Source organism: Ranitomeya variabilis, chromosome 2 (assembly GCF_051348905.1).
Source record: "Ranitomeya variabilis isolate aRanVar5 chromosome 2, aRanVar5.hap1, whole genome shotgun sequence".
Taxonomy (NCBI): domain Eukaryota; kingdom Metazoa; phylum Chordata; class Amphibia; order Anura; family Dendrobatidae; genus Ranitomeya; species Ranitomeya variabilis.
Window position 1 is genome coordinate 822,056,217 of NC_135233.1, and position 288,358 is coordinate 822,344,574.

Below are 288,358 nucleotides of genomic sequence, written 5' to 3' on the forward strand. Positions count from 1 at the left end.
CCCAGATCATTGCAGCAGATTTCAATGCAAGACCCCCTATGCAAGAAATCTGTCACCATTCCCATTTGATTTAGGTGTATCCATATAAATGGCCCACAAAAAAGTTTGCCTCATCACTGAACATAATGTTCTGTGTAAACTGAGGGTCCTGTTCCAATTTTTGTTTTGCCCATTGTGCAAATTCAGCGCGCCGATCTTTTAATGTTGTCTCTCATCCTGGACTCCATCCAATAATGATGTTTTTTATTCTGGCCCTTATCCTGCTTTCCTTCTTATAATAAGTTACCCCTTCATAAAATTATGTACTCCATTCTTTAATGTTGTCTCCCTGGCCTGGCAGTCTTCTCTACCAGTAAGTCCAGTGTTGTGAAGGGGTTTATGTACTAATTGGCTTCAAAATTCAGAATAATATTTGACTAATCCATATGGACATGAGATGAACACATCAAGTAAAATTTAAATTCTCCTGTTCACAGGGATTTTCCTGGACAAATTGATGTGTAGAGAAGTTATTCTCCTCTAAAATTATGTCCCATAGTATGCTATGGGGTCTTTCTATACCACAAAGCATAACAAAGTAATATTTAAAATATTAACAAAAAATCCTTAAACTCACCTCACTGCTCACTTCGCTAGTCCCTCTGTCACCCATCCGATCATCGTCACATTTTGTGATCCCTATCATCCGAGCTCAAATTTCCATGGAATTTCAGCACAAGCCAGTCTAAGGCACTCCTGTACAATAATCATATGGTCTAACCAGCATCTTGATATGCAACAAATTTGAGGTTGATGGATTAGTGCTCACTAACACAGATTTAGAACATTTTGTGAACAGTATTTGAGAGAAAAGGCTCTTTTTGTACATAGAAAAAGTTTTACATCTTTGAGTTCAGCACTTTAAAAATTAGAACAAAAACAAAAGTGTTGCTTTTATATTTTTGTTCAGTATAATTTTAAACCTGAAAATGAAAAAAATATCTTGATGAATTGGGGGCTCAGAAGTCTTGACAACAAGATTTTTCCCCAAAGTTTGAAAATTTTAGACAGAAAGTATGCATTACATTTTTAGTGAATTTCCTGATAATATTAGGAGCAGTGATGGATGAACCTATGGATGTTCGAAACCGGATCTTAACCACATTCAAATGAATGGGGGGCCCAAACATCTGGTGTTTACCTCACTACCATCTGTGTAAGAGCATGGGAAAAATCATCTCTTACTTGTGGTAACATCACATGTTACAGTTGGTCACAGTGCTGCGGTTCCCATGCTGTAGAACAGATGACAGCATGCAGGCCAGCCCAGCAGCTGTGACAGGTGGTAAGAAAGGTTACCGTCAGTCAGGCATCTGCTGATGAGAATACTACTACACTCATCAGCGTAAGAGCAGGCAAAACTGATGAAAGTAGTACTCTTACCAGCTGGCGCATGTGCATTATAATAAAGATGTCAGTGCAAGTGTATTTTACTGTACAATGTACTTATTGAATACATTTTAAAAAAATGATGTGGGTCCTCCATAATTTTCATAACCTGCTGAGGGAAAGCAGGTGGCTGAAGGCTGATGTTAATATTCTGGGAATATGACAATATCTATAAAGGTTCCCAGTCTATTAATATCTGCTCACAGCTGTTTGTCTTTACTGGTTGTAATAGGGAAGACCCCCACAAAAATAGCATAGGGTCCCCCTATATTAAATAACAAGCAAAGGATAAACAGACAGCTGCAGACTAATATTAATAACCTAAGAAAGGGCCATGAATATTGCCCCCCTCGAGACAAGAACATCAGTTCTCAGCCAAATGGCACATCCATAAGATTAGCCAATTCTGGTGCTTAGTCTCCGCTTTTCCCACTTGTCTTTGTGCGGTGGCAAGTGGGGTAATAGGTACGTTATGGCCACTGACATCAAGCCCAGGGGTTAGTAATGGAGAGATGTCTATAAGGCACCCGCAATACTATCCCCATAGTCAAATGTAATCAAAACACAGACATAGAGATGTCTTTTATTTTAAATACAAGCACAGATTTCTTCATCCGAAAGAAATACTTTCCACCCTGAAAAAGTTCTTAGCCATGCAAACCTGATGTAACAGTGTTGGAGCATGATGTGGGAAATATGGAACACCATCAGACAGGTGAGGAACACAGTAGTTTATTATTTTTTTCATTTTACAGTAATAAATACATGAAAAGGGGTGGAAAGTGTTTCTTTCAAATAAAGGAGTCAGTGTTTTTAGTTCAAATAAAGAACTTCTGTATCTGTGTTTTTATTACATTTGACTATGTTGTTGCTAATGGGGTTGTCTTATAGATGCCTCTCCATTACTAACCTGTGGGCTTGATTTCAGCTGACATTGCAAAGCTGACATTAACCCCACAACTATTACCTCCCTTGCAACCGCACCAGTGCACGTGGGGAGAGCTAGGCAAAGCCCCAGAATTGGCCCATCTAATTGATGTGCCTTTTCTGAGGCAGCTGCAGACTGCTTTTTTTTAGGCTGCAGAGGGCCAGTATTCCACCAGTGGGGTGTGTGTTTTTTTAATTATTAATTTAAATTATTTTTAAAAAGGCATGGGGACCCCTCTATCTCTATATATAATTGTCTAAGGGGTACTCCTGTCTGTCTGTCTGCAACTTCTGTCACGGAAATCCCGCGTCGCTGATTGGTTTCGCCAGCTGCCTGTCCTGGCTGCCGTGACCAATCAGCGACGGCCACAGCCTGGCAGAGAATTAGTCCCTCCCTACTTCCGTCCAGTCAGTGCCCGGCGCCCACTCCATAGTCCCCTCCAGTGAGCTCTCACACAAGGTTAATGACAGCGTTAACGGACCTCGTTATGCCGCGGGTGATGCACTCTGTTAACGCTGCTATTAACCCTGTGTGACCAACTTTTTACTATTAATGCTGCCAATGCAGCATCAATTGTAAAAAGATCTAATGTTAAAAATAATAAAAAAACTGCTATTCTCACCTTCCGTCGTCCGCCCAGGCGTGCGCGGCTGCTACCAGCTTCCGTTCCCAGAGATGCATTGCGAAATTACCCAGAAGACTTAGCGGTCTCGCGAGACTGCTAAGTCAGCTGGGTAATTTCGCAATGCATCCTGGAAATGGAAGCTGGCAGCAGCTGCGTGTGAATCGGGACAGCTTCGCTGGACGCCGGAGAGTGAGTATAGAACTATTTTTTATTTTAATTATTTACAGGGATATGGTGCCCAAACTGCTATATGCTATGTGGGCTGTGTTATATACTGCGTGGCTGCTATCTACTACGTGACCAGTGTTAGATACTGCAGGTGCTGTGCTATATATTACATGGCCAGTGTTAAATACTGCGTGGCCTGTGTTATATACTGCGTGGGCTGTGTTATATACTGCGTGGGCTGTGCTATATACTATGTGGGCAGTGTTATATAGTACGTGGCTGCTATATACTACGTGGGCAGTGTTATATACTATTTGGGTAATGTTATATAGTGCGTGGGATGTGTTATATACTGTTTGGTATCTGGCCTGTGCTATATACTATGTGGCTGCTATATACATACATATTCTAGAATACCCGATGCATTAGAATCGGGCCACCATCTAGGTTTTGATAACTACCAAGATAACGCTGAGAGCTGAGGGCTGCAGCCCACAGTTATTGGTTTTGCCTGTGCTGGTTAGCAAACATAGAGAGGTCCCCATGCCATTTTTTAATTTAATGTAATTTTTTTTTTTGCACAGGCACCAGTTGATGAACACTCTCATCATCATACACCTGCTCTTGATCAGCGAAACAGGACGTATGATGATGAGAGTAGTACTCTCATTAGCTGATGCCTGTGACCAGTGGCAACCTTTTAACTACTGGTCACAGATGCTGGCTCACACAATGTCACCTGTACGACAGCGTGGGAAATACAGAGCTCTGTCTGGCAGTAGCTAACTTACCGCAGATCAAAGCCAGTGTTTCTCGAGCTGTCACACAGATGACAGAGTGGGAAAAATCAGATGTTCGGGCTGTCAAACCTGAGCAGTAGCACGGACATCACGGAGAAGCCAATGTCCAGGGTCAGTACATGGACACTAGGTGTTCAGTACGGACCCTGAATTTTACCGTTTGGGGTCCTTATCCCTAATTAGGAGGTGAAAATAGCATTTTGCTATATTGGTATGTCATTTAATTGAAATGCAGATAAGAAAAGTAAGCAATACTTCAGACAGTATAGTTTTATTAAAAAACATGTTTTACAAAATGGTTAGATTAGCAATCCTGTTGCACCAGCGAGCTTTTAAACAATACCCTATTTACAATTATGTTTTTTAAGACACTGTTCTTTACTGTTTCTTGTGAAGTAAATTTCCAAATTTTTGCATGAATCTGCCAAATTTATTTTCATTTGGTTGAACAGAGTTGTATACACTAGAGTTGTAACTTAAGGTTTGTTGTGGTCTAGAATAATTGGACATATGTCCTGTACTTTTATAGTCTAAAACCTGACTGTTGATACTTTGTGTATTAGAAGAGGGTACATTGTTTTCTAATTTGCAAAACTGTTCAAAACGACTATAAACTCTTCTATCATTTTGGCGAGAGACGACAGAGTCCTCCTGAGGTTTTGAAAAGTCTTGCACTGGCTGTACCATATTCATGTCTCTACGTGGTAACTCTTTGTGAATCATTTCTCTGTGTGAGTGTCTCAAATGCATATCTCTCTGCATGATATGAGGAATGGTGTTATGTTGCATCTCTCTCTGAGACAATACTCTGTGAATGCCTTCATTTGGCTGACGAAAAGAGATTCCTCTCTGCATTGCAGGAGTTACAACTCTACCATATGGATTATTTTGGACTTGCAACCTGGTGTCCTGAAATTGCATTTGTTCTGTATTAAATCGAGGAGCAGATGCATCACCTGTGTTTTCAATAAACTTATTTTCGACACTACTTATTGTAGGTGACCTATTTGATTTGCTTTCATCTAAAGAAAGTATGTTTGATCTACTGGATCCTACAGTAACATTTTCTTTACTTTTATTTAGACTTATTTGTGACATAGTGAGCATCTTCTCCTTCCTTGGAGGGGAATCATTTTTTGAGTCAGACCTTTTTGGACACTGCTCAGCATCATCTTCAGAGATCAATGTGTCAGAACTGCTGCACATTCTGTAGAATGCTGGTGCTTTGTTTTTAGCTAGATTTTCTTTTTTATCTGGGGCTAGGTTGAGTAATGATTTCAATTTTTTAGATCCTTTTTTAAGAAAGCTTGGAGAACCTTTATTTTCTTTCTTTCCTGGAGAGTCTTTGCTATCATCTTCATCTAATGTTTCTGTGGACAGTGATTCCCTAATAGGTTGTGTGGTATCTCTGTCAACAAGATTACGTTCAGTGCTAGTATTAGTTCCTACAGTGTCAGTGCTATGATAATCTGTAGGGTGTGCAGGATTTTCTTGCTGCCTTTTTACTAGTGATGTATAAATGTAGTTTGGTGGAATCACATTGTTATTATGACCTAAGTTAACCTTACGACTTTCAAATAGTGGCAGACTGCGCCTTTTTAAAATGTTGTCATTAGGTTTCCTAAGGCTATCTGGCTGTCTGTTGGTGGCAAGTGTTGTGTAGAGGTATCTTGATGGTCCTGGATTCGTATTGTAACTTATACCATGGTTCACATGGGAGTTGTCTGGAACCTGCAGACTATGCCTTTTCAATACATCATGATGATGAGAAGACTGTGATGTATCATAACTTGGAAAATGATTGACTTCTTTTGGTTCTGAAGCCCTAACATTCATTGGTGAAGATGTTGGAGTTTGACTACCTTGAGAATCAACTATAGTTGAATTTGAATGAGAGGAGTTTGTTGTGCAGCTCCTGGCTTCCTTTTGTTCTGGCAAAGTGGACTTGTACAGAATTGATGTTCGGAGCCTTGACTGGCTGTACAATGAATAATCCATTGAATTATCAGCTCCATCATTGCTGTCTCCTCTGTTTAACTCTATTTCATGTGATTCTGGAGGAATATCAGAGTGGTCATTTAAGTATGATTCAATTCTCCAGTTTCGAAGAAATGACTTGGTAGTGTGCTCCAAAGTGGGCATTCTCTGTTGTACGGAACGCACGTGATTGTCTGTTCCATGAAAAGATCTTCGTACGCTTGAATTTCTTTCAGAAAAATTTGGTGTTAATCTGTGGGACAAACGGTTGGCAAAGCTTTGAGTTGTAGATCCATTATAATTGCTTGAGTATCCGCCTCTGGATGAAGACCCCATACTAGCAACATCTGGATGCCTATTCCATTGAACAGGTTGAAGATTAATTCTATTGTTTGTAGCTCTATTAAGCATTGAATAAGGGGTTGAGTCTGTCTTTTCCCCTGCTGCATAACTATGTCTTTTCCAATTTTCATTCCGATCAAACTGTTGGAACTGATTAATTTTATTTTGCACATTGAAACCTCTATAGGAGGATACATTTCTCGTGTTGTATTTTTCTTCTTCATTGTTGACAAATCTGTTCCTTGCTTTTAAATAGGAAGAATCTAAGATGCCTCTTGGCTCTTTCCATCCAAGGCTTCTTTGACTTGAAGCAGAAAGTAAAGAAGATAATGAATTTTGATATGATCCATTTTCCCAAGGAGTTTTTTTGTGTTTTTCAGTCACAGATACTTCTTGTCCAAATGCCACAGGTATAGAGGAACGAGCATAAAGTGTTCGAAATTCTTCATCAAAGCACTCTACTAGTTTTCCAGTGATAACTTGCATCATACTTAAGTGAACTTTTTCATATGACCACATGAAGCTGCAAATAAAAAAAGATTAAAGGTTAGCTAAATAATAAAGTTGAATTAACACATTCACCTTTACATTTATTTATTGAACCATATTATACAGATAAAGGTTCAACTAAAAATAAGGGTCATGGCCCATTGTTATGCAGCACATATACTAGAGTTAAGCGCATGTCCCTAAGTTCAAATAGGTTGGGCAGATTTGCTAAATTCTGGGGGTTATTCGATTTGCATTGAATAAATTTGATGCAAATTTAAGAAGTTGAGAAGGTATTAAAATAATAGAGTCATTAGCTGGACAATCTGAGATTGAATCAAAAGCAAATGGACATTACATAATGTTTGGATCACATTTATCCAGCGCTCTACACTGAGCACTTACTTTGGGGTTTCCATCTAAATCTCTGAGTGACGTGATTCAGATGAAACCCCCGGTGAATCCATTCACTATAATAAGGCAGGAATTACTCTGGACTCCATCTGGCCTCTGTTCAGTGGTGTCTTTCTTTTTAGAAGTGCGCAAAATTGTGCTTAATGGCACTTTTATGCAATCCTAAAAAGACGGACACCGCCGGATCACAGGTCAGTTGGCATCCACAATGCCTCCATTTGCCTCATTATAGGGAATCTTCCGCCAGAGGTTCCGTCTGAATCACTTATTTCAGAGATTTACACAGAAACCCCTGTGTAAGCGCTCAGTGCAGGATAAATGTGCACTGAGCCTTAATGAGATCTTTGCGAGGCAGAATGAAGAGACCAGCGATAACAGATTTAGGCCTCTTTCACAAGTCCATGTCTCTGACTCTGCCGGCAATTGGCACGAGCAGGGGAGAATGATGAGAATTAAATTTCAGTGATAAAAGAGAAAGCAGGCGGTGGCTGATGGGACTATTAGTCCCATAAGCCTACCCCTGCTGCCACTAATAACAGTGACAGCATGAGTGGCTGATGGGGTTATTCATCAAAAGTTGCCTGAGCTATAAATAAATGAAAAAAACGGCGTCGGTTCCCCTGTATTTTCTATAACCAGCCTGCAACCAGGCGTCATCTGAATCCCTGTGTTCTGAATGAACACTGATGCTACCGTACACCTCCTGAGGAACATACATCATGGGAGGAAAATGCGTTGATGCAATGCTGATTGAGCAGAGGTGATGCTGATCTAGCATGTTGAAGCTAAGTTCGATTCTGAAACTGTTTCTCAGATTGCTGATTTGTTTGGGCATAGTGCAATAGAGTGGTGATTTATGTGGGTTGCTACAATAATATGTAGTGACATTGCTCTGAATTAATGGGATCTAAGGGGGTATTAATTTTGTACTATCCACTAGTGTTGAGCATTCCGATACTGCAAATATCGGGTATCGGCCGATCTCCGCTTGTACCTTCTGGAGGTGAGTTTCCCAGTCCAAGCTGTAAATTACAATGTCATCCAGGTAGGCCGAAGCGTACTGCCTGTGGGGCCTCAAGACTCGATCCATCAACCTCTGGAATGTTGCTGGAGCTCCGTGAAGTCCAAACGGCATGTAGACATACTGGAACAGACCTTCCGGTGTAGCAAATGCCGTCATCTCTCTGGCCGCCTCGGTCAGAGGGATCTGCCAGTACCCTTTTGTTAGATCCAGGGTCGTGATGTATCGGGCTTTACCCAGCCGGTCGATCAACTCATCGACCTGAGGCATAGGGTACACATCAAATTTAGAAACCGCATTCAGTTTCCTAAAGTCATTACAAAACCGTATGGAGCCATCCGGCTTTGGTATCAACACGATTGGACTGGACCAAGCGCTGTGTGATTCCTCAATGACTCCTAAGTCCAACATTGCCACCACCTCCCGGGAGACGGCTTCACGGCGTGCTTCCGGAATCCGGTATGGCTTCACATGAACTGTGACACCAGGCTCTGTAACAATCTCATGTTTCACCAGCTTAGTCCGACCAGGTTTTTCCAAGAAAAACTGTCGGTTTTGTAACAAAAACTGCTTAACCTCAGATTTTTGTTGTTCCGAGAGAGTCTCGGCAATCTGCACCTCCGGTACGGTAGGTGCGCAAACCGGACGGGGCAGATCCGCCGTTAAGGCAGAGCAGTCTTTCCAGGGTTTTATCAGATTCACATGATAAATCTGTTCTGGTTTTCTCTTACCGGGATGGTACACTTTATAGTTCACTTCCCCAACTCTTTCCTTGACCTCAAAGGGGCCCTGCCATTTCGCCAGAAATTTACTATCCACTGTAGGGATTAGGACCAACACCCTATCCCCGGATGCAAACGTACGGACCTTAGCACCTCTATCATAACTTTGCCTCTGGGCTCCATGGGCCTGTAACATATGGTCCCTAACAATGGGCATGACAGCGGCAATATGGTCCTGCATTTGTGTTACATGGTCGATCACTGTTTTAAAGGGAGTGACTTGACCTTCCCAGGTTTCTTTTGCGACGTCCAACAGTCCCCGGGGACGACGGGCGTACAACAGTTCGAAAGGCGAAAACCCTGTGGAAGACTGGGGAACTTCCCTAATGGCAAACAGCAAATAGGGTAGCAAGTAATCCCAGTTCTTCCCATCTTTGTCTATCACCTTCCGGAGCATCTGTTTTAAGGTTTTGTTGAACCGCTCAACCAGGCCATCTGTTTGAGGGTGATAGACAGACGTACGCAACTGGTCTATTTGTAAGAGTCTGCAGAGCTCCTTCATCACCCTCGACATAAAAGGAGTCCCCTGGTCGGTGAGTATCTGTTTTGGAATTCCCACCCGACTAAACACTTGTACCAACTCTTTGGCAATCGCTTTGGTAGCAGTGTTACGCAAAGGGATGGCTTCTGGGTAACGAGTGGCATAGTCCATGATGACGAGGATATGTTGGTGCCCACGTGCGGACCGGGGAAGGGGCCCAACCAGATCCATCCCAATTCTCTCAAAAGGGACTCCAATGATAGGGAGGGGTACCAAAGGGCTACAGAACCGAGTTTTAGGCGCAGAGATTTGGCACTCTGGACAGGACTCACAATAGTTACGTACATCACTATGTATTCCTGGCCACACAAAACAATGCAATATCCTTTCTGTGGTTTTCTGTACCCCCAGATGTCCCCCCATTATATGTCTGTGGGCCAGGTCCAGTACCTTCCGCCGATAAGGTTTGGGTACGACTAACTGTTGCACAGTGTCTTCTCCTTTTTTCTCTACCTGGTAGAGCAAATCATTTTCAAGAACCATGTATGGGTACGCTAGCCTAGTGTCAGGTTCTACGGGTACCCCATCTATCATTTTTACATTTTTCCTGGCCGGAATCAGGGTAGGATCTTTCATTTGCTCGCTGTGGAAGTCATCCAACTGGACTCCCAAATCTGGCAGGCAAGGTGCTGGATGGCTGTCTGCCTCCACCTCTCGCTGAGTTTCCTCAGTTTCCTCAGTTTCCCCCACCAGAACTGAGAAGGGGAACTGAAGGTTAGTTTCAATAACCTCCCCAGCAACGTCTTCCTGTGGGTCCTCCTCTAGGAGTTCGGGACCTCCAGATGGCATGGGAAAAGACTCACAGCTACCGTGAAGGAGCAACTGATTCTCCCACAACTGCCAGAAATGGGGAAAATCCCTGCCCAGGATTACATCCTGTAACAATGCGGGAACGAGTCCCACTTTGTGTTGCACAGACCCATAGGGAGTGGAAATCGATATGACTGCTGTTAGGTACGAGCAGGTGTCACCATGCACACACGTTACAGAAAATTTGACAGACGAACCAGATGGAAGTGCCACCAGACTAGCTTTCACCAGAGTCACCACACTTCCAGAGTCTAGTAATGCCACAACACTTTTCCCATCAACAGATAATTCACACAGGTGTTTTGCTATATCATTTTGACCCGTATTCACATTCACTAGCCGTGTAACCAAAGACATGCGTTTCTTAGAGTCTGTAACATCGCACTGCATGGGTTCAGTGGTAACAGGACAGTTCACAGAAATATGGCCCTTCTCACGGCAGCGAAAACACCTAACAGGCCCCCTACTGAGACCACCGTCCAATACTCTCGGTCTTGGAGTGCGAGCAGTCCCGTGTTCCTCCCCCACAGTTTTTGGCAATTTTCCTTCACCCGTAGTCACTGGAACAGTCTTACCGGTTCCACAAGGAGAAGGCACAGACCTGGTGCTAGCGGTTTCATCGGGAAGTCCTTCTGCCACGGAATAACGCTCGACCAACTCCACAAGTTGATCCGCTGTCGTGGGATTTCCTTGGCTTACCCACCTTTTCAGCGCTGGTGGTAGTACTCTCAGGTACTTGTCCAAGACAATCCGCTGGATTATTTCGGGTGTTGTCAGTACCTCGGGTTGCAGCCATTTCTTTGTCAAGCAGATCAGGTCGAACATCTGAGACTGCGCCGGTTTATCTTGCTGGTATGTCCACTGGTGTACCCTCTGTGCACGGACAGCCGTCGTTACACCCAGCAGGGCCAGGATCTCAACTTTCAGCTTCTCGAAGTCCTGAGCGACTTCTGGGTCCAAGTCATGGTAAGCTTTTTGGGCCTCGCCGGAGAGAAACGGAGCAATCAAATCGGCCCATCGTGCCTTCGGCCACTTCTCCCTCAATGCCGTCCGCTCAAACGTTGTCAGGTATGCCTCGACGTCATCTTCTGTAGTCAACTTTTGCCAGTATCGACTCACATGGATCCTTCTGGATTCTGCTTCTGGATCTGCCTCAGGCATGCTCATCAGGCGCTGCGCCACCTGTTGGAGAAGCTGGCGGTCTGCAACCGTCATGTCCATTAACTCCTTCAGCTGTGCGGCCATCAAGCGATTAGCTTCATGCTGTGCGGCAGTGGCCTGCTGCTGTACGGCAGTGGACTGTACTAGGGCTTTCACCACGTCTTCCATACTGTCGCCTGTGCCACGTAATTGCCCGCGTTTTCCACCACAATGTGACAAAACACTCCGGGATCGCCTTTGCTGGGGTCAAAGGTCACGTGGTTTGTGCATTGAATTCTGAGGCGACAGAAGGTTTCTGAGTTGGCTGACCTCAGGTCAGATTTATTAACGTGAAAGCAACATAGAAAAAACAAAACATAAAAATAAATCCTAGCCTGTTTGGCACTAACTAAACAGATACGTTGCTATCTGAACAACTGGGGGGGCTTCTCCCTCCCAGCTAACAACACACAGTCCTTGAGCACAGCTCTCACTCACGTTTGTCTCACACAGACAGGCAATCTGTGTGCCCTAGGCTGACGCCGGAAACCCTCAGCTGGTCATCCTTTATTCCTGCACTCATTAACCCATCATTATCCTGAAGATACTTAGCAGCCTAATTCACATAGGACAAATACCTGGGCGAGATATACCTGCCCCCGACTACCAGACCGACATGATTCTTACACTACGTACATACATACATGCTACATACATGCTACATACATATATGCTACATACATACTGCATACATACATCCATACATACATGTTACATACATACATACATACATCCATACATACTACATACATACTACATGCACACATACTGCATACATACATACAATACATACATATAGACATACAGTACATTAAACATAGATTACATACTCACCATTACTTGTCATTTTGATCCCCGAAGCCAGTGTCATCTGTAAAAAATATGAAAAGAACAAACAACCAATATACTCCCTGTCCGCAGAAATCCACGAGTGTCCCATGACGATCTCCCGTGGAGAGCAGCAGCAACAGCTGTTGCAACCGCTCTCCAGGGCCCCCAGAAACACAATGATGGGAGGAAGGTATCCTTCCACCACGTATTCCTCCGCTGCTGTAAAAAAATAGTCCCTAGTCTCACTTTATGGCATTGCTGTATGAGACATTTTCCCAGGCAGCAATTGCCATAAAGTGAGACTATGTCCTAAGGAAACCTCTCATTGATGCACTGCAGGAGACATTGTCTCCTGTCAGTGTGTCACTGAGGGTCCTATAGAGCAGTGACATCACCCGATGTCACTGTTCTATAGGGGAGATCGTCGTGGGTTTTTGGTGCTTCTTTGATGCAGGTTTTTGGTGCGGTTTTTGATGCGTTTTTAATGCAGTTTTTGGTGCAGGTTTTTGGTGCGGTTTTTGATGCAGTTTTTGATGCAGTTTTTGATGCAGTTTTTGGTACTTTTTTGATGCAGGTTTTTGGTGCGGTTTTTGATGCAGTTTTTGGTGCAGTTTTGATGCAGGTTTTGATGAGGTTTTTGGAAAATAAATAAGCGGAAAATGTCCATGATTTGAATGGAAACATGCATGAAAAAAATGGACAAAAACCGTTCCTATGTGTTTTCTGTCCGGCGGAAACAGCTTTTTTGACGGATCCTGCAAAAAATGGATGAAACACGTGGCCATCAGGCGCATTCCGGCGCTAATACAACTCTATGAGAAAAAAACAGATCTGGCGGAAAAAAACGGATCCGGTAGGAAAAAACAGATTCGGCGGAAAAAAACGGATCTGGTGGAAAAAAATGGATCCAGTGGAAAAAAACAAATCTGGCGGAAAAAACGGATCCGACGGAAAAAACGGATCCGGTGGAAAAAACGGATCCTGCAAATGTGCTCGCAGGATGAGGTTTTTTTCCCATAGACTTGTATTAGTGACGGATTGTGATGGATGGCCACACTGTTATGGACTGGTAATTTAGGAACGACATGCGACTAGCTCTGAGCAGGTGGTAACTATACAGACCGCAGTTCCTGATCTTAACACAACACTAGCAGTAGCCGTGGGATGTTCCTGTCACTCCCTGGACACCTCGTCACAGCCGGAGAACTAGCTACCCCTAAAGGTAGAAACAGGAAAGCTATCTTGCCTCAGAGAAAATCCCCAAAGGATAGGACAGCCCCCCACAAATATTGACTGTGAGAGGAGAAGGAAATGACATACGTAGTATGAAACAAGATTTAGCAAAGGAGGCCACTTCTAGCTAGATAGACAGTAAGGAAAGAACACTGTGCGGTCAGTAATAAAAACTAGAAAAAGTCCACCGCAGAGATATGCAAAAATCTCCACACCTGACTAAAGGTGTGGAGGGCAAAATCTGCAGCCCAGAGCTTCCAGCTTAGCTGTATAGATCCATACTGATAAGCTGGACAAATGAGCAAAGCATAGAATGTGCTGAACAATAAAGTCCACAAGTGGACTGCAAAAGGACAAGCAAGGACTTATCTTTGCTGAACTGGACAGAGTGTCAGGGAAATCCAAAAGAGCAGTGGCTCCAAGCAGGAACAATTGACAACTGGCATTGATTGAGGGATAAGGCCAGACTAAAATAGCCGAGCCAGAAAGACGATCAGTGGAAGCAGCTGCTAATGCTAAATCCAAGAAGCAGCTATACCACTCAAAACCACAGGAGGGAGCCCAAGAGCAGAATTCACAAAAGTGCTACTTACAACCACCGGAGGGAGCCCAAGAGCGGAATTCACAACACCACACGTCACGTCCGTCGTGCAATGGATCGGTCGTGTTTTGGCAGACCGTTGGCACGAAAAAACGTTCAAGTAAATGTTTTCTGTCCGTCGCGTCCGCCATTTTCTACCGCGCATGCGCGGCAGAAACTATGCCCCCTCCTCCCCGCACTTCAGAATGGGCAGTGGATGCATTGAGAAACTGCATCCGCTGCCCACGTCGTGTACAAATTTCACAACGTGCATCGGTACGTCGGCCCGACGCATAGCGACGAACCCGTACCGACGCAAGTGTGAAAGAGGCCTTTATGAGCGTTGAATTTTTTAAAAAAAAACTGAAAAAAACGGCGTAGGCTCCCGTGCAATTTTCTGCGCCAGAGGGGGAAAGCCGACGGCCGGGGGCCAATATTTGTAGCCTGCTATGAATATCAACCCGCAGCTGTCTGCGTAGCCTTTACTGGCTATTAAAATAGGGGGACCCCCCAAAAAAATGACGTGGGGTCCCCCTATATTTTATAGCCATAAAGGCTACGCAGACAGCTGCGGGCTGATATTCATAGCCTAGAGAGGGGCCATGGATATTGCCCCCCCCGGCTACAAATACCAGTCCGCAGCCACCACGGAAATAGCGCATCTGTAAGATGCGCCAATTCCGGCACTTAGCCCCTCTCTTCCCACTCCCGTGTAGCGGTGGGATATGGGGTAATAAGATGTTAATGTCACCTTGCTATCGTAAGGTGACATTAAGCCGGGTTAATAACGGAGAGGCGTCAATAAGACGCCTATCTGTTATTAATCCAATAGTAAGAAAAGGGTTAATAAAACACGCACACATTAGGAAAAAGTATTTTAATATTCTTCATTTCACCATACTTACAATACTTCAGCGCTTGCAAAAAACGTAAAATAATAAACCGTATACTACCTGTCCGCCGTAGTCCAATTAATAACGAGTGTCCCACGACAATCTCCCCTATAGAACAGTGACATCGGGTGATGTCACTGCTCTATAGGACCTTCAGTGACACACTGACAGGAGACAATGGCTCCGGCAGACCTATTTCACAAACCTTGTATCTTCATTATCCTACAACCCAAAACAACTGTTCAGCACATTCAACTCTCTCCTCCACACACCACTGCCACCTTCAACTCCCCTCATCTCTTCCGAGGACTTTGCCACCTATTTCAAAAATAAGATCGACCAAACAAGGCAAACCTTTACTGTTCCTCCACCCCAACCACTCCATATACCAGACCTCTGCCCTTCCCTAATAACCTCCCGCTCCAACATCACTGAAGGAGAGCTTACTCACCTCCTTTCCAAATCACACCTCACCACCTGTGCACTTGACCCCATCCCTTTCCACCTGCTCGCCAACCTCACTACCATGTTCATTCCGGCCCTAACCCATCTCTTCAACCTATCACTATCCTCTGGTACCTTCTCCTCTGCCTTCAAACATGCCACCATCACACCCATCCACAAAAAACAAACCTTGACAGAACAGCTATGCCCAGCTATCATCCCATATCACTGCTCCCGTTTGGTTCAAAACTCCTTGAGCAACATGTGCATGCTCAACTTTCCTCCCACCTCTCATCTAACTCTCTCCTTGACATCCTCCAATCTGGTTTCCTCCCCCACCACTCCACCAAAACTGCCTGACCAAAATTACTAATGACTTACAGCCAAAGCCAACAGACAGTTCTCCATCTTCCTCCTTCTCGACCTGTCCTCTGCCTTCAACACAGTTGACCACTGCCTACTGCTACATATTCTTTTTTCCCTTGGCATCAAAGAGCTTGCCCTGTCCTGGATTGCCTCATACCTTTACGACCACACACTTAGCATTTCCCACTCCCACAATACCTCCTCATCCCACCCTTTCTCTGTTGGTGTCTTTCAAGGCTCGGTTCTGGGGCCCCTACTTTTTTTCCATCTATACCCTTAGCCTAGGACAACTCATAAAGTCCTATGGCTTTCAGTACCACCTGCATGCAGATGACATTCAGATCTACCTCTCTGGCCCAGATGTCACCTCCCTGCAGTCCAGAATCCCAGAGTGTCTATTAGCCATATCCTCCTTCTTCACCTCTCGTTTCCTCAAACTCAATGTAGACAAAACCGAACTCATCTTCTGTCCTCCATCTCGCATATCTCCCTTACCTGATCTATCTATTATGGTAAACGACATAACGATCTCTCCCGCAACTGTAATCCGCTGCACCGGAGTAACTCTCAACTCTGCCCTGTCCTTCAAACTCCATGTCCAAACTCTTGCCACCACCTGTCACCCGCAACTCAAATATATTGCCAGAATCCATCCCTTCCTCAGCCCTCAATCTACTAAAACTCTTGTGCATGCCCTCATCATGTCCTGCCTCAACTACTGCAACACCCTCCTCTGTGGCCTCCCTGCTAACTCTCTTGCACCACTCCAGTCTGTCCTCAACTCTGCTTCCCACCTAATCCACCTCTCTCCTTGCTACTCCCCTGCTTCTCCCCTCTGCAAATCCCTCCACTGGCTCCCAATTCCCCAACTAATCCAGTTCAAACTACTAACACTGATCTACAAAGCCATCCACAACCTGTCCCCTCCCTATATCTCTGAACTGAATTTCCCAATATCTTCATTCATGCAGTCTTCGATCCTCCCAAGACCTCCTACTCTCCACCACACTTATTCTTTCCTTGCACAACCGCCTCCAAGATTTCCCCCGAATATCCATCATCCTCTGGAATTCCACACCTCAACACGTCCAATTATCCACCAGCCTCGGATCCTTCAGTCCGAACCTGAAAAACCATCTCTTCAGGAAAGCCTACAGCCTGCAACAACCATTCTGCTGCCTCACCACCACCCGAGCTGCCGCCTCACCACCACCAGTGCTGCTGCCTCACCACCACCTGAGCTGCTGCACCCCAGACCTTCTGTCTCTTCCTCATTATCCCATAGAATGTAAGTCCACAAGGACAGGGTCCCCTCCCCTCTGTACCAGTCTGTCATTTTAAATTAATTTACTGTGAATGATAAAAATAACTCTGTATGTATCCCCTTTCTCATGTACAGCACTATGGAATTAATGGTGCTATATAAATAAATAATAATAATAATACCCCGACAGAGTTTTTGCTTTATTGGCCTTTTTTCAGAGAATATGAATGATAACACCAAAACTTTTTCTCCACTCATGGTAAGTGGTTGGGTGAAGCCATTTACTGTCAAATTACTGTGTTTTTTCATTTCTTTTAAATCATAATGACAACACAAAACATCCAAATGACCCTGATAAAAAGTTCACATACCCCATTTCTTAATACCGTGTATTGCCCCCTCTAACATCAATGACAGCTTGAAGACTTTGAGGTATTTGTGTATGAGGTTCTTTACTTTATCAGATGGTAAAGCTGTCCACTCTTCTTGGCAAAAAGCCTCCAGTTCCTGTAAATTTCTGGGCTGTGTAGCATGAACTACACACCTGAGATCTTCATAGAGTGGCTCAATGATATTGAGGTCAGGATACCGAAATGGCCACTCCAGAACTTTCACTTTGGTCTGCTGTAGCCAATGACAGGTCAATTTGGCCTTGTGTTTTGGATCATTGTCATGTTGGAATGTCCAAGTATGTCCCAGGCGCAGCTTCCAGGCTGATGAGTGCAAATTTGCCTCCAGTATTTGCTGACAACTTGCTGCATTCATATTTCCTTTAGCTTTGATCAAGTTTCCTGTGCCTTTGTAGCTCACACATCCCAAAACAACAGAGATCCACGTCCATGCTTTACAGTAGGAATGGTTTTCTTTCATCAGAGGCCTTGTTGACCTCTCTCCAAAAGTAATGTTTATGGTTGTGGGCGAAAAGTTCAATTGGTCTCATCATTCCAAATTACATTGTTCCAGACGTTTTGAGGCTTGTCTCTGTGCTGTTTTGTGTTGTGTTGTGGCATTTGCACAGTGATGGCTTTCTTCTGGTGACTTGACCATGCAGCCCATTTTTCTTCAAGTGCCTTCTTATTGTGTATATTGAAACAGCCACACTGCTAGTTTTCAGAGAGTCCTGTATTTCAGCTGATGTTATTCGTTGGTTTTTCTTTGCATCTCGGCAGTTGTGGACGACATTTTTGTTGGTCTACCTGATCATGGTTTTGTTTTTACAGAGCCCCTGATTTTCCATTTGTTAGTCACAGTTTGAACGCTGCTGACTGGCATTATTAATTCCTTGGATATCTTTTTGTATCCCTTTCCTGTTTCATACAGTTCAACTACCTTTTCCCGTAGAACCATTGACAATTCTTTTGCTTTCCCCATGACTCACAATCCAGAAATGTCGGTGACTGGATGAAAGATGCAAGAATCTGTCTGGATCCCAGAAGCTCACTCAGCTTTTATGCACACAAACTGATTACAAGCAAACAAGTCACAGGTGAGGCTGTTACCTTTAGCAGCCATACAAACCCATTTTTGTCTACTTCTGTGCATGTTATCAGGCCAAAATCACCAAGGTGTGTGAACTTTTGATCAGGATCATCTAGATGATTTGGGTTGTCATTATGATTTAAAAAGAGAAAATACAGTAGTTTGACAATAAATGGATTCACCCAACCACTAACCATGAGTGGAGAAAAAATGTTGGTGTTGTCATTCATATTCTCTGAAAAAAGGCCAAGAAAGCAAAATTTCCCCCGTGGTTTGTAAACTTTTGAGCACAACTGTATTTATTTATTTATTTATAGCGGAGGCGGTGGCTGATGCTCCTGCTCCTGCTGTCACTGTTATTAGCAGCAGCGGTAGGCTGATGGAAGTACTAGTCCCATCAGCCGCTACCTGCTGTCTCTTTTACCACTTAAATATAATTCTCATCATTCTTCCCTGCTTGTGCCGATTGCCGGCAAAGCAGGGGAGAATGAGGAGAGCCGTGTTCAGCCCCCGGCGCCGGGGAATAGCGCTTACTGTAATGCTTTTTGCCTGATGCCCGTCCATGTGGTACTGATGTGGCACAGACGACACACATATGCCACTAGTGTGCCATAATTATTATACACACTGAAACTGACATCCCCAGGACTGGAAATATCAGGACGTGTGAAAGAGGCCTTATAGCAGGTTTTTATTTTGGCTTCTGTCACACACTTAAAGATGCTTTTTATTGCAAAAAATAGTCTTTGCATCACCACATTTTGAGAGCTATAGTTTTATTCATATTTTGGCCCATAAAGTCATGTGAGGTCATTTTGCAGGATAAATTGATGTTTTTATTGGAACAATTTTCGGCCACGTGACAATTTGATCACATTCTTTTCTGATTTTTGAGAGGCATATTAAACAAAAACCAGCAATTCAAGAATTTCTTTTTTCTGGGGAGGTTTATACCATTCTGTGTGTGCCAAAATTGATAAGGCAGTTTTATGCTTTGGGTCAATATATTTCAGTGATGTCCCATTTATATCTTTTTTCATGTTTTGACTCTTTTATACAATAAAAGCTATTTTATAGAAAAAATTATTATTTTTGCATCGCTTTATCGTTTATTATTCTGAGAACTAAAACTTTTTTATTTTTTTGCTGATAGATCAGTATGGCAGCTTATTTTTTGTGGAACAAGATGACGTTTTCAGCGGTACCATGTTTTATTATATCCGTCTTTTTCATCGCGTGTTATTCCACTTTTTCTTGGTGGTATGATAATAAAGCATTGTTTTTTACCTTTTTTATGGTGTTCACTAAAGGGGTTAACTAGTGGGACAGTTTTATATGTCGGACTGTTGCAGACGCGGCGATACTAAATATGTGTACTTTTATTGTTGATTTTTTTTACATTCAAATATTTAAAGAGAGAATATATATTGATTTTTTTATATATATTTTTACAATTATTTTAAAAAATATTTTTTGCTTTTTTCAAACATTTTTACTGTCTCCCAATAAGTGACAATCATTTTTTGCAGGCTGATCGCTTCTGTAGCATGGAGTTGTATTAGCCTCTCCATGCTATTGAAACTGTCAGCTCTGAACTGTCAGGGAAAGTTGCTGATCATGTACTGCGCAAGTTTCCTAACTCTGGTGACCAGGATGTCATTATGATGACATCGAGTCACCATGGCAACGATTGGGACCCTGCTTCACGCCACTGGATCTGCGATCCAAAGGCAGAGGGGCTGTCAGCCCTCTGCCGGCTTATGGAATGCTGTCATCATGTTCGATCGCAGCATTTCAGAGGGTTAAAGTGCTGGGAATAGTCTGTGACCACTCCTGGCACTTAGTGCCAGGTGTCAGCTGTCAGAATCAACTGACACCCGGAGGCAATCACCCCCGCATTGCTCGTGTTCGCGGGGGATCGTGATGATGTAATATTCCGTCCCTGGTCAAATAGTCCCAAGTCACATAAATGGAATATTACGTTTGATGTCAGAAAGGGGTTAAAACACTCACACTATACTGTATATATACAGATGCACAGATTAAGTAGAAAAAAATATTAATGAGAATGATTTTTTAAGAAAAAGTATTTGACCAGGAAGAAAACATCTTGTGTATTTGACAAAAAAAACAAAGTGTATGACCTCTGTTATGAACTATACTTTTGGGCTCCCTCTTGTGGTCACTCACGGTATGGTACTTGGATTCTCTTTCCTCAGGTTTTTAGTCACCTGTTCGTTAAGACTCTGGGTGTTTCTATTTAAACTTCCTGGAGTCTTAGTCCATTGCCTGGCATCCATGTAATCAGTCCTTGTCTGGTTGCTCTTGCCTACTGGTCCTGATTTTTGCAACATAAGCTAAGTCCTGCTTTCTTGTTTTTTGTTTATTTGTATTATTCTGTTTTTTTGTCCAGCTTGTTCATAATGTGATTCCTGATTTTGCTGGAAGCTCTTAGGGGCCTGATATTCTCCCCCCATACCGTTAGTCGGTACGGGGGTTCTTGGATATTCAGCGTGGATATTTTAGTAGGGTTTTTCGCTGACCACATAAGTCCGCTTTCTATATTTCTGCTATTATTTAGTGGGCCTCTCTTTGCTGAATCTAGTTCATACTTACGTTTGTCCTTTCCTCTTACCTCACCGTTATTATTTGTTGGGGGCCTGTATCTACTTTGGGGTATCTTTCTCTGGAGGCAAGTGAGGTCTGTATTTTCTCTGAAAGGGTTAGTTAGATCTCCGGCTGGCGCGAGACGTCTAGAACCAACGTAGGCACGTTCCCCGGCTGCTATTATTTGTGGGCTAGGATCAGGTATGTGGTCAGCTCAGTTACCACCTCCCTAAGAGCTAGTTTTTATGTTTGCAGACTTTGCTGAAGACTCTGAGATCCTCTGCCATTAGGATCACAACAGTATGCCAGGCCACTGAATAGTTAATGCATTGCAGAAGTGGGATTAAAAGAAAAGAGAAGTTCTGAGGTTTTTTTTTTTGTTTTTTTTTTCTTCCTTCCCCTTTACCTCTGAATGGCTTGAAACTCTGCTGCAGACATGAATGTGCAAACTCTGATTACTAGTGTGGATCAGCTTGCTGCTCGTGTGCAGAGCATTCAGGATTTTGTTATTGGCAGTCCTATGTCAGAGCCTAAGATTCGTATTCCTGAGCTGTTCTCTGGAGATCGATTTAAATTTGGGAATTTTAGGAATAATTGTAAATTGTTTCTTTCTTTGAGACCTCGTTCGTCTGGAGACTCAGCTCAGCAAGTTAAAATTGTTATCTCCTTCTTGCGGGGCGACCCTCAGGATTGGGCTTTCTCATTGGTGCCAGGAGATCCGGCATTGGCGAATATTGATGCGTTTTTTCTGGCGTTCGGATTGCTTTATGAGGAGCCCAATCTTGAAATTCAGGCAGAGAAGGCTTTGCTGGCTATTTCTCAGGGCCAGGATGAAGCCGAAGTATATTGCCAAAAATTTCGGAAATGGTCCGTGCTTACTCAGTGGAATGAGTGTGCTCTGGCCGCAAATTTCAGAAATGGCCTTTCTGAAACTATTAAGAATGTGATGGTGGGCTTTCCCATTCCTACAAGTCTGAATGATTCTATGACGCTGGCCATTCAGATTGATCGGCGTTTGCGGGAGCGCAAATCCGCTAATCCTTTGGCGGTGTTGTCTGAACAGACGCCTGATTTAATGCAATGTGATAGAATTCAGACTAGAACTGAACGGCAAAATCATAGACGTCAGAATGGGTTGTGTTTTTACTGCGGTGATTCTACACATGTTATATCAGCATGCTCTAAACGCCTAACAAAGTTTGTTAGTCCTGTCGCCGTTGGTAACTTACAGCCTAAATTTATTTTGTCTGTGACTTTAATTTGCTCATTGTCTTCCTACCCTGTTATGGCGTTTGTGGATTCAGGCGCTGCCCTGAGTCTTATGGACTTGTCGTTTGCCAGGCGCTGTGGTTTTGTCCTGGAGCCTTTAGAAAATCCTATTCCTCTTAGAGGAATTGATGCTACGCCATTGGCAGAGAATAAACCACAGTATTGGACACAAGTGACCATGTGCATGACTCCTGAACATCGGGAGGTGATTCGTTTTCTTGTTCTGCATAAAATGCATGATTTGGTCGTTTTGGGTCTGCCATGGTTACAAGCTCAAAATCCTGTTCTGGATTGGAGGGCTATGTCTGTGTCTAGTTGGGGTTGTCAGGGAATTCATTGCGATTCCCCGTCGGTGTCTATTGCTTCCTCCACTCCTTCAGAAGTTCCTGAGTTTTTGCTTGAATATCAGGATGTGTTCAGTGAGTCCAGGTCCAGTGCTCTTCCTCCTCATAGGGACTGTGACTGCGCTATAGATTTGATTCCTGGTAGCAAGTTTCCTAAGGGACGATTATTTAATCTGTCGGTACCTGAGCATGCCGCGATGCGTTCTTATATAAAGGAGTCTTTGGAGAAAGGACATATTCGTCCATCCTCTTCCCCTCTTGGTGCGGGATTCTTTTTTGTGGCCAAGAAAGACGGATCTTTGAGACCTTGTATAGACTATCGGCTTCTGAATAAAATCACGGTTAAATTTCAGTACCCTCTGCCACTATTGTCGGACTTGTTTGCTCGGATTAAGGGTGCCTGTTGGTTCACCAAGATAGATCTTCGTGGTGCGTACAACCTTGTGCGCATTAGGCAGGGAGATGAATGGAAAACTGCATTTAATACGCCCGAAGGTCATTTTGAGTACTTGGTGATGCCTTTTGGGCTCTCTAATGCTCCTTCAGTGTTTCAATCCTTTATGCATGACATCTTCCGGAAGTATCTAGATAAATTTGTGATTGTTTATCTGGATGACATTTTAGTTTTTTCTGATGATTGGGATTCTCATGTAAAGCAGGTCAGGATGGTGTTTCAGGTTTTGCATGATAATGCCTTGTTTGTGAAGGGCTCAAAGTGTCTCTTTGGAGTGCAGAAGGTTTCCTTTTTGGGTTTTATCTTTTCCCCTTCTGCTGTGGAGATGGACCCAGTCAAGGTCCGAGCTATTCATGATTGGACTCAACCCACGTCTGTTAAGAGTCTTCAGAAGTTTTTGGGTTTTGCTAATTTCTACCGTCGTTTTATTGCTAACTTTTCTAGCGTTGTTAAACCTCTGATGGATATGACCAAGAAAGGTTCTGATGTCACTAATTGGGCTCCTGCGGCCATTGAGGCCTTCCGGGAGCTGAAGCGCCGGTTTACTTCGGCAACTGTTTTGTGCCAGCCTGATGTCTCACTTCCCTTTCAGGTTGAAGTGGATGCTTCTGAGATTGGTGCAGGAGCTGTTTTGTCGCAGAGAGGCTCTGGTTGCTCTATGATGAAACCATGTGCTTTCTTTTCCAGGAAGTTTTCGCCGGCTGAGCGGAACTATGATGTTGGTAATCGGGAGTTGTTGGCCATGAAGTGGGCATTTGAGGAGTGGCGTCATTGGCTCGAGGGAGCTAAGCATCGTGTGGTGGTCTTGACTGATCACAAGAACCTGATGTATCTCGAGTCTGCTAAACGCCTGAATCCTAGACAGGCTCGTTGGTCATTGTTTTTCTTCCATTTTGACTTTGTGGTCTCATACCTGCCTGGTTCGAAAAATGTGAAGGCTGATGCTCTTTCCAGGAGCTTTGTGCCTGATTTTCCTGGAGTCTCAGAGCCGGCTGGTATTCTTAAAGAGGGAGTGATTTTGTCGGCCATTTCTCCTGATTTGCGACGTGTGTTGCAGAGATTTCAGGCTGGTAGACCTGACTCTTGTCCACCTGATAGACTGTTTGTTCCTGATAAATGGACCAGCAGAGTTATTTCTGAGGTTCATTCCTCGGTGTTGGCAGGGCATCCTGGGATTTTTGGTACCAGAGATTTGGTGGCTAGGTCCTTTTGGTGGCCTTCCTTGTCACGGGATGTGCATGCTTTTGTGCAGTCCTGTGGGACTTGTGCTCGGGCTAAGCCTTGCTGTTCTCGTGCCAGCGGGTTGCTTTTGCCCTTGCCCGTCCCGAAGAGGCCTTGGACACACATTTCCATGGATTTCATTTCAGATCTTCCGGTGTCTCAGGGAATGTCTGTCATCTGGGTGGTGTGTGATCGTTTTTCCAAGATGGTCCATTTGGTGCCCTTGCCTAAGTTGCCTTCCTCTTCCGATCTGGTTCCTTTGTTTTTTCAGAATGTGGTTCGTTTGCACGGCATTCCTGAGAATATCGTGTCTGACAGAGGATCCCAGTTTGTGTCCAGATTCTGGCGATCTTTTTGTGCTAAGATGGGCATTGATCTGTCGTTCTCGTCTGCCTTTCATCCTCAGACTAATGGCCAAACGGAGCGAACTAATCAGACGCTGGAGGCTTATTTGAGATGTTTTGTTTCTGCGGATCAGGATGATGGGGTGACCTTCTTGCCATTGGCTGAGTTTGCCCTCAATAATCGGGCTAGTTCCGCTACTTTGGTTTCGCCATTTTTCTGCAACTCTGGTTTTCATCCTCGTTTCTCCTCGGGTCATGTTGAGCCTTCTGACTGTCCTGGGGTGGATTCTGTGGTTGATAGGTTGCAGCGGACTTGGAATCATGTGGTGGACAACTTGAAGTTGTCACAGGAGAAGGCTCAGCGTTTTGCCAACCGCCGCCGCGGTGTGGGTCCCCGACTTCGTGTTGGGGATTTGGTTTAGTTGTCTTCTCGGTTTGTCCCTCTGAAGGTTTCCTCTCCTAAGTTTAAGCCTCGCTTTATTGGTCCTTATAGAATTTTGGAGGTCCTTAATCCGGTGTCTTTTCGTTTGGATCTTCCTGTGTCGTTTGCCATTCACAATGTGTTCCATAGGTCTTTGTTGCGGCGTTACATTGTGCCTGTGTTTCCTGCTGTTGACCCTCCTGCTCCGGTCTTGGTTGAGGGCGAGTTGGAGTATGTGGTGGAGAAGATCTTAGATTCTCGTCTCTCTAGACGGAGGCTTCAGTATCTGGTCAAATGGAAGGGCTATGGACAGGAGGATAATTCCTGGGTGATCGCCTCTGATGTTCATGCGGCCGATTTGGTTCGTGCTTTTCACGCTGCCCATCCTGATCGCCCTGGTGGTCGTAGTGAGGGTTCGGTGACCCCTCCTTAAAGGGGGGGTACTGTTATGAACTATACTTTTGGGCTCCCTCTTGTGGTCACTCGCGGTATGGTTCTTGGATTCTCTTTCCTCAGGTTTTTAGTCACCTGTTCGTTAAGACTCTGGGTGTTTCTATTTAAACTTCCTGGAGTCTTAGTCCATTGCCTGGCATCCATGTAATCAGTCCTTGTCTGGTTGCTCTTGTCTACTGGTCCTGATTTTTGCAACATAAGCTAAGTCCTGCTTTCTTGTTTTTTGTTTATTTGTATTATTCTGTTTTTTTGTCCAGCTTGTTCATAATGTGATTCCTGATTTTGCTGGAAGCTCTTAGGGGCCTGATATTCTCCCCCCATACCGTTAGTCAGTACGGGGGATCTTGGATATTCAGCGTGGATATTTTAGTAGGGTTTTTCGCTGACCACATAAGTCCGCTTTCTATATTTCTGCTATTATTTAGTGGGCCTCTCTTTGCTGAATCTAGTTCATACTTACGCTTGTCCTTTCCTCTTACCTCACCGTTATTATTTGTTGGGGGCCTGTATCTACTTTGGGGTATCTTTCTCTGGAGGCAAGTGAGGTCTGTATTTTCTCTGAAAGGGTTAGTTAGATCTCCGGCTGGTGCGAGACGTCTAGAACCAACGTAGGCACGTTCCCCGGCTGCTATTATTTGTGTGCTAGGATCAGGTATGTGGTCAGCTCAGTTACCACCTCAATAAGAGCTAGTTTTTATGTTTGCAGACTTTGCTGAAGACCCTGAGATCCTCTGCCATTAGGATCACAACAGACCTCTAAACAGTGCAGTTGTAGTTAAGAAACAATATTATCTTCCTAACAACTATGCTGGTTAACCCCTTCATGACCCAGCCTATTTTGACCTTAATGACCTGGCCGTTTTTTGCAATTCTGACCAGTGTCCCTCTATGAGGTAATAACTCAGGAACGCTTCAACGGATCCTAGCGATTCTGAGACTATTTTTTCGTGACATATTGGGCTTCATGATAGTGGTAAATTTAGGTCGATAATTTCTGAGTTTATTTGTGAAAAAAACGGAAATTTGGCAACAATTTTGAAAATTTTGCAATTTTCACATTTTGAATTTTTATTCTGTTAAACCAGAGAGTTATGTGACACAAAATAGTTAATAAATAACATTTACCAAATGTCTACTTTACATCAGCACAATTTTGGAAACAAAATTTTTTGTTTGCTAGGAAGTTATAAGGGTTAAAATTTGACCAGTGATTTCTCATTTTTACAACAAAATTTACAAAACCGTTTTTTTTAGGGACCACCTCACATTTGAAGTCAATTTGAGGGTTCTATATGGCTGAAAATACCCAAAAGTGACACTATTCTAAAAACTGCACCCCTCAAGGTGCTCAAAACCACATTCAATAAGTTTATTAACCCTTCAGGTGTTTCACAGCAGCAGAAGCAAAATGGAAGAAAAAATGAACATTTAACTTTTTAGTCACAAAAATGATTAGCAACAATTTTTTTATTTTCCAAGGGTAAAAGGAGAAACTGGACTACGATCGTTGTTGTACAATTTGTCCTGAGTATGCTGATACCTCATATGTGGGGGTAAACCACTGCTTGGGCGCACGGCAGGGCTCGGAAGGGAAGGAGCGCCATTTGACTTTTTGAATGAAAAATTATCTCCATCGTTAGCAGACACCATGTCGCGTTTGGAAAGCCCCTGTGTGCCTAAACATTGGAGCTCCCCCACAAGTGAGCCCATTTTGGAAACTAGACCCCCCAATGAACTTATCTAGAAGCATAGTGAGCACTTTAAACCCTCAGGTGCTTCACAAATTGATCCGTAAAAATGAAAAAGTACTTTTTTTCCACACAAAATTTATTTTAGCCTCAATTTTTTTCATTTTCACATGGGCAACAGGATAAATTGGATCCTAAAATTTGTTGGGCAATTTCTCCTGAGTACGCCGATACCTCATATGTGGGGGTAAACCACTGTTTGGGTGCACGGCAAAGCTTGGAAGGGAAGGCGCACCATTTGACTTTTTGAATGAAAAATTAGCTCCAATCGTTAGCGGACACCATGTCGCTTTTGGAGAGCCCCTGTGTGCCTAAACATTGGAGCTCCCCTACAAGTGACCCCATTTTGGAAACTAGACCGCCCAAGGAACTTATCTAGATGCACAGTGAGCACTTTAAACCCCCAGGTGCTTCACAGAAGTTTATACCGCAGAGCCGTGAAAATAAAAAATAATTTTTCTTTGTCCAAAAATGATTTTTTAGCCCACAATTTTTTTCCCAAGGGTAACAGGAGAAATTGGACCCCAAATGTTGTTGTCCAGTTTGTCCTGAGTACGATGATACCCCATATGTGGAGGTAAACCACTGTTTGGGCGCACGGCAAGGCTCGGAAGGGAAGGCGCACCATTTGACTTTTTGAATGAAAAATTAGCTCCAATTGTTAGCGGACACCATGTTGCGTTTGGAGAGCCCCTGTGTGCCTAAACATTAGAGCTCCCCCACAAGTGACTCCATTTTGGAAACTAGACCTCCCAAGGAACTAATCTAGATGTGTGGTGAGCACTTTGAACCCCCAAGTGCTTTACAGATGTTTATAACGCAGAGCCATGAAAATAAAAAATAATTTTTCTTTTCTCAAAAATGATTTTTTAGCCCACAATTTTTTATTTTCCCAAGGGTAACAGGAGAAATTGGACCCCAAAAGTTGTTGTCCAGTTTCTCCTAGGTACGCTGATACCCCATATGTTGGGGAAAACCACTGTTTGGGCACATGCCGGGGCTCAGAAGTGAAGTAGTGAAGTTTTGGAATGCAGACTTTGATGAAATGGTCTGCGGTTGTCACGTTGCATTTGCAGAGCGCCTGATGTGCCTAAACAGTAGAAACCCCCCACAAGTGACCCCATTTTGGAATCTAGACCCCCCAAGGAACTTATCTAGATGTGTGGTGAGCACTTAGAACCCCCAAGTGCTTCATAGAAGTTTACAACGCAGAGCCGTGAAAATAAAAAATAATTTTTCATTCCTCAAAAATTATGTTTTAGCAAGCAATTTTTTATTTTCGCAAGAGTAACAGGAGAAATTGGACCCCAATATTTGTTGACCAGTTTGTCCTGAGTACACTGGTACCCCATATGTGGGGGTAAACCACTGTTTGGGCACACATCGGGGCTCGGAAGGGAAGCAGTGACGTTTTGAAATGCAGATTTTGATGGAATGGTCTGCGGGTGTCACGTTGCATTTGCAGAGCCCCTGATGTGCCTAAACATTAGAAACCCCCACAAGTGACCCCATTTTGGAATCTAGACCCCCCAAGGAACTTATCTAGATGTGTGGTGAGCACTTTGAACCCCCAAGTGCTTCACAGAAGTTTACAACGCAGAGTCGTGAAAATAAAAAATAATTTTTCATTCCTCTAAAATTATGTTTTAGCAAGCAATTTTTTATTTTCGCAAGGGTAACAGGAGAAATTGGACCCCAATATTTGTTGCCCAGTTTGTCCTGAGTATGCTGGTACCCGATATGTGGGGGTAAACCACTGTTTGGGCGCACGTCGGGGCTCGGAAGGGAGGGAGCACTATTTGACTTTTTGAACACAAGATTGGCTGGAATCAATGGTGGCGCCATGTTGCGTTTGGAGACCCCTGATGTGCCTAAACAGTGGAAACCCCTCAATTCTAACTCCAACACTAACCCCAACACACCCCTTACCCTAATCCCATCTATAGCCATAACCCTAATCACAACCCTAAACCCAACACACCCCTAACCACAACCCTAACCCTAATCCCAACCCTAACCCTAATCCCAACCCTAATCCTAACCCCAACCCTAACCACAACTTTAACCCCAACACACCCCTAACCATAACCCTAACCACAAGCCGATTCTTAACCCTATTTCCAACCCTAGCCTTAATTTCAACCCTAACTCTAATTCCAACCCTAAGGCTATGTGCCCACGTTGCGGATTCGTGTGAGATTTTTTCGCACCATTTTTGAAAAATCCGCAGGTAAAAGGCAGTGCGTTTTACCTGCGGATTTACCGCGGATTTCCAGTGTTTTTTATGCGGATTTCACCTGCGGATTCCTATTGAGGAACAGGTGTAAAACGCTGCGAAATCCGCACAAAGAATTGACATGCTGCGGAAAATACAACGCAGCATTTCCGCATGGTATTTTCCGCACCATGGGCACAGCGGATTTGGTTTTCCATAGGTTTACACGGTACTGTAAACCTGATGGAACACTGCTACGAATCCGCTGCGGATCCGCAGCCAAATCCACACCGTGTTCACATAGCCTAATTCTAACGCTAACCCTAGTTCTAACCCTACCCCTAACCCTACCCCTAACCCTACCACTAACCCTACCCCTAACCCTACCCCTACCCCTACCCCTAACCCTACCTCAAAACCTAGTTCTAACCCTAGTGGAAAAAAAAAATATTTTCTTTATTTTATTATTGTCCCTACCTATGGGGGTGATAAAGGGGGGGTTTATTTACTATTTTTTTATTTTGATCACTGTGATAGGTTTTATCACAGTGATCAAAATGTACATGGAACGAATCTGCCGGCCGGCAGATTTGGCGGGCGCACTGCGCATGCGCCAGCCATTTTGGAAGATGGCGGCGCCCAGGGAGAAGACGGACGGACTCCAGGAGGATCGGTAAGTATGAGGGGGTGGTGGTGGGGTGGATCGGAGCACAGGGGGGTGAATCGGAGCATGGGGGGAGCGGACAGGAGGACGGGGGAGCGGACAGGCGGACGAAGGGGAGTATGGGACAGAACGGAGGACTGGGGAGGCGATCAGTGGTGGTGGGGGGGTCAGATCTGGATTTCCAGCCATGGCCGATGATATTGCAGCATCGGCCATGGCTGGATTGCAATATTTCACCATTTTCATAGGTGAAATATTGCAAATTGCTCTGATTGGCTGCTGCACTTTAAACAGCCAATCAGAGCGATCGTAGCCACGTGGGGGCAAAGCCACCCCCCCTGGGCTAAAGTACAACTCCCCCTGTCCCTGCAGATCGGGTGACATTGGAGTTAATCCTTTCACCCGATCTGCAGGGACGCGATCATTCCATGACGCCACATAAGCGTCACAGGTCGGATTGGCACTGACTTTCATGACGCCTACGTGGCGTGATGGGTCGGGAAGGGGTTAAGCATTCTATTGCAAAAGAACCACTAGCCTCTTGGTTAGGAAACTGGCATGTTCTAAACACCCTTGCCTTAGGCAAAGAGAAAAATTCTAGTCTGAGCTTATGTTTGAAAGTGTAATTAGTTCTTTCATACATAACAAAGTTCTGGTGACATATTTAAATTGATAAATATTGATAATTATTTCATAAAAATGTCTAGACATGAGATTAAATGGCTTGTTTGATAATAAACTATTTTATTTCTCTGTTAGATGTTGCTAAATGTAATATTTGTGCCCTGTGTTTGTGTTATGAGACTCATGGTGTTATAATTCTCAGTGTCCAGTGCTGGAGAGAAGACATTCTAGTGTGGAAATCATTACTGACTGGCCTGCACAATGGCTGGAGTATGTCACAGCTTAATTATGGAAATCAGGAGGTAGATTTAGATTTTTAGACATTAGCAGTATTTAAATAGGGAATCAAAAGACCATCAAAGATAGCCAAAACTAGACACTGGAGAATTTTTTAGAATTGCTTCAATTGAATATAATAAAGTTATGTTTTGCAAAAGAAGTAACATTTAACCCCTTACTGACATCGGACGGGATAGTACGTCCGATGTCAGCTCCCCTGCTTTGATGCAGGGCTCTGCGGTGAGCCCGCATCAAAGCCGGGACATGTCAGCTGTTTTGAACAGCTGACATGTGCCTGCAATAGCGGCGGGTGAAATCGCGATTCACCCATCGCTATTAACTAGTTAAATGCCGCTGTCAAACGCAGACAGTGGCATTTATCTACCGCATCCGGCCAGGCGGCCGGAAATGACGGCATCGCCGACCCCGTCACATGATCGGAGGTCGGCGATGCTTCTCCATTGTAACCATAGAGGTCCTTGAGACCTCTATGGTTACTGATCGCTGGTAGCTGTGGTCCCTCCCTGTGGTCGGCGCTCACAGCATACCAAATTTTCTACTACATTGCAGCGAACAGCAGATCGCTGCTATGTAGCAGAGGTGATCGTGCTGTGCCTGTTTCTAGCCTCCCATGGAAGCTATTGAAGCATGGCAAAAGTTTAAAAAAAAAGTAAAAAAATGTGAAAAAAAAAATATAAAAGTTTAAATCACCCCCCTTTCGCCCCAATCAAAATAAATCAATAAAAAAAAATCAAATCTACACATATTTGGTATCGCCACGTTCAGAATCGCCCAATCTATCAATAAAAAAAAGCATTAACCTGATCGCTAAACGGTGTAACGAGAAAAAAAATCGAAACGCCAGAATTACGTTTTTTTGGTCGCCACGACATTGCATTAAAATGCAATAACGGGTGATCAAAAGAACATATCTGCACCGAATTGGAATCATTAAAAATGCCAGCTCGGCATGCAAAAAGTAAGCCCTCAACCGACCCCAGATCATGAAAAATGGAGAGGCTACGAGTATTGGAAAATGGCGCAATTTTTTATTTTATTTTTTTTTTAGCAAAGTTTGGAATTTTTTTTCACCACTTAGGTAAAAAATAACCTAGTCATGTTAGGTGTCTATGAACTCGTAATGACCTGGAGAATCATAATGGCAGGTCAGTTTTAGCATTTAGTGAACCTAGCAAAAAAGCCAAGCAAAAAACAAGTGTGGGATTGCACTTTTTTTGCAATTTCACCGCACTTGGAATTTTTTTCCCGTTTTCTAGTACACAACATGGTAAAACCAATGATGTACTTCAAAAGTACAACTCGTCCTGCAAAAAATAAGCCCTCACATGGCCAAATTGATGGAAAAATAAAAAAGTTATGGCTCTGGGAAGGAGGGGAGTGAAAAACGAACACGGAAAAACGAAAAATCCCACGGTCATGAAGGGGTTAAAGCGTAACCATCATTTTATTTTTTATTTCATAAAACAATGGTACACATGAAAATAAACAACTTTATAATATATCTTAACAGAGAAATCTGCTTCTTTCTCTTCCAGAAGTGATCTTTCATACTCAAAACTCTCTATTTTACACATAAATTCTGTCATCAGTGAAGACAGATTGCTACATTACTGAGATAGGAGATAGCAGCTCTGTCTGTAGCTCCTCCCTGCTACCTCTACATAGAATCTCATCGGTAGTTGCTGTTATCTCATATCTCAGGGAAAGTATGTCTTTAATGAATACAGATTTCACCTGTGAATTCTGAATTTTGCCAATTAATGATTAGTCCTAGTGGAGAAAGAAGAAGATATATTTCAAAATTGATTATTTTTATATGTACAATTGATCTATGAAATAAAAGTTCAAGCGACTGTTACATTTTAATTGCGGGAAAACCCATATTTTAAATGTCGGACAAAATAGGAATAATAATGGTTGCTATTATTTATTATTATTATTATTATTATTATTATTATTATTAGTAGTAGTAGTAGTAGTAGTAGTAGTAGTAGTAGTAGTAGTATTTACTCATTCATCTTTAACATCAAGAGTAAAATAAATAAAAAGAATGGAAATGTATTTTACCTGTAAGTGCCATACAAAACTTTCTCACAATCAACTAGCAGAAACTTCTGTTCCATTTTTCCACAAAATTTTGCTCCTGATTTAGAAAAGTACTCCTGTCCTTTGACTGTCCGGACTCTCATGTTCTGTGTAAAACAATATAGTATCAATTATAATACATTGTGTTTAGGAATCATATCTTGATATCATATTTCTCAATCTACCTATCTTTGCAACTTGAGAAGAAAAGTTAATTGGAAACTCAGTACATCTTTTCCCTAAGCAGTTTCCTAAATTTGTAACTGACAGATGTGAACATTTGATGGCATTTTTTATAGATTTTCTCTTATAATACTTTATTAATCAAGCCCAAGAATCTAAGCACTCTGAACATGTTCTGTATTAAATTGCATATATAAAAACCATTGGCTTCACAAAATAAGTAGGTATGTATTGGAGTTCTCACTTAAGGGTTTTCGTGACCGGGCAATTTTCCCTTTCTAATTTTTAAAATTTTATTTTCTACCTCCCTTTCTCCCAAGAGCCATAACTTTTTATTTTTATGTCCACATAGCCACATTTTATCATGTAAACTCTGGAATGCAGGAAAAACATTCAAGGTGCCTTCAATCAGTACAATTCCACAATTCATTTTTTTTTCTTTACTATGTTCCTCGTACAGTACAATTCACCTGGCAATATCATTCTACAGGTCAATGTGATGGTGCAGATATCAAACATGTATAGTTTTTTATTTATTTTTAATTTAAATTTGTAAAAAATATGTTACTTTTGTCACCATTTTCCGAGACTCATAGCGTTTTCAGTTTTTGAAATGTGGGGCTGTGTAAGTGCTTATGTTTTACTCCCTGAGCATACGTTTGGAATAATAACGTTTTGCTGTAGGTATGACATTTTGATAGCCTCTTATTGCAATATTAAGGACAGAAAAACATAATTTTGACATTTCGATTTTTTTCTCATGACACTAAGTACCGATCAGATTACTTTATTTTTTATTTGATTGATTGGACTTTCACGAATGCAGCAGAACCAAATATGTGTAATTTAAAAAATATATTTTTATTTTTAATAGGGCAAAATGGGGTGATTTGAACTTTTGTTGCTTTTTAACGCCTTTACACCCGAAGGTGGTTTGCACATTAATAACTAGGCCAATTTTTACAATTCTGACCGGTCACTTTATGAGGTAATAACTCTGGAACACTCTAACAAATCCCGATGATCCTGAGAAAGTTTTTTCATGGCATATTATACTTCATGATAGTGGTAAAATTTCTTTGGTACGACTTCCTTTTTTTAGTGAAAAAAAAATGGAAATTTGGCAAAAATTTGGAAATGTTTTTAATTTTCCAAAAATTGAATTTTCGTGCCCTTAAATCACAGAGATATGTCACACAAAATAGTTAATAAGTAACATTTCCCACAAGTCTGCTTTACATCGCCACAATTTTGGAACCAACATTTTTTTTTGTTAGGAATTACAAGGGTTGAAAGTTGACCAGCAATTTCTCATATTTCCAACAAAATTTACTAAATCATTTTTTTAGGGATTACAGTGATACCAGATTTATATGGGGTTTTTATGTTTGGCTGCTGTCACACACTAAAAGATGCTTTTTGTTGCAAAAAATAGTTTTCATTTGACCATATTTTGAGAGCTCTAATTTTTCCATATTTTGACCAACAGAGTCATATGAGGGCTTGTTTTTTTGTGTGACCATTTATTGGTACCATTTTCGGGCACATGTTTTTTTATCACTTTCTATTCCGATTTTTGGGAGGCACAATGAACAAAAAAGCAATTCAGGATTTTTTTTTTTGGGGGGGGGCGGGATAAGCCGTTATGTGCATGGTAAAACTGGCAAGGCAGTTTTATTCTTTAGGTCAGTCCGATTACCGTGATACCTCATTGATATAGTTGTTTATGTTTTGATGCTTTTACACAAGAAAAACTATGGTGGCCTGTATTTTTGCAAAGCAAGATGATGTTTTCAGCGGTACCATGTTTTTATTTATATTCATCTTTGTGATCGTGTTTTATTCTATTTTTTGGCAGTATGATGATAAAAAATTGTTGTTTGCCTTGTTTTTTATCTTTTTTCTTATGGTATTCACTAAAGGAGTTAACTAGTGGGACAGTTTTATAGATCGGCTATTGTCAGATGCGGTGATACCAAACGTGTACTTTTATTGTTTATATTTTTTCATACAATTTTTTTTATAGATACCATATCTCTTGATTTTTCTATTATCATTTTAGATTTTTTTATATTTTTACAATTATTATTATTTTTTAACTTTTTTTTTACTTTTTTACTTATTTTGTGCAGGCTGATTGCTTGTATAGTATGGGGATGCATCAGCATCCCCATACTATGCAAACTGTCAGCTCTGCACTGACAGAGGAAGTTGCTGATCATGCAGTGAACATGATTGAGCAACTTTCCTAGCTCTGCTGACCCTGATGTCATCATAACCACATCGGGTCAACATGGGAACCTTCGGCACCCCACGTCACGCCGCAATGTCTCCGATCCAGAGGCATTGGTGCTGTCATTCCTCTGCCAACTCTCGGTATGCTGAGATTGCATTCGATTGCAGCATTTAAGGTGTTAAAGGGCCAGGAGCGGTGGGTAACTGCTCCTGGAACTTAGTGCTGGGTGTCAGCTGTCAGAATCAGCTGACACCGGGCGGTGATCGCGATGACGTAATAATCCTTCCCTGGTCAAATAGGCCTAGGGCACAGGGACGGATTATTACATCAGATGTCAAAAAGGGGTTAAAAACATTGTTTTCTCACTTTTTACTGTATGAACTTGTTAGTCCCCTTAGGGAACATGAAGCTGCGATTTTCTAATTGATTTTACTATACATGGCAGTGAATCACAGCAGTGAATGCTGCTTAACCCCTGCATGACTGGAGGCATTTTAGTTTTTGCGTTTTCATTTTTTGCTCCTCTTCTTTACAGAGCCATAACGCTTTTATTTTTTGGTCAATGTGGCCATTTGAGGGCTTGCTTTTTTGTGGGCCGAACTGTACTTTTGAGCGACATCATTGGTTTTAACATACTAGATTGTGGCCCGATTCTAACGCATCGGGTATTCTAGAATATGCATGTCCCCGTAGTATATGGACAATGATGATTCCAGAATTCACGGCAGACTGTGCCTGTTGCTGATTGGTCGAGGCAACCTTTATGACATCATTGTCGCCATGGCAACCATTATGATATCTACGTCGATACTGTGCCCGTCGCTGATTAGTCGAGGCCCAGGCGGCCTCGACCAATCAGAGATGCTAGATTTCCAGGACAGACAGACAGACAGAAAAACCCTTAGACAATTATATATATAGAGCCCGATTCTAACACATCGGGTATTCTAGAATATGCATGTCCCTGTAGTATATGGACAATGATGATTCCAGAATTCGCGGCAGACTGTGCCCGTCGCTGATTGGTCGAGGCAACCTTTATGACATCATCGTCGCCATGGCAACCATTATGACATCTACGTCGATACTGTGCCTGTCGCTGATTGGTCGAGGCCTGGTGGCCTCGACCAATCAGAGACGCAGGATTTCCATTATGACATCATCGTCGCCATTTTGTGCCCGTCGCTGATTGGTCGAGGCCTGGCGGCCTCAACCAATCAGAGACGCGGGATTTCCAGGACAGACAGACAGACAGACAGACAGAAAAACCCTTAGACAATTATATATATAGATAGATTGTGTACTGGAAAATGGGAAAAAAAATCAAAATGTGGGGAAATTGCAAAAAAAGTGCAATTCCACAATTGTTTTTTGTTTTGCTTTTTTACTACGTTCACTAAATGCTAAAACTGACCTGCCTTTACGATTCTCCAGTTCATTACATAGTTCCTTATTATGTGGTAAAGAAAAATTAAAATTTGCTAAGGAAAAAAATTGTGCCATTTTCCGATACCTGTAGCATTTCCATTTTTTGAGATCTCGAGTTGACATTTCTAACTATACCATTTTGGTGTAGATACGATCTTTTGATCGCCCGTTATTACATTTTAATGCAATACTGCGGTGACCAAAAAAGCGTAATTCTGGCATTTTGATTTCTTCTCATTACGCTGTTCAGCGATCGGGTTAATTCTTTTTTATAGATCGGGCAATTCTGAATGCAGTGACACCAAATATGTGTATGTTTGATTTTTTTATTATTGTTTTATTTCGAATGGGGCAAAAGGAGGGTGATTTGAACTTTTATATGTTTTTTTATTTTTTTATTTTTTTTAACACATTTTTTTTTACTTTTGGCATGCTTCAATAGTCTCCATGGGAGACTGGAAGCTGCCATAACCTGATGAAGCAGATGATCAGATCGCGTGTATGTAGCCGAATTTCTGACTTGCTATGAGCGCCGACCACCGGGTTGTGATCATAACAATCCGTCTGTGACAACCATAGAGGTCTGCTGGAGACCTCTGGTTGTCATGCCAACCAATCAGCGACCCGCGATCATGTAACACGGTCTCCGATGGGCGGCATTTCCGACACGCTTGCCAGAAGCTCGTGTTAAATGCCGCTGTCAGAGTCTGACAGTGGCATTTAACGTGTTAACAGCTGTGGGAGAATCATGATTCCAGCTGTTATCGGCACATGTCAGATGTTCAAAACAGCTGACATGCGCCGGAAAAGATGTAGGCTTACCGCAGGAGCTCACCTCTCAGGGAGGATGTCCGACATTGGCGTATTGTTACGCTCAATGTCGGAAAGGGATTAAATGCTGGGTTTCGCAGGTGAATGGTCATGACAAGAAGACCCCTGACTGTTATGGCAACCCATCGGTGCCCCACGTTCCCGTCACTGGTGCGCTGAGGAACAGGAGGCATAATGTGCCAACCTGGTGGTGTGGGTTAAATTCTGCTGTCTGATTGATGGAGACATTTAACATGTCAACAGCCTCTGTGGTTAGTGTCACATGATGGCTGATTAAAGTCCGCATCAAAGTTAGGTCCACGACATATGACCTTACAATGTCCTAACATGATTTAGTAACACTAATTCTGCATATATTAGTGGCAGTTTGAATCTAAGTACTTAGGGTTTATATACTAAAATATGCTTCTTGTCTATTTTTTTAATATATGCTCAGTAATTTTAGATACACTTAAAAAGGGATCCTTTTATAGTTTCTAGTTTTAAATAAAATAAAGGGTTTTCTTGGACAAAGCTACCTTTTTGGACACATGTAGTTATAGGGAATTTAAACCAAGTAATTGAATTTTGGTCCAGGAGGAATTAGTAATTCTGTACAAAATGAAATAAAAATAACATATTTTCATTGAATTGTTCATCATAAGAAAGTAAAACAATCAGTATAAAGATATTTGTATTTTTCATATACTATTTTTACCATATAACTAGTATGTTTAATGCTACCCTACCTTTAATACTGTATTTACCATTAACATAGCAATCCCTAAAGCTCGATAGGATTGAGAAGAATTTTTAAAACATGTGTAGTACACATCCCTGTGAGGGATACATACTGCATATGTAGAAATTGTGATATATTGCTAATAATTCAGTCTTTTCTATTTCAGAGAAGCCACCAGGAATTTAATTCTGTCAGAATATCAGCATACTTTTGACAGGTTTATTATGGTCTATAGTAACGATCTCCAACTTGTAGCTTTACAGCCGTTGTGAAACCTAGAGCTTCCGGCATGACATAACTGATGCTGCCAGGGCATGCAGGAAGATGTAGGTTTCGCAATAGCTAGAGTCACAGGCTGCAGTCAAAGGGTCTATAGTCTGCATCCTGCACATAAATCAATTATTTTGCCTGTTTGGGTTACTTCTCAGGCAAAGTATGTCTGGCAATAATATCTTAGCAGAATAGTATTGTTTTATTTACAATTTTAATGTTTTAATTGAGTTAAATAATTGTTATATATATATATATACATATATATATATATATATATATATATATATATATATATACACTCACCGGCCACTTTATTAGGTACACCTGTCCAACTTCTTGTCAACACTTAATTTCTAATCAGCCAATCACATGGCGGCAACTCAGTGCATTTAGGCATGTAGACATGGTCAAGACAATCTCCTGCAGTTCAAACCGAGCATCAGTATGGGGAAGAAAGGTGATTTGAGTGCCTTTGAACGTGGCATGGTTGTTGGTGCCAGAAGGGCTGGTCTGAGTATTTCAGAAACTGCTGATCTACTGGGATTTTCACGCACAACCATCTCTAGGGTTTACAGAGAATGGTCCGAAAAAGAAAAAAAATCCAGTGAGCGGCAGTTCTGTGGGCGGAAATGCCTTGTTGATGCCAGAGGTCAGAGGAGAATGGGCAGACTGGTTCGAGCTGATAGAAAGGCAACAGTGACTCAAATCGCCACCCGTTACAACCAAGGTAGGCCTAAGAGCATCTCTGAATGCACAGTGCGTCGAACTTTGAGGCAGATGGGCTACAGCAGCAGAAGACCACACCGGGTACCACTCCTTTCAGCTAAGAACAGGAAACTGAGGCTACAATTTGTACAAGCTCATCGAAATTGGACAGTAGAAGATTGGAAAAACGTTGCTTGGTCTGATGAGTCTCGATTTCTGCTGCGACATTCGGATGGTAGGGTCAGAATTTGGCGTAAACAACATGAAAGCATGGATCCATCCTGCCTTGTATGGAGCATCTTTGGGATGTGCAGCCGACAAATCTGCGGCAACTGTGTGATGCCATCATGTCAATATGGACCAAAATCTCTGAGGAATGCTACCAGCACCTTGTTGAATCTATGCCACGAAGAATTGAGGCAGTTCTGAAGGCAAAAGGGGGTCCAACCCGTTACTAGCATGGTGTACCTAATAAAGTGGCCGGTGAGTGTATATATATATAATCAAGAAGGTTCTTGTTCATAGATAAGCCACTAGTATATTCCAATTTTTCAACTTCAAGATATTATGAAGCTTATGGATGCAAATCCAAGAGATGAATTATCACCTCAGGCAGCAATTTTCTTTGTCTTTAAGGGTCAGCAACTTTTGATTTCATAATCTTGGAGCACAAACAGGGAAAATGGGGATATTACTTACTCAGCAAAGGTTGAATCTTGTAGCAAAGTATTAGTGCTTGTGGACTTTGACCAGATGGTAGTATAGTAGTTTGACGGCAATCCACAGCAAAAATTTCAGAGCCGCCCAGACAGAATGCACAAGTGGCATCAAGAAGATTGTAGAAGAACCAATTATCTTAGCCTATTATGTCCTATTAGACCCTAATTTCATAGCATCCATCTCCATTCTGCTCACCCGATGCAGTGGTGCCATTCCAGCGATGTAGGTGTTGCTGTTTCCAAACAGAGCGATGTGAATTGTGCTATGTGCAGGCTACCGCCAATGGGCGGCTGTTCGTAGGAGGTTATTAAACACTTTATATATTTTAATTTGGGTCCTGAATTGATTAAACTGGGGCTGTTCAGTAGTGGATAATAGTAGTTAATAATAACTAGATATTGGTGATATATCCTGACTCTGACATCGTTAACAAAGGTTTGAGTGAAGTTCTAAGTCTTAGACCCTCACACTAACCTTTGTCACTGTTGATAGAATCAGTTTATGTCAGCAATACATAGTTATTATTAATGGTGCCCCTGCTTATGATACTCTGATTTATATTTGTTTTTGATAATTTAACATTGCCCTATTTTCCTTTGAAGGTTTTGCTATGTAAGAAGTAGCAGAATTTATTATTTCTCTATTAACTACTTTGGAATTTTTGTGTGGATTACCTCTGGACTAATCTACCATTACTTGGTCAATCTCCTAAACCCACGAGCACTGGTTACTCTGCTACAACGCTATATATCTACTGTGATTTCATAATAGTTGCTACATATATCTATTCTCTAATTGTGGTCACTTTTTAATGGACACCTTTTTAATAAAAGTAATTAAAAATCATCTTTATATGTTACTTTGAGCTGTCATGTCGCAATATGTGGCCCAAATTTTCTCTTGGATCAAGATGGCCAAACAACAATTTGCAAAATTATAATAATATAATATTTTATGATGTCCACAAAAACAAAGTTCATGGGTCTCTTATCGTTTGGAGCTGAAGGAACTTGTATAGTGAATCCTGTTAATATGTTTATCAGTATTCTGGGCCACAAATCATGTACACTCTTTTCCAAAGTATCCATTAAAATGCACAATAACAGCTTTGTTAAATGGAGATGATGATACATGACCATTATGTTTATGGAAAACTCATATTTCTCAATTTGCTGGGAATGTGGATTTGCTACTCAACCATGTGTGAAGAAGTGTACATTCGTTGAGAACCAAATTTGCTTTTTATTTCAGCAGCTACAGCAGCAAGCATTACAGTACTTTAAACCACAGCTATATCCTTGTGAAGACCTTCATTCCTATATATAATTCTTCTAGACTTCAAAGATAAAAAATGTAAGTTGTTGGGCTAGCAAAGTTCAGGAAACGTTCCCTGCAATAAGGAATATTAATGGAAACTGCTTGAAGAAATATATAAATTACTGTAATTAAAATGAGAAAGTTAGGAAACAGTTCTGAAATAACATAGTGGGTAAAGCGGAAAATAATGGGATGCAACAGAATTTCTTTTGAATAACTAATTTTCTTGCAATCAAGAAAGGATTTTTTTGGGGGGTGAGAGAAGTTATTTTTTTTAATTTCCCAATGAAAATGGCAAAAAACATGATGCGGGGCTGAAGGGGTCACTTCTCACCTTCTCATTATGTGCATTTTAGGTTAGTTTCCCTGTTATGTGAAGATAGGTAATTTATTAGTGTTGACTTTTCTACATAAAGACCTTTAGCATGCCATGGCTAGCGGAGGCACTACCTGTAATAAATTGGGATTGTCATTGACTATTGCCCTGTAGTATACTTATGGCAATGTGTGTAGTATACATAAGCATTTTTAGTGCATTGTACAGATAAGCAAATTTTCTGCAATTCAAATTCACCAGTTTTGCCAAATTTTAGTCCAAAAAATTGATTTGCGGAAAATTGATATTTAAAAAGGTTGTGCGGTCCAAATCACTAAGTCTGTAGTCTCTCCGTGTGACTGCAGACTTATGAATCTGTGCACTGTGGGGATTTGCCGGTTTCTGACCCAGGACCGGAGAGTAAATATGAGTTATACATACTCATGGCAATGGCCCATTTAGTGGGTGTGGCTTTGCTCCATACACTTGCATAGAGAGAGGCTGCACCCCATTAAGTGATGCTGCTTTCCAGAGAGTGTGGCTGTCTAGAGTGTGCAGCCTCACTCCATACAATTGTATGGAATTGTGGCCATGCTTACTTTCTGGGAATATGCATAACGCATACATATTTTCCGGTCCCATGTCAGAAACCGGCAAATCTCGGCTGAGCACAGTGGGTGCGCTGGGGGGATTCCTAAGCCTACAGTCACACAGAGTGACTGCAGACTTATTGATTTGGACCAGACAACAACTTTAACACATTGAAAATACCTCAAAGCCTCAAATTGGCCCAAAAAGATCTACAGTGGGTACGAAAAGTATTCAGACCTCTTTAAATTTTTCACTCTTTGTTTTATTGCAGCCATTTGACAAATTCAAAAAAGTTAATTTTTTTCACATTAATGTGCACTTTGTACCCCATCTTGACTGAAAAAAACAGAAATGTAAAAATGTTTGCAAATTTAATAAAAAAAGAAAAACAAATATCAAATGGTCATAAGTATTCAGACCCTTTGCTCAAACACTAATATTTAAGTCACATGCTGTCCACTTCCTTGTGATAATGGTTGAGATGGTTCTACTCCTTCATTGGAGTCCAGCTGTGTTTAATTAAACTGATAGGATTTGATTTGGAAAGGCACACACCTGTCTATACAAGACCTCACAGCTCACAGTGCATGTCAGATCAAATGAGAATCATGAGGTCAAAGGAACTGGACAAGGAGCTCAAAGACAGAATTGTGGCAAGGCACAGATCTGGCCAAGGTTACAAAAGAATTTCTGCAGTACTGAAGGTTCCTAAGAGCACAGTGGCCTCCATAATCCATAAATGGTAGACGTTTGGGACCACCAGAAGTTTTCCTAGGCCTGGCTGTCCAGCCAAACTGAGTAATAATGGGAGAAAAGCCTTGGTGAGAGAGGTAAAGAAGAACCTCAAGATCACTGTGGCTGAGCTCCAGAGATGCAGTAGGGAGTTTAGAGAAAGTTCCACAGTCAACTGTCACTGCAGCCCTCCACCAGTCAGACCTTTATTGAAGAGTGGCCAGATGGAAGCCTCTACTCAGTGCAAGACATATGAATGCCCCCATATAGCCCCCCAGACTATGAGAAATATGATTCTCTCATCAGATAAGAGGAAGATAGAACTTTTTGGGGATAATTCTAAGCGGTACGTATGGAGAAAACCAGGCAATGCTCATCACCTGCCCAATACAATCCCAACAGTGAAACCTGGTGGTGGCAGCATCATGCTATGGTGGTGTTATTTAGCTGCAGAGACAGGATGACTGATTGTCATTTAAGGAAACATGACTGCGGCCAAGTACAAAGATATCCTGGACGAAACCTCTTCCAGAGTGCTCTGGACCTCAGACTTGGCCAAAGGTTCACCTTCCAACATTGACATTGACCCTAAGCACACAGCTAAAATAACAAAGAAGTGGCTTCAGAACAATTCTGTGACCATTCTTGAGTGTCCCAGTCAGAGCCCTGACCTAAACCCAATGTAAATAGCGCTATCTAAAATGAAGTTCCCTTTAATTAATTCATTTTAAATAATAATTTTATTATTAGTCTGATTAAACAACCTACTGATTAGCTGCTAACATACAAATATTACGAAAAAACTATAGTCTGAAATGGGGCCCACAATCAGATTTTCAATGCAATTTACAACATATTTTGTTATGTCATCTACAGGTTGTGCTTCAATAGTAATAACATGTAGCTTACATGAAAATTCTGAAATATAAAACTATACTGTCAATGTAGAACACATGACTTTATATTTCAAAAGCACAAAAACATCTCAGGAGAATTTGACAAGGTTACACCACAATATTTAGACTCCAATTACTGTCACGATTTGTGCAGAGTAATGTGGATGTTCGTAAAAGACCTCATTTATGTTTTATGCACTGTGCAGACTAATTCTCCTGCTTGCCTAAATTATGCATAAAAATGAGATGTTTACTAATTTAATTGCAAATCATGAATTGCCAAACTTTGTCAAAGTAACAAATATAATCAATCAGGCTACATTCACACTTTGGTTTCATATAGAACAAGTGGAATTCATGTGTGAAATGGATCTGTTGCATTTCTGATGGAAACAGAGGGATCCCATTGATTATTAACAGGTCCATCTTGGATCCGTTTTGTTCTGTTTTAGAAATATAAAAGTGAAGCATGTAGAATCTTGTCTCTGACTTTATGTAATGATTCTTTACATGCTACATTAAATGTAACTTTTCCAGTAGACATTTTAGGCTATTCTTAAATAAAAACTAAGAAAAGTAACAATATCCAAATTATTTAAATAGGTGCTAATACCGAGACTCACATTAAACATTTCACTTGTTCTATCCAATCATATCTTAAAGGCATTGTTCTAACTGGAGAACCCCTTCTCAAAATGATGCCATGCCAATCATTAAGTTATAAAAGTTATAGGTCATAAAAATGCAAGACAAACAGGTTCCACCTTCCCTTGGTTGTGTGCTGGCTCTCCCTTTCTTCTCTGTTCTCATTGTTATATTAGCACTTCTATAGTCAGTTGTTGAACTCTGCGGCTTTGCCAAAGTAGATGGTATGAGCTGTCTATACTGGTGATGCACACTGTCAACGTCATGTCACCTTCGCAGGCAAGACACTGAAGCTAAAGCAGCAGAATTTGATTTGTTATGTTATGTATAGTGATGAGCGAGTATGCTCGCTACTCAGGTTTTCCGGGCATGGTCAGGTGTTCTCTGAGTATTTTGGGCGTGTTCGAAGATTTAGTTTGTGTCAACGCAGCTGCATGATTTGCGGCTGTTAGACAGGCTGAATACATGTGGGAATTCCCTAACAAACAGACAATTCCCACATGTATTCATGCTGTCTAGCAGCCGCAAATCATGCAGCTGTGGCGACACAAACTAAATCTTCGAGCACGCCGAAATACTCAGAGACCACACGAGCATACTCGGGAAAACCCGAGTAACGAGCATGCTCGCTTATCACTAGTTATGTACATAAAAGCATTTGGGGGCCACTTTTTTTTAATTCAGTCTTAAATTTAAAAAAACTTTAAGATTGCAAAAAATGTAAAATATTAGATATTGGGCAGGCATAAAGGCAAACAGTGCATAACAATACTATTTTTCATATTGCATGCACATTTCTTATTATCTGATGTTATTTTTTTTGTGAATAGAAAAGCAAGAAACAAGCCATATAGAGACATCCCAGAAAGAGTATCCATATGTAAAGCCAATCATGCTGAAATCTGTGCATTATTTTCTCTTCAGAGCTGGAAAATTGTGAAATAATAATTGCCTGCATTCTTCATAAACACATTCATTTTCATGCACTCTTTTAATTGAATTGGATCAAAAAAGATCTGTTTTCTTTTTTTGTTTGCTTCTTGTTTTTTTTCAGAAAAACTAATTACAAAGTACAGAAGACAAGGAAAAAGCTAAGATAGAACCTACTGACAAGTTCTCGTTACTCTATCATAAAAGTAACTAATGCAATGAACAATTCCCATAGGAACTAGGCATCATACTGGGAATGACCTTCACAATTTGAATTAATAAACTGTTCGATATCCTTGTTTTTGATATGTTTTCCTGGTAAATTGACATTTTACTTTATTTATTATATGGTAGTCAAAACATTATAAGAACATTTTAACAATTTGGTTGCTGTTCCAGGCTAAAAAAAAGCCACCAAAATTGCTTTTATGAATAACTTGGGTAAATAAAATGTAAAACATAGCTAAACTATATCTGAATTTTCAAGTGACTTTTCAGAAAAAAAAGCAGTTTTTTGTGTGTACAAGAGGAGTAACACTATTTCTAGCCATTTTAAGGCTTGTATCATGTATTTTTCACCATTTTTCTTCTCCATGGTTTTTTTTAAATGTTGTCCCTGAGCCGGTGGGAGAAGACTAGTTGCTTTGATGTCTCCCATATTCAGTAGAGCACACAGACATGAGGGATTGCTTTTCTTCTGTGTCTATGTAGCACATGTGCAGAGGCAATATGGAAGACATAGTACTGAGCAGTAAGAGTGTAAAACAAGAACTCTGATGAGATAAAACATAAGAGAGCAGGTCAGGTTTGTGACTTTCTTTAATTTTGCTCCTCTATGTCTTCCGTTCATAGGCTACCTTAGAATAAATTGATGTAAATTGACACCCCAGTGAATTGGTAGCCTGTTATGTTTTGACCAAGACAGATTTTAGCTGTTTTTCAGAATGAATGATACACCAAGGAGGTGAGGGTGAGGAAAAATGAAGCTCATAAGTTGAGAAAGAAGAACATTTTCCTGAAAAGGAATTTTATTTTTCTTATGTTTGCTTTGGCTATCAATTTCTGGAAACTTTGCTGACTCTATGGTAACATTCTAATTTAGCATTCAATACCTTAGTCTAAACAAAATCCCCATACAAAGATCATTTAGATCCTTCCTGATGACTTTTTTAAAAAAAATTTCCAACACTTAAATGAAAAAGAACCTACACATGTCTGGTATCTGCGAACTCATAATAACCTGGAGCATCATACTGTCGGGTCAGTTTTAGCATTTATTGAACATGGTAAATAACAAACCCTTCAATTTTGATATTGTACTTTTTTTCCAATTTCGTTGCACTTATATTTTTTTTTCCTTTTTTTCCAGTGCACAATATGGTAAAATCAATGGTGTCATTAAAAAAAAAACAACTCATCCTGCAAAAAAAAACTCACATGGCCATATTGAAAAAAAAATAAAAAAGTTATGGGGAAGAAGGGGAACAAAACATGGAAACAAAAAAATGTAAAATCGCAAGGTCACCTTACCCCTCACCACTTTGCTCTTCACTGTAACCCATCAGGACCTTTTCACATTATCTTATCACAGCTGTGAGCTGGGACTTTTGTTTAGGCATGGGACATTTCTGTGCAAGGTCACAGCACACATCATTACATCATGACATTGAGACTTTACACAAGTTTCAAGAAACTCCAGAGCATAATAAGAGACATTAAATTTACAGGGAATAAGTTCTCTGTGAATCAAGTTTCTGAGGAAAATACGTGCGAACAGGCAAATTCAAAGTTGGTACTACATGCTCATCTCTAGACATTGCTGATTATATATGCCTCCTGACATATGTTTTTTTTTGAGTGTTGTGGTATCACCTGCTGGTTCATCACTTTTGAATTCTTTTTTTTTATTTGATTAACTAATTTAAAAAAGTTTTAATTTGTATTCTATTTTAGTTCTTTGTGTACATTATTTTCTATAGGTTTCTATCTATTTATTGTACTAAACCTTCTATATACTTTGGCATTAAGTACTTTTTTTAGGACTGCTTAGATTTATTGTTATTTGACAATACTGAAAAAAGCAAATATTTATAAGTTAGAAGTAAGAAAAATAAAATAAACATAGAAACACCATGTCCTAGTACGTATCTGTTTATATAGCCCAAGTTCGATTTCAGTTACTTTAAATTCATTCAACATGCCATATGTCTGCCTTAAAACAAAATGAAAGTTTGAATGTTATAAATAAACATTTTTTATTGGTTCAAAACTTTGAACAACCTGAAGATTAAATAATGGAAACAGAGTTTTCCTACAATAATCATCCTAATTATTTAAAGAGTTAAATATTTTCATCGTTGTCTGATTTTTATTTAAATGCTTAAAAGGCAGCTTATAGGACTGTAAATAGACAAAGTGGCTTTTGGGCCAGATATAAAACAATGTATAATTTATGGAGTCTGAATGCGGGTCATATAATGAAAAGGTGGACCAGAACAACTTTTTTTTAAAATTTAGTAATAAAACCATCAAGAAGTAAATTATAGTCGATATTATTTACCTTATGTACATTACAAATGAACTAAACAATAATTATTTATATGTGAGCTCATGTATTTGAAGTCTCTCGCAGATTTGCCTCAAGCAAGTCAGAAAATAGTAGTTCTTTATTAAGTTTTATTCAGTCAATTAGCTGTAAAAGCTTTAATTTATTGTATATTTTATCATATGGAAGTATATAAATACATGTTTGTTTATTCTATGCTTATATTAAACACATGTTTCTTGACTTGAAATTGGATTTTCACCGAGATGTAATGAGATACACAGATGGAATTATCACAGAAATGTTTTTTTCTAACAGTAGATAGATAGAAAAAAGGGTAATATAATGAATCAAATTTTCTACATAACGAGGCATAGAATAAAATTCACTTGCTTTTTCTGGATTTGACCAAACTTCTGTATTATTTTTAGATAGGCAGAAAGACCATTTCGTGGCCGTTTTTCTTATCCAGAAATGGTCACAAAAAGGTTTCAAAATACAAAAAGTCCTTATACTCACATCACACCTCACTTTTCTTGTTACTGCACTGCCTCTTGCACTGAAAACTCTTCTTACATGCCAGGCCAGGATTTCTATTTCTTATGAAGCCTGTGATAGTTCTGCGCATGTGAATGTAAGGTCACGGTGCACATCTTGATGTCATGACTTCATGACTTTTTGCATAGAACCCCCCCTGGAATCTATCTGAGCTTGAAGTCTTGGTCTAGCGCCAGAGGCTGAGATCAGAAGATGTGACAAGGACATGACAGGTGACGGTGAGGAGTGGAGGGGCCAGAAAGGTGAGTACTAGGCTTAGTATAAGGATTTTAATTATTTTTTTAAATCCTACATTTATTATGCTCTTGTGTCTGGAAAACCCCCAGAAAAAAAGGATATTATATTTGAGAAGAATAACTGCTCTGCAAATCAAATTTCCCTTAAAAATACATGCTCACAGGCAAATTCATATTTTGCCTACTTCGCTCATCTCTAATTGATAGATAAATGTTTTAGTATATTGCTTACCCTTAGTCTTTGAACTTGGAAACCCTGTTTCTCTGCCATTGTCAAAAAATGTGGAAAGTTCACATCATCAAGAAGTAGATAGACAGGAATTCCTCTTGTTGAGGCTTCCACGAGTTCTTTGAATATATCAATATCGGTAAACATGTCCATTACGATGGCAATCACCTGTTGAATAAAGTAAGATCATGTTAGTCTAATATAACAGGTCAGCTTGTTCACAATCTCATCACCCACTGGTGTTTATAAGCACTGAGATGTGCAGAGTTGCATGTTAGCATTATATTAAGCAACAGTTACCTTAGTTTGAATATAGAATTAAAACAAAACTAAAAAAAGACCCACAGATTTACTGGTTCCAGAGTTGAGGACCTTATTTATTGATACGTCCATACTTCATGTACTTTTTTAAACTGACAGTGGAAAACTGAACTTAATACATTTATAATCTCACATCCTTCCTATTACTTCCTTACCCTGTTGCTGGTATCTGTGAACTGAATCTAAAATCTAGACTGCGATTACCTTTCATCCATAGAGACATATTGACAAATGACCAATTTATTCAGTGACTGTAGCAGACTTGGAAGTGTAATCAATATTTCATAAGTTTTTTGTATTTTATCCCTCTCCTCTCCTTTATTTTTCTGTTTCTTTATTTCTTCTTTTAAATCCACCATACAGTTCCAGGGAATACAGTTTCAGCATATTTCTATCTATGTCAGTGTAATAATGAAGTGCAGCCTATAAACAAGATCCCAGAGAATCCTGCAAAATTTTCCCCCTTTTAAAAACCATACAAATAACACAAAATAACTCACAGCGTCTCCATTTTTTTGTGATCGGGACTTGGTGAGGGCTTATTTTTTGTATGCCGAGCTGACATTTTTATTGATACAATTTTGGTGTACATACAATCTTTTGATCGCCCATTAATGCATTTTAATCCAATGTTGTGGCGATTAAAAAACCCTGTAATTTGGGAGTTTTGATTTTTTCTCGTTATGCCATTTACCAAACTGACTAATTATTTTTAAATATTGATTGGGCGATACAAAATATGTGTTTTTTTTAATTGTGTTATTTTTAATGGGGCGAATGAGAGTTGATTTAAACTTCTATATATTTTTTTTTTTTTTTAACATTTTACTAGCTTCAATAGTCTCCATGGGAAGCTAGGAGCTGCGATCTTCTGATCGCTTGTAATACACACAGCTGGGCTTCAGCCCTGCTCTGTGTAGCAGAAATACTCAACTGCTATGAGGGCAAGCTACTGGGCGGTGTTCATAATTATCAGGTAATGGCATGCCAAGTAGTTGTCATGCCAAGCCATTGGCGGTTAAGTGACACAGGCGCCCATGGACAGGGTTTGTGATGGGCTTCCGGTGCCATCATGTTAAGTGCTGCAGCTGATTTACAGCAGCAATTAGCATGTTAACAGCCCCAGGTGGATCGCGATTCCACCCGTGGCTGTTAGGGGCAAATAGCTGCCACGTACATCTACTATCTGTTAGCACATGGAAATATATTATAGAATAGACAGTGTCAATAGCATAAAGTAATAGCTAAAGTTTATATTTATTTATGATGTTTCTTTTGATTTGTTTTTTCTGTTGTATTTTGCACTTTCAATGAGACAATAAATGTAAGGTCTATGTCATCTATATTCACTGAACAATTAATTCATGTAATCTTAAGAAAAGAACTATAGCAGTTTGACTATCATGTATTGGTAATCAGTAGACTACTCAAAGGAACCCTCAAAATGCTTGCATTCATGATAACTATCTTAGAAGTAATGGGCACCTACAAAAGTTCATGTTTTCTAAAATCTACCTTTACAAAATCTGGTTTAAAGAAGTTGTACAAGACTTTAATGTTGATGGCCTATTCATAGGATAGGTCATCAATATGTGATGGGTCCTCGGCCAACCAGTTATTTCCAGTGTCGGTGGCGGATGGAACAGCTCAGTTATGGAACTACACAACACAGCTTTGTCAATGGGACAGTGGCTACACCTGGGCACTGCGCATCCACCTCCTATTGATTGGAATAGGTAGTGAATGTGCAGTACCTGACTGCAGCCACTATACAGTCAGCTGTGCAGCTACATACCTAGGTCGCTCCGGCCACTGCCTACATCAGGAACAGCTGATGGGTGAAGGAGCCTGTTGTCACACCGATCAAACATTGATGACTTATACTAAGAATAATACATCAAAGTTAAAGCAAAAAGGCAACTTCTTTACGTGATACCAGATTCTTCAGTAACAAAATATACAGTATTTCACTTAGATATTCTATGGGCAGGAGATGCAAAGACCCCATACATATGTGACTAATGTTGTCTGGACCTGTTGATACCTGCAGAGTTAAATGACAGCCTAATGTTTATGGGGGCCTCCCACCTCTCTTACAAAGATGATAATGAGTTAAAGAAGGTCAAACAATTTTAATTGAAATATTTTATCCTATTTTTTTTTTCAGGAGATTAATTGATGCCGGAGCCATTTGGCAGCATCTTTCTTTACTTTACTTTATTCAATGCAATGAAAAGGTAATGAATTTACACATAATTTGTAGAGTGCTTTATTATCTGACAATGGACAACAATGGTGAATGAAGAATCTTATTCTACCACCAATTACAATCTACTATATAATTGCCTAAGGGTACTTCCGTCTCTCCTTCTGTAACGGTTATTCGTTCGCTGATTGGTCTCGGCAGCTGCCTGTCATGGCTGCCGCGACCAATCAGCGACGCGCACAGTCCAGAAAAAAATGGCCGCTTACTCCCCGCACTCACTGCCGGCGCCCGCATACACCGCTCACACAGGGTTAATGCCGGCGGTAACGGACCGCGTTATGCCGCGGGTAACGTTACCGCTGCTATTAACTCTGTGTGTCCCCAACTTTGTACTATTGACGCTGCCTACGCGGCATCAATAGTACAAAATGTAATGTTAAAAATAATAAATAAAAATAAAACCTGCTATACTCACCCTCCGCCGCCTTTCTCGCTCCTCGCCACGCTCCCCGGACCGCTCCATTACAAGCGTCAGCTTGCGGTGAGGTCCCGTCCCAGGGCTGGTGTGCGGCAAGGACCTGACGTGACATCACGGTCATGTGACCGCGACGTCTTCATAGGTCCTGCTCCCACCAGCCCTGGCACTTGCAATGGAACTCGGCTTCAGGAAAATGGCCGCCGTGATCTCGATCTGCGCACGCGCGGCATCCCGCGGCCATTTTCCTGAAGCCGAGCACTACCAGGAAGAAGAGACATGGGACGCAGAGGAGCAGCGACAAGAATGGTGAGTATGATACACTACAAGGGGCCCTCGGATCGTTAGGTGAGTATGTTTATTTTTTATTTTTTGGCCCTGTGACATACATGCCTTGGTAATATACTACGTCACTGGGCAATATCCTACGTGGCTCTGCTGTATACTACAAGGCTGGGCAATATACTACAAAGCTGTGCAATATACTACAAGGCTGGGCAATATACTACATAACTGGGCAATATACTATGTGGCTCTGTGCAGGGGCGTAACTACCGCGGTCGCAGGGGTCGCAATTGCGACGGGGCCCGCAGTGCTTAGGGGCCCCTAAGAACTCTGAGCTACAAAATGGGCCGCCGGCCCTTTATAAACCTTCTTTACAGGCCCTGGTGCGCGTGCACTCTCTCAGTGCATGCGCGATCACGGGTGGGACTGCACTTGTCCCGCAGCAGAGCCCCTCCACCGCAGAGAGCCGCACACCACAACTATGGCTGCAGCTGCTCTGTGCGCACAGGACCTAGGATGAGGTCACAGGAGGGGAGGAGTCGGAGTCACATGATCAAGGGCTTCCGTGTAGTGCAGGACAGTAGTGCAGTGCTGGTTGTCATCATGCTGGAGGAGGGTAAGCTTTTGTGTGAGGTCAGGAGGGGTTTGTGTGGATGTAGCAGAGCAGTGTGTGTATGAGGTGTACAGAGCGGAGCCGTGTGTGTATGAGGTGTACAGAGCGGAGCTGTGTGTGTATGAGGTGTACGGAGCGGAGCCGTGTGTGTATGAGGTGTACAAGGCGGAGCCGGGTGTGTATGAGGTGTACAGAGCGGAGCCGTGTGTGTATGAGGTGTACGGAGCGGAGCCGTGTGTGTATGAGGTGTACAGAGCGGAGCAGTGTGTGTATGAGGTGTACAGAGCGGAGCCGTGTGTGTATGAGGTGTACAGAGCGGAGCAGTGTGTGTATGAGGTGTACAAGGCGGAGCCGGGTGTGTATGAGGTGTACGGAGCGGAGCCGTGGGTGTATGAGGTGTACAAGGCGGAGCTGGGTCTGTATGAGGTATATGGAGCGGAGCCGTGTGTGTATGAGGTGTACGGAGCGGAGCCGTGTGTGTATGAGGTGTACAAGGCAGAGCTGGGTGTGTATGAGGTGTACGGAGCGGAGCCGTGTGTGTATGAGGTGTACGGAGCGGAGCTGTGTGTGTATGAGGTGTACGGAGCGGAGCTGTGTGTGTATGAGGTGTACAAGACGGAGCCGGGTGTGTATGAGGTGTACGGAGCGGAGCCGTGTGTGTATGAGGTGTACGGAGCGGAGCTGTGTGTGTATGAGGTGTACGGAGTGGAGCTGTGTGTGTATGAGGTGTACAAGACGGAGCCGGGTGTGTATGAGGTGTACGGAGCGGAGCCGTGTGTGTATGAGGTGTACGGAGCGGAGCTGTGTGTGTATGAGGTGTACGGAGCGGAGCTGTGTGTGTATGAGGTGTACAAGACGGAGCCGGGTGTGTATGAGGTGTACGGAGCGGAGCCGTGTGTGTATGAGGTGTACGGAGCGGAGCTGTGTGTGTATGAGGTGTACGGAGCGGAGCTGTGTGTGTATGAGGTGTACGGAGCGGAGCTGTGTGTGTATGAGGTGTACAAGACGGAGCCGGGTGTGTATGAGGTGTACGGAGCGGAGCCGTGTGTGTATGAGGTGTACGGAGCGGAGCTGTGTGTGTATGAGGTGTACGGAGCGGAGCTGTGTGTGTATGAGGTGTACAAGACGGAGCCGGGTGTGTATGAGGTGTACGGAGCGGAGCCGTGTGTGTATGAGGTGTACGGAGCGGAGCTGTGTGTGTATGAGGTGTACGGAGCGGAGCTGTGTGTGTATGAGGTGTACAAGACGGAGCCGGGTGTGTATGAGGTGTACGGAGCGGAGCCGTGTGTGTATGAGGTGTACGGAGCGGAGCTGTGTGTGTATGAGGTGTACGGAGCGGAGCTGTGTGTGTATGAGGTGTACAAGACGGAGCCGGGTGTGTATGAGGTGTACGGAGCGGAGCCGTGTGTGTATGAGGTGTACGGAGCGGAGCCGTGTGTGTATGAGGTGTACAGAGCGGAGCAGTGTGTGTATGAGGTGTACAAGGCGGAGCCGGGTGTGTATGAGGTGTACGGAGCGGAGCCGTGTGTGTATGAGGTGTACAAGGCGGAGCCGGGTGTGTACGAGGTGTACGAAGCGGAGCCATGTGTGTACGAGGTATACGGAGCGGAGCCGTGTGTGCAAGGTGTACGGAGCGGAGCCGTGTGTGTATGAGGTGTACAAGGCGGAGCCGGGTGTGTACGAGGTATACGGAGCGGAGCCATGTGTGTACGAGGTATACGGAGCGGAGCCGTGTGTGCAAGGTGTACGGAGCGGAGCCGTGTGTGTACGAGGTGTACGGAGCGGAGCCATGTGTGTACGAGGTATACGGAGCGGAGCCATGTGTGCAAGGTGTACGGAGCGGAGCCATGTGTGCAAGGTGTACGGAGCGGAGCCGTGTGTGTACGAGGTGTACGGAGCGTAGCCGTGTGTGTACGAGGTGTACGGAGCGTAGCCGTGTGTGTACGAGGTGTACGGATCGGAGCCATGTGTGTACGAGGTATACGGAGCGGAGCCGTGTGTGCAAGGTGTACAGAGCGGAGCCGGGTGTGTACGAGGTGTACGGAGGGGAGCCGCATGTGCAATGTGTACGGAGCTCAGCCGCGTGTGTAGGAGTAACTATGTGTGGCCATTATACTGTAGGCAATATCATGTGTGGCCAATTGTACAGTATGGAGCATCATGTGTGGCCATTGTACAGTATAGAGCACTATGTGTGGCCATTGTACAGTATGGACAGGGGCGTAACTACCGCGGTTGCAGCGGTCGCCACTGCGACCGGGCCCGGCAGGTCAGGGGCCCGGGGCCGGCAGGTCAGAGCAGGGCCGGACTGGCCATCGGGCACTTCTGGCAAATGCCAGAAGAGCCGGTGCCAGTCATGGGCTGCTCGATCCGCCTCCCCCCGCCACCGACTCACCCCCCCCCCCGTCGCATTCAACTATACCGGCGTCTATGACGCCGGTACAGTTAAATGCAATGACGGAGGAGAGAGCGTCTACAGACGCTCCCTCTCCCATCATTCCCCGCTCTGCCTCTGACACTGCAGGTGCGCGATGACGTCATATCATCGCGCACCTGCTGTGTCCCGGGCAGACTGCAGCCGAGCCTGAGATCGGAGCAGGAAGCAACGCTGGCAAGAGGAAAGGTAAGGAGAGTGTTTTTTTGTTTTTTTACTGGACTGTGGGGGCATTCTCGGGGGGGGCGAGAGATGCGGGCTGTGCTGTATAGACCACTGTGCGGGCTGTGCTGTATAGACCACTGTGCGGGCTGTGCTGGATAGACCACTGTGCGGGCTGTGCTGGATAGACCACTGTGCGGGCTGTGCTGGATAGACCACTGTGCGGGCTGTGCTGGATAGACCACTGTGCGGGCTGTGCTGGATAGACCACTGTGCGGGCTGTGCTGGATAGACCACTGTGCGGGCTGTGCTGGATAGACCACTGTGCGGGCTGTGCTGGATAGACCACTGTGCGGGCTGTGCTGGATAGACCACTGTGCGGGCTGTGCTGGCACCCAACACCATATTGCAGTGCAGGGGATTCCTCCTGCACAGCAACAGTCCGAGGCGTATCTAGGGGAAGGGGGCAGCCGGGGCACATGAGAGACAGGAAGCAGCTCCAGTCATCACGATGAGACAGCTTCTCAATCTGTTTTTTCCCCCTCATACATCTCATGTACCTCTGAATGAGATCGTATTTAAGAGAAAGCCAAAATAACCCCGGGACAGAAGGCGAGAGCAGGGGGGAGGTGCGGGACAGAGCCGCTTTAGTCAGGAGAAGCTGAGGAGCTGCAGCCGGTTTACATCAGCCACCCCTGTACCAGAGAGGAGATTGTGAGTTGTGTATATGAGCTGGTATCTCTGGTGTGTGTGTGTGTGTGTGTGTGTGTGTGATATCTGTAGTATGTGTGTGTGTGATATCTGTAGTGTGTGTGTGATAACTGTAGTATGTCTGTGTGTGTGTGATATCTGTAGTGTGTGTGTGATATCTGTAGTATGTCTGTGTGTGTGTGTGTGTGTGTGTGTGTGATATCTGTAGTGTGTGTTTGATATCTGTAGTGTGTGTGTGATAACTGTAGTATGTGTGTGATATCTGTAATATGATGTGTGTGTGTGTGATATCTGTAGTGTGTGTATGTGTGATATCTGTAGTGTGTGTGTGATAACTGATGTGTGTGTGTGTGTGATATCTGTAGTATGATGTGTGTGTGTGTGATATCTGTAGTGTGTGTGTGATATCTGTAGTATGTGTGTGTTTGAGGCAGCGGCGTAACTACCACGGTCACAGCTGCAAGCGGCTCTGGCAGGTCAGGGGGCCGTGTGTCCCCTTGAGCCTGTCTCCCTTATGCTTGTGTCCCCATGTGCCAGTCTCCCTTGCCCATTAGTCCCTGTGTGTCCCCATGTGCCTGTCTCCTATGTCCCCTTGTGCTTGTGTCAGTCTCCTTTGTCCCCTTGTGCTTGTGTCAGTCTCCTTCGCCCACTAGTCCCTGTGTGTCAGTCTCCCTTTCCCACTTGTCCCTGTGTGTCCCCTTGTGCTTGTATCCCTTGTGTCAGTCTCTTGCCCACTAGTCCCTGTGTGTCCCCTTGTGCCTGTCTCCCTTGTCCCCTTGTGCTTGTCCCTTGTCCCCGTGTGTCCCCGTGTGCCAGTCTCCCTTGTCCACTAGTCCCCATGTGCCCTTTGTGTCAGTCTCCCTTGCCCACTTGTCCCCATGTGCCCCTTGTGTTAGTCTCCATTGTCCCCTTGTGTCAGTCTCCCTTGCCCACTAGTCCCCTTGTAACCTTCTCCCCTGCCTCCTAGCCCCCATGTGTCCCCTTGTGCCTGTCTTCCTTGCCCACTTGTGCCCTCTCCCCTGCCCCCTAGTCACCATTTGCTTGTGTCTTTCTCACTGCCCCTGTATGGAGGGGCTGCATTATACTATGAGGGGGGCTGCATTGTATTCTATGGGGGTTACATTGAATTTTATGGCGGGGGGGGCCCCATTTGGAAGTTCGCACCGGGGCCCATAACTTTGTAGTTACGCCACTGGCTCTGTGCAATATACTACGGAGCTGTGCTGTATACTAGGTAGCTGGGCAATACACTACGTAGCTGTGCAATATACTACGTGGCAGGGCAATATACTACAAAGCTGTGCAATATACTGTGTGGCTCTGTGCAATATCCTACGTCGCTGTGCTGTATACTATGTAGCTGGGCAATACACTACGTGGCAGGGCAATATACTACGTGACTGGGCAATATACTACGTGGCAGGACAATATACTACGTGACTGGGCAATATACTACGTGGCAGGGCAATATACTACGTGACTGGGCAATATACTACGTAAATGGGCAATATACTACGTGGACATGCATATTCTAGAATACCCGATGCGTTAGAATCGGGCCACCATCTAGTCTAAACATAAAAGTGTAAAGTGGCAGAGTAATGTGTGAGGAAAGAAAAAAAGAAGGGGGTTGACATCGTCCCTTTAAATATTACCTGTATTATTTTGTTGTAGATCATTTTGTAGTTATTTAAGTAATTTAACTTACATGGGTTACAGCCTTTAACTGAATTTTTTCATAGACGTGTTTTCACAAGACCAGGTCACCAGACCAACCACTCTGGAAACATTTCCATATGACATGAATCTAGAATCTTGCATTCATTTATGTAAATGAAAGAAGTTGAACAGGCAAAATGATCTTTCTGCACCACCTGTCCTGTTCAATTGTATTAAAAATAATAGCACACATACTAAATTTGTTATAGGTCCCTTTCACATGGCAGCATGAAGATCAGTATTTTACATTACTCGTTGTAAGCCAACATCAGGAGTAGATTCAAAAAGAGGGGTATAAAACTTTCCATTTAATTTTTCATGTTGCCCTTTCTGTTTCCCATTTTGACTTACAAATCATACAGCTAAATATTGCCCAAAATACTGCAACATGGACATAACTATGGGAACAGAAAATTCAACTGAAAATATTATTTATGAAACTAGAAATTTGGAACCATTCTTGTTTCTACACAATCTGAGAACAGCATGATGTAAGGTCAGAGATTCTGATTTCAATGATGTATAACTTACTAGGCTGCTAAGTGTAGTTTTTATAAAATCATAGTTTTATCAGCAGGAGATTATCACTAGAGGACTAGTCAGGCCATGTTCACACTTTGCGGGTTTTACCGCGGATCCGCAGATTTTTTGCAGCTGCGGGTCCGCAGCAGTTTCCATTGCATTTACATTTACATGTAAACCCTATGGAAACCGCAATCCGCTGTGCACATGCTGCGGGAAAAACCGCGCAGAAACGCAGCGGTTTACATTCCGCAGCATGTCACTTCTTTGTGCAGAATCGCAGCGATTCTGCACCCATAGGAATGCATTGATCCGCTTACTTCCCGCATGGGGCTGTGCCCACAATGCGGGAAGTAAGCGGATAATGTGCAGATGGTACCCGGGGTGGAGGAGAGGAGACTCTCCTCCAGGCCCTGGGAACCATATTTGTGTAAAAAAAATAATTAAAATAAAAAATCATGCTATACTCACCTCTCAGCGCTGCATGCGGCCATCCGGTATTAGGATTGCTGTGCGAGCAGGGCCTGAGATGACGTCGCGGTCACATGACTGTGATGACGCCGCGGTCACATGACTGTGACGTCACAAAGGTCCTTCTCGGCACAGCATCTTTGGAACCGGACCGCCGCGTGCAGCGCCGAGGAGATCGAGACGTCAGAGGGTGAGTATAAACCATGTTTTATTATTTTTAACATTACTATTGATGCTGCATATTGCTGCATATGCAGCATCAATAGTATAGGAGTAAACCTGCAGCGGAAACCGCAAAACAAACCGCGATAAATCTGCAGGGATAACCGCAGCGGTTTTGCCCTGCAGATTTATCAATTCCGCTGCGGGAGAACCCGCAGAGGACGCCGCAAAGTGTGAACATGGCCTAAAGCTGCTGCTATTTTGTGCAACCACACCCACATCACTGATTGACAGCATTTTTTCCACACTTTGCATAAGCAGAAAGCTGCCAATCAGTGATGTGGGCAGCGTTATACAGAGATCAGCATTCAGACAACTGGTACATCTGCAGCAGGTAAAATAGTTTTACATTAAAATTGCAACACCAATTTAAGTGATGCATCACTGGAATCAGGGTCTCTGTCTCTACATTGTGCTGCTTTCAAATGGGGTAACAAAAAACTGTTTCCCTTTAAGTTAATGCTAGGAAGTTATTAAGATTAAAAATTAAAAGCTGGAAGACGACAAGTTTTTTTTTTTAACTCTTTGAGTCTCCATTTCAGAGAGTAATTTTTTAACTCATAATCTTTACAAGGAACTATTGAAAGCAAAGGGATCTTATCTTTTCCCATGCAAGAGCCCAACACCTCTGCGAAAACCCAACACATCCCATTGGTGATTCTTCTGTTCATTAGATAGCATTCATTGAGCGCCATGGGCAGTTATACACTATGACTGTCTTCTCTCCATGTTTCAGGGCTGTCTTTAATATCTAGAGACTCAACCTATTTCTACAAGATGGCAGGGGTGTTAATGCAGTAGCATCAAGGTAACATCACTGCAGACTTGGGATCTAATCATCTCACGGTCAAAATAACAGCAGGCAGTCGACAATAGTTTCAGCTCTGTAACTATGTAAAATGCCTATGATCAAAAGAACCAAGAGAGAGAAACTGGAGAGAAGATAAATCACAAATCGGGGCTTATGTGGGTAACAACAGAGAAGAATCTGCACTTTTGCGCTCACCTAGATGGGTGATGTGCACACAACCACTTATGAGGTACTAGATGGTAGCCTGATTCTAACACATCAGGTATTCTAGAATATGACTGTAGTTTATTTATGAAGATTTTAGAATAATACATTGAATACACAGGATTTGGCCGGCCGCGACCAATTAGCGAAGTGTGGTTCAAATCCCGTGCCAATTCGCGGCCAAACTGCACATGTCGCTGATTGTTCGCGGCCGGCCATGTAGTATATAACAGCCCACGTATTATATTGCACAGCCCATGTGTTATATTGCACAGCCCACGTAGTATATTGCACAGCCCACGCAGTATATAGCAATGTGGACATCATATCCCTGTTAAAAAAAAGAATTAAAATAAAAAAGTTATATACTCACCTTCCGTTGGCCCCGGATCCAGGCGAAGCGGTTACCGACGCTTCTCACGCGCTCTGGTCCCAAGAGTGCATTGCTGTCTCGCGACATGATGACGTAGCGGTTTCGCGAGACCGCTACGTTATCATCTCACGAGACCGCAATGCATGGAGCGGTCACCGGAGCGTCGCGAGGAGTGGGAAAGGCCGGTTCTGGATCCGAGGGGCCGACGGACGGTGAGTATATAACAATTTTTTTATTTTTTTTTATTTTTAACTTTAGATTTTTTAACTATTGATGCAGCATAGGCAGCATCACTAGTAAAAAGTTGGTCACACATTGTTAATAGCAGCGGTAACGGAGTGCGTTACACTGCGGCATAACGCGGTCCGTTACCGCTGCCATTAACCCTGTGTGAGCGGTGACTGGAGGGGATTATGGAGCGGGCACTGACTGTGGGGAGTAAGGAGCGGCCATTTTGCCGCCGGACTGTGCTCGTCGCTGATTGGTCATGGCCGTTTTGCCGCGACCAATCAGCAACTTGGATTTCCATGACAGACAGAGGCCGCGACCAATGAATATACATGACAGACAGACAGACAGAAAGACAGAAGTGACCCTTAGACAATTATATAGTAGATAAGGCTCCTGCAGACCCACAAGGAGATAAATGCATAAAACTGGAGAAACAAATGGGTTATTATTTGCTGTTGTGCAGAGAAAATGAGGGGTGCCAATCCAATTTGAGGTGGTTTTATTCGTCAATGTGCTTCAATGTGTATAACTTCTTCATCAGGATTGTGTTTTGCCCTGATGAAGAAGTTAAATACTCCTTAAGTGACAGGTTGCATCCTATACAGGTAGAGACTTGTCACTCAAGGAGGTGAGCTTGGAATAAGCCACAATGGAACATCCTCTTGGACTAGTAATCTGATCCGCATAGTGTCACGCTGGCTTTCCCCTTAACCCCTACATGACATGTGATATAAACTTGCATCATATGTTGTGTCCATGCCTTTGATGCAGGCTTGCCTGCCGAGCATGCATGTTTCCCCCCACATGGTGGCTAGTTTAATCAGTCATCATGTGCCTCTAACAGCTACGGGTGCAGTGAAGCTCTGTTCATGGCTGTTAACCTGTTAAATCTTGCTATCAATCTCTGACAGTGTCTTTTAACATGTGGCATCATAGGAGGTGTACATCATTCCATGCCCCCATCGGAGAGCCCATGGCGTGATCCCAAGACACCAATGGGTTGTCATAACAGCCAAGGGTCTGATGATTATTTGTCATTACGATCTTCCTGTGATAGCCAGCCCAAGGCTGGTGTTCATAGGAAATCGTGATTTTTACGATATGTAGCAGCGCTTTAGCACTGCTATGTATAGCACAAGTATTCGCACTATCAGGGCTTCAAGTCCCCCAAGGGGACTATTGTATTCAATAAAAAGTGGAAGAAAAATACTAAAATTGCCATGTCAAGAAGAGGTTAAACACTGCAGCATTTCAGAGAAAACATACCTGGCTGAGATGGCAAACTGTGTCTGATTCATGCTGTCCACGGTTTGGGCAGCGTGAATCAGTTGTGAGGTTTAGTTTAATTATTCATTTTTTATATTTAGAAAATTGCTGTTCCGCATTACCTGTTTGGTATTTGACATTTGTGTCATTGTTCCAGTAATTCTGCGCCACAGCAGAATATGCAGACCAGATATCACCTTGTAAAATTGTCCAAGTCTTTTATGTCATTTAATGTAATACTAATGAAGAGGAATTTGGTTCTGTTGAAAGTTCATTAGTTTTGTGTTATTTCATATTTCAAAGGAGACTCACGTCAAAATGTATTTATGTGGTAAGAGTGATAAGACTAAAATCTGTCAGCTGATTAAGGTACAGTATGTGCAGAATGTTTCCTAGAATCCACTGTCATAGGTCATGAAGGCCAATTTCTATTTTTTTACCTTTTTAGTAACCTGTCTTCTATAACACAATAATTTTTTTTTTACAGTTTAGAATTTGGGTTTTTTTTTTGCAAATTTATATTTTATACATAACTTGTGTTTAAATGCTAATTGCCAACGAAAAAAATCTGCAGGCTTTATGCACTAACATTTTTAAATGTCAATTGAAATGCGGTCAGGCTGCACAGCTGCCCATTCAGCTTGATTCAGAAAATCACACTGTATTTTCATGTTTTGAAAATAGATGTTTTTTGCAATTTAATTCCATCACAGCTGTTATTGTAATCAATGTATCTTGCTACAGTACAAGTTAAATATGTTTAATTAGATTTTTCAAATAAAATGAATTTAGCAATTAAAATGTGGCCATTCAGCCAGCCACCTGAATTAGTAAAACTATTCATAAATATTCATAAAGTTTAGCTAAAGTGGATTTTCCCATTCAACTCTATGCACAGAACAACCGATGGAGTCCTAGTATTAAAACCTTGATCTATTATTATCAGTACTATAATTAATAATGCAAAAAATATTGTTTTATTAGATACAATTTTACAGTGTACAACATAGTTGATTTGTAGAAAAATATTCAACCAGAAGGAGGAACTATATTCAATCATATCCTGGTGTTCCTGATAAACATGATCTGGCTAATGTTCCCAATAATTATTATCATCATAGCCAAAAGTTTTCTTTTAGTCAGATTTATACAATTTTACAATTATAAGTATTTCATAAATGTTTACTCTTTTATTGACAAGTACATCAGGTTTATATAAAGACTCAATAATTAGCGTTCTCTCTTACTTTTCAAGATTTCAAGATGTCAAACAAACAAAACCACAGAAATTGGGATAAATGCCAAGCACTGATTAGGCAAGACTGGGTTACAATAAGATAACTGATATCCAGCATGTCAGGGATTATTGCAGAAGTCTTGAAAAATTAGCGTCAACACTATAACCACTTAGTATGTACATAACTTGATGTATTTGTCAAAATGAAGCATTCAGTAATAAAATTTTTATATACTTATATAAATTTTACGGCTAGCGGAACGCACCGAATAGAGATGTTTTTATTGATATTGGTGCGTTCGCAGCCCGGGGTCCACCGTGCAGGAGTACCTGCTGCTAGCAACGGTGGCACAATATGGCGGTATGGACTAACTCAGTTAGTTCACCGAGTAATCGTGAAAGAAAAGCACTGTGCCCTGTTAGGCTTCACAGAGGCACAGGCTAACTGCCCACACAGAGAGCAGTCAGTAGTCACGCATGCACACAAAACTCCTCGCCGGAGGTGCCAGCATTCTAGGGGCTTATTTCAGCCGGTTCCCTGAACACATTCAAACACAAACTCCTCGCCGGAGGTGCCAGCATTTTAGGGGCTTATTTTAGCCGGGTCCCTGAACACATACTCTCGTGACCACACTGGCGCAAAGCACTTAACAAAGAACAATACTAACCGTGCGGCCATGCGAACCTTAAATAGCTACAGCACGTACAGGACCTTCCTAGAAGGACCAATGAGAAGCTACACCAGAGCGTGAGCACCTACAGGACCTTCCTGAAGGAGCCAATGACCTTAGCTGCAGTATCAGATCATGTGACCCTCGATCTCCACTGAGAGATCTTACTCTGGGCATGCTCAGAACGAGCAAAGCAGGACTTAGACCCAGAAGCGTCTGCTCACCGTTGCCCAGCACCGACTTCAATGGCAGAAGCAGGAAAGGCAGCAGTAACTCTTAGCACAAAGTCAGACTGAGCGAGATGCTGGGACTGACGTCTCCGCTGAGCAGGCTCCACTGCGGCAGGAGAAGAATGGGAGACCACAGCGGAGATGGCCCGAGATTCCCCCTGTGCAGAGGAGGGAACTCGACCCCTAACATATAACATCTTATTAAAACAGAGTAGTCAAGCTCAAGGCCCGAGAGCTGATTCAGCCTTCCATGGCCCACGAGCTCAGGACATAGAAGGACTGTCTCTCCACTCTCCCCCATACAGAGAGACAGACATCGTAGTGTTAAAGTCTTCACCATAGCTCAAAATCTAAGACGGCCTCCTGTGACAGCTCCACCCTCTCCACTTTTACTGGCTGCCTTCTTCTGTGTCCTGCTCAACAAACAACTTGAGAGTAACCATTTAATAAGGCAGAGTTAAAAATCAGTAATGTAGCTTACTTTGGGGTTCCATCCTTACTTAAATGTCTCTCGCATTCTAAAAGAAAAGTTTGGTCAGTGTTCCAAAATGAAGTGAAACAATACAGATGCATAAGGATGAATAAAGGATCCTTATTATGTTACTATGATTTTAGAGTGTTGCCTCAAAATGCCATATAATTTTCTAATGGATACATAATTTATAAAATAATATAATTCCTAGTTGAATTGCAGTTTAAATTAACAATTAAACATTACGATGTATATATCATATATTTGACCTATAGTTGCTATCTAGTTTTCAAGTCTTTGTGGCCTAAAAGCTCTCCTTAAGGAGAATGTTTTAAGCTTTTTTTTTTAATCAATGCTTGTTAGTTTTGTATATATTTTATTTTATAACAGTATAAAATGGACTGCTTTATTTATAAACTTTTTTCTTCAGCCACTAGGGGGTGCCATTTGTATTTGTCTGTATGTAATGTGCACAACACTTGCACACAGCAAATACAACAGACATGGGCCATAGCAGAGTTTGGTCAATCTTTGACCTTGCCGCCTTTTGTGTGGCCACATGAGCTGTTCCCTGGCATGAACAATTTACAGGTATAGGTGGAGCCAGGAACCCAACATTATATTGCAGCTCAGTGCTGTGTGCTGAGCTACAGATTCCCTCTGTCACCACTCACCACTACTTACAGTGTTCGGTGGTGGTGAGCGATTACAGCAGTTCAGGACTATTTCCTGGGGTGAGAATAGGTCAGGCAGGAAACCTGGCATTTGTAGTTCATTTACAGACTACTTGACCTCTTCTCACTGCTGGATGAAGTGAACTCATGGATGAGGTACAAGTACCATAAGGGAAATAAAAAATACAGTTGAAAAGAAAAAAAAGGTATCCCCAAATAAAATGAGTACTAAAAATAAATATATATTGACTATACTATATGCAGAGAAAGCTGTAAAACTCCATAGAAGGTAATCGTACTATATAAATGTGTAAAGTAAATAAAATAATAAATCAAAATGGGAGAATTGTGAGGGGGGTTCAGTTATTTCAACTCCCCCAAAAATGCAATAAAAAGCGATAAAAAAAACTGTGCACCCCAAAATGGTATCAATAAAAATGTTACCTCACCCTGCAAAAAACAAGGCCTAAAACAATAAAACAACTTCAACAACTTAAAAATAAAAACCTTGTGGGTCTTCGAAACCAATGCCATAAAACATTTTTTTACAAACTGTGGAATACTTTTTCAATATTTTTAATGATTTTTTAACACTGTCCCAACATCAGTATTACATTGCAGTCATAAACAAATTGGCTCTGCAGAGGGATCCTAAACCTTATCTGCTCCCATCTTTTGCAAACAATCAAAAGGAGAGCAACGCCGTCAGTTAAATATGTAGAGATGCCACTCACATTTACAGCCTTTATATTGTGAGCTAGCATTACAACTCCTTTTCATGTCTACAATGAGCAACTTATCTCCTTGTGTTTAAAAGTTTCAAAAGTCAACATTTTTTAAACTATTTTATACTATCAAAAATAATAATTCAAATAGAAAAATAATTACATATTTAGAAAAAAGGCATTAATACTTATACTTTTTACATTGTCTTACAGTTTTCTATGATACATTTTCCGTAATAAAAACAGCTGAGTGTAAAGTCTTAATGTAAATGCTCCTTGGTATAACATGCAAACTATCTCACATGTGCCACCTGGTGGACTAGTTTTAGGTGGCACCTTAAAGCTAGTGTCTATCCTGTAAGTCATTATCCCACCCTTTGAGGAGCTTTGCAGCAAGATTTTGGATATTAGGCACGCCAAACGATGTAAAACTTCCCTTGTAGAGCATCAGATGTATTTGTCCTTAATTCCACATGTGTCGTAGTCATTTACTATAAGCTTTTTTTATGTTTTATATTCAATCTAGAAAAGATTGAGAATTGAGAGTCCTTAGTGGTTGATACCTTTTAATGGCTAACTGAAAAGATGGTAACAAATTGCAAGCTTTCCAGACTACTCCACTCGCTTCATCAGGCACAGAGTAATACAAATTCTGAAGAATCACCTATTTATACACAATGCAGCACAGAAATAATGTCATAGATAAGACAGGTGATGTGAAGCAAAACTGCCATTATGGGACAGTGATAAACAGTTATGTCCATAAATATTGGAACAGTTCATAGATAAGGAGTGTGAATGTTTTATTGTCTTCTGATTGGGTCTGGTTCTGTGTTGTGATGCCCCCACAAGGTCTGAGAAGCAAATTCCTTAATTGATGTAAAAAGACATAAATCCATGCAACACATTCATTCCTGCACTGAGAGTGTCAAGGCTTGTCATAAGCTTATACTCCCAGACTCTTCTGTCTCTCTGAGATTTGAAATTTCCCTTTAATAAAGGTAATCTCATGTCCATGATGCTTTGATCTGGGATGCAAAAATGTTTTGCCACAGGTAGATCCATTCTTTTTTACTTTATTGTGTGGTGGTGAGAGTTCATACTTGTTGTCGGTTTTTGCCCTGTCTCCCCCACATACAGACCCCCAGTTGGACCTTTGGTACAAATGATTAGGTACACTACATTAGAAGTGATGCAGCTGAAAGTACCTGGTATCTTGTAGTCCTGATGTGAATTGGGGATCTTTATCTTGTCCGTGGTCAATATAAATAGACAGGTTTTACATTTTTTCTGGTTGCAAGGAAAGGTACCTGAAGCCGTTTGAGAGGACAGGGAACTCTTGACAATGATGCTTCTTAGATTTGGGGGCTGCCTAAAACACAATAGTGGGGGGTCTGGAAAATGGATTGTAAGCAGGCATCTTTTTGTAGCAAAGGTTGTAATTTCCATGCAGTTCCCCTTAGCACCTCTAGTTTTGGATTGTAGGTAACTACTAGAGGCACCCGGTTATTTTCTTCTTTAGCTTTGTAATATAGGAGATGATTCCTTGATATTGTAGTTGCTCTTGTAATTTGGTTTTGAATTGTTCTTGGATGGTAGCCCTGATTCAAAAAGGTCTTTCTGAGGTGACCAAGGTATTAATCTCTATCCATGCGGTTTGAACATATACGATTGTATCTGATGGCTTGGCTGTAGACAATAGAGTTTTTTATGTGTTCTGGATGGAAACTGTCCCATTTAAGGTATGTTGGATGGTCAATTGGCTTCTGATACAGGGATGTCTCTATTTTATTGTTCTGCAGCTTAATGATGGTGTCCAAAAAGTTAATTTCAGTACAGGAGTAATTGAGTGCTAAGTTGATGGTGGGATGAAGATGATTAAACTGTTCATGGAACATCTTTAGCTGTGGTTCAGACTCCGTCCAGATGATTAAAATATCATCAATGTAGCGATAGTAGGCCAGAGGCCTGATGGGACATGAGGACAAAAGTCACTTTCAAGCTTGGCCATGAAAAGATATGCATACTGTGGAGCCATTTTACTTCCCATTGCTGTGCCAGTCTCTTGTAGATATATCTTGTTGTCAAATTCAAAGTAATTGCGGGTGAGGATGAATTTTATAAGTTTCACCACAGAAATTGCATCAGTCCCTGTGTTTTCCAGTGTTCAATCTAGTGCAGCTAGGGAAATATACTGATTCCACACATCTTGTATAAAATGTCAGCTTATTAGTAATATGTGATTTCTCAGCCTATAAAGTATGTATTAGCATGCAGAACATTTATTTTATATTTTCATGCCTATAATTATATTATAAGGTGTTATTTAAAAAAATCCACCCTTTTCTGTACATGTTTTTGCACATATTATTAAAATACTTGATAGTGTGGTGTAAATAAATAATCCACACATTATAATTAAGTCTCCCTCATGTTTTTCCCTCATCAAATCACAATTTTTTATCCATTTATGGTTTCTTACATGTTAATGGAATATGAAGCAAACTAAAATTATATACAAAAAGAGAACATAAGAGAATTACCATGCATACGCATCTGTCAGCTGCTTCAACTTGCCTAGAATTTCTTGCCAATGGCAAAGAGCTGGGTTGTGTCAGCCCCTGAACGGCGTTAACCCATTACCAACATAGGACATTTTGGCATGTCCTATGCCATCTTTCTGACTTTGATGCGGGTTCGGATGCGGAGGCTGAATCTTTCCTGGTAGACAACAGCTGATGATGTTAAATGCCGCCATCAATCTCTGATGTGTGTGCCAGCAGAATGGTGCATCATTAGACGTGCCATCTGCAACTTGATCACGGGGCACCAATGGGTTGCCATAACAGTCAGGGGTCTGCTAAATACCCCTTTGCCTGTCACTATTGTACTCCTGTGAAAACCTGCCCATGGCTGAATGTTATTCATGTACCACACACACAGGGAGGGGAGTAAAGGGAGTAAGAAAGACTTACTACAGAAAGAAGATGCACCTACACCCAATTTGTCCCTGTAAAAACGAGTCAATCCCTAGCCGCACACCTAAAAACACCACCTTGGACCTGAATCCCTTAAAGGCCATTGAGGGGTTTCTCTTGCCTCTTAAGAAACCAGAGGAAAGGCAACACACTGCCAACAAAGAGAAAGGAAACTGTGCATGTGTACACGAAGACCCCGGGAGAGAAACTTAAAGTGTGTTCATAAAAGGGGAGAGAGGGAAAAGTAAGGAAATTTAAAAAAAAAAAAAATAACCTCCAAGAAACCTAAAATTACCAAAAGGAAAAGGTACTATGAAGGTAGAGATAAAGACACACAGCAAGAATATAAGGGATCTATGTCAGCAGGGTAAACCCTCGCAAAACTGCTGCAACTCATTATCACAAATCCACCTTGAAGTGCAGCATAGCCATCAAGAAAGTGCAGTGAAGGGATAATATATAAAGCCCAAACGAGAACGTGATAGGGCAAACCAAAATGGGAAAATGGTAAACACCTGGAAAGAAGCAAACCAAGAAGGGAGAATAAAGACAACAGGAACAATCAGCAGTTGGATAGGGAAGGAACAGAGCAATAGTTCAACAAACAGAAGTGCACATCACTAAGCTACAGGTCACTAGATGAAATCCCCAAACTGATCCATGATACTGGTGTGGAGACCATGGTTTCTGCTATACACTGCAATACTCTTGCATTACTGTATATAGGACAAGCTATCATTCGAATACAGCATCAAGTAAATACAGTGAAAGTGAAAAAAAGTTACAGAAAAAATTATAACAAACCCCTTTTTTCTCCATCAAAAATTAATATGCATATTTAATATCACTGTGTTCATAAAAGTCTGGTGTATCCAAATATAAAATAAACTAGTATGAACGGCGTAAGGAAAAAAAATCAAAATGCCAGAATTGTGGGGGGTTTTAGCTGCCAGAACAACACACAAAAATGCAATGAGAGGCAATCACACCATTGCATCTACCCCAAAGTTACATGAATAAAGTAAGTTCTCACACTGGTCAATATCCTAAAAATTGAAAATGTTACGGCTTTCGAAAAATGGCAACATATACAATTTTTTTTCTATCAAATTTCAGATTTTTTTCACATTTAAAATAAAAACTATGCAGGTTTGATGTCTGTGTAATCATACTGACTTTGAGAAAAAAATTTGCCAAGTCATTTTTACTGTAAAATGAACTCTGTAAATAAAAAAACGAAAAAATTTGTGAAATTGCTTTTTTTTTCTATTTCACCACACTTGGACATCACATGCTAAATCACATGATTTACATGATAAATCACATAGTAAAATGAATGGTGTCATTCAAAAGTACAACTTGTCACATAAAAAACGAGCCCTTACATGGCTATGTCGACAGAAAAATAGAAAACTTGCACCTCTTGGAATAAAGGGAGGAAAAAACGAAAGTGTAGAAATGGAAAATTGCCTGGGGAAGGGGTTAAAATTAAGTATCTTGTGCAGAAGACTTATGGAGAAAGTTCTACACATTTGGCTACCAATGAAATAAGGTAGGAAGCACAGAAAATGCATATGAGGAACTGTACTTTGCTGTAAATACATTTTGTAATGCTGTGCGGCAAAATTAGCAAGACTTTCCGAAGATTCCAAATAATATGTTCTCCAAGTTTAGCAAATAATAGTACAGATAAAAATTAATGCTTTTCTCCATAGTAAGTAATTTGATAGTCTTCAGACCTGCCTGAAATTTATACATACGTGGTCATAAAAGAGCATGTGCATTCCCTGATAATAACCGATATTATGGCCTTTGAGTGTAAATGTTTGCAGCAGAAATTCACATTTCTCTAGACTTTTGTAATTTTTTGATTAGTGCTTTATGAAAAGTAACAGTTTAAAGGATAATGCTGTTTTGACAGAAATTATAGAAGTATGTGGAGGTCTCACTGGTATTTTATGCTTAATGGATATGCTCACTCTTTACTTTTTACTCCAATCACATCTCTGAATGCCTATAGCAAGGTTAAGCTGTTGCAGCTGCTTCCATGGCATGAAGGTATATTTAAAAGCTCAAAATAAGCTCAAGAAATTGAAGGCTTTCATTTGATTGTGCCACTACTTTGAAGGATTTGATTTGGTCCAGATATTAATGTACATAACTTTTTTGTTGTCATGACTTTTCATGTTAAGTTTGGATAGACTTAAAAAAAATACAATTAAAATAAATAAAATAAGTTAATATAATTAATCTAAAACTTTGCCAAATAATGATATGGGCAGCACGGTGGCTCAGTGGTTAGCATTGCAGCGCTGGAGTCCTGGGTTCAAGTCCCACCAAGGACAACATCTGCAAGGAGTTTGTATGTTCTCTCCGTGTTTGCGTGGGTTTCCTCCGGGTTCTCCGGTTTCCTCCATAAAGATTATTATTATTATCTCGTAGATGTGGTTATCTTTTATTACTTGCATTTCCAATACATATAAGGCAACTACAATAACTCCAAAGTCTTCAGCAGAACAGCATAATATTGTGACTTCCATATTATACGTAGAAAAGCTAAATTAATGTAATGCATTGCACAATAAAAGATTTTTTCGTCGTTCTTTTCAATTACATACAATAAATAAATGTTTTTATTGTATCTCTTAATGCAAATTATTTATTGATTGCCTGACAATCTGACCCTTCAATTATCATGTTTATTAATAAGAGTTATCGTAGACCATGGCTTTGATAATTTTTGGGGGAGATTTAATTTGTGAGATTCATTTATTCCCGCCTTTAATTTGATTTGGAGGCACTGATTAGGGAATTGTGTGAACAGTAAATGGTTCTTCATATATTTTATTTACTTGGCAATTTGATTCATTCATATTTATACTGCATATAGACAAAATATTTTATTGCAAATTGTATCAGATAAGAATTATATTTTTTTCTTTAAATCTTTATTGAATTGAGATAGAATGTAAATGTGATATTTCAAAGAACTTTATAAAAAAAGAAGGGTTAAATGATTCATGGATTTTACCTGCACATTCAGTTGAAATCGAAATCGAGTAATTTAAGTAGCGTAGTTAGTAAAGTCTCCATGTCGTTTGAATGCTCCAAATATACTAAATAAAATCTTAAAATGTAATAAAGTTTAAGTGAATTGTTAACATCTCGCTTTCTATTTTTATAACGGAAGCTTGACATATTAAAGAAACTAAAAGAAACATTTCTAGAAGAAAGCTTCAAGTGTATATCACTATCTGATATCCTTGCTTAGAGTAAGGTTTAACCTTTCATGTGTAGATCGGAAACAAATTGCAAAATTTGTCAATATAAAATATAGCAATGCAAGAACAATATCTGACACTATAAAGGACTTCTGTGAATAGCAAAAGGCAGAATCAATGAACATGTTAGATATACTGGTGGGCGACAAAAAGTGGTTAGACCCTTTAAGTTAATTGCACACAAAGGGCATCTATTTACATTTATCAATATGACGGTTATTGAGGAATCTAACATAAAGTGACATGCTTGTAAAGGTTGACAGCTTTAAATTCATCTGTGCAGAGAATTGTATATATATTGGCATATACTGATATAAAAAAATGTATCCCTGAGTCTAATCAATGCCTATTCACTTTATATGTTGCTGACAGTCATTAGTGTCCAGAACAGTATTTTTAGTGTTTAAAAAAATAATATGGATCTCCTCTTCTTTGGTGTTCAAAGTACATTTTGGCACAATTAGTGAGCAGCACAATACATATACTACTATTTGAAAACAGTAAATGTAGTACAGTAATTACAGTACAGTACATGTTGTAGAAGTAGAGAGAAGTAAGTACACATCCGGTTATCCACTACTTTTGGATCCTTCAAAAGAAACCTGAAAACCCATCTCTTCAAAGATGCAGCTTCTGATTGGTCACGTAGCGGTCGCGTGACCGCTACGCGACCAATCACAAAGCAGTGACGTCTTCTAAGGTATTTCAAGCGCTTGAAAGACCTTAGGTGACGTCACTGCTTTGTGATTGTTCGCGTAGCAGTCACGCGACCGCTACGGACCAATCCGAGCGCCGTGACGTCATCTAAGGCCCTTCAAGCGTGCATTTTTAGGTACAACGGCTCCCGGTTACGGCGGTAAAGTCCAGGCTGCGTCGGAGAGGTGAGTATATCCCTATTTTTTAGTTTAATTCTTTCTTTTACACATTGATATTAATCCCGATACCAATTCCCGATACCACAAAAGTATCGGATCTCGGTATTGGAATTCCGATACCCGCAAGTATTGGCCGATACCCGATACTTGCGGTATCGGAATGCTCAACACTACATATGTTAGATTTTAAAAATCTATTGTAATTTCAGGATACTTTTTATAGTTAAAAAATGATATTCAGTTTGAAAGTCAAATGAAAAACACATACATTGTGGGCAACGAGAATTATGTGCTGAACATACTTCTGAAAGATCTGTAATTGTTATGGGTATACCAAATAAGTGTACATTCTTTTATTCTTTCTAGACTAATATTTAATAAAATTTAATCATTGCAAAAAATAATTTGCTACTATTTTTATCATTCAATACAATATGGATCCCACGCTTAAGGGTAAAACAGACAGGAAAAAAAATGCTTCACATAGGTCCTGCTGCACAACACACCAAAGCCTCCACTTGTACTGTGGTAGGTGCCTGTGTGAATATCACCCAATCCCTCTGATGGCCAGAACCCTGACACCTTCGTATGAAATCTCGTTCCACTGGTGCCGGCAGTAGGACCGTGTGTAGCTGCAGGTTTACCTGCGACTCATTGGTGCTGCAGCGTACGATGCACTTCCGTGTCTGCAAGGTGCCAGTTCGTTGTTGGAAACAAGCGTGCAAGGGCTATTGCAACATGTGCACCGAATGGTGAGGTGCGATATGCAGCTAGGGAAGCTCCGGCCGGTAGTGTCCCTAGGTATCGCGTGGGGCAAAAAAAATGGCTGATAGGCTCCACCTACTTGTGATGTCACATTCAGAATGGAGCGCAGAGGCGCTCAAAACAACAGGGGAACAGAGCTAGCCAAGGCGTTTTGAAGAGCCACGCTCTTCTTCCTCAGGGTTACCGCTCACTAGAATGTCCCTAGCATATGCACCTGTGCACTGCAGTACTTTACCCTGCCCTCAGAGAAGTACACCTGCACAGGAGCACCGATGTCAGGGAGCGATGAAGAAACAGGAGTTCAGCGTTGCAAGAAGATGGAAGGCGCTGGACCCGAACCTGCGACACCCATCGAACTGGACCGCCCCCCAGGTGAGTATAATGAAACTTATTTTTCTTCACTTGCAGGTTGGACTGGGGATTATCTACAGCATTACAAAATGCTGTAGATAAGTTCTGAAAGGCGGTGGCCGCAACTTATAGCAACAAAATTTGCTGACAGGTTTCCTCAAAATTGATTTCTCTAATTTGATTTTTTCAAATGATAGCAATGCAAAAAGACAAACTTATGGTCCTTCAATGCAACCTGGGCTTTCTGCCCAAATTCTCATTAGTTTTATTACATTAAGGTGATGTTCTGTACTGACTGGACAAAGAATTGATTAAATGATGAATATCAATTGTTTCTCTAGTTTTCAACTTTATAATGTGGCTATAATTCTCCAGCCTTTTTGCCCATTGAATAACAGCAGAGTAATAATATGACAAGTTGCAGGAACAAGCTCCCACCAGTGCTATAATATTTTAATGATACAAGTCAGGACATTAAGTCATTAATCTTGTGGTTTCAGCAAACAAATGTAATCAATGAACAGTAAATTTGCAAACTTCCAACAACAATTTATTGACCTTCCATTTTTTTCTGATCATCTATGTTTTAACTTCATCCCTAATTAAGGTTTTCTGTTTACTGCTCACTTCAAGAAGACATGCATACACAAATCTAATAGAAATATTCTTTACAAACCTATTTTCATCCTCACCCACTTAATAGACAGTAAAAGTAAGTAACTGAAATTTGAATTGTGCATGTTCATAGAAAACGTTCTGTTGAAAAAGAAATTGTTTTCACAAGGAAGGTCTTATAAATTTATACCACTCAAATTGCACAGGAAAACTGCATGAATGGGGTGCAAGAAGATAAAGGTACATTTCTGGATCAGTGCAACCTAAATGCTATCTTTTATAGTGGTGTAACAGCCTTAATAACTAGCCTGGAGTTTAACTATAAATCCAATTATTACTGTGAACTGCATTGATCAATCCCCCCAATAGCACTGCAGTGTGGCAATGGGGCCAAGTCATAAATAGAGCGAATTTGCTGAACAAACAGGCTCTCCATACATGTGTTGTTACCATCACACAGCCTCAACACATGCAGCTGCAAAGCCCAACAGCTGATCAGCCGGAGCGATCCATGTATCCGGGTTCCCTCTGCAGCTTATTCGGTAAACGCTATAGCTTGCCAAATAAGCAGGGACCTGAGCAAATTTGCTCAATTCTAGTCATAAGCCTACATTTAATGTTTATGTTTGACAGTAATGGACAACCACTTTACCACTTTATCTTTCTGGCCTTTACTAAAATCCGTAATCAAACCACTAAAGCCACTGGCACAATGAAACCATCTTCAAACCTTACGTGCTTGTAGGTTATCCATGATTATCCCAGTTTCCTCATCTGTGTGATCCTCATTCCTTTTTTTAAACCCTAATGGCTTTGACACTTTCAATTGGGATGTGAAAAAAGCAGCAACTGTTCACACCAGGATCCTGGTGCTACTGCTGCCTACCAATGTTCAATTCCATCTTTAAGCAAAGTTGTAGCTGAAGTAATTAAACATGGTCAGTTTTTGCAGCTCTAATTTAATTCTTTACATGCCTCAGTCAATAGAGATCACTGCATGTAAACATTGGGATGACACTCCCTATGTTACTCAACCAGATCACCACAGTGTGACTGAAAGGAGATGATGGTTGCTTTAGCAACTGGAAGCCTAACAATGACCTTCGGTGTGGCACAGATCAAAGCCTAAATAAATGCGGAAGATACATTTTTGTGCAAGATACCAGTCTTTTTCAGGCTGGTATGCTTTGTAACCACCTAAAAAAACCACGTAAACACTAATAAGAGTGAACATATGCATTGCAATGTAGAAACGACTTTACTATTTATAGGTTCAGTCTTTGAAGCTTTTTCTAAACTCTTCAGGATTCCAACGACACAAAGGAGGTTAAAAGAAGAGACCTACCTATTCTTCAGAAAGCTACACTCTAAGAGTTAGCAACCTAAGATATTGCATAAAATAACTGAAAAGATGCCATAAAAGATGCTTCAGGACAAAGGACATGGGTACATCTTCCTGCTTAAAAACTCTCCAGATTTAGACATGTTTAAACAATATTGTGTGAACGTACCCCATAGCTAGACTGTCAGTGTAATTGACAGACTCGATATTGCTCTGTACTACATAGGTAATACAGGGTGTTACCTAAGCGATCAACGCATTGCATGTTCAAATACCCTTGTTCCACTAAAATATATATTTTTTTAATTCTAGGGTTTAAACTAAATATTAAAAACATACAAAATTAACATTTTCAGAATAGCAACCACCCATAATAACCAGTTAAAAAAGTACATAATTATTTATCTCACAAAATGAATGCGGCAAAAAAAGAAAAAAAATGAAAACTATGCCAGAGTTGCTATTTTTGTTTATTCCCCTTTAAAAAATAATCCATTACAAAATTATCAAAAAGTTTTATTTATGTCAAAATAGTATTAGTAATATATATGGCTCATTATGTAACAAAGCATTGTATTAAAAAAAATGAAAACGTTATGGCTCTCAGAATATGATGCAATAAAGGTCTTGCAATTTACTTGTGCAAAAGTAGTAAAACATAAAAAAGTTACAAATTTGGCCTCTAAATTTTATTCACACATACTATAAAACTGTATCTTTTTTTCATCAGCTTGGAGAACGTAAAAAAATACATCGTGTGAATTCTCAATTTTTGTTGATTCCCCTACAATGATATGGAATAAAAAGTTATCAAAAAGTTATATGTATTGAAATGTAGATTGTGAGCCTTCGCGGGCAGGGTCCTCACTCCTCCTGTACCAGTTATGACTTGTATTGTTTAAGATTATTGTACTTGTTTTTATTATGTATACCCCTCCTCACATGTAAAGAGCCATGGAATAAATGGCGCTATAACAATAAATAATAATAATAATAATAATAATAATAATAATAAATACCATGCATGTGAACACTACATTTTGTCACATTAAATATAGGCCCTCATACAGCTCCATTGACAGAAAAATGTCATGACTCAGAATATGATGATACAAGAGCAAATTATTTTACAGAGCATTTATTGTATCACAGTAATAAAACATACTGTATATAATACCACATCCTTTTTGGATTGTCATAATCATATTGACCCATAAAATGAAGGGAAGACTTTATTTGTGCAACAAATGAAAAGCGTAAAGTGTAAAAATGTCAAAAAGCAACAGCAGAATTGCTGTTTTTTTTTTCTTCTTCCAATGAAGAGTTAATAAGAGTTAGGAATTAGATGATATATACCACAAGATGGTGCCACTGAGAAATACAACTCTTCCCAGAATAAAAAACAGTCTTCATACAGCTAGATCGGCAAAAAAAAAGTTGTGGCTCCTGAAATATGACAATGAACAAATGTTCTGCAAATTCAGGCCAAGTTAAAGCTGGCCCTTCAGTGGTTAATAATATATGCAGTTTGTATCAAGAAATCTGATGACATTTTTGTTTTAAGAAGAATTGATGCAAAGGGTGGCACAAATATACAGCTAGTGATGCTAGGCATAGATTTTGTGCCGGTCAGACAATTGATGTAATATGACTTTTGTGCTTGTCACAAGCAACTGTACAGGGTTTTTACATTTCTTGTGCAATCTTTTTTGTTAATGATGGATTAATTTGTTTTTTTATAGATAAAATGGAAAGTTTCCCTAAAAATACAGATGTTTAAAGGGAACCTGATTCAGAGTATTGCTGCTAAATTGCATGATTGTAGCCAGGAATAATTTTCTCTGAAATGCTGTGTCATTTCAGAAAACATATGTACTTTAAAGATCCAGCTGGGTGTCCATAGCCATAGATGAGCCTGCCTGTCTGCCTCAGTGTGTGTGTGTGTGTGTGTGTGTGTGTTGCATCGCAACAAAAAAAAAATGTTGCACATTTTTTCTACTACTCCAATTTTACTTCTATACATGCCACACTAATAATATGGGGGTTGCTGCCGGTAAGTAGCACACCACCAGCAGCTAGGTGCGGGAGCGCCACTGAGGCACTTCATCTATCAGGTCCCCAACCTGACTGGATACTGTCCAAATCTATCTATAACCTCCTTTACTACTGTACATACTAGCAGCAACCCCCGTATCCCATAGGGGATCTATGCAAATCTACATAGTATACCATTTTTACAGCGACTTTATGAGTATGTATAGGGAGAGTCGAAACGTCAAAAGTTTGGTCGCTTACTGTACATACTACACCATTTCTGCATTTCTGCTCCCTTAATGATGTTATGTGAAAAAAATCATATATTGCATATAATTATCTATGCAGTATGCGTGTATCCTAAATTCTTATACTGTCTATGACTTTCATAGCCCATTACACCTGCACCTTGCTTTTTCCGACTGAGTGCACACCATTATATATTCTAACTACACTATATAACACACTGCTGACGATGCTGGATTTTTGCTCTTGTACCTATCTAGCATCATTTTTTTGGTTATTTTTGAAAAGGGAAATTTAAAAACCAACAACATATTTTTAAATATAGATATTTAACTGCACATGTCTTTTTTTGCACACCTGTTTTACCAGTCCAATCTGACAACCCTGCCTGCCACACCTATTCTGCAGCCTGCTGCTACATTTTGCTTTTTATTCATGTACCTATCTTGCCAAGCGTTTCTTTTTATGTCCTTTTTGCAAGAGTTCAATATCTGAGTTTATAAAGGGTGTGAAAGGTTAAAAAGTATGATAAAATACAAATAGAGAGTGGCAGTGTATGTGATTATGTAAAAGAAAAGGAAAAACATACTAACAATTTGGAATTGTTAGCAGAAACACAACCACTGGCACCATTTGCAGGGCAGAGGTAAAAACAATCACATGCTAAAATCAAACTCTGTTGTCTCCACCAGGCATATTAGTGTAAAAGAAGTGGAGGGCATTATAGAATTTATAGTACATCACTGAATTCAGTCACCACAGGATGATGTTACATCTAGCAACGACACCATACAGTAAGTTTGATTCAGTGTTCTGTACAAAACATTCTGCCTGATTACAAATGACTAAGGCTGCCGTCACACTAGCGAGTTTTACGGACGTAAGAGCGCATAAAATATGTCCGTAAAACACGCCTAACAAATGGCCCAATTATTCCCAATGGGTCAGGTCCTATCAGCCGTATATAACGCATCCATAATATACGCCTTTCTATGGCCGTACAAAATCGCAGCATGCTGCGTTTGTCAGCGTATTGCGCCAAAAATACGCCAATGAAAGTCTATGGGGGCGAGAAAAATACGGATTCCACACGGACCAGCAGTGTGACTTGCGAGAAATATGCAGCGGTGTTAGTGAAAAGCCGGTAATTCAATTGCCGGCTTTTCATTTCTCCTTCACCAACCCGACAGGATATGAGGCATGGTTTACATACAGTAAACCATCTCATATCCCCTTTTTTTTTGCATATTCCACACTACTAATGTTAGTAGTGTGTATGTGCAAAATTTGGGCGCCTCACCGCAACTCAATGTAAGTACAGATCACCCAGCTTTCCTTTCAGCACCCGGGGTTTTTACAGCCATGAGCAGTGCTTTAGCGCAGCTCCTGGCTGTAAAATGATTTAACCCCTTCAGATGGATTTACTTCGTGGGACCTGACAGTTCATCAGAAGGTATGTATATTGTTGGTTTATTATTTTGCCAAGCGAGGGTCTTCCGGATGGATTGAGAGAGCAATAAAATACTAAAACAACCTGTTTTATCCCGGCCTAACAGGGATATTTTTAAAATCTTTGTTTCATTAAAAAAACATCAAAAGTTTGTTGGTTTACGGTGCTTTTAAATATGCTGTTCTTTACTACAGGATTACATCATTTTTGTGTTTACATTAATAAGACTGTGTTTGTGTTAAAGAGAATGTAAAGGGTATGATATAGTCCTATTAGACCTCAGAGAATTATAGGCATCTTTTGAGGCAATTGAAGCACTTGAGATTTGCAGCAAATTTATTTTCAGTCAATAAAATATTTTGAAATATCCACCACACCTGTCAAATTTGAATTTCAAAAGATTTAAATTGAACCTGTCAGCAGGATTGTGCACAGTAACCTACAGACAGTGTCAGGTCGGCGCTGTTATACTGATTACAGTGATACCTTGAGTGATGAAATCCGTCTTGTGGTGGTTTCTTAATCTTTATTTTCAGCTTTGTGTTAATGAGATTCTCATGCCCTAAAGTGGAATTAGTGTATGTGGTGCTTGGATTATATATTCATGATGCAGACTGCTGATAGGTCACTGATCCCTCTCGGAGATTGCCGATAGCTGCTACTGTGCAGGCGGGGGCGGCACCGTCTTCGAAGAGGAAATATTTTTTTCCTTCTCCAGCAAGATGGCACCATCGGGCTCCATTTTCAAATTGACTTTTTTTTCCTCGCTCAATTAAATAAGCAAAAGGGATTAAGTGCACAGTAGCCATGCGATTATGCTGCAGCGCAGGTGTCACGGCCGGCACCTGCCTGCAGAACAGTTTTTTTTTTTCCATTCAGTATGTGCTGGTATTCATTATGCAAACTAGTGAGGGATCAGTGACCTGTCAGCAGTCTGCATTATGAATATATAATCCGAGCACCACATACACGAACCCCGCCTTAGGGCACGAGAATATCAATAACACAAAACTGAAAATAAAGATTAAGAAACAACCACAAGACAGATTTCATCAACCCAGGTATCATTGTAATTAGTATAATGGCGCTGACCTGACACTGTGTGTAGGTTACTGAGCACAATCCTGCTGACAGGTTCCCTTTAAGTAATCTTTATTGAGTAAGACATACTGGCCTTAGTTGTGTTTTGTGGCAGTAAATGCCCTGCATGATTCTTTTGCCTTGCTCAACCCTTACTTACCCCTAAACCCCTATGTGCAACTGTAGCTTGCAACAAACATGACAGCTGTGGCTACACTCATTCAAAGTGAATGAGAAAGACCACAAGGCACAAATAGCTTAAATCTCTGTGGGATGCTACACTATTCACATAATTACCTTATCTGTATGGTTTTATACATTTACACCCATTAGCCATAAGCCAAATGCTTGTAATTTTTTTAGTTATTGGAGAGGGTTGGGTTATCCACAATATTTGAGTCAGCACATAATAAACAGGGTGGATGAGTTTTTCATTTTTACTTGTACATTTTACTTTCTAGAAAAGTCAGGTGCATAAGTGAACCTTTTACCCTTAAATATTTTCTGTTATTCTATGTGTACGTCGGTGCTCAAGCAGATTCAGAATGCTTTTGACTGCCTTTATTAATGAAATGGGGCCTAAGTACTTCACTTTATTGTGTTATAGGCTAGCCTTATTTTTTCAAGGATAGTACTTGTAGAGAATAATAGCTTTCTAAACAAAGATACTACTGGGAATCAATTGAGTAAAAAGTTGCAGTATATATTTTGCAAAGGTTATACTTTTTATATTTCTGGAATGAATCTACTTAGTTCATCTGCATATAGACATATTCAACATATCCTGGTTATATAATAATTATGCCTAGACAAATAATACTGTATAAACTGTCTCTTTTTACAAGTGAAAAGTCATTTATAAATCAATCAAGATTGTTTGAATCTATTACTGATATTATATTTAGGTATTAAAATTTGGTGCTGCACAGATTCTTCTTATTTGTATTAAATCAGCATAACAATTGTAAGCAGTTACCATCGGTGGCACACGTACAGGAAGAAGTCAAGCGGATCTGGAACCACCACCCCAGACATATCGCCATTTTTATTTTTATTTCTTGTTGCAGAGCAGGGAAGCAGGGAACTACAACTGCAATGCAGCAGCGTTTTAAGTGGCTGATTCCCTGCCTCTCTGGTTAGTGTTTTCTTTACGACCCAAGTATTGGAAGCCTGGCCTGTAAAGGCCAAAATAGCTAAAGTGGCATATAAATGTTTGGGCACCTCTGTTCAAAAGTACTGTTATTGTGAACAGTTAAAAAAGTTGAAGATAAAATTATCTCTAAAAGGCCTAAAGTTAAAGATGACTAGAGATGGGCGAACCCAAACAGTAAAATTCGTCATCCGTACCACCGAACACCTAGTACTCAAGTATGGACACCGAACATGGACTTCACCAGGAAATCCGAGTTACTATTTGGATTCAGCCCCCTGATCACCGGGTGTTTGTCGTGCTGTCATGTGCATGACAGCAAGGCAAACACTGATTCTTATAAGCAGGAAAATCATCACTGCTGATCAGACAGCCGGGGTTCCCATGCCGTCAAATGATCACAGCCTGCAACTGTGATCAGGGGTATAATGTTTACCTCAATCATTGGTGTCAACAGATGGGACTGCTGCTCCTATCAGGTGATGCCTGCTGTCGCTATTAACACTGAGAGCAGGAGTGGCTAATGGGAGTATTCATCAACCAACTTCTACTATGTAAATAAATAATTAAAAAAACTGAGTGGGTTCCCCTGTATTTTTGGAATCCAGCTGACACAGTTGAGTTGCAATCCTCAGCTGTCAGCTTCAGCAAGGCTGGTAATCAAAAATAGAGGAGTCCCCACGCTGTTTTTTTTAAATTATTTAAATAAATAATTTAAAAATGGAGTGGGGTCCCCCCATTTTTTGCAACCAACCTTGCTAAAGCGGATACCTGGGGGCTGGTATTCTCAGGCTGGTAAGGGGTCATTGATATTGACCCCCAGCCTAAAAATTGCAGCCCACTGCCACCAATAAAAGGCGCATCTATTAGATACTCCAATTCTGGTGCTTTGCCCAGCTCTTCCCACTTGTCCTGTAGTGGTAGCAAGTTAGGTTCATATTTTGTGGGGTTGATGTCACCTTTGTATTGTCAGGTGACATCAAACCCAATTCTTAGTAATGGAGAGGCATCTATAAGACACCTATCCATTACTAATCCTATTGTTATATGGTAAATAAAGACACAGCCAGAATAAAGTATTTTATTTGAAATAAAACAAAATGCTTTTCCATTTGTATTTAAAATAACAAACACAGTTATACTTTCCTAACACATAAATTCCACTGAATCCCTCATCTCTTGTAATAAAACAAAAATAAAAAACAACAATATCCCTCACCTGTCCATTGTTCTGTCCATGCTGTAATCCATGTCTGGGGGATAAACAGTTTTCAACCTGCATGGTGCCAAGATGTGGCCTTCCAGGCTGAGAACCACTGATGAAAGAGTTGCTGTGAGCGCAGCATCAGTGACTAGCTGTGACATCATTGAAGTTACTGCCAGTCACTGAGGCTGTGTTCCCTGCCGGGCTGAACTGCAGTGACCTTGGTGAGATCACCTCTGACACTGTGAGAAAGTCTCATGGTGCAGAGTCGAGTTCACTGCAGCTCAAATTCACTGCAGTGAAATTCTCCCGGTGAACTGCTGTGAACTCAGCTTTCTCACGGTGCTAGCAGACGTCTCACAGACATCACCGCATTTCAGCCCAGCTGAGAACGCAGCCTCAGTGACCGGCAGAAACCTCAATGACATCACTGTTAGGTACTGATTCTGCGCTTGCAGCAGCTCACTCACCAGTGGTTCTCAGCCTGCATGGATCTTTGCACAGTGCATGTTGAAAACTCTTTTTCCCTCAGACATGGATCGATTACGGTGTGGAACAGAATGACAGACAGGTGAGGGATATTGTTGTTTTTTATTTTAGTTTTATTACAGGAGACGAGGTATTCAGTGGATTTAGGGGTTAGGTGAGTATAACTTTGATTGTTATTTTTAATTATAAATTAAAACTGTTTTGTTTTATTTCAAATAAAAGACTTTATACTTGCTGTGTCTTTATTTACCATATAATTATAGGTTAGTAATGGTTAGTTGTCTTATAGAAATGGTTAGTTGTCTTATAGACGCCTCTCCATTTGTAATCCGTGGGCTTAATGTCACCTGACAATACAAAGGTGACATCAACCCCACAAATATGAAACCCACTTGCCATCGCTACAGGGCAAAAGGGAAGAGCTGGGCAAAGCATCAGAAATAGTGCATTCTAATAGATGTGCCTTTTCTGGGTGGCTGTGGACTGCTATTTTTAGGCTGGGGGGAAATATCCATGGACCCTTACCAGCCTGAGAACATTAACCTCCAGCTGTCCGCTTTAACAAGGCTGGTTGTTAAAAATGGGGGGAACCTACACTGTTTTTTAAAATATTTATTTAAATAATGAAAAAATAAGGCGTGGGGACCGATCAATTCTTGATAACCAACTTTGCTGAAGCTGACAGCTGAGGGTTGCAGCCCCAGCTGTCAGTTTTGCATGGCTGGTTATCAAAAATACAGGGGAACCCACAATGTTTTGTGTTTTAAATTATTTATTTACAGTGCAGGCGCCGGCTGATGAATACTCCCATCAGCCGCTCCTGCTCTCACTGTTATTAGGGGCAGCAGGCGTCAGCTGATGGGAGCAGTAGTCCCATCAGCTGACACCAGTGACCAAAGGTAAACTTTATACCTGTAATCATAGCTGCATGCTCACGCTGTCTTTTGTCAGTGTGGGAACCATGGCTGTCTGACTGGCGGTGATTTTACTGCTGATCAGAAGCGGTGTTTGCACATGACAGTGTGGAAAAGACTAGATGTTTGGAAGTGGAATGAATGGGTTCCAGTTTCGGTCTGGGTACTGATCTTGTACCCGAACCTAAACTTTTTGTAACTGTTCATCCGAAACTGCTGGAACATCCAGGTGTCCACCCATCTCTAAAGATGACACATTTTCTTTGTATTTTAGGTAAATTTAGGCACATTTTTTTAAAATTTCAAAACAAGAAAATGGGCTAGTATAAAAGTTTGGGCACGCTTGGAGGTTTGTGTGCTCAGATAACTTTGACCAAGTTTTCAGACCGTAATTAACATTTTCAGGTTACGTCATGTTCACTATAATCGTTAGGAAAAGCCAGGTGATGTAAATTACCCAGCTTTTTAAAAACCCAGCCTCCTGTAGCATTGTGCCAAAAACTGCAGCCAAGGTTTCTTCTAAGCAGCTGCCTAGCACTGTGAAAATTTAAAAAAAACAGGAGAAGGGTATAAGAAGATACCAAACCATTTTCAAGTAGCCATTTCCTCAGTTCGAAATGTAATTAAGGAATGGAAGTTCACAGGAACAGTGGAGGTCAAGATAAGGTCTGGAAGACCAAGAAAAATTTCAGTGACTGCTGCTCGTAGGATTGCTAGAGAGACAAATCATAACCCCTGTTTGACTGCAAAAGACCTTCAGAAAGATTTACCAGACTCTGGAATTAGCTAATTAATATAATATTTTAGAGCAGGTAGTTTATTGGTGACACATGCCATAGAGTGGTGCGCTGCCATTGCACACCATTGATTTAAATAAGTCAATGTCCTGACATTGCTTGATAGGCCTTCTATGAGGAAGAATTGAATACGTGAGACACTAAATCTATCATAAGGGGAAGCATTGCTTAATACTCAATCCCTATACAATGACCATTAAATTGTGGAAAATGAACCAACAATTTCACTGTATGGGAAGGATTTAATCACCCCAAGCTGTTATTATTTCAAGTCAGGACAACATTAACCAATCTAGAAACTGCATTTTTAAAATGAGCACAACCTATTAGCACAGTTAATAAAATATATATTTTAATCTTGAATCTTTACTTAGGGTTCATTTGACATTTGGCAATTTGTAAATTACAAAATGTTGCATTGTCCTATATTCCTTTTTGTAATTTTTAAAATGTAAAAGATGAAAATATATTTTTTGTCTAAAATACAAAGGGAATGTGTCATCTTTAGGCCTTTTAGAGATCATTTAACCTTCAACTTGCTTAAATATTCACAACAACAGCAATTTTGACCAGGGGTGCCCAAATCTTTACATGCGACTGTACTGTAGAAGACCCCATGGAAACCTAATATGGAAGCACAGAGATAATTTATTTTTTTCTGAGGCACAGTGTCTAATTATATAATCAGGTGCCACAATAGCCAATTGTATCATTAGGGGACATAGTGGCAAATAATATCATTGGGGGCCACAATAGATATTTACATCACTATGGACCACAGTGGCTAATTATATAACTAGGGGCCACAATAGCTAATTATATCACTAGAGGGCATTGTGGCTAATTATATAATTTGGAGCCACAGTAGCCAATTATATCATTACCATATACATATATCAATGGATATTTATATCTATCCGGGGCTGTAATGGCTGATGATATAATCAGTGGTAAAATTGGCTATTTATAAAATTTGGGAACACTGTCTATTTATATAATCAATGGCTATTCTTATTGTCAGTGGCTAATTGTATTTATTAGGGAATATTGTGGCTATATACCTTATCAGGGCATGCAATGGCTAATTATATCATCATTGGGGCATTTATATCTTTAAGGGGCCCTCTGGATAATCATATTGTGAGGCTGCACAGTGGCAAGAATTATTTTAATCAGAAGCAGAGTAACTTATTCTAGTGAAACACTGATGGGCATATTTGTATGTTTTAAGTTGTATTCACAGGCTCAGCATAGATCACTTTAATCAGCTTGTACAGGATATTGCTATTTTCATTGGCTTCCTGTGAAGATTTGTGAAAAACAAGGAATCAAAGACATTGAGACAGTAACTCTGGGAAAAGTCATCATGAATGTCTGGAGCACATGGAGTAGAAAACTCCAGAGCAGACGTTACAAGTAGAGTTGCCAATCATCTAGAAATCCCAGGACAGTCCATAAAGGTTGGGCACTTTTTTTGCCCTGTTCGTAAACAAAAAAATTGAATGCATCTGTGATTTTTTGAAGCTGAATATTTTGAGTGTAATTATCATTTTACAGTTCACAGCGAATTCAGCTGATGTGTTTATGTCAGAATTATGCGCTGTAGACATGGATCACTTATAATAATAATGATTTATTATGGTTTTCCAATGTCCAATTTTCGGTAAAAAATATTGTCTGTGATTTTTAGTAAGGTGTCCGGAAAATATAAAAAGTCACGTTGACAATCCTGATTATATGAACGCTGAGTGTTAATATTTATCCTGCTTTTGATCAACGGTCCTGTAGTCACTTTATGGTTTACAAAGTGATGGTGGGTAATAACATCTTTCCTTATGAATCAAAACTCAAAGCATACTCTTACGATTTTATGGCTTATGCTGGGAGGTATAGTTTCCCATAAAACAATATTGTATGGTAGGTATATGAAGCAGTTTGTGCAAGACCTGGGTTGGGGGCCAATTCAGATGAGTCTCTTCCCCCTCCCATACTGAACACCTAGCTATGCATCTGCATTATTATTATATGCTGTTCTCTACATTTATATTATATGGTGTGTTGTCCCTTATTATTATTTACAGTGACCTTCATTTATATTATACTGAGTGTTGTTCTTTATTATTATATACAGTATTTAGTCGTCTGGTGTATGGTACATGTTCATTAATACGTTGTGACGAATTGGGTCACATGTATGGGTCATATGGTTATTCAGCGGAGGGAATGAAGGGAACCCAAAAAAATGCACATAGGGTGAGCACATAAGAGCAAAGAGTAAAAAGTCAAATAAATTAGGGGTTGTGCTATAATTGGACATAACTACAATGTAGGCGTAGGCGTAAATATGCATAATGCACAATAATGTTCATTTCACAGCTGAGTATGCTAAACAGAGCTAAGAGAAAAATAGCAAAGAGTAAGGTGCTTAGGGAAAAATGGCCAGTAGCCTGATGGAAAAATCTTGGCACAAGTGATGGATGGGATCCATATAATGGTAAAATGGGATCTTCTTTATTGGGTATATCTCCGCACACATAATGCAGTTCAGGTGTCGTGCCTTTTATGAAGTGTCAGAGACAGATCTATCTGTGTCACTTGGTATTTAAAGTGAGGCACCTGAGGGAACACGCCTACACAAGCAGGAAGTAGGGGGCGTCGTACAGCTGCTACCAGATCACCATCCATTGAAGAGGAGGAAGAAAATAACATTAATGTAGAGCAAGATTGCTGAACTCTCTGAGCCAGAGGGCCCGGCTGACATAAAGCAGTCACTTGCTTTCTACTCTGTATCTACACATGTTCGATCCATAAATGTCATCAGGGTTCAGCGCTTTGACAGTTTTATACTCTGCTAAGGCTGCCGTCACACTAGCAGTATTTGGTCAGTATTTTACCTCAGTATTTGTAAGCCAAAACCAGGAGTGGAACAATTAGAGGAAAAGTATAATACAAACATTTGCACCACTTCTGTATTTATCACCCACTCCAGGTTTTGGCTTACAAATACTGATGTAAAATACTGACCAAATACTGCTAGTGTGATGGCAGCCTAACACTTGGGCCTCAATTGATCATTTGCATTTTTTAAACCACCATTTTTTAAACCACTTTCATTTCTTGCCATTATTGTCGCAAAATTCTTCAAAATGGAGTAGGCAGTTCATGAATTTGGTGCACAGTACAAAAAATGGTCTTTTTCTGTTTTGAACTGTTTTTACAACTTTTTGTTACCAAAAGCCGCACAACATGCCACAAAAGTTGTGTTAAAATACTAGCATACTCTAAAATACACCAGAGGGAACTGGAGTGGAGATGTATCAAATTCTGCAACTTTTTAAAAAACCTCAATTGAGGAATGAGGCAAAAAAAAAATTAGAAACATTTGTCCACGATAAAAAGCCAAGCAAGCAAATATTAAAAAGACTTAAAAAAAAACACAAATAGAATAAAGAATTGGGTGCAAACAAAAAAGGCACAAAACACACAAAACTAGACAAAAATGGGCGCAAAGATTATGATGAAGCTGGGTCTAGGTTTCCTCTTCTCTATTGTAGTACCCTCAGAGAAAGACTTCCTGCATCTCCCTACTTTGGTCTGCAGGCTGCCTATTGATTCTTCGTTGCCCAGTCTCCGTTGCGCACACCTGCCCAGCCTAAAAAAGTTATGAAAATCTTCAGAAGACTTCCTGCAGTCTGTCACATTACTGAACGTGGCCCGTCCCCTCTATCTCACAACACTGGTAAGCAGAAAGAGATGCTGCTGAGTACATATGGAATCTGCCCAATTTATGTGTAGCAGTTTAATACCTTAAGGCAAGAAGAGGGTGTTTATTTGTGTCCAATGTGTGTAGAAGTAAAGAGTGTATATGCATTTGTGTAATGTGAGTATATTTGTGTATACATATATGTAGTATATGTAATATGTATGCATGTATATTGATTGTGTAAACATGTGTGCAGTGTAATGTGTATGTGTGTGTAGGTATTTGTGTGTGTGTGTTTGTGTGTGTTTTTGTGTGTAGTGAACAATTACTGGTTTCAAATTTGTTGTGAATATTGTTTTAGTTTTAGAATAAACTCTAAAGAAAATATGTAGATTTGACAGAAGTAGAAGCGTAGAACAGTACATTTGGAAGCGACATGCTAGGGTATGTGTGAATATCATGCAGATTTGTTCCAAAGTCTTTGTGAAATTGACCAAAAAACTGCCTTTCATAGTTTTCAATGTGAAATCTGCATTGCCCTGCACAGGTTTTTAGTGTTCTCCATTTTGAGCCAGTTTGGAAACATCACTGGTATACTGTACATACAAAGATTAGTCCTATTGATGAGGCTAGTCTGTATGAAGACCCAATGTAGACCAAAACTGCAGATCAGCATCCAAATTCTGCGGTAAAGCTTTGGATTTCTGCCATAGATTCCACTATATAAACATGTAAGATTTTTCCAAGAAAAACCTACCGTATGAACATAAGCTAAAAATTTAAGGCACATTTTCCCCTAGATTTTTAGGTGGATTTTTTAAAATCTGTGGCAATGTACAGTACATATAGATTCGATTTTTAAGACCTTTTCAATGTTGTAGAAAAAAAATTAGTTGATGTAAAGTATTCAGCTGTGGTGAGTAGGACAGCGTCAGCAGCAAAAAGTTGAAAGCATAGTTATAGTTCATGTAACAATAATGCTGCCCTTATCACTTTTATTTGAACACCAATCAAGCCTCAATCAAATTATATTGCACGTATCATTTGTCACACTATCCAGGACAGGTGGCCACCCCCAAGGTAAATTTCTGGGTGAGTTCTGGGTCACCACAACACTTTTTTATACGCTCATGGCAGGAGGACCTTTTCTCCCATTTTAATACAGGCCAAATTCAGTTAAATAGGATTGTCTGGCTAAAAGTAAAGAAGGTAATGTACTTTTTACCTCTGGGGAAAATACTAGGTTCGGATAGTTCCTTTTGGGCTTCCACTCTGCAAACTCAACTTTCCTGACAAATAAATGTAATTCCTTTGTACAGCTTAAATTCAAGGTTCTCTTTGAGGTACTCATGTTCTATTTCTGTTTGAACATCTCAAATATAAGTGTAGAACATTTGTCAATTTTAAAAGCAACTATAGAATGAATTTATTTTTGGTATTTTCTAATCGTTTTAAAAGTGACTGAAAAACTTCTGGCATTTTTATCTGCACATTTGCCAGGTCAAATTCATTCCTGGGCAATTGATAAGGTTTTTAAGAACGGTAATAAAAGCCGTAAAGTTATCCATTTTTTTCTGCTGTAAGCCAATACAAGTGTCGGATTTATCATTCTCAGCAGGACCTTGGATTTTATTCCTAAGACTGTTCTTGAGATACAGATACACTACTGCATATCTACTATTTATTTTTCTGCTAAAGGGTGAAATTCCCTGATCATTCTAATGTAAGATATAGATGAATGTGTATACAGATCCCTTTATAAATTACTTTATCACATTTGAGAATGCTGTTATAATTTTTTATAATATGTACTAATACAGCTCACTTCAAAGGATTGTCTTACAATGACAATCGATGTATAGATGAACTATCAAAGCATAAAAAAGTAATGGAAGTGGATGCCTCATTGGGAGTCCCCTCTATGAGCCAGAAATTTCAGTCTCTTAGCTGTTAAAGGGAACCAGTCAGGCCCCATGCCCTCCAGTCCAGCAGCATTCAGATTTTTGTGACTAAACTCCCTCCCTAACCAGCCCTGTATAACTTAATTCAGTTAAATAAATGCTTTTAAAAAGCATTTATAACCTCCACTTTTCCTAATGAGGGCTTTAACTACTTGATGGGGTGTTAGTTTCCCCAGACTAGTCTGCCTTCTTTCCATGTTATCATGCCCCTGTGGGCATGATAACATTATCTGCACCAGCGTCATCAACGCCACTTATGCAAATCTTGCGCACGTGCGATGCTCATTCCGGCAGCATCATTGCATCTCTGATGTATGCTTTCTGGCTTCAGAGGCAAACGCTGTGCTTGACTGGAAGCTAGCTTCTAAACTTCCAGACATGAGCAGTGCGCTCCTCTAAAGGCGGGAAGCATACATCCAGTTTCAGAGACACCGTGATGCTAACAGAATGAGTGGCACACATGCTCAAGATTTGCATATGCGGTGATGATGCCACTCATGCAACTTATGTTGTAATGCCCACAGGGGCAAAATAACATGGAAAGAGGGCTGACTAGTCTGGGACACCAAATGGCCCAATTACTGGTCAAAGCCCTCAGTCATTAGCATAGGAAAAGCAGATATTATAAATGCTTTTTTAAAGCATTTATTTCACTGAATTATGTTATACAGGGTTGGTTAGGGAGGGAGTTTATTCACAAATAGCTGAATGCTGCTAGATTGGAGGGCATGGGGACCTGACCTTTAGGGTTAAAAAAAGACATAGGTCCATTGAGTTCAAACGTTAATCCTAAGGTGTTGATCCAGAAGAAGGCAAAAACACCATGACCCAAAATATGTCAATCAGAAAAAAATCCCCGAATCAACATTTCAATGTAGACATCTAGACATAACCTGAAATGTAGATTTAAGCCAATAATAATTACTATCACAAGCAAAATTAATGTTGTATTGGAAAAAAAAGGGATTTCCCTTTTTGGTGCTTCCAGAGGGCAAGAATAATTCATTTAAAAAAATGTTTTATTTAAACACTTTACTGAGATAAAACAATGCGTTTCAGCCTGCAACGGCCTTCATCAGGTGTATTATGCATTTCATTTTTTTTTCTTTTCTGGAAAAAAAGGTTTGTAAACCTCATTTGATTCAGGCATGCCCCTGTCATATGTGTTAGCAACCACTAGTCTATAAAGACAAACTTTTTTTTCCAAAAAAGAAATGTTTTATTTAACCCCTTCCCGACATTTGACGTACTATCCCGTCGAGGTGGGGTGGGCCCCCATGACCGCCGACGGGATAGTACGTCATACGCGATCGGCCGCGCTCACGGGGGGAGCGCGGCCGATCGCGGCCGGGTGTCGGCTGCATATCGCAGCTGACATCCGGCACTATGTGCCAGGAGCAGTCACGGACCGCCCCCGGCACATTAACCCCCGGCACACCGCGATCAAACATGATCGCGGTGTACCGGCGGTATAGGGAAGCATCGCGCAGGGAGGGGGCTCCCTGCGGGCTTCCCTGAGACGATCGGTACAAGGTGATGTACTCACCTCGTACCGAACGTCTTCTCCCTGCAGGCCCCGGATCCAAAATGGCCGAGGGGCTGTATCCGGGTCCTGCAGGGAGGACTTCCGGGTCGGAGCAGGCTGCAGATGAAAGCTGCAGCCTGCTCCGATGAAAGTATGATCGCAGATCTGATAGAGTGCTGTGCACACTATCAGATCTGCGATCTGTGATGTCCCCCCCTGGGACAAAGTAAAAAAGTAAAAAAAAAAATTTCCACATGTGTAAAAAAAAAAAAAAAAAATTCCTAAATAAATAATAATAAAAAAAAATATTATTCCCATAAATACATTTCTTTATCTAAAAAAAACAAACAAAAACAATAAAAGTACACATATTTAGTATCGCCGCATCCGTAACGACCCAACCTATAAAACTGGCCCACTAGTTAACCCCTTCAGTAAAAACCGTAAGAAAAAAAAAAAAAAAACGAGGCAAAAAACAACGCTTTATTACCATACCGCCGAACAAAAAGTGGAATAACACGCGATCAAAAAGACGGATATAAATAACCATGTTACCGCTGAAAACGTCATCTTGTCCCGCAAAAAACGAGCCGCCATACAGCATCATCAGCAAAAAAATAAAAAAGTTATAGTCCTCAGAATAAAGCGATGCCAAAATAATTATTTTTTCTATAAAATAGTTTTTATCGTATAAAAGCGTCAAAACATAAAAAAATGATATAAATGAGGTATCGCTGTAATCGTACTGACCCGAAGAATAAAACTGCTTTATCAATTTTACCAAGCGCAGAACGGTATAAACGCCTCCCCCAAAAGAAATTCATGAATAGCTGGTTTTTGGTTATTCTGCCTCACAAAAATCGGAATAAAAAGTGATAAAAAATGGTCACGTGTCCGAAAATGTTACCAATAAAAACGTCAACTCGTCCCGCAAAAAAAAAAAACCTCACATGACTCTGTGGACCAAAATGTGGAAAAATTATAGGTCTCAAAATGTGGAGACGCAAAAACTTTTTTGCTATAAAAAGCGTCTTTTAGTCTGGTTTCACACTTGCGTTTTTATCTGCATGCGTTTTTTAAAAAAACCACATGTGTGAAAAAATGCATGTAAACGCGGTAAAACGCATGCGTTTTTATAGAAAAACACAAGAAAACAAGAAAAAAACAAAAAACCCTAACCCTACCCCTAACCCTACCCCTAACCTGAAATACGTGGCACTGAAATATACGTTTATATACGTATATACGTATATAAGTGCCACGATATTTCAGTGGCCACGTATTTAAGTGCCACGTATTTAAGTGCCACGTATTTACGTGCCACGTATTTACGTGCCACGTATTTACGTGCCACGTATTTACGTGCCATGTATTTTTCAGTGCCTGAAATACGTGGCACTGAAATACGTGGCACTGAAATATCGTGGCACTGAAATATCGTGGCACTGAAGTATTTACGTGCCACGTATTTTTCAGTGCCTGAAATACGTGGCACTGAAATACGTGGCACTGAAATATCGTGGCACTGAAATATTGTGGCACTGAAATACGTGGCACTTAAATACGTGGCACTTAAATACGTGGCTCTTAAATACGTGGCACTTATATACGTGGCACTTATATACGTGGCACTTATGACTGTCAGAAAATGTTCAGTAAACGGTTAGGGGTGAGGTTAGGGGTAGGGTTTCAGGTAGAATTGGGGAGATTCCACTGTTCAGGCACATCAGGGGCTCTCCAAACGCGACATGGCGTCCAATCTCAATTCCAGCCAATTCTGCGTTGAAAAAGTAAAACAGTGCTCCTTCCCTTCCGAGCTCTCCCGTGCGTCCAAAAAGGGGTTTACCCCAACATATGGGGTATCAGCGTACTAGGGACAAATTGAACAACAACTTTTGTGGTCTAATTTCTTCTCTTACCCTTGGGGAAATAAAAAAATGGCTCTGCATTATAAACTTCTGTGAAGCACTTGTTGGGTCAAAGTGCTCAACACACATCTAGATAAGTTCCTTAAGGGGTCTACTTTCCAAAATGGTGTCACTCGTGGGGGGTTTCAATGTTTAGGCACATTAGGGGCTCTCCAATCGCAACATGGCGTCCCATCTCAATTCCAGTCAATTTTGCATTGAAAAGTCAAATGGCGCTCCTTCCCTTCTGAGCTCTGCCCTGCGCCCAAACAATGGTTTACACCCACATATGGGGTATCAGTGTACTCAGGACAAATTGCACAACAATTTTTGGGGTCCAATTTCTTCTCTTACCCTTGGGAAAATAAAAAATTGGGGGTGAAAAGATCATTTTTGTGAAAAAATATGATTTTTTATTTTTACGGCTCTGCATTATAAACTTCTGTGAAGCACTTGGTGGGTCAAAGTGCTCACCACACATCTAGATAAGTTCCTTAGGGGGTCTACTTTCCAAAATGGTGTCACTTGTTAGGGGTTTCAATGTTTAGGCACATCAAGGGCTCTCTAAATGCAACATGGCGTCCCATCTCAATTCCAGTCAATTTTGCATTGAAAAGTCAAATGGCGCTCCTTCCCTTCCGAGCTCTGCCCTGCGCCCAAACAATGGTTTACACCCACATATGGGTTATCAGCGTACTCAGGACAAATTGCACAACAATTTTTGGGGTCCAATTTCTTCTCTCACCCTTGGGAAAATTAAAAAATTGGGGGTGAAAAGATCATTTTTGTGAAAAAATATGATTTTTTATTTTTACGGCTCTGCATTATAAACTTCTGTGAAGCACTTGGTGGGTCAAAGTGCTCACCACACATCTAGATAAGTTCCTTAGGGGGTCTACTTTCCAAAATGGTGTCACTTGTTAGGGGTTTCAATGTTTAGGCACATCAAGGGCTCTCTAAATGCAACATGGCGTCCCATCTCAATTCCAGTCAATTTTGCATTGAAAAGTCAAATGGCGCTCCTTCCCTTCCGAGCTCTGCCCTGCGCCCAAACAATGGTTTACACCCACATATGGGGTATCAGCGTACTCAGGACAAATTGTACAACAATTTTTGGGGTCCAATTTCTTCTCTCACCCTTGGGAAAATTAAAAAATTGGGGGTGAAAAGATCATTTTTGTGAAAAAATATGATTTTTTATTTTTACGGCTCTGCATCATAAACTTCTGTAAAGCACTTGTTGGGTCAAAGTGCTCACCACACATCTAGATAAGTTCCTTAGGGGGTCTACTTTCCAAAATGGTGTCACTTGTTAGGGGTTTCAATGTTTAGGCACATCAGGGGCTCTCCAAATGCAACATGGCGTCCCATCTCAATTCCAGTCAATTTTGCATTGAAAAGTCAAATGGCGCTCCTTTGCTTCCAAGCTCTGCCATGCGCCCAAACTGTGGTTTACCCCCACATATGGGGTATCAGCGTACTCAGGACAAATTGTACAACAACTTTTGGGGTCTATTTTCTCCTGTTACCCTTGGTAAAATAAAACAAATTGGAGCTGAAATAAATTTTGTGTGAAAAAAAGTTAAATGTTCATTTTTATTTAAACATTCCAAAAATTCCTGTGAAACACCTGAAGGGTTAATAAACTTCTTGAAAGTGGTTTTGAGTACCTTGAGGGGTGCAGTTTTTAGAATGGTGTCACACTTGGGTATTTTCTATCATATAGACCCGTCAAAATGACTTCAAATGAGATGTGGTCCCTAAAAAAAAATGGTGTTGTAAAAATGAGAAATTGCTGGTCAACTTTTAACCCTTATAACTCCGTCACAAAAAAAAATTTTGGTTCCAAAATTGTGCTGATGTAAAGTAGACATGTGGGAAATGTTATTTATTAAGTATTTTGTGTGACATATGTCTGCGATTTAAGGGCATAAAAATTCAAAGTTGGAAAATTGCAAAATTTTCAAAATTTTCGCCAAATATTCATTTTTTTCACAAATAAACGCAAGTTATATCGAAGAAATTTTACCACTAACATGAAGTACAATATGTCACGAGAAAACAATGTCAGAATCGCCAAGATCCGTTGAAGCGTTCCAGAGTTATAACCTCATAAAGGGACAGTGGTCAGAATTGTAAAAATTGGCCCGGTCATTAACGTGCAAACCACCCTTGGGGGTGAAGGGGTTAAAAGCATAATATACCTGATGAAGGCCGTTGCAGTCTGAAACGCGTTGTTTTGGCTCAGTAAAGTGTTTAAATAAAAATTTTTTACGAATTATCCTTGCCCTCCGGTAGCGCCGAAAAGGGAAATCCCTTTTTTTCCCCAATACTACATTCTCAAGCAAACCTTGCATCAAGGCTGGTTTTGTTCCCGTCATTGTGCTGAAGACCTGAGGATTACAAAGATTGGATTTATCATATGGTCCTTCTGAGTGAATATACAGGGTGGAGCGCGGTAATTTGCTGATTTGGGAATGAAATAAAAAAATTATGATCATTAGAAAAATTTATTTTATATTTTAATTATACTGAACAGTAATGGAATTTTTAAATTACATGGTTTTAAATAGTGTATCTGGCAAATGTCGACCTTCGCTATCCACACACTGCTGCATACGTTTTCTGAAGTTTTCATGAACTCTAACAAGCATGTCCACTGGTATTCTGCCAATTTCAGCTTCAATATTGTTCCTTAGGTCTTCCAAGGTGTTGGGACGGTTGATATACACCTTAGACTTCAGGTAACCCCAAAGGAAAACATCGCATGGGGCTAAATCTGGTGAGCGTGCTGGCCAGTTCACATCTCCCCTCAAAGAGATAAGCCGTCCAGGAAACATTTGCCTCAAACAATTCATGGTAACCCTCGCTGTGTGTGCAGTGGCACCATCCTGTTGGAACCATGTATCCTCTAGTTCCATTGCCTCAAGAGCCGTCTGAAAATAATCCTGTATCATAGACAAGTACCGTTCGGAGTTCACAGTTATGGCACGACCGTTATCCTGAAAAAAGTAAAGACCAATGATGCCTACTCGTGATATGGTGCACCACACAGTGACGCGGTCCGAATGCAGAGGTCTCTCGTGAACTTCTCTGGGGTTTGTTTCACTCCAGTAACGCATATTTTGTTTGTTTACACACCCACTGAGGTGAAAATGTGCCTCATCAGAAAAAAACACAATTGCGTCACGGGGTATCGTTGCTAACATGTCTTCACAAGAGGTCCGCCGTGTCAAATAGTCCCGTGCTGACAATTGTTGGACCACGCACATTTTATACGGGTGAAAATTCAGTTCATCATGAAGAATCCGGTGGAGAGAACGTCTTGAAATGCCACGAGCAAATGATTGCTTCCGAGCAGAGCGTTTCGGAGATTGCAGTACTGCTGCTCTAACTCTCTCGATGTTTTGTGGTGTTGTAATCCTTCTCTCAGGTCCCCTTCATACACATGACACATTCCCTGCTGTTCTGAATGCATTCACCCAATTTACAATTGATTGCCGTCCAGGAACATGTCCGCGTGGAGGAACAGCGAATTGTAAACGAAAAGCACGCTGCACTGCAATGATCGAGTGGGCATTTGAAAAATACGCTTCAACACAAAATGACCTCTCCTCACGTGTCCACTGCATGATGGCAACTGAAAGGCGGAGGAATACAAATCTCCCATCAGCCACTGTAAGCCACACCCACTCTCCCCTCTCTTCGACCGACAGTGCCGCCACAGCATGCAGTGCAAAAAAGCAAATTACCGCGCTCCACCCTGTACAAGACATCCAAAGGGTGAGTGCAATGATCAAAACCATTCACAGCAGATATTGTCATACACCTACAATTAGATTCTGCGCCCATTGTCTCCTCTTTTATTTCCTCCAATACCCCTGTGATACCACAAGCAAAATGTAATACAAATAATCAATCTTTATTGTAGCATTATTTGTATGATTAAATCCAAGTAAAATATGCAGAATCATCATGTTGCCAGAAATCAATGATTTATACCAGAGATCCAATTAGAAAAAGTGAAATTCCTATTGAGGTACTAAGTAAAAAATATTTAAAAAAAAGCAAAAATAATTGTAAACAAATTACAAAATAATAATAATAAAAATATAATACACATAAATACACATTTTATGTAAAAAAAAGAAAAAGAAAACGAGAATAAAGCACATTTGATATCGCCTTGTATGAACAACCCAATCTCTAAAATTGTGACACTAGTTAATCCCGACAGTGAACGCAGTAAAACGTGACAAACTATGTTTTTTTCATACCTCTGGGAAAAAAGTGGAATAAAACGCGATAAAAAAGGCGAATACAGAGAAAAATGGGATTGCTGAAAATACAGCTCTATCAGCAGAAAAATAAAAGTTACAGCTTTCTGAATATAGAAATGCAAAAACAATATTTTTTACATAACATTTTTTTTTATTGTGTAGAAGCGACAAAACCTAAATAAATTATAAAAATGTGGTATTGCTGGAATCGTACTGACCCGAACAATAAAACTCCCTTATCACTTTTATCACACGGTGAATCGCAAAAAAAACAATCTCTGAGTTGCTAGTTTTTGATCATTCTGCTTCCCAAATATCAGAATAGAAAGCGATGAAAAAAGTATGTTCCTGAAAATAGTATCAATATAAACCCCAATGTAAGTGCTCAGCATAGATCACAATATCAATGTGATCCAAAATGTTCTGTACTCTAAAATGCCACCAATAACAGCTTTTACTCAAACCACAAAAAACAAACCTTCACTTCCATTCATCATCTATTAGCAGAAATAGCGCTCCTTCCCTCCTGAGCTTCACTGTGTGGTCAAACAGTACTGTACAACCACATATGGAATAGTGCCACATTCAAAAAATATGTAACAAATTATTTGTTCATTTTTACCTATTTCCCATTGGGAAAATGTAGAATCTGAGGCTAAAATAACATTATAGTTTTAGAAATGTAATTTTTTTTGTTGACAGCTCAATTAAATAATTATTTTTGAAACACATGTGGTGGCAATATGCTCTCTGTGCCCATAGATGATCTCATTAAGAGGTGCAGTTTGTAAAATGGGGTCACTAATGTTTCATCCTGCTGTTCTGACACCTGATGGTCTTTTCAGCAAAATCTGTACTACAACATGGCGCTCCTTCCCTTCTGAGCAGTGTCACTCAAAGTGACTCTGGTCAGATTTAAAAAAATGAGGCCTGGTCATTAACTTTCAAAGTGTCTCTGTCCTTAAGGGGTTAAAGCGGAAGTAGCCTGCTCATTCTTTGGGCAGCTCCCAAACTTGAAGGTATAAAGCAAAAATGCTGTTGGTGTTGGTGTAGCCTCCAAAGCATTTGAAAAGACACTAATGAGGACGCTTCAGTGAAATGACAGCTAGAGCTTTCATAATGTTTTTTCCACTAAGGTAACTCGGCGGCTCTTCCGGCATCTTAAAGAAGCCTGACTATGAAGTTTTTTTTTCATTATTTCTATGGTTATGTGCATGTAATGTAGGGTGAGTGTATTAATATACACATACAGCTGCTGTTAGGGTTTGCAGATCACACCAAATATAAATTATGAGAAGGTGCGATCGGAACCCGGGGTCCACCGTGTGGTGATGGAGGAACTGCAGCTAGTAAACAATGGCAGAGCGATGCTGCATGCAAGCACCGTAAACACACAGAGTTAAAGGTCACTCTGTGTAGAAAGAATGCAAAGTTCCTGCTCAGTTGCTCCACAGAGTGGTACAATCACAGAGCACTCAGAGCTATACCCTGTTAGATGGCACAGGAGTACAGCAAGTAATGACGCTAGTTGGGGTCCCTATAGATACCCCCAGGGAAGTCTAGGCTGGTGGTTGTACTCGCTCTGACACTCGGCTGTGCTAACTGCCACACACTACTTGAGCCGCCCGGAGTCAGATACTAAGCCAAGCGGGAGTTCCCACCCTACACTGCCTGTCTAGACATACAATAGCCGTGCTAGTAGCGGCACGTGCACACAGAGTGGTAAAGCATCCACTGACACACACATAGCAAGTAAAGGATCTTAGCTCACCCCCCAAAGACCCTTTTATATGCTCCGCTTAAGTCCAGTCAGATAGGACCTTGCTCATGGACCAATCCGAAATTGCCACATCACTTGAGCAGCTGACGACCGGCCACCAATGAGAGGTCGCCACCTCACGAGCATGCTCAGTATGGTGATTACCTGCTCACCACTGCCTATTGCTAGTTACTATAGCTTTGGCTGGAGAGACAGCAGTAACCAAGCGAACAGCATGAGTCTAGGCAAGACGCTGAGACCGATGTCTTTGCTGAGGAGCTCTCGCTGTGGCCGAAGCAGAATGGGAGACAGCAGAGGCAGACAAGGCTTGGGATCCACCCCATCAAGGTGTGTAACAGCTGCTTTCTCCAGGATGAGGACCCGTTCTGCTCCTCTTAATAGTGATGTCACCACTCTACAGACTCCTCCAGGTTATACTGTGCTCTGCATCACCTGGAAGTGTCTTTTGCCATGTGAGCCTATAGAATAAGGCTTCATAGGCTTCATAGGCTTACAATGTAAAAGAGACTTCCGCTCATGCATACAGAATTTATTGATCCAGCTAGTGGCTATTCCAATGACGTCGCTAAGAAAGGAGACAAACAGTGCTGGATACTGGGTAGGTAAGTATACTTATGCTACATACCATACACATATAAACACGTTACATGTAAAAAATATTCATGGCAGTTCCTCTATAATGAAGGCTTGTGAATATACCCAACGAGAAACAGAATTTCAAACTATATAAAAGCTTTTATGAAGAGTGTCAATGCTAAGTTTGCTGAATTTCATTTATTCTATACATCATAAAAATAAGATAAATTAATGCAAATCTACTATATAATTGCCTAAGGGTACTTCCGTCTGTCCTTCTGTAACGGTTATTCGTTCGCTGATTGGTCTCGGCAGCTGCCTGTCATGGCTGCCGCGACCAATCAGCGACGCGCACAGTCCAGAAAAAAATGGCCGCTTACTCCCCGCACTCACTGCCGGCGCCCGCATACACCGCTCACACAGGGTTAATGCCGGCGGTAACGGACCGCGTTATGCCGCGGGTAACGCACTCCGTTACTGCTGCTATTAACCCTGTGTGTCCCCAACTTTGTACTATTGACGCTGCCTATGCGGCATCAATAGTACAAAATGTAATGTTAAAAATAATTAAAAAAAACAAACCTGCTATACTCACCCTCCGCCGCCTTTCTCGCTCTTTGCCACGCTCCCCGGACCGCTCCATTACAAGCGTCAGCTTGCGGTGAGGTCCCAGGGCTGGTGTGCGGCAAGGACCTGCCGTGACGTCACGGTCATGTGACCGCGACGTCTTCATAGGTCCTGCTCCCACCAGCCCTGGCACTTGCAATGGAACTCGGCTTCAGGAAAATGGCCGCCGTGATCTCGATCTGCGCACGCGCGGCATCCCGCGGCCATTTTCCTGAAGCCGAGCACTACCATCTGCACAGGATCCCAGGAAGAGGAGACACGGGACGCAGAGGAGCAGCGACAAGAATGGTGAGTATGATACACTACAAGGGGCCCTCGGATCGTTAGGTGAGTATGTTTATTTTTTATTTTTTGGCCCTGTGACATACGTGCCTCGGAAATATACTACGTCACTGGGCAATATCCTACGTGGCTCTGCTGTATACTACAAGGCTGGGCAATATACTACGTGGCTGGGCAATATACTACGTGGCAGGGCAATATACTACAAAGCTGTGCAATATACTATGTGGCTCTGTGCAATATACTACATAGCTGCGCATTATCCTACGTCGCTGTGCTGCATACTATGTAGCTGGGCAATACACTACGTGGCAGGGCAATATACTACGTGGCTGGGCAATATACTACGTGACTGGGCAATATACTACGTGGCAGGGCAATATACTACGTCGCTGGGCAATATACTACATGACTGGGCAATATACTACGTAAATGGGCAATATACTACATGGCTGGGCAATATACTACGTGGCAGGGCAATATACTACGTGGCAGGGCAATATACTACGTCGCTGGGCAATATACTACGTGACTGGGCAATATACTACGTAAATGGGCAATATACTACAAGGCTGGGCAATATACTACGTGGCAGGGCAATATACTACGTTGCTGGGCAATATACTACGTGACTGGGCAATATACTACGTAAATGGGCAATATACTACGTGGACATGCATATTCTAGAATACCCGATGCGTTAGAATCGGGCCACCATCTAGTATTTTTTATAATGCTCTATAGATTTGTATGAAAAAAATAGAAAAAAAATGTAGTAATACTAAGAATGAATGGATTTCAGAAGTGGACACGTGTATACAGTATTTCAGAATAATTTGCATCTAAAATTATCTCACGACATTTACAATTCTATGCTATTCTTCAAAAAAACGTACAGGCACAACATTCCTGAGACACTTCTAATGGTTAATTAAAATGTTGCAGAGAATAATTATTGGTTTATCTTTTAATTTGCTTGTGTAGTTAATGAATCATCCATGAGTTTGCAGAGCGCAATAATATAACATTCATTATTAGTTTTCTCAGATCCTCAGTGTTTAGTCATCAAACCTGTTCAACGCAGTTTGGGAACAGAATAATATATAGATTGCTATATGCATGTATTCATTTTCTTTCTGAATAAATTATGCATTATAGCAATAAAAAAATCACATTGCACCCATGTGCTTGAGTCTGAGTCTATAAAATACAAATGAATTGCACATATTTTTCAGAATCTGACATTCTTGCCCATATATATCTGGTAGTACAGCTTTAATACATATTCTACTTAGAGAACATATCCTGTAAAATAGAAAAAAAGTTTTATCCATATACTGATTATAGGTAAAAAGAATTCCGTAGTAATATTTAATGTAATTCTGATTCCCTTGTTCAGATGGGTGTAGTTTTGGTGTTGTCCTTGTTCTGATTTTGCAAAACGATCTCATTTCTATATACTCAAATATATAATTTAAATAAAATAAAGACTTTTTTTTAATCAGATAAATGTTTTTTTTAATCCAGGATCTATTAAAAACATTGTACATATCCACAATGTGCCCTTTCCAATTTTGTTTTGAAAAGACAGCTATTTAGTCACCAGATCATGTTCATTGCTATGAGACAAACTGCTGCCAAAGAATACTACTTTCAGTTATTAAAAACACACTACAAACAATGCTAGTGCAAACATTTTACATAGTACTAAGAACCAGACAACACAATACTGTGGATCATCTCTATTTCCTATACGGGTATGTGCACACGTCAGGATTTCTTGCAGAAATTTCCTGAAGAAAACCGTAAATTTTCTGCAAGAAATCCACGTTTTTTTTAGCATTTTGCAAGCGAAATTAGCTTGCAGAATGCTAGTGTTTTCCAAGCGATCTGTAGCATCGCTTGGAAAACTGACTGACAGGTTGGTCACACTAGTCAAACATAGTGTTTGACAAGTGTGACCAACTTTTTACTATAGATGCTGCCTATGCAGCATCAATAGTAAAAGATAGAATGTTTAAAAATAATAATAAAAAAAAAATGATTATACTCACCTGCAGACAGCCGATCTCCTCAGCGGCGTCCGTTCCTATAGATGGTGTGTGTGTGCAGGACCTTCGATGACATCGCGGTCACGTGAGTGGTCACATGAGCGGTCAAGCGACCAATCACAAGACCACGACGTCATCGCAGGTCCTTCACACACACCATCTATAGGAACGGAAGCGGCAGCGTGCACCAGAGAGGCGGGAACACTCCGGGGGCCATCGAAGGTGAGTATATGACTATTTTTTATTTTAATTCTTTTTTTTTACCAATTATATGGTGCCCAGTCCATGGAGGAGAGTCTCCTCTCCTCCACCCTGGGTACCAACCGCACATGATCTGCTTACTTCCCGCATGGTGGGCACAGCCACATGCGGAAAGTAAGCAAATCAATGCATTCCTAGTTGTGCGGAATCCCTGCAATTCCGCAAATTTAATGAACATGTTGCTTTTTTTTTCCGCGATGCGATTCTTTCGCAGAAAAAAATGCAACATTTGCACAAGAAATGCGGAATACACTGTAAATAATAGGAGGCATATGTAAGCGTTTTTTTCACGTTTTTATCACGTTTTTATAGCGAAAAAACGCAAAAAAAATGCGAAAAATACTGAACGTGTGCCCATGGCCTAAAAGGGTTTGCTCAATTAGTCTACATGCAAGAACAGCTGCAATCGGTTTTCTCAGGAGTCACACAAATTTTCAGAGTCCATCACCTTTTTACTTGTTCCTAGGATTACCTGTTCTGAGGAAGTTTACATGAGGGGGACATATTTTGATATTCCCTGTGACAGATGTGCTGCGGTACTGTGTCTTTCCTCCCTTAAGCTCTTCATTTCCTTTTTTCTTATTTTGTCTCGTATTGAAAACTAAGGTGAAAAATATCTGACAAATTCTCCATTACGTGTGCGCCAGGATATCTGCTATGTTCTTCTTCTTTTAATTCTCACCATAATGGTTCTGGATGTGAGACAGCTGGATGCAGGATGAAACTCCTCACTCTTGCTCTGTCTGCTATATATAACCTAAAGCTGGATACCAAGCATCCATAAACCACTCACACAAAAATAAAATCAATAAAGTTTATTGAACATAGGTTTTAAAACCATGTATCACAAAAATAAAGAACATATGTGTTCTGTCTCAGACATCTAATCTGTTGTATCTGATTATTTGTTTGCTTAATGCTGCAGGTTATTTATTAATTTGTCTGTACTTTTTTGGCTCCCTCTAGCAGTCAAAGTTATGTTTGCGGACCTATTTTCTGTTTTCTCCCATTTCTTATGTCTGAATCTTCTCCCATTTTTGCAATGCATTATGGTAGTTCAGCCTCCATCCCCATCTATTTTCATCCATTTTCCTTCACTCTGCATTCAAGGAAAGACTCCTCTATTACATCCCCCTTGCGATTGCATTGCCAGCATGTATTTGTGCTCTTTATAGTTAATTTCTGTCCAAATGTTAGCCTAGCATAGTCCGTTGTATCTCTGGTCAGTTCTAGTTTGTAACCTTCATGCATAATGTATAACATGTATAATGTGCATTTATGCTGTACCATGCACTGATTGTATATATATATGATTGTTTACAGTTTAACCATGCCATATACTATCACGTTCAATAAAAGCACAGACTCAACCACAGTCTCCTTATTGGACTCTCGTATAGCGATTTAGCTGCCTGTATAGCTACATGAGCCTGCCTCATTTAGTGAGGACAGAGCAGTGAAAAGGCAGCCATCCAGCTAGGGGGATTCAAGTCACCGGCTACACAGAGACTTAATACAGGTGCGGCAATCTCTGCACAGCCAGAGTCTGGAGTTTCCACTGCAAGATTGACCACAATGCACATCTCAGTATGTTAATGAACTTCCTGATCCAAACTATAACCCTGAACTGGTACCAAAACAAGAACACAACATCTCCAGTGAAGCGAGTGGAAAAAAACGTGGAGCAAAACAACCCTGCTAATGACTACCTTGCCCCTCACCAGGTAACCAATATAAATCACCTTGCTGACACATCGTACATCAGACCGAAACAATATGACACCGGCTGGTGCCACCCAGAGGATACTAACTGGTATGAATGCACCTCACATCACTTTCAGGATGACCCATCACCAGTATACTCTGCTGACAATTGGTTCACAACAGAATTTGTTAAGTTCTTCACATGACGTGAACTTGTTGCCAAGGGACTCATGAAATTCACTAACCAAGCTGAAGGTTACAGAGCTTGGAAAGCTTGATCCCAAAATGTCACACAGGGAAGAAATAGACCTCTTAGTCAAATACCTGGGAGAAGAGTCAGACAGACACGCAGTAAGCTTCAGAGATTTAAATATAAACCACCGTGAGACTGGCCTCAAAGAGATCTGGGAGAGGCTGGGTGAGTGTTATGGCTCAGCAGTGGTAACGGGAAAGAGCCTTGTTCAAAAGAATTGATGACTTTCCTAAAATATCTAACAAGGGTCTCCATAAACTTAGAGAACTAAGCAACCTACTAATGAAAGTCCAAGTTGCCAAATATGTAGATAACCTACAGGGACTTGCATTCCTCGACACAGCCAGAGGTGTTAACCCTATAACTTTACAATCTACAGGAGAGGTGGCTCACACATGATTCCACGCACAAATATAAACACAGTGTTCCATTTCTTCCCTTCTCTATTTTTGTAGACTTTATACATTAACAAGCAAGAATTAGAAACGATCCCAGCTTTGACTTTGCAATGTAATATGTCATACCGTCTCCAGTTGCAAATCCACGCAGAACATTTGTGGCAGTGCACAAGACTTATGCTTCTTCTCCAGGTTCTAATTACAGGTCTGCTGTCTGCTCCCAATCAGAGACAAAGGTGCAGGACCCTGACAAGAAGTGCCTGCTCCATCAGAAGCCTCATCTTCTCCTGAAATGCAGAGCCTTCAGAGGAAAATCTATGCCAGATCGCAGAAACTTCCTGAAAGAAAACTATTTCTGCTACAAATGCTGCTCATCCACAACTCATCTCACCAAGGATTGCAAGGTCACTGTAAAATGCACCACAGATCATTACACTGCTCTACACCCTGGCCCAGCTCCATGAAGTACACAAAACATGCCATCTGACAGTGAGCATGGCGGGGAGTAAAGGAACACTGATACAGCTACGCCGGAGATCACTTCACAATGTACAGAAGTCTGCAAAGGAACAATAGACAGTAGGTCCTGTTCAAAAATTTGCCTCCTCAGATTGTACCCAAAAGGCCATAGAGACCAAGCTGTAAGACTGTATGCTAGCTTGGATGATCAAAGTAATCGATCCTTTGCTAGATCAACATTCTTTGATCTATTCAACTTCAAAGGGCCAAGCGCTCCCTACTCATTAAAGACATGTGCAGGTACTGTGACAACAGCAGGCAGAAAAGCTAGTGACTACCAAATCTAGTCCTTAGACGGACAATTCTGCCTACCACTGCCTACGATCATTGAATATAACCAGATCCTAGACAGCAGATCTGAAATTCCTATGCCAGTTGTAGCAATCCATCATGCTCACTTAAAACGCATAGCACACCTTATACCGGAACTCGAACATCAGGCCCAGATAATCCAGCTGTTTGGGAGAGATATCCTGTAGTTTCATAAAGTGAGACATCATATCAATGGACTCCACAATGCTCCCTATGCCCAAAAGCTAGTCATGCACTTTTGATCTCCACCTCTCCCATCATTCAAAAATAAAAACATTTGAAAGGAAAGATATTACTCTGTCCTCTGCACGATTTCTACAAATCTGAGTCAAGAATGTGCAGAAAGTGACAAACACAGCAAACATGTATGTTTTTTCTTTAATTTTATCAGTATTTTTGTAGTGTTATTAGTCTTTTAAAAATAACCTATCACTTGATTCATGCTGCCTGGCTCCAAATCATGGATAGCATGAATCCATTCACTATAGGCAGATACTTGACTAGTCCAGCACCACCCACGGACAGATTCTCTCTGCTCTGCTGTAGATGATTGACAGAATTCTCCATTGTCTGTACATAGAGAGGAACTAATAGAGCTTTGAGATGCTTACCGGCACTTCAAAATATATTTTCTTTGAAATGCTGGGGCAGAAAAACATACCTGGCTGCAATTGTGCAGCAAGACTTTGCTTCATGCTGCTTCTCATTTGGGAAGCATGAATTTAATGGCAGGTTCCTCCTAAAATAGTGTTCTCCAAATTTGTAAATGGTTATTAATAAAACTACAAAATTCTGCTTTAATGGTCAGAGGAATAAACTTTTCAATACTTTCTTTTAATGTGTGAGGGCTCATTCACATGTACGTTTTCTTTACGTATGAGAAAAATGGCTCAAGGTTAATCAATGAATGTGTTCAGAGTTTCAGTATAGGCTCAGTTTCATCAGAGTTTGGTCCGAGTTGCATTAGTTTTTCTTGGATGAAAATTAAAAGAGTTTTTCTACTGTCTCCTATCTAGCTGGTCGTGAAAAATGGATAACACTAGGGTGGCATCCAAGTGCTGTCTGATTTTTTTTATTGACCCATAGACTTGCATTGCTAATTTTGATCCAACGCTTTCAAGATTGGACATGTGAACAGCCCCGTAGGCTATGCTAAGGAAAAGTTAGATCCATTAAAACACAGATGGAACACTGAGCCAAAAAATGGATGTATGAATGAGCCGTAAGACTGATCCTTCAACACATTAAGTAGCTTTTATGAATGGAATTACACGAATCTGTGCCTCTAAAAAGATCATTGGCTGAAATATTGTTTAAATATAAAAGATGTATTCTATATATATGAATTTTACTTTAATTCAATAAAATAATCAATGGACTGAGTGCTAGATAAATATCAAGACTCTCAAATTAGCCTTATTTTCAAAATAAAAAGTCAATACTTCTGATAAAAGACATATATGATCACTTTCCATGTGATCTAACAGTTCATATAGAGAAAAAAGGAGAGACCTCCATTTTTTTTCAATATGAGATGAATGAAAAATCAAAGAAACTTCATACAATTTTCGCTATTTACAGATGCAGCAGCCTACAATGTAACAGCTTTGGAGTATAGTAGTGCTTATATTTAGCGTGCTTGGCGCTTACTAGATCTGTAACCTTAGTTGCATCTTTACCAAGAGTACATGCTAGGTTCGTCAATGACTTCATATATCTATATAAGATTATAAAATCGGGAACATGTCCTAATGTATATCAAATATTTTTACAGTTGTAGATATAATAGAGGTTAGAGGTACTATATGTTTAGCAAATGAAAAAATATTTTTGGCCTTAGAGAACTACCATTTATATTTTTAATGTATGCATCATTTTATGCAAGTATATTCTTTATTAGTGTAAACATAAGAATTGGCTTTAATTCTACTTACTGGAGCAAAGTATTAATACTAAAAACACAAGAGGATTTGGAAATAAATATCAGGTTATTTTTCTTTTCAAATTAATTTAGGGAAGTGTTAAAAATAACTTTATGTCCAATCTCACACAAGCAGCCACATAGCCAAGTTATTATTATTTGTATTATTATTTATTTATATAGCACCATTGATTCCATGGTGCTGTACAGGAGAAGGGGTTGCATACAAATTACAGATATCACTTACAGTAAGCAAACTACCAATGACAGACTGATACAGAGGGGCGAGGATCCTGCCCTTGCGGGCTAACATTCTACAGGATGGTGGGGAAGGAGACAATAGGTTGAGGTTAGTGAAGTGTAGAGGGAAGTTCCTAGTGTTATCCCTGGCTTCTAACTTGCCCTACCTAAACATGTAATTACCTTATGTCTCCCCTGAGAGCAGTTGCACAGTATGTTGTCTGTGAAGACGGGGAGTAATTAAAGTATCCCCCTTTATTGTTAACTAGAAAGGCATGAAGACAGTTGTGAATCAATACAACATATATGTGAGGAAACAATTGAGTTATGGGAACTGCAGTATTTTACATTGATAATTCAACCTTCAATAAGGCATGGCAACATGAAAACAACAGTTCTGCATAGAACTTGGCAAGATGGTGGAAGTCTAAACTACTATATACAGCTCTGGCAAAAATTGAGAGACCACCACATCAAAACCCTGTCATGGGCAGCCCAATCTCCAGACCTGAACCCCATTGAAAACCTTTGGAATGTAATCAAGAGGATGATGGATAGTCACAAGCCATCAAACAAAGAAGAACTGCTTACATTTTTGCACCAGGAGCAGTGTGAAAGACTGGTGGAAAGCATGCCAAGACGCATGAAAGGTGTGATTAAAAATCATGGTTATTCCACAAAATATTGATTTCTGAACTCTTCCGGAGTTAAAAGATTAGTATTTCTAAATGATTATGAACTTGTTTTCTTTGCATTATTTGAGGACTGAAAGCACGGTGTTTTTAATTTTGACCATTTCTCCCTTTCAGAAAAAAAATACCAAATTTATTGCTTGGAACTTCGGAGACATGTTGTCAGATGTTTATAGAATAAAAGAACAATTTACATTTTACTCAAAAATATACCCATAGAGAGAAAAGTCAGACAAGCTGAAAATTTTGCAGTGGTCTCTTTTTGCCAGAGCTGTATTTCCATCAGGAGGGAATTCAAACATAAAAAAAAGAATATTAGAATCAAAAGATAACTTTTTCCATGTGCTATTGAAGTGACTAAAAGTAAAGTCACACTGTTATGGGAAGAAATTACAAAGATACTACGCTTTCATATTTGAGACTCTGTAGTGATCATATAAATAGCTATAAAAACAAAACTTTTAATATTTTCTCTCACTCTCTATTTCTCCATCTTTCTCTTTACATATACATATGTAAATATATATATATATATATATATATATATATATTATTTTTTATATTTGTGTCACATATTTAAAAATGTAAATATTATTTTTTAATTTTACTCGTTGTGCATGAGGTGGCTAAAACCTGCTTTGTGATGCATAGTTGTCTGTAAGTGAAAAAGCTGACAGGCAAACTAGTATATTTAGTAGCAGTAATTAGCACTGTTGCTTTGCAGCGCTTGGATCCTGGGTTCAAATCCCACCGACAACATCTGCCAAGGAGCTTGCATGTTCTCATTAGCATTGTCGTTTTTTCTGGGTACTTTGGTTTTCTCCAACACTGCAAAGACATACTGATAAGAAATTTAGATTGTGAGCCCTGAAGGGAATAATGATCGTGATGTCTGTAAAGCACCATGAAATTAATGGCGCTATTCAAGTGAGTAAAATAATAAAAAATAATAGGCTTCTGGCAGACATAAGAGCCATAGTCAGACCTCCAGCTGCAAATGACATGTAGAAACTACCCTGCTATCCTTGCTATCCTTCCATGAAGGGAAGTTGGTCAATGGGAGCACCCTTCTTTGTTCAAACTCCTTGGATACTGCACTACTGACAGTGATATATACGGTCTTATCAAGCGTTTTGTGTATACCCACCCACTTATTCCGTGATGCTTTTCCCTACTTGCAATGGTGAGTGAACTACATGAAGCTAAGTACTGAACATATTGGACCAGCCACATGGGCAAATTGCAGACATTGCTGGCTCCGTGTGCAGCTCCATGTGCCCATCAGGTATAGGAGCTGTCTGCTATTATATGCTCTTGGTCCTCAGAAAAGACTTGTGCATGCTGTGATTTTCTCTATACATTCTTATGTCTGTGTGGAAAATCACCCATTTTTACAAGCACATGAGCTACATTGTCTGTGTGCTATCCCTGTATGGTCTGTTGAGTGCATGCACAGCATGCAAACCCACAATATGTTTGTGTGAATATATGAATGTACCCATAGAGAAGGAATTCCTAAACATTAATTTCCATAAGGAAATCAGAAAACCCCAATTCAGGTCCTAATGAAAATGCAAATTTTCTATTAGGCCGAGTGCACATGGTCAGCGCTTTGGACGTAGCACATGTCCACTCCATCCAAAGCACTGCTGGCTTTTAAACGCTTGTGATTGTGCATGTGTTCATGAACCGTGTGGAATCACCGCACCCAATACATTGTATGGATGAGATTTATCTCGCATCTCCGTGAGATAAAATAACATGCTGTAGTCTGGAAAGACATGCCGTATATCGGTCTCCGAGGGTGATCTGCAGGCATCGGTGCACGCATAGAGGGCATGGGATTTATTCCACTATGCTGTAACATCTAGACGCTGCGTGTTGGATTCTGCAGATGTACACAGTGTCCAACCTGCAGCAGTATCTGATCATGGGACCGTACCCTTAGGATGTGAAAAGGCGGCCCTGTGACAGGAAGCTGTTATACAGAAATATTTCTCTTTTAATTAAGTAGATGAATTTTTAAAGGTTGTAAAAAATTTCCACACAAAAGGGCAGACCTAGAAAAGATGACAAAATAGATTTACATAGAGTTATAGAAATTTATAAGGGAAAGCTACCTGAGAGGGAGACTATTTCCAATTATTTAAGTAGATTAACATTTGTAGGCTGTTAATTTCACACTGAAGGTCAATCTTAGTTAGGGTACAATTATAATAGATACCATATAGCATGTAGCGTGAACAAGCTAGAGCATTAGGAAGATCTTTCAGAATTGTAAAACACTCTCAGATTATATTATTTAGATTAGGAGAAGAAAAGAACTGCAAACAAAAGACAAATATAAAGATTTCTCAATAGTTTTCTATAGCTGTAAAAAGTCTGCCGATTTCTTCTAATAAGATGAATGTCTTCAAGTATACATTAACATACACATTACTGCATCATTTAATATATAAAGCACGTACAACATATTACACTAAACAAAGCAAAACAGCAAAACCAACCTATTCATAAGCATTATCTAGAGATAATTTAATCAATTCGATGAAAATCAAATTTGTGTAGAAACATAATTATTTGCATTGCAAAAGAGAAGGCTCACATGACCTGAGGTCATGATTCCCCATAATGACTTGCAACTGTCACATTAAATGGTATACCACAGGTAATCAGAACGGACTTTAATAGTCTGTATAAAAGCAGAAGCAGGAAATGCAGCAGCTATTTTGGGGTGAATTTGCATACAAAGAGGATGTCATAGAAATAGAGAGAGAAAGCCATAAAACCCTGAAGAAACTGTGCAGACAGTGTGTGTCTGATGGAACAGCAATGAGGAATAGTAGGTGGAGAATATAATAAAACTAAATGGAGGCCCAATGCTATCGCATCGGGAAGGTAGTGACGTCCTAATGGGGGCAGCGCGGAGGGGAGGGTGGCCCTGTGGTCTGGATCCGAGCGAGAGCCAGGATCCCACCGGCGGCAGGGATCCCAGTGGCAGCCTGGATCCCAGCGGCGGTAGGGATCCCATCGGCGGCCTGGATCCCAGCGCTAGCCTGGATCCCATTGGTGGGGAGGGGTCCTTGCGGTGTGGGATTGTTGCAGCGGGTGAGTCCCAGCAGCAGGGGTCTGGCGATGACTAGCTGGTGGTACTGTGCAAGGGCCTGGTACCACCAGCAGGAGCTATACTGGAATACCCATCACTTGGGTATTCCATTATGGCAGTCGGTGTACTTTCGGTGCGGCAGATTGTGGGATTCGAGGACATCCAGACAGAAGTGGATGACAGATAATTTAAGGTAATTATATAAATAGATGGAAAACAAGATTCTCAGGGCAACGCCAGGTAATACACACTTTCTATTTTCTGTGAATCAGATCAAATTGGATGGTAAAATCTACAGGTCTGCTCATATGTAGTAGTAATCATTTGGTTTTATAGCAAAATGGAAACCGGAGATCAGCAAGTAGCCTTAATTATGTAAACATTTAATCCTATGGATAGGCCATTAATATTTTTGATCCAAACATTGCATTTAACTGCATTCAGATCAGATTTTCCAGCTCTAACACAATGTAAACCTTTAAAATTAAAATTAAAATTAATTTACTGCTTTCAGTTCTTACAAATCATGCAAGGACTAACACAGGTTACACATTTCACCTGGAGGGCTTCTTTATAACATGGAATTCTCTTTTTGGCTACCACAGTTTTGCTTAGAACAACTTTAGCCTAAAGGACATTAGCAGAAAATCATACATAGCTCGGAAGTAAAGTCACGCGGGATGTGTCATAAGTATTTTGACATACTGTAGAGATTTATTAGGCAAGATCATAATTGAGAACATGTGAGTGTCATCAATAGGCAATATTGCCACAAAGTCTTTGGGCAAGTATCATCAATCAATAAGCATTTGAGTTTTTGGGGCATGACCAGATGAGTTTTTTGTTATATTCATGCTTAGATTGTGGTTTTTCCATGATAAAAATAAAAAATGAAAAAAATAAAAATTATTGATTTGCATGTCAGTCCAACAAACAAAACAATTAACACCACAGGACATTTTGTTCATTGTCCTTCTACATGCAAATAGAAGATTGATGGTTGTTTATTAACAATTGTCTCCTTCTAGCACAGATGTATCATTGCAAAAATGGGTATAGACCATGAGAGTTTATTGCTTAGATTTTTTGTAGCAGTGAATAACATCCCTAGTGTTTACTAAGTTATTTTTCCATTTTTTAGTTAATCTGGATATACTGTAGTTTTTCAACATCTGTGCTGACATACTGCCCCCATATATATTTGACTAGTCAGCTAAATACACTAACAGTAACTTTGTCTTATGTTACACCCCCCAGGATAATTTCAGGTTAAGGATATGGCCTGTTGGATTTCCAATGGTTTACCCTTTTGTTCTCCTGGAGAAAAGCAAAGAAGAGTTTAGCAGTGGCTCTCTAGCAGAAGAAAGCTGAGGATTCCTGTCCATGGAGGAATTGGGAGAGACCCCATGTATATCTAATGTGTATAGGAGTCTTTACTCCAATAGTGTCTACACAAGGGCTCTGTTTTCTTGATTGAAATGCACAGCAAAAGAGTCCAATTTGTTCTGTAGGAAGCTATTTAAAGATGTATATGTTCTTCAAGTGATATTTACAGCTAGCTGGCTTACAATACGCACAATTGGACAAAGATCACTTTAAACTGGATACACTTTCAATATTAACCCTAAAGTTGAACATGCTCGATATTTCAACCCACCCAAAGATAAGCTAGTCAATATATTTATGACCCCAAAACACTCATTCAGTAGGGAGAAATCACCTCTTGAAATGTGCATTGATTCATGACAATGCATTTCTATTCTCTCAGCCTCATACTGTATTCTATACCAAGCAGCGCCTTCCTCTGGATGATTGACAGCTTATTTGCTCTGGTATAGGGCTTCTGACCTATCAATAAGCAAGGAGAGGATGTTGCTAGGCTGACAAGCTAGAAGAGCATCATCTTGCCCCAATAAACTTCTAGAAACAAGTTCATAACACAATTTCTCGCTGCTGAAGCATCATTTTGAGATTATAAAGTTATTGACTAGCTTGTATTTTAATGAGCTACACAATCATATTCATGATCAGGGAACAGTAAACATTTCTTATGGGTTTTTTTTTTTAAATATTCCTTCAAAAGGAACAAACCAATATTCCTCAAAAGTTTCTGCCAAAAGAAATGTTTGGAAGCTAACTTTTAGTATAATTCTCATATAGAGTAATGGCAAAATCCCTTTACCCAGTATTCAGTCAGTAATTCACTTAATATTTGTGCTATATAACTGGATAAAGACTCCATAGGTTTTTCTCTCTCTCTCTCCCCTCCCCATCTCTAATCCTGAGACTATTCACGTGAGGGGTTTCTTTTCATCTAAGTGATTGAGCGTACTCACAATTTCACCTAAGAACACTGCCATGAATAAAGAATGCTGTCTAATTATCCTACAAGAGCAAATCAAATTCTTCCAATGATCCAAGAGCAATTTGGTGATGAACAATGCAATTTCTAACATGACAGAGCACAATGACATTTTGGGTTAATGGCCAGGATACTCCCAACATCTCAATTCCACTGAGAACCTGTAGTCAATTCTTAAAAAAAGTATGCAGGGAATCGAAACCCCAGAAATTGTGATAAACTCTGATTAGGTAAGAATGGGTTATTACAAGCTGATATTCCACATGCCAGGGCAAATGACAGAAATCTTGACAATTACGGTTCAGTACTTTATATTATATTAAGTCTTTGAATAAACTTGATGTATTTCCTAATAGAAGAATAAAGAGATAAGAAATGCTAATATTTGTACTTCAGTAACCATAGAAATATCCAACTAAAAGATCTAAAAATGTTGAAGCAGAACATTTTCTGGAAAAACAACATTAGTGTCAATCTCAAAACTTTTGACCACAACTGTGTGCTCAATTTCGTTTATTGGTAAATTAGGATATGGTAATGGAAGGTTTTTGTAAATGGATTTTTACATGGATCTACATTAAACATCATATAAAAAATGCTACTGTGTCAGCTGTTGCAAACTTTGATCAGCTTTGAAAATTCAAGTAAAAAAAACCTCCACGTGAACATACCGCTAGATGATTGAGAGATTTAGTGAAATGAAGTTATATAAATAAGATTATCTTACCTTTCTAGCTTCTTTGATACTCTTTCTTATCATTTCTTTGATTGTGAGTAGATGTCCTCTTGGAGGATGAAAATAAAGGTTTATGTCTGTTGTTCCTATTTGTCCTGGTGCCACATATGGCCAGCCAAGGTCAAGATTTGGTGCCTCTACATCGGACTCTACAGGCCAATAAGTGCCTGAAGATGAATTATCATCTGTTGATTCTCCTGGTGTATTGTCTGTATTTTCCACTGGCTTCTGGATATGAGTTGTGATATAATTGAGTTCATCTTCTGCAAGGAATTCGGTAGCTCGTTCCTTAACAAGAAACTCTTGATATGAAGCAGTACCACCATCAATTAGAGCATCAATAGCCACCCGATACCATTCTTTATAGTGAGGCTCTATAAAGTTTTCATTTCTGCCTTCATCATGTAAAGATGAAAGCAATGATAGTGATTCCACTAGTGCAGACATTTTGAAAAAGTAGACCAAAAACCTGAAAAAAAAGCACATCAAAATATGTTAATTTATTTACGTTTTTGTTGGCATAGTAGTTGATATAAGATTTATCAAAACTGTCTTTGTTGCCTATAACTATGAATCATGATGCAGATTTTTCCAATTACAAGAGGTATTAATCCGTTCATACATCCTGCTATACATGGACATCACTGTCAGAAACTGGCCCACCTCTTCTCATGACAGCAGTGATCAGCTCTAGTCATAATGGTTGCTGTTTAACTATTTTAATGCTGCTGTCAACTCTAACAGCAACAATAAAATAGTGCAATCGACAGTGCACACGCTCATTAGAAAAACCCCACAGGTTCCCTGCAACGCGATCATATTTGGCCAGGTTGCTATAGCCTGCTGAAGGCTCATGCTAACACCATCCTGGTATTCCCGTGAAGCGCAACTTTAGACTGTACTTCAAAGGAGATTGCAATGTATAATACATATTGTCATTGTAAAAAAATACATACTTAAAAATATTACATTTTTTTAAATATATAAAAGTTTAAATTAGCTCGCTTTTTCTAGTTTTAACATAAAGAAAAAAGTAATAAACTATTCGTATCATTGATATCATTGGTATCTTTATGTCTATAAAAGTCTGGAATATCAAAATAAAATATAATTTAAAACAAATATTGAACCTCAAAACCAAACCAAGAAAAATTAAAACATCAGATTTTTCTTTTGCAGTTACAGCAGGTCCACAAAAAAAATAAAAAATAATCTATATGTCACATTTATCCCCAAACTATATCAATGAAAATGGCAGATTAGCACGCAAAAAAAGTCTTTACACAGCTCCATCGGTGGAAAAATATACAAGTTACAGGTCTCAGAAAGTTGCAACGCAACCAAAATTTAAAATTTAAAAAAATACAGAGATATAAAAAATGTATACACTTTTGGTATTGCCATAGTTGTACTGACCTGTGGAATCATATCCTTAGGTCAATTTTACTGCAGAAAAACAAACTCATGGCACTAGCAGAACTGCAGATTTTTCACAATTTAACCTCACATAGAATAATTTTTTAATCTATTTTTTAGTACATGATAAGCTAAAATTAATGGTGTCATTCAAAACTACAGCTTGTCTGGCAGAAAAAACAAGCCCTTAGAAGAAGAGGAGGAAAAATCAAAAGCATAAAAATGAGAAATCAGGATAAAGAAATGAAAGCTCTGCTTTGAATTGTAGCAATTGACAAATATATTTATCTCTTTAGACAGTTTTAATTTTCAAGGCAGCCCAGTATGTCTAACACTTAGCCAGTGGGAAATTCAATACAGCTGCTTAATTAACAAGAAATGCGTTCAAACAAACTGATTGCTGCCTACTCAAAGGCTTGTGGTTAAGTGCCATAAACAATAGGCAGTCTGTATGTAGAGCATGTCAATGTTAATGGCAATTACATTGTACATGTGTTGAATACATTTAAAAAATAGGACAATATACTAGAAGCACAATATGCATAATTTATGAAAATATATATATGAATATATATGAATTATTTGTATACCGTATATACTCGAGTATAAGCTGAGATTTTCAGCCCATTTTTTAGGCTAAACGTGCCCCTCTCAGCTTTTACTCGAGTAATTGTCCCAGGGGGTTGGTGGGGGAGCAGCAGGAGTGGCGGCTGTCACATCATACTCACCCCCACCTGATGCATCTCTGTATGTCCCTGCTTCTCAGATGGTCTCTGGCACCTGCAGCTCTTCCTGTATTCAGCGGTCACGTGGTACCGCTCATTAATGTAATGAATATGCATCCGACTCCACGCCCATAGGCGTGGAGTGCATATTCATTACTTTAATGAGTGGTAACGTGACCACTGAACACAGGAACAAGCCACCGGTGCATGCCGGAGACCATCAGAGAAGCAGTGACTTGCAGAGAGACCGCGCCAGGAAGGGGTGAGTATGATGGGAGAGGGTCAGCCATGCGATATTCTCCTGACCCTGTCCACCACCACAGTGCTGTGTCTTCCACATCCTCTGGCTGTAATGTTCAGGTCAGAAGGCGCAATGACGTGGTTAGTGCGCACCCTCTGCCTGAACAGTCACTGCAGAGAGCCAGAAGACACAGCGATGCGCGGCATGGAACGGGAACAGGTGAATATCGCAAGTGCCGGGGGCCTGAGCCAGCGGCGACTCTGGCACCTGACCCCCATAGTGCACCAGTGTCCCTGCCTGCTCAGGACATCAGCACTAGGCACCCAGCGATGAGAGGCGAGTATATCATTTTTTTTAATCACCGCAGCAGCATGTGGGCCATATTATTCTATGGAGCATCTTACGGGGCCATCAACCTTTATGGAGCAGCATATGGGGCATATTATGCTATGGAGCTTCTTATGGGGCCATCAACCTTTATGGAGCAGCATATGGGGCATATTATGCTATAGAGCATCTTATGGGGCCATCAATATTTATGAAGCAGCATATGGTGCATATTATGCTATGGAGCATCTTATGGGGCCATCAACCTTTATGGAGCATCATATGGGGCATATTATGTTAGGATCATCTTATAGGGCCATCATCCTTTATGGAGCAGCATATGGGGCATATTATTCTATGGAGCATCTTGTGGGGCCATCAACTTTTATGGAGCATTATATGGGGCATATTATTCTATGGAGCATCTTATGAGGTCATCATTAACCTTTTTGCAGCATTATATATGGCGTATTTTAATATGGAGCATCTTATGGGGCCATTATTAACCTTTGTGTAGCATTATATGGGGCATATTTTTGTATGGAGCATCTTATGGGGCCCATCATAAACTTTATGGAGCATTATACAGGGCGTATTTTGTATGGAGCATCTTATGGGTCCCATCATGAACTGTATGGAGCATTATATGGAGCTCCTGATTCAATATGGATATTCAAAAACATTTAACCAACTGATGTCTCAATCAATTCTACTTTTATTGGTATCTATTTTTATTTTTGAAATTTACCAGTAGCTGCTGCATTTCCCACCCTAGGCTTATACTCAAGTCAATAAGTTTTCCTAGTTTTTTGTGGCAAAATTAGGGGTCCCGGCTTATACTTGGGTTGGCTTATACTCGAGTATATATGGTATATATATATATATATATATATATATATATATATATATATATATATATATATACAGTACAGACCAAAAATTTGGACACACATTCTCATTTAAAGATTTTTCTGTATTTTCATGACTATGAAAATTGTAAATTCACACTGAAGGCATCAAAACTATGAATTAACACATGTGGAATTATATACTTCGCAAAAAGTGTGAAAAAACTGAAAATATGTCTTATATTCTAGGTTCTTCAAAGTAGCCACCTTTTTCTTTGCACACTCTTGGCATTCTCTTGATGAGCTTCAAGAGGTGGTAACCAGAAATGGTCTTCCAACAATCTTGAAGGAGTTCCCAGAGGTTCTTAGCACTTGTTAGCCCTTTTTCCTTCACTCTGCGGTCCAGCTCACCCCAAACCATCTCTATTGGGTTCAGGTCTGGTGACTGTGGAGGCCAGGTCATCTGGCATAGCACCCTATCACTCTCCTTCTTGGTCAAATAGCTCTTACACAGCCTGGAGGTGTGTTTGGGGTCATTGTCCTGTTGAAAAATAAATGATGGTTCAACTAAAATCAAATCGGATGGAATAGCATGCCGCTGCAAGATGCTGTGGTAGCCATGCTAGTTCAGTATGCCTTCAATTTTGAAAGTCTGGTGACTGTGGAGGCCAGGTCATCTGGCGTAGCACCCCATCACTCTCCTTCTTGGTCAAATAGCCCTTACACAGCCTGGAGGTGTGTTTGGGGTCATTGTCCTGTTGAAAAATAAATGATGGTCCAACTAAATGCAAACCGGATGGAATAGCATTCCGCTGCAAGATGCTGTGGTAGCCATGCTGGTTCAGTATGCCTTTAATTTAGAATAGATCCCCAACAGTGTCACCAGCAAAGCACCCCCACACCATCACACCTCCTCCTCCATGCTTCACGGTGGGAACAGGCATGTAAAGTCCATCCTTTCACCTTTTCTGCGTCGCACAAAGACACAGTGGTTGGAACCAAAGATCTCAAATTTGGACTCATCAGACCAAAGCACAGATTTCCACTGGTCTAATGTTCATTCTTTGTGTTCTTTAGCCCAAACAAGTCTCTTCTGCTCGTTGCCTGTACTTAGCAGTGGTTTCCTAGCAGCTATTTCACCATGAAGGCCTGCTGCAAAAAGTCTCCTCTTAACAGTTGTTGTAGAAATGTGTCTGCTGCTAGAGCTCTGTGTGGCATGGACCTGGTCTCTAATCTGAGCTGCTGTTAACCTGCAATTTTTGAGGCTGGTGACTCGGATAAACTTATACTCAGAAGCAGAGGTGACTCTTGGTCTTCTTTTCCTGGGGCGGACCTCATGTGAGCCAGTTTCTTTCTATTGCTTGATGGTTTTTGCCACTGCACTTGGGGACACTTTCAAAGTTTGCCCAATTTTTCAGACTGACTGACCTTCATTTCTTAAAGTAATTATGGCCATTAGTTTTTCTTTACTTAGCTGCTTTTTTCTTGCCAAAATGCGAATTCTGACCGTCTATTCAGTAGGACTATCAGCTGTGTATCCACCAGACTTCTGCACAACACAACTGATGGGCCCAACCCCATTTATAAGGCAAGAAATCCCACTTATTAAACCTGAAAGGGCACACCTGTGAAGTGAAAACCATTCCCGGTGACTACCTCTTGAAGCAAAATTGAAGGCATACTGAACCAGCATGGCTACCACAGCATCTAGCAGCGGCATGCTATTCCATCCGGTTTGCATTTAGTTGGACCATAATTTATTTTTTAACAGGACAACGACCCCAAACACACCTCCAGGCTGTGTAAGGGCTATTTGACCAAGAAAGAGAGTGATGGCGTGCTATGCCAGATGACCTGGCCTCCACAGTCACCAGACCTGAACCCAATCAAGATGGTTTGGGGTGAGCTGGACCGCAGAGTGAAGGCAAAAGGGCCAACAAGTGCTAAGCATCTCTGGGAAATCCTTCAAGATTGTTGGAAGACCATTTCCGGTGACTACCTCTTGAAGCTCATTAAGAGAATGCCAAGAGTGTGCAAAGCAGCCATCAAAGCAAAAGGTGGCTACTTTGAAGAACCTAGAATATAAGACATATTTTCAGTTTTTTCACACTTTTTTGTCAAGTATATAATTCCATATGTGTTAATTCATAGTTTTGATGCCTATATATATATATATATATATATATATACTAGATGGCAGCCCGATTCTAAAGAATCGGGAGTCTAGAATCCATATATACTTTATTTATTCAAATGTAAGAATAATACAATTAATAAATAATAGTAAGAAAGAACAAAAAATGGCTGCACTCACCAGCTCTTGACAGTTCTTGTCGCTCTGCATTATTACCATACTTTATATCAGACCTGATCTTACGTGCGCCATCAGCAGCTTTGGGCTCTGTGTCATTAGTATACTTAACAGTATCCAGGCACTTGCATCTATCCTCTGTACTCTTGTTAACACGCTGTTTGCGCTTACGTGCGGCATCGGCGGCTTTTCGCTCTGCATAATTACCATACTTTATATCAGACCTGATCTTACGTGCGCCATCAGCAGCTTTGGACTCTGTGTCATTAGTATACTTAACAGTGTCCAGGCGCTTGCATCTATCCTCTGTACTCTTGTTAGCACGCTGTTTGCGCTTACGTGCGGCATCGGCGTCTTTTTGCTCTGCATTATTAGTATACTTTATATCAGACCTAATCTTACGTGCGCCATCAGCAGCTTTGGGCTCTGTGTCATTAGTATCCTTACTATTAGAGCTCATGTTGGCTAAGCTAAACAGCTTTAAACGTGGTGGTGGCAAACAACAGGTTAATAAGAGGCAGTGTCAGGTAGTAGGAAAATAGCCAGTTAATAATAGGCAATAGTTCTTTGCAGGAATGCAGATATTAATAAATAGGCAGTTTATATTGCAGAGAAATTGCTGGGCAATAATGGACAATGTCCTTATGTGGCAAATAATAGAGCAATATACCCAGTGTGGCAAAGAAGAGGTTAATAAACGGCAGTCTCTCAGTATAACAGTCAGTGAATAATAGGCAGTATATGGAGAAAACACCAAACAAAAGTTCAAAATTGGTGTGAAAATGTCACTGAACCACTTCACAACTAAATATATATAGTTTTGGTAAATGGTATTATCATTTTTTTGACGAAATTCGGCAGGAGCTTGAAGAGCAACGTCACTGGGACCGCCTCCACGCAGTAGAAACTTGCTGTGAGGTAAAAATTCAAAAATCACACCAAAATGGCGGGCGGAGTGTGTCACAGTACGGCACGTTTCTGATTGGTTGCTCGCAGCAGGCGGCAACCAATCAGAAAAGTGCCGCGCACCACGAAGGCATATATCTTTGTCCACCCTGAGCAGGTGTAGGACGCTGGTGACGTCACTTATCTCCGGACATTATCTCCGGACAAAGCCACGGAAGTTGGCACAAATTGCCGGAAGTAGTATTCTAGGCAATTATATATTAGATTTTAATGTTATCAGTGTTTACCTTTGAACGTTTATATTGTATTGTCCTGTCACCAGCCATGTGTACGATTATCGGCCGAAAGCCTCTCTGGAACCAATAATCACCCCATGTAAAGGTATCTTTATAAGTTAAAGATTCAGAATACTATGACTTTTATCATATCCTGAACAGTCAAGTTTTTTATGAACCGTTAAGGTTTTCTGGTTGAAGTAAAAAAAACTCTGAGTGTTTACAGTTTGAAACCATAAAATGTTGAAAAATTATGTCATTCTTGAGTATATCCCTCAATGGTGCTCATAAACGTGTCAAATTTGATCTATAATATACTTTAATATACGTTACTTTAATCAATAATATACTTAAGAACGGGGCCCCAGACATCACACAGGGGGTCTGAAACACCGCACAGTGGTCCAAAATATCGCTGTGCTCTGCCTGAGGCCCCATATGCTGCCTGGGACCCCTGTGCTCTGCCTGGGGCCCCATATGCTGCCTGGGGCCCCTATGCTCTGCCTGGGGTCCCTGTGCTCTGCCTGGGGCCCCATATGCTGCCTGGGGCCCCTGTGCTCTGCCTGGGGCCCCATGTTCTGCCTGGGGCCACTGTGCTCTGCCTGGGGCCCCATATGCTGCCTGGGGCCCCTGTGCTCTGCCTGGGACCACTGTGCTCTGTCTGGGGCCCCTGTGCTCTGCCTGGGACCACTGTGCTCTGCCTGGGGCCCCATGTTCTGCCTGGGGCCACTGTGCTCTGCCTGGGGCCCCATATGCTGCCTGGGGCCACTGTGCTCTGCCTGGGACCACTGTGCTCTGCCTGGGGCCCCATATGCTTCCTGGGGCCCCTGTGCTATGCCTGGGGCCCCTGTGCTCTGCCTGGGGCCACTGTGCTCTGCCTGGGGCCCCATATGCTGCCTGGGGCCCCTGTGCTCTGCCTGGGGCCACTGTGCTCTCCCTGGGGCCCCATATGCTGCCTGGGGCCCCTGTGCTCTGCCTGGGGCCACTGTGCTCTGCCTGGGGCCCCATATGCTGCCTGGGGCCCCTGTGCTTTGCCTGGGGCCCCATGTTCTGCCTGGGGCCACTGTGCTCTGCCTGGGGCCCCATATGCTGCCTGGGGCCCCTGTGCTCTGCCTGGGACCACTGTGCTCTGCCTGGGGCCCCATATGCTGCCTGGGGCCCCTGTGCTCTGCCTGGGGCCCCATATGCTGCCTGGGGCCCCTGTGCTCTGCCTGGGGCCTTATGTTCTGCCTGGGGCCACTGTGCTCTGCCTGGGGCCCCATATGCTGCCTGGGGCCCCTGTGCTCTGCCTGGGACCACTGTGCTCTGCCTGGGGCCCCATATGCTGCCTGGGGCCCCTGTGCTTTGCCTGGGGCCCCATGTTCTGCCTGGGGCCACTGTGCTCTGCCTGGGGCCCCATATGCTGCCTGGGGCCACTGTGCTCTGCCTGGGGCCCCATATGCTGCCTGGGGCCCCTGTGCTCTGCCTGGGGCCCCTGTGCTCTGCCTGGGGCCACTGTGCTCTGCCTGGGGCCCCATATGCTGCCTGGGGCCCCTGTGCTCTGCCAGGGGCCCCATATGCTGCCTGGGGCCCCCGTGCTCTGCCTGGGGCCCCTGTGCTCTGCCTGGGGCCCCTGTGCTCTGACTGGGGCCCCATGTTCTGCCTGGGGCCACTGTGCTCTCCCTGGGGCCCCATATGCTGCCTGGGGCCCCTGTGCTCTGCCTGGGACCCCTGTGCTCTGCCTGGGGCCCCATGTTCTGCCTGGGGCCACTGTGCTCTGCCTGGGGCCCCATATGCTGCCTGGGGCCCCTGTGCTCTGCCTGGGGCCACTGTGCTCTGCCTGGGGCCCCATATGCTGCCTGGGGCCCCTGTGCTCTGCCTGGGGCCCCATATGCTGCCTGGGGCCCCTGTGCTCTGCCTGGGGCCCCTGTGCTCTTGCTGGGGCCCCATGTTCTGCCTGGGGCACACGGAGCCCCTGTGCTCTGCCTGGGGCCCCATGTTCTGCCTGGGGCCACTGTGCTCTGCCTGGGGCCCCATATGCTGCCTGGGGCCCCTGTGCTCTGCCTGGGACCACTGTGCTCTGCCTGGGGCCCCATATGCTGCCTGGGGCCCCTGTGCTCTCCCTGGGGCCACTGTGCTCTGCCTGGGGCCCCATATGCTTCCTGGGGCCCCTGTGCTCCGCCTGGGGCCACTGTGCTCTGCCTGGGGCCCCATATGCTGCCTGGGGCCCCTGTGCTCTGCCTGGGGCCCCATATGCTGCCTGGGGCCCCTGTGCTCTGCCTGGGGCCACTGTGCTCTGCCTGGGGCCCCATATGCTGCCTGGGGCCCCTGTGCTCTGCCTGGGGCCCCGTGTGCTGCCTGGGGCCCCTGTGCTCTGCCTGGGGCCCCATATGCTGCTTGGGGCCCCTGTGCTCTGCCTGGGGCTCCGTGTGCTGCCTGGGGCCCCTGTGCTCTGCCTGGGGCCCCATGTTCTGCCTGGGGCCACTGTGCTCTGCCTGGGGCCCCATATGCTGCCTGGGGCCCCTGTGCTCTGCCTGGGACCACTGTGCTCTGCCTGGGGCCCCATATGCTGCCTGGGGCCCCTGTGCTCTGCCTGGGACCACTGTGCTCTGCCTGGGGCCCCATGTTCTGCCTGGGGCCACTGTGCTCTGCCTGGGGCCCCATGTGCTGCCTGGGGCCCTTGTGCTCTGCCTGGGACCACTGTGCTCTGCCTGGGGCCCCATATGCTGCCTGGGGCCCCTGTGCTCTGCCTGGGACCACTGTGCTCTGCCTGGCGCCCCACATGCTGCCTGGGGCCCCTGTGCTATGCCTGGGACCACTGTGCTCTGCCTGGGGCCCCATATGCTGCCTGGGGCCCCTGTGCTCTGCCTGGGGCCCCTGTGCTCTGCCTGGGGCCCCATGTTCTGCCTGGGGCCACTGTGCTCTGCCTGGGGCCCCATATGCTGCCTGGGGCCCCTGTGCTATGCCTGGGGCCCCTGTGCTCTGCCTGGGGTCACTGTGCTCTGCCTGGGGCCCCATATGCTGCCTGGGGCCCCTGTGCTCTGCCTTGGGCCCCATATGCTGCCTGGGGCCCCTGTGCTCTGCCTGGGGCCACTGTGCTCTCCCTGGGGCCCCATATGCTGCCTGGGGCCCCTGTGCTCTGCCTGGGGCCCCATGTTCTGCCTGGGGCCACTGTGCTCTGCCTGGGGCCCCATATGCTGCCTGGGGCCCCTGTGCTCTGCCTGGGACCACTGTGCTCTGCCTGGGGCCCCATATGCTGCCTTGGGCCCCTGTGCTCTGCCTGGGGCCCCATGTTCTGCCTGGGGCCACTGTGCTCTGCCTGGGGCCCCATATGCTGCCTGGGGCCACTGTACTCTGCCTGGGTGTAGGACACTGGTGACGTCACTTATCTCCGGACATTATCTCCGGACACATTAGCTCCGGACACATTAGCTCCGGACACATTAGCTCCGGACAAAGCCACTGAAGTTGGCACAAATTGCAGGAAGTAGTATTCTAGGCAATTATATATTAGATGGGCATTTCCTGAAGGAAATACATGGTGATGGAACAGCGCTACCAGCTTTACAGCAGCACTTTTCACACACGGGACTGGGGGGCGCGCTTACTTTTGCACCCGGGGCCGGGGGCGCGCTTACTTTTGCACCCGGGGGCGCACTTACTTTTGCACCCGGGGGCGCACTTACTTTTGCACCCGGGGGCGCACTTACTTTTGCACCCGGGGGCGCACTTACTTTTGCACCCGGGGGCGCACTTACTTTTGCACCCGGGGGCGCACTTACTTTTGGGGCCACACTTACTTTTGGTGGGCGGGGCTCCTCGGCCTCCGATTTGGTTGGTGGGGCCCCTCGTCCTCCGATTTGGTGGGTGGGGCCCCTCGTCCTCCGATTTGGTGGGCGAGGACCGGCCTCCGATTTGGTGGGCGGGGTCCCTCTGCCTCCGCTTTGGTGGGCGGGGCCGCTCGGCCTTCGATTTGGTGGGCGGGGCTCCTCGGCCTCCGATTTGGTTGGTGGGGCCCCTCGGCCTCCGATTTGGTGGGCGGGGCCCCTTATCCTCCGATTTGGTTGGTGGGGACCCTCGGCCTCCGATTTGGTGGGCGGGGCACCTCGGCCTCCGATTTGGTGGGCGGGGCCCCTCGGCCTCCGATTTGGTTGGCGGGGCCCCTCGGCCTCCGATTTGGTGGGCAGGGACCCTCGGCCTCCGATTTGGTGGGCGGGGCCCCTCGGCCTCCGATTTGGTGGGCGGGGACCCTCGGCCTCCGATTTGGTGGGCGGGGACCCTCGGCCTCCGATTTGGTGGGCGGGGACCCTCGGCCTCCAATTTGGTGGGCGGGGCCCCTCGGCCTCCAATTTGGTGGGCGGGGACCCTCGGCCTCCGATTTGGTGGGCGGGGACCCTCGGCCTCCGATTTGGTGGGCGGGGACCCTCGGCCTCCGATTTGGTGGGCGGGGACCCTCGGCCTCCGATTTGGTGGGCGGGGCCCCTCGGCCTCCGATGTGGTGGTCGGGGCCCCTCGGCCTCCGCTTTGGTGGGCGGGGCCGGGCACCTCGGCCTCCGCTTTGGTGGGCGGGGACCCTCGGCCTTCGATTTGTTGGGCGGGGCTCCTCGGCCTCCGATTTGGTTGGCGGGGCTCCTCGGCCTCCGATTTGGTTGGCGGGGCCCCTTATCCTCCGATTTGGTGGGTGGGGACTCTCGGCCTCCGATTTGGTGGGCAGGGACCCTCGGCCTCCGATTTGGTGGGCGGGGCCCCTCGGCCTCCGATTTGGTTGGCGGGGCCCCTCGGCCTCTGATTTGGTGGGCGGGGACCCTCGGCCTCCAATTTGGTGGGCGGGGACCCTCGGCCTCCGATTTGGTGGGCGGGGACCCTCGGCCTCCGATTTGGTGGGCGGGGACCCTCGGCCTCCGATTTGGTGGGCGGGGACCCTCGGCCTCCGATTTGGTGGGCGGGGACCCTCGGCCTCCGCTTTGGTGGGTGGGGCCCGTCGGCCTCCGATTTGGTGGCGGGGCCCCTCGGCCTCCGATTTGGATGGTGTGGACCCTCGGCCTCCGATTTGGTGGGCGGGGACCCTCGGCCTCCGATTTGTTGGGCGGGGACCCTCGGCCTCCGATTTGGTGGGCGGGGCCCCTCGGCCTCCAATGTGGTGGGCGGGGCCCCTCGGCCTTTGATTTGGAGGGCGGGGACCCCCGGCCTCCGATTTGGTGGGCGGGGACCCTCGGCCTCCGATTTGGTGGGCGGGGACCCTCGGCCTCCTATTTGGTGGGCGGGGACCCTCGGCCTCCAATTTGGTGGGCGGGGACCCTCGGCCTCCAATTTGGTGGGCGGGGACCCTCGGCCTCCGATTTGGTGGGCGGGGACCCTCGGCCTCCGATTTGGTGGGCGGGGCCCATCGGCCTCCGATTTGGTGGGCGGGGCCCCTCGGCCTCCGATGTGGTGGTCGTGGCCCCTCGGCCTCCGCTTCGGTGGGCGGGGCCGGGCCCCTCGGCCTCCGCTTTGGTGGGCGGGGCTGCTCGGCCTTCGATTTGGTGGGCGGGGCTCCTCGGCCTCCAATTTGGTTGGTGGGGCCCCTCGGCCTCCGATTTGGTTGGCGGGGCCCCTCGGCCTCCGATTTGGTGTGTGCTCTGCCTGGGGCCACTGTGCTCTGCCTGGGGCCCCATATGCTGCCTGGGGCCCCTGTGCTCTGCCTGGGGCCCCATATGCTGCCTGGGGCCCCTGTGCTCTGCCTGGGGCCCCTGTGCTCTGCCTGGGGCCCCATGTTCTGCCTGGGGCCCCTGTGCTCTGCCTGGGGCCACTGTGCTCTGCCTGGGGCCCCATGTTCTGCCTGGGGCCACTGTGCTCTGCCTGGGGCCCCATAAGCTGCCTGGGGCCCCTGTGCTCTGCCTGGGACCACTGTGCTCTGCCTGGGGCCCCATATGCTGCCTGGGGCCCCTGTGCTCTCCCTGGGGCCACTGTGCTCTGCCTGGGGCCCCATATGCTGCCTGGGGCCACTGTGCTCTGCCTGGGGCCCCATATGCTGCCTGGGGCCCCTGTGCTCTGCCTGGGGCCCCATATGCTGCCTGGGGCCCCATATGCTGCCTGGGGCCCCTGTGCTCTGCCTGGGGCCCCTGTGCTCTGCCTGGGGCCCCTGTGCTCTGCCTGGGGCCCCATATGCTGCCTGGGGCCCCTGTGCTCTGCCTGGGGCCCCTGTGCTCTGCCTGGGGCCCCATATGCTGCCTGGGGCCCCTGTGCTCTGCCTGGGGCCCCTGTGCTCTGCCTGGGGCCCCATGTTCTGCCTGGGGCCCCTGTGCTCTGCCTGGGGCCACTGTGCTCTGCCTGGGGCCCCATATGCTGCCTGGGGCCCCTGTTCTCTGCCTGGGGCCCCATATGCTGCCTGGGGCCCCTGTGCTCTGCCTGGGGCCCCTGTGCTCTGCCTGGGGCCCCATATGCTGCCTGGGGCCCCTGTGCTCTGCCTGGGGCCCCTGTGCTCTGCCTGGGGCCCCATGTTCTGCCTGGGGCCCCTGTGCTCTGCCTGGGGCCACTGTGCTCTGCCTGGGGCCCCATATGCTGCCTGGGGCCCCTGTGCTCTGCCTGGAACCCCATATGCTGCCTGGGGCCCCTGTGCTCTGCCTGGGGCCACTGTGCTCTGCCTGGGGCCCCATAGGCTGCCTGGGGCCCCTGTGCTCTGCCTGGGACCACTGTGCTCTGCCTGGGGCCCCATATGCTGCCTGGGGCCCCTGTGCTCTGCCTGGGGCCACTGTGCTCTGTCTGGGGCCCCATATGCTGCCTGGGGCCCCTGTGCTCTGCCTGGGTGTAGGACACTGGTGACGTCACTTATCTCCGGACATTAGCTCCGGACATTAGCTCCGGACATTATCTCCGGACATTAGCTCCGGACAAAGCCACGGAAGTTGGCACAAATTGCAGGAAGTAGTATTCTAGGCAATTATATATTAGATATACATACTGTATACATGTATATACAATAATAATAATGTGAAATAATGTGTATGATATAAAATATGCATGAAATAATATGTGAAATATATACTGCATGAAGATATATAATGATTATTTTTATGTTTGCTAATGTATAGACTTTTCGTCTGTTGATCACACCCTGTGGTTTATGACCTTTTTATCACTAAAATCAATGTTAACAGCTGCAGTATGTTCAGTCTACCTGAACGTATTAATAATTATGGCTCCAGATGGTAGGTGCAGTAACACAGTTACTGTTTTTATAACAATTGGCTGACAACAGTAACTGAAGGCTGATAAGTCATATGGTAAAACGGTTTAATATATAAGTTTTATGATTCTACAAGGTATTGCATAAAGATACAAGAACCAAAACAAGGACACTATAGGCATTATAAGGTTAGACATTCAGTAACAAAACGTTCTTTGACTGGGAAGCTCTGAGAATTGCCTATTATGAAACAATGGAGAAACATAATTATTAAAAATATTGTCAAACACAGCATTGAGGGGGATATCTGAAGTCCAAAGTAATTTGAATTTTAAATCCCTATATATTTAGTGCCATAACCTAAACTTTTTTCTAACATACTTGAATTAGAAACTCCCTATTTTTCCCTAACTAGACTACCTGTTTTTTATTTTTTTCACTTTCTTTTTAAAGACACTTTGTTAGATAATCCACAGATAGTGGATGCTGGGATACTCAAATGAAGCATCATCAGGGAGCAGAGGCTGTGGTCACTTCCATAGTCCCTGTCCCCTCCTTGAAATGAAGCATCATCAGTAGTGTTGAGCGATACCTTCCGATATTCAAAAGTATCAGTATCAGATTTGATCGTCCGATACCGGCAAAATATCGGATCTCGCCGATACCGATACCCGATACCAATACAAGTCAATGGGACACAAATATCGGAAGGTATCCCGGATGGTTCCCAGGGTCTGAAGGAGAGGAAACTCTCATTCAGGCCCTGGGATCCATATTCATGTAAAAAATAAAGAATAAAAATAAAAAATATGGATATACTCACCCGTCCGGCGGACCCTGGACCTTAGCGGTGTAACCGACAGCCTCTGTTCCTAAGAATGCAGAGTGAAGGACCTTCGATGATGTCGCGGCTTGTGATTGGTCGCCTGACCGCTCATGTGACCGCTCACGCGACCAATCACAAGCCGCGACGTCATCACAGGTCCTACACTCACTGCATTCTTAGGAACGGAGGCTGCCGGCTACACCGCTAAGGTCCAGGGTCCGCCGGGTGGGTGAGTATATCCATATTTTTAATTTTTATTCTTTATTTTTTACATGAATATGGATCCCAGGGCCTGAAGGAGAGTCTCCTCTCCTCCAGACCCTGGGAACCATACACTGGGAACTTCCGATTCCGATATCACAAAAATATCGGAACTCAGTATCGGAATTCCGATACAGCAAATATCGGCCGATACCCGATACTTGCGGTATCGGAATGCTCAACACTAGTCATCAGTGGCGCTCACTTCAGGGGATGGGCTAATCCCAGTGCGTTGTGCACTTTGCAATGTGCTTTGATCATAGTAACATATTAACATAGTTAGCAAGGTCGAAAAAAAAAATGGTCCATCCAGTTCAACCTACTCTATATTTCATCATGATAAATCCACAGATCTACTTCCTACTAAAGAATCTAATAACTGTAAGATACAATATTGTTACGCTCCAGGAAGACATCTAGGCCTCTCTTGAACCCTTCGACTGAGTCTGCCATCACCACCTCCTCAGGCACGGAATTCCAGATTCACACTGCCCTAACAGTAAAGAATCCTCTTCTATGTTGGTGGAAAAACCTTCTCTCCTCCAGATGCAGAGAATGCCCCCTTGTGACTGTCACATTCTTTGGTATAAACAGATCCTCGGAGAGATATTTGTATTGTCCCCTTATATACTTATACATGGTTATTAGATTGTCCTTCAGTCGTCTTTTTTCTAGACTAAATAATCCTAATTTTGGTAATCTCTCTGGTTATTGCAGTTCCCCCATCCCCTTTATTATTTTTTTGCCCTCCTTTGTTCTCGCTCTAGTTCCATTATATCCTTTCTGAGCACCGGTGCCCAAAACTGTACATAGTACTCCATGTGCACAATGATATTGCACTCTTTCGCTGCCTCCGCAAATGGCATTACTGTTATCTGCATACTGAGTATTTTGACAATGTGCTCTGTTACTAGCTCATTATTCCTGATCTGAGCCAGCAACAAAGAGCATGCACTGTCTTTGTATACATCGCACAGTGCACAGCATGCAGGGACTAGCCCAGCTCCTGAAATGAGCATCACTGATGCAGCCTTTGCCCCCTGATCAGTATTTGTTTGAGTATCCCAGCATGCGCTGAGATTCTCAAACTAAGCGTTATCAAAAAGGAAGTGAAAACACTGAAGAGGAAAGCAGTTAAATAGTGTAGTTAGGGAAGGATATGATATTTTTAATTCAAGTATATTAGAAAATAATTTAGATTTAGTATTGAATAGATAGGGATTTATGCAAAAATTAATTTGGACTTCAGACCACCCTTTTAAGCATTTGATAATTATATAAACTTCAGATATATTTGTTGATTTAATTGAATTCCAAGATTTCTCTCTGATATCTGATATATAGTATCACCATTGTTCCGACTGATTGGCTTTTGTATCATATGTCTAGCACATGATAAATTCTCTGCAGCCTAGTAAAAAAGTATTAGTAAAAATAACCAGACTGTTTTATTCATTTGCAAGTTATACATGAAGTCTAATATACAGTATAATTTTCTAACAAACTAAGAGCCAAACTAACATTCTAATTGTTTACTATGAGAAGGGATAATATAAAAGTTACAGCTATCTAGCAGTGTAGTGGGCATCCTCTGTAGTAATTCATCATGGCATATATTCTACTAGTTATTGAAATCATTGTGATGGAATATTGGACCAAAATTAAACGCCAGGCCGACAGCACATCTGACAAAAATTAGCAGGAACAAAGGCCGAGGATGCCTGTCCTATATCCACCGGACCCAGGTGGAAGAGCACATACCATAAGTTGAAGTGAAGGACAGCATGCTTGATAAAGACCCATTTGGGTTGAAACGTCACATTTTATGGCACAATAAAGAAGAATTTTTCACTTTCACCTTGATTGGATGCTGTCCTTCACTTCAACTTATGGAATATTGGACCAGACAGGTAGGATATGTTCCTGCAGTTACCATATATAGATACTGACATGCTTTGAACAGCCCGAGATTCTCTACAGGATTAAAATGTGAGTATTGTGAGGCCAGAGAAGCAAGGGAAACGTAGTGTCTTGCTCCAAGAACTAATTCATGACTTTGAAACCTTTGTGTCACGAATGTTTGTCCTGCTGAATGATGATTTCTGCAATTAGGCAAACAACAGCTGTAATGAAGAAATGAACCTGGTCAACTACAATGCTTAGATAAGGCCTATCATTCAAGAAGCAATTCCCAGGTATCAGAGAACCCAGGGTGTGCCAAGAAAACATTCCCCACCCCATTAGGTCACTGCCGCCAGTCTGATCTGCTCTCATTTTCATGGAAGGCTTGACTGATTCATGCCACTTGTCTCAAATTCTGAACCTACCATCAACATGGTGCAACAGAAATCTGGATCAATATGACCATGCAACGTTTTTCACTGTTCAAGGATCCCATTTTGTTCTCTTTTGCACTCTTTCCCACAGACAGCAGAGGCACTCAAACTAGTTGTTGGCTGTTAGAGCTTATCTGTCCTACTGAAGGAGTGCTTGTATGTTCAGACATGTTAGTTGTAGCTTCAGCTTTGCATACAGCTGACATTCGGTTGACTCAGCACTGCTTGGTCATCAGAACAATTCTTGGCATTCTCCGCTGACCATTCAAATATAAATGTACAAAGCCTTTCTCACTTGGTTTTATGCTGTACTTAATGGTAATGTATCTAATTTCCATACCACAAGAGATGATGCTCAAGAAAGGTGTCCATTTAGTACAATGCAGTATATACTTTTATAATATATAGTTTATTTTCTTGTGGGTTATAACAAGGCATTATGTAGGAGTTAACCTAAAATTCTAGGTGATGACACATTTTGACGACATAGGAAAAATAACCTCACCCTTATTGCATCCTTCCCTAATATATCATAAGAAGCCTTCAGAAACTGCATGATCATCAAAGCATCGTTTTAATTATCCATTACAATTTATTTAAACTTATAAATGATCTAAGCGGCTTTGAAATGCACATGGCAAATATTCCATGAACAGACTGTAGTTTTTCAAGGATGTAAACGATAACATGGCATTAACATTGCATCTTGGAACGCAAGTTATGTGCCATTATGGGTAAGCCCGTATTGCTTTCTAGAAAAAAGGATTCACATTCATATTAACTCAACCTGAAAGTTAGAAGAAGACAAACAAAAAGAAAAAGATGTCACAACACACACCTCCATGCAATTTGCAATTATAACTTCTCGAAAGACGTGAAAGGCCATAGCTAGGAATAACTTCAATCATCCGAATTGCGATACGGGTAAACAACAACGTATTATTGAGCAATATACAGGTCAGTGGAGTGTGAAAATTCATTTTTTTGCACTATTATAACCTGTTCAAGTAAAAAAGAACAAATGACGCACATCACGTCATATGAAATGCCCAAAAGAAGTTTATAGGTTGTACTAGTGCAATGTACAGTAAGTGCAGCTGTAGTTACAGCATGAGAGGTAAAATATCAATAGCTTGCTGCCATCTCTGTTTTCTGGTAAAATTTTCTGCAGTTGAATCCTCATACATGTAGAAAGTAGGAGTATGACCTTTATGTGCTACATTGTGACTACTGCTTGGCAGTTTATCTTTTACCATACTTGATTTTATACTCTCCAGTGGAGTTCAAGCTATACAAGCAAGAATTATTGGTAGGTCCAACTAAAATGTTGGCAGGTCCTATAAAATGTTTGGACTTCAGCTAAGTTCTCACTGATGTACATGTTTAACTTCTCCTTACAACCATTTACACAATGAATAAAACAGATTTACTAGTCCTCTAATGATAATCTCATGCTGATAAAACAATGATTTTTATCCAAACTACATTAAGCAGCCCCGTAAGTGATACATCTTTGGAATCTTTGTCTCTGCCCCTACATCAGACTGTTCTAAGATTAGGTGATGACAGATACCCTTTAAGCATTCCAGTAGTATATTCACCACATTTGAAAAATAATTTAGCATATTATTTTGACAGTAATTTAATGGGTTAACCAGTCCCTACTCAACCTGTTCCCACTTCAGGAATAAGTGATATTTGATGGACCTCATTGATTTTATTGGAGTGTGTTTGGTTTCTGTCTATCAGTAAGCTTATTTTTGTTGAGTTTTTGATGGAGTCCCTGTGAAAGCTCAAATTCTGCATTATAGGCATTGTCTGGAGACTCCATTAAAATTTTACTACAGATGACTAGTGACAGGACAAATGTCAGTCAGAAACCAATATAGTCAATAATGTTCATCAGGGATCACTGGTTCATGTTCTGTGCTGGTTCCAGCACTGCAGCTATTTTAATTTTACTGTTCACCCCTGTGAGAGAGGTAATGCCACTGTGGCAACCGGACTCACCCTAGTGAAATTCAGTACTCCCGGACTAAGGAAACAAAACATTATAACAAGTAAACGATAATGATTATTTACAAGATTTCAAAATTGAAAAATTACAAAAACCACAACTCAAAAATAGTCTTGGTGACGATTATTCCACGCGTCATTCCTGAGCCAAATTGGTAACTATGTACAATTAAGGTTTTGGCCACACATAGTCTTGTGGCCCAATTGTCCTTCAACAGGTAAAATAGAGTGATTCCAAATTTCTTACAGAGTCTCTGTAGGCTTATATGCTTAACGGTTGCAATTACTCATAATATTAACTTATTTATTAATACATTGACATGTTAGTCCCTATACTGGGCTGGGATCTGACCTCTGGTACTACGGGTTAATCTATGCAGTACAGGTATCTCTAATGACCTAGCTTGGTCTGGTTGTCAATGTTGTGGACCCACTAGTGTCTGTGCTACTTGTAGGCCTGCATTGTATTGGTAAACTGGGCAATCATCTGCGACTTCTTAGACTCACCATGGGTCTGACAGATTTACCACTAGCAGGGGTAGATTCTCTTGCTCTGCTGCTGGTGTGTCATCTGCTGCTTGAGTTGACAGGTCTAGAGTGTCTGCTGCTTCAGGTGTCATAGGTTGGGGAAGGATCAGGACAGGAACTATGATGGCTTGGTTCACCTGTGTCCATGACTGGGGAAAGTCTCCAAGAACTGTATGGATATTCTTTTCCACCTCTTCTATGGGTTGAGGGGCATCTTGGTCTTCCTCTTTGTTTCTCACTTGGTCAGGGCATACCTTCAGATGATCCCTCAACACTGCTGTTGAGGTTTCTCCTCCATCATTACTGATGAGGCATACCTTGGTATTATCGAAGTTTGAAGGCATGATGGTGTATGGGTCAGCCTCCCACTGATCATCTAGTTTGTGCATCCTCCTCTTTCTTTTGAGAACCTGCTCTCCCAGTACTAAACGGGTAGCTGGAGCTTGTTGGTTGTAGCTATTTTCCTGTCTCTCTCTTGCTTGGGACAAACTTCGTTCCATGCACTCTTGCACTTTGCGGTATTGCTGCTGCTGCTCTGTATCCCAGTCTGCATCTGGTGATGTCGACTCAGGTGTTAAGACTCCCATGTCCAAGTCAATAGGTAACTTGCCAGGTCTCGATCTCATCAAGTAGGGAGTGCAGTTGGTGGAGTTCACCAGGATATGTTTTAATAGATCTTCCAGATCCGGCAACTTCTCTGGCCACTGGTTTCTCTCTTCCAAGGGCAAGGTCTTCAACAAGTCAATTACCACCTGGTTCATTTTCTCACACATGCCATTTGTCTGTGGATGGTACAATGTTGTCCTGATTTTCTTGCAGTCATACAGGTTACAGAACTCCTGGATCACTTTGGCTTCAAAGGCTTGGCCTTGGTTGGTGAGCACTTGTTCAGGGTAACCGTGCAGTCGACAAAAGTGTTCTTGGAATGCTTTGGCTGCCATCTTCGCTGTTTGGTCTTTAACAGGCATGACTACCAGGAACCTTGAGTAATGGTCCACTATGGTGAGGGCATAGACATAGCCTGACCGGCTTGGCGCCAGCTTCACGTGGTCCAAGGCTACCAGTTTGAGCAGTGGTTTGGTGATTATTGGCTGTAATGGGGCTCACTGGCTGTTACAGTCTTTCCTGCGCAAGTTGCATGGGCCACACTTTCGGCACCACTTTTCAATGGCTCTTCTCATGCTAACCCAGTAGAATTTTTCATGAAGTAGGACCTCCAACTTCTTCCACCCGAAATGTCCTGCTCCATCGTGGTACGCTTCCAAGACCATTGGCGCATCCCGATTCGAGACTACTACCTACCAAACCAGTTCAGGAGTGCATGAGTTGATGTTCCTCTGTCACAGATTACCCTCATTGATGAACAGCTTGCCCTTTTCCTACCAGAACTGCTGCACTTCCTGTGGAGCATTTGGGACCAGGCTGTGAGTTAGCTTGTGTCAGCAACTCCTTTACTGGGCAGACTGCTGGATTGCTATCCTGCGTCTCTGCCCACTCATGGTGGGGTAATGGGTGTAACGCGTGGCCTCCTGCACGATGCAGTGCTTGTTCCTCACCCCTTGGGAGTATTGGGCTGCAACTGGGCGGTGGAAGGCTAGCAACTCGATGTCTTCGAATGCTTCCAGATCTTCTCCCTCGTCTGGTAAATTGGGCCTTCTGGACAGAGCATCAGCATTAACGCTCTTATGTCCTGCTCGGTACTTGATGGTAAACTTGTAGCTGGACAGCCGGGCCATCCATCGCTGTTCCAGTGCACACAGCTTTGCAGTTTCAAGGTGGATTAGTGGATTATTGTCTGTGTACATAGCAAAATTTGCTGATGCCAGGTAGTGTTTGAGGCACCCAGTTACCACCCAGACTATTGCGAGGAACCACAGTTTAAAGTAACTGTAGTTGTCGGTGTTCCTTTCAGTGGGACGAAGCTTCCTGCTGGCATAGGCAATCACTCTCTCCCTGCCTTTCTGCATTTGTGACAGCACTGCTCCGATTCCCACATTGCTGGCATCTGTGTAAAGTACAAATGGTTGGTCATAGTCAGGGTAGGCCAGGACTTCATCTCCCATGAGAGCCAGCTTCATCAGAGTGAAGGATTCTTCTAACCTGCTGTTCCATTCGAACGGAGGACTCTTGTTCTTAGCCTTCTTGGATTGGCCCACTAGCAAGTCTTGCAGAGGTGTGGCTATCTTAGTGAAGCCCTGATAAATCTCCGGTAGTAGCCTACCAACCCGAGGAACTGCCATACCTCATGAATGTTGTTGGGTTTTGGACAATCCCTGGATCTGGAGCCACACCTTCCGAGCTTACCATGTGACCTAGGTACTGCATCTTGAGCTTCAGCAGGTGACATTTGGAAGGCTTCACTTTCAGGCCAAAGTTTGTCAGGGCTTCAAACACCTCGGCCAGGAGCTTATGTGGTGATGAAGGGCAGGTGGTGCAGCAATAATTCAGAGGGCACAGCAGGATGCAGTTTCCACAGTTTACTCACAGTTTGAAGTGCAGACCGGAGCATTAGTTACAGATGGCAATGGAGGTCCGTGGGCTAGCCAGATTGGTTTTGAGGCCTCCTTACTGCACTGTCCTCTGAGGTCCTTGCTGCCTAAAGCTATGCTCAGTCCTCTCTTCCTTACTGGTCTGTAGTACTTGCCTGTGTGGCAGGCAGCTTGAGCCTATTACAGGTGTCACTCCTTCATGGTGGCTCCAGGCTCTCATTTGCTGCTGTGCCTTCAGGTGTTGTGATGGGCCAGGAGAACTGCAGTCCCCTCCCCTCTGGATTTAGCTGCTGGGGCTTCAGTACCTGCACAACCACAAACTCTGGCATCCAGTCTCTAGCGCTCAGTCCTGGGGTGAGCTCAGTCACAGCTTAAATCCCTCAGGTTCTTCCTTTTCTTCCTTTCTCCTCTCTATCTTCCTTAGACTAACTAACTATATCCCAGGCCAGAACTTAAATCTGGAAGCCCCCCTGAAATCAGGTGTTAGAGCTCCCCCTTCTGGTCTGGAGTAGGAAAGGTGTTGCATGATGATGTATTACCTGATAAGAGAATACCTCCTTGCTTCCAGACATGGCATCACCCCCTGTGATGGAGGCAATGCCGCTGTGGCAACCGGACTCCTGGGGTGCCACATATATCAGTCAATCTTGACTGAAAAAAAAACAGAAATGTAGAAGTCTTTGCAAATTTATTGAAAAAGAAAAACTTAAATTTCACATGGTCATAAGTATTCATGTTGCGTTCGGCGTGCATGTCAAAACGACGCTCGGGGACGCATCAGCATATAACGCATGTCCGCACAGGTCCCTGCCTACACTATATTAAATATAGGTACGCAGGACACACAAGGATGTATGTGGATCTGAAGGAAAGAAGTATGCAGCCCTATGCTGCTGACACAAACGTTAGTGTGAAACTGACCTTAATCCAGCAGAACCATGTCCCCATATATCATCAGCCAAATGTGTGCAATTTTTGTAGTGACTTATTGCTACCAAGAATGAAAATTATAGTGTGACTATAGCATGACCTTACAATTGCTACAATAGGTAGATATAATGCTGTAACTCCACTGTCTTTAGGACAGATCTCTTAAGGTAGGGCAAAATAAGTTAGAAATCGCACAGCATGTGTTATTGCACTTACTGAACAATTCTCCAATTGACAATTAGGGCAGGATGCTGGCTTAAAGTGACATCCATTAGCTTTATTCTCTAAAAAGCATGACCTGGTCCTAGTTGTAAGACCTCCAAGCAGTGTATATGATCACATGTAGCATATCACCTATCGTCTATAACAGGGGTGAGCAATTAATTTTCTTGAGGGCCTACATCAGAGACCATGACTGTTGTGGAGAGCCGAACCAATAGGTTGATATTAATTAAGCTTTATAATAATATTAACATATTCATTACAATTATAATTATTCTTTTGCATTAATATTATTATTTAATATAGAGCAGAATTAAGTATGCTTTCATCCCCATATACCGTAAGAGTCTCAACACAATCCCCTACATATAGTATGAGCACCCATTTAGCATTCTTTATTTAGCATGAGAGCAAACATAACCCCCTATATGCAGTATGAGGTCCAACAAAGTCTCTCTATATACATTGTGAGCCCCCACATAGCCTTCTATGTACAGTATGAGCCACCACATAGCCCCCTGTATATTGTATTAGCTCCCTATATACAGTATTAGCCCCTTATATACTGTATGAGCTCCCACATAGCCTCTCTATTCACAAAGTGAGACACCAAATAGCCTTTTATACACAATATGAGCTCTCACATAGCCTCCTATATACAGTATGAGTCCCACATAGCCTTCTACAGTGAAGGAAATAAGTATTTGATCCCTTGCTGATTTGTAAGTCTTTGACATGTCTTTATATAGAAACAAAGAGAGAGGGGAGGACACATGAATGGTATCAGCCTGGGAAAAGAATGCAGAAAGGTCATAAACCTACTCACCGCAGACAGTTATGCTTTTATTCATTGTCACCTGAAGAAAACATCGATTGGCTGTTGAAACACATTGTGATTAAAGATTTTAAATCCATAACCTGTGCACTGGTGGCCTCTGTCATCAGCGCTTCATCAAGACCGCTTTACTTTTTTCAATTTGCTTTGACATGCCTTTGACAGTGGGCAACACTGCACCATGCAAAATCTCATCTCGTGGGGTATCCTTAATCATCAGGAAGGTGAGAGATCAGCTTAAAACTACACGGGAGGTACTTGTTAATAATCACAAGACAGCTGGGACCACAGTCACGAAGAAAACCATTGGTATCTAAATACGCCATATGGGTTTCAAATGCTGCAGGGCCCGCAAGGTCCCCTTGCTCAAGAAGGCACATGTGCAGGCCCATCTTAAGTTTACTAATGAACATCTGGATGATTCTGTCAGTGATTAGGAGAAGGTTCTGTGGTCAAAAGAGAAAAAACGAGCTCTTTGGCATTAACTCAACTCACCGTGTTTGGAGGAAGCAAAATGCTGTCTATGACCCAAAGAACACCTTCCCCACTGTCAAGCATGGAGGTGGAAACATTATGTTTTAGGGATATTTCTCTGCTAAGGGCACACGACTACATCACCACATCAATAGGAAAATTGTAGGAGCCATGCACTGTAAAATCCTAACTGACAACCTCCTTCCTTCCACCAGGACATTAAAAATGGGTGATGGCTGGGCCTTCCAGCAAGACAATGACCCAAAATATAAAGCCAAGGCATCAAAGGAGTGGCTCAAAAAGAAGCACATTAAGACCATGGAGTAGCCTAGCCAGTCTCCAGACCTTAATCCCATAGAAAACTTATGCAGGGAGTTGAAGCTCCCAGTTGCCCAGCGACAGCCTCAAAATCTTAACAATTTAGAGATGATCTGCAAAGAGGAGTGGATCAAAATTCCTCCTGACATGTTTGCAAACCTCATCATCAACTACAAAAACCATCTGACTGCTGTGCTTGCCAAACAAGGGATTTGCCACCAAGTATTAAGACTTGTTTGCCAGAGGAATCAAATACTTATTTCTCACTGCAAAATGCAAATAAATGTATATAATTTATACAATATGATTTCCTGGATTTTATTTTTGATATTCTATCTCTCAATGTTAAAATTAACCTACCCTTAAAATTAAAGACTGTTCATGTCTTTGTCAGTGGGCAGACTTACAAAATCGGCAAGGGATCAAATAATGATTTCATTCACTGTATATACAGTATGTGCCTCCACATAGCCTCTCTACATACAGTGAGAGACCCCGCTTAATCTCCTATATATAATATGAATTCTCACATAGTGGGCTGGACTGGAACAACCAGAGGGCTTCATGTGGTCCACAGGCTGCACTTTGCCCAGCTCTGATGTATGATCACATATAACATGTCATAGTAGACCTAGGGATTAAGCCACCATGCAGCAAGTACATTGTTACTCCATGATCTTTTTACCACATGTCTAGAAGAAAGAGCTCTGTCCAATTAACATATTCGCTTTAATGCTGCATTTTCAATGGAGTCAAAAAGTTGTATTGCGACATGCACAGCCATATAAAACAGTTTGAAAAGGAGATTTTCTAGATTATAATTATTAGTTCATATTGTATTACTGTATACAGTTATGTGAAAAAGTGTTTGTGCCTTCCTAATTTCTTGATCTTTTGCATGTTTGTCACACTTAAATGTTTCAGATCATCAAACAATTTTAAATATTAGACAAAGATAACACAAGTAAGCACAAAATGCCATTTTTAAATTAATTAATGATCTTTATTATTAAGGGAAAAATAAATCCAAGCCTACAGGGCCCTGTGTGAAAAAGTGACTGTCCTGCCTTTAAAACACAATCTTTGGGAAGTACAAATTCAAAGAAATTCTGGAACAAATGAGAAACAAAGTAATTGAGATCTATCAGTCTGGAGAAGGTTATAAAGCCATTTCTATAGCTTTGAGACTAGAGCAATCCACAGTGAGAGTCATTATCCACAAATGACAAAAACATGTAACGGTGATGAACCTTCCCAGGAGTGACCAGCCAACCAAAATTACGCCAAGAGCGCAGTGAAGACTCAACCAACAGTTGTATGTCCCATTACAGCTGGCATAAAAGTAACACAGTATTTCAGAAAAGGGAATATCTGTCATGATCCGGTGACTTTGGAGCCGCATGAACTTTCTCTGGAGTAGGTGGAAACTGTACTGACCGCAAAACCTGAACTAACACCGCAACTAGAAGTAGCCGTGGGGTGTGCCTAACAAACCCTAGACACCTCGACACAGCTGGAGGACTAAATACCCCTATAGATGGAAATAGGAATACTACCTTGCCTCAGAGCAGAACCCCAAAGGATAGGCAGCACCCCACGAATATTGACTGTGAGTAGGAGAGGAAAGACACATGCAGGAAGAAAACAGGATTCAGCAAAAGAGGCCACTCTAGCTAAATAGGGAAAGATAGGACAGAATACTAAGCGGTCAGTATTAAAACCCTTCCAAAAATATCCACAGCAGATAATACAAAAAGTTCCACAATCTAACTAAAGACATGGAATGTATATCTGCCACTCCAGAGAATCCAACAAGACTGAGAAAATACTGACACAATCTAAGCTGGACAAAAAAAACACTGAATAGCACAGAATTATTGAGCACACAGCATGTGTGCCACAGAAACAAAACCAGACACTTATCTTTGCTGATTTGGCAGAAGGCAGAAGGAACCAAACCAGGACCAACACCTCCCAACAACCATGGACAACTGGCAAGGACTAATGAATCCTGCACACCTAAATACACCCAGTCAGAACTGCAATCAGCAGATACACCTGACCAGGACTTCAACTCAGAGACAACTGCATTACCCCTTACAACCACCAGAGGGAGCCCAAAAGCAGAATTCACAACAGTACCCCCCCCCTTGAGGAGGGGTCACCGAACCCTCACCAGAGGCCCCAGGCCGATCAGGACGAGCCAGATGAAAAGCATGAACCAAATCAGCAGCATGGACATCAGAGGCAAAAACCCAAGAATTATCCTACTGGCCATAACCCTTCCATTTGACAAGATACTGAAGCCTCCGCCTCGAAAAACGAGAATCCAAAATCTTCTCAACCACATACTCCAACTCCCCATCAACCAACACAGGGGCTGGAGGATCAACAGAGGGAACAACGGGTACCACATATTTCCGCAATAAAGAACTATGGAAGACATTATGGATAGCAAAAGAGGCCGGAAGCGCCAATCGAAAAGACACCGGATTAATAATCCCAGAAATCCTATAAGGACCAATAAACCGAGGCTTAAACTTAGGAGAAGAAACCTTCATAGGAACATGACGGGAAGACAACCAGACCAGATCCCCAACCTGAAGCCGGGAACCAACACACCGACGACGGTTAGCAAAACGTTGAGCCTCCTCCTGAGACAACACCAAATTGTCCACCACATGAGCCCAAATCTGCTGCAACCTGTCAACCACCGAATCCACACCAGGACAGTCAGAAAGCTCAACCTGCCCAGGAGAAAAACGAGGATGAAAACCAAAATTACAAAAAAAAGGCGAAACCAAAGTAGCCGAACTAGCCCGATTATTAAGGGCAAACTCGGCCAATGGCAAAAAGGCCACCCAATCATCCTGATCAGCAGACACAAAGCATCTCAAATAAGTCTCCAAGGTCTGATTAGTTCGCTCGGTTTGGCCATTTGTCTGAGGATGAAATGCAGAGGAAACAGATAAATCAATGCCCAGCCTAGCACAAAAGGCCCGCCAAAACCTAGAAACAAACTGGGAACCTCTTTCAGACACAATATTCTCCGGAATACCATGCAAACGAACCACATGCTGAAAAAACAACGAAACTAAATCTGAAGAGGAAGGCAATTTAGGCAAAGGCACCAAATGAACCATCTTAGAAAACCGGTCACAAACAACCCAGATAACCGACATCCTCTGGGAAACCGGAAGATCAGAAATAAAATCCATAGAAATATGCGTCCAGGGCCTCTCAGGGACTGGCAATGGCAAAAGCAACCCACTAGCACGGGAACAACAAGGCTTGGCCCGCGCACAAGTCCCACAGGACTGCACAAAAGAACGCACATCACGTGATAAAGAAGGCCACCAAAAGGACCTACCAACCAAGTCTCTGGTACCAAAAATACCAGGATGACCAGCCAACACAGAACAGTGAACCTCAGAAATCACTCTACTAGTCCATCTGTCAGGAACAAACAGTTTCCCCACTGGACAACGATCAGGTCTGTCAGCCTGAAATTCCTGAAGAACCCGTCGTAAATCAGGGGAAATAGCAGAAAGAACCACCCCTTCTTTCAGAATGCCGACCGGTTCAAGGACCTCAGGAGAATCAGGCAAAAAACTCGTAGAAAGGGCATCAGCCTTAATATTCTTGGAACCCGGAAGATACGAGACCACAAAATCAAAACGGGAAAAAAACAAGGACCATCGAGCCTGTCTAGGATTCAGCCGCTTGGCAGACTCGAGGTAAATCAAATTCTTATGATCGGTCAAGACCACAATACGGTGCTTAGCTCCCTCAAGCCAATGTCACCACTCCTCAAATGCCCACTTCATAGCCAACAACTCCCGATTGCCGACATCATAATTGCGTTCAGCAGGCGAAAATTTACGGGAAAAGAATGCACACGGTTTCGTCAAGGAACCAACATGATTCCTCTGGGACAAAACGGCCCCTGCGCCAATCTCAGAAGCGTCAATCTCAACCTGAAACGGAAGGGAAACATCCGGTTGGCGCAACACCGGAGCAGAAGTAAATCGACGTTTAAGCTCCTGAAAGGCAGAAACAGCCGCAGAGGACCAATTCGCCACATCAGCGCCTTTTTTCGTCAAATCGGTCAAGGGTTTAACCACACTGGAAAAGTTAGCAATGAAACGGCGATAAAAATTTGCAAAACCCAAAAATTTCTGAAGGCTCTTTACGGACGTGGGTTGAATCCAATCATGAATGGCCTGAACCTTAACCGGATCCATCTCAATAGATGAAGGAGAAAAAATAAAACCCACAAAAGAAACCTTCTGTACCCCAAATAGACACTTAGACCCCTTCACAAACAAAGCATTGTCACGAAGGATCTGAAATACCATCCTGACCTGTTCCACATGAGACTCCCAATCATCAGAAAAAATCAAAATATCATCCAAATATACAATCAAGAATTTATCAATATAAGTCCGGAAGATATCATGCATGAAAGATTGAAAAACAGATGGAGCATTAGTGAGCCCGAACGGCATCTCAAGGTATTCAAAATGGCCTTCGGGCGTATTGAACGCAGTTTTCCATTCATCACCCTGCTTAATACGAACAAGATTATACGCCCCCCGAAGGTCAATCTTCGTAAACCAACTAGCTCCCTTAATCCTAGCAAACAAATCGGAAAGCAAAGGTAAAGGGTATTGAAACTTGACCGTGATCTTATTCAAGAGGCGATAATCAATACAGGGTCTCAAGGAGCCATCCTTCTTAGCAACAAAAAAAATCCCACTCCCATCAGTGAAGAAGATGGCCGAATATGCCCTTTCTCCAAAGACTCCTTAACATAACTCCGCATAACGGTATGCTCAGGCACAGACAGGTTGAAGAGTCGGCCCTTAGGAAACTTACAGCCTGGAATCAAATCAATAGCACAATCACAGTCCCTGTGCGGTGGAAGAGAACTGGACTTGGGCTCATCGAATACATCCTGAAAATCAGACAAAAACTCTGGAATTTCGGAAGAGGAAGAAGAGGAGATGGACATCAAAGGAACATCATTATGAACCCCCTGACAACCCCCTGACAACCCCAACTAGTCACAGACATAGACTTCCAATCCAACAGGATTATGTACCTGCAACCAAGGAAAACCCAACACGATAGCATCATGTAAATTATGCAATACCAGAAATCGACAATCTTCCTGATGGGCTGGCGCCATACGCATGGTCACCTGTGTCCAAACTGGGGCTTATTTTTAGCCAAAGGTGTAGCATCAATGCCCCTTAAAGGAATAAGGTTCTGCAAGGGCTGCAAGGGGAAACCACAACGCCTGGCAAACTCAAGGTCCATTAAGTTCAAAGCGGCGCCTGAATCCACAAACGCCAAGACAGAAAATGATGACAATGAGCAGATCAAGGACACCGATAACAGAAATTTAGGTTGTACAGTACTGATGGTAAATGAACTAGCGATCCTCTTTGTTCGTTTAGGGCAGACTGAAATTACATGAGAAGCGTCGCCACAATAATAACACAACCTATTCTGACGTCTGAGTCCTTGTTGTTCTGTCCTAGACAGAATCCTATCACACTGCATTGGCTCAGGACTCTGCTCCGAGGACAACGCCACAGCGTGCACAGTTCTGTGCTCCCGCAAGCGCCGATCAATCTGAATGGCCAAAGACATAGAATCACTCAGACCGACGGGCGTGGGAAACCCCACCATAACATCTTTAACGGATTCAGAAAGACCCTTTCTGAAAATTGCAGCCAAAGCATCATCATTCCATTTAGTCAACATAGACCATTTTTTAAATTTCTGACAATACAATTCTGCCGCCTCTTGACCCTGAGATAGGGCCAACAAGGTCTTCTCCGCTAGATCCACAGAATTAGGTTCATCATATAATAGACCTAAAGCCTGAAAAAAGGAATCTACATTAAGCAAAGCCGGATTCTCAGATTCCAGGGAAAATGCCCAATCCTGTGGATCACCACGCAGCAGGGAAATGACAATTTTAACCTGCTGAATAGAATCCCCAGAGGATCGAGGTCTCAAAGCAAAAAACAGTTTACAGTTGTTTTTAAAACTCAAAAATTTGGACCTGTCACCAAAAAACAAATCAGGAGTAGGAATCTTCGGCTCTAAAACAGGAGTCTGAACAATATAATCAGAAATTCCCTGTACCCTAGCAGCAAGCTGGTCTACACGAGAAGCTAATTCCTGAACATCCATGCTAACACAAGACTCCTTAGCCACCCAGAGAAAAAGAGGGAAGAAAAGGCAAAGCAAACTGCAGAAAAAAAAGACTCAACACCTTTCTTCCCTTCTTCTGAGATGCATTTAACTCATAGTGGGCCAGTTGTACTGTTATGATCCGGTGACTTTGGAGCCGCATGAACTTTCTCTGGAGTAGGTGGAAACTGTACTGACCGCAAAACCTGAACTAACACCGCAATTATAAGTAGCCGTGGGGTGTGCCTAACAAACCCTAGACACCTCGACACAGCCGGAGGACTAAATACCCCTATAGATGGAAATAGGAATACTACCTTGCCTCAGAGCAGAACCCCAAAGGATAGGCAGCCCCCCACAAATATTGACTGTGAGTAGGAGAGGAAAGACACACGCAGGCAGAAAACAGGATTCAGCAAAAGAGGCCACTCTAGCTAAATAGGGAAAGATAGGACAGAATACTAAGCGGTCAGTATTAAAACCCTTCCAAAAATATCCACAGCAGATAATACAAAAAGTTCCACAATCTAACTAAAGACATGGAATGTATATCTGCCACTCCAGAGAATCCAACAAGACTGAGAAAATACTGACACAATCTAAGCTGGACAAAAAAAACACTGAATAGCACAGAATTATTAAGCACACAGCATGTGTGCCACAGAAACAAAACCAGACACTTATCTTTGCTGATTTGGCAGAAGGCAGAAGGAACCAAACCAGGACCAAAACCTCCCAACAACCACGGACAACTGGCAAGGACTAATGAATCCTGCACGCCTAAATACCCCAGTCAGAACTGCAATCAGCAGATACACCTGACCAGGACTGCAACTCAGAGACAACTGCATTACCACCTACAACCACCGGAGGGAGCCCAAAAGCAGAATTCACAACAAATATCATACCAACAGTAAAATATTGTGGTGGTAGTGGGATGGTCTCGGGCTGTTATGCTGCTTCAGGACCTGGAAGACTTGCTGTGGTAAATGGAACCATGAATTCTGCTGTCTACCAAGAAATCCTGAAGGAGAATGTCCTGCCATCTGTTTGTGACCTCAAACTGAAGTGCACTTGGGTTGTGCAGCAGGACAATGATCCAAAACACATCAGCAAATCTACCTTTGTATGACTTAAGAAAAACAAAATTAAGACTTTGGAGTGGCCTAGTCAAAGTCCTGACCTTAATCTGATTGAGACATGTGGCATGACCTGAAAAAGATGGTTCATATTCGGAAGCCCTCCAATATGATGGAATTACATCAATTCAGCACAGATGGGTGGACCACAATTCCTCCAGAGTGTTGTAAAAGACTCATTGCCAGTTATCGCAAATGCTTGATTGCAGTTGTTACTGCTAAGGTTGGCCCAATGAGTTATTAGTCCTAGGGGGCAAATGCTTTTTCACACAGAACCCTGTAGGTTTGGATTTCTTTTTCCCTTAATAATAAAGACCTTCATTTAAAAATGGCATTTTGTGTTTACTTGTGTTATCTTTGTCTAATATTTAAATTTGCTTGGTGATATGAAACATTTAAGTGTGACAAACATGCAAAAGTATAGGAAATCAGGAAGGGGGCAAACACTTTTTCTCACAACTGTAAATTGTATCATAATAAGTCAGGCTTCATACAGTATATTAAGTTTGTCTCAGAGAGTCTACAACAACCAATAATTATTGTTTTATTCTTTTAATTTAATGCAATTAAAGATGAAATCTAGAACGTACATTAAACACTGAGACATTTTTTCTGCATAAGGCTCCTTAGCTTTTACCTTTTCTCCTACATGCACATAGTTCTGATACATTAGCAATACATTTCGTCTACAAGGAAAACTTCCTAAAAATTAGCCAAGTTTTTTTTTTATTTTTCTTAGTTGCAGAATGCAGATGAAATTAGTAGCAAAGTGTTGGGTAGAAAGTGACATACATTTCCTTCTTTACAGGCACACATTTCAAGTCTGTCGGGTCAGATAGCATTGCTAAATCAGACAGGGAGTTGTCCACAACAGACTATTAAGCTTGAGCATTATTGGCAAGTAGCAGCAAAGAGTAGAAACACTTCCCTTACTCATCATCCTAGAAATTGCTCCATTGTCTCAGGCCGGCACAGTTTTTTAATTCTTAAGAAGAACAAACAGTAAAGTACAAAGGTACGTTTAATAGCGCCTAAGTCAACTTCCAACCACTATACATGCAATTAATGTTTGACATATCGGTAAGAGCTGGAGTCAACAAAGTACATACATTAGGTTTCATGTTTTACTCCATCCTTTTTTTTCATTTCTATACATTTGGCAGAACTCTTTTTCTGCCTTAAGGTATTGTCCTTATTCTTGTTATGTATATATGTAATTACATAGCATTCCCTCCACCTCACCTTATTTGTAAGGATGAGATAAACGTTGCTGCCGCCTATGTGATGACAATCATAAGTACTTTCCAACTGTCAGTCTAAGATACATATGCCGACGTTCATAGCTTTCCTTCATGCTTTCTATGAATCTGGTCACACGCAAAGAATTTTAAAGAGGATTAGACTGACACATTTCTCAATCCTATAAAAAAAGATGGGTAGGTGAATGATCCTCCAGAAAGTATGGGCATAGGTATCAATATAGACATCAGGGCAGCTTGTATGGGGCCTACAAGCTTTGGAAGCTCTACTCCATTATTAAAAAATAGTCTCATAAGGAGGCAGGACATACCGTCTCTCTGATCTGTAATCGTGATAATCCTAGGTTTTTTTTTAAACTTTTAAAAAGAGAGGGGATTATGAGTTTTGCTAAGGAGCTCTATAATGGCTACCTTACATTAGGCAAACTACCTTATATTAGACAGCAACCTTTCAGTAAGGCTGTGAGTCCTGGCTTTATGTGTTATGCAATGGATTCCAGTAACATAACAAGCAAAGCATTGTATTATCCATGCTATAGCTGCAAAAATAAAGAATGACCCAAGGGCATATATACTGCTATTTCTACCCACACTTATTCTGTTGTTTAGGAAAACATATCACATTACAGTATATGATTACGGGTGAAAAGTGCTAATCACAAAGTGTGAGGTTATAGTCCTACATTTCAGAACATAAACACTACTGATGGCTAGTAACAAAAGAAAATGCAATTGAGGACAACTTAATCATAAAATATTTAATTTGTGCAGTTACTTATCAATGGCTAGGGGTGCAAAACATCTAGAAAGTCCAAGACAGTCTGTATATACAAGGCACTTTTTTGCCCTGTCTGTAAAAAAAACCATTTTAGGCATTTTTGTAATTTATTTGCACAAACATCCTGTTTATCCGTATTTTTTTTTAACAATATGCCAAAAAACGCAGTCTGCTACACTTTTTCATCTTGTCCAAAAATATACTCGAAGAGCCGTTTTTCATCTTGTCCAAAAATATACACGAAGAGCCGATCTACCAGTATTTATTTCAATATTGCAGTCAATATGTTCATGAGTTTGAATCTGTTTTTTCCTCCATTCTCTCAAGTCTTGTATTTTTTTCAGAAAAAAAAGTTACGCGATCTCCTGGCACTCCATCCTTCTCGGTTAAAAAAGAATCTTTTTTCTTTAAAAAAAGATGAATGTTTAAGAAAGTAACATATATGTTAACAAAACAGATCTTCTTGCTTTAAAATGCATCTGATTGCTTCAGTTTAAATAAAAAACAAACAATATATAAATATGTAGCTATTAAAGATTACAAACACGTGGTGCGAAATGGGATATCTAGCACCAAGATTTTCAATTTAATCTGAGAAAATCATAATATAAAGACAAAAACCCTGATTACAGTGATGTGTCACTTAAAGGACTGGCTGGTGTATTTTTGTTAAAATCACTGTTTTATCACTAGAGGACTAGTGAACCTGCTGCCAGGTAGTCAAGCATATTCATGGCCTTTTTATAACCTGCCTCCACCAGTGATTGGCAGCTATTTGTATACATAATATATGGGCTGAAAACTGCCAATCTGTGGTGTGAATTGCAGGTACTGAGTATGGGAAACAGCTCTATTCTTATTACTTTTGTAGATTATGAAGGCATGGCCATTGGAATAATCTTTTATCTTCCTGCAGTAGCACCCCTTTAATGTGTTTATTGGAAAGCCAGCTTTAGCAATTTGAAAGAAAGAGGGCAAGACCACACACCAAGTGATGCATCGATGTTCAGGTGCAATTTTTGTAACTGCCTTATTAAAACTATCAAAGACACAGAGCATGAAAGTTTATCCTCGTTGGTGATATATCTTGAGAAAGCCCACGCAATCTGTGAATTATGAAATCAATGTGTAAAAAGTTGGCAGCCATTTTTTTGGCATTTTGCGCAACTCGAACATTGTTTGATTTTGCTGGGACCCACACGTATTAGGAAATTCAACTAAAATTTGATTTAGATCAAATTAGTTTGACTAACTCTACAACAAGGTATATGTTCTATGAAATGCTCAAGGATTTTAGAGAAATTGTAGTCTGCAGAGTAGACCGGGGAGAATAGGCAGAGATGGGATTAGTCTAGTGCTTCCCTGACAGGCTTTTCCTAGTGCCGGTCTGGGTGATTGACAAATATCTCACACATGGGAGAGACCTGTCAACCATGTGGAGAGGAGCGGAGAGAAACTTGATGGGGGCAGCGCAGGACTAGTTTATTCCCTGCCTACGGTTTCTGAACAGATTTTCAAACTATATATTTTCTCTGAAACGCCCAAGAGATTCAAAGAAACATTTAACTGACTGCAATCATGCAATCATGCAGTCAGGCTATGATTTATGTTGCTTGTGTTTTCGGCAGCAGGAATAATCCATTTCATTCCATTTAAAGTAATATAATATGTAAAATATAAATCTAAAATAGTAAATACAATGATCTGCTATAATACATGTGAAGTGATTAGCATTGATCCTCTCAATGTAATGATACCTATCATAGTTTGGGATACATAAGGCAATGTTCACATCACGTTTTACGGTATGTTCATTAGCTTCATCTGGGCTTATGTCTGAACCGCTGAAAAGGAATTCGGACATATGCTCCTGAAGGGACCACTGACAATAATGATGCAGAGTCACAGTGTACATCATTTTGGCTTCATACGCCTTGTTGGACTGGCACCAAAAAGTAGTCGACTGCATCTTGCTGCCCACCTCCAATAGGCATATTTGGCCAAAATAGATGTGCAGGAGAGCACAATGTTACTCCGTCAGCATCATTATAGTCAATGGACCCATAAGAGCATATGCGTGAATCCTGTTTTGCAGGGTTTGGACACAAGCAGCAATGGAGCTAGGGATCGTATGCTAAAACATTATGTGAACATAGCCTAAGGCAGCAAAAGAGCAGTATGTTTTTGAAACTGTTTTGGAAGCAGGAAATTTGGACTAACAAAAGGCTCTAAAATACTTTGACAAGGACCAAATTTTGATGACGACTGAGTAAGATCATTTCCAAAATTGTATCTTTCTGAATTATAGAGGTTAATACCCATGAAAAGTGTTTAAAAAAAGGATAATCAGTGAACTGGCTACAGATATGGATGCAGAGTGAAGATAAGTTTGTCTGATCTGATCCCACAGGTGAGCAATTGTAGCTGTTTTTCAAATTACTGAAAAAAGTAATGCTGGCTGTGATAGAAAGTTGTCAGAATACATGTATGGTAATTTTCTTTGTATGAGGGCATGTACAGTGGGTACGGAAAGTATTCAGACCCCTTTGCATTTTTCACTCTTTGTTTCCTTGAAGCCATTTGGTAAATTCAAAAAAGTTCATTTTTTTCTCATAAATGTACACTCTGCACCCCATCTTGACGAAAAAAGAAATGTAGAAATGTTTGCAAACTTTAAAAAAAGAAAAACTGAAATATCACATGGTCATAAGTATTCAGACTCTTTGCTCAGACACTCATATTTAAGTCACATGCTGTCCATTTCCTTGTGATCCTTCTTGTGAAGGTTCTACTCCTTCATTGGAGTCCAGGTGTGTTTAATTAAACTGATAGAACTTGATTTAGAAAGGCACGCACCTGTCTATATAGGACCTCACAGCTCACAGTGCATGTCAGACCAAATGAGAATCATGAGGTCAAAGGAACTGGACAAAGAGCTCAGAGACAGAATTGTGGCAATGCACAGATCTGGCCAAGGTTACAGCAGAATTTCTGCAGTACTCAAGGTACCTAAGAACACAGTAGCCTCCATAATCCTTAAATGGAAGAAGTTTAGAACCACCAGAAGTCTTCCTAGACCTGGCCATCCAGCCAAACTAAGCAATCATGGGAGAAACGCCTTGGTGAGAGAGGTAAAGAAGAACCCCAAGATCACTGTGGCTGAGCTTCAGAGATGCAGTAGGGAGATGGGAGAAAGTTCCACAAATCAACTATCAATGCAGCCCTCCACCAGTCAGGCCTTTATGGCAGAGTGGCCAGATGGAAGCTTCTCTTCAGTGCAAGACATATGAAAGCCCACATAGAGTTTGTTATAAAACACATGAAAGACTCCCAGACTATGAGAAATAAGATTCTCTGGTCTGATGAGATGAAGATAGACATTTTTGGTGATAATTCTAAGTGGTATGTGTGGAGAAAGCCAGGCACTGCCCAATACAATCCCAACAGTGAAACATGGTGGTGGCAGCATCATGCTATGGGGGTGTTTTTCAGCTGCAGGGACAGGATGACTGGTTGTCATTGAAAGAAACATGAATGCAGCCAAGTACAGAGATATCCTGGATGAAAACCTCTTTCAGTGTGCTCTGGACCTCAGACTTGGCCGAAGGTTCACCTTCCAACAAGACAATGACCCTAAGCACTCAGCTAAAATAACAAAGGAGTGGCTTAAGAACAACTCTGTGACCATTCTTGACTTTCCCAGCCAGAGCCTTGACCTAAACCCAATTGAGCATCTCTGGAGAGACCTGAAAATGGTTGTCCACCAACATTCACCATCCAACCTGACAGAACTGGAGAGGATCTACAAGGAAGAATGGCAGAGGATTAGTGTTGAGCGATACCTTCTGATACTCAAAGGTATCGGTATCGGATGGTATCGGCCGATATCCAAAAAATATCGGATATCGCCGATACCGATACCCGATACCAATGCAAGTCAATGGGACACAAGTATCGGAAGGTATCCTGGATGGTTCCCAGGGTCTGAAGGAGAGGAAACTTTCCTTCAGGCCCTGGGATCCATATTCATGTAAAAAATAAAGAATTAAAATAAAAAATATGGATATACTCACCCGTCCAGCGGCCCCTGGACCTTACCGATGTAACCGGCAGCCTCCGTTCTTAAGAACGAGGAGTGAAGGACCTTTGATGACGTCACGGCTTGTGATTGGTCGCATGACCACTCATGTGACCGCTCACGCGACCAATCACAAGCCGCGACGTCATCGCAGGTCCTAAACTCACTGCATTCTTAGGAACGGAGGCTGCCGGTTACATCGGTAAGGTCCAGGGGCCGCCGGACGGGTGAGTATATCCATATTTTTTATTTTAATTCTTTATTTTCTACATGAATATGGATCCCAGGGCCTGAAGGAGAGTCTCCTCTCCTCCAGACCCTGGGAACCATACACTGGGAACTTCCGATTCCGATTTCCGATATCACAAAAATATCGGAACTCGGTATCGGAATTCCAATACAGCAAATATCGGCCGATACCCGATTCTTGCAGTATCGGAATGCTCAACACTACAGAGGATGTGATACTTCAGTTTTTCCTTTTCAAAAATTTGCAAAAATTACTACATTTGTTTTTTTTCAGTCAAGATGGGGTGCAGAGTGTACATTACTGAAAAAAAAGAACTTTTTTGAATTTACCAAATGCCTGCAATGAAGCAAAGATTGAAAAATGTAAAGGGGTCTGAATACTTTCCATACCCACTGTAGCTACAAACTGTTCAGAGTGCCCATGTTGGTCTCTGTCTTGTTACAAAGCTCCTAAGATGCTCATGTGAACATCAAAAATAGACCAAAAGGCAATAGAAGATGGTAGACTGGTCTGAAAAATCACTTTCTCTAATACTTGCAAGCTGCATGTGAATACCTTTGAGAAAGGATGGCACCAGAACAAACTATAGGAACAATCCAAACAAGCTGAGGGTGTGTGATTCTCTGAGCAATGTTCTGCTGGGAATCCTTTGGACTAGGTATTCATATGTATAATACTTTGACATGCACCGCTTATAAAAAGCTAAAAAGCAGAATGATGTAATGTCAATGGCCTCTTTCTGTAAGATATTGCACCCTGCCACACTGCAAACATTGTTCAGTATTGATTTGAGGAACATATCAACGAACTCAAAGTGTTGATTCGGCCTCCAAATTCCTCAGATCTCAATCCAAATAACCTATTGTGTGATGTGGGATGAAAAACAAATCTGATCTAAGGAGGCCTCATTACACAGGATATTCAGTAATGGATCTGCAGCTAACATTATGGTGCCAGATACCACAGGACACTCTCACTTGTGTGGCGTTCATGACACAACAGGTCAGAGCTGCTCTGGCAGGTCAGGTGGTTTTATTGTTATGATTGATTGGTATATATGACCCACAATGTAATAATAAAATATAATTATTAAATAAAATAAAAATAAAATATTATGAAAGAGACTCCTGTTTATGAACACACATAGCCGCCATTGTATACCCTAATGTTGTGAAAAGCAAAAAAAAGGAAAAGTATTAATCAAAAAGTGTTGTGTAACCTACATGTTCTGAGATGTATTGTCTTTTTTAGAAAACCCAGTTCTTTAGAATGCATTGGTAGAAAATGTTTTCTTTTGTTTGTGTTTTTTTTTTGTTTGCTTTTAACTTTCTAACAGCTGTACATATAATAAGAATTGTCTGACATAACCTGCATGTTTGGTCATATTGAACTGCAGTTGTGGTCAACCTCACTTGTAAGAATATGCTAGGCAAAATGTGCTAGAATTACGGTATATTAAAAAAAAACTAAAAAATGAAAAGCATGAAATTAAAATTGCATTTCATTACAGCTAATTAAAAGGAAGGGCATGTGGCAAGGATAAAATCAGAAAACATGCCAAATTTATTAAAGCCATGAGCCATTTTTTTTAGCAAAATATTGATGTAAATATAAACACAAACACAAGTAATCTAATTTATCTAACAAATGGAGAAACGCTGCAAAAAATCTACAACATCTCAAATTCACCAAATACTTAGCATGTGAATATGCAGCTCTGGCAAAAATTAAGAGACCACCAAATCAAATCCCTGTCATGGGCAGACCAATCTCCAGATCTGAACCCCATTGAAAACCTCTGGAATGTAATCAAGAGGATGATGGATAGTCACAAGCCATCAACCAAAGAAGAACTACTCAAATTTTTGCACCAGAAGCAGTGTGAAAGAATGGTGGAAAGCATGCCAAGGCACATGAAAGCTGTGATGAAAAATCATGGTTATTCCACAAAATATTGATTTCTGAGCTCTTCCTGAGTTAAAACATTAGTATTGTTGTTTCTAAATGATTATGAACTTGTTTTCTTTGCATTATTTGAGGTCTGAAAGCACTCGTGTTTTTATTTTAATTTTGACCACGTCTCCTTTTCAGAAAAAAAGTACAAAATTTATTGCTTGGAAATTTGGAGACGTGTTGTCAGTAGTCTATAGAATAAATGAAAAATTAACATTTTACTCAAAAATATACCTATAAAGAGAAAAATCAGACAAACTGAACATTTTGCAGTGGTCTCTTAATTTTTGCCAGAGCTGTAGCTTCATCATAAGATCACAGATTTTTTTCGTGAGGATTAAGAAATAGATTCTGCTCCTAAATCCACATAAAATACTGAGTCACATACTCTTTGAATACGCTTCTGATTGAATTGAATTGGATGACTACTTTAGTGAATGTGGCACTTTTTTCACATTATTTTGAACATTTTCCAGTAAAACTAATAGGAAAGTTATTCGAAGAGTACATGAAACATTTTTATGTGGTTTAGCTGTAAAATCCACTTCTAAATCCAAGTAGAAAACTATGTAAATAGGCCCTAAAAGAGGAAGAGGTCATGCATGCAGATGGCTCTCTACAATAGATCATGGTTTTTTTGGTTACTGTCTAATGTTTCAAAACTCCCATAAACTACGATGGAGCGAGCCACCTGTGTAATTCATGTACTTCTTTCTGGAGTGCAAAATGGAGTAAGTGACTCCAATTCTCGTCAAGTACAATCCAGGCCTACAAAGTATACCATTAGTACTTGCCAGTCCTTGATCTTCTGCTGCTGGTCAGTATGCCTGGCTGCTCGCATATAGTTGATTTATCAGATAAGCACTTTTCTGTCCATATGGTTGAAAGCCGCACAGAATGACATTGTGGGCAACTTGTGACCCTCAGGCCAATCAATGATTGTGATACACCTTCAAATATTCCACCTGCCCTCCTGCCACACAAATTTGGGCCCAGTGTGGCCAAGCATAGGTTCTCAATTCAACATGCTTGGTCCCTATTTTCCCCTAAAACATGTGACAGTCAGTAGGTTTCCACACGCATTTTATAGATGTCAAGTTCTGCCTCAATTGGCAAATTCAACTGAGATTTCTCTTATGTGCACTGACCTCTTAAAGCTGGCGCGAATTAACATTAGTTCAGCTGACAGCTTTCTCTACTATTTCTTAAATAGATAAACTTTTTGCTTGTGTTCATGTGGATTCAAAGGGAAGGAAGAAGAAAGACACTGCCAGACTTCTCTGGCAGTGGTTTATCTCCTCTAGAAATAAATGGATGAGCCATTTAAATTCCAACTGTCTGATCCTTCTGTCATTAAACATTACATCATCCTTCATGGAAGAGTCTGGAAGCCCCCATACACATCAGAGGGTCAGTAGGTCTTGCTGTCCAACTTTCAGTTACTACTGTAAGCATGGAGGCCACAATACTTAGGCTCATCTGCATTGGCACAGCAATTACAATGATTACCAGTTTCCCCAGCAGATTACAATTGATAGCTTAATGTGATCACTTTAACGCTTGAACTCAAAACAAAAACTATTTGCCAAATTAAATAACACTTTTAGGATTTAACCTGTTCTATCACCATGCACTAGGTCCATAAATTTGTTATTAAGGCCCATTAAGCCATATCAGAAGCAGGCTAGAATCATATTACATTGCCAATATAGGATGCCTGTAGAGTGGTCACAAATTACTAACAAGGTCGATGGATCGAAGTCATAAAAATTCATTCTACCAATGGTTACCATTAAAATGCAGTTCTCCGCCAGAGACAAAACACAAGATGATACTATGCAGGCATGTTAGCCTAAGTTTTACCCTAAAAAAGCTAGAGGAAATCTGCAGAAATAACATACCGGTATATATCTTAAAAGATAAATACTGATCAATCATGTAGTATATGGTAATATTATCTCATTACTTTTACATTGAAAAATATATGATTACCAATAAATTAAATTATTCTTATCTGCATTAATGTATTTCAATAAAGCATAGTAAAACATAATCCCATTGATTTCTTGTATTATTATGTAGCTTTATTGTGTACCACTTTAAATCACTACATAGTGTTCGTGTTTTTGTGCTTTGTGGAAATGTTAAAACATTTCCATATAAAACAAAAAGACTTTTGTCCTCATATGATATAACACAGACATTCTATTTAATCCTGGCCAAAAACCAAACTCAGAGAACACCTTCTCATAGAGTATCTTTCTGACAATTCTTAGATTTCATGTCTTCGGGTAAGAATATAGACACTTCCTTGTGATTATCACTACAGAACATTTCAGGTTAGAGCTACAGATCAAAGCGTAAGACATTCTGCCTGTCTTCTGAATGAATATGCCCTATATTCTCTCTCTCTTACTGGACATGATACCAACAGGGAAAAAAAAGTTTTGTTACTTACCATGAAATGGAAGCAGTGAAAGGGCCAGCAGGTAGAAGCTTGTGAGATCCGAATGTGTCACAGCTCTGGTGGAGATATGAGAGCAATGTGTTTGGGTTTGGCTAGTCCTCATGAATAGAGCCCTGGGCAGACAGGTGTGTTACCTGTTCCAACATGCAAATGACTTGTCATATGAAACCGCCTTGAATGTAGGAGCAGTGCAAAACCTGTTTAAACTCAAGGCCCATCCCTTCAGCAGAAAAATGCAATACCGGGGATTTCACTAAGCACAGGAGCTCACTGATGTGATAATGGGGGTGGAGTTGTTACTATGTAATGACAGTACAAGCCCGGACGTCTTAGTGGCATTGTCACACTTTATGACTAGCATGTTAGCCAAGCACTAGCTTCCCATATACTTTCTTAGGTTTTATGGCTTTCATAAGTAAGATTACTTCAAACTGCTAAAATGAAAAAAATATTCTTCCTTCCTGCAGACATCCTCCTTCTTTGCGACTCAGTGGTATGTGAATTCCTACATCACAGAAAGTTGGGATATTTCGCACCTGACGGCTCAGTACACAGTCCTTTCAATAACCTGAGCAAAGTCAGAAAGTTTCTGTGAAAAAACCTGGATACAGTAAACGTCAATGTTATAGTACAGGAGCATTCAGAACAAAGAGACTGGATCACCGTGAAATACTGTGACTTATGTTTTACTGCTTTTGGTTATTGGTTGAACTTTTCTGCGTGATGAGACATCTTATTGCATTGATACTATTTTGGTGTATATAAGACTTTTTGTGAAGGAGTCAGAATGATTTCAAAACAGCAGCTGTGTGAATTGTTTTTATGCCATTTATCATTCAGCATAATTAATGTGTTATTTTTATCATTTGAATAATTACAGTCGCAGTGGTATCAATTCTGTATAGATTTTTATTTATTACAAAGCATGTTGTAGATCAGTACATTAGCAACCCACTGGCACATTGTGATCTTCTTGTCCGAACACTGGTGTGTTGCTATTGGGGATGAATGAAGCTCCCTCCATCTTTCCTTTGCTATTGATTGCAGCATCCAAAGAGCTAAACAGTCAGAATAAGTGTTTCTTCTAATTACATGGGACCCTTGCTGTTAATCTCATAGGTTCTGGTTTTGAACCTCTGAAATTACAGTATACAGTACAGCATGGTACTTTAACAAAGGAACATGGTAGTTTTTGGGCTGCAGCACCAATGGCTGAGGTAAAGGTTAAGTAAAAAAAATCCCTTGATTTACCTTTCATTCGTCTCCAGAACACAATATATAACATTACCCAAAGCACAAAAATAGGGCAAGATATTATTGAACCATAGATTAGTGCAGCCACAAAAATGTCTACGTCTTTGTGATCACTTCTGTAAAAATTTCTCCCCAGTTGTAAATCATTAATTTAGCTTTTGGGTTAAAACTCTGATTGGACTATTTAATATAACATTAGCGGTGCAGGAAAAAATACAAGTTTTAGACATTTATGTCTACTGTAATAACAACATTTAAATTGACAGTACAGAGAGCTTTCTAACTTGCCCATTTAGCAATGACATGTTGGTAAAGCCAGAGACGGAGATAAATTGTCCCCCATGATTTGGGTACTCATGGGCTAGCTTGGTAGCAGTGTGGGGGCACCCTCACTGCTTGTTAGGGCTAGCGGAATGTGCCAAATAATATAAAGGGAGATATGAGGTGCGTTCACAGCCCAGGGTCCACCGTGCAAAGATGGAACCTGCTGCTCAGTAATGGCGGATGAACACTTGCTCACACGTGGGTTAGACCTCACCTAGTGTGAATGGAAGCGAACTCTGTTGCTTCACAGAGTCGCCTAAGTGAATGCTGTGCCCTGTTAATAGTCACAGGGTAAAGCTGGTGGATGCTGGTGGGATCCCTATGACTCACCCCCTCTAAGCTGGTGACTGGACTTGCTCTGACCCTCAGTGGCTTTTGAGCCCGCACATGAGGATGCCATGAGTCAGATGCTGAGTCCAAGCGGGAGTTCCCACCCTACTCTGACTGGTTGTCAGGACTAACTAAAGATTTGCCAGACAGAGTGCGTACAGCACCGCTCTGGCGGACGCCACTAACCACTCTAAATATGGCTCGGAAAGCTCACAGGTTGCGCATTGCACCGCACTGGTAGTGGCTGCTAATTGATGCAGTAATTTGTGTCTAGTGCTGGATTACTTTCAACAACACTAGGGATGGGAATGATTAAGGAGATATCACCAGTTTCAGTCATACATCCACACACACATGATTTCAGATTTATATCAGCGCATGGCCGAGCCTTCCGGGACCTTCCTAGTGGTCAAATCGGAGCTGCTTCAGGACCTGAGCATGTGACCTCCGACCTCCAATGAGAGGTCATACCACGGGAATGCTCAGTAGATTAAAAGCAGGACTTAGTCCCTGGAACGTCTGCTCGCCGCTGATCAATGCTGGTTACAAAGGCTGAACCTGGGGCGGCAGCTGTAACCAGACGCACAGTATCAGCTTGAGCCAGACGCTGGGACCAACATCTCTTCTGAGTAGATTCCACTGCGGCTGGGGAAGAAGGGGAGACTGCAGAGGACATGGTTTAAGATTTCCCCTGTGCAGTGGCAGGAACTTGACACCTAACACTGCTAACCTCCTGATCCTTTCTCCCATTCACTTTCTATGCCATTCACACCTTTAGACTTGATGGTTTCAGAAAAGCCCAGGGGGTTGGCTGAAATTAAGTCTTGATGGGAGCATTGGCCCAACAGTCCAGAATAATTTAGAACAGTCTCGGCTGTAAGTACACCATGCCAAAGAAGAACTCTTGAGACCAAAAGAAGATTGCAAAGATACAGCGCGTTCCCCACCAGAAATAGGCTGTACCAAGACCTGCTCTGGCCAAACTGTCCAAATATTACAGATATTTATAAAAGGATGTGACAATCATAAAAATTCCCAGTACTGTGCATCACTGGAGTAAGAAGACTGCCACGTACTGTCTAAATGGGTCCATGCGGAACCAACCAGAAGAAGAAGAGTGTCGAGGTGGTGAGTTTGGAAGAAGCACCTAGTCTGGCGACAATAATGATGAGTTTCCTGACTATAAAGGTCTGCCCTCCAAATGAGAGGCTAGTTTGGTGCCAAGAGAGAGCAATCAAGATGTGCACTGAAGAAGATGCTATAGCCCGAGGTGACAGGCCACAGTAAAATGAGTGCGCCAGCGGGTTGCTGCACGCCAGTCAAAACCCAGACGACGTCAGTCAACAGCCACAGCCCAACCCTCATCCCCAGACCAGGGAGATGCTCACTGTTGGTCAAGCACTGAAGATCTATGAAGACACTCAGCCTGGGAGAGGTTGCTTCCAGCACTGACATACGGTACAGGGGTGGACCTGGGCAAAGACAGCAGAAAGGGAGGCCATTGATTGAAGCAAAGTGTGCCCAATATGCTTTGGTAGACTTTGTCAAAAGGACTTTCAGCCTAGCGAGAAGAACCGGTGACCCCCAATAGGGCCATTACCAGAGGAGTTGGCAGCACGTTAGTTCCCACGTCAACCGGGTACAACCCCTGTTAGAGAGTTATGAGAATAATTAGAGACTTCCATAACATTTAAAGTTAATTCTAGAACTCACTGCACAATCTGCATTGTATAATCCACTTGTGTTTGACCTTTTCCACATTGTTTAACCATTGCCATAACTATTCCAATGTCCTGCCATATCAGGAAAAATAAATAGTTAATTTGCTGCTCCAGTCTCATTTCTGTTTTTTGCATCCTGTCACCGTCTTTACACATTGCTGCCATGGAACCACAACCACTGTGACACAACATCCCACTTTGAGAAAGGGGAAACAACATAAACACTGTCACATCCGGGATGTTTCCCCCTCTGAGTTGAATGGGCAGTACCTCTCCTGTGAAAGTACTTCAGTGGTGGACTAAACTGCATCGGAGGTTGGCATCTGTGCAACGGCCAACCTCTTTTGACTCCTGCCAAAGTCAGACCTTGTTGAGTGTCAGCTAATACTTTGTTCAACCATGTGGACCCCTCCTTTGCAATATGAAGCACCACCTGCTTCAAAAGTGCATCCATCCTGCCAAAACTCTGAAACTGAGAGAGATGATGATTCTCACAGCAACATCTTCTTCAGGTATAAGGTTAACTTATCTTATTACACCCCTTATATATGTCCCCTAGACTGTTTCTATCAAACTACATTGTTAACCAATCCCTACATTTTTAAACTTTCTGGTGCCTTGAGGGCTGCTTCTAGCATTAAAGGGAACCTATCACCCTGTTTTTTTCGGTATGAGATAAAAATACTGTTAAATATGGCCTGAGCTGTGCATTACAATAGTGTAGTTTGTGGACCCCGATTCCCCACCTATGCTGCCGAAATACGTTACCAAAGTAGTCATTTTCGCCTGTCAATCAGGCTGGTCAGGTCGGATGGGCGTGGCTTCTTCCCCCAGATATTGCGTAGTTTTCCGTTGGTGGCGTAGTGGTGTGCGCATGTCCAAGGTCCCCAATCCTGCACGGGGGGGTGAAAATAGCAGCGATGTCCGTTATTCCATTGGTGGTCGGTGGGCGCGGCCATCTTGCTTTGGCCGCGCGTGCGCAGAAGCGGCGCTCTGCTGGCCGCGGCTTCAGGAAAATGGCCGCGGGATGCCGCGCGTGCGCAGATGGAGATCGCGGCGGCCATTTTCCTGAAGCCGCGGCCAGCAGAGCGCCGCTTCTGCGCACGCGCGGCCAAAGGAAGATGGCCGCGCCCACCGACCACCAATGGAATAACGGACATCGCTGCTATTTTCACCCCCCCGTGCAGGATTGGGGACCTTGGACATGCGCACACCACTATGCCACCAACGGAAAACTACGCAATATCTGGGGGAAGAAGCCACGCCCATCCGACCTGACCAGCCTGATTGACAGGCGAAAATGACTACTTTGGTAACGTATTTCGGCAGCATAGGTGGGGAATCGGGGTCCACAAACTACACTATTGTAATGCACAGCTCAGGCCATATTTAACAGTATTTTTATCTCATACCGAAAAAAACGGGGTGATAGGTTCCCTTTAATATTGGTAAAATGAATGCTCCTCCTGTTAAATGAACAACTGCTCCTTATTTATCCTGATATATAGGTGCTATAATGTGCACAACATTCTAATATTATGTTGCAAATACTGCATTTTCTAAAACAGATTTACTAATTTAGAAACAAAGAAGATCCTTTCATTCAGTGATACCATTTAAAGGAATAACAATCTTCTTTATTTATCTTTGTATATAGATGCCATAATTTAAAGAACTTTGGAACAATAAGTTAACCGTTCACACATTAACACATAATAAAATCAGGTGTTGGACTCAATTAAGCCACACATGTATGAATGGGATCGAAGTCTATTTATAGGTTTATAGCACTTGCCATGTTATCATGATTAACAATGTTTCTCATTGTAGATCTACATTGTTTTTATGGATTTTGAACATGCCAATTGATGCCTGAATTTTACTCTTGAATTTCTATAAAATATCTTCTTGTCGCTACACCTCCACTTCTTCCCTTTGCAAATATCTTCATCGGCTCCCAATTCTCCAGATTATTCAGTTCAAACTACTATCACTAACCTACAAAACCATCCAAAATCTGCCTCCTACCTAAATCTCCAAACTAATTTCACAATCCTTCCTCACATAATCTCTAGTCCTCCCAAGACCTCCTTATCTCCTCCATGCTTATTTATTCCTCACCCAATCGCCTCCAAGACTTCTTCCAAATATCCCCCATCTTCTGGAATTCTGTGCCCCAACATGACTGATTATCCACCACATCAGATCCTTTAGATGGAACCTGAAAACCCATCTCTTCAAGAAATCTTACAGCCTGCAATGACCACGCTGCCACCTCAACACCATCAGAGCTACTGCAACCTCTGACCTACTGTCTCCTTCCTCATCATCCCGTAGAACGTTCATCCGCAAGGGCAGGGTGCTCTTCCCACTGTTCATGTCTATCATTGTTAGTTTGTTTACTGTAAGTGATATCTGTATTTTGCATGTAACCTCTTCTTGTGTACAGCACCATGGAATCAATGGTGCTATATAAATAAATGATAATAATAAAACATTTTTTCTGCATATGGTAGAGCTGTAATTTTTCCTTGTTTGACCAATGTTTCAGACCTTAATTAGTCTGTTAAGGTACCATTACACTAAACGACTTACCAACGATCACGACCAGCGATATGACCTGACCGTGATCGTTGGTAAGTCGTTGTGTGGTCGCTGGGGAGCTGTCACACAGACAGCTCTCTCCAGCGACCAACGATCAGGGGAACGACTTCGGCATCATTGAAACTGTCTTCAACGATGCCGAAGTCCCCCTGCCGCACCCGGGTAACCAGGGTAAACATCGGGTTACTAAGTGCAGGGCCGAGCTTAGTAACCCGATATTTACCCTGGTTACCATTGTAAAAGTAAAAAAAAAAAAAAACACTACATACTCACATTCTGATGTCTGTCATGTCCCCCACCGGGGTCCACAGGGTTAAAACTGCTTTTGGCAAGAGCGCTGCTAATATGCACGCGCTGCTGCCGAGAGCTTCCCTGCACTGAATGTGTCAGTGCCAGCAGTAACAGCGGTGACGTCACCGCTGTGCTCTGCTTTACAGCCGGCGCTGACACATTCAGTGCAGGGAAACTCTTGGCAGCAGTGCGTGCATTAACAGCGCTCCTGCCGAAAGCAGTTTTAACCCTGTGGACACCGGGGGACGTGACAGACATCAGAATGTGAGTATGTACTGTTTTTTTTAACTTTTACAATGGTAACCAGGGTAAATATTGGGTTACTAAGCGCGGCCCTGCGCTTAGTAACCCGATATTTACCCTAGTTACAAGTGAACACGTTGCTGAATCGGCGTCACACACGCCGATCCAAAGATGACGGCGGGTGATCAGCGACCAAAGAAAGGTCCTGATCATTCCCATCGACCAACGATCTCCCAGCAGGGGCGTGATCGTTGGTCGCTGTCACACATAACGAGATCGTTAGCGGGATCGTTGCTACGTCACCAAAAGTGTGACGTTGCAACTATATCGTTAACGATATCATTATGTGTGACTCAGCCTTTAGGGTTATGGCTTGTTCACTATCAGCGTAAGGAAAGGCCGTGTGATGCAAATTTCCCAGCTTATAAAAACCCATCCTCCTCTAACAATGTGCCAATTAACAGCATCCATGGGTTCTTCTAACCAGTTTCCAAACTCTCTGAAAATGAAAAAAGTGGAAGTCCTCAAAGCAGGAGAAGGCTAAAAGAATATAGAAACGCATTTTCAAGTTGCCCTTTCCTCAGTTTGAAATGTAATTAAAAAGTGGCAGTTAACAGGAACAGTGGAGGTCAAAATAAGGTCTGGAAGACCAAGCAAAATTTCAGTGAGAGCTGCTCGTAGGATTGCGGGAGAGGCACATCAGAATCTTCACATGACTTTAGAAGACCTTCAGAATGAATTAGCACAGTGTTGTGAGCTCCGTTCTCGAACTCCCTCCTGTGGTCATGAATGGTACTTCAGCGAGTTCTGTCTGTGAACTCCCTCTGGTGGCTGCGAGTGGAGCTACTAGCCATTGAGGTTCTTTCCTCACCTGCTCTCGTTTATTGTTGCACTGGCTTCTCTATTTAACTCCACTCTGATCGTTAGTGCATGCCAGCTGTCGATGTCTTAGCACTGGTTCAGAATTCCCTTGGACCTTTCTGAGGACCTGTCTACTTCAGCAGAAGCTAAGTTCCTGCTAGTTCTTTTGTTGCTCATTGTTTTCTTGCTATGTTCTAGTCCAGCTTGCTATCATGAAATTGTCTTGCTAGCTGGAAGCTCTGGGGGTGCAGAGTGGCACCACCGCACTGTGAGTCGGTGCGGGGGTCTTTTTGCTCACTCTGCGTGGTTTTTGTAGTTTTTTTGTGCTGACCGCAAAGATCCCTTTTCTATCCTCAATCTGTTTAGTTAGACTAGCCTCCTATGCTAAAATCTATTTAATTCCTGTGTATGTGATTTCCTCTTAACTCACCATCAATACTTGTGGGGGGCTGCCTTTTCCCTTTGGGGAATTTCTCTGAGGCAAGGTGAGGCTTTGTTTCCTTTCTTTAGGGGTAGTTAGCTCTTAGGCTGTGAAGAGGCGTCTAGGCAGAGTCAGGTACGCTCCACGGCTATTTCTAGTGTGTGTGATAGGAGTAGGGTTTGCGGTCAGCAGAGTTCCCACTTCCCCAGAGCTTGTCCCTATTCCGTGTTTAACTACCTGGTCATTCCGGGTGCACCTAACCACCAGGTCCATAACTGTACAGCTGGCCCACAAAGTGTTAATGCATCTCAATAGAGGGATAAGAGAAGTTCTGAGACCATTTTTTTTTTCTCTGCAGTGTGTTTTGTCTTTCTTTTCCCCTTAACCTCTGGGTGGTTCAGGACTCAGGTGTAGATATGGACATTCATGGCCTGTCCTCTAGTGTGGATCAACTCACTGCAAGGGTGCAAAGCATTCAAGATTATGTAGTTCAAAATCCGATGTTAGAGCCTAGAATTCCAATTCCTGATTTGTTGTCTGGGGATAGATCTAAGTTTCAGAATTTCAAAAATAATTGTAAACTGTTTCTTGTTTTGAAACCCCGCTCTTCTGGTGACCCCATTCAGCAGGTAAAAATCATTATTTCTTTGTTACGTGGCGACCCTCAAGACTGGGCATTCTCCCTTGCGCCAGGAGATCCTGCATTGCGTAATGTTGATGCGTTTTTTCTGGTGCTGGGATTGCTTTATGATGAACCTAATTCTGTGGATCAGGCAGAGAAAATTTTGCTGGCTTTGTGTCAGGGTCAGGATGAAGCGTAGGTGTATTGCCAGAAGTTCAGAAAGTGGTCTGTGCTTACTCAGTGGAATGAGTGTGCCCTGGCAGCAATTTTCAGAAAGGGTCTTTCTGAGGCCCTTAAGGATGTTATTGTGGGGTTCCCCACGCCCACTGTCTATATAAAGGGTAGCTGGCCAACAGCACACAGATAAACGGATGCACGTCCTAGTTCCACTGGACCCCCATGGAAGATGTACATACCAGATAAGAAATGAAGGACAGCATCCAGTCCAGGTGAAAGTGTTCACAAAACGATTCCTTTATTTGCCAAAGTGCAACGTTTCGACCCAAATGGGTCTTTATCAAGCATGATGATTTGGGTCGAAACGTTGCACTTTGGCAAATAAAGGAATCGTTTTGTGAACACTTTCACCTGGACTGGATGCTGTCCTTCATTTCTTATCCCCACGCCCACTGGTCTGAATGAGTCAATGTATTTGGCCATTCAGATCGATCGGCGCTTACGTGAGCGCAAATCTGTGCACTATTTGGCGGTATCCTCTGAGAAGAGGCCTGAGCCTATGCAATGTGATAGGACTTTGACCAGAGCCGAACATAGACGTCAGAATGGGCTGTGTTTTTACTGTGGTGACTCCACTCATGCTATCTCTGATTGTCCTAAGCGCACTAAGCGGTTCGCTAGGTCTGTCACCATTGGTACTGTACAGCCTAAATTTCTTCTGTCCGTTACTCTGATTTGCTCTTTGTCATCCTACTCTGTTATGGCATTTGTGGATTCAGGCGCTGCCCTGAATTTGATGGATCTGGTGTTTTCCAGGCGCTGTGGTTTTTTCTTGGAGCCTTTGCAGCATCCTATTCCATTAAGGGGAATTGATGCTACGCCTTTGGCCAAGAATAAGCCTCAGTATTGGACTCAGTTGACCATGTGCATGGCTCCTGCACATCAGGAGAGTATTCGCTTTTTGTTGTTGCATAATCTGCATGATGTGGTCGTGTTGGGTTTGCCATGGTTACAGGTCCATAATCCAGTATTGGATTGGAAATCAATGTCTGTGTCCAGTTGGGGTTGTCAAGGGGTACATGGTGATGTTCCATTGTTGTCAATTTCTTCCTCCACTCCTTCTGAAGTCCCTGAGTTTTTGTCAGATTACCGAGATGTATTTGATGAGCCCAAATCCAGTGCCCTACCTCCTCATAGGGATTGTGATTGTGCTATTGATCTGATTCCTGGTAGCAAGTTCCCTAAGGGCCGACTTTTCAATTTATCGGTGCCAGAACACGCCGCTATGCGGAGTTATATAAAGGAGTCCTTGGAGAAAGGGCATATTCGCCCGTCATCATCACCATTGGGAGCAGGGTTCTTTTTTGTGGCCAAGAAGGATGGTTCTCTGAGACCTTGTATAGATTACCGCCTTCTCAATAAAATCACGGTCAAGTTCCAGTACCCTTTGCCTCTACTGTCTGATTTGTTTGCTCAGATTAAGGGGGCTATTTGGTTCACCAAGATAGATCTTCGAGGGGCATATAATCTGGTGCGTATAAAACAGGGCGATGAATGGAAAACAGCATTTAATACGCCCGAGGGCCATTTTGAGTACCTGGTGATGCCATTCGGGCTTTCTAATGCCCCATCTGTGTTCCAGTCCTTTATGCATGACATCTTCCGAAAGTATCTGGATAGATTCATGATAGTATATTTGGACGATATTTTGTTCTTTTCAGATGATTGGGATTCTCATGTGAAACAGGTCAGAATGGTATTCCAGGTCCTTCGTGCTAATTCCTTGTTTGTGAAGGGGTCTAAATGTCTCTTTGGAGTTCAGAAGGTTTCCTTTTTGGGCTTCATTTTTTCCCCTTCTACTATCGAGATGGATCCTGTTAAAGTTCAGGCCATTTATGATTGGACTCAGCCTACATCTGTGAAGAGTCTTCAGAAATTCCTGGGCTTTGCTAATTTTTACCGTCGCTTCATCGCTAATTTTTGTAGTGTTGTTAAACCGTTGACTGATTTGACCAAAAAGGGTGCTGATGTGGTGAATTGGTCCTCTGCCGCTGTTGAGGCTTTTCAGGAGTTGAAACGTCGTTTCTCTTCGGCTCCTGTGTTGTGTCAGCCAGATATTTCGCTCCGTTTTCAGGTCGAGGTTGATGCTTCTGAGATTGGAGCAGGGGCTGTTTTGTCTCAGAGAGGTTCTGATGGCTCTGTAATGAGGCCATGTGCTTTCTTTTCTAGAAAGTTTTCGCCTGCTGAGCGTAATTATGATGTTGGCAATCGGGAGTTGTTGGCTATGAAGTGGGCATTCGAGGAGTGGCGACATTGGCTTGAAGGAGCCAAGCATCGCGTGGTGGTCTTGACGGATCACAAGAATCTGACTTATCTTGAGTCTGCCAAGCGGTTGAATCCTAGACAGGCTCGTTGGTCGTTGTTTTTCTCCCGTTTCGACTTTGTGGTTTCATTCCTTCCAGGTTCTAAGAATGTGAAGGCTGATGCCCTTTCAAGAAGTTTTGTGCCTGATTCTCCTGGAGTTTCTGAGCCGGCTGGTATTCTCAGAGAGGGGGTAGTTCTGTCTGCCATCTCCCCTGATCTGCGGCGAGTGCTGCAGGAGTTCCAGGCTGATAGACCTGACCGTTGTCCAGCAGAGAAACTGTTTGTCCCTGATAGATGGACTAATAGAGTTATCTCTGAGGTTCATTATTCGGTGTTGGCTGGTCATCCTGGGATTTTTGGTACCAGAGATTTGGTGGCTAGGTCCTATTGGTGGCCTTCCTTGTCACGGGATGTGCGTTCTTTTGTGCAGTCTTGTGGGACTTGTGCTCGGGCTAAGCCTTGCTGTTCTCATGCCAGTGGGTTACTTTTGCCCTTGCCGGTCCTGAAAAGGCCCTGGACGCATGTTTCCATGGATTTTATTTCAGATCTCCCTGTTTCTCAAAGGATGTCGGTCATCTGGGTGGTTTGTGATCGTTTCTCTAAAATGGTCCATTTTGGTACCCTTGCCTAAGATGCCTTCCTCTTCTGATTTGGTTCCATTATTTTTCCAGCATGTGGTTCGTTTGCATGGCATTCCGGAGAACATCGTGTCGGACAGAGGTTCCCAGTTTGTTTCAAGGTTTTGGCGGTCCTTTTGTGCTAAGATGGGCATTGATTTGTCTTTTTCTTCGGCTTTCCATCCTCAGACAAATGGCCAAACCGAACGAACCAATCAGACTTTGGAAACATATCTGAGATGCTTTGTTTCTGTGGATCAGGATGATTGGGTGACCTTCTTGCCATTGGCTGAGTTCGCCCTTAATAATCGGGCCAGTTCGGCTACTTTGGTTTCGCCTTTTTTTGTAATTCGGGTTTTCATCCTCGTTTTTCTTCAGGGCAGGTTGAGCCTTTGGACTGTCCTGGTGTAGATTCTGTGGTGGACAGGTTGCAACAAATTTGGACTCACGTGGTGGACAATTTGACTTTGTCCCAGGAGAAGGCTCAACGTTTCGCTAACCGCCGTCGCCGTGTTGATCCCCGACTTCATGTTGGGGACTTGGTTTGGTTATCGTCCTGTTATGTACCTATGAAGGTTTCTTCTCCTAAGTTTAAGCCTCGTTTCATTGGTCCTTATAAGATTTCTGAAATTCTTAATCCTGTGTCATTTAGTTTGGCCCTTCCTGCTTCTTTTGCCATCCATAATGTGTTCCATAGGTCGTTGCTGCGGAGATATGTGGCGCCTATGGTTCCCTCCGTTGATCCTCCTGCTCCGGTGTTGGTCGAGGGGGGGTTGGAGTATGTGGTGGAGAAGATTTTGGATTCTCGTATTTCGAGATGGAAACTTCAGTACTTGGTCAAATGGAAGGGCTATGGTCAGGAAGATAATTCCTGGGTTGTTGCCTCTGATGTCCATGCTGCCGATTTAGTTCGTGCCTTTCATTTGGCTCATCCTGATCGGCCTGGGGGCTCTGGTGAGGGTTTGGTGACCCCTCCTCAAGGGGGGGTACTGTTGTGAGTTCCGTTCTCGAACTCCCTCCTGTGGTCATGAATGGTACTTCGGTGAGTTCTGTCTGTGAACTCCCTCTGGTGGCTGTGAGTGGAGCTACTAGCCATTGAGGTTCTTTCCTCACCTGCTCTCGTTTATTGTTGGACTGGCTTCTCTATTTAACTCCACTCTGATCGTTAGTGCATGCCAGCTGTCGATGTCTTAGCACTGGTTCAAAATTCCCTTGGACCTTTCTGAGGACCTGTCTACTTCAGCAGAAGCTAAGTTCCTGCTAGTTCTTTTGTTGCTCATTGTTTTCTTGCTATGTTCTAGTCCAGCTTGCTATCATGAAATTGTCTTGCTAGCTGGAAGCTCTGGGGGTGCAGAGTGGCACCACCGCACCGTGAGTCGATGCGGGGGTCTTTTTGCTCACTCTGCGTGGTTTTTGTAGTTTTTTTGTGCTGACCGCAAAGATCCCTTTTCTATCCTCAATCTGTTTAGTTAGACTGGCCTCCTGTGCTAAAATCTATTTAATTCCTGTGTATGTGATTTCCTCTTAACTCACCGTCAATACTTGTGGGGGGCTGCCTTTTCCCTTTGGGGAATTTCTCTGAGGCAAGGTGAGGCTTTGTTTCCTTTCTTTAGGGGTAGTTAGCTCTTAGGCTGTGAAGAGGCGTCTAGGCAGAGTCAGGCACGCTCCACGGCTATTTCTAGTGTGTGTGATAGGAGTAGGGTTTGCGGTCAGCAGAGTTCCCACTTCCCCAGAGCTTGTCCCTATTCCGTGATTAACTACCTGGTCATTCTGGGTGCACCTAACCACCAGGTCCGTAACAGCACACTCTGAAGTTGTGGTACATTCCTTCTACTGTTCAGAGACACCTGCACAAATATGGCCTTCGCCTTCATAGAAGAGTCATCAGAAGAAAGCCTCTCCTGAATCTTCAACAAAAAATTCAGACACAGTAGTATGCAAAAAAATATCTAAACAAGCCTGGTGCATTTTGGAAGCAAGTTCTGTCGACTGATCAGTTTAAAATAGAACTCTTTAACCACAATTTTAAAAAGTATGTGTGGATAAAAAAAGAGGAAAGAATTTCAGGAAAAGAACATCTCGCCAACCATTAATCATTGTGGTGGATGAATCATGCTTTTGGGTTGGATTGCAGCCAATGGCAAGGGGAACATATCACGGGTAGAAAGAAGAATGGATTCAGTGAAATTTCAAGAAATTCTTGATGCAAACATAACACTATCTGTAAAAAGCTGAACTTGAAAAGAGGATGGCTACTACAAATGGATAATAACTCTAAACAGAAATCGACATCCACAATAGACCACTTTAAAAGCACAAGCTGAAGATTTTACAATGGCCGACACAGTCCCCTGAGCTGAAAATCTTTGAGAATCTGTGGCTAGACCACAAAATAGCAGTGTATGCAAGATGACCCAGGAATCTCACAGAACTGGAAGAATTTTCCAAGGAAGAATAGATAAAAATGCCTCAAACACAAAACTGAAAGACTCTTGGCTGGCTACAAAAAGTACAAAAAGTATTTAGAAGCTTCAGTACCTGCAAAAGGAGGTGCTACTATGCAGGGTGTCCAAATTTTGCATTGGTTCATTTTTCTTTTTGTAATTTTTAAAATGTAAAAGATAAAACATTTTTTTTGCGTAAAATTCAAAGGAACTGTATGATCTTTAACATTAGCCCTTTTAGAGATCTTTAATCCTTAATTTCCTTAACTGTTCACAATACCAGTAATTTTGACCAGGGATTCCCAAACTTGTACATGCCATTGTATACCATATATACAAATATGTATACAGAGTGAGATGAATATATTCATTATTACGCAGCATTTATACATACATACTATTATTGGCATCATGTAGTCAGTAAGATGTAGACTCAGCATTTCTCCATTTCCATTACTCAGACGTCTGCTGTCTGCATGTTTGCATTCCATACCATTTACTCACTTGCATATAATCACTCGTGGGTCATTTATAATCTATTATCGACAGCCTAAAGTCTCGACTCATCTAGAATGCTTAAGAAACTAAATAATTAGTCTGCAAAAGTAGAATGGTTGAAGGAGCCATATTATTTTACTACAAAACCAATATGCATTTCCTGCTTATGATAGCTAATTTTCTAATGGACTGTTGTAGTCTGTAATCATGAAAGTCCATAGTCCTGCTTTCTTATTTAAAAACAGATTAAAAAATCAGGAATTTACTCCTACAAGTGGTCTTATTCACTCGCTTTAAATATTTAGAGTAGCTACAGGTACGCATATACATTATGTATCATATTCCTTACCTTCTATCATTTCTGAAAATTAATCTGTCAAAATGTTTTTGCTACCCCAAATGAGAGCAGCATGATGCAAGTGCAGAGATTCTGACTCTAGCAATGTAGCACTCACTTGGCTATTTACTGAAGTTTTGATAAAATAATTGTTTAATCTGCTGCAGATCATTTATCTGAAAGCTGAGCTCTGTATAACCTGCCCACACCACTGAATGACCGCTTTCTGTGTACACTGTGCTTAGGCAGAAAGCTGCCAATTAGTGGTGAGGGTGGAGTTATACAGTGCTCATGTTTATTGAGGACTACATGGCAGGACGTTTACTAATCCTCTAATGATAGTCTCAGATTCCCTTTAAGGACTGCATTAAGACTTCTATGCACATTATAGTCAGTTAATCCTAGTGAATTTTGCTTGCTTATTCTCTCCCTACAGATGATAAGGAGGTTAACAAGGATAGGTAATTTTGAAATTGAAAAGATAATTTTGGTCTCTCTCAAGATGATACCATCATGCAACAGCTGACTCTTCTTTCCCCGTACAGAACACATGCATGCACTAGTGAGCCAAGCATACAGTTCAGATAGGCAAATACCTGTCTGATGTCTGTGAGTATGGTTGTCTTTAAATTGGTTGTCAAGGATTAGAAAAAAAAAGTCTGCAGTCTCTCTCTTTAAGGATTGTCGGCAGTCATCTAACTGCAAGAATGACATTTGCACACCTCTGACCACATTCCAACTCGATGTTTGGCCTTGCTCACTTCACTAGTCTTGAGTAAAGCCACTCACTTCTAGTTGGCATGTGACCGCATGTAAGCAAAATTCATACTTGTGGTCACGTGACAGCTCACTACTGGCACCAGTACCAGAGAATCCTGATAGCACGTAGTCTGTGCACTGTGAGGATTCACAGGTCTACAGTCACACAGAGTGACTGCAGACTTTAACCCTAAGCCTGGAAAAACCCTTTAAAAAAGTTGATTGTCAATAATTACTTTTATAAAATTCTGGTTTTCCACAGATTTCTCAGCACTGGCAGCTATGATATGCTATCATATCATGGGGACTCCAATGGAACAACAGAAGAAACTGCTTCCCTTTGTCAAACCATGATAAACTATGGTAAAGATGAGACTTTTTTAACATATGCATTAAAATTGCTACAAGTTTCTCTAAAATTAAGGATTCCAATGAATCACAATTTTCATTCAGCAAATAGTGACCATCTGGGTACTATTCTGAAATGATTATGTGAGCCTTAAAGGGGCTAAAATGCAATAAACTCTAAGGGTATGTGTCCACGTTCAGGATTGCATCAGGATTCGGTAAGGATTTTACATCAGTATTTGTAAGCCAAAACCAGGAGTGGGTGATAAATGCAGAAGTGGTGCATATGTTTCTATTATACTTTTCCTCTAATTGTTCCACTCCTGGTTTTGGCTTACAAATACTGATGTAAAATACTGACCAAATCCTGATGCAATCCTGAACGTGGACACATACCCTTATACTAGCTTCTTCATTGTCCTAACTATACCTGCTCTGCTGCTTCTGCTCCCCTTCCAGTCCTCCGAATTTATACACCAACACTGCTTCCCAATTGGATCTTGGTTCATCCTACATAGTTACATAGTTACGTAGGTTGAAAAAAGACCTAGGTCCATCAAGTTCAACCTTTCTCCACCAATAATATCCTTTTTAAAATGTGGAGCCCAAAAACTGGATCCCTTATTCTAGATGTGGCCTCACCAGTGATTTATAAAGGGGTAATAATACCTTGGGATCGCGGGATTCTGTGATGTTTAACAGGGCACTGCACTTAAGGTACCTTCACACTAAGTGACTTTACAACGATATCACTAGCTATCCGTGACGTTGCAGTGTCCTGGCTAGCGATATCGTTGTGTTTGACACGCAGCAGCGATCAGGATCCCGTTGTGAGATCGCTGGTCGTTGCTGAAAGTCCAGAACTTTATTTCTTCGCTGGATCTCCCGCTGACATCGCTGAATCGGTGTGTGTGACACCGATCCAGCGATGTCTTCACTGGTAACCAGGGTAAACATCGGGTTACTAAGCGCAGGGCCGCGCTTAGTAACCCGATGTTTACCCTGGTTACCATTGTAAAAGTAAAAAAAAACCCCACATACTCACATTCCGGTGCCCGGCGTCCGCTTCCCTGCACTCCTCCTGCATCCTCTGTAAGTGCCGGCCGTAAAGCAGAGCGGTGACGTCACCGCTCTGCTCTGTGGGAGATGCTGGAGATGTTCGGCGCTGACACAGGATGCAGGAGGAGTGCAGGGAAATGGACGCCGGGCACCGGAATGTGAGTATGTGGTTTTTTTTTTTTACATTTACAATGGTAACCAGGGTAAACATCGGGCTACTAAGCGCGGCCCTGCGCTTAGTAACCCGATGTTTACCCTGGTTACCCGGGGACTTCGGCATCGTTGGTCGCTGGAGAGCCGTCTGTGTGACAGCTCCCCAGCGACCACACAACGACTAAACAGCGACACTGCAGCGATCGGCATCGTTGTCTGTATCGCTGCAGCGTCGCTTAGTGTGAAGGTACCTTAACATTTTTTTTAATCCCTTTGCACAAAATTTATTTGATGCAAATTGAATCTTCTCCCCTAAATTTTGTGAATCTCCTTTAATTGAGTTTTAGGAGATTCGCTCAATTGTAATCTCAGGGATTTAACAGTGATGATTTGCCGTTATCTCTGATTTTGGCAGTTGAAGTAGAACATCAGGTGTTGTATTTCACTGACATCTGCTATAGACATTTAAAAGGGGCTCTTTCAGGATCTCCTAACTTTAGGAACTCACTGCTCCCCTTCCTCATGGTTTCCTGCTTAACACAAATTTATTTTCTCCATTTAGCACTCTTCCTAAAATACGTACATTTCAAATCAGGAAACAAGATCAGGGACAAATGATTAGAATATGATGAAAATGGTTTCCGCATTTTTCCACCTTTTATTTCTCAAAACGCATTGTGGTCAGATATTCTATAAGTCAAAAGAGTAATATAAAAATGAAATAAATGCAGTGAGCATCTCCAATTTACCTCTGGATTTAGTCACTGTAGCTGAGTTGTTAGCACATAGGTTATGTTCACTGATGAGTCTGGGTTTACAAGAGACAAAACAAGGCAGACTTGGCATCCAGACAGGGATAACTAAGGTAATGCTATACATGATGAGCATTGAGACTGCCCATTTAAGGGTGGAAGCATTCTAAGCGAAAAGGGGTTGGCAAATTTGGACCTCGGGTTACACCACTTGGCATCCAGAACCGTGATTGACCACTTCTAATTTTCAGACATCTCTCACACAGAGGTCATTTTCAGACTTCTGTTCCTCTGCATCCAGAGTAATTGGGATGTCACATGAGTTTTCAAGGCTTTTGAGCTGGGATAAACCTATAATTATAAGTGAGCATTATCCTCAATGTTTTAGTTATTATTCTCAAAGTTTTTTTGCTTGGCTATACTTATGCTTCATTAGACATTCTGATTCATATCTAGTAAAAGTTTGTTTTAATAACTGTGTATGTACCTGACAGTAGTGTTTTGTTTTAATTAAAGGGAATGTATGACAGCATATAGTTAGGAAAAAAATCTAATAAATCTAAAGCAAAAATTCAGACACTATTTCCTATTTTCCCTTCCTAATTTTTTCACACAAAATCTTGTCCTTTGTCTGATATGTTTAGACACCATACATGCACTTAGAACTATATATCTGAACTTGTACACATATGGGCTGGTCACCGGTTCATGCAGCATTACTTCAATACCCTCTTTACTATATTGATGGCTGGACCTCACAATACAAGCACTTTTTACCACTCTCCTTTAGTGTTTCCCCTATTTACTCATAAAGTGATGCTTGCGAGCAGAGCCCTCACTCCTCTTGATATCTGTTGAGTTATGTGTAGGGATTCAGCAAACCTGAAAGGTAAAACAAAACAACAACAAATGAAACAGTGTAGGATTACTTCTCCATTGCCTCTTCCACCTATCCACTCATGTTCACCTCCATGACTTCCACCTCCTCCACTCTCTATGTGTACTCTGCACCAAAGTCTGCAATAGTACTGTATGTACCCAAAAGTTTTCCTAATCTGCAACCGTTTCTGTGTGAGTTATGTGCATTGAAACCAATTTTTCTACTCTTGTGCACCCATGTCTCTAATAGTACTTTACGTAAAAACACATTTTTATAAACTGCAACTGTGTTTGTGTGAGTACTTTGCCTAAAATACACTTAAAAAAATAAATGATGATAGAGTCAAATAAGGGGCATGGCCATCAAGTTCTTGAATTTTTGGTCATCTTGTTGCCTTTCTTGTGATTTCATATTGGTATCATCTGCTGGAAAAGAATGCTCATTCTGGTGACAAACATCTGTTTCACAGTCCATAACTTGACACAATTTTTCCATGCATTAATTGACAAATTCATGGTTTTTTACCATGATCTGTAGTTAGGAATTCAGTGAATCCAGCAAAATTAACTCATTTGATGACCATTCACAGCTTCACTGTACCATCGGTATGTGCGCGAAATTGGTGGGAGACTTAATTGTACGTTACTGGAGCTGTAATTACCATGGTTGCTGGCACCAGATTTGCCCTCCAACAGATGCTCATTAAAAGATTTAACTACTCATTCCAATTCCAGAGCCTCTAAATGGTCATGTATGGCTATTTTATCACACTAAATCAACTGCTATCTCAGTTTAGAAGTGATTAATTTGATTGACTGCTGCCTTCCTTGGATGTGGTACCCATTTATCAGGCTGCCTTTCTGGAACAGAACCATGATTTTCCTTTAGCCTTGTGTACTCTCCATCTCTGACTGATGGAGTACTGTGCCCAAAGGCCACTGTGTACTCTGCAGCCATGTCTGTACAAGTAGTGGGCATAGAAAATTATTTTACTTTGCCATTGTGGCCGGGCTTAATGGTCATTAAAGGATTGAACTACTCATTCCAATTATAGAGCCTCTAAATTGTCATGGATTCTCCATTACTCATGTGTACTCTGCAACACCGCCTATGGGAGTACTGTTGTAAAAGCCATTGTGTGTACTCTGCTCGATGGATTATCATCGGACTGGTGAGGAATATAATTTTTATAATTTTTTTTCATTTAATACATTAGTACATGGGCATCAATGGATTATCAGTGGAAAAGTGAGTATAACTGCTGTTTTAAATTTTATTTTTCGTGAATAAATGGGTACAAGAGGGTTGGAAGTTTTTATTTAAAATAAAAGTCTGTCTTTCTTTCAATTAAAGGACTTTATTCTGGCTGTGTATTTTTTACAATATGCCTATGGGGTTAGAAATGGGGGCTTCTTGTAGACACCTCTTCATTACTAACCTGTGGGCTTGATGTCAGCTGACATTACAAATCTGACATCAACTCCACAACTATTTCTCCACTTGCCACTGCACCAGGGTAAGTGGGAAGAGCCAGGCACAGCATAATAATTGGCGCATCTAATAATGTAAGATATTAGGATGTCCTTCAGTCTGTGGAAGTGTGGTTGGTAATGAAGAGAGGCAAGGTAGTCAATGCTGATGGAGTGGAACTACCAGGAGGGCATATAGCAGAAGTATAGACCTGATACAAGTGCCTCAGCATCCCACAGAGGTACGGTAAATGAAGAGACAAGGAAAGCAGCAACATCTAAATACCATGAAAGGGTAAGACATATCCTGAGGAGCCAGCTCAATAGGAAGAATAAGATTTGTGCCATCGATATATATATGCCCTATGCCTCAGAGACCCTGCTGGCATAGTGTGCTGGCCAAAAGAAAAGATGGAAGATGCAGATGTAAAGACCTGGAAGCTCCTTACAATGCATGGAGGTTTCCTCCCAAGTACAACATTCAAAGATTGTATACCAACAGAAAAGAGGGTAGTCGAGGCTTGATAAGTGTCCAAGCCACCATCACGGACAAAACAAATTATATCCAGAAATATATCAGAAAAATGGCAAGATAAGCCGCTACATGTGCTGTACCATCAACAGATAAGGGAGGTCAAAAATCCTACCCATGTCTGGAGAAAGCTGGACACCAAGACAGTACAGAGGCACCGATCATAGCCGCACAAGAACAGGCTCTAAGCACCACATCCATAGAAGCAGGGATCTACTATACAAGACAAGACCAAAGGTGTAGACTATGCAAAGAGGTCTTGGAAAAAGTCTAACAAATAGTGGAAGAATGGAAGCAGGAACATCATACACTGAACACCATAGCCTAGTAGTGGGAATTGTATACAGGAACAGCTGTTCAGAGTATGGGCTAAGTCCCCCTAAATCCAGATGGGAGACTGCAGAAAAAGTTTAAAAATAAAAGGGCTAAAATCTTGTGTGACTTCAAGATGACTTTGTTGAACTTTCTCCCATCTCCCTACTCCATCTCTGGAGTTCAGTCACAGTGATCTTTAGATTCTTCTTTACTTCTCTCACCAAGACTCTTCTCCCACGATTGCTCAGTTTGGCTGGACGGCAAGATCTAGGAAGACTTCTGGTGGCCCCAAACTTCTTCCATGTAAAGATTATGGAGGCCACGGTGCTCTTTGAAACATTGAGTACTGCAGAAATTCTATTGTAAACTTGGCCAGATCTGTGCCTTGCCACAATTCTGTCTCTGAGCTCCTTGGCCAGTTCCTTTGACCTCCTGATTCTCATTTGGTCTAACATGCACTGTGAGCTGTGAGGAGTTATATATAAAGATGTGTGCCTTTCCAAATCAAGTCCTATCAGTTTAATTAAACACAGCTGGCCTCCAATGAAGGAGCAGAACCATCTCAAGGAGGATCACAAGCAAATGAAAAGCATGTGACTTAAATATGAGTGTTTGAGTAAAGGGTCTGAATACTTATGACTAGTGTTGAGCATTCCAATACTGCAAGTATCGGGTATCGGCCGATATTTGCTGTATCGGAATTTCCGATACCGAGATCCGATACTTTTGTGGTATCGGGTATCGGGTATCGCAACAACATTAATGTAATAATGTGTAAAAGAGAGAATTAAAATAAAAAATATTGCTATACTCACCTCTCCGACGCAGCCTGGACCTCAGCGAGGGAACCGGCAGCGTTGTTTGTTTAAATTTCGCGCTTTTACTTGGTTACGTGAAGTCCCGGCTTGTGATTGGTCAGGGCGGCCATGTTGCCGGGACGCGGACCAATCACAGCAAGCCGTGACGAAATTACGTCACGGCTTGCTGTGATTGGTCTGCGTCCCGGCAACATGGCCGCCATTAACCAATCACAAGCCGTGACGTCACGGGAGGCTGGACATGCGCGTATTTTAAAAAGCGCGCGTGTCCAGCCTCCAGTGACGTCCCGGCTTATGATTGGTCACGGCGCCATGTTGCCAGGACGCGGACCAATCACAGCAAGCCGTGACGAAATTACATCACGGCTTGCTGTGATTGATCCGCGTCCCGGCAACATGGCCGCCATTAACCAATCACAAGCCGTGACGTCACGGGAGGCTGGACATGCGCGTATTTTAAAAAGCGCGCGTGTCCAGCCTCCCGTGACGTCACGGCTTGTGATTGGTTAATGGCGGCCATGTTGCCGGGACGCGGACCAATCACAGCAAGCCGTGACGTAATTTCATCACGGCTTGCTGTGATTGGTCCGCGTCCCGGCAACATGGCCGCCCTGACCAATCACAAGCCGGGACTTCACGTAACCAAGTAAAAGCGCGAATTTTAAACAAACAACGCTGCCGGTTCCCTCGCTGAGGTCCAGGCTGCGTCGGACAGGTGAGTATAGCAATATTTTTTATTTTAATTCTTTATTTTACACATTTATATGGATCCCAGGGTCTGAAGGAGAGTTTCCTCTCCTTCAGACCCTGGGAACCATCAGGGATACCGTCCGATACTTGAGTCCCATTGACTTGTATTGGTATCGGGTATCGGTATCGGATTGGATCCGATACTTTGCCGGTATAGGCCGATACTTTCCGATACCGATACTTTCAAGTATCGGACGGTATCGCTCAACACTACTTATGACCATGTGATATTTCAGTTTTTCTATTTTATTAAGTTTGCAAACATTTCTACATTTTTTTATTAAAGCAACAGATTCTACATTTCTGTTTTTTTTTCAGTCAAGATGTGGGGCAGAGTGCACATTAATTTGAAAAAAAATGATCTTTTTGGAATTTAGCAAATGGCTGCAAAGTAACAGAGTGAAAAAGTTAAAGGGGTCTGAATACTTTCTGTACCCACTGTATATGCATTTGACTAAAATACAAAGGAAATGTGTAATCTTTAACTTCAGGCCTTTTAGAGATAATTTCATCTTCATCTTGCTTGATTGTTCACAATAACATCAATTTTGACCAGGGATGCCCAAACTTTTTTTTTGTCACTGTATATATACAGGGTGGGCCATTTTATATGGATACATGGGAATGGTTGGTGATATCAACTTCCTGTTTGTGGCACATTAGTATATGGGAGGGCAAAAACTTTTCAAGAAGGGTGGTGACCATGGCGGCCATTTTGAAGTCAGATATTTTGGATCCAACTTTATTTTTTTCAAAGGGAAGAGGGTCATGTGACACATCAAACTTATTGAGAATTTCAAAAGTAAAACAATGGTGTGCTTGGTTTTATCGTAACTTCATTCTTTCATGAGTTATTTACAAGTTTATGACCACTTATAAAATGTGTTCAAAGTGCTGCCCATTGTGTTGGATTGTCAACGCAACCCTCTTCTCCCACTCTTGACACACTAATAGCAACACAGCAGAAGAAATGATAGCACAGGCTTCCAGTATCCACTGTTTCAGATGCTGCACATCTCGTATTACTTTGAACACATTTTATAAGTGCTCATAAACTTGTAAATAACTCATGAAAGAATAAAGTGACCCTCTTCCCATTGAAAAAAATAAAGTTGGATTCAATATGGCCGACTTCAAAATGGCTGCCATGGTCACCACCCATCTTGAAAAGTTTTCCCCCTCCGATATACTAATGTGCCACAAGAGGAAGATGATATAACCAGCCATTCTTATTTTATTTATTTATTTATTTTATTTAGGTTTATCCACCCTGTATATACACTGTTCAAAAAAATAAAGGGAACACTAAAATCCGATATCCTAGATATCACTGAATTAACTATTCCTGTTGCAAATATTTATTCATTACACAGTGCAATGCGTTGAGAAGAAGAAAACATAAAAATGATCAATGTAAATCAAAATTTATATCCCATGGAGGTCTGGATTTGGAATGATACTCAACATCAAAGTGAAAAGTCAAAATACAGGCTGATCCAACTTCAGTCGAAATGCTTCAAGACAAGGAAATGATGCTCAGTAGTGTGTGTGGCCACCAAGTGCCTGTATGACCTCCCTACTGTCATGTCGGACGCTGTTCATACCAGGGCGTTCGACAGACAGTGGTAATTCCACTTTTGTCCACTATGTGCTCAGTGGCGTCGGCTAGATTTTATCTAGCTGGTCCGGGGTTAATTTAACTGGTGCTCGGATTGGAAGCTGGGCCACGCCCACTGCCTTTAAATAGTTCTTCTGAACATTGGGCGTCGCCGATTATAGCTTCTGTCTTGTGCTTGGCTATCTCGGTCTGGAGTGGTGAGCTAGGAGTTGGAGTATCGTTGCTGGTGGTGTATTTCCCTTTGTCTTATTTTCTCCTTCCTATATTTGTATTTATTTTGCCCTGTGCACTTATAGTGTATTCCTGAGTGACTGCGGCGTGTTGCATATTTTTCCGTTATCCTTGTCTGTGCTAACTGTGGGTATTGGTGTGTGGTCTCTTCACTGGGTGGTGGGTGGTGGTTTCAGCCTAGGGTTGAAACAGGAGACAGGGTGAGGATGGAGGCCCAGACATGCACACCATCAGTGTAAACTCTGGGAGAGGGTCAGTCAGGGTTTCCCTAGTCTGAGGGAAATCGCAGGGGCCCGGGTCATTAGCTCTTGCATACCTAGGTCTCCCGTGACACCTATAATGCCTGGGCATGCTCCTGATGAGGCGACGGTTGATTTCCTGAGGCATCTCCTCCCAGACTTGGACTAAAGCATCCACCAACTCCTGGTCAGTCTGTGGTGCAACATGACGTTGGTGGATGGTGCGAGACATGATGTCACAAGTGTGTTCAATCAGATTCAGGTCTGGGGAACGGGCGGGCCAGTCCACAGCTTCAATGCCTTCATCTCGCAGGAACTGCTGACACACTCCGGCCACATGAGCATTATCCTGCATTAGGAGGAACCCAGGGCCAACCGCACCAGCATATAGTCTCACAAGGGGTCTGAGGATATTATCTCGGTACCTAATGGCAGTCAGGCTACTTCTGGCAAGCACATGGAGGGCGCTGCGGCCCTCCAAAGAAATGCTACCCCACATCATTACTGACTCACTGCCAAATCGGTTATGATGAGGGATGTTGCAGGCAGCAGATCGCTCTCCACAGCGTCTCCAGACTCTGTCACATCTGTCACATGCGCTCAGTGTGAAATTGCTTTCATCTGTGAAGAGCACAGGGTGCCAGTGGTGAATTTGCTAATTCTGGTGTTCTGTGGCAAATGCCAAGCATCCTGCACGGTGTTGGGCTGTGAGCACAACCCCTATCTTTGGACATCGGGCATTCAGACCATCCTCATGGAGTCGGTTTCTAACCGTTTGTGCAGAAACCTGAACATTTGTTGCCTGTTGGAGGATATTTTGCAGGGCTCTTTGTTGTGAATTCTGCTCTTGGGTTCCTGTCATGTTCTCAATGGCAAGAGAACATAGCATCAGCATATATAGGAACTAGCTCTTGGAAGATGGGAACTGAGCTGACCATGAATTAAACCTAACGCACAACTAGCAGTGGCCGGGTAGCATGCCTACGTTGATTCTAGATGCCCAGCACCAGCCGGAGGACTAAATAATGCTAGCAGAGGAAAATATTAGTCCTAGCTCACCTCTAGAGAAATACCCCGAAAGGAGACAGAGGCCCCCCACATGTATTGGCGGTGAATTAAGATGAAATAACAAACGTAGTATGAAAATAGGTTTAGCAAATTTGAGGTCCACTTACTACATAGCAGAAGACAGAAAGGACACTTTCATGGTCAGCTGAAAACCCTATCAAAACACCATCCAGAAATTACTTTAAAACTCTGGCATTAACTCATAACACCAGAGTGGCAATTCCTGTTCACAAGAGCTTTCCAGACACAGTAACGAAACTACAGCTGTGAACTGGAACAAAAATGCAAAAACAAACATGGACAAGAGTCCAACTTATCTAGTAGTTGTCTAGGAGCAGGAACAAGCACAGAGAGGCTTCTGATAACATTGTTGACCGGCAAGCAACTAACAGAGCAGCAAGGTTATATAGCGACTCCCACATCTTGATGGGAACAGGTGAACAGAGAAGATGAAGACACCAGTTCAATTCCACCAGTAGCCACCGGGGGAGCCCAGAATCCAAATTCACAACAGTACCCCCCCCTCAAGGAGGGGGCACCGAACCCTCACCAGAACCACCAGGGCGATCAGGATGGGCCCTATGAAAGGCACGAACCAAATCAGAGGCATGAACATCAGATGCATTAACCCAAGAATTATCCTCCTGGCCGTATCCCTTCCACTTGACCAGATACTGGAGTCTCCGTCTGGAAACACGAGAGTCTAAGATTTTCTCCACAACGTACTCCAACTCACCCTCAACCAACACCGGAGCAGGAGGCTCAACGGAAGGCACAACCGGTACCTCATACCTGCGCAATAATGACCGATGAAAAACGTTATGAATAGAAAAGGATGCAGGGAGGTCCAAACGGAAGGAAACAGGGTTAAGAATCTCCAATATCTTATACGGGCCGATGAACCGAGGCTTAAACTTAGGAGAAGAGACCCTCATAGGGACAAAACGAGAAGACAACCACACCAAATCCCCAACACAAAGCCGAGGACCAACACGACGGTGGCGGTTGGCAAAAAGCTGAGTCTTCTCCTGGGACAACCTCAAATTGTCCACCACCTGCCCCCAGATCTGATGCAATCTCTCCACCACAGCATCCACTCCAGGACAATCCGAAGATTCCACCTGACCAGAGGAAAATCGAGGATGAAACCCCGAATTACAGAAAAACGGGGACACCAAAGTGGCAGAGCTGGCCCGATTATTGAGAGCGAACTCTGCCAATGGCAAAAAAGCAACCCAATCATCCTGGTCAGCAGACACAAAACACCTCAGATATGTCTCCAGGGTCTGATTAGTCCCGAGCGTCTGGCCATTCGTCTGAGGATGGAAAGCGGACGAAAAAGATAAATCTATGCCCATCCTAGCACAGAATGCCCGCCAAAATCTAGACACGAATTGGGTCCCTCTGTCAGAAATGATATTCACAGGAATACCATGCAAACGAACAACATTTTGAAAAAACAGAGGAACCAACTCGGAAGAAGAAGGCAACTTGGGCAGAGGAACCAAATGGACCATCTTAGAGAAACGGTCACACACCACCCAGATGACAGACATCTTCTGAGAAACAGGCAGATCTGAAATAAAATCCATCGAGATGTGCGTCCAAGGCCTCTTAGGAATAGGCAAGGGCAACAATAATCCACTAGCCCGAGAACAACAAGGCTTGGCCCGAGCACAAACGTCACAAGACTGCACAAAGCCTCGCACATCTCGTGACAGGGAAGACCACCAGAAGGACCTTGCCACCAAATCCCTGGTACCAAAAATGCCAGGATGACCTGCCAACGCAGAAGAATGAACCTCAGAGATGACTCTACTGGTCCAATCATCAGGAACAAACAGTTTATCAGGTGGGCAACGATCCGGTCTATCCGCCTGAAACTCCTGCAAGGCCCGCCGCAGGTCTGGAGAAACGGCTGACAATACCACTCCATCCTTAAGGATACCTGTGGGCTCAGAGTTACCAGGCGAGTCAGGCTCAAAACTCCTAGAAAGGGCATCCGCCTTAACATTCTTAGAACCCGGTAGGTATGACACCACAAAATTAAACCGAGAGAAAAATAATGACCAGCGCGCCTGTCTAGGATTCAGGCGCCTGGCGGTCTCAAGATAAATCAAATTTTTGTGGTCAGTCAATACCACCACCTGATGTCTGGCCCCCTCAAGCCAATGGCGCCACTCCTCAAAAGCCCACTTCATGGCCAAAAGCTCCCGATTCCCAACATCATAATTCCGCTCAGCGGGCGAAAATTTACGGGAAAAGAAGGCACAAGGCCTCATCACGGAGCAGTCAGAACTTTTCTGCGACAACACTGCCCCAGCTCCGATCTCAGAAGCGTCGACCTCAACCTGAAAAGGTAGAGCAACATCAGGCTGACGCAACACAGGGGCAGAGGAAAAACGGCGCTTAAGCTCCCGAAAGGCCTCCACAGCGTCAGGGGACCAATCAGCAACATCAGCACCCTTCTTAGTCAAATCGGTCAATGGCTTAGCAATATCCGAAAAACCAGCAATAAATCGACGATAAAAGTTAGCAAAGCCCAAAAATTTCTGAAGACTCTTAAGAGAAGAGGGCTGCGTCCAATCACAAATAGCTTGAACCTTGACAGGATCCATTTCAATGGAAGAGGGAGAAAAAATATATCCCAAAAAGGAAATCCTCTGTACCCCAAAAACACACTTAGAACCCTTCACACACAAAGAATTAGACCGCAAAACCTGGAAAACCCTCCTGACTTGCTGGACATGAGAGTCCCAGTCATCCGAAAAAATCAGAATATCATCCAGATACACAATCATAAATTTATCCAAATAATCGCGAAAAATATCATGCATAAAGGACTGGAAAACTGACGGAGCATTTGAAAGACCAAAAGGCATCACTAAATACTCAAAGTGGCCCTCGGGCGTATTAAATGCGGTTTTCCACTCATCCCCCTGCCTGATTCGCACCAAATTATACGCCCCACGAAGGTCAATCTTAGAGAACCACTTGGCCCCCTTTATGCGAGCAAACAAATCAGTCAGCAACAGCAATGGGTATTGATATTTAACAGTGATTTTGTTCAAAAGCCGATAATCGATACATGGTCTCAAAGAGCCGTCTTTTTTTGACACAAAGAAAAAACCGGCTCCTAAGGGATATGACGATGGACGAATATGTCCCTTTTCCAAGGACTCCTTTATATATTCTCGCATAGCAGCATGTTCAGGCACAGACAGATTAAACAAACGACCCTTTGGGTATTTACTACCCGGGATTAAATCTATGGCACAATCGCACTCTCGGTGCGGAGGTAACGAACCAAGCTTGGATTCTTCAAAGACGTCACGATAGTCAGACAGGAACTCAGGAATTTCAGAGGGAATAGATGATGAAATGGAAACCACAGGTACATCCCCATGAGCCCCCTTACATCCCCAGCTCAACACAGACATAGCTCTCCAGTCGAGGACTGGGTTGTGAGATTGCAGCCAAGGCAATCCTAGCACCAAATCATCATGTAGATTATACAGCACCAGAAAGCGAATAATCTCCTGGTGATCCGGATTAATACGCATAGTTACTTGTGTCCAGTATTGTGGTTTATTATTAGCCAATGGGGTGGAGTCAATCCCCTTCAGAGGAATAGGAGTCTCCAAAGGCTCTAAATCATACCCACAGCGTTTGGCAAAGGACCAATCCATAAGACTCAAAGCGGCGCCAGAGTCGACATAGGCGCCCGTGGTAATAGATGACAAAGAGCAAATCAGGGTCACAGATAGAATAAACTTAGACGGTAAGGTGCAAATGGAAACAGATTTATCAAGCTTTTTAGTGCGCTTAGAGCATGCTGATATAACATGAGTAGAATCACCACAATAGAAACACAACCCATTTTTCCGTCTAAAATTCTGCCGCTCGCTTCGGGACAGAATTCTATCACACTGCATACTCTCTGGCGACTTCTCAGTGGACACCGCCAGATGGTGCACTGGTTTGCGCTCCCGCAAACGCCTATCGATCTGAATAGCCATTGTCATGGACTCATTCAGACCCGCAGGCACAGGGAACCCCACCATAACATCCTTAATGGCATCAGAGAGACCCTCTCTGAAAGTCGCCGCCAGGGCGCACTCATTCCACTGAGTAAGCACAGACCATTTACGGAATCTTTGGCAGTAAATTTCCGCTTCATCTTGCCCCTGAGATAGGGACATCAAAGTTTTTTCTGCCTGAAGCTCCAAATGAGGTTCGTCATAAAGCAACCCCAAGGCCAGAAAAAACGCATCCACATTGAGCAACGCAGGATCCCCTGGTGTCAATGAAAAAGCCCAGTCTTGAGGGTCGCCCCGGAGCAAGGAAATCACAATCCTGACCTGCTGTGCAGGATCTCCGGCAGAGCGAAATTTCAGGGACAAAAATAATTTGCAATTATTTCGAAAATTCTGAAACCCAGATCTATTCCCCGAGAAAAATTCCGGCAAAGGAATTCTCGGCTCAGATACAGGTGCATGACAAACAAAGTCTTGCAAATTTTGTACCTTCGTGGCGAGATTATTCAAACCTGCAGTTACACTCTGAAGATCCATTACAAACAGGTGGACACAGAGCCATTCAAAGATTAGAAGGAGAAAAAAAAAAAAAAAAAATCTCAGCAGACTTCTTATTTCTCTCCTTTCTCAGCCAAGGATTTTAACCCTTTAGTGGGCCGGTCAAACTGTCATGTTCTCAATGGCAAGAGAACATAGCATCAGCATATATAGGAACTAGCTCTTGGAAGATGGGAACTGAGCTGACCATGAACTAAACCTAACGCACAACTAGCAGTGGCCGGGTAGCATGCCTACGTTGATTCTAGATGCCCAGCACCAGCCGGAGGACTAAATAATGCTAGCAGAGGAAAATATTAGTCCTAGCTCACCTCTAGAGAAATACCCCGAAAGGAGACAGAGGCCCCCCACATGTATTGGCGGTGAATTAAGATGAAATAACAAACGTAGTATGAAAATAGGTTTAGCAAATTTGAGGTCCACTTACTACATAGCAGAAGACAGAAAGGACACTTTCATGGTCAGCTGAAAACCCTATCAAAACACCATCCAGAAATTACTTTAAAACTCTGGCATTAACTCATAACACCAGAGTGGCAATTCCTGTTCACAAGAGCTTTCCAGACACAGTAACGAAACTACAGCTGTGAACTGGAACAAAAATGCAAAAACAAACATGGACAAGAGTCCAACTTATCTAGTAGTTGTCTAGGAGCAGGAACAAGCACAGAGAGGCTTCTGATAACATTGTTGACCGGCAAGCAACTAACAGAGCAGCAAGGTTATATAGCGACTCCCACATCTTGATGGGAACAGGTGAACAGAGAAGATGAAGACACCAGTTCAATTCCACCAGTAGCCACCGGGGGAGCCCAGAATCCAAATTCACAACAGGTTCCCTCCGGTGGTTGTTGGTGGTATTGCAGTTGTCCCTGGCTTGCAATCCTGGTCAGGTGTTCCTGCTGATTGCAGGCCTGACTGGGGTATTTAGGGTTGCAGGATTCATTAGTCCGTGCCAGTTGTCCATTGTTCTGGGAGGTTTAGGATCTCTTTCTGGTCTTCCTGCCCTGCTGCCAAATCAGCAAAGATAAGTGTCTGGTTTTTGTTTCAGCAGCACACATGCTGTGTGCTTATTATTTAGTGCTATTCATTTGTCTTTTCTTGTTCAGCTTGGACTGTGTCAGGATTTTTACAGTCAAGTTGGATTCTCAGGAGATGCAGATATACACTCCATGTCTTTAGTTAGATGGTGGAATTCTTGTATTTTCTGCTGTGGATATTTTTAGGGTTTTATACTGACTGCTTAGTATTCTGTCCTATCCTTTCCTATTTAGCTAGAGTGGCCTCTTTTGCTAAATCCTGTTTCCTACCTGCATATGTCTTTCCTCTAATACTCACCGTCAATATTCGTGGGGGGCTGCCTATCCTTTGGGGTTCTGCTCTGAGGCAAGATAGTATTCCCAATTCCATCTATAGGGGTATTTAGTCCTCCGGCTGTGTCGAGGTGTCTAGGATTGTTAGGTACACCCCACGGCTACTTCTAGTTGCGGTGTAAGTTTAGGGATTGTGGTCAGTTCAGGTTCCACCTTCTCCTGAGAAAGTCTCATTCGGCTCCAAGGTCACCGGATCATAACAGCTCTTGCAGTGTTCCTCCTGTTTCTCCTTGCACAAAGGCTGAGTGTCATGCGGGTACTGGGGAGACTACAGCTGATTACCCAGGCCCCTGCGATATCCCTCAGACTAAGGAAAACCCTGTCTGTCCCTGTCCCAGAATTTACACTGATGGTGTGCTTGTCTGGGCCACCAGGTCTGACCCTGACTACTGTTTCAGTCCTATGCTGAAACCTCCACCCGCCACCCAGTGATTAGACCACACACCAACCCCTACAGAAAGCACAGACAGGGAAAACTAAAAATGCACCACGCTGCTGACACACAGGAAAACACTATAATGTGCACAGGGCAAAACAAATACAAATATAGGAAGGAGAAATATGACAAAGGATAATACCCCAACAGATACGATATTTCTTCTCCTAGACCACCACTCCAGACCGAGATCACCAGGCACAAGACACAAGCTATAATCGGCGACGCCCAAAAAACAGAATGACTATTTAAAGGCCACGGGCGTGACCCAGCCTCCAACCCAATTACCAGCTATATTAACCCCGGACAACCTGGATAAAGTCTATCTGGCGCCACTGAGCGTATAGTGGACGAATGTGGAATTACCGCTGTCTGTCGGATGCCCTAGTGTGAATAGTGTCCGACATGACACCCTGCTGCTGGGTTGCTGCCCTCCTACGGCTCCCTCCATGTCTCCTGGTGTACTGGCCTGTCTCCTCTTAGCGCCTTCAGCCTCTGGACAATACGCTGACAGATACAGCAAACCTCCTTGCCACAGCTCGCATTGATATGTCATCCTTGATGAGCTGCACTAACTGAGCCACTTGTGTGGGTTGTAGAGTCCGTCTCATGCTACCACGAGTGTGAAAGCACAACCAACATTCAAAAGTGACCAAAACATCAGCCAGAAAGCATTGGTGCTGAGATGTGGTCTGTGGTCCCCACCTGCAGAACCACTCCTTTATTGAGTGTGTCTTGATAATTGCCAATAATTTCCACCTGTTGTCTATTCCATTTGCACAACAGCATGTGAAATTGATTGTCAAACAGTGTTGCTTCCTAAGTGGACAGTTTGATTTCACAGAAGATTGATTTACTTGGAGTTATATTCTGTTGCTTAAGTGTTCCCTTTATTCCACTTTCATTTTCCAGAGTCTGTGAAGAAGGAAAAGCGGAATCTGATTGGTTGCTAAGGGCAACTGAGTCAGTTTCACTTTATACCATGTGTGATAAATCTCTCCCTTCATAACCCTATTACACATACTGTCCACCTACTTTTGGACCACCCTGTATGTATATATATATATATATATATATATATATATATATATATATATATACACTGTGTTCCAAATTATTATGCAAATTGGATTTAAGTGTCATAAAGATTTAATTGTTTTGTTTTTCAAATAAACTTGTGGATGGTATTGTGTCTCAGGGCTCAATGAATCACTGAAATCAATCTTAAACACATGTGATAATTAGTTTTCTAGGTGATTCTAATTAAAGGAAAACTACTCAAAAATGATGTTCCACATTATTATTCAGGTCACAGGTTTCAAGCAATATGGGAAATAAAAAGGATCTCTCTGCTGCTGAAAAGCGTTAAATAGTGCAATGCCTTGGACAAGATATGAAAAAATTAGATATTTCACGAAAACTTAAGAGTGATCATCATACTCTGATGAGATTTGTGACTGAAACAGAGCCCAGACAGAGTTCATGCAAATAAAGGCATAATGAGGAAGTTTTCTGCCAGACAAATTCATTGGATTAAGAGAGCAGCTGCCAAAATACCATTACAAAGCAGCAAACAGTTATTTGAAGCTGCTGGTGCGTCTGGAGTCCCTCAAACCTCAAGGTGTAGGATCCTTCAAAGGCTTGCTGTGGTGCATAAACCTACTATTCGGCCACTCCTAAACAGTGTTCACAAGCTGATGATGATGGCGACGATGATGTCATAAAGGTTTCCTTGACCAATCAGCGACGGGCACAGTCTGCCGCGAATTCTGGAATCATCATTGTCCATATACTACGGGGACATGCATATTCTAGAATACCCGATGCATTAGAATCGGGCCACAGTCTAGTATATATATATATATATATATATATATATATATATATATATATATATATATATACCGTATATATCTTATATATATATATATATATATATATATATATATGTATATATATATTACATAAATTTACATTATTCAAAACCTGGGACATCACCATTGTTGTAGCTGTTTGCGTTCTGACCTAATGTCAGGCATGCCAGATAACTAGTGAGGCCAAATCAGGAGGTTACGCCCTTCATTTACAAGCCCTTGGAGAAAAAGGGAATTGCACACGTTCTGTGAACAAAGTCACTTTTATCTGATGTAATTCAGCAAGAGGCAGTATTTTATACCATTTACAACAAATGTAACTCATGTAACTCATGTAGCCCCCACAATTACCCAGGGTCATACATTATTTACCACACACCCAGAACATGTTGTGGCTGACTATTGAAAACATACTTGATAAGAAGTACAGTCTCCTTGAAGAGGAGACCATCAGACTACTGCATCAACAGATTCTAGAAATTCTAGCAATTAAAGGCAAAAGACACTTAAAGGCAAAACATTAACATTAACCCTTCTATATCACCATTAAGCTATTACAAAGAGATCTGCCAGCAGCGAAACTACAGTATAAACTTAAATTCGGATAAGCAGCGTACAAAAATATATGCTCATGTTCCGTGAAAATCAGGACTGCATTCAGCCATATTGCTATAACATAAAAAAGTATTACCATATATACACGAGTATAAGCCGAGATTTTCAGCCCAAATTTTTGGGCTGAAAGTGCCCCTCTCGGCGTATACTCGCTTCATGGTCGGCAGTGGGGTCGGCAGGTGAGGGGGAGAGAGCAGTGTCGCATACTCACCTGGTCCCGACGCTCCTAACGCTGTCCCAGCCTATCCCATGGTCTCACTCGCTGCCGCTCTTCCTCTATTCAGTGGTCACTTGGTACCGCTCATTAAAGTAATGAATATGAACTCCACTCCCATAGGGGCGGAGCCGCATATTCATTACTGTAATGAGCGGTACCACGTGACCGCTGAATAGAGGAAGAGCGTCAGCGAGGGAGACCATGGGACAGGCTGGGACAGCCTTAGGAGCGCCGGGACCAGGTGAGTATTTAATATTCACCTGTCCGCGTTCCACCTGTCGGGCGCCTTCCCGTCCTCTTGCAGTGACTGTTCAGGTCAGAGTGCACGATGACGTATTAGTGTGCGCACCGCCCTCTGCCTGAACAGTCAGTGCAGAGAGACGGGACGCTGAGGAGCAGCAGGCAGCGATGAGAGGTGAGTATGTGATTTTTTTATTGCAGCAGCAGCAGCATTACATGTGGCACAATGCTGTATGGAGCGTCTATGGGGCCATAAAGAACTGCATGGAGCATTATATGGGGCCATAACTGTATGGAGCATTATATGGGGCATTATATGGGGCCATAACTGTATGGAGCATTATATGGGGCCATAACTGCATGGAGCATTATATGGGGCATTATATGGGGCCATAACTGTATGGAGCATTATATGGGGCATTATATGGGGCCATAACTGTATGGAGCATTATATGGGGCCATAACTGCATGGAGCATTATATGGGGAATTATATGGGGCCATAACTGCATGGAGCATTATATGGGGCCATAACTGTATGGAGCATTATATGGGGCATTATATGGGGCCATAACTGCATGGAGCATTATATGGGGCATCTATGGGGCCATAACTGTATGGAGCATTATATGGGGCATCTATGGGGCCATAACTGCATGGAGCATTATATGGGGCATTATATGGGGCCATAACTGTATGGAGCATTATATGGGGCATCTATGGGGCCATAACTGCCTGGAGCATTATATGGGGCATCTATGGGGCCATAAAGAACTGCATGGAGCATTATATGGGGCTCCTGATTCAATATGGATATTCAAAAACACTTAACCTATTGATGTCTCAATTAATTTTACTTTTATTGGTATCTATTTTTATTTTTGACATATACCGGTAGCTGCTGCATTTTCCACCCTAGGCTTATACTCGAGTCAATAAGTTTTCCCAGTTTTTTTGTTGCAAAATTAGGGGGGTCGGCTTATACTCGGGTCGGCTTATACTCGAGTATATACAGTAAATCTAAAGTACCAAGAAGAAAAATGGAAAAATTTACTCAGCGCTCAAGGCAACCAATGGCTTTGTCTATAAAGAGTTAAATGGATGCAATTTTTAAATTTTCTGTTACAAGAGCAATACCTGCCTGGGGGCTTTACTTTCTCCCTGAGTAACTGAAGATATATGTTCTTGATATTCCAGTTCTTGCTCAGTGTATTAAGACATTTTTTGATTGCTAATGTTCTTCAGTATAAAGTATTAACTTTTATACAGAGAGCTGTGTAACTTTTGTTAATGGTTACCATGTATAACAAGAAATATTTATTACTTTAAATAAAGAAATATAGGATAAGTTCCCTTCATACTTTAAACAATGCTTCCCAAAAAGCCCCCCTCCAGTCCCTCTCCTTCCCATAATGTATCTAACCTAGACATTAACCAAATTAACATTCATCTCTGTTCCTGTTTTTCAATGATTGTCCTAGTTTTGGTAATGTGTTTCTGCCATCATACCCCACAGTTTATAAAGGGGTATTTACATTTTATTCACGAAATGTAAAATGCAATATATCATCATGATTGTACATAAAATAATGCTCAAGTTTCATTTTCCAAGCTGTGCATAATTAAGTAAGGTCAACTACAAAAACAGGAAAAAAGCTCAATAAAAATTACAAACGTTTGCTTCAATAAATTGAAGCCTGTCTCCTCTTAGCGCCTTCAGCCTCTGGACAATACGCTGACAGATACAGCAAACCTCCTTGCCACAGCTCGCATTGATGTGTCATCCTTGATGAGCTGCACTAACTGAGCCACTTGTGTGGGTTGTAGAGTCCGTCTCATGCTACCACGAGTGTGAAAGCACAACCAACATTCAAAAGTGACCAAAACATCAGCCAGAAAGCATTGGTGCTGAGATGTGGCCTGTGGTCCCCACCTGCAGAACCACTCCTTTATTGAGTGGTTCCCGGTTAGTACCAGGGCCCATCAGAGGGTAAGTATAGCGATATTTTTTATTTTAATTCTTTATTTTACACTTAAATCTGAATTCCGATACCAATTCCCGATATCTTAAACATATCGGGAATCGGTATCGGAATTCCAATTCCAGATTCAGAAGATCGCCGACTTCATGGCCGACCCCACACAGGGGTCGGGTTTCATGAAACCCGACTTTGCCAAAAGTCGGCGACTTCTGAAAATTGCCGACCCGTTTCGCTCAACCCTAGTGGTGAAGGATGAGGAAAAGGAGGTGGACAACAGCAAATAGCCAAATCACGAAGCGTATACCCATGTATGGGTATGAAGAGGTGCATGAGAATAGACCTCCCAAAAAAAGACACTGGATTTGAATTTATGTTATGCTGCTTTCATTTGGTGGTGTTGAGAAGTCTGGCCCAATCCAGCACTTGTTCATTTTTATAAGAGTCAGTCTGTCAGCATTTTCAGTTAACAGGCGGATGCGCTTATCAGTTAAAATTCCACCAGCGGCACTAAAATCCCGCTCTGAGAAAAAGCTAGTAGCAGGGCAGGTCAGGACCTCCAAGGCATAAAGAGACAGTTCATGCCAGATGTCCAGCTTGAATACCCAATAATTATAAGGTACAAAGGAATCATGTAGGATCTTGGTATGGTCAGCAAGGTACTCCCTCAGCATCTTCCCAAACTTTACACTCCTTGTGAGAATACCCCGTGCCTCAGGGCCTGTGCGATGGGAGGGTCTGAGAAAACTCTCCCAGAACTTTGCCATTGTTCCCCTGCCTCTGTGCCTCTGCTGGATTGGAGTTGTGTCTCTCTCGCCTGTACTCCTTGGTTCTTCAACAAACTGTGACTTTTGCTATCAGGGTTTTCAGTTGGGAATTTTTTTACATTTCCACAACAAGGGCCTTCTGGTACTGCCCCTTTTTAGTAGACCTGTCCGCCTTGGGGATAAGAGATAGAAAGTTCTACTTGTAGCGCAGGTCTAGAAGTGTCACAAACCAGTAATGTCTGTCATCCCAAATTTTGAGAATGCGAGGGTCATGGGAAAAGCAGCATAACATAAACTCAGCCATGCATGCCAGACTGCTAACAGGCAAGACTTTTGTGTCCTCACCAAGAGAATGACTGACCATGCTCTCCTCCTCCTCCCTGTCCTCAGGACATCCACGCTGAACAGATGGTATAACAGCTGTGCAGATAGTACCATCTATAGCACATGAAACTAGCTCCTGTTCATCCTCCTCCTCCTCTTCCTCATTGTCACTCAATCCACATTGTGATGAGATGACAATCCTGCAATGCATCATCTTTGATTGTGATCAGAGTGTTTCAGAACACGGAGAAGTGGGATGATGATGCTAATTATGGTGTCATTGCCGCTCACCATCTTGGTGGTGTCATAAAAGTTTTGGATGATGGTACATATGTCTGACATCCATGTCCACTCCTGAGGTCTTATGTGTGGAGTCTGAACTGAATACCAATGGCCTTGTTGATGCTGGCAGTCAACAACTGTCCTCTTCTGCTTACAAATCCTACCCAACATCTGCAGTGTAGCATTCCAACACAAGGGAACATCACACACCTGTTGGTGAGCCAGAAGCTGCAAACGCTGTTGAAACATGGCAAGGGAGGTGGAAGCTGTAGCTGACTTTCTAAAATGGGCACACAGGCAGTGTACTTTGACAACTCCAGGTAGATTTTGAGAAACCGTTGAAACACGAGGTTAAGCACATGGGCCAAGGCATGGTACGTATGTGAGCTCGTCTCACCTCAAAGCCGCTACCAGGTTCCAGCCATGGTCACACATGACCATGCCTGGCTGTAGGTTCAGCGGTATCAGTCACAGATCTGCCTGCTCTTTCAGAGCTCTGCACAACTCTTCAGCAGTGTGCAGTTTGTCACCAAATCATATTAGCTTCAGCACAGCCTGTTGCTGCTTGGCTGAGGCAGTGCTGCAGTGCTTTCAGCTTGTGACTGATGTGGTCATTTTGGAGATGGTGGCTGAAGAGTTGGAGGATGAGGAGGATGATGAGGTTCTGGAGCTGTAGACTGTGGGGACAACCCTGACTTGATGTAAGGACCGCAATCCTCGGCATTGGGAGGACATGTTCAATCCCAAGGTCTGACTGGGTCCCTTCTTCCACTATGTTAGTCCAGTGTGCCATCAGCGAGATGTAGCATCCCTGCCCACAAGCACTTGTCCATGTGTCCATAGCTAGGTTGACTTTCCCAGTAACTTCATTGTTGAAGGCACAGCTAATGTTGTTGGACACATGCTTGTGTAATGCGGGAACGGCACACCAAGAGAAATAGTGTCAGCTGTGGACCGAGTACTGAGGGATGGCCACTGCTATCAGGTTGTGGAAAGCTTCTGTCTCCATGAGCATGAAAGGCAATATTTAGAGAGCAAGCAGTCATGAAATGAGGGAATTTAGTTGGGTGGCCTGTGGGGAGTTGGCTACGTATTTGTGCTTGCGTTCCAAGGACTGGGTTATGGACAACTGAATACTGCACAGGGGCAAGGACGTGGAAATGCTTGCTGATAATAAATAATAAATAGGGATTTGAACCCAGGACTCCAGCGCTGCAAGGCTGCGGTGCTAACCACTGCGCCACCGTGCTGATGGTGCTAGTTGAGTGTGTGCAATGACAGGTGCAGGGCAGGAGGCATCTTCACATGCACCATGGACAGGGGATTGGGTTGCACGCACAACAGCGGAAAAAGCAGTGGTGTCACCCGCAGACACTGTTTCAGGACCCTGGGGTTCAGTCCACCTAATCGGGTTCTTTGCTGCCATGTGCCTGATCATGCCATAGTGGTCTGGCTGATATCTTTAATACCCCTGCTCATGCTGGCCTGGTAGGTTGTGCAAATGGCCTTTTTGGGGTTATCAGCACAGTAATCAGTTGGACTGGCAACTTCTCTCATGTTGCCCGCCTCCTGTCTGTGGCCACCACACTGCTTCTTCCTGCCTGTTGGGGTTCTATGTCTCCCTCCCCCTGTGTGCTGTTGGCCTCACTCTGCATGTCCTCCTGCCAGCTTGGGTCAGTTACTATATCATCCACCACCTCGTCTTTCACTTCCGCACCCTGGTCCTCCTCCTGACTTTCTGGCAATTGTGCATTATCATTGTCCACCTCTTGTGACACTTTCCAATCGGCACCTTCATGTGATCGTGGCTGCTCAAATATTTGGCATCGCTACATGCGATCTCCTTTTGCCCCGCTTCAAGTGGACCAGGCGAGAGGCTCGAATCTTTAAATGGAAAAGTGAACAGCTCTTCCGAGTTTCCATGTGTGGGATCAGTTGTCTCCAGGCACTCGGCATGGTGGGAGGAAGGAGGATCAGGGTGAGGAACATGCGGTCCAGACTCATGGCTACTGAGACTTGACCGTGTGGAAGATAGGTTAGTGGTGGTGGTGGCAAAGTGACTGGAAGCATTATCTGCTATCCAACCAACCTTTTGACACTGCTCTGGGTTCAATAGTGGTGTGCTGCAGTCCCCTAGTAATTGGGACAGGAATGTAGGGCGAGAAGATGTGGATGTTAATTGTGGCACAATTTCAGCTTGCCCATGGCCTCGGCCTCGGCCTTAGCATGCACCATCACCATCACCATCACGTCCAATTCCCCATCCCTTGCCATGCGCCTAGCCCATTTTAAAAGGAGGACAATATTTTCCATGTTCCCTACAAATGGCTGAATTTGGAGTGAACTTATATGTCATCCACATAACGGAAAACCACAGTTTTAAATAGCTGGCCTGTAGGTAACTATTTTTAACAGCAAACTGGTGTCAATAAGTTAGCTAACACACTGCAACAAAATTTAAATGGAGGCCAGAAATGGCAGAATTTTGAGTGTTAAATACGTGAGGCCTATTGGATTCACACCTTGGAGACACTCACTCCCAAGGGATTGAATAGGGAGTATGATCCATTAGCTTTTGTGTAACAACGCCTAGCTCGTATTATATTGTGTATCCGTGATGATTAATTATGTATTTTCTATTTTCATAGAGTCGTCTATATTGACCCTCGGACACAGCTTTTCACGAGCACTCACTAATCTCTCTTGGCAACTCACCACTGGTCTCACCATGTACCATATCTCCTTATGATCCCACATATGTCACATCCTGTATATTGTGGTATGACTGCACATGTATATTCCCTGGTCTTTAATATATATCTCTTTAATGATGAATCACTTGCAGGCTTTTGAACAGTGGTTGACTTATAACATATTCCCCATAGTCCTTGATGGAATGCAATCTTTGCGCCCAGTGGCGCATATATATTATTACATTTTCTCTGGCTGATACACGCAGTGATACAACATTTATATTACACACAGGCTATCCCTGTGTTCAGCTTGGTGATAATATACTACATAACCATAGGTGGAATGCACTCAGTGCACCTTTGGAACGCACCACCATGCTTATTGCATCACTTCCGATCCCAGCATACAGCGGCACAGATTGACACCTGCCCACTTCCGGTCCACGGCTTACACATACTTACCTTCTGTGATAGCTATCGCATCCGCCCTCTTTTCTTGTTATTTAACTGGGCATTATAGCCACATGCTCCAGACAAGCGGTGGACTCTGCATCTGCAGCATCGTCACTGGGTAAGGTAACCTGATTCCCCTGCACCATAGATGTTGATACTAATATAAGGGGACAATTCCTCATTGATACCACTTTTCAATTATAGGCTGCACATAGTCTGTTCTTTCAGTCCATGCTCTCCACCAAGGGGTATGTTATCATGCTTTATACATACCACGTTCATGTATCATGATTTCCTGCTCATTTTGTGTATCTATCCTCATTACATTTCAGACACTAATATCGATTATTTTGGTTCACCTATTGGGTGTAAATATTCACCCCACCACCACTCATAGTACGGTACGTAGTTTTGTCTATAGTGTCTACTATCTTATATGACTGTGCCCAGATCTCTCCATAGTATTTTCTTACTATTGACCAACTATATTGCCACGCAATAATTGTATATACTTGAGTTTGTGTTTTTTTCTATTTTTTCTATTTTTTCCATTTATTAATTTTGTAATATTATATAACTCACAGTAACAGATGAATGTCTTTGTTTGTGACCGAAACGTTTTACTGTTACTGTACTACCATTTGGAATTGAATAAAACCACCTGCATAGAAACAAGTTGAGTGCCAGGTTCTTACTATATATGTCACTAAGGTACCACGTTATTGAGCTGTGCAAACGTCTATTTGCCCATTACACCACAGAAGTGGCATCATTTTGATGAGAGTAGAAATAATATAATAGGGAACAATAGATCTTCCACTAAAACCAGTTCAGCAAATGGACACCTAACCAGGAGTGTTCACATTTCCAAAAATTACTGGCAGACACCACAGAAGTGGCATTAATTTCGCAAGAGTAGAAATAGTGTAATAGGGACCGATAAGTCTTTGACTACACCCAAATCAGCAGATGGACACCCAACCAGGAGTGTTCACACTTAACCAAATGAGGGCCTTACAACACAGAAGTGGCATCAATTTCAAGAGATTATAAATAGTATACTGTCCAACAGGTCTTCCACTACACCCAATCCAACAGATGGACACCCCACAAGGAGTACTCACATTTCCAAAAATTACTGGCAGACACCACAAAAGTGGCATTAATTTCAGCACAGTATAGATAGTATAATAGGGACCGGCAGGTCTTAAACTGCACCCAGTTCAGCAGATGGACACCCAACCAGGAGTGTTTACATTTTAAAAAATTAGGGCCTGACACCACTGAAGTGAAATAACTGTCACAAGAATAGAAATAGCTTAATTGGGATGGAGATGTCTTCCACTACAACTAACTCAGCAGATGTAGACCAACCATGACTATTCACATTTCCACAATTTGTGGGCTATGCACCACAGAAGTTGATGAATTTCACAAGAGTAGAAATAGTATAATAGAGACCAATAGGTCTTCCACTAAACCCAATTCAGCAGATGGACACACAAAGAGGAGGGTTCACATTTCCAAAAAATACTGGCAGACACCACGAAAGTTGCATCAATATAGTGAGAGTAGAAATAGTATAATAGGGACCAATAGATCTTCTACTAAACCCAATTCAGCAGATGGTCACCCAACCAGGAGTGTTTACTAGTGTTGAGCGATACCTTCCGATACTTGAAAGTATCGGTATCGGATAGTATCGGCCGATACCCAAAAAATATCGCATATCGCCGATACCGATACCTGATACCAATACAAGTCAATGGGACTCAAGTATTGGAAGGTATCCTGGATGGTTCCCAGGGTCTGAAGGAGAGGAAACTCTCCTTCAGGCCCTGGGATCTATATTAATGTAAAAAGTAAAGAATTAAAATAAAAAATATGGATATACTCACCTCTCCGGCGGCCCCTGGACCTTACCGCTGTTAACCGGCAGCCTCCGTTCCTAAGAATGAGCGCGTGAAGGGCCTTCGATGACATCGCGGCTTCTGATTGGTCGCGTGACCGCTCATGTGACCGCTCACGCGAACAATCACAAGCCGCGAAGTCATTGAAGGTCCTAAAATCCTCATTCTTAGGAACGGAGGCTGCCGGTTACAGCGGTAAGGTTCAGGGGCCGCCGGAGAGGTGAGTATATGGATATACTCACCTCTCCGGCGGCCCCTGGACCTTACCGATGTAACCGGCAGCCTCCGTTCCTAAGAATGAGCGCGTGAAGGACCTGCGATGACGTCGCGGCTTGTGATTGGTCGCGTAAGCGGTCACATGAGCGGTCACGTGACCAATCAGAAGCCGCGACGTCATCGAAGGCCCTTCACGCGCTCATTCTTAGGAATGGAGGCTGCCGGTTACATCGGTAAGGTCCAGGGGCCGCCGGAGAGGTGAGTATATCACTATTTTTTATTTTAATTCTTTATTTTTTACATGAATATGGATCCGATTCCGATTTCCGATATCACAAAAGTATCAGAACTCGGTATCGGAATTCCGATACCGCAAGTATCGGCCGATACCCGATACTTGCGGTATCGGAATGCTCAACACTAGTGTTTACGTTTCCACAAATTAGTGGCAGACATCACAAAAGTGGCATCAATTTCACCACAGTATAGATAGTATAATAGGGACCGACAGGTCTTCCACTACACCCAATCCAACAAATGGACACCCAAGAAGGAGTGTTCACATTTTTAAAAATTAGGGCCTGACACCACCGAAGTGAAATAACTGTCACAAGAATAGAAATAGCTTAATTGGGATGGAGATGTCTTCCACTACAGCTAACTCAGCAGTTGTAGACCAACCATGACTATTCACATTTCCACAATTTGTGTTAACATCAGCAGCAGCCACAGCAGGCATAGAAGCCATATTAAAGATATCATAGAGTGCAGTTACGTGACATTAATGCATCACACTAAAAAATGCAATATCACCTAGTCTGTACAGTCTTCGATTGGAGTGCAAAAGTCCTTGGAGATACATGACTTGTTCATCTTGATGAAAGTTAGGAGGTCTACACTTTCAATGGACAGCCGGCTGCACTTGTCCGTCAGGACACCACCAACAGTGATGAAGATATGTTCTGAGTGAATGCTGACTGCCGGGTGCAATAAAACCTCCAAGGCGTGTGAGGTGACCTCAGGCCACTCATCCATTTTGGAAGACCAAAATGTGATAGGGTCCAAACCCTCCCTGAGGGTATTGGTATTCAGTTCTAGATACTCCTGCACCATCCTGTCCATTCATTCACCACGTGTAAGACTTGGACTCTGTTGTGCTGGTGGAAGAGTTGGTCTAAAAAAAGTGTCAAAGGACTCACAGAAATTGCTTCTTCTACTTCCACCACTGCTGCTGCTGCTAATGTTTTGGAAATTGACAAATTGACATGCTGGAGGTTGGAAGTCTACAAATGCAATGCGAACTGTGTGCTTCACTGCTGTCTAGGGGAAAAGCTCTCTTAAGGTTGTGTAAAAGCATGTTTCAATACTCCAGCATTCACGGGTCCCTTTCTAGGGAGGGAAGCATCGGGCAAAATTTGGTTTTATAATGTGGATCTAATAGAGTGGCAACCCAGTAGTCAGCAGTATTCCTAATAATAACTATATGGGGATCATATTGCAGATAGTGCAGCAAGAAGGCATTCATTTGTTGGGCTCTACCATGAGGTCCATGCCCATGCTGTGCTGGTGGCTGAGTAACAATGAGGCGCGTTTCCTCTGTCCCCTACTGACAACCACAGACAGCAGAGAGGGGAGGATTATCCTCTTCATCTGACCGTGGCTCGCCCATCACCTCTTCCTCCTCCATTTGTTCCTCGGATCTTGCACCTTCGATAACAGTTTGTTTGTTACAACCAACAGCACCCCCGCCTGTGTGATGACAGTCTTGAACTTAGAGAAAATGCTATAATTTCCGCATCCTCCTCTGTTTCCTCCTCTTCTTCTAGGACAGCCATCTCCTCCCGCAGGCCATTCAAAGTCTGCTCCAGCATATAGATGACTGGAATACTGATGCCGATGACAGAGTAGTCAGCGCTAACCATCTTATTAGCCATTTTGAAACTGTGCAGAAAGGTGTAGAGGTCCTTAATCTTTGCTCACTCTGTAAACGTGATATGCACCACGTCCATACTGCATTGGCCCAGGCTATACAACATGACATACTGCATAAGGGCTCATTGCTGCTGCCACATTTGCTGCAATATGTTCAGTTTGGAATTCCACCATGTCGGCACATTGCATATCAACCTGTTAACTGGCGTGGACAAAGACTTCTGTATCAATGCAAGTTGATGACCAGAGGGATGTGAAATGAGCACACAGCTTACGTGCTTTCTGGAGCAGCTCTGTTGTGAATTTGCTTTTTGCTCCCTCTAGTGGTTACTAGTTTTTTGACTCTGGTTTTTCTGTCATTCCTTTTATCCGCACCTGGGTCGTTAGTTAGGGGTGTTGCTATATAAGCTCCCTGGACCTTCAGTTCAATGCCTGGCAACGTAGTTATCAGAGCTAGTCTGCTGTGCTCTTGTCTACTGATCCTGGTTCCAGTTATATCAGCTAAGTCTGCCTTTTGCTTTTTGCTATTTGTTTTGGTTTTGTATTTTTGTCCAGCTTGTTCCATATCTATATCCTGACCTTTGCTGGAAGCTCTAGGGGGCTGGTGTTCTCCCCCCGGACCGTTAGACGGTTCGGGGGTTCTTGAATTTCCAGTGTGGATTTTGATAGGGTTTTTGTTGACCATATAAGTTACCTTTCTTTATTCTGCTATCAGTTAGCGGGCCTCTCTGTGCTAAACCTGGTTCATTTCTGTGTTTGTCATTTCCTCTTACCTCACCGTTATTATTTGTGGGGGGCTTCTATCCAGCTTTGGGGTCCCCTTCTCTGGAGGTAAGAAAGGTCTTTTGTTTTCCTCTACTAGGGGTAGCTAGATTCTCCGGCTGGAGCGTGTCATCTAGAATCAACGTAGGAATGATCCCCGGCTACTTCTAGTGTTGGCGTTAGGAGTAGATATATGGTCAACCCAGTTACCACTGCCCTATGAGCTGGATTTTTGTATTCTGCAGACTTCCACGTTCCTCTGAGACCCTCGCCATTGGGGTCATAACAGTTTGCCAGGCCAGTATTAAATGTTTAATGCATTGCAGAAGAGGGATTATAAGAAAGAAGATTCTGAGTTTTTTTTTTTTTCTTCTTCCCCTTTACCTCAGAGTGGCTATGCTTGCTGCAGACATGAATGTCCAGACCTTGATTACAAGTGTGGACCAGCTGGCTACTCGTGTGCAGGGCATACAAGACTATGTTATCAGAAATCCTAGGTCAGAACCTAAAATACCGATTCCTGAACTGTTTTCCGGAGACAGGTTTAAGTTTAGGAATTTCATGAATAATTGTAAGTTGTTTTTGTCCCTGAGACCCTGTTCATCTGGAGACTCTGCTCAGCAAGTAAAAATTGTTATTTCGTTCTTACGGGGCGACCCTCAGGATTGGGCTTTTTCGCTGGCGCCAGGAGATCCGGCATTGGCTGATATTAATGCGTTTTTTCTGGCGCTCGGTTTACTTTATGAGGAACCCAATCTTGAGATTCAGGCAGAAAAGGCCTTGCTGGCTATGTCTCAGGGGCAGGACGAGGCTGAAGTGTATTGCCAAAAATTTCGGAAATGGTCCGTGCTGACACATTGGAACGAGTGTGCACTGGCCGCTAACTTTAGAAATGGCCTTTCTGAAGCCATTAAGAATGTTATGGTGGGTTTTCCCATTCCCACAGGTCTGAATGATACTATGGCACTGGCTATTCAAATTGACCGGCGGTTGCGGGAGCGCAAAACCGCAAATTCCCTCATGGTGTTGTCTGAACAGACACCTAATTCGGTGCAATGTGATAGAAAAATCGCAAATTCCCTCATGGTGTTGTCTGAACAGACACCTGATTTAATGCAATGTGATAGAATCCTGACTAGAAATGAGCGGAAAATTCATAGACGCCGGAATGGCTTGTGCTACTACTGTGGTGATTCTACACATATTATCTCAGCATGCTCTAAACGTATAGCTAAGGTTGTTAGTCCTGTCACCGTTGGTAATTTGCAACCTAAATTTATTCTGTCTGTAACTTTGATTTGCTCACTGTCGTCTTTTCCTGTCATGGCGTTTGTAGATTCAGGTGCTGCCCTGGTGGTCGTGGTGAGGGTTCGGTGACCCCTCACTAAGGGGGGGGTACTGTTGTGAATTTACTTTTTGCTCCCTCTAGTGGTTACTAGTTTTTTGACTCTAGTTTTTCTGTCATTCCTTTTATCCGCACCTGGGTCGTTAGTTAAGGGTGTTGCTATTTAAGCTCCCTGGACCTTCAGTTCAATGCCTGGCAACGTAGTTATCAGAGCTAGTCTGCTGTGCTCTTGTCTACTGATCCTGGTTCCAGTTATATCAGCTAAGTCCGCTTTTTGCTTTTTGCTATTTTGTTTTGGTTTTGTATTTTTGTCCAGCTTGTTCCAAATATATATCCTGACCTTTGCTGGAAGCTCTAGGGGGCTGGTGTTCTCCCCCCGGACCGTTAGACGGTTCGGGGGTTCTTGAATTTCCAGTGTGGATTTTGATAGGGTTTTTGTTGACCATATAAGTTACCTTTCTTTATTCTGCTATCAGTTAGCGGGCCTCTCTGTGCTAAACCTGGTTCATTTCTGTGTTTGTCATTTCCTCTTACCTCACCGTTATTATTTGTGGGGGGCTTCTATCCAGCTTTGGGGTCCCTTTCTCTGGAGGCAAGAAAGGTCTTTTGTTTTCCACTACTAGGGGTAGCTAGATTCTCCGGCTGGAGCGTGTCATCTAGAATCAACGTAGGAATGATCCCCGGCTACTTCTAGTGTTGGCGTTAGGAGTAGATATATGGTCAACCCAGTTACCACTGCCCTATGAGCTGGATTTTTGTATTCTGCAGACTTCCACGTTCCTCTGAGACCCTCGCCATTGGGGTCATAACAGGATGCCATGTTGCGTTTGGAGAGCCCCTGATGTGCCTAAACATTAAACCCCCCCACAAGTGACACCATTTTGGAAAGTAGACCCCCTAAGGAACTTATCTAGATGTGTTTTGAGAGCTTTGAACCCCCAAGTGTTTCACTACAGTTTATAACGCAGAGCCGTGAAAATAAAAATTATTTTTTTTTTTCACAAAAATGATTTTTTAGCCCCCAGTTTTGTATTTTCACAAGGGTATCAGGATAAATTGGACCCCAAAAGTTGTTGTCCAATTTGTCTGGAGTACGCTGATACCCCATTTGTGGGGAGGGACCACTGTTTGGGCGCATGACAGAGCTCGGAAGGGAAGAAGCGCCATTTGGAATGCAGACTTAAATGGATTGGTCTGCAGGCGTCACGTTGCATTTGCAGAGCCCCTGATGTACCCAAACAGTACAAACCCCCCACAAGTGACCCCATATTGGAAACTAGACCCCCCAAGGAACTTATCTAGATGTGTTGTGAGAACTTTGAACCCCCAAGTGTTTCACTACAGTTTATAACGCAGAGCCGTGAAAATAATTTTTTTTTTTTTCACAAAAATGAAATTTAGCCCCCAGTTTTGTATTTTCACAAGGGTATCAGGATAAATTGGACCCTAAAAGTTGTTGTCCAATTTGTCCTGAGTACGCTGATACCCACTATGTGGGGGGGAACCACTGTTTGGGCACATGACAGAGCTCAGAAGGGAAGGAGCGCCATTTGGAATGCAGACTTAAATGGATTGGTCTGCAGGCGTCACGTTGCATTTGCAGAGCCCCTGATGTACCCAAATAGTACAAACCCCCCACAAGTGACCCCATATTGGAAACTAGACCTCCCAAGGAACTTATCTAGATGTGTTGTGAGAACTTTGAACCCCCAAGTGTTTCACTACAGTTTACAACGCAGAGCCGTGAAAATAAAACATTTTTTTTTTCCCACAAAAATGATTTTTAGCCCCCCAAATTTTTATTTTCCCAAGGATAACAAGAGAACTTGGACCCCAGAAGTTGTTGTTCAATTTGTCCCTAGTACGCTGATACCCCATATGTTGGGGTAAACCCCTTTTTGGACGCACGGGAGAGCTCGGAAGGGAAGGAGCACTGTTTTACTTTTTCAACGCAGAATTGGCTGGAATTGAGATTGGACGCCATGTCGCGTTTGGAGAGCCCCTGATGTGCCTGAACAGTGGAAACTCCCCAATTCTACCTGAAACCCTACCCCTAACCATTTACTGAACATTTTCTGACAGTCATAAGTGCCATGTATATAAGTGCCACGTATATAAGTGCCACGTATATAAGTGCCACGTATATAAGTGCCACGTATATAAGTGCCACGTATTTAAGTGCCACGTATTTAAGTGCCACGTATTTAAGTGCCACGTATTTAAGTGCCACGATATTTCAGTGCCACAATATTTCAGTGCCACGTATTTCAGTGCCACGTATTTCAGTGCCACGTATTTCAGTGCCACGTATTTCAGGCACTGAAAAATACGTGGCACGTAAATACGTGGCACTTAAATACGTGGCACTTAAATACGTGGCACTTAAATACGTGGCCACTGAAATATCGTGGCACTTATATACGTATATACGTATATAAACGTATATTTCAGTGCCACGTATTTCAGTGCCACGTATTTCAGGTTAGGGGTAGGGTTAGGGGTAGGGTTAGGGTTTTTTGTTTTTTTCTTGTTTTCTTGTGTTTTTCTATAAAAACGCATGCGTTTTACCGCGTTTACATGCATTTTTTCACACATGCGGTTTTTTTAAAAAACGCATGCAGATAAAAACGCAAGTGTGAAACCAGACTAAAAGACGCTTTTTATAGCAAAAAAGTTTTTGCGTCTCCACATTTTGAGACCTATAATTTTTCCACATTTTGGTCCACAGAGTCATGTGAGGTCTTGTTTTTTGCGGGACGAGTTGACGTTTTTATTGGTAACATTTTCGGACACGTGACCATTTTTTATCACTTTTTATTCCGATTTTTGTGAGGCAGAATAACCAAAAACCAGCTATTCATGAATTTCTTTTGGGAGAGGCGTTTATACCGTTCTGCGCTTGGTAAAATTGATAAAGCAGTTTTATTCGTCGGGTCAGTACGATTACAGCGATACCTCATTTATATCATTTTTTTATGTTTTGACGCTTTTATACGATAAAAACTATTTTATAGAAAAAATAATTATTTTGGCATCGCTTTATTCTGAGGACTATAACTTTTTTATTTTTTTGCTGATGATGCTGTATGGCGGCTCGTTTTTTGCGGGACAAGATGACGTTTTCAGCGGTAACATGGTTATTTATATCCGTCTTTTTGATCGCGTGTTATTCCACTTTTTGTTCGGCGGTATGGTAATAAAGCGTTGTTTTTTGCCTCGTTTTTTTTTTTTTTCTTACGGTGTTTACTGAAGGGGTTAACTAGTGGGCCAGTTTTATAGGTTGGGTCGTTACGGACGCGGCGATACTAAATATGTGTACTTTTATTGTTTTTGTTTGTTTTTTTAGATAAAGAAATGTATTTATGGGAATAATATTTTTTTTTTTATTATTATTTATTTAGGAATTATTATTATTATTTTTTTACACATGTGGAAATTTTTTTTTTTACTTTTTTACTTTGTCCCAGGGGGGGACATCACAGATCGCAGATCTGATAGTGTGCACAGCACTCTATCAGATCCGCGATCATACTTTCATCGGAGCAGGCTGCAGCTTTCATCTGCAGCCTGCTCCGACCCGGAAGTGCTCCCTGCAGGACCCGGATACAGCCCCTCGGCCATTTTGGATCTGGGGCCTGCAGGGAGAAGACGTTCGGTACGAGGTGAGTACATCACCTTGTACCGATCGTCTCAGGGAAGCCCGCAGGGAGCCCCCTCCCTGCGCGATGCTTCCCTGTACCGCCGGTACACCGCGATCATGTTTGATCGCGGTGTGCCGGGGGTTAATGTGCCGGGGGGCGGTCCGTGACCGCTCCTGGCACATAGTGCCGGATGTCAGCTGCGATATGCAGCCGACACCCGGCCGCGATCGGCCGCGCTCCCCCCGTGAGCGCGGCCGATCGCGTATGACGTACTATACCGTCACCGGGAATTAAGGCCCACCCCACCTCGACGGTATAGTACGTCATATGGGATTAAGGGGTTAATTTTCAAACTTTTAATTTTAAAATCATAGAGTTATGTCACACAAGATAGTTCATAAATAACATTTCCCACATGTCTACTTTTCATCAGTGCAATTTCAGAAACATATTTTTTGTTGCGAAATTATAAGGGTTAAAAGTTGACCAGCAATTTCTCTTCCAACAAAATTTTGCAAAACGACTTTTTTAGCGACCATATCCCATTTGAAGTGACTTTCAGGGGTCTATATGACAGAAAATACCTAAATGGGACACCATTCTAAAAATGTCACCCCTCAACGTGCGCAAAACCACATTCAACAAGTTTTTAACCTTTCAGGTACTTCACGAGAGCTAAAACAATGTGGAAGGAAAAAACTTAACATTTTAGTTTTTTCACCAAAATTTACTTTAGACCCAAACTCTTTATTTCCACACGGTTAGCAAGAGAAAATGGACAACAAAATTTCCTGTGCCATTTCTCCTGAGTATGCCAATGCCCCATATGTGGGGGAGATGGGCACACACCAGGGCTCATAAGGAATGAGCACCGCTTGACATCTCTGACAGCGGCATATAATTCACACTTACCAGAAGCACATCACTAATTCCGTCCATCGGCATCCCTGTCACATGATCGCAGGATGTTCATAGGTTGGCATGACAAATGGGGGTCTGCAGAAGATCGGATGATCACAGCTTCAAGTATTCCACAAAAACCATTAACCCCTTTCTGACATTGGATGTAATATTCCATCCATGTGACCTGGGCCTATTTGACTAAGGGCAGAATATTATGTAATCGCGATCGCCCGCGCACATGGGGCAGGGACCCGCACACATAGTAGTATTCCCCTAATTATAGGGTATCTGCATGCTCAAGACAAATTGTACAACAAATTGTATGATGCAATTTCTTTTGTTACCCTAATGAAAATGCAAAATTTGGAGCTAAAATTACATTTTTGTGAGGAATTGTGATTGTATTATCTTCACGGTCAACGTTCTTTGAAGCACCTGAGAGTTCAAAGTGCTCACCACACAACTAGATAAGTTCCTTGGAGGTCTAGTTTCCAAAATCGTTTCACTTGTGAGGTTTTTTCACTGTTTAGACACATCAGGGCCTCTCCAAATGCGACATTGTGTCTGATCTCAATTCCAACCGATTTTGCATTGAAAAAGTCAAACGGCGCTTCTCCACTTCCGAGCTCTGCCATGCGCCAAAACAATGGTTTACTCCCACATATGGGGTATTAGCATAATCAGGACAAATTGCACAACAACCTTTGGGGTCTAGTTTCTCCTGTTACCCTTGGTAAAATAAAAATATAGGGGTGAAAATATATTTTTTGTGGAAAAAATTAGATTTTTTATTTTCATGGCTCTATATTATATAGTTTTGTGAATCACTTGGGGTTTCAAAGTGCTCACCACACATCTAGATAAGTTCCTTAGGGAGTCTACTTCCCCAATTGCTGTCATTTGTGGGGTGTTTCCACTGTTTAGACACATCAGGGGCTCTCTAAACAAGACATAGCGTCCGATCTCAATTCCAGACAATTTTGCATTGAAAGGTGAAACTGCACTCCTTCCCTTCCGAGCTCTGCCATGCGCCCAAACAGTGGTTTACCCACATATATGGGGTATCAGCATACTAAGGACAAATTGCAGAACAACTTTTAAGGTTCAATTTCTCCTGATACACTTGTGAAAAATAAAAAAAAATTGGATCTGGAGTAGTTTTTTTATGAAAAAAAAAGTTAAATGTTCATTTTTTTTAAACATTCCAAAAAGTCCTGTAAAACACCTGAAGGGTTAATAAACTTTTTGAAAGTCGTTTTAAGCACCTTGTGGGGTGCAGTTTTTAGAATGGTATCAGCTTGGGTATCCTCTATCATATAGACCCCTCAAAGTGACTTCAAATGTGATGAGGTCTCTAAAAAAATGGTGTTGTAAAAATGAGAAATTCCTGTTCAACTTTTAACCTTTACATTTCTAACTAAAAAATAAATTTGGTTCCAAAAGTGTGCTGATGTAAAGCAGACATGTGGGAAATGTTACTTATTAAGCATTCTGTGTGACATATCTTTGTGATTTAAGGGCATGAAAATTCAAAGTTGGAAAAATTGCGAAATTTTCAAAATTTTCTCCAAATTTGTTTTTTTTCCACAACTAAATGCAAGTCATAGCAAAGAAATTTTCCCACTATCATGAAGTACAATATGTCACGAAGTTCAATATGTCATGAAGTACAATATGTCAGAAAACTTTCTCAGAATCACTGAGATCCATTGAAGGGTTCCAGAGTTATTACCTCATAAGGGACAGTGGTCAGAATTGTAAAAACTGGCCCGGTCATTAATGTGCAAACCACCCTAGGGGGTAAAGGGATTAAAGCCAGTAAAAAGTAGAAAAAATATTGTTTTTAAAAATACAAAAGTTCAAATCATCTCCTTTAGCCCCATTCAAAATAAAGCAATAAAATTAGAGATTGCCGAGTTCTCAATGTGCACACGCGCCGCCTCTGGTGGCCATTTTCCCGGTGGCCACCGCATTACAGAAATGGAAGTGCAGGGCCTCGGGGCTTTCACAAAATGTCGGAAGAGCTCCCACACTACCGAACAGCACTAGCCTGGGAGGGATGGTATTCAGATCATCGCCCTGCAGCATTGGGCAACCGAACACCTCCTCTTCCCAGTCCAGGGCTGGCAGAATCGCCCGACTCCTGTTTCTGCCACACTTCTGGTAAGTACATTTAGTCTTATGTCTTATGGTCCTAAAAATATGGTAGGTGCTCAGTGTAGAGCACATCATAAATGGGATCCAATATGATATGTAAAATGTTTCCAATAAAACTTTAATTCAATACTCAAAAAAAAAAGTTCTCAGATACTTCATCTGTCAATGGAAATATAGGGGGCTTTCCCATTACTAGTAGTTCAATTTGTTTGGAAAGGTGCTATGGCTCCTCACCCTTCAAAAGAATTTCAGCAAATGTTGTGCTCCTAAGTCCATATGCCCTACTTTTTTCTGAGCCCCAGTGTGCCTAAACCACATTTAAAGTCCACATGTTTGGCATTTCTGTACATATGGCAGCCCGATTATTAATTTATGGGTTCATGTCTTCAGAGGCATGAGCAGGGAATAATGTACTGAACACAACAAAGTGTTGAGAAGTACAACGTATTTGGCACTGCAATGTACGAGCAATATAATGGTAGATTTGCAATTTTCACTTAGCAACATTCAGTGCTGCTCGTTTCTCAAAAACATCCATGGAGTCAAAATCAGCACTACACCTGTAGATAAATTCCTATAGAGGTGTAATTTTCAAAATGGGGTCACTTGAGAAGTGATTATGCTATTGTGACGCTTGTGGCTTTGTAGATGGAATCTACAAACTATTTTAGGAAAGTCTGTGTTCAAAAAGTCAAATGGCTGTCTTTCCCTCTCGAGTTCACAAGCTATTCTATGTTAATTTGTTCTCCAAGAGTCAAATAGTGCTCCATCCTTTCCGAGTCTATTCATATGGCTAAGCAGTACAGTACAGATACATGCAGAATAAGTTATTTCCTACATTCAGCATAAATTGAATGCCATTATAAAATCTGGGCCTAAAATAACATTTTTGTGGTAAAAATTGAATTATTTTTTCTTCACTGGTGTCAATATTATCTCTGCACCCTTAGATGAATTCATTGAGAGGTGTAGTTTGTAAAATGGGGTCACTTATGGGATGTTCTGCTTGTCCTGGTAGCTCAGGGGTTCTTAATATTGATAATGGTACTCACAAACCACAACATCAAAATCTGCTCTACAATAGTGCTCCTTCCCTTCTGAGCTTTCTACTGTCCCTGAAAAGTAATTCCCGATTACATGTAGGATATTGGCCCACTGAAGAGAAACTGCACAACAATCTGTGCTTACCATTTTTTCTTATTGGTTCATATAAAAATTAAAAAATTGTGCTAAAACAACAATTTAAGTGGTAAAAATGTAATTATTCTTTCTTCATCGCCCAACTTCTGTGAGGCACATGTGGTGTCAGCATACTCACTGTACCCTCAGATGAATTTATTAAGAGGTGTAGTTTGTAAAACGGTGTCACTTATTAGTGATTCCACTGTTCTGGCACCTCAATGTGACATGGCACCCTCAAACCATTCCAACAAAGTCTGAACTCCAATATGATGCTTCTTCCTTTCTTAACTTTGCAATGTGTCTCAAAAGCAGTTTTCGACCAAATATGGGATATTGGTGTATTCAGGAGAAATTTCATAAAACAAATTGTACCATTCATTTTCTCCTATTATTCTTTTTGAAAGTTTAAAACTTGATGCCAAAGCAAAGTTTTAGTGGAAAGAATATGCAAATTGTTTCTTCAGAGAGGAAGAGGACTAGAACTCTAGTGCCACCTATTGGAAGTAGCAATCCTAAAAGTCAATGTCGACCCTTTAACGAGCCTTGTCACATGACTTAGGATAAAAGCCAAACGAGAATATGATAGTGCTATATAAGCAAAACCGTAATAATAAAAATTCCAGCCAGTCTTGCATTTGAAAAGTCAAATTTTCCTCCTTCCATTCAGAATCCTGCCATGTGCCGAAATAGTAGTTGTCCACCATATATAGGGTATCGATGTACACTGATTAATTGCACAACAATTTGCATGGACATTTTGTCCTGTTACCCTTCTGAAAATGCAAAATTTGGGGCAAAAGCAACATTTTTATGGGAAAAGGTAAAATGTTAATTTTTTTTTCACGTTGCTTTAATTTCTGTGAAGCACCTGAAGTGCACTTCTTGAATATAGTTTTGAGCACTTTGAGGGCTACAATTTTGAAAATTGTGTCACTTTTGGGTATTTTCTGTCATAGTCACTTCAAAGTCAGACTTAGTCATAGCCACTTAAAATTCACTTCAAATGTGATATGGTCCCTAAAAAATGGTTTTATAAATTGTGTTGGAAAAATAAGAAATTGCTTACAATTTTTTAGCTTAACTTCCTAACAAAAAAAATTATGTGTAAAAAATTATGCTGATGTAACGTAGACATGTGGCAAATGTTATTTATTAACTATGTTGCGTGATATAACTGTATGGCTTAAGGGCATAAAAATAAAAAAAAATTGAAAGTTGAGAAATTTTAAATATTGTGGCCAAAATTCTGATACTTTCACAAATAAACGATTCGTAAAAAATATTGAAAAATATATTGACCCATATTTACCACTTACAAAGTACAATGTGCCACGAAAAAAGTCTCAGAATCACTGGGATATGTTGAAGCATTCTAGAGTTATTACCTCATAAAGCGACACTGGTCAGAGTTATAAAATTTAGCCTCATCAGGAAGGTAAAACAGGCTTGGAGTGAAGGGGTTAAAAGAAATTCAATTCCAAAAATTGTTTTGCCCAAAATACAGGCTTCGCAGGTAAGTCTCTCCAGTACAAGTGGTGACAGTTTTCACATGTACCAGAGACACTTACACAAGTATACTAATTAGTGATGAGCCAGTATACTCGTTGCTCGGGTTTTCCCGATCACACTCGGGTGATCTCCGAGTATTTGTGAGTGCTTGGAGATTTAGTTTTCGTCACCTCACTTGCATGATTTACGGCTGCTAGACAGGCTTTACACATGTGGAAATTCCCTAGCAACTAGGCAACCCCCACATGTACTCAGCCTGGCTAGTAGCTGTAAATCATTCAGCTGAGGTGACAAAAATGAAATCTTCGAACATTAACAAATATTCTGAGACCACCCGAGCGTGCTCGGGAAAACCCTAGCAATAAGTATACTCGCTCATCACTAATACTAATTCAAATAAATGGGTCTGTGGACCGGATATCCATGGGAAAAGCATGCTTATATGTCCATTTTTAACAGCAGCACTGGCCGCAAAATGTTCAGCAAACTTGCACACTGATGTTATCAGATTGTTACCAGTGTGACATGTACCAGTGTGACATGTACCAGCGCCTGGGAAAAAGTGGTACAGCTCTCGTTGTTCCCAGGCGCCAGGTGCTGAAAGCAGCTCGCATAATTGTCGCCTGGTCTCCATGAGATCAGCGCGAACAGGTGACAATAGTGCGAGTTACATTAAGTACCCGCTGTGTACATTATGTATAAAATAAATATACGGTATATGTTTTTTAAATCAAAGGGATCTGTCAATGAAACCTACTGTGCATTGTACTGATGTAAAATTGCTGCATGCTGGTCTGTTTGCATTTTTATGATCCTACTTCGTTTCTGGCAAAACGTTGTCCTATCAAGCACATAAATCATATAACAAACAAGTGAAAAAGAGGAAGCAGAGCCATTATAGTAAACAGCTTCTATAACTAAACTGTACAATCTGAGATATTGAGTATAAGAGATCCAATGATGCACTATAATTTTAAGTATTTTTTACTATCCATACATAATTGTGTTTTATCCAATTTGAATAACGGTATTATAATTATTACACAGTTTCCTACTGGGCAGAGAGACATCATTTGCTTGTCCATTAAAAAGATAATTCATTGTTCACATTAATAACCTACTCACATTGATAATAGTAATGAATGAATTTACATATATAATCTACCCATAGAACAATGACAGCATCATACCGGAAAGTGATGCAGCCCTTGCTGTGACGGATCTGTCTTTAATTACTGAGGAACTAAATAATTAGCGGTCTCCTGAATGGCTCTTCTGAGTAAAGTATGTCACAGCACCTTGAAAAGGAATTTGGAACATAACAATGATACGTTATACAAACATAGAGAGTTAAGATTAACTCCCGACTTCCTGGACATATTTTGCTTCTGTGAACCACATAAAGAGAATTTGTAAGCATTGTGGATTCTAAATCAGGAGAATGTAGTTATATTGTAAGGTGATACAAAGATAAATTAATCAGGATCCTGTTTAAACCCATTACGACCAATGACGGACATAGCACGTTATGAGCGGGTGTCAGTTCCCGCCCCTTGACATGCTATGCCCTTCATGACTTTAAACTGTCACTGTTTTTAAAAACGCAGTTCAGTGCTCACAGCTGTCAGTGACAGCTGAGTGGCATGGGATTAGGTGCAGTGATCCATGTCAGCTTTCCCTTCACCTAGTCAATCTGACTGGCCGATCACAACATGATTGCACAGGGTGTGCTGAAATATCAGCGCCTCCTGCCCGATCACAGCTGGAGCTCATCTCCAAGGGTCCATCCTGGGTTAGCACCTTGTGTTTACCTGAGTTCAAGTCTAACCACACCAGCAGGGCTCCAGTGAAGAACCAGTTGTTCACTTATTTATGCCCCTTCAGGCTCTCCCCGGACTGCAGCGCAGTGGTTCCAGTTTACTAAGCCATGGAACCTACTGACACTAAAACCCCTCCAATCTCGGACCCATACCATGAGATGACTCATCAGAGAGATCAGCAAGGCAAGATACTGTTTTACCTACGGACTTGACAACAGCCACTTTAGTTTAATCTGTGGCAACCTTGGCAGTGACCATTCAGTCATGCTTCAAGTCCTAGACTCCCATATGTCTGCACTACCACATTTTGACTGGGATCCAAAGTAATGCCAAGGTTTTATCAACTAGTGCTTTCTGCACTTTAAATAACTGTGCCACCAGTTTTCATCCAATCGTGTGAAGGTAGCCTTTCTAATGTTTCACCTTGAAGGAGAGGACCTGGTTTGACTACACCCCTTATAAGAAAGAGGAGATGTAACAATCCCAGACCTGTAGATCTTCCTGGAGGCATTTCATAAGGTATTTGATGAACCAGGATGAGTTACTTCTGCTGCCTCATCCCTTCTCAGACTACACCAGGCCAGTCTGTCTGTAAGTCAATAAACATTCTGTTTCCGCATTGTGTCTTCTGAACTCGGCTGGAATATTATTATTATTTATTTATATTAATTCCAGGGTGCTGAACATGAGAAAAGGGGTTACATACAGGGCTATAGATAACGTTTACAGTAAAGAAATTTACAATGACAGACTGGTGCAGAGGGGAGAGGACCCCGTTCTTGCGGACTTACATTCTACGGGATAATGGGGAGGAGACCGAAGATCGGGGGAGTGGCAGCAGTGGTGAGGCGGCAGCTCCGGCGGTTGGAGAGGCGGCAGCTCAGGTGGTGGTGAGGCAGCAGAATGGTTATTGCAGGCAGTAGGCTTTCCTGAAGAGATGGGTTTTCAGGTTCCGTCTGAAGGATCCGAAGGTGGTGGATAATCAGACGTGTTGAGGCATGGAGTTCCAGAGGATGGGGGATATTCGGGAGAAATCTTGGAGGCGGTTGTGTGAGGAATAGTGTTGAGCGATACTTTCCGATATCGGAAAGTATCGGTATCGGAAAGTATCGGCCGATACCGTCAAAATATCGGATCTAATCCGATACCGATACCCGATCCCAATGCAAGTCAATGGGACGAAAATATCGGAATTAAAATAAACCCTTTATAAACTTGTAGGTTCATTCTACATGAAGGAAAACAACTAAGAATAATGTAGGATGTATTGGGGGACGTGTCGGAGACATTAAAGGCACAGAGGTTTAGCCCAATGTAATAGAATAGCAGGATTTTGTTTTTTTTTATGACGTTCGGCGGTAGAAAGATTTTGACTATGTTAATTTTTTTTTTATTTTGTCAGATATTGATGTTTCACTACTTCCACGCCCTTCACCTTCTTTTTTACTTCTCCCACACTTTCTTCTTCATTATCCTCATCATCAGCTTCTTTGACATCAACTTCTTCACCTTATTCATCTTCTTCTTCATCTTCTACCTATAATTTTTTTGGTTACATTGTTCATATTCTTTTTATTTTACTATTATCTTCATCATATTCTACTTCTTCATCATATTCTTATTTGTGACAGGCATTCCCGTAGTTGTTATCTATAAAAGTTTGAAGATTACACCTTCCGTTCTGCCTGTCACAAAAGAGTTACATTTGTCCGCGTTCAGTTTGGCCTGCAGCATCAGGCTTTATCCAGGGGCACCACGAGGAGGAACGGACTCACCCCCATACACTGCTTAGTCTTCTTCTGCTTATAATTTAGATAATATTTTTTGCTCTGATATTTAGTGTTATGCTTAATGTTCTTCTGCTCTTTGTTCTGCAGCCTCTTGTTCTTCTGCTTCTCGGTCTTCCAGGTCGTCGTCGTCTCCAGGGTCGTCGTCTCCGGGGTCATCGTCATCGGGGTGGTCTTCAGGGTCATCGTCTCCAGGGTCGTCGTCATCACGGTGGTTGTCGTCTCTGGTGTCGTCGTCATCTTAAGGGTGGTCTTCCGGGTCATCGTGTTTAGTCTCTTGAACTTGGAAATGTAGCAGAAGGTACAAGAAGGCTGAGAAAATGCCGAGAACCAGCTGATGGAACTGGAACTCGGATGGCTACCCGAAGGTCCAAGAGCCAATGGAACTACCGAGGACCAGCTGACGTTACTGGAACCCGGTTACTAAGCAGGAGGTACCCGTGCCTGAAAGCACTACCAAGGACCACCTGATGTTGGTGGAACTCGGATACCCAGAGGGAGGCACCTAAGCCAAAGGCTCTGCCCGGAACCAGCTGACGGTACTGGAACCAGGATGGGGAGCAGAAGGTACAAGAGCAAAAGACACTGCCGAGAACCAGCTGACGGTGCTGGAACCCGGATGGGTAGCCGAAGGTCCAAGAGCCAATGGAACTACCGAGGACCAGCTGACGTTACTGGAACCCGGTTACTAAGCAGGAGGTACCCGTGCCTGAAAGCACTACCAAGGACCACCTGACGTTGGTGGAACTCGGATACCCAGAGGGAGGCACCTAAGCCAAAGGCTCTGCCCAGAACCAGCTGACGGTACTGGAACCAGGATGGGGAGCAGAAGGTACAAGAGCAAGTGTCTGCGTGGCTTTTGCAGGACACGATGCCGGCTGCACAGCAGGGGAACAGCTGGCGGTGCTGAACCCCACTGACACATTGGCTGGTGTTTTTCTCTGTGCAGCTAGCAGTACCGGGCCCCAACTGGCGGTGTTAGAGCCCGGGGTCAGCAGGAGGAGGAGATGGAGCAGAGTGTAGGCCGAAGCCTGCACTGGCGGCAGCTTTGGGTCTGTTGTGCCTGCGTGGCAGTTGCAGGACACGTTGCCGGCTGCACAGCAGGGGAACAGCTGGCGGTGCTGAACCCCACTGACACATTGGCTGGTGTTTGGCTCTGTGCAGCAGGCAGTACCGGGCCCCAACTGGCGGTGTTGGAGCCCGGGCTCTGCAGGGGGAGCAGAGTGTAGGCCGAAGCCTACTTGAACCAATTTCAAAGGTAACCTTTAACCCCCCCTCAGGGGTTACAAAGTAGAAGAGCCACAGCTTATGCAGCAGTAGTGCTGCACAAGTCAAAGGTTGCTCTTTTAATTTTGCTCCTTGCACACGCTGAATGAAACACGTATAACATTTAGCCCTTTATACAGTCAAACTGTGTTGGAGGCGCGAGTTCCCTTTGTAATGAGACGCAGCACAGATGTCAAGAATCCCACCTTGGTGCTGGGTGCAGCCTCCTGAGTGTTGTTATTTGCTGTACAGGAGTCTGCGCTGTCGTGTTATCCCCCGGCCTAGCGCTGTTAGCGCTGCCCATCTTCTGACCTCATTTAATGTCGGCCGGTGCGGTTCGCGATGACCATGAATCCCAGCCCCGCAGTGTCTTAACATTGTTAAAACACTGCGGGGCTGGGATTCATGGCCTGGCGCAGCACATATGTTCGCCTCTCGCACTCGGGTCCTTACACCCGCTTCAGACTGTGCGGCGTCAGCTGATCCCTTATCGCATGCCGCGGCCATGAAGCCGCACAGTCTGAAGAAGGCGGAAGGAGATGAGGGACAGGCGAAGTGATGCACCGCTCATGCCCATCAATCACACCCTCGCAGTCCCAAGAAATAAGACACCGAGGGGCGTTGTGTGGGTCAGGGCGGCCGCAGAGGCGCAGGCAGCCAAACAATGATGCCAGAAGATGGGCAGCGCTACCAAGGGGGTTGCAGCGTGTCATTACAAAGGAAATTCACACCACCGGGACGGTTAAATGGTCACACAGAGGACACATTTTAGACGTGTTTTCAGTTCCACATGTGCGAGGAGAATACGTTTATGAGCCACCTTGCACACATGCAGCATTACCGCTGTACAAGGTGGCCTTAAAAACGTACAAACGCCTGGGGGAGGGGGGACAGGTTCCCTTCAATTTCAGTTCTTGTGTCTGCGTGGCTTTTGCAGGACACGATGCCGGCTGCACAGCAGGGGAACAGCTGGCGGTGCTGAACCCCACTGACACATTGGCTGGTGTTTTTCTCTGTGCAGCTAGCAGTACCGGGCCCCAACTGGCGGTGTTAGAGCCCGGGGTCAGCAGGAGGAGGAGATGGAGCAGAGTGTAGGCCGAAGCCTGCACTGGCGGCAGCTTTGTGTCTGTTGTGCCTGCGTGGCAGTTGCAGGACACGTTGCCGGCTGCACAGCAAGGGAACAGCTGGCGGAGCTGAACCCCACTGACACATTGGCTGGTGTTTGGCTCTGTGCAGCTAGCAGTACCGGGCCCCAACTGGCGGTGTTGGAGCCCGGGCTCTGCAGGGGGAGCAGAGTGTAGGCCGAAGCCTACTTGAACCAATTTCATAGGTAACCTTTAACCCCCCCTCAGGGGTTACAAAGTAGAAGAGCCACAGCTTATGCAGCAGTAGTGCTGCACAAGTCAAAGGTTGCTCTTTTAATTTTGCTCCTTGCACACGCTGAATGAAACACGTATAACATTTAGCCCTTTATACAGTCAAACTGTGTTGGAGGCGCGAGTTCCCTTTGTAATGAGACGCAGCACAGATGTCAAGAATCCCACCTTGGTGCTGGGTGCAGCCTCCTGAGCGTTGTTATTTGCTGTACAGGAGTCTGCGCTGTCGTGTTATCCCCCGGCCTAGCGCTGTTAGCGCTGCCCATCTTCTGACCTCATTTAATGTCGGCCGGTGCGGTTCGCGATGACCATGAATCCCAGCCCTGCAGTGTCTTAACATTGTTAAAACACTGCGGGGCTGGGATTCATGGCCTGGCGCAGCACATATGTTCGCCTCTCGCACTCGGGTCCTTACACCCGCTTCAGACTGTGCGGCGTCAGCTGATCCCTTATCGCATGCCGCGGCCATGAAGCCGCACAGTCTGAAGAAGGCGGAAGGAGATGAGGGACAGGCGAAGTGATGCACCGCTCATGCCCATCAATCACACCCTCGCAGTCCCAAGAAATAAGACACCGAGGGGCGTTGTGTGGGTCAGGGCGGCCGCAGAGGCGCAGGCAGCCAAACAATGATGCCAGAAGACGGGCAGCGCTACCAAGGGGGTTGCAGCGTGTCATTACAAAGGAAAGTCACACCACCAGGACGGTTAAATGGTCACACAGAGGACACATTTTAGACGTGTTTTCAGTTCCACATGTGCGAGGAGAATACGTTTATGAGCCACCTTGCACACATGCAGCATTACCGCTGTACAAGGTGGCCTTAAAAACGTACAAACGCCTGGGGGAGGGGGGACAGGTTCCCTTCAATTTCAGTTCTTGTGTCTGCGTGGCTTTTGCAGGACACGATGCCGGCTGCACAGCAGGGGAACAGCTGGCGGTGCTGAACCCCACTGACACATTGGCTGGTGTTTTTCTCTGTGCAGCTAGCAGTACCGGGCCCCAACTGGCGGTGTTAGAGCCCGGGGTCAGCAGGAGGAGGAGATGGAGCAGAGTGTAGGCCGAAGCCTGCACTGGCGGCAGCTTTGGGTCTGTTGTGCCTGCGTGGCAGTTGCAGGACACGTTGCCGGCTGCACAGCAGGGGAACAGCTGGCGGTGCTGAACCCCACTGACACATTGGCTGGTGTTTTTCTCTGTGCAGCTAGCAGTACCGGGCCCCAACTGGCGGTGTTGGAGCCCGGGCTCTGCAGGGGGAGCAGAGTGTAGGCCGAAGCCTACTTGAACCAATTTCAAAGGTAACCTTTAACCCCCCCTCAGGGGTTACAAAGTAGAAGAGCCACAGCTTATGCAGCAGTAGTGCTGCACAAGTCAAAGGTTGCTCTTTTAATTTTGCTCCTTGCACACGCTGAATGAAACACGTATAACATTTAGCCCTTTATACAGTCAAACTGTGTTGGAGGCGCGAGTTCCCTTTGTAATGAGACGCAGCACAGATGTCAAGAATCCCACCTTGGTGCTGGGTGCAGCCTCCTGAGTGTTGTTATTTGCTGTACAGGAGTCTGCGCTGTCGTGTTATCCCCCGGCCTAGCGCTGTTAGTGCTGCCCATCTTCTGACCTCATTTAATGTCGGCCGGTGCGGTTCGCGATGACCATGAATCCCAGCCCCGCAGTGTCTTAACATTGTTAAAACACTGCGGGGCTGGGATTCATGGCCTGGCGCAGCACATATGTTCGCCTCTCGCACTCGGGTCCTTACACCCGCTTCAGACTGTGCGGCGTCAGCTGATCCCTTATCGCATGCCGCGGCCATGAAGCCGCACAGTCTGAAGAAGGCGGAAGGAGATGAGGGACAGGCGAAGTGATGCACCGCTCATGCCCATCAATCACACCCTCGCAGTCCCAAGAAATAAGACACCGAGGGGCGTTGTGTGGGTCAGGGCGGCCGCAGAGGCGCAGGCAGCCAAACAATGATGCCAGAAGATGGGCAGCGCTACCAAGGGGGTTGCAGCGTGTCTTTACAAAGGAAATTCACACCACCGGGACGGTTAAATGGTCACACAGAGGACACATTTTAGACGTGTTTTCAGTTCCACATGTGCGAGGAGAATACGTTTATGAGCCACCTTGCACACATGCAGCATTACCGCTGTACAAGGTGGCCTTAAAAACGTACAAACGCCTGGGGGAGGGGGGACAGGTTCCCTTCAATTTCAGTTCTTGTGTCTGCGTGGCTTTTGCAGGACACGATGCCGGCTGCACAGCAGGGGAACAGCTGGCGGTGCTGAACCCCACTGACACATTGGCTGGTGTTTTTCTCTGTGCAGCTAGCAGTACCGGGCCCCAACTGGCAGTGTTAGAGCCCGGGGTCAGCAGGAGGAGGAGATGGAGCAGAGTGTAGGCCGAAGCCTGCACTGGCGGAAGCTTTGTGTCTGTTGTGCCTGCGTGGCAGTTGCAGGACACGTTGCCGGCTGCACAGCAGGGGAACAGCTGGCGGTGCTGAACCCCACTGACACATTGGCTGGTGTTTTTCTCTGTGCAGCTAGCAGTACCGGGCCCCAACTGGCGGTGTTAGAGCCCAGGGTCAGCAGGAGGAGGAGAGGGAGCAGAGTGTAGGCCGAAGCCTGCACTGGAGCAAGTTGAAAGGGAAACTTTAACCCCCCCCCAGGCGTTTGTAGCTGAAAGAGCCATCGTGTACAGCACTAATGCTGGAAAAGGTAAACTTAGCTCTTTTAATTATGGTCCTTGCACATGCTGAACCTAACACTTATAAAAAGTGTCCCCTCCTACCGTGATACCGTCCGGTAGGTGGAACTTTCCTTTGTGATGTGACGCAGCACAGCCGTCATTCTTACCCCCTTGGCGCCGTGCGCCGCCTCCTCAGCGTTGTTTGAATCAGTCCCGGAGCCTGCGCTGTTAGGTTAGCCCTTGGCCATGCACACATTTTGCGCTGCCCGTCTTCTGACATCATTTGGTGTCAGGCTGGCTGCGCCTGTGCGGCCGCGCTGGCCGAGAGCCCGCCTCGTACTGTCTTCTGATTTAATCCCACTGGGGGCCTGAGATCCATGGACATGCGCAGTGCATATCTGAACCTCCACCTCTCACTCATCTCCCTACGGCTTCTTCTGACTGTGAGGTGTCACGGCCGTGGCATGCTATTAGGGACCAGCTGACACCGAATAGTCTGAAGAAGCCATAGGGAGATGAGTGAGAGGTGGAGGTTCAGATATGCACTGCGCATGTCCATGGATCTCAGGCCCCCAGTGGGATTAAATCAGAAGACAGTACGAGGCGGGCTCTCGGCCAGCGCGGCCGCACAGGCGCAGCCAGCCTGACACCAAATGATGTCAGAAGACGGGCAGCGCAAAATGTGTGCATGGCCAAGGGCTAACCTAACAGCGCAGGCTCCGGGACTGATTCAAACAACGCTGAGGAGGCGGCGCACGGCGCCAAGGGGGTAAGAATGACGGCTGTGCTGCGTCACATCACAAAGGAAAGTTCCACCAACCGTACGGTATCACGGTAGGAGGGGACACTTTTCATAAGTGTTAGGATCAGCATGTGCAAGGAGCACCACGAAAAGAGGCACTTTTTCCGTTTGCATCATTACTGCTGCACAAGGTGGCTCCTTCAGTAACAAACGCCTGGGGGGGGCAGGTTCCCTTAAATTTAACTTGTTGTGCCTGCGTGGCGGTCGCAGTACACGTTGTCGGCTGCACAGCAGGGGAACAGCTGGCGGTGCTGAACCCCACTAACACATTGGCGAGGTGTTTGGCTCTGTGCGGACAGCACTTCTGGACGGCAACTAGCGGTGTTGGAGCCCAGGGAAAGGTGGAGGAGGAGGAGGTGGAGGAGGTAGGAGGGATTGCCACACACACAGCAGGGGAACAGCTGACGTTACTGAACCCCAATAACAGAGGAGGGACTGTTGGGACTGTGCGTACAGCACTACCAGGCAACAACTAGCGGTGTTGGAGCCCAGGGACAGGTGGAGGAGGAGGAGGTGGAGGAGGTAGGAGGGATTGCCACACACACAGCAGGGGAACAGCTGACGTTACTGAACCCCAATAACAGAGGAGGGACTGTTGGGACTGTGCGTACAGCACTACCAGGCAACAACTAGCGGTGTTGGAGCCCAGGGACAGGTGGAGGAGGAGGAGGAGGTGGAGGAGGTAGGAGGGATTGCCACACACACAGCAGGGGAACAGCTGACGTTACAGAACCCCAATAACAGAGGAGGGACTGTTGGGACTGTACGTACAGCACTACCAGGCAACAACTAGCGGTGTTGGAGCCCAGGGACAGGTGGAGGAGGAGGTGGAGGAGGAGATAGGAGGGATTGCCACACACACAGCAGGGGAACAGCTGACGTTACTGAACCCCAATAACAGAGGAGGGACTCTTGGGACTGTGCGTACAGCACTACCAGGCAACAACTAGCGGTGTTGGAGCCCAGGGACAGGTGGAGGAGGAGGAGGTGGAGGAGGTAGGAGGGATTGCCACACACACAGCAGGGGAACAGCTGACGTTACTGAACCCCAATAACAGAGGAGGGACTGTTGGGACTGTGCGTACAGCACTACCAGGCAACAACTAGCGGTGTTGGAGCCCAGGGACAGGTGGAGGAGGAGGAGGTGGAGGAGGTAGGAGGGATTGCCACACACACAGCAGGGGAACAGCTGACGTTACTGAACCCCAATAACAGAGGAGGGACTGTTGGGACTGTGCGTACAGCACTACCAGGCAACAACTAGCGGTGTTGGAGCCCAGGGACAGGTGGAGGAGGAGGAGGTGGAGGAGGTAGGAGGGATTGCCACACACACAGCAGGGGAACAGCTGACGTTACTGAACCCCAATAACAGAGGAGGGACTGTTGGGACTGTGCGTACAGCACTACCAGGCAACAACTAGCGGTGTTGGAGCCCAGGGACAGGTGGAGGAGGAGGAGGTGGAGGAGGTAGGAAGGATTGCCACACACACAGCAGGGGAACAGCTGACGTTACTGAACCCCAATAACAGAGGAGGGACTGTCGGGACTGTGCGTACAGCACTACCAGGCAACAACTAGCGGTGTTGGAGCCCAGGGACAGGTGGAGGAGGAGGTGGAGGAGGAGATAGGAGGGATTGCCACACACACAGCAGGGGAACAGCTGACGTTACTGAACCCCAATAACAGAGGAGCGACTGTTGGGACTGTGCGGACAGCACTTCTGGACGGCAACTAGCGGTGTTGGAGCCCAGGGACAGGTGGAAAAGCAGAGGAACACAATGCAGGCCGAAGCCTGAGAAAGTCGAAAGGGAACCTTTAACCCCCCCCTAAGGCGTTTGTAGCTGAAAGAGCCAGCTTGTGCAGCACAAAAGATGCAAAAGGAAAAGGTGGCTCTTTTCATCATGCTCCTTGCAAACACAGAACTAAACACTTATAAAATGTGTCCCCTGAAACCGTCCCGGAGGTGGGACTTTCCTTCGTAATATGACGCAGCACAGCCGTCATTCCTCCCCCCCGGGCGCCGCGCCCCGGCTCCTCAGCGTAGTTTGATTCCGTCCCGGAGCCTGCGCTGTTATGTTATCCCTTGGCCAGGCACACTTAGCGCTGCCCATCTTCTGACATCATTTGGTGTCAGGCTGGCTGCGCCTGTGCGGCCGCGCTGGCCGAGAGCCCGCCTCGCAGTGTCTTCTGATTTTATCCCACTGGGGGCCTGGGATCCATGGCCATGCGCAGTGCATATCCTCGCCTCTCACTCCCCTCCCTACGGCTTCTTAAGACTGTGCGGTGTCACGGCCGTGGCATGCTATTAGGGACCAGCTGACACCGAACAGTCTGAAGAAGCCATAGGGAGATGAGTGAGAGGTGGAGGTTCAGATATGCACTGCGCATGTCCATGGATCCCAGGCCCCCAGTGGGATTAAATCAGAAGACACTGCGAGGCGGGCTCTCGGCCAGCGCGGCCGCACAGGCGCAGCCATCCTGACACCAAATGATGCCAGAAGACGGGCAGCGCTAAGTGTGCCTGGCCACGGGATAACATAACAGCGCAGGCTCCGGGACGGAATCAAACAACGCTGAGGAGCCGGGGCGCGGCGCCGGGGGGGGAGGAATGACGGCTGTGCTGCGTCATATTACGAAGGAAAGTCCCACCTCCGGGACGGTTTTACGGTATCAGTGGACACATTTTATAAGTGTTAAGTTCTGCGTGTGCAAGGAGCTAAACCAAAATAGCTACCTTTTCCTTGTGCAGCATTACTGCTGCACAAGGAGGCTCTTTCAGTAACAAACGCCTTGGGGGGGGGGACAGATTCCCTTACATTTTAGTTGTTGTGTCAGCGTGGCGGTCGCATGACACATTGCCGGCTACACAGCTGGGGATCAGCTGACGTTACTGAAACCCAATAACACTGGGTCGTATGTTTTGACTGTGCAGACGGCACTTCTGAGCCTCAACTGGCGGTGTTGGAGCCCAGGAATTTAAGTTCAGGTGGTAGAAAGATGAACACAACAGGAGATCTGGATAACGTATACAGTGACCTAATTATTTAATCAGGAGGAGGAGTGGCAAATTCCTGCGAGATCCAGGCCTTGTTCATTTTCAGGAAAGTAAGCCGGTCAACGTTATTGGAGGATAGTCGCATGCGACGGTCAGTTAGTACACCACCTGCAGCACTAAAGACACGTTCCGATAATACACTGGCCGCAGGGCAAGACAGCACCTCCAATGCATACTGGCTTAGCTCTGGCCATGTATCCAGCTTTGAGACCCAAAACTTGAAAGGGGAAGAGCCGTCTGGGAGTACAGCAAGAGGGCAAGACATGTAGTCTGTCACCATCTGACGGAACCGTTGCCTCCTGCTGACTGGAGCCGTCTGTGATGGTGTAGACTTTTGTGGGGGGCACAGAAAACTGTGCCACAGTTGGGCCATACTGGTCTTGCCTTGGGCAGAGGCACTGCTTCTGCTCCCTCTTTGTGCAGAGCCTCCACCACTGCCTGGACGCACTGAGCTGCTTTGGAATGCTCTAGCAGCACTTCTCTCACTTGGAATGGAGAAGATGATGGAATTGACCAGTGTGTCTTGGTACTCCCGCATTTTTCGCTCCCGGTTCAACGGTGTGATGAGGCTTTCTACGTTGTCCCAGTAGCGAGGATCGAGGAGGGTGAACACCCAATAATCAGACATGTTGAGAATGTGGGTGATGAGACGGTCGTTTCTCAGGCACTGCAGCATGTAATCCACCATGTGCTGCAGACTGCCAACTGCCCAAGAAACGCTGTCCCCTGCTGGAGGCGTGATATCTGCCCGCTCATCATCACCCCACCCTCGCTGTACACACTGAGTACTGGACAATTCGGTAACTCCCTCCTCTGGACGGATGTCTTCCTCCTCCATTGACTCCTCCTCCTCACAAACTGTCCCCTGCCTACACGTTTGTGAGGAACCACGTGGCGCTGACTGTCCAGAAGATGATGGAAATGCTGAATCCTCATCCTCCACCTCTTCCACAACATCATCCCTTAGCGCTTGCAGTGATTTTTCAAGCAGGCAGATAAGGGGGACAGTCATGCTGACTAGTGCATCATCTGCACTCGCCATCCGCGTGGAATAATCAAAGGGACGCAAAACCTGGCAGACGTCATTCATAGTGGCCCACTCTGTGGTTGTGAAGTCTGTACGGCGCTGACTGCGACTTCTTTGCGCCTGAAGCAGCTGGTACTCCATTACAGCTTGCTGCTGCTCACACAACCGCTCCAACATATGTAACGTGGAATTCCACCTGGTAGGTAGGTCACACATGATGCGATGTTCCGGCAGGCGGTGTCGGCGCTGCAGAGCCGCAATGCGCGCTTTTGCCGTGCTGGAACGCCGCAAGTGAGCACACTCTAGGCGGACCTTGTGCAGCAGTACATCAAGATCCGGATAGTCCCTCAAAAAGCTCTGCACGACCAAATTGAGCACATGTGCCAGACATGTGATGTGAGTGAGGTTGCCGAGGCCCAGAGCTGCCACCAGATTTCGGCCATTATCACACACCACCATGCCTGGCTGGAGATTCGCTGGCACAAACCACACATCGCTCTCCTGCTTGATGGCATTCCAGAGCTCCTTCGCTGTGTGGCTACGATTCCCCAAAAAAATTAATTTCAAGACGGCCTGTTGACGTTTGGCCACGGCTGTGCTCATGTCGGTCGTAACAGGTACACGTTCATCACGGGTCCATGTGGAGGTGGACTGTGACGGCTCCTGCAGCGATGATTCTGAGGAACTGGTGTAAGAGGAGGAGTCAATGCGTACAGAATGGATTCCTGCAATACTTGGAGTGGGCAGGACACGTCCTGCGCCACTCGCACGGTCTGTACCCGGCTCAACGACATTAACCCAATGGGCAGTGACGGAACGGTATCGCCCCTGTCCATGTTGACTGGTCCACGCATCGGTGGTGAGGTGGACCTTGCTACTGACGGCGTTCAGTAGCGCGTGTTTTATGTGTCCCTCCACATGCTTGTGCAGGGCAGGGACGGCTTGCCTGCTGAAGTAAAAGCGGCTGGGCACATTGTACTGTGGGACTGCCAATGACATCAAGTCACGGAAGCTGTCAGTCTCCACCAGCCTGAATGACAGCATTTCCAGTGACAGAAGTTTGGCAATGCCTGCAGTCAGAGCCTGTGCTCGTGGGTGGTTTGACGAGAAAGGCCGCCTTTTCTCCCATGCCTGTACTACCGATGGCTGTAGACTGGGCTGGGAGTGTGTGGATGACTGGGAAAGTGGTGCTGCGGGTGGAATTACAGCGGGTCTCTGGACAACAGGGCCAGAGGTTCTTCCACGGTGATCCTGGGAGGAAGCTGAGCCAGCTGCGTGTGAGCTAGAGGAAGAGGCAACACGAGCTGAAGAGGTGGTAGCTGCCGCTGTTGGTTGGCCTAGCTCTTCAGTGTGTTTTTCTAACTCCGCCGGGTGCCTGTTGCGCACATGTTTCCACACGTTGGAGGTATTGAGGTTGCTGACATTTCGACCTCTTTTGACTTTTTGATGACACACCTTGCATCTGACATAGCAAATGTCATCTGCAACTGTGTCAAAAAAGGACCAGGCACTGCAAGTCTTGGGAGCGCCCTTTTTGGCTTTTGGAAGAGACATGCTCCTAACGGGTGCCAAAGCGGAGGCTGCAGGATCCGCAGTCTTCCCCCTCCCTCTCCCTCTTTGGGCCGTATGGGGAATCTCTTCCTCAGAGCTGCTCCCACCACCTTCCTGTCCCTCACGCCAAGATGGGTCAAGGACCTCATCATCTACACTACCCTCTGCTCCCAACTGCTCCTCCTGGGTAGTCTCAGCAGCAGAGCACGCACCAGTAAGTGGCACCTGAGTGTCATCATCAGCTGATGCGGCCTGCGATGTGGTGACCGGAGCCACTGGCCCACCCGCCTCTTCAGAGGAAGAGAGAAAAAGCTGTTGGGCATCACTGCACCCTGCCTCTTCTTCCATTTCTCCAATGCTGCTTGGCTGGCCCCCTGTTTCCAAGCCAAGAGATTCAGAGAACAGAAGTAGAGACGGCTCCTGTCCTGGGCTCTCTGTCTGCCTGGGCAATTTGGCAGGTGGTGAAGAGACAGATGGCTGCTCTCCAGTGCTCTGTGTCTGAGAGGATGTGGCACTAATTGAAGTTGATGCATTAGCTGCCATCCATCCGACAACGGCTTCAATTTGTTCTTCACGCAGCAGCGGTGTACGGCGCTCTGACACAAAGCTGCGCATGAATGACTGTTGCCTGGTGAAAGTGGGTGCTGATGAGTCACCGGTGCCCGCAGCAGGCACAGAATCCCCACGTCCCCTCCCTGCTCCGCGCCCACGCCCACGCCCACGTGCCTTACTCACTGCCTTCTTCATCTTGGTTGACTGATAAAGATAAGCAGAAAAGTACTAACGGCTTTGTGTGCTTATTCCTGAGCAACTCCTCCTAACAGGTATAAGAAACACTAATTTTCTAAAGTGTGGACTAGACTTTAATATGAGCTAATGTGGCCTACACAAATGTAAAGTGGTGTAACTGGTGTGTTTGGTGAACTTTATTATTTATTTATTTTTTGGGGGCTGAACTGACAACGGATAGAGCTGCAGTCACACGGAGACCGTGCAGACAGACGTAAACGGCGCTGCAAGGCCCAAAAACCCTCTTCTACGTTATCCTATGTAGTGTTTTTCCACAAGTTAGCTGGAGACGGGTGGAAAGACACTAATAGGATTTTTTTGAAAAAATGTGCAGCAGCCTGCACTACTTAAAACAAAATGAAAATTGATTTGGCGGTATGACGCAGTGAAGAACCCTGAGCTGGAGACAACCAGGCTATGGCTGCTCACAGACTACAGGGTGAGCTGCAGTCACACGGAGACCGTGCAGACAGCCGTAAACGGCGCTGCAAGGCCCAAAAACCCTCCTCTACGTTATCCTATGTAGTGTTTTTCCACAAATTAGCTGGAGACGGGTGGAAAGACACTAATAGGAATTTTTTGAAAAAATGTGCAGCAGCCTGCACTACTTAAAACAAAATGAAAATTGATTTGGCGGTATGACGCAGTGAACAACCCTGAGCTGGAGACAACCAGGCTATGGCTGCTCACAGACTACAGGGCGAGCTGCAGTCACACGGAGACCGTGCAGACAGCCGTAAACGGCGCTGCAAGGCCCAAAAACCCTCCTCTACGTTATCCTATGTAGTGTTTTTCCACAAATTAGCTGGAGACGGGTGGAAAGACACTAATAGGAATTTTTTGAAAAAATGTGCAGCAGCCTGCACTACTTAAAACAAAATGAAAATTGATTTGGCGGTATGACGCAGTGAACAACCCTGAGCTGGAGACAACCAGGCTATGGCTGCTCACAGACTACAGGGCGAGCTGCAATCACACGGAGACCGTGCAGACAGCCGTAAACGGCGCTGCAAGGCCCAAAAACCCTCCTCTACGTTATCCTATGTAGTGTTTTTCCACAAATTAGCTGGAGACGGGTGGAAAGACACTAATAGGATTTTTTTGAATAAATTAGCAGCAGACTACACTACTTGAAAAAAAAAAAAAAAAAAGAACAGTATGAGGCAATGAACCACCCTCCCTGAACTGAATACAACCAGCTATGGATGGCCTATGTGGCTGCACTCAGACTAGAGAGTGGGCTGCACTCACACACACACACACACAGACCTTGCAGATCGCTGTGAAAACAGCGCTAAGGCAAAAGCAAGGTGAATAGTAGGTGAACACAGCGGTTGCTAAATTAGCCTTTGGAAAGCACAAAGAAGCAAATCGCTATCTCTAAACTGTCCCTCAGTCAGCAAACAGCGTCCTGTCACTAACTGAATTCACAGCAGAGTGATCGCAAAATGGCGCCAGCGACTTTTAAACTGCATCATGACATCATTTCAGCAGCCAATCACAGCCTTGCCAGTAGTTTCATGCCCTCCATGCTAAACAGGATGTGCCCACACTTGGAATCATTCTCATTGGCTGAATTTCTGCATTTTGAATCTTGGAACTTCCGATTCCGGTATCCGATACACGGCAAGTATCGGAATCCCGGTATCGGAATTCCGATACCGCAAGTATCGGCCGATACCCGATACTTGCGGTATCGGAATGCTCAACACTAGTGAGGAACGAATAAGTGTGGAGGAAAGTAGGAGGTCTTGGAAGGATCGAAGATTACGTGAGGGAAGATATTGGGATATTAATTCAGAGATATAGGGAGGGGACAGGTTGTGGATGGCTTTGTAGATCAGTGTTAGTAGTTTGAACTGGATATGTTAGGGAATTGGGAGCCAGTGGAGGGATTTGCAGAGGGGAGAAGCAGGGAAGTAGCGAGGAGAGAGGTGGATTAGCCGGGCAGCAGAGTTGAGGACAGACTGGAGTGGTGCAAGGGAGTTAGCAGGGAGGCCACAGAGGAGGTTGTTGCAGTAATCAAGGCGGGAGACGATGAGGGCATGCACAAGAGTTTTAGTAGATTGTGGGCTGAGGAAGGGACGGATTCTGGCAATATTTTTGAGTTGGAGGCGACAGGAGGTGGCAAAAGTTTGGATGTGCGGCTTGATGGACAGGGCAGAGTCAAGAGTTACCCCCGAGGCAGCGGATTTCAGGTGCAGGAGAGAGCGTGATGCAATTTACCATAATAGATAGATCAGGTAGGGGGATACGCGAGATGGGGAAAGATGATGAGTTCGGTTTTGTCTACATTGAGTTTTAGGAAGCAAGAGTTGAAGAAGGAGGATATGGCTGATAGACACTCCGGGATTCTGGACAGCAGAGAATAATATAGTGGAATAGGAATAGTGTGAGGCATCTGTTAGGGATTGGCCAGAAGGATCAAGGATGAGCTTGCCGGTGAAGACTTTCCTACTACACTGGACAATCTAGTTTCCCTGACCATTCAAATTGATCTCTGATTCTAGGAGCTCTCCCGAGAGACGGTGCTTGAGAGAAAACCACTTCATCTGGCTCCGTCCTTCCAAAAGCAGCCCATTCCTCAGGAACCCTTGCCCGCAGTGCCTCACCTATGCAAATTGAAAACATGGGGCTGGTTGATCAACAGCAGGAGATTCATCATGCCAGAGGTTTGTGCTTCTATTGTGGAAATACCGATTACCACATATGCTCTTGTCCCAAAAAGCTTGAAAGCTCCCATGCCTAGGGCCATTAGGAGAGACTATCCTGGGTGAAAGCAAGTCCTTTTGCAGCGCCCCAGAGTCTGGTCGTTGCAGTAACGTCGCTCTTCCACCAGGGGGAGTGATGGGACATCTGATTGTACTAAAAGAGTTCACCTGACCAGGTATCACAGTCACACACTACACTTCACACTCCGGCCACCAGGGGGAGCAAAAGGTCCTATCTACTAGGCTACTCCTCACATATGGGTAAAACTGGGGATTGGATAGGAAGTTAGGGCAGAAAGCAGTCTGGGAGAGTTCGGGAGAGGACCTGTCAGGGGTGGGATCCTGACAGCGGCCTAGCACAGGACAGATCGTTACGGAGCCGTGCCTGTACCTCATAGCGGCAGTCTCCTAAGAAAGGACACGAAGCGAAGTATATTGTGGAGAAGTGAGAAACAAGATCACAGCACAAAGGCGATAGAACCAGAAGGAGTCGTGCCCCAAGATCGGCAACATCCTTCTGAGGCGCGTAGCCGGTGGCTGGAGCACCGAGGAAGTAATAGGCTCTACGCATTACTTTGAACTATGGCAGGGCAGTTAACTCTAGGTTGGCTGTCTCACCTTTTCACCTAAGGAAGACAACGGAGGCAATTGTGGGAGAGGGGCGTCTCTAGAGTCCCTATAAAATAACTCCAGGCCTACCCCATCATATGGGTGCGTCCTATCCGTATCATCTGGGGGGACGGAGAGAGAACAGAAACATACACGACATTTGTGAGGACTATCCCGTGGTGCTCAGCAGGGAGGTACTACAACACACAGGTGCTGGTAGGAAGGCCACTGATTTCCACCTGCAAAGGGAATTTTGGGTGTGCCTTCGGACCGGCCGGTCTCAGCCAGCCCTGTTAGCAGTGCTCTGGATTGCGGATGCCGAAGCCTTCAGTAAAAAGGTAAAGAGACTGCAACCCTGTGTCTTCGTTATTTACTGTGACCTACACCATCACCTACATCTTTAATTGGGCTCCCCTTAGCAGGGCCACGGACCGGGTCAGGCCAACGTGTCATCCCCAGAACCGAGAGACCCGGCACCGAGTACCCCGCTGCCCTGCATTTGGGGGCCGCTCCAAATTGGTGTCACGAACAGGATCTACTTAAGCCTGAAGATCAGGTCATGTGTGCCTTGGAACTGTGACTGAATTGTGCTTGAATCGTGATTTATTGCAAAGACTGTGTATTGCTATTTGCCGCCAAAATCCGCCATTGCCGCGCCGTGTGGAGCACGAGGGGAGGAGCCATAGCTTCGTGGGCAGAGCCTGCCGAAAAGAGCGCGAGGCAAGAAGACGCGGTGAGGTGCCGATTCCGGAAGAGAAACCCCGACTTCCACCAGGTTAGGAGAGGGGAGGAGCAGCCATGTCTGATCTGGGAGGAGAGGTGGCGGCGGTCGCAGCTGTAGACTCAGAAACACCTCCGGGCCCCGCAGTAGGTGCAGCCGCGGTCCTTGTACCACCGCCGGGTCCCGCAGAGCTTTCAGCCACCATCAGCCAGCCGAATACTGCTACGGCAGCCATAATGCCCTTCTCCATGCCATACCTACCTGGAGCAGCCTGGCTCCCGCGATACTCTGGAGAATCACATACATTAACTGACTTTAAAGAAGAGATCTGCAGCCTGCTTGAGTTTTATCCCCTGACAGAACCTCAGAAAGTTCATATGATAACAGGTCAACTCTTTGGAGAGGCTCTGAGGGAAGTGAAGTCCTGGCCCGCTGCGGATAAGAGAACTGTGCAACAGGTCTTCGCAAAGCTTAAAGCCACCTTTGACACCCGCACCGCTACAGAAATTAAATTGACATTCTATGGGTGCAAGCAGAGGCCGCAGGATAGCTTACGGGACTATGCCCTTAATCTCCAGGAGGCGTTGCGGGCCATCAAGCAGAATGACCCAAACAGCATGCAAGATGAGGATAAACTCCTAAAGGAGCAGTTCATTGGGGGGCTCCTGTGCAGTCACCAAAGGGCCCAACTGCACTTCCTGGCCATGCAGAATCCAGACCTGACTTTTGCGCAATTTAAAGATAAAGCCATCCAGGTGCTACAGGAGCGACAGCCCAGCCGTGCAGTACTTCCTAGGCGTCAAGCTCTCACTTACCACCAGGAGGTGGCACCAGATGCTCCAGTTGCCACTGAGGCCGATGCCCAGATCCTGGAAGACGATTCCCCTGCAGGACTATGCCTCCAGATGCAGGAGCTGACCAAGAGCGTTGCTGCCCTAGCTCGGACTGTACAGTCCCTACAGGAGGCTCCCATGGAGAAGATCCAGCTGGCTTCCAGACCGGAGGATGTCCCCTGACAGCGACAGAGGAGGATTACGCCGACCAGAGGCAGAGACGACGATCGCTTTCATCGGGACGGACGACCTATCTGCCGCCGCTGCCACCAGGTGGGCCATCTTGCAAGGTACTGTCATTTAAAAAAGCAACCCCTGGGGCAGAGGGCCAACCCCCAGGAGTAGGATGACCAGGCCTGCAAAATTGGAGAGCCAAATACATTGGAGGGCGACCAGTTCTTCCCATTGTGATCGACGGTATCCCCATGAACGCTTTGCTGGACACCGGTTCTCAGGTGACGACTATGCCTTACATCCTTTATAAACGTTATTGGGAGGACACCGATATTACTCGTGGCCCCGATGATGATTTCACCATAATAGCCAGTAATGGTCAGCCATTGCCACAAGTGGGGTACAAAGAGGTCACCATTAAAGTGGGGAGGGTAGAATTGGAGGCCCAAGGGATTGTAATTGTTGATATTGACAGACGCGAATGTAGCCCCATGATGACCATTAGTACTAATGTCATAGAAAATTGTCTTGCAGAGGTTATTGTCTTGTTACAGCAGGTAGCGGAGACAGCTGGCTACAGTGAACAACGTGCCCTGCAGAAAGAAATCAGAGCTCTGATGCAGAGACAACAGGTAGTGCTGACTGGTGGTGAAATTTGTTGTGTCACAGTGAGTGATTCGAACCCCATTGCAATACCCCCCAGGAGTGAAATGCTAATATGGTGTCAGGCAGCAATAGGCCTCAGGGGCAAGGACTACCAGGCCATGGTAGAGCCTGTATACTCAGATAATAGGCCTACCCTCCCGACAGCCAGAGGCGTGGTTGAAGTCCACAAGGGGAGGGTGCCAGTACGTGTTCTTAACTGTGGGGAAGAGGAAGTCCACCTAACCAAGCATGCCACACTTGCCAAACTGTTTACTGTTGATAATAGTGTGATACAGGCACCAGGACCCTTGGTCCCATCCAATCCAACGGAGAACAACGGCTCCACAGGGCAACCAAGAGATTGGTGTCAGGAATTGCACGTGGGCACTGACTTCACCCCATCACACCAGAAACAGGGGGCCTACAGAATGGTTAATGAGTATGAGCGGGTATTCAGCAAGCACCCCCTAGATTTTGGGCAGGTAAAAGGGAATCAACATCATATCCCCACAGGAGATCATCCACCCATAAAGGAGAGATACCATCCTATACCCCAGCTCATTATCAGTGTGCCAAAGACATGTTGCGAGAGATGAAGGAGGCTGGGGTGGTGAGAGACAGTTGTAGCCCCTGGGCAGCTCCATTAGTCCTCGTCAGGAAAAAGGATGGCACAATGAGGATGTGTGTTGATTATAGGCAGCTAAATCGCATTACACATAAGGATGCATACCCACTGCCCAGGATAGAGGAGTCCTTGGCTTCTTTAAAATCTGCTAACTACTTCTCTACCTTGGATCTCACCAGTGGGTACTGGCAGGTTCCCGTGGCAGAGGCGGACAAGGAAAAGACGGCCTTCACGACGCCGATGGGTCTCTGCGAATTCAATTACATGCCCTTCAGATTGTGCAATGCCCCGGGAACGTTCCAGAGGATGATGGAGTGCTGTCTGGGGCACAAAAACTTTGAAACCGTGTTGCTATACCTGGATGATGTCATCGCCTTCTCCCAGACTTATGAGGACCATGTGAAGCACCTGGCCGAGGTGTTCGAAGCCCTGTCCAACTTTGGCCTAAAGGTAAAACCGTCCAAATGCCATCTGCTAAAACCCAAGGTGCAGTACCTGGGCCATGTAGTGAGTGCCAAAGGGGTGGCCCCAGACCCTGACAAGGTCACTGTGATCAAAGACTGGCCAAAGCCAGCAACCTCCATGAAGTCCGGCAGTTGCTCGGGTTGGTAGGCTACTACAGGAGGTTTATCAAGGACTTCACTGTTGTGAATTCCGTTCTTGGGCTCCATCCTGTGGTCATGAATGGTATTTTTGGGAGTTCTGCTCTTAGGCTTCCTCTGGTGGTTTGAAGTGGAACTTAGCAGCTGCTTTCACTAATCGGTGCCCTGGCCTTGTTATTTAACTGGGCTGTAGGCTGTAGTTGATGCCAGCTGTCAATGTTCTCCTGTGGATTCAGTCCTTTTTTGGAAGTTCTCTGTTGGCCAGTCCATTTCAGCTCAAGATAAGTTCTGCTAGTTTTTGGGTGTTTCTCTGCTTATGACCTTCTGTTCAGTTTATGTTATGTCTAGTGTTGAGCGATACCGTCCGATATTTGAAAGTATCGGTATCGGAAAGTATCGGCCGATACCAGCAAAGTATCGGATCCAATCCGATACCGATACCCGATACCAATACAAGTCAATGGGACTCAAGTATCGGACGGTATCCCTGATGGTTCCCAGGGTCTGAAGGAGAGGAAACTCTCCTTCAGGCCCTGGGAACCATATTAATGTGTAAAATAAAGAATTAAAATAAAAAATATTGCTATACTCACCTCTCTGAGGGAACCGGCAGCGTTGTTTGCTTAAAATGCGCGCTTTTCCTTCCTTCCGTGACGTCACGGCTTCTGATTGGTCGCGTGCCGGCCATGTGGCCGTGACGCGACCAATCACAGCAAGCCGTGACGTAATTTTCAGGTCCTTCTAGGCATTCAGTATTTTAAAATTACGTTCCGGCTTTGTGATTGGTCGCGTCGCGGCCAACATGGCGACGCGACCAATCACAAGCCGTGACGTCACGGGAGGCAGGAGACGCGCGCATTTTAAAATGCGCGCGTCTCCTGCCTCCCGTGACGTCACGGCTTGTGATTGGTCGCGTCGCCATGTTGGCCGCGACGTGACCAATCACAAAGCCGGAACGTAATTTTAAAATACTGAATGCCTAGAAGGACCTGAAATTACGTCACGGCTTTCTGTGATTGGTTGCGTCGCGGCCAACATGGCGACGCGACCAATCACAAGCCGTGACGTCACGGGAGGCTGGACACGCGTGCATTTTAAAATGCGCGCGTCTCCTGCCTCCCGTGACGTCACGGCTTGTGATTGGTCGCGTCGCCATGTTGGCCGCGACGCGACCAATCACAAAGCCGGAACGAAATACTGAATGCCTAGAAGGACCTGAAAATTACGTCACGGCTTGCTGTGATTGGTCGCGTCGCGGCCACATGGCCAGCACGCGACCAATCAGAAGCCGTGACGTCACGGAAGGAAGGAAAAGCGCGCATTTTAAGCAAAGAACGCTGCCGGTTCCCTCGGTGAGGTCCAGGCTGCGTCGGAGAGGTGAGTATAGCAATATTTTTTATTTTAATTCTTTCTTTTACACATTAATGTTGTTTCGATACCGATACCCGATACCACAAAAGTATCGGATCTCGGTATCGGAATTCCGATACAGCAAATATCGGCCGATACCCGATACTTGCGGTATCGGAATGCTCAACACTAGTTATGTCTCTTTTGTCCAGCTTGTCATTATGAAATATTCCGGCTAGTTGGAAGCTCTGGGGTTGCAGATTTGCCCCTCCACACCGTGAGTCGGTGTGGGGGTTATTTTTTGTAAACTCTGCGTGGACATTTAGTTTTTATACTGACCGTACAGTAGCCTTTTCTATCTCTGTCTATTTAGATAGTATTGGCCTCCTTTGCTAAAATTCTAGTTTCATTTCTGAGTTTGTCATTTCCCTCTCCACTCACCGTCAATATGTATGGGGGCTATCTTTCCTTTGGGGGTTTCTCTGAGGCGAGATAGTTTTCCATTTCCATCTTCAGAGGTAGCTAGTTCTTAGGCTGTGAAGAGGCGTCTAGGCAGAGATAGGAACGCTCCACAGCTATTTCTAGTGTTGGTGTTAGGAGTAGGGATTGCGGTCAGTAAAGCTACCACCTCCTCAGAGCTAGTTCATTATTTGTTTTTCCCACCAGGTCATTTCAGTGCTGCTCCGTAATCACTGGGTCATATCAGTGATTTCTGTCTGTGGAGCTGCCACCTCCTCTGAGCTTGTTCATGATTGGTTTTACCCACCAGGTCATCTCAGTACCGCTCCGTAACCACCAGGTCATAACACTTCACCAAGAAGGCCGTGCCATTGCAAGACCTGTTGGTGGGCCAATCCAAGAAAACCAAGGGTAAGAATACCCCATTTGATTGGAACGATGGACTGGAGGGAACTTTCACTTGTTTAAAGTTGGCACTGATGGGAGAAGAGGTACTGGCCTACCCTGAATATGACAAACTGTTTATGCTGTATACGGATGCCAGCAATGTGGGACTGGGAGCTGTGTTGTCCCAGGTCCAGAAAGGCAAAGAGAGAGTAATCGCTTACGCCAGCAGGAAACTTCGTCCCACTGAAAGGAACCCTGACAACTACAGTTCCTTTAAGCTGGAATTCCTCGCCATCGTTTGGGCAGTGACGGAGAGGTTCAAGCACTACCTGGCCTCAGCAAAATTCACCGTCTTCACGGATAATAATCCACTCACACATTTGGACACAGCAAAACTTGGTGCCTTGGAACAGCGATGGATGGCCCGGTTGTCCAATTACGACTTCACCATCAAGTACCGGGCAGGGCACAAGAATGCGAATGCCAATGCATTGTCCCGGATGCCCAACTTGCCAGAAATGGGAGAAGAACCGGAGGCACTTGAAGAGGTAGAGCTGCACGCCTTCCATCACCCCAAGGTCACCCAGTGTTCCCATCATGTGGAGAACAGGCGCAAGAACAAGCAGGACACCACGCTGATGTCACAGGGAGACTAGGTGAGCGAGAGCTAATAACCCAGGCCCCTGTAATTTCCCTCAGACTAGGGAAATCCTGACTGACCCTCTACCTGGAGTTTACACTGATGGTGTGCATGTCCAGGCCTCGAACCTCACCCTGGCTCCTGTTTCAACCCTAGGCTGAAACCTTCGCCCACCACCCAGTGAAGAGGTAATACACCAATACCCACAGTTAGCACAGACAAGGATAAAGGAAAATATACACCACGCCGCAGTCACTCAGGAATACACTATAAATGTGCAGGGCAAAATAAATACAAATATAGGAAGGCGTAAATAAGACTAAGGAAAATACACCACCAGCAACGAATCTCCAACAATCAGCTCTCCACTCCAGACCGAGATAACAACGCACAAGACAGAAGCTATAATTGGTGACGCCAAATGATCAGGAGAACTATTTAAAGGCAATGGGCATGGCCCAGCTTCCAATCCGAGGATCAGGTAAATTAACCCTAGAACAGTTAGATAAAATCTAGCCGACCCAATGAGCAAATAGTGGTCAAAAGCGGAATTACCGCTGTCTGTCGAACAACCTGGTCTGAACAGCGTCTCACGTGACAGTACCCCGCCTTCTACGAGGGACCCCAGGGCCCTCACGGCTTATAGGACCCGGCTTGTCTGGATGGCGATGATGAAAAAACCTGACCAGCTGATCCGCATGAATATCCGATGCTGGTACCCAGGACCTCTCCTCAGGCCCATAACCACGCCAGTGTACCAAGTACTGTAAAGTGCGATGCACTACACGAGAGTCAACCACCTTGGAGACTTCAAATTCCAAATTACCATCCACCAAGATTGGAGGTGGCATAGGCACCACGTCCACAGAACCCACCACCTTCTTTAGAAGAGACCTGTGGAACACGTTGTGTATCTTATACACCGTAGGGAGCTCCAATCGGTACGCTACTGGGTTAATGACGGCGGTGACCCTAAATGGACCAATAAACCGTGGACCCAATTTAAGGGACAGTATTTTGAGTCTTATGTTTTTTGTGGATAACCACACCCAGTCATCCACACTCAGGTCCGGACCTGGCACACGCCTACTGTCAGCCACACGTTTGTACCTAGCACCCACATTCAACAGGCGCTGTTTAACTCTCCTCCAGACTGATGACAATTGTGCTCCTAACTGATCCTCCTCCGGAACGCCGGAAGAGCCCCTCTGACTCAAGGTACAAAATTGAGGATGTAGCCCGTAAACACAAAAAAATGGAGACTCCCCAGACGACTCCTGGCGGTGATTATTGATGGCAAACTCAGCCACAGGAAGAAAGGTAGACCACTCCTCATGGTTATCAGAGACAAAGCAGCGTAGGTAGTGTTCCAAATTTTGGTTCATACGCTCAGTCTGACCATTTGACTGAGGATGGAACGCTGAAGAATGAGACAACTTGATCCCCAGCCGTGAGCAAAATGCTTTCCAAAATTTTGCCACAAACTGAGACCCCCTATCAGACACGATGTCAGATGGAACCCCATGAAGTCTGACCACCTCTTGCACAAATACCTGAGACAGAGTCTTAGCGTTAGGCAACGAAGGCAAAGACACAAAGTGCGACATTTTAGAAAACTGATCAACAATCACCAAGATGACCGTGTTCCCAGCTGATGAGGGCAAATCAGTGATGAAATCCATGGAGATTTCCGTCCATAGCTTACTAGGTACTTCAAGAGGAAGTAGTGTGCCAACAGGACGGGAGCGGGGCGTCTTAGCCCTAGCGCACGTGGTACAAGCTGACACATATGAGACCACGTCCTGTCGGATCTTGGGCCACCAAAACCGACGTGACACCAACTCCAATGTACCTCTAACCCCTGGGTGGCCAGCCAGGACAGCATCATGATGCTCCGCCAAAACCTTTAAGCAGAGATGAAGCGGTACAAAAGATTTGTTGATGGGAAGCTCAGATGGTAACTCCTCCTGAGCCTCAGCAATCTCAGCCTCAACCTCAGAAGTGAGAGCTGAAACCACAACACCCTTTTGGAGGATGGGTACTGGATCTTCCCGAGGTTCACCCCCCGGAAAACACCTGGACAGAGCATTCGCCTTAGTGTTTTTAGACCCCGGTCTGTAAGTGACAACAAAATTGAACCGCGTGAAAAACAATGCCCAGCGAGCCTGCCTGGGGGACAGACGCTTGGCTGACTCCAAATACAGCAGATTCTTATGATCGGTAAGAACAGTAACCTGATGTACCGACCCCTCCAAGAAGTGTCGCCATTCCTCAAAGGCCAACTTGATTGCCAACAACTCCCTGTTGCCGATATCATAGTAATGTTCGGCGGACGACAGTTTCTTGGAGAAATAGGCGCACGGACTCAAACCACTCAAAGATGAGCCTTGAGATAGTACCGCCCCCACACCAACCTCAGATGCATCGACTTCCACAACAAAGGGTTTTGATACGTCTGGCTGCACAAGAATGGGGGCTGAAACAAAACTGTTCTTAAGAAACTCAAATGCGCGCACAGCAGCCTCAGGCCAAACGGAGAAATTGGTAGCCTTTTTAGTCATGTCAGTTAGCGGTTTAGCAATGATGGAAAAATACTTGATAAATTTCCTATAGTAGTTAGAAAACCCAAGGAACCGCTGAAGTGCTTTCAGGTTATCAGGACGTTCCCAATGCAGCACCGCTTGCACCTTAGCGGCGTCCATTTTAAAACCAGAAGCAGACACAATATAACCCAAGAAAGGCAACTCTTGAACAGAAAATACACATTTCTCAAGTTTAGCATACAGCTTATTCTCTCTGAGAAGCTGTAACACCTGCCTGACATGATTTGAATGAGCATCACCGTCGCAAGAATATATGAGGATGTCATCTAGGTACACGATAACAAATTTCCCCAAAACATGCGAGAACACATCATTGATGAAATGTTGGAACACTGCAGGTGCGTTAGTCAACCCGAAAGGCATCACCAAATTTTCAAAATGACCCTCAGGGGTATTAAAAGCCGTCTTCCACTCATCACCTTGACGGACTCTTATGAGGTTGTACGCCCCCCTGAGGTCAAGCTTGGTAAACCACTTAGCACCCGCCACCTGGTTGAACAAATCTGGTATCAGTGGCATCGGGTATGGATCACGAACCTTAATCTGGTTCAACTCCCTGAAATCCAAACACGGGCGTAATCCGCCATCTTTCTTCTTCATGAAGAAGAACCCTGCTGCCACCGGCGAGGATGACGGCCTGATGTGCCCTTTGCTCAAGCTTTCAGCAATATAATCTTTTAACCCTTGTCTCTCCGGACCGGAGATGTTAAACATCCTTGCTTTAGGCAACTTGGCCCCTGGTTTAAACCTGATAGAACAGTCATAGGGACGATGTGGCGGCAACTCTGAACAACCCTTTTCAGAGAACACATCCACAAAATCCAGAAGTGACTCCGGAACGCTTAAAGTCACCGCAGCCACACATGTGGCCAGGCAATTATCCTGGCAGAACTCGCTCCACTGAATTATGTCCTGAGTTTTCCAGTCAATTACCAGGTTGTGCATGGACAACCAAGGAAAACCCAAAACCACCCGAGCAGGAAGATTCCTGAGCACCTTACATGTAACCCGCTCGGAATGTAGAACCCCAATGTGGAGTTTCACCTCAGCCACAAATTCAGTAATCTCCCCCTGAGAGAGAGGAGCAGCATTGATGGTGACCACGTGGATAGGATGAGACAGTTTTTCAATCCTAAAACCTGCTGTGCGCGCAAACTCCTCATCAATGAGATTTGTGGCTGAACCACTATCCAGAAAAACAGTAATTGGCAGCTCACTGCCAGCGATAAAAACCTTAGCAGGGAGCATGCATTGAGAAACCACCATGGAGGATATACATAAGCTCAGATTGGTCTCCTCAACACCCTCTGAGCTTAGAAGTTTTCCGCCGTTGCGTTTTTCTTAGACAGCAGAGGACAGATGTTAATAAAATGACCAGATTTACCACAGTAAAAACAGGCTCCCTGCTTCCTGAGTTCAGGGGCTCGATGCTTCACATGTGACACCCCTGCGATTTGCATAGGCTCCGTGGGCTCACCTGCAGCAACCTCACGTGAACCTAAACCCTCTCCCATAGGCGGTGTCTCAAGCTCCCCCTGACACAAACGGCGATCAATGCGGACAACCAGACTCATAGCGGAATCTAGAGAAGCAGGAGTCTCGTACATCAGAAGGGCTTTTTTAACCCTTCCAGAAACCCCATGAATAAACTGACCCCGCAATGCTGGATCATTCCATTGTGTATCGATCGCCCAGCGACGAAATTCAGAACAGTAATCCTCTGCAACTCGCTCCCCCTGGCGAATAGTGCGTGTCTTAGATTCTGCTAGAGCCATTCTGTCAGGTTCATCGTAGATTTTTCCAAGAGAGGAAAAAAAACTCTCCACAGAGTCAAATGCAGCAGAATCAGATGGCAAAGAAAAAGCGCCCATGCTTGGGGATCCCCGCTTAACAATGACAACACCAGGCCCACACGCTGAGCCTCATTACCCGAGGAGATCGAGCGCATACGGAAATATAGTTTGCAAGCTTCACGAAAAGAAACAAATTTACTGCATTCCCCAGCAAATTTTTTCATGCAAAGGGAATTTAGGCTCAGCAACTCTTCCTGTCGCTCCAGCTTGCACATTAGATACTGCTAGTCCCTGTTGCTGAACTGCCCCCCTCAACTCAGTGACCTGTAGGGACAGCGCCTCCAACTGGCGGGTTATTGAAGTCATGGGATCCATGACAAAAGAAAAAAAAAGAAACCCCTCTTTTTTTTTTCTTTTTTGTTGTTGGGCCGATTATAATGTCACGGGGAGACTAGGTGAGCGAGAGCTAATAACCCGGGCCCCTGCAATTTCCCTCAGACTAGGGAAATCTGACTGACCCTCTACCTGGAGTTTACACTGATGGTGTGCATGTCCAGGCCTCAAACCTCACCCTGTCTCCTGTTTCAACCCTAGGCTGAAACCTTGGCCCACCACCCAGTGAAGAGGTAATACACCAATACCCACAGTTAGCACAGACAAGGATAAAGGAAAATATACACCACGCCGCAGTCACTCAGGAATACACTATAAATGTGCAGGGCAAAATAAATACAAATATAGGAAGGCGTAAATAAGACTAAGGAAAATACACCACCAGCAACGAATCTCCAACAACCAGCTCTCCACTCCAGACCGAGATAACAACGCACAAGACAGAAGCTATAATCGGCGATGCCCAATGATCAGGAGAACTATTCAAAGGCAATGGGCATGGCCCAGCTTCCAATCCGAGGATCAGGTAAATTAACCCCGGAACAGCTAGATAAAATCTAGCCGACGCCAATGAGCAAATAGTGGTCAAAAGCGGAATTACCGCTGTCTGTCAAACGACCTGGTCTGAACAGCGTCCGACATGACAGTTGAATCCCCTGCCCCACCACGGATGGGCAGAGACCCAGGATGGTGACCCCGCGGTCCATCGGGTGAAAGAGCTCCTGACGCAGGCAGGTTTGCATCCCGGCCCGGATGATCCACAAGAGACACAACAGCTGTGGAAGGGGAGAGGCAAACTGTTTATTCACGATGGTAAGCTGTGCCAAAGAAGCATCGACCCACGCACTCATGAATTGGTATGGCAGATAGTGGTCCCAAGGCAAGATGCACCAATGGTTCTGGGAGCGTGCCACGATGGGGCAGGACACGTCGGATGGAGGAAGTTGGAGAGACTACTCCGTGGGAGGTTCTACTGGATCGGCATGAAGAAAACCATCAAAAAGTTGTGTCGAGAGTGTGGCCCATGTACCCTATGCAGGAAGGACCGTGACAGCCAACGGGCTCCCTTACAGCCTATCATCACCAAACGGCCGCTCGAACTGGTCGCACTAGATCATGTGAAGCTAACACCTAGCTGGTCTGGCTATGTCTACGCTCTTACCATCGTGGACCACTACTCTAGATTCCTGGTAGTTGTGCCTGTCAAAGATCTGACGGCCAGGACGACCGCCAAAACCTTCCAGCAGTACTTCTGTAGACCACATGGGTACCCGGAGAAGGTACTGACTGATCAAGGGCCAGCATTTGAAGCGGAGGTGTTACAGGCGTTCTGCAATCTGTACAGGTGTAGGAAGATCAGAACCACATCGTACCATCCACAAACCAACGGGATGTGCGAGAAGATGAACCAAGTGGTAATCGACCTACTGAAGACCTTGCCTGTGAAGGAACGGAACTCGTGGCCAACAAAGTTGCCTGACTTGGTGGACATGTACAACCACATCCCAGTGAACTCCACCAACTGCACTCCAGCGTACCTGATGCAAGGAAGATCTAGCAAGTTACCTGTAGATCTAGATATGGGGGTCCTAACCCCCGAAGATACCTCGCCAGATGCAGATTGGGATACAGAAAGGCAGCAAAGGTACCGCCAAATACAGGAATGCGTGGAAAGAAGTCTAGCCCAAGCCAGACAAAAACAAGAAAGGGACTACAACCAGCATGCTCCTGCAATTCCCTTGTCACCCGGTAAGCAAGTACTCAAACGAAAGAGATTACACAAGCTTGACGACCAATGGGAAGCAGAACCATATACCATCCTGCCATCCGATTTTGACAATATGAAGGTCTGTCTCATCAGCAAAGATGGGGGAGAAACCTCAACAGCAATATCCAGAGACCACCTTAAAATATGCCCTGATAAGTTGAGAGAGGGGGAAACAGATCCAGGAACCTCTCCACCTATAGAAGAGGAGAAGTGTTATGATCCTAGTGGCAAGGATCGCAGGTCGGACTAGCTAAGTAACTGAACAGACTACTAGCTCTGGGGAAGTGGTAACTAGATTGACCGCAACCTGATCCTATCCGCAAACAACTATAGGCAGCCGTGGAACGTTACCTAAAAATCCTAGACGTCTCTTCACGGCCTGAGAAACTGACTATTCCTGGAGGGAAAGAAAGTCCTCTCTTGCCTCAGTGGAATGACCCCAAAGATATAGAATAGCCCCCCTCAAATATTAACGGTGAGTTAAGGGGAAAGCACAAACGCAGAGATGAAATCAGATTTAGCAAATGAGGCCCGCTAATACTAGATAGCAGAAAATAGGAAGGGAACTGTGCGGTCAATAAAAAACCCTATTCAAAATATCCACGCAGAGATTGCTCGAGCCCCCGCACCAGCTAACGGTGCGGGGGAAGCAACTCTGTGCCCCAGAGCTTACCAGCAACAAGAAATCACATATTAGCAAGCTGGACTAGACTCATCATACACAGAAATCATATTGCAGGCAGATGAGCAAAAAATATTCAAACAGAACTTAGCTTATCCTGAAGAGGCAGAAAACGAGATAATCAGGAGTAATCAGAATAGCACTGAATACATTGACAGCCGGCAACAAGTGGAAGTGAAGCAGAGCTAAATAGGAGCCTCCCTGGTGAATAACGAGGCAGCTGATCCAGCCAGACCCGCAGGAAATAAACCAAACCACCAGGGGGAGCCAAAAAACCAAAGTCACACAATACCATCTGTGACCACAAGAGGGAGCCCAAAAACGGAGTTCACAACAGTACCCCCCCTTGAGGAGGGGTCACCGAACCCTCATCAAAACCCCCAGGGCGATCAGGGTGAGCCACATGGAAGGCACGAACCAAATCGGCCGCATGAACATCAGAGGCGACAACCCAGGAATTATCCTCCTGACCATAGCCCTTCCATTTAACCAAATACTGAAGCCTCCGTCTAGAAATACGAGAATCCAAGATCTTCTCCACCACATATTCCAATTCTCCCTCAACCAGCACAGGGGCAGGAGGCTCAACTGAAGGAACCACAGGCACCACATACCTCCGCAACAACGACCGATGGAACACATTATGAATAGCAAACGATGCCGGGAGGTCCAAACGAAATGACACAGGGTTAAGGACTTCCAAAATCTTATAAGGACCGATAAACCGAGGCTTAAACTTAGGAGAGGAGACCTTCATAGGAACAAAGCGAGAAGACAACCACACCAAATCCCCAACGCGAAGTCGGGGACCCACACAGCGACGGCGGTTGGCAAAGCGCTGAGCCTTCTCTTGTGACAGCTTCAAATTGTCCACCACATGATTCCAAATCTGATGCAACCTATCCACCACAACATCCACTCCAGGACAGTCAGAAGGCTCCACCTGACCCGAGGAAAAATGAGGATGAAACCCTGAATTACAAAAAAAAGGCGAAACCAAAGTAGCAGAACTAGCCCGATTATTAAGGGCATACTCGGCCAATGGCAAAAAAGTCACCCAGTCGTTCTGATCAGCAGAAACAAAACATCTTAAATAGGTTTCCAAAGTCTGATTAGTGCGCTCGGTTTGGCCATTCGTCTGAGGATGGAAGGCCGACGAAAAAGACAAATTAATGCCCATCTTAGCACAAAAGGTCCGCCAAAATCTAGACACAAACTGGGATCCTCTGTCAGAAACAATATTTTCAGGGATCCCATGCAAACGAACCACATTTTGAAAAAACAGAGGAACCAACTCGGAGGAGGAAGGCAACTTAGGCAAGGGCACCAAATGGACCATTTTAGAAAAACGATCACACACCACCCAAATGACCGACATTCTCTGAGAGACAGGGAGATCTGAAATAAAATCCATGGAAATGTGCATCCAAGGCCTCTTCGGGACAGGCAAAGGCAACAACAAGCCACTGGCACAAGAACAGCAAGGCTTAGCCCGAGCACAAATTCCACAAGACTGCACAAAGGAACGCACATCCCGAGACAAGGAAGGCCACCAGAAGGACCTAGCCACCAAATCTCTGGTACCAAAAATTGCAGGATGGCCTGCCAACACCGAAGAATGAACCTCGGAAATAACTCTGCTGGTCCATCTATCCGGGACAAACAGTCTCTCCGGTGGACAACGGTCAGGTCTATCCACCTGAAACTCCTGCAGCACTCGTCGCAAATCTGGGGAGATGGCAGACAAAATCACCCCTTCTCTGAGGATACCAGCTGGCTCTGAATCACCAGGAGAGTCAGGCACAAAACTCCTAGAAAGAGCATCAGCCTTCACATTCTTCGAACCAGGCAGGTATGAGACCACGAAATCAAAACGAGAGAAAAACAACGACCAACGAGCCTGTCTAGGATTCAGCCGCTTGGCCGACTCGAGATAAATCAAATTCTTGTGATCAGTCAAGACCACCACACGATGCTTAGCTCCCTCGAGCCAATGTCGCCACTCCTCAAATGCCCACTTCATAGCCAACAACTCCCGATTACCAACATCATAATTCCGCTCGGCAGGCGAAAACTTTCTTGAAAAGAAAGCACATGGCTTCATCACAGAGCCATCAGAGCTTCTCTGCGACAAAACAGCCCCCGCTCCAATCTCAGAAGCATCAACCTCGACCTGGAAAGGAAGGGAGACGTCTGGCTGACATAAGACCGGAGCCGAAGAAAACCGGCGCTTCAGCTCCCGAAAGGCCTCCACAGCCGCAGGAGACCAATTAGTAACATCAGAACCCTTCTTGGTCAAATCCGTCAATGGCTTAACAACACCAGAAAAATTAGCGATGAAGCGACGGTAAAAATTAGCAAAACCCAAAAATTTCTGAAGGCTCTTCACAGATGTGGGTTGAGTCCAATCATAAATAGCCTGGACCTTAACAGGGTCCATTTCAATAGCCGAGGGAGAAAAAATGAACCGCAGAAAAGAAACCTTCTGAACTCCAAAAAGGCACTTAGAGCCCTTCACAAATAAAGCATTGGCATGCAGGACCTGAAACACCATCCTGACCTGCTTAACATGGGACTCCCAATCATCCGAAAAAACCAGAATATCATCCAGATACACAATCATAAATTTATCCAGATATTCGTGGAAGATGTCGTGCATAAAGGACTGAAAGACAGAAGGAGCGTTAGAAAGTCCAAAAGGCATCACCAAGTACTCAAAATGGCCTTCGGGCGTATTAAATGCAGTTTTCCATTCATCACCCTGCTTAATACGCACAAGGTTATACGCACCACGAAGATCTATCTTGGTGAACCAACTAGACCCCCTAATGCGAGCAAACTGATCAGATAACAATGGCAAAGGATACTGAAATTTGACCGTGATTTTGTTTAGAAGGCGATAATCAATACAAGGTCTCAAGGAACCATCCTTCTTAGCCACAAAAAAGAACCCCGCACCAAGAGGGGAGGAGGAGGGGCGAATAAGTCCTTTCTCCAAAGACTCCTTTATATAACTCTGCATAGCAGCATGCTCCGGCACTGACAAATTGAAAAGTCGTCCCTTAGGAAACTTACTACCAGGAATCAAATTTATAGCACAATCACAATCCCTATGAGGAGGTAGAGAACTGAGTTTGGGCTCATCAAATACATCCTGGTAATCTGACAAAAAAAACGCAGGGACCTCAGAAGGAGTGGATGAAGCAATTGACACCACAGGAGTGTCGCCATGAATTCCCTGACAACCCCAACTTGACACAGACATTGCTTTCCAATCCAGGACTGGATTATGAGTCTGCAACCATGGCAGGCCCAACACGACAACATCATGCAAATTATGCAATACAAGAAAGCGAATCACTTCCTGATGACCAGGAGTCATGCACGTGGTCACTTGTGTCCAGTACTGAGGTTTATTCGTAGCCAATGGTGTAGCATCAATTCCCCTTAGTGGAATAGGGAATTTTAAAGGCTCCATAACAAAACCACAGTGCCTGGCAAATGACAAATCCATCAGACTCAGGGCAGCACCCGAATCCACAAAAGCCATAACCGGGTAAGATGACAGGGAACAAATCAGGGTAACAGACAAAATAAACTTAGGCTGTAAAGTACCGATGGTGACAGATTTATCAATCTTTTTTGTGCGTTTAGAGCATGCTGAGATAACATGAGCTGAGTCACCACAGTAAAAGCACAACCCATTTTGCCGTCTATAATTTTGCCGTTCACTTCTGGTCAGAATTCTATCACATTGCATAGACTCAGGTGTCTGTTCAGAAGACACCACCAAATGGTGCACAGGTTTGCGCTCCCGCAAACGCCGATCAATCTGAATGGCCAGAGTCATTGACTCATTCAGACCTGCAGGCGTAGGGAACCCCACCATGACATTCTTAATGGCTTCAGAAAGACCTTTTCTGAAATTTGCAGCCAGGGCACACTCATTCCATTGAGTAAGCACCGACCATTTCTGAAATTTCTGGCAGTACACCTCTGCATCATCTTGCCCCTGAGAGAGGGCCAACAACGCTTTTTCAGCCTGGTTCTCAAGATTAGGTTCCTCATAGAGCAATCCAAGGGACAGAAAAAATGCATCCACACTGAGCAATGCAGTATCCCCTGGAGCCAATGCGAAAGCCCAATCTTGAGGGTCGCCGCGCAAGAAAGAAATAATAATCTTAACTTGCTGAACAGAATCCCCAGAGGAACGAGGTTTCAAAGAAAGAAACAACTTGCAATTGTTCTTAAAATTCAGGAACCTAGATCTATCTCCAGAAAACAACTCCGGAATAGGTATTCTAGGCTCTGACGTAGGACTGTGCACAACAAAATCCTGAATACTTTGTACCCTTGCAGCAAGATGATCTACACTGGAGGCTAAACTCTGGATATCCATATCAGCAGCTGAACTCAGAGCCACACCAAGATTAAGAGGAGGAGAGAAGCCAGACACACAGCAGCTAGACACACGGCAGCAAAAAAAAAAAAAAATATCTCCAAGCTTCTATTCTCCTGCTTCTGCCATGCAATTAACACTTTACTGGCCGGCTGTACTGTTATGATCCTAGTGGCAAGGATCGCAGGTCGGACTAGCTAAGTAACTGAACAGACTACTAGCTCTGGGGAAGTGGTAACTAGATTGACCGCAACCTGATCCTATCCGCAAACAACTATAGGCAGCCGTGGAACGTTACCTAAAAATCCTAGACGTCTCTTCACGGCCTGAGAAACTGACTATTCCTGGAGGGAAAGAAAGTCCTCTCTTGCCTCAGTGGAATGACCCCAAAGATATAGAATAGCCCCCCTCAAATATTAACGGTGAGTTAAGGGGAAAGCACAAACGCAGAGATGAAATCAGATTTAGCAAATGAGGCCCGCTAATACTAGATAGCAGAAAATAGGAAGGGAACTGTGCGGTCAATAAAAAACCCTATTCAAAATATCCACGCAGAGATTGCTCGAGCCCCCGCACCAGCTAACGGTGCGGGGGAAGCAACTCTGTGCCCCAGAGCTTACCAGCAACAAGAAATCACATATTAGCAAGCTGGACTAGACTCATCATACACAGAAATCATATTGCAGGCAGATGAGCAAAAAATATTCAAACAGAACTTAGCTTATCCTGAAGAGGCAGAAAACGAGATAATCAGGAGTAATCAGAATAGCACTGAATACATTGACAGCCGGCAACAAGTGGAAGTGAAGCAGAGCTAAATAGGAGCCTCCCTGGTGAATAACGAGGCAGCTGATCCAGCCAGACCCGCAGGAAATAAACCAAACCACCAGGGGGAGCCAGAGAAGATGATACACACTGTTCTTGGCGATTTTCCCCAGTCTTGGACTCAAATAAACCAAGCCATTGTGGTACCTGTTTTAACGTTTCGCCAGCTGAAACCGCCAGAACCAAATGTGATGCCGCAATCACAGCAGACCCCACCAGAGGATGCCATGCCAACAGTTGAACCGGCAAGTCCTCCCTCTGCTATCGCTGAATCTGCCATGCCCATAATTAGTAGCAGTAGCCCTGAGAACTCCAGCATACCAGTGCTACCCAGACTCACTAGAAGTGTAGCTAGAAGACAGTGCACTACACCAGCAATAGCAAGCGCAGCAGGCCCTGTTAGGTCAATAGCAACCCTTGCACTGCGGAGGGCTACACGTTGCACTAAGAATCAAACCCCAATTCGCTACAAAACTCGGAAATATTAACGATAGCTGCTATTTGGTTAAAAATGTTTGTGTATATATCTTTGTTACAGATTTAAAATGGACAATGGAGTAATGGACAGTGAATTGCTCCAAAGCTTTCAAAAGGGATCCCTTTGTGTACCCGGGATCCCTGCTGTTTCAAGTTTGCACCCACTAAACTGTGAGTCATGAACTGTGCATGACCAAGACTTTCGCAACGTTCAAGTGTCCTCACCTCCCATAAAGGGAAGCACTGTTATATTTACTTGTTCATAGCATTTACTTGTTCATAGCATTTAAAAAAAATTGTATGTCTTTTACTAACATGTATTGTTGTTCTTCTTTTCCCAGTCCGGGAGTACTGGATTTAACGGGGGGGAGTGCAGCACCCCAGAGTCTGGTCATTGCAGTAACGCCACTCTTCCACCAGAGGGAGTGATGGGTCATCTGATTGTACTAAAAGAGTTCACCTGACCAGGTATCACAGTCATACACTACACTTCACACTTCACGCTCTGGCCACCAGGGGGAGCAAAAGGTCCTATCTACTAGGCCACTCCTCACATATGGGTAAAACTGGGGGTTGGATAGGAAGTTAGGGCAGAAAGCAGTCTGGGAGAGTTCGGGAGAGGACCTGTCAGGGGTGGGATCCTGACAGCGGCCTAGCACAGGACAGATCGTTACGGAGCCGTGCCTGTACCTCATAGCGGCAGTCTCCTAAGAAAGGACATGAAGCGAAGTATATTGTGGAGAAGTGAGAAACGAGATCACAGCACAAAGGCGATGGAACCAGAAGGAGTCATGCCCCAAGATCGGCAACATCCTTCTGAGGCGTGTAGCCGGTGGCCGGAGCACCGAGGAAGTAATAGGCTCTACGCATTACTTTGAACTACGGCAGGGCAGTTAACTCTAGGTTGGCTGTCTCACCTTTTTACCTAATGAAGACAACAGAGGCAATTGTGGGAGAGGGGCGTCTCTAGAGTCCCTATAAAATAACTCCAGGCCTACCCCGTCATACGGGTGCGTCCTATCCGTATCATCTGGGGGGACGGAGAGAGAACAGAAACATACACGACAGTTGTGAGGACTATCCCGTGGTGCTCAGCAGGGAGGTACTACAACACACAGGCGCTGGTAGGAAGGCCACTGATTTCCACCTGCAAAGGGAACTCTGGATGTGCCTTCAGACCGGCTGGTCTCAGCCAGCGCTGTTAGCAGTGCTCTGGATTGCGGATGCCGAAGCCTTCAGTAAAAAGGTAAAGAGACTGCAACCCTGTGTCTTTGTTATTTACTGCGACATACACCATCACCTACATCTTTAATTGGGCGCCCCTTAGCAGGGCCACGGACCGAGTCAGGCACCGTGACATCCCCAGAGCCGAGAGACCCGGTACCGAGAACCCCGCTGCCCTGCGTTTGGGGGCCGCTCCACTTTCTGCCATTGATCCTCAAAGGTAAAAGCGAATATGGCGCTAATCACCTTAGGATTTTTTGAATACATCCAATTCCAGAGAAAAACTATTACTAAAAATTCATTCATTTTCTAAAAAAATAAAAGGAAAAAATACTCTTTAAATATTTTTAAAATACAGTACCTTATTAATACATTCTTTTTGTTATAAGTTGTTATAAAATTAAACTTCTAAAGATGTCTCTTATTATCCCCATTTTTTGTTGTCCCTTCTTTCCCTCTACTTTCCTCTGCATTACAATCTTTTCCCGTCTTACTTGGAAGACAATCCTCCTGTTCTTTATCCAAATTCTTTCTGTATGCTGCCTCAGTTAATTTTTCTGGATATTTATTATTCAGTAGAGGACTGTGGTATGGCAAGGGCACAGCCCTGTTGTGGGCTATAGTGTTTTCACATGCTGTTTAAATGTTTTTAACTTTGCAGTGTTGTCACTCTAATAAATATTTTTGTATTATTTATTTGCTGATCCTTGTGCTTTGCATGCACCTTTTTCTTTTTCTTGAATCTCCATAATTAAACACATGCTAAATAGTTGGAAATCAAATTTATGTATGAGATAGCCAAGATCATTGTCTATAAAATTATGGTAGCTTCACAGTCAAAGCAGTAGTGGATTGTGAGATATGGAGCCTGAAAGTCAAAAGTTCAAAACATTGTAACCCTTTTGCTCAACATTGTATACTGACCACAAGAACCTGACTTATCTGCAGTCTGAGCAAAGACTGAACTCACACCAGGCAGAGTGGTTGTTATTCTTTGCCCGTTGTGATCTCGTTCTGCATTTTCAGCCAGCTGGCAAAAACATCAATGCTGATACACTTTTCCACTCTTTCATGCCCACCGACCAAGAGGAGGACCCTCAACTCATCATCAAGCCATCCAAAATGGTTACTGTGACGCTGGTAAACCTGTCCCATATTTTGCCTGGCAAAACCTTGGTGTCAGAATTTGACAAGAGGTGAGCTCTGCAATGGGGGCACTCCTCCAAGGTGGATGGTCATACCAGGTAGAAAAATATTTTGCAGCTCATATCTCATTACTACTCATGGCCTACCTATGTAAGAAAATCATGGCCCTTCTGGTGCCCACAACAAAACTCATAGGCAATTGCCATTTGGGCGGCTCTTACCATTTCCTGTGTCCTCAGTGCCTTGGCAGCATATTGCCATGGACTTTATTACAGATCTTCCCGTGTCCTCGGGCTTTTCAGTCATCTGGGTAGTGGTGGATTACTTCTCAAAGATGGCATGTTTTACTCCATTACTGGACCTTCCATCAGCCCCTGAACATGCAGAGTAATTCATCCAGGATGTTGTTTGGGATGGCAGATTGCACTAAATAAATATAAATAATAAAGTGCAATCGCAACCCGGGGTCCACCATACAGAGATGGAAAACTGCTGCTAATAAACAATGACAAAAGCGCAATAGCGAACGATTGCTCGTGCACACTGAGTTAATGCCACACACTGTGAAAGGAACACAGAGTAACCTGCTCTGATAATTCCCAGAGCAGTATTGCACAGAAGATTACTAAGTGCAGTGCCCTGTTAAACATCACAGGACTAAAGCATATGGATAGAACTAGCACTGCAACCGAACCCTGTCTATCGCATATGGGACTTAAACAGATGCTAAGTATAATACCCTGACTAGGGTTGAGCTTGCTCTGAGACTCTACTGTGCTAAGCACACACATGTAGGTATCAGATGCTAAGCCAAATGGCTAATTGCCCCCATTGATGCTAGCTGTCTGCCTACGTGTACATTCCCGAAAACAGACGAACACACAACACATACAGACAGAGTTGTAGAGTCTCCAATCACATAGCCTTTCATAAATGATACTAGTGCACCCATGGGTGCCATTGGGGATCTTTTATACAAAAGGCTCCACCCCAAACACTCGCACCCAGTCGGCCAAGACATTGCCCGCGGGCCAATCGGGAGCTGCCACATCACCATATTAGGAGACTTCTGACCACCAATAGGAAGACGCCACATCACAGACATGCTCATTAATGTGATTTCTAGACTTAGACTCCAGAGCATCAGGGTTCAGCTGCCTATCACTGGTTATCATCACATGGATCACATATAAGTTCGCTCCAAATTCAGTAATTTGTAATGAACGTGGAATATATTGTCCTCAATTTAAAATGAGCAAGGCACGTGGCAAGGGACGGGGAAATAGATGTGATGATGATGTTGATGGTGCATGCAGAGGCCGAGGCCTTGGGCAAGCTGAAATTGTGTCACAGCAAACACCCACATCTTCTCACCCGACCTTCCTGTCCCAATTACTAGGGCAATGCAGCACACCACTATTGAACCCAGAGCAGTGTCAAAAGGTTGTTGGTTGGATAGCAGATAATGCTTCCAGTCACTATGCCACCACCACCACCAACCTGTCTTGCACATGGTCAAGTCTCAGTAGCTGTGTGTCTGGACCCCATATTCCTCAAACTGATCCTCGTTCCTCTCACCATGCCGAGTGCCCAGAGACAACTGATCCCACACTTGGACACTCCGAAGAGGTGTTCACTTTTCCATTTATAGATTTCGGTCTCTCGCCCGGTCCACTTGAAGCAGGGCAAGAGGAGATCGCATGTAGCAATGTCAAAATATTTGAGCAGCCACGGTCACACGAAGGCGACGGTGGGAAAGTGTTACAAGAGGTGGACGATGATGAGACACAATTGCCAGAAAGTCAGGAGGAGAACCAGGGTGCGGAAGTGGAAGTCGAGGTTGTGGATGATATAGTAACAAACCCAACCTGGCAGGAGGACATGCAGTGCATGGAGAGCAGCACAAAGGGGGAGGGAGGCATAGCACTCCAACAGGCAGGAGGAAGCAGTGTGGTGGCTGCAGACAGAAGGCGGGTAATCCTTCCCCATAACACCAACATGACGTAAGTTGCCAGTACAACTGTTAGGTCTTCCCAAGTCTGTTTTTTTAAAGACTCTGCCAATAACCCCAAAAAGGCCATTTGAACCACTTGCCAGGCCAGCATCAGTTGGGGTAGCAAAAATACCAGCTTGACCACCACCAGCATGATCAGGCACATGGCAGCAAAGCACCCGACTTTGTGGGCCAAACTCCAGGGTCCAGGAACAGTGTCTGCGGGTGACACCACTGCTTATTCTGCTGTTGTGCGCGTAAGCCAATCCCCTTTAAATGGTGCATGCGAAGATGCCTCCTGACCTACACCTGTCATTGCACACACTCAACTAGCACCATCAGCAAGCATGTCCATCTCCTTGTCCCAGCGCAGCGTTCAGTTGTCCATACGCCAGTCCTTGGAACGCAAGCACAAATATGCAGCCAGTGCCCCACAGGCCACACTACCAAATTCCGACATTTTGCGACTGCTTGTGCTCAAAATGTTGCCTTTTAGGCTTGTGGAGATGAAAGCTTTCCACAACCTGATGGCGGCAGCCGTCCCTCTGTACTCGGTCCCAAGCCAGCACTATTTCTCCCGGTGTGTCGTCCCTGCTTTACACAAGCACGCATCCCACAACATTAGCCGTGTCCTCAACAATGCTGTTACTGGGAAAGTCCACCTAACCACAGATACATGGAAAAGTGCTTGTGGGCAGGGATGGTACATCTTGGTGACTGCACACTGGGTTAACATAGTGGAAGCCGGAACCAAGTCAGACCTTGGGATGGAACATGTCCTTCTGACGCCGAGGATTGCAGGCCGTACGTAAATCAGGGTTGCTCCCACTGTCTACAGCTCCTGAACCTCATTCTACTCCTCCTCCTCTTCAGCCTCCATCTCCAAAATGACCACATCAGTCACAAGCTGGAAGCACTGCAGCACTGCCTCAGCCAATTGGTAACAGGCTGTGATGAAGCTAATATGCTTAGGTGACAAACCACACAGTACTGAAGAGTTGTGGACAGCTCTGAAACAGCAGGCAGATCTGTGGCTGACATCGCTGAAGCTACAGCCAGGCATGGTCATGTGTGACAATGGCCGGAACCTGGTGGCGGCTTTAAGGCAAGGCGAGCTCACACACGTACCATGCCTGGTCCATGTGCTTAACCTCGTGCTTCAGCAGTTTCTCAAAACCAACCGGGAGCTGCCGGATCTGCTTGTGAAAGTACGCTGCCTGTGTGCCCACTTTAGAAAGTGAGCTACAGCTTCCTCCACCCTTGCCCTTTTTCAGCAGCATTTGCAGATTCCGGCTAAGCCACTGGTGTGTGATGTCCCCACACATTGTAACTCTACACTGCAGATGTTGGAAAGAATTTGTGAGAAGAAGAGGGAAGTTGTTGACTACCAGCATCAACAAGGCCATCGGTATTCAGTTCAGACTCCACACATAAGATCTCAGGAGTGGACATGGATGTCAGACATATGTACTATCCTCCAAAACTTTGAGGACTCCATTAAGATAGTGAATGGCAATGATGCCATAATTAGCATCACCATCCTGCTTCTCTGTGTTCTGAAATGCTCTCTGCTCACAATCAAAGAGGATGCATTACTGGCAGAGCACAAAAGATGGAGCAAGGATCCATATACTGTGATTACACACAGCCCAGCCTCATCTCATCCCAATGTGGATTGGGTGACAATGAGGAAGGGGAGGACGAGGAGGAGGATGAAGAACAGGAGCTAGTTTCATGCACTATAGACGGTACTACCTGCACAACTGTCATACCGTCTGTTCAGCGTGGATGGCCTGAGGACAGGGAGAAGGAGTAGGAGGTGCAGAGCATGGCCAGTTGTCTTTTTTGGTGAGGACACGGAAGACTTGCTTGTTAGAAGTCTGGCACGAATGGCTGAATTTATGTTATGCTTCCTTTCCCGTGACCCTTGCATTCTCAAAATTTTGAGTGACAGTCATTACTGGTTGGTGACACTTCTAGACCCACGTTACAAGGATAACTTTCCATCTCTTATTCCTGAGGCGAACAGGTCTACTAAAATGGGGCAGTACCAGAAGGCCCTTGTTGCGGAATTATTAAAAAATTCCCATCTGAAAATGCTGCACGTAGAGGTCACAGTTCGCTGGACAACCAAGGAGTACAGGCAAGAGAGAAACAACTCCAATCCAGCAGAGACAGGGGAACACTGTCAAAGGTCTGGGAGAGTTTTCTCAGACCCTCCCATCGCACAGGCCCTGAAGCACGAGGTACTCTCACAAGGAGTGAAAAGTTTGGGAAGGTGCTGAAGGAGTACCTTGCTGACCGTACCAACATCCTCCATGATTCCTCTGTGTCTTATAATTATTGGGTATCCAAGCTGGAGACGTGGCATGAACTGGCTCTCTACGCCTTGGAGGGCCGGCCTGCCCTGCCACTAGCATTTTGTCAGAGCAGGTTTTTAGTGCCACTGGTGGAATTATAACTGATAAGCGCATCCGCCTGTTAACTGAAAATTCTGACAGGCTGACTTTTTAAAAAGGAACAAGGGCTGGATTGACCCACTTCCTTATAATGGAAACATTGTTTTCAGGAGGCCCTCCTCTACGTCTCTTACAAGGGGTATCGGGGTGAGTCCAGATTTTGGACAGCCCTGCAACTTACTGCATACGTAATAACAGTATAGGAGATTCACTGTTTAATAGTGGGATCAACAAAGCATAGCCGGCTGATAGATCTCAAATAATAGTGAGGGCCGACTACTGGCCCTTTAAGAATAATAAAGGCTGCCTGATGGCCCTATAAAAGTAGGTTTTGTGACTTTCAGAGTCCAGCCTTCATAAATGAAATAGGATGTGTCGGATGATGTGTCACACACCACATGGCCAGATAAGGTTGTAAAAAGTTAAAATTATATTTCCGAGTGAATGCATTTGTCTTGGTTGAAAGCAATGCTAAAGTTCAAAAACGCATCAAAAACGCTCCGCATGAATATTGTCCAGGGTGTGGAGGAGCGTTTTTGTTTTTGGCTATGTATTTTGCCTTATATAGTCATTACCCTGGAAAGGATGCTCCTTAACATATTTCCCAGGAAAATCCAGTTGGTTTCATTTTTGTGTGTTTTATTGTGAGTCTGTAAAAGTGGCGTAAGACTCTGACAACAATGATCACAGCAGTGACCTGCGAGTCAGAAATGCTTCCAGGGGTTTTCCCCATGCTGTTCCCAAGCCATTTGAGCACTGTTTCTATCGATTTCCACAATTTCTAGTCTCTCTGCAGACCGCTGGGGGGCCACCGGAAAAATGATTGAGTTTCCCATAGACTTACATTGGGCTCGAGCATTCCAATTTGCTTGATTCGAGCAACGAGCACCCGAGTGCTCGCCCATCACTAATGTTTACATTTGCTGATTGGCTTTAATTTTCAAGATCCAGAGGAGGTTGTAATCACTTATTTATGATGCCATTCATGCATCCTTATAGAAAAATTGCATTTTTATTATTTTATCATAATTATTGCATTGTTAGTAGCTCATTTATTACATAGTAACAAAGTATTTAAGGTTGAAGGAAGACTTTAAGTCCATATAGTTCATCCCATAGCCTAACATGTTGATCAAAAGGAAGGCAAAAAAAAACCATGCATCAAACATTAAGCTCCACATTGGGGGAAAAAAATCCTTCCCGACTACACATACGGTAATCAGACTAGTTCCCTGGATCAAGGTCCTATCAAGGCATCTAGTATATTAAACCTGTAACATTATACTTTTCAAGAAAGGCATCCAGTCACTTCTTAAATTTTAGAAGTGAATCACTCATTACAACATCTGTCATGATCTCCATGGCCAGAGAACTAGCATAAGCCTCTATAGGAACAAGCTCTTGGAAGATGTAACTGTACTGACCATGAACTAAACCTACCGCATCATCTAGAAGTAGCCAGGTAGCATGTCCTACTTTTTATCCCTATATGCCCAGCGCCGGCCGGAGAACTAAATAATGCTAGCAGAGGGAAATATAAGACCTGACTCACCTCTAGAGAAATGCCCAAAAGGAGACAGAAGCCCCCCCACATATATTGGCGGTGATATGAGATGAAACAACAAACGCAGCAGGAAAATAGTTTTAGCAAATTTGAGGTCCGCTTTCTAGATAGCAGAAGACAGAAAGCATACTTTCATGGTCAGTAGAAAACCCTAACAAAACACATCCAGAAATTACTTTAGGACTCTGGCATTAACTCATAATACCAGAGTGGCAATTCCTGATCAACAAGAGCTTTCCAGACACAGTAACGAAACTGCAGCTGTGAACTGGAACCAAAATACAAAAACAAAACATGGACGAATGTCCAACTTATCTAGTAGATGTCTGGGAGCAGGAACAAGCACAGAGAGGCTTCTGATAACATTGTTGACCGGCAAGCATCTAACAGAGAAGCCAGGTTATATAGCGACACCCAGATCTAATCAGAACAGGTGAACAGGGAAGATGATGTCACAAGTTCAATTCCACCAGTAGCCACCGGGGGAGCCCAGAATCCAAATTCACAACAGTACCCCCCCCTCAAGGAGGGGGCACCGAACCCTCACCAGAACCACCAGGGCGATCAGGATGGGCCCTATGAAAGGCACGAACCAGATCAGAGGCATGAACATCAGATGCAGTGACCCAAGAATTATCCTCCTGGCCGTATCCCTTCCACTTGACCAGATACTGGAGTCTCCGTCTGGAAACACGGGAGTCTAGGATTTTTTCCACAACGTACTCCAACTCACCCTCAACCAACACCGGAGCAGGAGGCTCAACGGAAGGCACAACCGGTGCCTCATACCTGCGCAATAACGACCGATGAAAAACGTTATGAATAGAAAAGGATGCAGGGAGGTCCAAACGGAAGGAAACAGGGTTAAGAATCTCCAATATTTTATACGGACCGATGAACCGAGGCTTAAACTTAGGAGATGAGACCCTCATAGGGACAAAACGAGAAGACAACCACACCAAATCTCCAACACAAAGCCGAGGACCAACACGACGGTGACGGTTGGCAAAAAGCTGAGTCTTCTCCTGGGACAACTTTAAATTGTCCATCACCTGCCCCCAGATATGATGCAATCTCTTCACCACCGCATCCACTCCAGGACAATCCGAGGATTCCATCTGACCGGAGGAAAATCGAGGATGGAACCCCGAATTACAGAAAAACGGGGAAACCAAGGTGGCAGAGCTGGCCCGATTATTGAGGGCGAACTCCGCCAATGGCAAAAAAGCAACCCAATCATCCTGGTCAGCAGACACAAAACACCTCAGATATGTCTCCAGGGTCTGATTAGTCCGCTCGGTCTGGCCATTAGTCTGAGGGTGAAAAGCAGACGAAAAAGACAAATCTATGCCCATCCTAGCACAAAATGCCCGCCAAAATCTAGACACAAATTGGGTTCCTCTGTCAGAAACGATATTCTCAGGAATACCATGCAAACGAACAACATTTTGAAAAAACAGGGGCACCAACTCGGAAGAAGAAGGCAATTTGGGCAGGGGAACCAAATGAACCATCTTAGAAAAACGGTCACACACCACCCAGATGACAGACATCTTCTGAGAAACAGGCAGATCTGAAATAAAATCCATCGAGATGTGTGTCCAAGGCCTCTTAGGAATAGGCAAGGGCAACAATAATCCACTAGCCCGAGAACAACAAGGCTTGGCCCGAGCACAAACGTCACAAGACTGCACAAAGCCTCGCACATCTCGTGACAGGGAAGGCCACCAGAAGGATCTTGCCACCAAATCCCTGGTACCAAAAATTCCAGGATGACCTGCCAACGCAGAAGAATGCACCTCAGAGATGACTTTACTGGTCCAATCATCAGGAACAAACAGCCTATCAGGCGGACAACGATCCGGTCTATCCGCCTGAAACTCCTGCAAGGCCCGCCGCAGGTCTGGAGAAACAGCTGACAAGATAACTCCCTCCTTAAGAATACCTGTGGGGTCAGAGTTGCCAGGTGAATCAGGCTCAAAACTCCTAGAAAGGGCATCCGCCTTAACATTCTTAGAACCTGGTAGGTACGATACCACAAAATTAAACCGAGAAAAAAATAATGACCAGCGCGCCTGTCTAGGATTCAGGCGCCTGGCGGTCTCAAGATAAATCAAATTTTTGTGGTCAGTCAATACCACCACCTGATGTCTGGCCCCCTCGAGCCAATGGCGCCACTCCTCAAACGCCCACTTCATGGCCAAAAGCTCCCGATTCCCAACATCATAATTCCGCTCAGCGGGCGAAAATTTACGGGAAAAGAAGGCACAAGGCCTCATCACGGCGCAGTCAGAACTTTTCTGCGACAACACTGCCCCAGCTCCGATCTCAGAAGCGTCGACCTCAACCTGAAAAGGAAGAGTCACATCAGGCTGACGCAACACAGGGGCAGAAGAAAAACGGCGCTTAAGCTCCTGAAAGGCCTCCACAGCATCAGGGGACCAATTAGCAACATCAGCACCCTGTCTAGTCAAATCGGTCAATGGCTTAACGACATCCGAAAAACCAGAAATAAATCGACGATAAAAGTTGGCAAAGCCCAAAAATTTCTGAAGACTTTTAAGAGAAGAGGGCTGCGTCCAATCACAAATAGCTTGAACCTTGACAGGATCCATCTCAATGGAAGAGGGAGAAAAAATATATCCCAAAAAGGAAATTCTCTGAACCCCAAAAACGCACTTAGAACCCTTGACACACAGAGAATTAGACCGCAAAACCTGAAAAACCCTCTTAACTTGCCGGACATGAGAGTCCCAGTCATCCGAAAAAATCAGAATATCATCCAGATACACTATCATAAATTTATCCAAAAAATCGCGGAAAATATCATGCATAAAGGACTGGAAGACTGAAGGGGCATTAGAAAGACCAAAAGGCATCACCAAATACTCAAAGTGGCCCTCGGGCGTATTAAATGCGGTTTTCCACTCATCCCCCTGCCTGATCCGCACCAAATTATACGCCCCACGGAGATCAATCTTAGAGAACCACTTGGCCCCCTTTATGCGAGCAAACAAATCAGTCAGCAACGGCAATGGGTATTGATATTTAACCGTGATTTTATTCAAAAGCCGATAATCAATACATGGTCTCAAAGAGCCGTCTTTTTTTGACACAAAGAAAAAACCGGCTCCTAAGGGAGATGACGATGGACGAATATGTCCCTTTTCCAAGGACTCCTTTATATATTCTCGCATAGCAGTATGTTCAGGCACAGACAGATTAAATAAACGACCCTTTGGGTATTTACTACCCGGAATTAAATCTATAGCACAATCGCACTCACGGTGCGGAGGTAGTGAACCCAGCTTGGGTTCTTCAAAGACGTCACGATAATCAGACAGGAACTCAGGGATTTCAGAGGGAATAGATGATGAAATGGACACCAAAGGTACGTCCCCATGAGTCCCCTTACATCCCCAGCTCAACACAGACATAGCTCTCCAGTCAAGGACTGGGTTGTGAGACTGCAGCCATGGCAATCCCAGCACCAAATCCTCATGTAGATTATACAGCACTAGAAAACGAATAGTCTCCTGGTGATCCGGATTAATACACATAGTCACATGTGTCCAGTATTGTGGTTTATTATTAGCCAATGGGGTGGAGTCAATCCCCTTCAGAGGAATAAGAGTTTCCAAAGGCTCTAAATCATACCCACAACGATTGGCAAAGGACCAATCCATAAGACTCAAAGCGGCGCCAGAGTCGATATAGGCGTCAGTAGTAATAGATGACAAAGAGCAAATCAGGGTCACAGACAAAATAAATTTAGACTGTAAAGTGCCAATGGAAACGGATTTATCAAGCTTTTTAGTACGCTTAGAGCACGCTGATATAACATGAGTAGAATCCCCACAATAGAAACACAACCCATTTTTCCGTCTAAAATTCTGCCGCTCGCTTCTGGACAGAATTCTATCACACTGCATGCTTTCTGGCGTCTTCTCAGTGGACACCGCCAGATGGTGCACAGGTTTGCGCTCCCGCAGACGCCTATCGATCTGAATGGCCATTGTCATGGACTCATTCAGACCCGCAGGCACAGGGAACCCCACCATAACATCCTTAATGGCATCAGAGAGACCCTCTCTGAAAGTAGCCGCCAAGGCACACTCATTCCACTGAGCAAGCACAGACCATTTACGGAATCTTTGGCAGTAAATTTCAGCTTCATCTTGCCCCTGCGATAGGGACATCAAAGTTTTTTCTGCCTGAAGTTCCAAATGAGGTTCCTCATACAGCAAGCCCAAGGCCAAAAAAAACGCATCCACATTGCGCAACGCAGGATCCCCTGGTGCCAATGCAAAAGCCCAGTCTTGAGGGTCGCCGCGGAGCAAGGAAATCACAATCCCAACCTGCTGTGCAGAGTCTCCAGCAGAACGAGATTTCAGGGACAAAAATAGCTTACAATTATTTCTAAAATTCTGAAAGCTAGATCTATTCCCTGAGAAGAATTCCGGCAAAGGAATTCTCGGCTCAGATACCGGAGCATGAATAATAAAATCTTGCAAATTTTGTACTTTCGTGGTGAGATTATTCAAACCTGCAGTTACACTCTGAAGATCCATTATTAACAGGTGAACACAAAGCCATTCAAAGATTATAAGGAGAGAGAAAAAAAAGAAAGACTGCAGCATAGACAGACTGGCAAGTGATCCAATTAAGAGCACAGAGGAAAAAAAAAAAAAAAAAAAAAAACTCTCAGCAGACTTCTTATTTCTCTCCTTTCTCAGCCAAGGATTTTAACCCTTTAGTGGGCCGGTCAAACTGTCATGATCTCCATGGCCAGAGAACTAGCATAAGCCTCTATAGGAACAAGCTCTTGGAAGATGTAACTGTACTGACCATGAACTAAACCTACCGCATCATCTAGAAGTAGCCAGGTAGCATGTCCTACTTTTTATCCCTATATGCCCAGCGCCGGCCGGAGAACTAAATAATGCTAGCAGAGGGAAATATAAGACCTGACTCACCTCTAGAGAAATGCCCAAAAGGAGACAGAAGCCCCCCCACATATATTGGCGGTGATATGAGATGAAACAACAAACGCAGCAGGAAAATAGTTTTAGCAAATTTGAGGTCCGCTTTCTAGATAGCAGAAGACAGAAAGCATACTTTCATGGTCAGTAGAAAACCCTAACAAAACACATCCAGAAATTACTTTAGGACTCTGGCATTAACTCATAATACCAGAGTGGCAATTCCTGATCAACAAGAGCTTTCCAGACACAGTAACGAAACTGCAGCTGTGAACTGGAACCAAAATACAAAAACAAAACATGGACGAATGTCCAACTTATCTAGTAGATGTCTGGGAGCAGGAACAAGCACAGAGAGGCTTCTGATAACATTGTTGACCGGCAAGCATCTAACAGAGAAGCCAGGTTATATAGCGACACCCAGATCTAATCAGAACAGGTGAACAGGGAAGATGATGTCACAAGTTCAATTCCACCAGTAGCCACCGGGGGAGCCCAGAATCCAAATTCACAACAAACATCATAAGGCAGAGAGTTTCATAGTCTCACTGCTCTTACAGTAAAGAATCCCCATCTGTGATTATGATTAAACCTTCTTTCCTCCAGACATAGAGTATGCCCCCTTGTCTCCAACTCAGGTCTTAGAGTAAAAAGATCATTAGAAAACTCTGTGTACTGTCCCCTCATATATTTCATAGAATCATAGAATGATAGAGTTGGAAGGGACCTCCTGGGTCATCTGGTCCAACACCCTGCTCAAAGCAGGATTCATTAAATCATCCCAGACAGATGTCTGTCCAGCCTCTGTTTGAAAACTTCCATTGAAGGAGAACACACCACCTGTCGTGGGAGCCTGTTCCACTCACTGATCACCCTAACTGTCAAAAAGTTTTTTCTAATATCTAATCTGTGTCTCCTCCCATTCAGTTTCATCCCATTGCTTCTAGTCTTTCATTGTGCAAATGAGAATAAAGATGATCCTTCTACAATGTGACAGCCCTTGAGATATTTGTAGACAGCTATTAAGTCTCCTCTCAGTCTTCTGATATTTATACATTGTAATAAGATAACCCCTAAGCCTTCGTTTTTCCAATCTAAATAACCCCAATCATAATAACCTGTCTTGGTATTGCATACCCCCCAGTACTCTATTAACCTTGGTTGCTCTTCTCTGCACCCACTCTAGTTCAGCCATGTCTTTCTTATACACCAGAGACCAGAACTGTACACAGTATTCTTAACGTGGTTGCACTAGTGACTTGTATAGAGGAAAGATTATTTTCTCCTTATGAGCATCTATGCCTCTTTTAATGCATCCCATTATTTTATTTGCCTTTGAGCAGCTGCCTGACACTGGCCACTAAATGTGAGTTTGTCATCCACCCATTGTTGTGAATTCCGTTCTTGGGCTCCCTCCTGTGGTTATGAATGGTACTTTTGTGAGTTCTGCCCTTGGGCTCCCTCTGGTGGTTTCGAGTGGAACTGCTGCTCCTTGAGGTTCTGCAGCAGCTGCTTTCACTAATCGGCTCCACTGGCCTTGCTATTTAACTTGGCTCTGGTCTGTAGTCCATGCCAGCTGTCAATGTTCTCTGGGTTGGATTCAAATCTCTACTTGGATTTCTCTGATGGCTTGTCCATTTCAGCATAAGATAAGTTCTTGCTAGTTCTTTGGTTGTCCATTTGCTTTGGACTTTACTGCTCAGTTAAGTTATGTTTCTTTTGTCCAGCTTGTCATTATGAAATATTCAGGCTAGCTGGAAGCTCTGGGGAAGCAGATTTGCCCCTCCACACCGTGAGTCGGTGTGGAGATCATTTTTGTAAACTCTGCATGGATTTTTAGTTTTTAATACTGACCGCACAGTATCCTTTTCAATTTTCTGTCTATCTAGATTAGAATTGGCCTCCTTTGCTAAAATCTGATTTCATTTCTGTGTATGTCATTTCCCTCTCTACTCACGGTTAATATTTGTGGGGGGCTATCTTTCCTTTTGGGAATTTCTCTGAGGTGAGATAGTTTTCTGTTTCCATCTTTAGGGGTAGCTAGTTCTTAGGCTGTGACGAGGCGTCTAGGGAGTGACAGAAACGTCCCACGGCTATTTCTAGTGTTGGTGTTAGGATTAGGAACTGCGGTCAGTAAAGCTACCACCTCCCAGAGCTTGTCCCATGACTCATTTTACCCACCAGGTCATATCAGTGCTTCTCCGTAACCACCAGGTCATAACAGTACAGCTGGCCCACAATGTGTTGAATGCATCTCAAAAGAGGGAAAAGAAAGTTCTGAGCCATCTTTTTTTCCTTTGTAGCTTGTTTTGTCTTTTTTTTTCCCCTTGATCTTTGGATGGTTCCGGATTTTGGTGCTGATATGGAGGTTCAGGGTCTGTTCTCGCGTGTTGATCAGCTCGCTGCAAGGGTACAGAGTATCCAAGATTATGTTGTTCAGACTCCGGTTCTGGAGCCTAGAATTCCTATTCCTGATTTGTTTTCTGGGGATAGATCTAAATTTCTGAACTTTAAAAATAACTGCAGATTGTTTTTTGCTTTGAGACCCCGTTCCTCTGGTGACCCCATTCAGCAGGTGAAGATTGTCATTTCTCTGCTGCGTGGAGACCCGCAGGACTGGGCATTCTCCCTAGAGCCAGGGAATCCTACATTGCTCAATGTAGATACATTTTTTCAAGCACTCGGACTGCTGTATGATTAACCTAATTCTGTGGATCAGGCAGAAAAAATCTTGCTGGCTCTGTGTCAGGGTCAGGAAGCAGCAGAAGTATACTGCCAGAAATTTAGAAAGTGGTCTGTGCTCACAAAATGGAATGAGGATGCCCTAGCAGCTATTTTCAGAAAGGGTCTTTCTGAAGCCCTTAAAGATGTTATGGTGGGGTTCCCCATACCTGCTGGTTTGAACGAATCAATGTCTCTGGCCATTCAGATTGATCGGCGCCTGCGCGAGCGTAAGGTTGTGCACCATATGGCGGTGTCCTCTGGGCTGAGTCCTGAGCCTATGCAATGTGAAAGGATTTTGACTAGAGCAGAACGGCAGGAATTCAGATGTCAGAATGGGCTGTGTTTTTACTGTGGTGACTCTACTCATGCTATTTCTGATTGCCCGAAGCGTACTAAGAGGTTCGCTAGGTCTGTTACCATTAGTACTGTACAGCCTAAATTTCTCTTGTCTGTTACCCTGATTTGCTCATTGTCGTCCTTTTCTGTAATGGCATTTGTGGATTCTGGCGCTGCCCTGAACTTAATGGACTTAGAATTTGCCAAGCGCTGTGATTTTTCCTTGGAGCCTTTGCAGAGTCCTATTCCCTTGAGGGGGATAGATGCTACGCCATTGGCCAAGAATAAACCTCAGTACTGGACACAGTTGACCATGTACATGGCTCCAGCACATCAGGAAAATATTCGTTTTTTGGTGTTGCATAATTTGCATGATGTAGTTGTGCTGGGTTTTCCATGGTTACAGCTACATAATCCGGTGCTGGATTGGAAATCTATGTCTGTGACTAGTTGGGGTTGCCAAGGGATGCATTGTGATATTCCTTTGATGTCGATTTCCTCTTCCCCCTCTTCTGAAGTTCTTGAGTTTTTGTCGGATTTCCAGGATATATTTGATGAGCCCAAGTCCAGTTCCCTAATTCCTCATAGGGACTGTGATTGTGCTATTAACTTGATTCCTGGCTGTAAGTTCCCTAAGGGTTGACTCTTCAATCTGTCTGTGCCAGAGCATGCCGCTATGCGGAGTTATGTAAAGGAGTCCTTAGAGAAGGGGCATATTTGCCCATCTTCGTCACCGTTGGGAGCGGGGTTCTTTTTTGTTGCCAAGAAGGATGGCTCCTTGAGGCCCTGTATAGATTATCGCCTTCTCAATAAGATCACGGTCAAATTCCAGTACCCTTTACCTTTACTTTCTGATTTGTTTGCTCGGATTAAGGGAGCTAGCTGGTTTACCAAGATCGACCTTCGAGGGGCGTATAATCTTGTTCGTATTAAACAGGGCGATGAATGGAAAACAGCATTTAATACGCCCGAAGGCCATTTTGAATATCTTGTGATGCCTTTCGGGCTCTCTAATGCTCCATCTGTGTTTCAGTCCTTTATGCATGATATTTTCCGGGATTATCTGGATAAGTTCATGATTGTATATTTGGATGATATTTTGGGTTTTTTCGATGATTGGGAGTCTCATGTGAAGCAGGTCAGGATGGTATTTCAGATCCTTCGTGCTAATGCATTGTTTGTGAAGGGGTCTAAGTGCCTTTTTGGAGTTCAGAAGGTTTCTTTTTTGGGTTTCATTTTTTCTCCCTCGGCTATTGAAATGGACCCTGTTAAGGTCCAGGCCATTCATGATTGGACTCAACCCACATCTGTGAAGAGCCTTCAGAAATTTTTGGGCTTTGCTAATTTTTATCGCCGCTTCATTGCTAATTTTTCTAGTGTGGTTAAACCTTTGACCGATTTAAAGAAGAAAGGTGCTGATGTGGTGAATTGGTCCTCTGCGGCTGTGGAGGCCTTTCAGGAGCTTAAACGTCGCTTTACTTCTGCCCCTGTACTGCATCAGCCAGATGTTTCTCTCCCTTTTCAGGTTGAGGTTGACGCTTCTGAGATTGGGGCAGGGGCCGTTTTGTCTCAGAGAAGTTCTGATGGCTCTTTGATGAAACCGTGTGCTTTCTTCTCCAGAAAGTTTTCGCCTGCTGAGCGTAATTATGATGTCGGCAATCGGGAATTGTTGGCTATGAAGTGGGCATTTGAGGAGTGGCGACATTGGCTTAAGGGAGCTAAGCATCGCGTTGTGGTCTTGACCGACCATAAGAATCTGATTTACCTCGAGTCTGCCAAGCGGTTGAATCCTAGACAAGCTCGATGGTCTCTGTTTTTCTCCCGTTTTGATTTTGTGGTCTCGTATCTTCCGGGATCTAAGAATGTGAAGGCTGATGCCCTTTCTAGGAGTTTTTTGCCTGATTCTCCGGGAGTCCTTGAGCCGGCTGGTATTCTCAAGGAGGGGGTTATTCTTTCTGCCATCTCCCCTGATTTGCGGCGGGTGCTTCAGGAGTTTCAGGCTGATAAACCTGACAGCTGCCCAGTGGGGAAACTGTTTGCTCCTGATAGATGGACTAATAAGGTAATTTCTGAGATTCATTGTTCTGTATTGGCTGGTCATCCTGGGATTTTTGGTACCAGAGATTTGGTTGCCAGGTCCTTTTGGTGGCCTTCCTTGTCGCGGGATGTGCGTTCTTTCGTGCAGTCCTGTGGGACCTGTACCCGGGCCAAGCCCTGCTGTTCCCATGCTAGTGGGTATATTTCCATGGATTTTATTTCTGATCTTCCTGTTTCTCAGAAGATGTCTGTCATCTGGGTGGTTTGTGACCGGTTTTCTAAGATGGTCCATTTGGTACCTTTGCCTAAGTTGCCTTCCTCCTCTGATTTGGTTCCATTGTTCTTTCAGCATGTGGTTCGGTTGCATGGAATTCCGGAGAATATTGTGTCTGACAGAGGTTCCCAGTTTGTTTCTAGGTTTTGGCGGTCCTTTTGTGCTAGAATGGGCATTGATTTGTCTTTTTTGTCAGCATTTCATCCTCAGACAAATGGCCAAACGGAGCGAACCAATCAGACCTTGGAAACCTATTTGAGATGCTTTGTGTCTGCTGATCAGGATGATTGGGTGACCTTCTTGCTGTTGGCCGAGTTTGCCCTTAATAATCGGGCAAGTTCGGCTACCTTGGTTTCGCCTTTCTTTTGTAACTTCGGTTTTCATCCTCGTTTTTCTTCGGGGCAGGTTGAGCCTTCGGACTGTCCTGGTGTGGATTCTGTGGTGGACAGGTTGCAGTGGATTTGGACTCACGTGGTGGACAATTTAATGTTGTCTCAGGAAAAGGCTCAACGTTTTGCTAACCGTCGTCGGTGCGTTGGTCCCCGGCTTCGTGTTGGGGATTTGGTCTGGTTGTCTTCTCGTAATGTTCCTATGAAGGTTTCTTCCCCTAACTTCAAGCCTCGCTTTATTGGTCCTTATAAGATTTCTGAAATTATCAATCCGGTGTCTTTTCGTTTTGCCCTTCCAGCTTCTTTTTCCATTCATAATGTGTTCCATAGATCTTTGTTGCGGAGATATGTGGTGCCCATGGTCCCCTCCGTTGACCCTCCTGCTCCGGTGTTGGTTGAGGGGGAGTTGGAATATGTGGTGGAGAAGATTTTGGATTCTCATCTTTCGAGGCGGAAGCTTCAGTATCTGGTCAAGTGGAAGGGTTATGGCCAGGAGGCTAATTCTTGGGTTTTTGCCTCCGATTTCCATGCTGCCGATTTCGTTCGTGCTTTTCATTTGGCTCGTCCTGATCAGCCTGGGGGCTCTGGTGAGAGTTCGGTGACCCCTCCTCAAGGGGGGGGTACTGTTGTGAATTCCATTCTTGGGCTCCCTGTGGTTATGAATGGTACTTTTGTGAGTTCTGCCCTTGGGCTCCCTCTGGTGGTTTCGAGTGGAACTGCTGCTCCTTGAGGTTCTGCAGCAGCTGCTTTCACTAATCAGCTCCACTGGCCTTGCTATTTAACTTGGCTCTGGTCTGTAGTCCATGCCAGCTGTCAATGTTCTCTGGGTTGGATTCAGATCTCTACTTGGATTTCTCTGATGGCTTGTCCATTTCAGCATAAGATAAGTTCTTGCTAGTTCTTTGGTTGTCCATTTGCTTTGAACCTTACTGCTCAGTTAAGTTATGTTTCTTTTGTCCAGCTTGTCATTATGAAATATTCAGGCTAGCTGGAAGCTCTGGGGAAGCAGATTTGCCCCTCCACACTGTGAGTCGGTGTGGAGATCATTTTTGTAAACTCTGCGTGGATTTTTAGTTTTTAATACTGACCGCACAGTATCCTTTTCTATTTTCTGTCTATCTAGATTAGAATTGGCCTCCTTTGCTAAAATCTGATTTCATTTCTGTGTATGTCATTTCCCTCTCTACTCACGGTTAATATTTGTGGGGGGCTATCTTTCCTTTTGGGAATTTCTCTGAGGCGAGATAGTTTTCTGTTTCCATCTTTAGGGGTAGCTAGTTCTTAGGCTGTGACAAGGCGTCTAGGGAGTGACAGGAACGTCCCACGGCTATTTCTAGTGTTGGTGTTAGGATTAGGAACTGCGGTCAGTAAATCTACCACCTCCCAGAGCTTGTCCCATGACTCATTTTACCCACCAGGTCATATCAGTGCTTCTCCATAACCACCAGGGCATAACACCCATTCACCCAAATCTTTTTCATTAACAGTTTTGCCCAAGGTTTTACAATTAAGCACATAGTTATACATCTTATTACTTCTACCCAAGTGCATGACCTTACATTTATCCCCATTAAAGCTCATTTGCCATTTATCAGCCCAAGCTTCTAGTTTACATAAATCTTCCTGTAATATTAAATTGTCCTCCTCTGTATTGATTACCCTGCAGAGTTTAGTGTCATCTGCAAATATTGAAATTCTACTCTGTATGCACCCTGCAAGGTCATTAATAAATATGTTAAAAAGCAGTGGGCCCAAAACTGACCCCTGTGGTACCCCACTGCTAACCGCGACCCAGTCCGAGTGTGCTCCATTAATAACCACCCTTTGTTTCCTATCCCTGAGCCAGCTCTCAACCCACTTACATGTATTTTCCTCTATTCCCATTGATCTCATTTTATGTATCAACCTTTTGTGTGGCACCATATCAAAAGCTTTTGAATAGTCCATAAACACCATGTCCACTGCATTTTCTTGGTCCAGTCCAGAACTTACCTCTTCATAGAAGCTTATCAAATTAGTTAGACAGGAACGATCCCTCGTAAACCCGTGCTGATACTGGGTCATGAGGTTATTCCTCTCCAGATACTCCAGCATAGCATCTCTTAGAATTCCCTCCAGGATTTTACCCACAGTAAAGGTTAAGCTTACTAGCCTATAATTTCCAAGATCAGTTTTTGTCACCCCTTTGGAATATTGGCATTACATTCGCTATACACCAGTCCTGTGGTACAGACCCTGTTATTATGGAATCTTTAACCCCTTAACCCCCAAGGGTGGTTTGCATGTTAATGACCAGGCCAATTTTTACAATTATGACCACTGTCCCTTTATGAGGTAATAACTTTGGAATGCTTCCATGGATCCCGGTGATTTTGACACTGTTTTCTCGTGACATATTTTACTTCACGATAGTGGTAAAATTTCTTTGATATGACTTGCGTTTATTTGTGAAAAAAAAAGGAAATTTTCAAACTTTGAATTTTCATTCTTTTAAATTACACAGATATGTCACACAAAATACTTAATAAGTAACATTTCCCACATGTCTACTTTACATCAGCACAATTTTGGAACAAATTTTTTTTTTGTTAGGAAGTTATAAGGGTTAAAACTTGGCCAGCGATTTCTAATTTTTACAACACCATTTTTTTTTTATAGACCACATCACATTTGAAGTCATTTTGAGGGGTCTATATGATAGAAAATACCCAAGTGTGACACCATTCTAAAAACTGCACCCCTCAAGGTACTCAAAACCACTTTCAAGAAGATTATTAACCCTTCAGGTGTTTCACAGGAATTTTTGGAATGTTTAAATAAAAATAAACATTTAACTTTTTTTCACACAAAATTTATTTCAGCTCCAATTTGTTTTATTTTACCAAGGGTAACAGGAGAAAATAGACCCCAAAATTTGTTGTACAATTTGTCCTGAGTACGCTGATACCCCAAATGTGGGGGTAAACCACTGTTTGGGCGCATGGCAGAGCTCGGAAGGAAAGGAGCGCCATTTGACTTTTCAATGCAAAACTGACTTGAATTGAGATGGGACGCCATGTTGCATTTGGAGAGCCCCTGATGTGCCTAAACATTGAAACCCCCACAAGTGACACCATTTTGGAAAGTAGACCCCCTAAGGATCTTATCTAGATGTGTGGTGAGCACTTTGACCCAACAAGTGCTTCACAGAAGTTTATAATGCAGAGCCGTAAAAATAAAAAATCATATTTTTTTCACAAAAATGATCTTTTCGCCCCCAATTTTTTATTTTCCCAAGGGTAAGAGAAGAAATTGGACCCCAAAAATTGTTGTGCAATTTGTCCTGAGTACGCTGATACCCCATATGTGGGTGTAAACCATTGTTTGGGCGCAGGGCAGAGCTCGGAAGGGAAGGAGCGCCATTTGACTTTTCAATGCAAAATTGACTGGAATTGAGATGGGACGCCATGTTGCGTTTGGAGAGCCCCTGATGTGCCTAAGCATTGAAACCCCCCACAAGTGACACCATTTTCGAAAGTAGACCCCTTAAGGAACTTATCTAGATGTGTGTTGAGCACTTTGACCCAACAAGTGCTTCACAGAAGTTTATAATGCAGAGCCGTAAAAATAAAAAATCATATTTTTTCACAAAAATGATCTTTTCGCCCCCATTTTTTTATTTCCCCAAGGGTAAGAGAAGAAATTAGACCACAAAAGTTGTTGTGCAATTTGTCCTGAGTACGACGATACCCCATATGTGGGGGTAAACCACTGTTTGGGTGCATAGCAGAGCTCGGAAGGGAAGGAGCGCTATTTTACTTTTCAATGCAAAATTGACTGGAATTAAGATGGGATGCCATGTTGCGTTTGGAGAGCCCCTGATGTGTCTAAACATAAAAAAACCCCACAAGTGACACCATTTTGGAAAGTAGACCCCCTAAGGAACTTATCTAGATGTGTTTTGATACCTTTGAACCCCCAAGTGTTTCACTACAGTTTATAACGCAGAGCCGTGAAAATAAAAATTCTTTTTTTTTTTCACAAAAATGATTTTTAGCCCCCAGTTTTGTATTTTCACAAGGGTATCAGGATAAATTGGACCCCAAAAGTTGTTGATCAATTTGTCCTGAGTACGCTGATACCCCATATGTGGGGGGGAATCACTGTTTGGGCGCATGACAGAGCTCGGAAGGGAAGGAGCGCCATTTGGAATGCAGACTTAAATGGATTGGTCTGCAGGCGTCACGTTGCATTTGCAGAGCCCCTGATGTACCCAAACAGTACAAACCCCCCACAAGTGACCCCATATTGGAAACTAGACCCCCCAAGGAACTTATCTAGATGTGTTGTGAGAACTTTGAACCCCCAAGTGTTTCACTACAGTTTATAACGCAGAGCCGTGAAAATAAAATTTCTTTTTTTATTCACAAAACTTATTTTTTGGCCCCCAGTTTTGTATTTTCCCAAGGGTAGCAGGATAAATTGGACCCCAAAAGATGATGTCCAATTTGTCCTGAGTACGCTGATACCCCATATGTTGGGGTAAACCCCTGTTTGGGCACACGGGAGAGCTCTGAAGGGAAGGAGCACTGTTTTCCTTTTTCAACGCAGAATTGGCTGGAATTCAGATCGGATGCCATGTCCCGTTTGGAGAACCCCTGATGTGCCTAAACAGTGGAAACCCCCCAATTATAACTGAATCCCTAATCCAAACACACCCCTTACCCTAATCCCAACAGTAACCCTAACCACTCCTCTAACCCAGACACACCCAACCCTATTCCCAACCGTAAATGTAATCCAAACCCTAACCCTATCTTTAGCCCCAACCCTAACTGTAGCCCCAACCCTAGCCCTAACCCTAACCCTAACCCTAGCAATAACCCTAGCCCTATCACTAGCCCTGACACTAGCCGTAACACTAGCCCTAGCCCTAGCCCTAACCCTAGCCCTAACCCTAGCCCCAACCCTAGCCCCAACCCTAACCATATCCCTAACCCTAGCCCCAACCCTAGCCCTAACCCTAGCCCTAACCCTAGCCCCAACCCTAACCCTTGCCCTAACCCTTGCCCTAGCCCTAACTCTAGTCCTAACTCTAGCCCTAACCCTAATGGGAAAATGGAAATAAATACATTTTTTAATTTTTTTATTTTTCCCTAACTAAGGGGGTGATGAAGGGGGGTTTGATTTACTTTTATAGCGGGTTATTTAGCGGATTTTTATGATTGGCAGCTGTCACACACTGAAAGACGCTTTTCATTGCAAAAAATATTTTTTGCGTTACCACATTTTGAGAGCTGTAATTTTTCCATATTTGAGTCCACAGAGTCATGTGAGATCTTGTTTTTTGCGGGACGAGTTGACGTTTTTATTGGTAACATTTTCGGACACGTGACATTTTTTGATCGCTTTTTATTCCGATTTTTGTGAGGCAGAGTGATCAAAAACCAGCTATTCATGAATTTCTTTTGGGGGAGGCGTTTATACCGTTCCGCGTTTGGTAAAATGATAAACTGATAAAGCAGTTTTATTCGTCGGGTCAGTACGATTACAGCGATATCTCATTTATATCATTTTTTTTATGTTTAGGCGCTTTTATACGATAAAAACTATTTTATAGAAAAAATAATTATTTTGGTATTGCTTTATTCTCAGGACTATAACTTTTTTATTTTTTTGCTGATGATGCTGTCTGGTGGCTCGTTTTTTGCGGGACAAGATGACGTTTTCAGCGGTACCATGGTTATTTATATCAGTCTTTTTGATCGCGTGTTATTCCACTTTTTGTTTGGCGGTATGATAATAAAGCGTTGTTTTTTGCCTCGTTTTTTTTTTTCTTTTCTTACGGTGTTTACTGAAGGGGTTAACTAGTGAGGCAGTTTTATAGGTTGGGTCGTTACGGACGCGGCGATACTAAATATGTGTACTTTTATTGTTTTTTTTATTTTATTTAGCTAAAGAAATGTATTTATGGGAATAATATATATATTTTTTTTCTTTATTTAGGATATTTTTTTTATTTTTTTTTTACACACATGTGGGGAATTTTTTTTAACTTTTTTACTTTGTCCTAGGGGGGGACATCACAGATCATTGATCTGGCAGTGTGCACAGCACTCTGCCAGATCTGCGATCTGCTGTGCAGGGCTGCAGGCTTACCAAGTGTCTGCTCTGAGCAGACACTCGGTAAGCCACCTCCCTCCCTGCAGGACCCGGATGCCGCGGCCATCTTGGATCCGGGACCTGCGGCGAGGAGGGAGGTAGGAGACCCTCAGAGCAACGCGATCACATTGCGTTGCTCCGGGGGTCTCAGGGAAGCCCGCAGGGAGCCCCCTCCCTGCGCGATGCTTCCCTATACCGCCGGTACACCGCGATCATGTTTGATCGCGGTGTGCCAGGGGTTAATGTGCCGGGGGCAGTCCGTGACCGCTCCTGGCACATAGTGCCGGATGTCAGCTGCGATATGCAGCTGACACCCGGCCGCGATCGGCCGCGCTCCCCCCGTGAGCGCCGCTGATCGGTGATGACGTACTATCCCGTCGGTGGTCATACGGGCCCACCCCACCTCGACGGGATAGTACGTCAGATGTCAGAAAGGGGCTAAGGTGTAGCCTGTCAATAGCATAGAACCTGTAGCCAACTGAGAAGTTTACCTAGTTCTCAAGGAACCCAAACCCTTTGTTCCTAGACCAATTCCTGAGCCACTTATTTATCTCCCTAATTTCCTGTTGCCTCTCTGGCGTGGCACGTGGTACAGGCAATATTTCAGAGAATACCACCATGGAGGTCCTTGCTTTAGGCCTGATTCCCTGAAATCATCTTTAAGGACCTTCCACCTACCTCTAACTTTGTCATTTGTACCAATATGCACCATGATCACTGGATCCTCACCAGCCCCTCCTAATAATCTGTCAACCCAATCAGCGATGTGTCGTACTCGAGCACCATGTAGGCAGCACACTGTTCGACGATCCCTGTCTTTGAGACATATTGCCCTATCTGTTCCCCTAGTAATTGATTCATCCACAACCAGCCCCTGTCTTGCCTGACCTACTCTCCTATTTCCTCCCATATTGGAGCAGACACTCCTCAGGCTTTCAGAAGACATGCCTTGCTGCAGCAGTGCTACCCCTGTACTGACACCCCCTCAGCTGCCAACTTAGCAAATTTATTGGGATGATGTAGGGAGATAGACAGAACCTCAGGTACCTGCATGCCGGGGTCCGGAACTAGAAAGGCTGCATCCTCTGACCCCAGGAGACAGCTTTCAGGAGGCAGACCTTCCCCTGCAGCTTGAGGGAACCTGAGTGGGAGGGACCTTCCTGCAGACCCAGAGAGGTGGAGAGAGCCAGAAAAGGGCTCACAGCTAGTGAAGAGAAAGCGCGCGCAAGAGGAGAATTGCAGGCCAGAGCAAAGCAGCATGCAGAGCAGTGAGTGGCACGCTCAGTCTCCCTTGCCCTCAGAGAGTAATGGCGCTGTAGCAGGCCGCATAGAAGGGACCCTGTTGCCTGCAGAGCCGAGTGTACCCAGCAGCACTCCGGAGGGTCTGCTGCAGAGCCATTCAGAGTGGAGCAGAGCCGTACAGAATAGGTGTGCAGAGCTGTGCACACAGAGCAGAGCCAAGCTGGGTGCCACAACAGACTTAGAGAGGAGTGCTCCAGTCAGGAGCACCAGCGACAAAGAGACCAACAGCAGGGACCAGGGAGAGCGGGATGTGCTGTGTGTGCTGTCATGATTCTCAATGGCGAGAGAACATAGCCCAGCATATATGAGAACTAGCTCTTGGAAGATGGAAACTATACTGACCATGAACTAAACCTGCCGCACAACTAGAAGTGGCCGGGTAGCATGCCTACGTTTTTTTATCCCTAGATGCCCAGCGCCAGCCGGAGAACTACCTAATCCTAGCAGAGGAAAAGACAGTCCTGGCTCACCTCTAGAGAAATTTTCCCAAAAGGCAGACAGAGGCCCCCACATATATTGGCGGTGATTTTAGATGAAATGACAAACGTAGTATGAAAATAGGTTTAGCAAAAATCGAGGTCCGCTTACTAGATAGCAAGAAGACAGAAAGGGCACTTTCATGGTCAGCAGAAAACCCTATCAAAACACCATCCAGAAATTACTTTAAGACTCTAGCATTAACTCATAACACCAGAGTGGCAATTTCCGCTCACAAGAGCTTTCCAGACACAGTAACGAAACAGCAGCTGTGAACAGGAACAAAATGCAAAAACACACAAGGACAAAAGTCCAACTTAGCTGGGAGTTGTCTAGTAGCAGGAACATGCACAGAAAGGCTTCTGATTACATTGTTGACCGGCATGAAACTGACAGAGGAGCAAGGTTATATAGCGACTCCCACATCCTGATAGGAGCAGGTGAACAGAGGGGATGATGCACACAAGTACAATTCCACAAGTGGCCACCGGGGGAGCCCAGAATCCAATTTCACAACAGTGTGCCTAGTGATAACCAGAGAGTACCAGGTGCAGTACACAGTGTGACTGTGAGTACCGCAGACGCCTTGCCCCAAGAGAGATCACACAAGGGACTGAGACTTGCACCCTGACATGGGGAGAGAATAGTTGTCCTGACTGTCTATTACCTGACTAACCCCCAGTTCAGATAATGAGCCACGTTGGGCTCACACCGGACTGTGGCTATGCCTTTACTAGCCACATTAGCATATGGACTAGGCCCAGTGGAAGTTACCAGAGACTGACCACTGCAGACAGAAGATGGAACCAGTGACTACAGTATCCTCCAGGAGGAGGCGCTGCACCCGCCGTTGCCGGCGCTAGTTAGTGCGCAGCAGGAGCTGCAGTGTGAGAACTTCCATATATTCTTGCTTCCTAATTGTTGTGTTTGAACTGATGCATTTTACCGTGCCTTTAATACCGTTAACTCTTTAACTCCCTGCATGTAGTATCTTCCCTGTATATAAATATGTTAACCCTTGCTCTGCCTCCCATCCGTCACTGCTTCCCGTGTTCCTGCTTGATATTTTACAGTGAGCCAGATCAGGACTAGCCTCCCTGGCACTCTTCCCTCTACCCCACCTTCTAACTGTCACCCAGCTAGCTGCCGCACAGTCCTGCAGTTCCTTACTACCATCCTCCTCCACATATATCTCAGAGAACTGCTGCTCAGTGAGCAGCAAACTCTTTCCATATTGTCTATGGATCTCAGGGTTGCCAGCTGCTCATTTAGATCCAGTAACTGGCTTCCAAATGCACAATGTGCTCACGTCTCGCACAGCAGTATGCACCCTTGACCGGATTCAAGGATTGCATATATGTGGCAAGATGTACACTGGATGGCATTGTCAATAATGGAGCTCATTTCCTAATGGGGATTGCACAAAACAGAAATGTAAGTAAAAATTAATAAAAATAATTAATAAAATACAAATAGCAATTCAGTAGTTCCTCCCTTGCAAACTCCCTGAATCCAAAGTCACTAAATCACAAGTCACACACTTCCTACCGGTCAAACTTACCCTCCGGTCACACTCAGCTTGTTCGCACTCACTAAGGAAGAAGATTTAAAGAGTTTTTTTTTCCCTTTAACAGCAATCTAACCTACAGCTCAATGCACTTCCATTACATCATCTATTTAGTCTATTGAGCCTTCAAGGGGTTGTCCGGTCCAAATCACTCTGTGTGACTGAAGACTTATGAATCTCCCAGTGCACACATTGTGCCCTGTGGGGATTCACTGGTTTTTGAGCTGGGATCGGAAGGTATGCATTATACATACTCTCTGCCAGAGCCCGTCCAGTTGGCGTGGTCTCAACCCATACACATGTATGGAGTGAGGCCATACCTCGACTAGTGACGCAGCCATCCATTAGGCATGGACAAGTATAGGGTGACTGCAGATTTATCGATTTGGACCGGACAACCCCTTAAAGGCTCAATAGACTAAATAGATGATGTATACAGTTTTTAAGATTTTTTTAACTTAGTTTCTTAACAAGTTGACATGTTTCTATATATTTTTCATATATGCCTTATTATAATATGCATATTTTTTGCTATGTATGTGGAAAAGACACTTTTTCGACACAAAGGAAAAAGTTTACAACCATTATAAGGAAAACCTAAAACCTGCATTTTGGTCGAAGAATTGGAGATCAGTACAAGAGTTGGACTCCACATATATTCTGTAATAGATGTGCATCACATCTTACCCAGTGTTTGCATGGGAAGAGGTAATCTCTGCTTTTTTCAATCCCAATGATATGGAGAGAGCCAACAGATCCCACTACCAATTACTATTTCTGCATTGTACCCACCTTAGGAAAGGAATTTCAATGAAGAAGTGGATTTTACAGTAGACAGACATTACATCTGCAATATGCCCAGTACACATGTAGAAGAAGTGCAGGTTCCAAAAGCACCAAAAGCATTTTCAGTCCAGTCAAGTGAGGATGAAGAGGGCACTTGATGTCATGAAGCATATTCCTCTCTTGCCTCAGACTTTGTCAGAAACCTCAATTGAACTACACCTGATAACACAATTTGAACTGCATAATCTTGTTAGAGATTTGGATCTGACCAAAAGTAAAGGTACCTTCACACTGAACAACTTTCCAACGAGAACGACAACGATCTGTAACGTTGCAGCGTCCTGGATAGCGATATCGTTGATTTTGACACGCAGCAGCGATCTGGATCCCGCTGTGATATCGTTGGTCGGAGCTAGAAGGCCAGCACCTTATTTCGTCGTTGGATCACCCGCCGTCATCGCTGGATCGGTGTGTGTGACACCGATCCAGCGATGTGTTCGCTTGTAACCAGGGTAAACATCGGGTTACTAAGTGCAGGGCCGTGCTTAGTAACCCGATGTTTACCCTGGTTACCATTGTAAATGTAAAAAAAAAAACAGTACATACTTACATTCCGGTGTCTGTCACGTCTCTCGCCGTCAGCTTCCCGCACTGACTGTGAGCGCCGGCCGTAAAGTAAAAGCAGAGCACAGCGGTGACGTCACCGCTGTGCTGTGCTTTACGGCCGGCACTGACACAGTCAGTGTGGGAAGCTGACGGCGAGGGACGTGACAAACACCGGAATGTAAGTATGTAGTGTTTTTTTTTTTTTTACATTTACAATGGTAACCAGGGTAAACATTGGGTTACTAAGTGCGGCCCTGCGCTTAGTAACCCGATGTTTACCCTGGTTACCCGGGGACTTCAGCATCGTTGGTCGCTGGAGAGCTGTCTGTGTGACAGCTCTCCAGCGACCACACAACGACTTACCAACGATCACGGCCAGGTCGTATCGCTGGTCGTCATCGTTGGTAAATTGTTTAGTGTAACGGTACCTTTAGGCTAAGCTCTTAGGTTCCAGGCTATAGAAGTGTAATCTCCTAATTGGCAATGTTTGGATTTCTTTGTTTTTGCAAGTTTGATAAAGATCTTGTCCAATACTTCTTCATGGAGGGCAATCTTGTGGCATGCAACAACATCAAGAGTTTAACTGAAGCTCTGAAGAAAAGTCATAATCCAGAGGAATGGAAGCTCTTCATCGATTCATCCAAAACAAGCCTAAATGCCGTCTTGCTGCATAATGGCAATGTGCTACCTTTAATTTCAATCGGTTATTAAGTCCACTTGAAAGAAACCTATGACAATATGAAACATCTGTTGAGGTGCCTGAACCAACATTTGAGGCCTCCCTGTGGTGACTTAAAGTCAGTTGCGCTCTTACTTGGTCATCTGTGTAGATATACAGTACTAAGTACTGCTACTTTCTATGTGAGTGGAATAGTTTATGCAAGATAATGTCACTACAATAAAAGAGAATGGCCTCTCCAACATTCACTTTAGAAAGGGAGTAAATGTCCTGCATCCAGCATATCAAGTCAGGCTTAATGAAGAACTTTGTACTGTAAAGGCAATAGATAAAAATGCTACAGCATTCAGGTATTTCATTGAAAAATTTCCAAGGTTGAGTGAAGAAAAGATAATGGAAGAAGTTTTTATTGGACCTCAGATTGATAAGTTTCTTCAAGATGAGAAGTTTCTCTGTTTATTGCAGGGCAAGGTAAAGGCTGCATGGGTAACATTCACATTAG

The 288,358-nt window shown here is 43.7% G+C and overlaps 1 protein-coding gene across 1 annotated transcript; it reads right to left on the bottom strand.

The window, feature by feature from the left end:
• Positions 1 to 4,204: 4,204 nt before the first annotated feature.
• On the bottom strand, positions 4,205 to 160,961 carry FAM83B (family with sequence similarity 83 member B). Its single transcript, XM_077290014.1, has 5 exons — positions 160,809 to 160,961; positions 117,250 to 117,727; positions 49,460 to 49,624; positions 33,347 to 33,471; positions 4,205 to 6,791 (listed from the first exon to the last, which is right to left on the bottom strand). The coding sequence occupies exons 2-5, from the start codon at positions 117,703 to 117,705 to the stop codon at positions 4,328 to 4,330; spliced, it is 3,210 nt and encodes a 1,069-aa protein (XP_077146129.1). The 5' UTR covers positions 117,706 to 117,727; positions 160,809 to 160,961; the 3' UTR covers positions 4,205 to 4,327.
• Positions 160,962 to 288,358: the final 127,397 nt, after the last annotated feature.

Excerpts from the sequence above, each read along its gene's own strand:
- FAM83B (XM_077290014.1), bottom strand. The coding sequence starts at position 117,705 with ATGTCTGCACTAGTGGAATCACTATCATTGCTTTCATCTTTACATGAT. Across the intron at positions 49,625-117,249 it reads GTATCAAAGAAGCTAGAAAG|GTGATTGCCATCGTAATGGA; the intron begins GTAAGATAATCT and ends TTTATTCAACAG. Across the intron at positions 33,472-49,459 it reads TCCAAGTTCAAAGACTAAGG|AACATGAGAGTCCGGACAGT; the intron begins GTAAGCAATATA and ends TGTTTTACACAG.